Source organism: Mytilus californianus, unplaced genomic scaffold (assembly GCF_021869535.1).
Source record: "Mytilus californianus isolate M0D057914Y unplaced genomic scaffold, xbMytCali1.0.p SCAF_15, whole genome shotgun sequence".
Taxonomy (NCBI): Eukaryota; Metazoa; Mollusca; class Bivalvia; order Mytilida; family Mytilidae; genus Mytilus; species Mytilus californianus.
Window position 1 is genome coordinate 10,121,502 of NW_026262637.1, and position 243,793 is coordinate 10,365,294.

A 243,793-nucleotide genomic window follows, 5' to 3' on the forward strand; every position below is an offset into this window, starting at 1 on the left:
GAACGTGATGAGCGTAGTAAGATCGTGATACTCGTAGTGAGGTCGCAGAATAAGCGTTTTGAGAACGTGGTATAATCGAATCGGGATCGTTGTAGAAGCATAATGAGGACGTAGTAGCATCGTGAAAACAACACAAATTTACATTTTCATGCCACTCATATCGCGACCTCACCACGATCTGAATTTATTTGAGATCGCGGTGAGCGTGGTGCGATCGTGGTCTAGTGTGACGGGGGCATTAACCATGCATGGAATTTGTTCTACCCACAATTATTGGTATGTACTTTTATTTATGATTATTTTTGTCATCATTTCCGTGTTGCAATGTACATTAGTGATGTATTGTACAGTACATAAAACAAAAATGTTATATATATTATGCTAATCCCGCTTAAAAGGATGGTCTATTCTGGTTTACCCCCTATTCACCCGTCCTTTCGTCCTTCTGTGTGTCAATTTTCAGATCCGTCACCAATTTATCTACTTTGTACCGCATACCTGTAAGTTCGTCACTTTATTGATGACAATACAAGAAATGTTTGTTGTATTTTTCTTAGCAACTACACATTAGATAGTCTTTGTTACAATGCTTTATATTTGTATGCTATGCAGTGTGACTCTTTTTCTAAATCTTTCAATGATCTACCGTAAAGAGAGTTATTTTCGCGGGGTGTTTATTTTCGCTTATTTTAGCGGACAAATGAAAATCGCGAAAATTTATTCATACGTTTGTTACTTTTTAATAGCAAAAGCGTTTTGTGAACGATCTATTTATTTCCGGTCGACAAGTCAATAACGGTATATTTTAGTTCTAACAACATAAATGCAAAAGGGTTTTATACATACATTTATTTTATTTTAATAACGTCGTGAGTTCTAATTAACTCAGTTTCTTTTTCACACATGTAAAAGTATCAGTTGTTCGTTGAACTCCGAAGATGAGCATCTTACTTCTTTTTTAAGCGTCAGAAAATTATACCAGCTGAGAATTCTGAGCATTTACGTATTGTCATTTTTCACAACTTTTTAACTGCAACCATTTCCGTATCCGCCACAATATTTACTTGGGAATTGAGAATCCGGCAAAATAAAAACCACCAAATATTTTCATATACTTTGAAGCCCCTAAATCGTGAACGGTATTTCCTGTTTGCTAATACAGATAACTGTGATTTTATATGAATTTCCCATTGTGATACATGTAAATTCAGATAATCTCACATGTGAAATAACTGTTTTTTTTTATTTTCACCCTCGAGACTATTCCCGCCTTTTACCGGAGCCTCATTTGAGACTTCCAAATGAAGACTTGCGTTGATACTTGTAACTAATTGATCAAGTGTGACACATATCGATCATTAATAGTCCCAAGTGCATTTAAAACAACTTTTGGCGAAAAAAGAGTTTTTGATATTCTATTTCTATATAATAAAAAGTATTATTAATCGCAGTATTTGAATATAAAAATTAAGACAACTTGTGACCAAATGCCGCAATGAATCAAACTTGTGCAGCGCACTCGTTTAATCAATGTGTCATTCCGTAGCTCGTAGTCTTGTTATAAGGTGATTAGTTATACTATACTTCCCATTTTCAGAGGCCCTTATCCGAAGATATAACACCAATCCTTCACGTGATGTTTAGTCATTTCAACCAATCCCGATGTAAGTTTATAATTCTAAACGATAGACAAATTCTGTTCAAATCAAAATAAAATATATCCTTCTTGCTTGTGTTTTATCTTTTTTCCTCAATGTAAACGGCTGTGGTTTTCCTGTAGAAACGCCAGATATCTTTACACATGTGGTGTTTTAACAAACTGATAACTTTTAAAGTAGTTACTGGCTCGGTAAATTTTTAGTTTAAATGTAAATTTCCAAAACAGAATTGCTACCTGTTCTGTAATTTTGAGCATCAAGTAGGAAAAAAAAACTGAAAAAAAATATTAAATTGTCCATTTTCACATTTAATAAAATAAACTTCCTGACATTATCACAGAATTCATTAATAACCTCAAAGTATGCATATGTATAATTCATTCCGATGACGACCCCTTTTTATTGTATGGTCGTTACTACAGAAAAACTACAAACAGTTTCATTTTAAAGCATACTTTTTCTGGGCAATTAATTCTATTCGACGTTATTAAAAAAAAAAAAAAACTATCTTTTTCAATAACATACAGGGACAAGGTTTATTGTACGGGGGACTCATGGTTTCTTGGAAAATTCTTAAAGGGTCATGACAAGTATCTAAGAGGCTATTACTGTTTAGAGTATTAATACGGTCATTTTATAAACTTCCTTATTAAAATCGAAAATTAAATTTGGACCTGTTACCTTTTGTAATTCCCTCCTCTATCAGGAGAACCTGGAGTTCATCCAGTAAAATATTTCTCTATATTTACAGTCTGTTTCCAGTCACTATACAGTTACATTTTTTCTATTTACAACCTATGAGTTTGGTAAACCTTAGAACTTATAAATGTTTTATTTACTTTCAAGTAGAGCACTTCGTTTTTCATGAAGAGAGTAGCACATAATTCTTGTAATTGATTCCACCAAAGTAATGTCATTTTTCTGTAACACAAAGTACCATTCAAAAATACTATAGTCCAAGATTAATTGTAACATTTTCGAGTTGCTAACACATATTTCTGACCACGCAGCAGTTACAATCTTTGGTACAACAACTGTATAGAGTTTTGTTATAGAAATGTCTCAAATACTTGTTAAAGCAGAGCATAAGACTAGGAAATGTTCTGGACCATTTACTCAGACTGTCAAACATTTCTTTTGAATGGTCGGTGCCTTTACAACACTTTAACTCTCATTCTTTTCTCTTATTTTCAATGCATTTACTTTTAATTGCACATAAATCAATATATGCATTATTAAACTGATTTGGGGGTGAGGAAAAAAATGGTGGATGGGTGTAATTTAACTACGTTAGGTTATATACCATATATGTAGGTAACTGATAAAGTAATAATCATCTCCTATCGACTCTCTAACTCTTGAACACACCATTTATCAAATATCGCACAGCCAATTAAATTCTCTTAAATCCATAGACGGTAGGATATATAAATATACCACTATCTATTTAGTACATTTATAGTATAGGCAAAACAATTGGAAAACAATATTATACAATCCTAAAATTGTGAAATGTATTATATATCACAGAAAAACTTCTATATATGACAGACTATATAGTGAAGTCTGAACTCAGAAGGGTTTTAATTACAAAAAGAGATCAGCCACGAATGCTTATTTACATTACTTTTACGATTATTCAATGATTGAGTTTCGAAAAAAAGATACATTTTCAATAAGGTAAGTACTTTTGGGTTTCTTGAAATATCATTTTACATACTTTTGTTTATATTTTATTTGTTATCAACTATTTATTTGCTCTAAAAAGCATTGTTTTATCAAGTTTATCAAAATCACCATGTGTGATAATATTACATAGGTATGGGTAGAGTGCAGGTAATAGTCGCCATTCTGTTATGACATTTTGGTTTTCAAAGCTCTTCTATGTTGTATTTCATTTACATTTTCAACGAATTTGGACCACACACCATTGCCATAATTAGTTATAATCCTCTTCTTCTTCCCGGTTACGAGTCAAACTCTGTAGTTAAGTGTAATTGACTCGGGCGCATCTCAAACAGACAGGAGGCCACTCCTCTGGCCAAAAGTAAAAGTCCAGGAAAACTGGATGGTATTTACAATAAAATAATTACAACTATATACACTGGTTATCCTGCTGTCTAGTTGAGATGTGGCTGGGTCCAGGAGATGGTGTTCAATCTGGCCCTGAAGTCCTCTAGTGATCCGGACTCCACTACATATTCGGGATGTTCATTCCACTCTCTAGTTGTTCTTGGGAAGAATGAGTGATAGTAGACATCCTTCTTCACTCTAGATTGTCTAAATTTGTGGTTGCCTCTGGTCCTACTGTTACCTGATGTGTAATACTTGGCTGGATTAATGGCAATCAACTGGTGTTGAGTCTTGTAACACAGCACAAGACTCTGTTTCCATCTACATGTTTTCAAAGCAAAATTACACGTTACTAATTTAATCTATCTACTTTATGCTTACAGATAGTTTACTCTTTTAATGCCATATATTCTTTCTGAAAAATTGCGATGAGAAAATTCCGTAACGGTAATGCACATAACTACTGACATACTATCACCGACAGTGTAATAATTAGTATTCAATAGAATTTGAATAAAAAATTATATATCATATAGCATAAGCTAGTAACTAAAACTATTGACCTTTGTGTTGTAAAATCAAATAAGGAGATGTGGTATGATTGCCGATGGAACAAGTATCCATAAAAATTCGACACGATTTGGATTTTTAGCGACTATAGGTCAGCGTACGGCTTTCAGCAATGGCAAAACATTTGCCGTAAAGGGAGCTACAAAAAGGCCCGACATGACAAAATGTGACACAATTCAAACGAAAAAAAACAACTGCTAAATTATGAAAACAACAGTTTAACGCATACAAAAGACAGACATCGACAACCACCGAACTACAGACCCATGATTTGAGACAGGCATAAATAGAAAAGAGTGGTGTAAAACATGTTTGTGAGCGCTCAAAACATCATCTAACCTGGGGAAGTGGTGGACCAGCAGAACAGAAGAGCAAACTGTTAGATGGAGATGGTTTGACTCTTTAGATTGTCACGAAGCACAAAAATAACTTAAACAGACAAAGGACTCAAATAAAATTGAGAATGGAAATGGGGAATGTGTCAAAGAGACAACAACCCGACCAATGAGCAGAAAACAGTCCAAGACCAAAGTACCGATCAATGAGTACTCGAGGTTACTAAAAGCGAGTTCAAACCTAAGTAAATCATATTTTCCCAATCTAAATATAACAAACGATGCTATACTTTATTTGCATGTCAAAAACGGACAATTAACAATTGCACATTTACTAACTGAATAAAAGTTACTGTAGCGGATGCACATGTCCATAATAATATATGTACAGTACTAGTTGTAAAACAAAATCGTTCTCCTAATATGTGTTTCCGAATAAGTTATTAAGCCAAAAATGTACATAACATACTAAACTCATCTGGTTTCTGTTAAATCATAAATTATTTCTTGATCGATTTTGATATATTTTTTTTAAAACTAGCATTTAGGATAGTCAGTTTTGTATGAACAGCTTGTAAGCTGTTGTCATATTTTATAAAAATAGCTTTTAAAAGAATACTCATGCAAAATCTGATGGTTCATGATTCTAAACGTATGTTAAAGCAAATATATTACACATAATTTGTAATTCAAATATTAATAAAATAAACTAAATTTAAAATGACTAACCTTCGTATGTTATTGCATATATACAGAGCTATCCATATTAATATCCACATCGTATAAACGTTTGCATTTTCTAACAAACAATATCATTTAGAATAAAGTTTGTATTTTACCTTGATTTGTTCACTGATATATTTATAGTTATGTATATATATATTATAGATTTTTAAATAACATAAAGAATATAGAATCAATAAATTGTTGAACAAAATATTGGGATACAAAATTTATTCTTAACATTTTTATCTAATTATGGTATTATTTTTCTATCCAATATATATATTTGGTTCGGAGACTCCGAAACATCAGTCACTTAACTAAATAATTTTAACCTAATACTACTGTTTTGGTTTTTTGGACCCACTGTTCATATATTAAGTGATCTGGTTTTCAAGCATGTATGGCATGTGCTTACATACTACGTATTTATCATTCCTGTTTAACATTGGTTGTCAAGCATGGAAAACTCTAGCCATGTAGTTATCAATCTTTGAAGTTCTTGGCCACTGTTTATCTAATGCCTTAAATATAACCCCTGTCACCTGTATAACAAGCAGTTTATTTGTCATTGACTCTTATCCTTTCTGCGAAAAAGGCTATGAATGTCACAGCCGTGTAAATTAAAGGCCATGTGGACTTTCACATCACCAGCAGACATAGGGTGACTCTTATCCATTCTGTGAAAAGGCCATGAGTGTCGCAGCCGTGTAGATTAAAGGCCATAAGGATTTCCGCATCACCAGCAGACAGAGGGTGACTCTTATCCATTGTGCGAAAAGGCCATGAATATGACAGCCGTGTAGATTATAGGCCATAAGGATTTCCACATCACTAGCAGACAGATTGTGACTCTTATCCATTCTGCAAAAAGGCCATGAATATGACAGCCGTGTAGATTAAAGGCCATACGGATTTCCACATCACTAGCAGACAGAGGGACATTGTTCACTTTAATGCAAACTATATTTTTTTGGAGCCTATCTTTAATTTTGCAAGTTTAAGGGCACCTGCGTGGCACGCACACAAATTTAAGCCTCTCAACAACAATGAAAATATCTTCTCGTTATCAATATAAAGGCATATGCCGTATTCCCTGAACACTTTTAATTCGCGCATAAGATACTTAGTAAATATTTGATTATTCATCTTGACATTTGTAAGTCGAAGACACTGAACCATACTCATCTTCGTGTATAAGGCGAATGGAATTCAACCATTTCCTGGACTACTCTGTTTGTTTTAAAGTGTCACAATTTCATCCATTTGAGTTTGACCAGTTACCACATCGGAAAACGAAGCCGTTTCATTTCTTTTGATGTTTGTGTTGATTTTATTTTGTCCACTTCATAACTGTTCATTATCCATGTATGTACCATATTGAACATTCTAAAGGAGTTTTATACGGTAAGCTGTCATAAGTATACACATTCATTCAAAACCTGAGTCCCCTTTACCTCAATATCATGATTTTTTAGACTTTTGTAACGAAGTCCTATCTGAACGAGCTATTCCGAACAAGGGATATTCCTAGGACACCCAACTTCATTCTCCTTTGGTCAATGCTTTCCTGTTTTGCGATTAGTCGACCTTATGGTGTAGTGCATCGTTTTTTGCTAGTAAACACAATCCTCGGCCCCAACACCGGTATCATCAGACTCGGACTTCTCGGTGAAGGATATATCTGGATCCTCCGTCATCGGAATAATTTCGTCGTCACCGTTCGTAACTATTTCTGGTACTAGTCAACAAATCTTAGTCGACAACGGTAATTTTTTTATCTTAACATCATCTGCAAAGCCTGAACAATAAATATAAAGTCATGTTCAATCCTTCAGTCAATACATATACAGTGATAAAGAGTCAGTGCTGCTCAGACAATTCGCTTGAAATCAATTCAGTATTGGTCAGTAGCTTTTCAGACATTTCAGTATGTTCTTAATCTATACAGGTGAATAACAACTACTGAACATTCTGAACAAATACTTAACAGATCTTAATTGACTGCAAGCGAATGGTCTGAACAGTACAGAATTTACCACAGTGGATAAGTTTGACAATTGATGGAAAAACTGGAAATGACTTAATAATTTATTGCGCAATCTTTTAAGAACCGTTCACACCAAAATGACCGTTTAATACTAAAATTATTTTTCCAAAGATGGGATCCCACACAATTAAAAGTTTTCTGAGTCGCTGCTGATTCGCTTTGTCTCACTTGGGTTTCCAAATGTAACTGACTTTCGTGTGACTAGCAGATCCAATACAATAATCCGTTTATACATTTATTATTTGCGTACATAAAAATTAAAATAGTAGAAAAACCGAACTCCAAGTAAAATTCAAATCGGAAAGTCCCTTTTCCCATAAGTAACCGAAAAAATCAAATCACAAAATTATGGATATGTGGCTAACTCACTATTCTTACATGTGCGTCAAGGTTTTGCATGCACTAATATTCAATATTTTAAAACCACATGTCTGTGTGCAAAGTTAAAAGACAATAAGAAAGACATTCAACTCCTTCAACAAATTTGCAGCAACAAAGCAGCAATCTTCTGAATTCAGTATCAAACTGTGAAAGGAAAACCAAAGTGAATCGTACATGGCTAGACTGAAATCTAGCAGTTCTTAGCTCATTTACTAAATAATGGAAAACCAAATTACACTTCATAAAGAAATTATTTTCTATACAATACATTCGAACACTTAATTTAAGTTACTCAAACGATTTAAATAAAGACATCAACTTCTTTAGTATTTTGAGGGCACTCGTTTCACAATTATATATTTGTTTTTTTTTTAGTAATAACTGTTAAAAATTGAAAGTACGAATGATTATAAGTTTAGTTGCAAAAATGAAAATAAGATTGATTTGTAGGTATTTTATAATATTTGTGGAGGTTTTAGTAAAACGATGATCTCTTTTTGTTAAACAAACAAATATCAATACTGATCAACAATTGTTTGAAACCATTATATTAAGGTATGAAATGTATGTTATATCAATGAACATATCTTTAATGTAGGCTATTTTATGTGGCTGAACTCCTCCCCCTTAAAAAAAAGAAGAAAAAAGCAATAACCTAAAGAATTCGAAACTTTTCTCGAGTATAGACAAGAAATGTGAGTTAAACGTCTTTTTAACTGTCTTGCTAGTAACTTACATTTAAAATCATTTGGAATTGTCAAACTAACTGAACTTAAAGAAAAAATACACATATAAAAAAGAAGAACGAGAATATTAGTCAAATTGTAAATTCATTAGATATTTGTTAAATAATTGATTATTCGTGTGTAAACTATAAACTTGTCATTTAAAAAGTCATAATGCATCGATTTGGTAAAAACATTATTATCCGTCTGTGAGTTAATCATGTGCATGCGTTAGTAATAATTACTAAAGCAATTTACATCTTACTTATTTAGTTCAATTAAATAGTGCAGGATTTTATCATGTTCAAGATGAACGTGATTTTATTTTGTTATTTTATGCTTATAACTTGTGTGACATCTTTTAATTTGACTATTTTACATACAAATGACGTCCATGCACATTATGATGAGATTAACACATTTGGTGGTCAGTGTAATAACATAGGAAATTGCTACGGAGGTATGGCGAGACTCAAGTACAAAGTGGATGAAATAAAGAGACTGTATCCCAACAATACAGTATTCTTGGATGCAGGAGACCAGTACCAGGGCACATTCTGGTTCTCAGAGTTCGGTGGGACCATTGTTCACACATACATGAACCTCCTGGAATATGATGCTATGGTAAGTACAATAAAGTTCATTAAGGCTCACATTTTGTGTCATCGTCTTGTTGCGCTTCATATTAAAGTTTTTCTTCTTTAGATTTTGCCATGATTTTGTTGGTCTAACTTTAACTTATTGGTTTGATTCTGCCTTTCATATCGTCCGGCAATTTTTTTTTAAATATCATTGTTTTCATCTCAACTATAAAGACTTCTATCTCCTTACTTTGAAGATCCACCCTACTGGTTATTCATGTTTTAGTTGGTGCTGAACGCTTCTAGTTTTCGATCAATATGGATGTGAAAAACTCATTGTTTTCATATAGTATTAGCATGTTTAAGGAACTTGTAATCTATGGATATCAGTAATATTCACAATTTATTAGTTATAATACAATTTGTAGATTGTGTTTCATGACTATTCATGAGTATTTTCGTAACATGTACACGATAAACTGTTGTTCAACGTGTAGCTTCAACAATATTTGGTACATCTAATACTAGTATACAGTTTTCAATTCAGTGTACATAAAACTTCTTTCGGTTGGAAAATCTTCAAATTAAAGAATGCAACATTTTTTGCAGTTGATTCTTTAATCAAAGGTACTTTCATTGCCTATTTTGAGGTCTCAATATAAACCAATTCTTCAAAACTGGTTTTATCCATGTCAGCAATGGGAGTTCTGGGTTGAAATGTTAAATAGCTTCGACTGACTTCTGACTCTTTAGTGAACTCTGTAGGAAGTCATCCACCATCTACAATGAGAACAAATAAGATCATTTTATGTTTCCTGCTCTTCAATATTGTCAATTTTTGTTATGGTAAACGGAACATCATACTTCATCTCCTTATTCTTAAATAGATGCCGAGTTGAGTTTACGATGCAGAAACAACTTTTTGTTTATTACTGTGTCATGAAACTGTCCCTTGTTTTTGATTAATACTTTTCTAAACAAAAATCAGTTTCGGACTCTCTTCATCCCACATTAGAACGATCAATTTGATAAATGATATCAGATAATCAGATAATTATTTAATTAATTAGATCATAAAACATTCCGTGTAGTACATATTCTTCACATCTTACAAGTGTACCAATAAGATATGATTCTTGTAGATAATGACATTATTATACGTATATCATTTCTCAGGTTTATAAAAAATATGTTGCAGTATCAAAATTACACTTTTGTAATATGCCTAATTGTTTTGATTAAATCTAAGTTAATATGTTGTATTAAATGAAGGCAAACTTTTCAATAAAAGCTTTAAATTGTGAATATTAGACTCTCGTAGCTAGGATGTAAAGTTATAAATGAGTAAGATGTAGTGAGGATAATGTTTACACTGTAATTACATGAATTATACACATTTTAAAATGATTTTCTTTAAAATAAAGTTTCTGTAATTCTGTGTGCATTTAAACCAGTTCTGATCAATTTATAAATTTTGACACACCACACGCTGACTAAACCTGTCAAAATAATTGTCCACCATATATATTTGGAACTTTGTAGTTGGAATTTTCTTGTATAACACTAGTAATTTAGGCAACAGTCGTTTACTTGTGTTAAAATCTCATAAATCAACTATGAAGATACAAATCAAGGTAAGAAACACAAATTGTTGGAATCTCATGAACCCCAAATAGAGCTAGACTTGGTGCTTCGACAGGTTAAGAGTCTCTTGCTAGGAATTACATCTAAACAGATCTGGTTAACCGTTAATTACAATATTTATTCATTCTTGATAATTAAATTTTGAAATTGTAATGTTTAAGAAGATAACTTTCACGATTGGATAAGTAACGTAGTCAACGAGGTGGTGTGACAAAAACTATATATATCCTTCGTGACAGACGATATGTGATTGATACTTAAAACAGCGGTATACATCTAACAAACAAAGTATTACTGGACGCTTTATTTGTATGTTTTGAGCTTGGCAAATTGTCTGGATAGCTGTCTATTGTTGAACGATATATGTCTTTGATTCATTTATTAGTTTGGCATATTCCTACATATCATCTTCATTCAGACAAAGCCATAGGCAAATGAAAATGACGAAACGTTTTACACAACAGCAACACATCAATTGTGGCATTGTTTTAATTACTTCACAACTTTTTCATTGTCATTTCCTAAGTTCTGTTATAGCTTCATTTTCGAATTCCCTCTTTCTTCGACAAAAGAACACTTACTGTTTTCAATTGATACTCTAGAAACGCCAATATAAAACATAAAAAACAATATATGGTGCGTGGTTTGCAAAACCTGGACCAAGAAAAGATTTTTGTTTACTGTTTTCAAGTTTAAAAAAGAAAGTAGCCCAAAATCCGTCAAAATAACTGAGAATTGTATTTAAATAAACAAAGATTCCTTCACAATTGGCAAGAACTACCATCAAACAAGTCAATATTTGGCAACACATATCACCATATGACCAAATCTGTTTGTAGCACAGGGTTAATTAGTCCGCGAGACTTCTGCATAACTGCACTTGATTGTTTTTCTGATCGTACTCTTGGACCAGAACAACGTTCTTAGATATTAAATTTTTTAATGGTTTGTGTAATATTTTTGCATATTTTTGCTAGTCCTAGCCTCCCTGCAATTTTTTTTAACTATTTATTTCACCGGTTTAAAGCTACAAACGAGACAGTAAAACTGTCTGAAGAAATATTTTACATAAGTTATTTAAAATGAATTTAATAGTTTAAAGGGCTATATTTTGAAAAAGATGAACTATATAGGTACTGGTTATAAATCAAGTGTTATTATTCGTTTATTCCTGATCGGAACTGCTTTGTCAGAAATGTATCAGAACGAAATGGCAGTTTTTTAAGGTGATTTGTTCAAACAATAATCAGTTTCATATGAAAGTCTGTCATATTTGATACAGTTGGTTTTATTTGCATGCTTATTATAATAGCAGAACCATTTTCTTAGATCACAAACCTATTACCGTTTTAAATCTAAACAAATACACTTTTAATGCATGCTGTTTATTAAGGAATTTGCAGAGACGGGTTAAGAAAATAAAGAACACTATTAAATGGAATCAAACCACTCATTTATAAACCATGATTATATAATTCTATAATCTACCATTTTTAATTGAACTGCTGAATCCTATTGAATATACAAATTCATCTCTTACAGGCTCTTGCCACTTGTAGAAAACAGTGATAATTTTAAAGTTCCTAGCTGTAACATCGATGCATCTGGAGAGCCTATGATTCAAAACAAGTTTCATAAAAGTGTCATCTTAGATATAGATGGCGAAAAAATCGGCATTATCGGTTACACAACAAAAAATACACCCATATTATCCAATCCAGGTACAAAACTATTCTTTGAAATAAATTAAAAAAAAATATCCGGACAAATATTATGAATCAAAGGTGTTTTTTCAAAACTAGTAAAATCAAGCACAAATCAAATCATTTATCATAAATATGTTATAATGATTCTAATAAAGTCTCAATGTACTTCTCTAATTACGTTGATGATTTCATATGAATTCATGTATTGTCTCTTAGATATTCTTATTGTAAGCAGGAGCCTTTGCTATATAACACACATCCATCTATTTATCCAGATTTAAATTTATTTAGATCTGTATGTTTTTATTGTATTTCAATGAAGTCTAATGGAAATTTAAACATTTGTAAATCATGCACTTAAGCACAGTAGTAAGTTATGCATTTTTACTGTACCCATTGCTTATGTACAGGTAATTTGGTGTTTTTGGACGAGGTCACATCCATTCAAACACAGGTCACCATGCTTAAAAACCAAGGAGTAAATAAAATCATAGCTCTCGGACATGCCGGATTTAAGGTTGACAAGAAAATAGCACTTGAAGTGGAGGATATCGATATTGTTGTTGGTGGTCATACAAATACATTTTTATATACAGGTATACTTATGTTTATAATAATGTATGGTTATAATAAATAACAAATATGATTATCTATTTGTACATAGTCATGATTGAAAAACCGTTATATAATTGGCAGGTTAAGGGTCATGAATTATTCCGAAAGTTCCTGCGTTGGATATTTCTGTATGTTACCAATGGATTTTCAGTTATAAGGTTTGCTAATACATACACATACGTTTCCAAAACAGTGGGTTAACAGGCGAGGCGCCAACAATATAAACATTATGTTATATATATAGCACGCCTTTTGTTGATGAGTAAGGCGTGGCTATACATGATTTGTACCATTAATGAGCGATGACACATGTCGGGGGTTAAACTTAACTGTACTTTGCATGAATTAAATATGTCAATGAAATAGTGGCGCTTTCTATGACAAAATGTCCCTAATTTTCAGACAATGATCTCATGGATCGGACTTTTTAGTTGGATTTGATTTAATGATAGATACACATGTTAATGAATCGTTGCCGTAATACTTTCATTATGGTTTAAAGACCAGAGAGCGATTTATGCGTTATTGAAGTGCCTCCTCCCCGGGCAAAAATTCTTGAGGGGATAAATGCAAAACCATGCTGCCTGCATTCAAAACCAATAAGACGTGTAGTTTTAGAAGAGGTACACGAAGGAAACTTTTTACAACTTATTGTGAAGGTATTCCGCCTTTCCCAACACCATGATAATGATCGATGAAGAGATGGGCTGTTGATTGCGTAAGATCCAGAGATAAATATGTTTAGCACGCTCAATTTACGGAGATATACCTTTAAAAAGTGGAGGAAATGAAACGACTAAAAATCCAGTGACAATTTTTTGGAATATTCATTTTGACACGATAAAAAAGTATCCCCCAATTTATCAATATCGCCTCATTTTTTATAGAGCACGTTATGCCTTTTTGTAGCTTTCCTCGGGTATTCATGTGTTGCAAGTATAGGAAACCATTTTTAATTTAGGGTTAGGTTTACAAGTTGGAAAGTTTTGAGTAAGCTCCCCCCCCCCCCCCCCCCATTTTTCCAGATTTGTTTTTTTATTTACTGTTGTGTATGCATTTTGTTTAAATTTATTAGATGTCCCTATTGGAATTTTGAAACAATACATTTATTAGGACATTTTATGGTCATTGATTTCGTTGTTTACTAGGTCAAAGAGGCGGAGCTAGACATTGAAATAACAAACTTGAGATGGAAGTTAGAGCACAGGTCTAAGCTCCTTCCATTCTTTGCTTTTCCTATGACAAGCGACACACGGCGGGACTGGAGAGTGCAATTACTAAACAATCATTCAGTTAACTCACTTCTCGAAAAATAACAGAAGTTAACTCACTCAAAGATCAAAGGAAAAATTACCAATCATGTAACAAATGGTAATTGTGGTATTGTTTTAATTTCTGTCGTCAGTACTATTTCACGAACGTTTTCTTGTGAACAGTTATATATACCTCATCTTCATATTTATATATTACAATCAGTAGCGTTATCGAGGAGAATGTGCAGAACATTGAAAATACATCGGTTTAACAGAGGAGGTAATGGATTTGGCAGTTTATGTGCTAGGGCGGATATACAAAGGCAGTTGACATACAAAAGAAAACGTCTCATAAATTACAAATAAAAAAACTTGTACTGATAGAGAGCTATCATAATTGATATAAAATATTATAAATATTTGCATTTCATGCGAATATACCTTTTCTTGCATAATAAATTGGAAGATGCAAAATGAAGGGGTTCCCCGAAGAACACAATCTAAAACGAGTATTCAAGTTCGTTCTTTATGAACTCATCATAGATACCAGGATTAATATTTTGAACGCATGAACAAATTGATATTTTTTGAAAGTATTACAATATTTCAAAATGAATACTCTACCTTAAAAATATTGTTTTTCTAAATATCTAGGCACACCGCCATCCAATGATAACGCAGTAGATGTTTATCCCACAGTTGTCATAAATAATAATGGTGACGAAGTTTTAGTAGTACAAGATTATGCCTTTGCTAAATACCTCGGATTTCTGCAAGTGGAATTTGATAACAACGGAAAAATTATACGTTATAATGGAAACCCTATATTACTGGATAATTCTATCCCTAAAAGTAAGTATTTGTATTTCATAATTCTGTTATTCATTCTTTGCATCAAAATGTATCAAAGATACCAGACTGATAATTTTGGATGCGAGGGGCGCGTTTCGTCTTAGACTTAACAGTGGCGCTCGAAATAAGAGTCGGAATCGCCAAAAATATTGTATATTATATTGCTTTTTTTAGATAGACAACTGGAGAATGTTACTAATGATTTCGGAAAAGGGTTGAGAGCAAGAATGAACAGTGTTATAGGACGCACATTAGTTTTCCTAAATGGAGGTAGATTTGTCTGTAGATTACAAGAATGTAACTTAGGTATGATATATACAATACCAAAAGTCATTCTAAACAAGTTACTTCAAAAGTTTCCAAAGAGCAATTAATAATGGCTAAAGGTAGACTTAGTCTCGACCTTTTTTTTTATTACAAATACTTAATATTTTTAAGTAGAACTTTCATCCTTTGCTCCTATTATGGTGTGTGTTTTCTAGTGTAACAAGGTCTGCAAAAAATAAAAGGATCTTTGAAAAATATTCTGGATTACTCCATAGGTGAGCCATGACTAGTTTAAAATGTTCTATTTACTAAACAAAATACCGCCACTTTACATTGACAAATTCGCAGCCGTTCCTCTAGGTCAATCCGTAACCACTGTTAAAGATAGCTGTATTTCTATTATATTGATGAATATTGTCTGGAGGAAAGTATTGTATTGCACGAGATAAGTCATTAAGTAGAGTAAATTAGGGCGACAGTAGTTTACTGGCTATAAAACCAAGTTTAACAATCATTTACTTTGGAATATACCTGTACCAAGTCAGGAATATGGCAGTAATTTTTCACTTGTTCCGTTGATTGATGGCGTTTGAATTTGTCGGTTTTTAAGGACTTCCCCTTTTTGAATTTGTCTTGGAGTTCGGTAGTTTTGTTGTACTCCTTACTGTTGTTCAAACCAGAAACTAAGAGAATCCCACGAACTCCAAAATTAACAAAACCGAGTCGACAGGTAAGCACAATCTGCTATGCATGCATAAACTGCCATGCGAATTTACACTTAATAAAAATGTCACAATAGGAAATATGACACAGTCGGTATAATTACAGATCAAACGACTGTACTGATATGTTAAGATCTAAGATCGCGAAAACGTGTCGCCAAGGAGTTGAGACACCGACACAGCGTACCGGGAAACCAATTTATGATTGTGACCATAAAATATTTGAAGTGTTGATTTCCGTCGTTCTTGCTACTATCTCTGTTACAGCCGATTTATGTGTAAGAAGCATACCCCTGTTAATATAATATAAGTCCGTATACTGTGAACATGCACGGGCATAGCGTATTAACCGAGACATGTAAACGCCATGGGATGGTGCGGAAGGTATGCTTCTGATGAGAAATTGGAAGTTGACAATTGGAAAGTTGAAATCATCACGTTTGTCATATATTTGAGTTTGTAGTCGTCCAATTGTGTCAATATCGAAGAACAGACCAAGATATGATGCAGACCTCCTTCTTTCGGTAGTATCTTCAATTTTAAGTTCACTGGAATATATGGGACGTAAGCACTCCTTGGTATGAATGTGGAATATTGAGTGACAGAGCATCATCAATAACCATATCCAACAGCATTTGAACTATATACAGTGTATCTTTGCTTTTACACCAGAACTTCTAAAAAAAAACCCACATAGCATTAACCTACCGTCGTCCTTTTTAAGCAAGTTTGCAATAAGCAGTATCGGAGAATATTGAATGATAATTGTGGTTAAACCTTTAAAGAACGTTACGTACCTATACCACAAACCGTTTATATTTTACGTTGCCCTCCTTATGGTGCATCACAATGCTTATATTGATTCAAATTTATTTTTTTTAAATTGGAATTAACATTATCAGTATTAATATTCTTCCTTGTCATGAATTCAGGAAATTTGATTGCCGACGGCATGGTTCATCAGAATCTTTTACACGCAGACAGCGTAGATGGAGCTAAAGTTTTTATATCCATAGTCAACTCAGGAGCAATACGATCATCTATTGAAAGAGGTAATATGATGATACAACACCTTTAACAAGACACCTATAACCAAATTATGACATGAACGAAAACATGTTTGTTCTTAATAAGTTATACCGTTTATGGTCATTTCGCAAAATTAAACATTACAAATTACTCTAGAAGCGTTAAAAATTTAAATTAGTATTAAATATGAAAAAATGTTGATAATAGAACGCATGATATCGGACATTTGTTAATGTAGCTGTCAATAAGCTGGGTTTTTTTTATAAAGCAACAGAAAATTTTGACAATGTTTGAGTATTCATAGCGGCAAGTAAAAATACAATGAAACTAAACATTTTCAAACAAATCAGTATTTCTATTCATTTAATACCTGAGCTCGTGATTAAAATCTTCAATTGCAATATGTATATATAAGAAGTTATGTAGTGCAATGTTTTTTTGTTTTTTTTACAATGGTTTGATAAAAGGTAACAACAATTCCAGCCGTATGGAACCGTAGGTAACCATATATACTAACTGAAAAAACCCAGGTGTAAGGAATTACACGATACTCATATTATCACGATAGAAACATTCATTTTACAAAGTATATTTCTAAACAACTTTTGAAATCCGAATAAGCAATTGATGAATTTATACCTATTACAATCCTATTAGTGTAGAAAAGAATAAATATATTGCATAGAAAAACAGTTCTAACATGTATAATAAAGAGTTATTTCCGTATCAGTTATTTAGTATATAAATTATTGTATGCTTCATAAAGAATTTGATCAATATTACCCATGTCTATTGGAACATTTGTGTTTGTCTTTATATATCTAAAAGGTACCTTGCATTTAAAGCTGCAGCATACTGAATATTGTTAGCATCTTACAAAGAGAAATTTTACTCACATGAAATTCACGTGAATTTCACTTCAAACCAGTTTAGACGTGACACTCACTTGAACTGATTTCACGTGAGTTTGACGTGAACCTCATCTGAAACTCACGTGAATTTTCAAAATACAGTTATTCAATTAACATTTAAATTTTTAAATTTGATTAAAATCGTAAAAAAAAAAATTTTCTTTTTTGTAAATTTCACGTGAAATTCACGTCACCAATTTCAAGTGAGATTCATATGAAATTCAATTCACATGAAATTCACATGAACATTTTCACGTGAGTTTCACGTATAAGCTCGTTTGAGGTGAGTTTCACATAAAATTTTTCACATGAATTTCATCTGAGATTCATGTGAAATTCACGTCAGCAGAATTTGCCTGTGTAAACGGCCGTACAATAGTACAAAGTTAGAAGAAGAATTACAGGATAACATCAATATTTTTACTGAAAATCTGTATAAATCATATATATATATATATATTTTTTTAAGGCAACATTACAATCGGCAATGTTTTAGAGGTGAGCCCTTTTAGGAATACAATTGACACAATCAAACTAAGGGGAGACTACTTACTGCAAGCATTAGAACATAGTGTAGCAGACTATGATATAGATGGACCAGGTGGTGCGTACTTACAATATTCAGGTGAGTGTTAGGTAAATGATTTCCATATGTTTGTCTTCGTGCTATAAGGATAAAAGAAGAAGCAAATAAAGGCAACAGTAGTATACCGCTGTTCGAAACTCATAAATCGATAGAGATAAAAACAAATCCGGGTTACAAACTAAAACTGAGTGATTCTTACAATATATACTTATGGAGACAGGTCTGTACATATTTTTTCTCAGCGAATCCCATTTAATTGTAGAAAACTTATCAACAGTACTTAATTGTCAACTGTAACTTGTATATTTATTTGATTATAGTTGCCAATAACAGAACGGAAACTGCTTGTCCTTGCAGAGCAACTATACTCATCTAGGTTTTAATTGAGCAATATTGCTGAATATAGATGATTTTGTACAGTTTTGTGGGCTATTTCTTTTTCAACAATGTCCATTTTCTTTTTCATATTGGGATTTCTGTTGATATGATTATATTATTTCTATTGATATCGTTGTGTCACCCCTTTTAAGTGTATACAGACATAGGAAGATAAACCAAATAAGGAATATTTACCTTAAATATTAGTGGTGATTATCATCATACCCCATTTCAAGAATAATCTTTATTAGTTACGTATGGAACAAACGAGTTCTAAACAAAAGAGAACAACTTGCGCCTTAAAGAGCCATAACCTTAGTGATATTGGATTTACATATTTCATCATCTCATTGAATGCTTAGCTATTTAAAATTGTGCATTCAGATTGAATTGAAGCACTATGAACATTAACGTTAAGACCATGATATATCACAAACCCAACTCATAAGACTACAACCTGACTTTCAAATATTTTCCTTTGAAAGTTCCTGGTGAAGTTTATTCAAGAAAAGTGCTTCGGACGCATCAAAATATATCAAGTGTCATTTTCTATGTACGTCTTTAATGAGGGTAAATGAAGAAAAGTGCGTCGGACGCTCGAAATTTCTTAGGGGTTATAAACATTTTTTATTCCTTGTTTCATAAGAAAACAAGAATGTGTCCATAGTACACGGATGCCCCACTCGCACTTTATCATTTTCTATGTTCTTTGGACCGTGACATTGGGGTCACAACTCTAATTTGGCATTAAAATTAGAAAGATCATATCATAGGGAACATGTGTGCTATGTTTCAAGTTGATTGGACTTCAGCTTCATCAAAAACTACCTTGACCAAACACTTTAACCTGAAGCAGGACAGACGGACGGACGGACGAACGAACGGACGCACAGACCAGAAAACATAATGCCCCTACTACTATCGTAGGTGGGACATAAAAATTGTTGAAAGCCGTACGTATGGTGACCTGTAGCAATGTTAATCATTTAGATTGGTTGTTGGTGGATGGTTATTTAATCAGTAGACACAAAACATCCTTATACTTTTATATTAGCTCTTGAAGACAGTTGAATTCTATGGAGATAAAAAAACACACACAAAACAAAATTCAAAATATATTGCACATTTAGTTAAATCTATAAACAGAAAGTTCAAAAGTTAAGGAATTTTAGCTTATCTTTTAAACCTTTTCAGTGCAATATGGTCATATCCGCTTATTCAAAAACGCTAACGTGTAATGCCACACTTTAGACCCTCAAATTAAACGATGATTGGTGTAACGTTATACGTAACTATGACGGCTTGCATTACTTTGAAGATTGTCGTCCTCGAAACTATTCCAACTCCGTGGTGATACCTACAGAACATAAAATAAAATTAGTATTGAAAACCATCTCGAGGAAATCAATTAGAATTTCGCAATGTCGTGAGGTTGGGACGATTTGACCGTCGTAATTAGCCATTAAACTGGTTCAACTCCGTGACACCATCAACATCAAATGAGTGAGCCATAAGTTCTCCATGTATTATGGAAGTCGTCGAATTGATAATGTATCATCTTTAATTTATTGCATTTATTATAATTTGATAAAATTAGATTATTTCACTACTTCCAGGAATAAAAGTAAAATATAATCTCACAAAACCAGTGCAACAAAGAGTAGTTGAAGCCTTAGCTATCTGTCAAAACTGTACCATTCCTGCATATGAACCGATTGATGAGAATTTAATGTACAGTTTGATTTTAAATAACTTTATACGTAATGGAGGAGATGGATATTTCATGATCAGGGACAATGCGGTACAATCGCATACTATCGGTAAGCTTCTTAGTGCTATTTGATTATGAATACAAAAACCAATGCGCATACTGACCCGGCGACTATTCATTAAAAGTTAACAACAATATATCGGATACCAAATATGATAAATTTTGACTACATGTCTTCAAAAACCTACAGTATTCAAGAAACATACATGTATTTTCAATATTCCCTAATTTTATACATCCCATACCACATTTCAGTGTTTTTGCCAACATGGAATATCATTGATACGTCATGTCTTGTAAATTTACTATTCGTAATTTCTGGTCAATTTGCTATTCGTAAAACTTTATTAAGTATCGAAATACTACAATTTTTAACCCAACGGATTAGAAGGCAACTGGTGAGTTTTATATCAACGAAATTATGCGCATTGTATCTTTGACGATTTATTCATTTTAATGTGGGTCTATCTTTTCCCGACGAAATATGTTTTTGTCCAAAAAATTGATTAGATTGCAATAAAACGGATATATTTAATATCACTGCGATGAAACGTACTATGCTAAATAAAAAAAAATTAAAGCACATGCACAAACAGACTATCAAATGTGACAAATTGTCAATGGTTGTATAAATCCAATGTGAAAGCTGATCAATTGATGAATTATATATTTGTTTTTACAAACAGATGAAACATATTTAATGGAGAAAAAAAAATGATGCTAAAAGACATAAAAAGTAGTTGAGAACATTGTGTACATGTCATAAGGACGAACAACATATAAAACGCTTTTTGTGATGTCAAAATTGTATGTATTTTTTTTTAAACAGTTTCAACATAAAAAGGTATATTATCGGGAATATATTTCACAACAGTAGTTTACCGATTGAAATCATAATTTGAAAAATTTGACACATTGAAGATTGAAACAAAAACTGTGAGAATCCAAGGAACGTGTATATCATGCAGATAAGAAATACACAGAGTCTGTCATATTATTACCTAGCATTACAATACACCACTTTCTAATATAAAGTAAGATCCTCCGAGTGAAAAAATAAATCAACCGTGGTCAAATTTCTAAATATCGAGATTTGACAGAATTTTGCATTCTAAAAATATTATTCACATTATATAATATTCCTTTTTCACAGGAGATCTTGAGGCGGATGTTTTAATTGAATACATTAAAAATGTGTCACCTTTTTACAACGGCATTGAAGGGAGGATAATTATGGATCATTCAACAGAGACAATTGATAGTTTAACATGTAATGACGGAAAAGTGATAGCATGTGACGACGTTACTGATTCTACAAACACCTGTGATAGTTTAACGTGCGAGGATGGAAATGTATTAACATGCGCTGGCGTTATAAATTCAAAACAATACAAATACTCTAGACGAGCAACACAGAAACAAAGGAAACGAAAACGAACCAAAATGCAATATGTCTAAGAAACAAGAGCAGACATAAGGCAAGAATGAACATTAATTATGCGGATATAATGCGTTTTCTTAAAAGAAATTATTACTGATAATTTACAATTATTTGACAGTTTCGGTGTATTTGCATTTATTTCAATAAATAAATTTTAGGCATCAATCTTGTTTTTTTCGGTATGTAAGTAATTTGGCGTAGGTTGTGTGTGCAAGACGCGCGTTTCGTCCTGAGCTTTAAGAGTTTAAAACATTATGCGGATAACAGAAATACTACGAATTAATGTTACACAATATAACAGACCCCAACCATCAAAACCGACATTTGCCTCCTCCAAAACATACATATTAAAAAAATCAAACACATTGTCCATATAGCCTCAATATGGTCAAGGTATTTTTTTGTTTTACAAAACATTCTCTTTGTCTGTCTAGACCGTGTATGGTTAAAGTAAAACATACAATATCAAATCTGCTGAATGTGTAATAAACCGCTGAGAGCTGTTGGAGTTCAGAGGCATTGTACACTGACGTTAGTATATAATGGTCAATGAGGAAAACAAATACACAAGTTTGACCCTTTAAGCGACCTCAATTTTTGAGAGGTAAACAGTAGGAAATAAATAGTAAGGTAGAATTATAGTTTACTTCAATTAACAGTGAGTTCTAACAACATACTTTAGTTTCAATTTGAAGACATTTTTGGAAAGAATCATAAAACACAGCCTATAAACTGATCAACATCATCATTGATTTCAGGTTGTTGTTTTCATAGCACTGAGTACTATAGCATAAGGCTGGCAATGCTTTAATATTGCTTCATATGCCTGTTTCAATTCATTGACCTCCGGAATTTTTGTAAATTTCCATCTATCGTCATATGACCATGTACATGTTCCAACTGTGTTCAACCACAATCCCGTCCTCTTTTTCTTGATAGTGACACCACGGAATGAGATTTATCACCGGATTTGTGCGGGAATTAGCAAAACAACTGGTACCACATGTGGAACAGGAACTGCTGACCCTTTTACCCTTCAATTTTTAGTGGGGTTCGTGTTGCTCAATCTTTATTTTTTCCATAGTAGTGTTTTGTGCACTTGTTTGTCTGTTCATCGTTTTTTGTTTTTTTTTTTATCATCGTGTTGTTAGTTTATGTTCCACGTATGAGTATCCCCTTGTTATCTGCCATCTCTTTTTTTGTGGAATGTGCCGGCAAAATACTCTCAATTCTAGTTCCTTTATCCTTTGTCATCAAGGTATCTTAATTGGGTCTGTTTTAAATTTTAGGTCTGAAACAGAAGTACACAAATGTAATTCTTTCATTAAATTTCATTGTAAAATAGTTTTATGTAATTTACAGTTCTGACCTGAACAGATAAATTCAATTTGACACATGAAAATTCCATAAACAGTAAAGGAGTATCACAATGAATGTTTTATAATTTTCTAATAAATGTTAAGGCCCAACAGATACAGGATATATAAAACATGTCTAATAACAGTTTAGAGTTAGGAGTGTTAAACGGGATCCTAATCAGGTATGAACACCGTATCATGACCTGTACAGATTTGTGAATAATAACGTTTTTAAATATAAGATATAAAACAAAAATCAACAGAGGATTTGTAAGGATTTCAGTCTTTTACATTTTTATTTAACCAAAATAGTTAACTTTACTTTTAGCAAAAACTAGAGTGGTTATAAAGGATTGAAAAGGAAATGCACCTGAGGATTATTGACATATATTAATATATAGTATACCTTGGACACTTGATTGATAGATCCAACAACGGATTGATAGATTCAATCGGTTAAGAACTTTGTTAAAATGTTAGTACTTGCAAATTAGTATTTTTTACTGTGACTTGACTATAGGTGTTGCTGTTCAACCAGATTGTAAAATTGACAATACAATTGGGACATTTAAATTGACCAGTTGCCAGATTTAAATCTCACTGAACCAGTAAGAATCTACCTTGATGGATTTACCTATGAAAGGTCCATGAAGTGACTTCACCTGTTTAGTGGTTAAATTTTGTTCAAACTTTAAACTTTATAGATGAAAACAGCAAATTTTCAGGAAATATTTGATATTTTATCTATTCCAATAACAATAATAATGATAACAACAATAATAGTGTAAAGCTGTTATTGGGAAATGAAATTAAATAGTACATAATCAATTAAGAAATTTTGTAATCTGACCCATTTGAAATTATAAAAACAGTGCTAATTTCAATAAATAACATAACATGCCTACAGTTTAAATTAGCATACACTGGATATGGTATGAAAAAAGCTTGAGTATGGCCACAATATGCAAACGATTCCATGTTCTAATTTTTTAATTTCATTTTCCAATGTTTTTCTTTAGAGAATCCTAAAATAAGTAAGGGAAATATACATTGAAGTTACAGTCTTTTTTCATTGAAATGAATGTATTCGTAAATGGCCATACAATTGCCAAAGAAACAATTTTACATTTAGAAGGAATACGAGAGATTATTACTTTACTGTCATTTTCAAATTTAAGGAGTGAGCAAGCCAGAACAAGAATATATATGTTTTTTTTCCTTGCAGGGTATTTAATTGCATATCATATAATGCACTACATTTCCTCTTTATTTTTTCATAGCCAAATACAATGAGTGCTTGGATTTCTTTTATATCATTGACAAGTCCTCTTTCATCTCTTTGGCTTTTTCTAATATAAGATAACTCAAAATATTTGTTTTTAACTCTTGTGTAAATCTTAATTATTTTTTTGATTTCCATAATTTTCCAGGATTGACAAACACCTGAACAAATGTGTGCATTCTTTCATTTAAACATTTGTTCAATACTTATTGGCATGAGCCTTGCACAAAGTGTTTATGCATAGTGAAATATAAAAAATAATAGTTATGAATAAACTGTTTATTTATTTATTTATTAACACAGAATTTTGATATTCCATCCAGTATTCCAGTTTCATTATTTGAAGTAATTTTGAAATTTTTTCCTTAATCTATTAACTTTTTGGAATATTTTCTTACATTTTCACTATATCACTAGATTTTTTTTCTATATCCAAAGTATTCTCTTTAATTTCCCATGATATATATACCAATTAAACAGGTGCAGAGTCTTTATATTAAATCCAGAATTTTGTAATTTTTGATTATTTCCAATATCACATTACAAATTCTTTGGATATTTTATTCATTTTTTCCCCTATATCACTTGATTTTACTATATCCACAGTATTCAATTTTTCTTTTATTTCCCATGATATATATTCCAATTTAACAATATCAGATCCAGAATTTTATAATGATTATTTCCAATGTCACATTCAAAATTGTTATCCTCATGTCATGAATTTTTTGGGAATATTTTACTTTTATTATTCACTTTATCACTAGATTTTACTATATCCACTGTATTCACATTTTATTTCATTTCCATGATATATATCCAAAATTAAACAGGTAAATCATCTTCATATTAGATCCAGAATTTAATAATGATTATTTTCAAAATCACATTTAACATTTAAAGCCACAGAAACATGTCGGTTGAACTTATTTCTCCTAATTGCATTCCAGTTTTGATTTTTTTTACCTTTTAGATTAACTAAATCCCATCTTATAAAAAGTGAATTCCCGTGAGTGAACACAGTATTTTTATGCACTAAAATCCTAATAGCGTTCAAAGAAAAACACTGCAAGCTATACTCCAAAATCAGTTTGGCTTTTACATGTACATCATCCTGAAAAGCCACACAAAACTTTTTGAATGAGTTATTTCCTCCTTGATACATTTATGACAATCCAGTCAAAGTCACATTTTCAGAAGCAAAATTAAATGGCATCTAAGAAGTGAATTCAAATAAAATAAATCCCAATTTTTTATGCACATTGATTCAAACAGATTTCAAACACTGCGAATAATAATCTAAAATGAAAAATTTGAAGGGATATATGAAAAAATGCATAACATATTCATCTGAAAACTGAAATTACCTGAATAGCTATTTCTTGTTTCACTGACATCTGGACAATACTATGTATAAGGGTTTACAATTTCAAGATACATTTATTATCTTAAAACAGTTTTAATTGTCATACATATTAACTTGCTTTTAAGAAAATCTTTGACTGATTTAGATTTTTGGGTCAAAATTCGATTTATCATCTATATTGGGGACTTAAAACAATGACAATTAATAATATTTTCTTCCCTATCAATTTTAAAATAGAATAACCCTAGGTGAAGAAAAACTTCAGGAAAAAAGCATGCTGTAAGTTTGGGTTAGGTGAATTAAAAACTGTACAGGTAGCATCAAGGTAGACTCAACTCTAACAATACCAACTGGTAAATTTTAATGTCCCAATTGTATTGTCAATTTTACAATCTGGTTGAACAATAGGTAAAGGTAAACATCAAAACCTATAGTCAAGTCACAGTAATAATTATGCAGTCGTGGCGTGATAATCATAAAATCTTTACATAAACTGGTTTTGGTAGAAATCATAAAAAACATCATACACTTTTGTTAATATGAATAAAAGGACAAGTGGGGCATGAAACAATGACACAGCTACAAAAAGACACAAAAACAAAAGAAACCTCTACAGAATAAGATTAACTTGTTTTAAAGAAGGCCTTTACATTATTACAAAGAATATACAAAATATATTTTTGGGTTGTCGTTTGCTTCTGTATAACAATTTTCAACATTTGCAAATATTTCTGTAACGGTTATGCATGACATATAACATTCCTGTGAAATGGTGATAAAACAACTAGTATGGAAACTTTCTACTTCCATTTGATGTTGTACAGGTACATGACCATGTATGCACATAAAGTTTGCACCTGTAGAACACATTGTAAGCTAGCTGTCATTATGTTGATGGCACGGTTCGCCCTTGACAGCTGTGAATAAGAAAAATTAAAAAAGAATTCAAATCATGAATGTTTTAGCTTTCAATCATCACTTTAATGCATTTACTACAGTAACAAAGTAGACATAAAAGAACGCAAGCATAAATCGTAGGCCTTGACAGACATTCTTTTGATTTAAAGGTACTCCTATTTCCGCTGACAAAAAAATCATAAAATTATATGTAAATGATTGTCATGTTTAAATATAGAACGTTTTGTAATCCAATCTACAAATATTCTACAAATCTTGACGATTACTGAAAACAAATGATTAAAAACAAAGCAATAACAAGGTTGCGATATCTTTAATCAACAACAAACATTAAATCCTCAACAGCCACTCAACGATTAACAAACTTTAAACAATAAAACTATTTAATACGTTGCCACCGGCATGTTTAAAAAAATTGTTATAAATTCAACGACGTAAAAATTGAACTGCCAATTGTATTAGGCAAATTTAAAATGAAAGATTTTGACAGTTTGTTAGTTTCATGTTTTTTTATTTCTTTTGCGTTTTCACCAGCGTGTCTTATGAGTCTTGTGTAAACAAAACCGGCCACTGACGTACCAAAATATAATGATGAATCATAATCCAAATATTTCGGCACAGACATAATTTTAAAAATGCATTATCAATTCTACAATTTACTGATGTAGTTGAATCCCAAATTGTTTAGGAGTATTTGACATGAAGGCAGTTAATATTACCCAGCTCTATATTTTCTTATTTCTGTTTCCAAGTTTTTGACTATAAATAGACTTGCAACTAAATATAAAATTTTGAAACCGTTTTAAGCGAAAATATATTATTAAGAGAATAACTATTTGATGTACAAAAGATCGATTGAAAAATTGCATACCGAATCATTTAATCGTTTCTGATTCCATATTGACTTACGTTTACTCGCATTGGAAAGGGAAATTCACTGTTAAGGTTATAATGGAATATAATTTACACAAAATGATGTGTTTCTGAGTTTGTTTCTTGCACCAAGCATGGAACACTGGGCCTACTAAATTCTGCAAACTAGATGACCAAAATCAATGGTCAATTCAAAGTTGTTGATTTAGTACAAACACTTTATCAAAACCTCTTTTCATAGTTTTGATATCAATATTTAATAGTTTAAGCAAAACATATCGAAGTTGTTTTTAGAAGAAATACGATTAAATTGCCTGTAATATGTTGTTGCTTATTTCAATTATCTGATAAGAACGTATTACCGGTAACGAGTTTTGAACGATATTCTTATTAATACTAATTTAAAGAATACGTAACTTCATAAAAACACTAAGTACGATATCTCCATTTTATGTCTTATTCACTGGACTCTTGGGGGTACGGATCTAATTCGGTTTCAATGTACAATAATTACATTACATGTATGTTTCACGAAAATTTGTTAGTTTAATTGGCTAACAACAATCGCGCGTCATTCAAAAATTAATCTTCATCTCATAATAAAATGTTACATTCGTGATGACAAGTGCTTCCACAAAAAAATGCATAGGTAAATATAAGATAAACTGATTAAACTTTTTTCATGGTCTTATTACATAAAAATGTAATTATAAGAAATGAATGCTTCTTTTTGTAATTTTATGGGGTGTAAAAGTGTTGATCGTGCACACAATTTTAGAATTTCCGCGCTTCATACAAAAACGTGCTTTGGTCAACATTTTTACACCTCAATAAAATTACAAAAAGAAGCATTCATTTCTTAAACCAATATTGGTTTATGACCTAGAGGCAGCAATACTTTTATTTGGTTTTCAGTTTGATTTGATGAATGTCTTAGATTGTGTTGAATATGTAAATATATACGTTTCATATTTAAAAAGAATGACAAAGAGCTAATTAGTTTGATTGAGGACATGAGTTTAATCGCAATGTGAATTAAATGTTAAAAATCTGAATGTGAAATACACACATCAAACAAAATCAAAAGTTTTTCATTTGTAAAAAAGTGCATAAATGTTTTATATACCATGTCCTACGCAACTTTTGAGTAAATTCCCTATGATTTTTTCATAAACGGTCGAATATTAGTTTTTTGACGTTTAAAACAAATATTTAAAAATAGCTTTTGGACGTCCAAAATGAATCATAGTTATCCCATAACAAGTTAACTGTCAATGCAAATTTTGTCATAATTCCTAATATGTATCAACACATGGTTGGAGTGGTGGGGTATAAGTTTATTGGTTGCTTTGAGTATTCATTGAATTCAAATTGCACGATGCAAACGTATAACACTGAACTTATTTGTAAAGATATGCTTTATACAGTTCTGGGAACATATATTGTTTATATTAATATTTAAAATAAAGATTTGTCGTTAAACTGACAATATCAATTAATATACGAAGTTAAACTAAAACATGGTTAAGTATATGACAGCAGGCAATCACTTAACAACACAAAAAGCTACGCACAAATTTCATTGTTAGACTTAGTGGTGTGAATAATTTGGTATACAACTATTTATGTTCTGTCTGTGTGAACGTCATATAACTTGGCTCCTACATTATTCATTATAGATTATATTACATATATAGAATATACTGTCAGGATATGTGACGGTCAATTTATACCTGTATGTGTAGACTTTGTCAATGAATTATAATCACGATTTTTTCTACAGACAATGTGTTGTGAATGCACACTTGTTCTATACAGACTATTATTCCTGATCATGGATGTCTCAGAACAAAACCAGTTTACAAACTTTTTAGAAAAGACAAAAAAGGCAAGAAGCTTTGACAAATTCATATATTGTGTACGGGAAAGTCGTTGGTAAAGACTAGTATTTCTGCTTTTATAAAACATATTTGTTTATCATATACCAAACAATTGTCTTTGATGTCTTTGTCAATATGTATACAGCGGACATAAATTCAACAGTCTGATTTCTAGTTAAACTAGCTCTCGTCTTCTTTGAGCTGAATCGTTTTGTAATTCAAATGAATCATATTTTGTGGGCAAAGATATCTCAGTAAAAAATACAAAAAAAAATATTATACCTAAGCTACACGTTACGGTATACAGAAATTTGCGATAATTAAATAAATACAGTTTATTTGCAATGTTGAATGCATCTATACATAGATATAAGAAGATGTGGTATGAGTGCCAATGAGACAACTCTCCATGCAAGTCAAAATTTGTAAAAGTAAACCATTATAGGTCAAAGTACGGTCTTCAACACGGAGCCGTGGCTCACACCGAACAGCAATCTATAAAGGGCTAAAAAATTACTAGTGTAAAACCATTCAAACGGGAAAACCAACTGTCTAATCTATATAAAAAACGAGAAACGAGAAACACTTATGAACCACATCAACAAACGACAACTACTGAACATCAGATTCCTGACTTAGGACTGGTGCAAACAATTGCAGCGGTTTTGAATACATCTATATATATATAAATGTTTTGAAAGAAAGGGTATCACATAATCACAAATTAAGATTTAATAACAATAACGTTACAAATACTACTGTACTTTATGCTTATTTCGACAATTAGCTTCTCTTCAAAGATGCTCGCTCGAGACATAAAAACACAACAAGATTGTATTCAATAATCCAACACCTAATGTAATTATGAGGCTGACATTTTGAATCACAATCTGAGATACAATTTTTGGAAGTGTTCTATATAAAAAGCACATATTCTATATGTATTTATTTAGAAATGCCAACTCCTATGAACATATTAGAAAAAATAAAAAACTTTTAAAATTGCATAATAAAGGTTGACACATTCTACTTATTTTGACATGGCATAGCACAATTCAGTGTAGTTTCGAAAGGTAACAATATTGATCACGTGTAATTACATTTTGCGTTAAAAATACGTTTATCAACGCTTTTGGATCAACACAATTGATATTTTATAGCCCAAAACATAAGTTTTAAGACATATTTAAGTATTGCAAATATACCACCTAGTTTACAAAAAATAACATCTGTCTCAAAAACAAGCTCGGTAAAAAGTATGATCTATTTTGTTATACATTTGTTGTATTTCCAAGTAATTATCTCAATCTACTATATTTCTCGAATCATTAAAATTACAATAGAATTGGAACTTGTATCAACATCCGTTTCGTGCTTTTCAAAAACTGATTTTAACTGTTTTTAATGTAAGATTTGTCAGTCATCTGTTCGAGATTCAAAATGGAGAAGGGTTTGACAATATGAGTAGATCAACCCCTCTACACCTCTATTGGGTGAGTTCGTTGTTGTTAGCAACATTTTCGATAATCTCTGTTTAATTTATTCAGATCATTTTAGACGTCTACCGATTAACAGCTTGACTTGTATATTCAAATGCTTTCTGTTAATCGTAGATGCGTTTTATTAGTTGTTTAGATAGATTGCTGTCTAATTGACGTTACACCTAAAATTTTGTTCATTTTGAAAATAGACTATTACGTAAAGGAAATAAAATAAAATTATGGAAGCAGACCAAAACAAGGAAATTCCAAGAAATAACATAGATAACAAAACAAATATAGAGACGTACATTAGAGAGTTTAAACAGTTTTTAAAAATTCCGTACGTACTTGAGGTTTCATTATTTCTATTTTCCTTAACTCTTTACATGTGCTAATGTTTTGCTAACTTATGGATAATAAGTTATAGTCGACTTCGGTACATTGTATTACATTTCTTAGTGTCTAGTATAATGTTTCCTATCTTGTTTTTTGTTATCTGAAATGACGATGTCTAAAATTTGTTTTAAATATTATTTATGTCAGATTTTAACAATTGTTTTTTTTTCTAATTCCAAGCAGAAATTTAAGAAGTGATAAATTTACTGTTACTCCGGCATTATTGCATTTGCATTATCAGGTATATCATCAAGAGTAATTATTAATACTACCATGTGTCCTTCAATGAACAGATGTAACGTGAACGACACCTTGCAAAGAATTCCATCAACGGTGCTAGAAAATGTCTTGAACCTGCAATGAGGTGGAAGCCTTTGTTTTGTCTTGAAGGTTTTATTGTTTCTATAGATAACGAACAGCTATATAAGCGCTGTTCCTTTGCTTCTGGCTTTTCAACGTTCGCACATGCTTTGATACACCATATTCTTTTGTTTCATCTATATATTTCTCAGTCCATTTATTTTGATTATCTGCTGTTTATTTAAGATAATGTACTGCCTTTTCAGATGGAACGATATCAATCCGATGTTCTTGATATATGGTTCTACTTATAAGGAAGCTATTAAACCACGGGTTTCTAATAGTATAGTTTAACGGATGCAATCATAATTGGGTTGATCGTTATCGGATATCTGTGTCATAATGACTACGGATATGTACTAATTCTCGTAGCCACAATCCTGTCATATTATCTTCAAAGAGGCAATGACATACAAAAGATAACCTTTTTTTTCTTGCCATGGACAACACGACGGATGCACTTGTAAAGGAGCAGAATATGCATGCTTTTTCGGAGCACACAAATCACCCTGGTTTTTATATGTGGTTTGTCTATCTCAGTCATTTGTTTTCTGTGTAGTGTCCTTTGGTCCTTTCGTATTGACATTTAGCCATGATATTGTTTATATTCATAAATAATGATTTGTTTTTGTTCCTTTGATATCGTATTGTTGCTTCTCCAACGTGTCTCATAACATACAAATTCATCAAATAAAAACAGTAAAGAACGTCAGTGGTTAATTTATTTATTTTGGATTGTTGTCGATCGAATGTACGACTATCTCTATATGTTAGATATTTGACAAATGACCTACGAAACATTGAGTAAACTGTGTTTGAAATATTAGACAAATCGAATGAAATATTTGTAGAAAAGGTGTTTGCAATTTCTATTTCGTAATGTATTCGTTGATATATCATTACTAATGCATTAGTAGCGTGAAATTGTTAACATTAACACCTGAGCATATATAGAAATAAGATTGTACTACAAAGAATTCTTTTATGGCACGAAAAACAAACAAAATTAAACAAGGCTAAAATCATAGAACATCACATTAAAATTTCGTCACGAGCGTTATAATTTAAAACATAACGGATAATGGGAAAACAAAAATGTTTGATCATACAACAGATCACACAAACTACCAAAAACCGACTTTAAAAATTCAAAGTTCATTTATAAGGACATTAACAACGAACTACACGTGGTCTAGATACCCTGATATGTATCCAACGCAAAATCGGGTAGCGTGAAACCAATTCTATGTGCATGTAAACAAAACTTGATATTTAGATATCGCAAAATAAAGACATTTCAATCTGCAAAGTAATATATTCCTTTTTGACAACTGTCGTAGTCGAGTTGTATCTCGATAAACTTCAGATGATAATGGTTATTAAAAATTTAAGACCAGGTTCTAGTAACATTTTCTAAGATGTAAGTACGTAGTAAGTTATAAGTAAGCAGGTAAATTGACTTCTAAGTAAATTCTTATATATTATTTATAATCAGAATAATAGATCGTGAGAAAACGATTTTACTTTTCAAACCTTTTCGTACAGTTACACCTACATAACATTTTAACCGAAAAGTAGTGTCTGTATCGTAGGTAGCAGAAAATAAGGTTCAAGGAAAAGCATGTGATGCCAAGTTGTGTATATTGTTAATGTTATATAGTGTATGTTATTCAATTGTTGGGTTGGTATTAGCTATTGACAAAGTGACGAAGAGGAATGACTTTCAATATTCTATTTATTAGTTTCTGCAGTGACAACTTCCGTCGATACAGTGGGCATTTCTGTCATGACAATCGTGACGACATTCGTCGGCTGTCTGGCAGGCTAAAATAAAACAAAATTATTTCCTTCTATACTGTATTTCTTATTGTATTCAATTTCCGAAGTTAATTTATTTGAAACTAGGAAATAAGACAAAATTTAGAAGAAAAAGACGGAAGGCAATGACTGCTTAAAAACCACCCCAAAGATATATAATAAATAAAGATATATAATAACCTAATTAGAATGTAACAAAGTGTTCCAGAGCGATTAAAAATTAGTATTATTGAATAACAACGTGTTCCAGAGTGGTTCAAAGTTAGAATTACTGAATAACAACATGTTCAAGAGTGGTTAAAAGTTACTATTATTGAATAACAACGTGTTCCAGAGTGGTTAAAAGTTAGTATCATTGGCTAACAACGTGTTCCAGAGTGATTAAAAGTTAGTATTTCACTTAAATGCGGCCAAGCTTAGCGAAAGGTAGTGCGACGTAATCAGTTAAACAAACTTTATTAGATTGACTGGTAAAGGAACGATCGTTTTCATTGGTCAATTCAAACCTTTGACCTCACACCTGCGAAAATAGAACACGCGTACTATAAGTTGAATGGACTGATTAGTATTCACGTAACCGGTCAAGGTTGTTATAATCTTTAATCGTCGTATTCACGTACATGATTGTGTTCTTGATTATTCCATAGCAATTCTAGCTTTGCATGTAAAATTCATTGAATTCATAATTTTGTGCAATAGTAAAATTTTAAACTTTAAAATCTTAACAGGTTTCACATCGAAATGTTTGATTCAACTGTCTCCTCTCAGTTGATTCTGGGCTTGGATGAAACATTTTGTTCTTTTTTTGTTAGTTGTAATCTCTGTCCTGCCTTTTTATTGTTAAGTCTATTTGGTCCTGCCTTTTTTTATTAGTTTGTCCGGACCTTTTTTTACATAAATCGTCATCCGGCCTTTTTTGCCAAGTTGCTCATCCTGCCTTTTCATATCTTTCGCAAGTTTTAGGTATTCGACTAAGAATAGTGTGATTTTTTTCTGATTCATTTTACTTAATTTTGAGAAAAAATCCCGAAATATTAAGTAAATTCAGAACATGTAACCAACCATACTTTGTTTAGAGAAAAATGGAGATGGCAAACCATGGCACAGTGGAAGGAAATGTACTTTATAAACTCCAGCGATATACTTAATGAATATTATAATTAACTGTTTTGCTATTCTCGGTTGAAAAACGAACATAAATTATAATTTGTAAATATTTAAATAGTTACATAGAAGACAATCAGTTTTTAAAGTCATATGAAACCTCAAATTTAAAAAATGATGCATATGTTTTTTATAACTAAATGGATAGTTTTCACTATAAAACCTATGTACATATACTTTTTTCTGAAGAAAATTCTATGAATTGTCCACATTTAGATAAAGTTTACTTTTTGAATTGCTTGTTTCCAGGAAGCAATTCGCCGACATATTTTCCGTATGCAAAGTGACCTTAGCGTGACTCGTAAAAATCCGGTGATCGCAAAACGCATGGATCTCTCATTGAAATAAACTATTGTCTGATTGTACATGTTATGCACGTGCTCAACATCCATGCTTCTTAGTTGATTGTTAATTATAAGGTGACAATCGGTAAACTTCGGCTTCAAAACACGACAAATAATTAGCCGCCATATTTTCACATTATAACAGACATATAGAAAAAAAAATTGACGATTATACGATATATTTGCGTAAAAATGATAACATTGTGCACAGAAGACTAAGTTTATTATAAATACATGCATTGGTTCAATAATTGAATAAACATTATTTTTCACCAGTCGCTCGTTTCAGCGGGTTTATTCATTAAAATTTATTGATAAAAAGGTTGGTCCCTTCTCGTACATGCATTCAGTCATCCTTATTAATATTTCGTTTATCAGTTTATCTTACATGTATGATTTTGTATTTCATTTTAAATACGCATGCATACTACACGTCACTTTGGCGGATAGTTCAACAATGTTATGCAAATCACTATTCTTACGGTATGAAATTAAAAGATAAGTTTTCAGCCAATTAAAATCGAAAACAGTACATTTATATTGTTCCTTATAAACTACGATATTTCTCACAAGTATTTATTTATTTTTTTAGTTCCACACATACAAAAGAAAAAAATCTTCGCCGATGAAACATTTCAATCCTTTTTACACCACAACTATTATACCTCACATGCCTTCACTGAATTCATTTGAATTTCGTGGTGACCATGATAGTATATTGTATTATGAGATCCTTATTATAAGTAACTAAGACATTGAAAGAAATTAAAAGTGGTTCCTTAATCATCCGTATATAAGCGGCACATGCATTTTATTTTATCCTTATATTTTTTATAATGCGGTACAAGATAATTATGTTGCTGCAGTATAATATTTCGACACAACTATTTGAAATTCACAAAACATATCTTTAATTCTTTTGACCAAAGATTTGTAAACTATACATTGTCAAATCCTTGTTTTACGTTCGTAGTAACATAATACATTCCATAGTCAGTCACCTGTGTCAATTCACGTGCACACTACGATTGTTGCTGTATTTGAATCTTTCGGCCAATGAAATGAGACGTTACAAGGTGTTTGTTTGTGATACGCCAGAATATTATCAATGAACTACCAAACGCTAAAATTGACTGCATTTCAATGTATTGAATAACAACATGATCCAGAGCGGGTAAAAGTTAGTATTATAGAATAGCAACGTGTTCCAGAGCGATTAAGTTTAAGTATAATGGAATAACAACGTGTTCCAGAGTGGTTAAGATTTAGTATTATTGGATAACAACGTGTTCCAGAGTGATTAAAAGTTAGTATTTTTTAATAACAACATGAACCCGAATGGTTAAAAGTTAGTATTATTGAATAAAAACGTGTTCCAAAGTGGTTAAAAGTTAGTATTATTGAATAACAGCATGTTCGAGAACGGTTAAGAGTAAATATTAAGGAGTAGGATTCTGGTAATCTTCGAATACCCTTAAATGCAATGAACGCATCAATACTGACGTACAAAGGTGATATGTGCTACCGATGTGCGCGGCTTACCTTAAAATTATTTAAATATAACATATAAAAATTAACATACGATTTGTAAGGAATTCACATTTTTATATTTAATTATCATCATTACCGTAGCAACAAATTGAGTAGTTGCAAGAGTTACTTAAGCGTAATGGTGCCTCAGGGTTGTTAAAATGTATTCAATGTATAAACCGCAAAAACTGGACAAATACAATCGCGGCAGAATTATTTCATGTAATATTAGTATTTGGAAAATAATAAATATGAAGTTGTAGCATACATACTATGGTTTATGGAAGAACATATAAGATAAATAATTGAGTTTTTGAAAATAGGATAAGCAGATATGTTGGGAAATTATATATTTCTAAATCATGGTGTAAGATTTACAATATATATTCAACATTGATTTTCATTTTTACAAAGAATCTACAATCTACATTAAGATCTTGTTTGTATATTTGTTAGCTTTTTTTCTAAGTATTCTATAGTATATAATTTAGATTTAGGAAACAATTATGTATAGTCATATAGAATTGATATATACATATTATTCATGTGAGGAATCATTATGTAAACTTACTAGATCCACTTGTTGTTGTACAAGTACATTCGCCATGTATACACACGAGGTTGGCATTCGATGCACATGTTGTTACTCTGCAGTCATTCGATTGATGACACTGTTCGCCCATAACGGATGTCAAAAAGAAGACAAATAATGTGCATTATGTTTATTTATCCTTTTATGAGCAAATTTGCAAGTTTATAGGTATAGAACCACTAATTCAGGCCCGGTCGGAAAGAACATACAAGAAAGTGGTACCTATTTCAAACAAAATAGTTCCTACGCATAGCTGTATCTCTGTCAATGGGTGAAATATTTGGGTAGTTGTGGTATCAAATGAAAGCTTGGGGACTTGGGATCACTGTAGAACCCTTTTTGAAAGTTTCGTTTGAATAATAATGAAGTATATGCAATTTTAAATAGGAGGGCACATTTGCCCTGTTGTTCAGATCGGAAGTACCGGTTTTTGTACTATCGAACTTCCGAGAACCAGTACGCTCTAATATGCAATTAAAGGTAAGTTGAATTTTTCAGCACAAGTTTGGATAAGGTATACCGGTAGTTTGACATGAAACAACTGCCACTTTGTTTGAATTTAAGACAAAGTAGCCATTAATGTTTGAAATTGCAGAGTTTAACATAGAAAGCAAAAGGGGTATGAATAAGGGGTTTTATACCTTTATAAGTATACTATAATTAAGTGAGAGTCCTGTTATATCGGTAATTTCTTGTGTCTTGCTGTTCATTGTTTTTTGTGCTTCGTGCCGATCTGATAAATCGTCATTTCAAACTAATTTTCCAGTTTTTTTCTCACGTTGTGCTGCTAGATCATCGTTTTAGTCTATAAGAGAGTTTCGATCGTAACATTTCTTAACTAATCATTTAATCGATCTTGATTTCTTGATTTCTTATTGACTTCATGGATTTCTTGGATTCAAAAAGAACACTCACTGTTGGCAATATCATGGAATATACGTATAACAAAATGATATGTTACTGAGTTTGATTTTATGCACCAAACAGGGAACAGTGTCCTATTTCAGATTTGAACAGTCATCCTGGACTTAAATCTGCCAACAAGATGACACAATTTTATGTCAATTCAAAGTTTTTGATATCTTCGTTGCTTTGTTTTTCAATTATCTGTTACGAAAGAGTCATCATAATTATTAACCAGTTTTTTTTACAAAATTCTTATACTATATTAAAAACATTTTTCACGATCTTCCCTTGTTTAAATATATACCCGATATTCGACCATAACCTACAGTCAGCCACACTTTTATAAGGTTTTCTGTTAAGTAGATGTAGATAAGTAACTATTTTCTATTTCTTGTTGGTTCAAGGCTGGATAATTTAACCAAGTACATGATTTTATCAAAATTTGGGTTTAATGTTGGAAATCTAGTAAAAAGATCAAAAAGGTTTTATTTGTTTCTAATAAAATCGCACATATGTTCTCAGTATAGTTTCCAATATTCAATGTAAAGCCAATATGTTTTTCATAAACCGTCGAAGATTATCAATAATGATGTTTAAGAAAATAATATAAAAAATGTAGACATTGTTGATGTCAAATAACGCAACTTTCAACGTCGCGAATCAGTGATATGTATTACCCCTCTAAATAGTAACCTATAACCATCAAATAAGTGGTTATGCATAAATTGTTATAATTCACAAATTGTATAAACACGAGTTTGAGTGATATTGTACTACTACTTTGCTGCTTTTAGTATTATATAACATTCAATTTGCACGATGCAAAGATATAAAACTGAACTAAAATGTTCAGATATGCTTTATACAATAATGAAAGCACATATTATTTCTATTTAGATTTAAAATTAAGATTTTCGTTAGACTTACATAATCAATCAATATACAAAGTTAAGAAAAAACATGGGAGAGAACTTAGAAGTAAGCAATCACTTACAAACACAAAGAGCCAAGCACAAAATAACCAACTTCATTGCTAGGTTTTAGTGGTGTGAATAATTTGCTATGCAACGATTGTCAACTTTGATGTTCTTTTATATACTGTCAGTGTTCACGTTTTATTACTTTGCTCTTACATTATAGATTATTTTCCATATTTAGAATATTCTGTCATGAAAAGTCACGGTCGTTATGTGCATGTATGTGAAGACTTGTCAATAAATGGTAATCACGAGTTTTTAAATTTATAGAGACAATGTGTTGTGAATCGCACGTTTGTTCTATCCTCCAGATTATTCCTGATCACGGATGTCTTATAACAAAACCAGTTTAAAACTGTGTTAGGAAAGGCAGATAAGACATGTAGCTTTAACAAATCGGGATGTTTTTAGGGGAAAGTCGTTTTTTTTTTCAAGAAAATATCTTAATGAAGTTGTGTTATATCTGTTGAAATACCTGTTGTTTATTGTTTATGATACCCATATATTTATCTTTAATGTTTCTAAGAAGATGTAATACGTAAGTAGTATGAAAATGTGAATTAGAAATAATAAGGAGGTTTGATAAGGCCACTTTTTGGCTACTTCGAAAATCAAACAGTATCATACGGCTATCAATTAACACCCTTCAGATGTTCACCGGACATTATTCTTTTAGATATAAGTATTTTGATTTTGAAATATTTCTCACGTATTTTCTGTTGATCTTATTATTTATATCTTCATCTGTGTCGGTTCTTGAACTTCCTTGGCTCTCAAATATTCGGCTTTGAGCGTTCCTGATAAAGGTAAATTCAAAAAAGCGCTTCGGACGCATCAAATTTATAACGTGTTGTTTCATTATTTACAGCACTGGGTCGATACCTCTGCTGGTGGACTATCAGTTCCCGAGGGCATCATCAGCCCAGTAGTCAGTACCTCGATACTGACATGATTTCTAACAAAGCTTTCTAAAATTGTCCGTTAATAAATTTCGAAATTATTAGAAACTAAGGTTTCAACTCTCTCAGGCAAATTTGACCTTAGATGGATTTGGCTATTTTTTCAAGTCCTTGTACATCCTTGGCTTTCAAATATTCTCATACAATTTATATCGTGTTGTTTTCATTTTTTATCGTACCTTTATCCCGCACTTACGTTTGATATCTGATTCATTCAATATTTAGCCTTCTATTTAATATGTTATGCCGAATTGTTTTTTCATTTGATATTGGTCATTGTGTTGGTAGTCTTTCGTGCGATGAAATTGATACACCATTCCCTTCATCGTTTTATTTTATCAAAGAAGAGTGGAACAATAATGAAAATTCATTTGTTTCTGTACCAGTGCAAACGAAATAATTTTCCCAATTTTGCGTTATCAGTTTTGGTCTCGGAACAGACAGAAGGAATATCATGTGCTGCAAATTCATAGCCAGTGTCTATGCTTAACTGGTTTCTTATATGGTTTCACAATGTATAACACTTAGATCTGATAAATTTCTCTCTACATCGCCTGTTCTAACTTTGGATTTGGAAACCATATTTAAATATCTTTTTATATTTTGTTTAATGCAGCTCGTGTATCATTCATTTCATTGTTTAAATATGATTAAAAAGGACTACGAAATGTCACAGAAATGAAACAATATTGTTGACATACAATTTTATATTTGGCTAATATACATTAATCATAGCTTTTGAATATATACAAATTGACTATGAACATGATGAACATTTCTGAAAATCGTAAAGTTGTCAGAAAATTCCACACAATTTATTTTGAAAACAAGTGCGATAACCAATGTTTTATTTTATTATTTTCTACGATGTTATCTCGATTTACAATATATCTCAAAGTCATAAAGCTTAAACAAAGAATAAATACATTTATTGACTCCCCTTAGGGGTTTTAATTTTACTGATTTTTATTGTATGTTTATGTATGTGAGATGTGTTAGTCATCTGTTCGATATTTGAAATGGGAGAGGGTTTCCCCTTAACGCACCTTAATGTGCCTATTCCAAGTTATAATCCTCGTAAGTTTTGTCGTGTATTATATCAATATTATGTTATTTGGGGGCATTTGGTGTTTTGAGCTGAGTCTTTTGTAATATCTGTTTAATTCATTCAGCAATAAAATCGGTGTTCATTTGCTTCTTTTTTCGTGCTAGCGTAGTAACTTTCTCTCATGAATTGATATGTACTATTGTTTTTATCTATTTTGTATTTCTTGGTTAAACATTTTAATTTTAATTTTCTGTTCCTTTTTTTTAGATGTAATGTCGTCTCTAACGATACGATATTCAAGAGCTTGCGTGTCCAATCACTATTTCCTTGAAAGAGGGTTGCTGCTTACAAGGAGGGAATCGAACATATGGTTCTAAACTGTAATGGTTATGCAAATTTTCTCCACAAAATTTACTTCCACTGTTTAATATTTTAAAAGAATTGTTTTTGTATTTACGAATTTGCTGTATCATACTTCCGTATAAAATTGTGTTCATTCCCCCGAGAGATTTACGGACGCCATCATGATTTGGTTGAACGTTATTGAATAGTTTTGTCTAAGATGACTACGGATATGTACCAATAGCCACAATCCCGTCCTCTTTTTCACGAATTATCGTTTGATCTGACATCTTCATTATTCATTTGCATGATGACGTCACATAGAAAGAACACATCTGTTTGAAGACCATTGAAAACGAAAGTTACATTTTGCCTGAATATCGTATAAAAATCACTAGAGAAACAGATTCCTCCTCCGAATCCCGGGCAACACGATATTTCTCCACTTTCGTCAGTTCATCTTTGAATATTGATTACGCTCTACAAACAGCCAGTTTTAAATTTGAAACTTTCGAAAATCACGTCCAAAAAAAATAGACAACACCATGACACGTAAGGTCAAACAACAATAACATTACCTCATATAGAAAACTACAAGGGGTTGAAGGCAAGTGCTCCGGAAGGGAAACCAGTTCCGGCTCCTAATATCGCACAAGTCGTGTTACTAAAACAAGTAAACTTCCGGTAATAAGTCGTTTTTGTCCGTATTGTCACAATAGGATTCATATTTATCATTATTATTAAATGACATGTTAAATTTACATGACTTTCTTATAACCACTTCAAATAACATATTGGTAAAATTTGCTTCATTTGAACTTTGTTGGATAAAAAGTAAAATCACAAAAATACTGAACTCCGAGGAAAACTCAAAAAGGAAAGTCCCCAATCAAATGGCAAAATCAAAAGTTCAAACACATCAAACGAATGGATAACAACTGTCATATTCCTGACTTGGTACAGGCATCTTCTTATGTAGAAAGTTTTTTCATTGGCAACCATATCACTAAAATAATAAAAAAAAAATCTCTAAAAACATTATACGGTAGAAGTAAATTTCGGGAAAAAAAATTCTATTACCATTTACGCGATTATTTTAGTGTCTGGTCATTTTCTTGAAACATTTTCTCCTTCACACATAGAATTCATGTCTTGTTTGTATAATTGTGGTGTAATTGGCAGTTTTCCTAGATATCTTTGTCCAATATGTGAATACATTTTCTGATACCACCCTGCAGTTGTCTTTTTCAACACATATTAAGCGGGATAACCATCTAGGAAAAAAACCACTTTGAACTGGTGCTAAATTGTGCTTCATTTAGAAAGCCTTATTGTCTTATCGTTGTTTTTCTCTGAAATTGTTGTGCTTTATCAATTGCTTGTAGTTATCATCAAGGGCATGCAACATGACATTCCTTTATAATAGCGTTTTTCGTTTTAAATTTGAACAGTATTTTTCTGTTGTGGTGGGTTGGGGGTCGGAGATAGTTTTTGTGTGTTTGATATGTTATTTTCTAAAGTAATGGCATATTCATAATTGAGCTATATAGATATAAGAAGATATGGTATGAGTGCCAATGAGACAACTCTCCATCCAAGTCAAAACTTAAAAAAAGTAAACCATTATAGGTCAAAGTACGGTCTTCAACACGGAGCCTTGGCTCACACCGAACAGTAAGCTATAAAGGGCCCCAACAATTACTAGTGTAATCTAATCTATATAAAAAACGAAAATCGAGAAACACTTATGAACCACATCAACAAACGACAACTACTGAACATCAGATTCCTGACTTAGGACATATATGTTCATATATGTTCATATATGTATTACATAATTTTCTGTCTTTCGTCTATATTGTTTACCATGCAAAGAAATAATGCAGTTCACCGAAAATATTTTCATTATTCGTACTTTAATTCCTGTTAAGTTATGCCACATATATTTTTATGTGCACCGTCGCTGTCTATATGTATGTACTTTTTTTAATTTTGCAGCGAGAATGTCGGACAATTTATCAGCATATTGTTTGATTCAAATCCGATTTGTGTGAAATTTGTTGATTTGATCCTGCACCTGTACTGTCAAATTTAGTTTGATATATCATCAAGCAAATCAAACAAATTAAGGACCGTCTTAATTGGTGTTGCAGTGATTTGTGATCATTTGTGCATTGTTAAATACTTCTCTGTGAGTTTGTCTTGTTTTGGATTGATACATTTAATACTTTTTACACAACTATTTTTATTTTATTTAATGTAAACTGATTATCATCAAAATCGAAGACATACTCCATGATTAAATTGAACAATTTTGTTTCTTACATTATTTTGCTTAGGAGGTCTTTTAATATCAATATAAACTTATTATTGAACTTTTACTATTACTAACTAAACCACTTAACAAAGAAGAGGCATACACCAACACGCATAAAGGGACACTATGAAATTTGAATCCTGATATTGAAAAAAAAACCAGTTAAAAAACCTACATTCTCTTACAATTTTTTTTAAAATAACTTTGATTATATTATGATACCTCATAACCTAGTATTGTTTCTGTGTTAACCGTTAAACCATTAAATGAGTCAGATTTCTTTTTTAATTTTGTGATGGGCTTGCTTTTGTTAACTGCTAAGATGCTATAATTCATTGTTCTATTTGTTCTTTTTTTATCTGTTATTCAGGTATCATAGTGCGTTCACGAAATGATTTTTCGGGTCGTTAATACAAGAATGAGTGTCTATTTTGTTTAATCAAGGAAACATTGTTTTGCTATTAACTGACTTTACGATATTGTTACGACTGAGCTGATAAATTATCACAGAAAATAGCAGAACCAACAGTTAAAAAAATTAATTTTATTTTTGAATATGTACAAAAGATAAACCAACAATTACATATGATGACACAATACAACATTTTAAATAATTTTCAATATTTTATTTATTAGTTTCTGCAGTGACACTTTCCATCAACACAGTGGGAATTTCTGTCATGACAATCGTGACGACATTCGACGGCGGTCGTGCATGCTAAAATGAAACAAAAGTATATTTTTCTATAATATTTTTATTATTGTTTTCAATTTCCTAAGTTAGTTAATTTCAACATTGAAAATAAAGGAAAATACAGAAAAAAAGAATAAAGGAAATGACTGTCCAACCACCAATCCAAAGATATATAATAGCCTAATTGGAAAATAGTAGAGCGCTGAAGAGTAAGTATTTTTGAGTAACAACATGTTACAGAGCGGATAAGATAAAGTATTATGGAGTAGGATACTAGTTGTCATCGAATCGTGCTGTATGAGGGTGATATGTGGTACATACAATCTAAATGCACCATTTACTCTTCAATTATTTGAATATAAGATATAAAAATGAACATAAGATTTGTCTTATGTAATTTTAGTATTTGGAATGAATCTGCATAAATTATGTAACGTGGTAGTCGTTAGCTTGTAAACTGGATTTTGTAGAAAATAAAATATGAGCAGTAAGATCAACGCAGATGTGGGGTAAGGATTGAAGGACACAGCAACCCAATACAACTAAGAGCAAACTATTTCTCTAAATCAATGTGTAATATTTACTATAGATTCATCAGTCCTTTTCAACTTTACAAAGAATATACAAACTACAGTTATAACGTTTGTATATTTGTTAGCTTTTGTATAAATATTTGATAATATTTCACTTTGATTTAGTTTACCGTTATGTATAGAAATATATATATAAGATGTACTTGAACAATCATAACTAGTATTGGAAACTTACTGGCTCCACTTGATGTTGTACAAGTACATTCACCATGTAAACACACAAGGTTGGCATTTGTAGCACACATTGTTACATGGCAATCACTCGTGTGACGGCACTGTTCTCCCATTACGGCTGTCAATACGAAAAACAATAATATTTATTATGGAAATGAATAGTTTAACGTTCATTCTTTTATTTTATATAAAATTGATATAAGTACTAGTAAAAATAAAAGCAACTATTATAAATCAGAGATATTTGTAAATGGCGTTGGTATTGATTTCTATGACAAAACAAATATGAATTTTAGATTAATGATTATGATTTTACATAAGTAATGTGTTTCTAATATCTTCCTCAAAAGTTCTACAAAAATTGGAGACAAAATTAGATAGATCTGTTAAAATTTAAAATTATAGATAAATTAAAGGATCGGGGAAAACTTAACAACATAAATTACAAATTTCACAGATGACCTTTTAGTCATTTACAGCTACTAATGTTTATATATGTTTGAGTGTTCCTGATGAAAGTTTATCCAGAAAGGTGCTTCGGACGCACAACAGTTATCAAGTGTTATTTTCATTAACAAATGGCGAATAACAAAAACAATTTCAATCATTGATATTTATTTTTTGGAGTTAAAGTTGTTTAATTCTATCCCGCCTTCATTAACAGGGGTATGCTCCTTAAACACAAACTTCACCAACAGCGTTATGAGTGCGGAAAAAGGATTGAAATCGACACTACATTGTCTTTACGATCACCATCATGAATTAGTTGACTGATACGATGTGTTCGTGTCTCAATTCACCAGCGATATATTTTCGCGGGTTTAGATCGTAAGACACCAGCATATGGACGTCTGATTTGTGATTTTACACATTGTAAATTCACATTGCAGGTGATGCATGCTTACAAGGCATGACAGAAAACGCCTATTTTTGAATCGATTTACCAGATTTGCCTTAGTTTAATCAATAACATATTTTTTAATTTTCAAATCTGAAAAAGAACGCACAGTATTGTGTGAAGTAAACTGTGAGTAGATTATGATAGTATCATAACCTCAAATATTACCATTCATTTCTCGCCCCAGAAGAAATCAGTTATCAGAAAAATCAGAATAAGTGCATTGATTTGGTAAGCTAGTTTGCAAATTATTTTTTTTTTGTATTCCGTTTCAGTAAATGTTTGTTCTCTTATTATTTGTATTGAATATGTAAATATGTAAGATTGATTTCGTTATTGAACTAAAGAATCTGACTAAGAACACGAGTTGTCGGATTTGGTGTTTTTACATCAAGAACATTTGCGGAAAACATTTGTAATGAACTATGTTCTGTGCGCGTAAAGTATTCAAGTGATGTGTCGTTTTCACTACCTTGAAAAGTGCAGTCAAATATAACCTAGAGGATGCAATTTGCTATCAAATAAACTGAGGCACATTATGTATATATTAGATATCTTCATATCCAACGGCGTTGAAAATTCAAAATTTGACATTTAAGGGTAGACATTTATTTTTGATAAACATTCAGATCTAAAAAATTGCTACTATAGTCACCTATGCACGATATAAAAGTATTCAAATGAACTTGTTTGTGTCGTAATGATTTATATATTTATTGGAAAATATTATTGTACGTAATGATTTCGGGAAGTATAACTCAAGAAAAGAAATCATATGAAAAAACAAAGATTTTATTTTAATTTGAAATAACATTTTTGTAATACTGATATTATCAATGAATAAAAAAGTTCAAAATAAATTAATAGGGAAATATTAAAGTAAGCAATCACTTACCGACACAAAGAGCCAAGCACAAAATAACGAACTTCATTGTCAGTGTTTAGTTGTGTGAATAATTTGCTATGCAATTTTGATCAACTAGGGTGTTCTTTTTATATTATGTCGGTAAGACCTATTATGCTCTTTCATTATCGATAACATTCCATATCTAGAATATGTTGTCACGAAATGTGAGGGTCAGTCTATGCATGTTTATGTAGATCAAATTCATAAATGGTAAAGCTCACGATTTATGTAATTTGTAGAGACAATGTGTTGTGAATCGCACACTTGTTCCGTCCAGAATATAACCTAAGTAAGGATGTCTTAGAACAAAACCAAGTCATAAACTGTGATAGATTAATCAATGGAATGGAAGTAGCTTTCACAGATTTTAGTACGGGAAAGTCATAAAAACAAGAAATTATCTTAATCCAGTTGTGTTATTTGTTTTTTTATAACGTTTGTTTATTGTTTCTTGTACACAGGGGTTTGTCATTATTTTCTCTATGAAGATGTCATACTTTCGTCGTCGTATTCAATTGAAAATGTTAAAATATCTGGGCGAGTTTGGAAATAAAAAATGGATTTTTTTCATCCTTTTCTTTTGTTATTAATATAAAGTGATATGTGCAAAAGAACATGAATTAGTGTTGGATGGATTCCTTTCTGTTTTTGGAACCTTAGTTGAACACAGAAGTTGGTTTTTGTTTGTCTTTTAATTCTTAACCTTCTGTTTAATCAGGTATGTGTGATTGTTTATCCTCTTCTGTTAGTCAAGGTGTTGACGAAATTGATACCCGTTCCCCTATCTTCGTACTTTGATAGGAGGGGGATACATTTATTAATTTAAGATGTTTTTTTTTGGTCTTGTGTTGTTTTCGTTTTGCTTTTATTTGTTTATTGTCCTTATTATTTCAAATACCAATATTTCAAATACAAAAGAAAGGCGGAGGTAATGGTGACTACGACAAATTGAATATATTCGTTAACTGATGTGACCACTGCTAACTTAGTGTACATTGTAGATCGCAGATCTTAATTCAATATGTTTATTTGTAGGAATACTTATTGCTAAACACGTGACAATGACAATTGTCTTTATTCGGGACCTTTCAACTGACCTAAAAATGCGACTATTTAAGCCCTTGTAAATGATTTGATGAAATATTTAAACTTTTCTGATTTTTCTGAAAAGAAAGAAAAATGTATAGAGGCGATACAGAATAATACAGTAATAAAACAGAAAAAATACACTATCCATAAATGGACAAAGTATTACATAGAACGGGGAAGAAATAAATTGCAACAAAAACACTAAACTGAACCTAACATAAAATAACATTCTTTTAACGTGTAATCAGTGCTTGTTTCAGAAGTGTCACCAGCAACTTAGTAGCAACATAATCAAAGTAATGCAAACTGTTGTCCCTATCCTATCTATATCTCATATGTGTAAAATATTTCACATTTAGGGTGATAGGAGTTTAAAAGAATGATAGATTAAACGGAACTCTGAAGACATGACTCAAATATATTTACCAAACCAAGGCCTGAAGTATTGAATTTAGATAATGAAATGTGAGAGTTTGAACGACGTTCACATAAAGCGTCACGTATTTGTAACATATTTAAGTCATAATTGTGTTTATCTGATCCTACAAAACAAACCAGTTTTGATTAATTGTACTGAATACTCAAACTGAATTGCACTGAGAAAACCAACTATTTTTAAATATGAGAATTTAAGAAATTCGTGACTACCATAAGTGACAACTGATTCATGTTCCTGCATTTGAGAGAAACTTTTGACGACTCATTAAGCTATATCTGGAATATAGCCGATGCGTGCAAATGACATTATCAAAACCTTTTACATAGAACGTTCTTCACGCCAACAGTAAGATTGAATGATTATCTTTGTTTCTCTTTTTGCATTGTTGAAACAAATATTAACAAAAATACTGAACTCGTAGGTAAGTTCTAAATTGGGAAAAAGTCCATAAAACCTGACAGAACCAAACGATCGACTACATCAAAAAACGAAAAACATTTAAAAAAAACTATCATATTCTGACTTGCTACTGGCATTTTCTGACGCAGATTGTTGGTTAAACCTGGTTTTATGGAAGCTAAATCTCCCAATTGTATGACAGCTGTTTATAGTTCTGTTAAATTGACAAAGTTGTGTGATCAACACAGACAGACATATTTGTTTAACATGACAAATATTCGGATCCAGCAGCCTGAATTGTGTAAACATACATCATAGGTATACAGTACAATTGAATTATGAAATCCAAACTAACATACAAATAATCTTACAAAGACGCCATCAAAAATAGGTTTTGTATTTGATAGTACAGTATAGTAAAACATAACGAGATAAACATTTTCCCGATAAAGTACAAATTGATTAAAATATAAATATAGGGGTATACAAAATAAAAAACAAAATAACTTTTCTCACTGCTATAAGAGAGGCGAAGGATACCAAAGGGACATTCACACTCATAAGTCGAAAATAAAATGACAAAAGCCATGGCTAAAAAAGAAATAGACAAACAGACAAACAACAGTACATAAACAACATAGAAAACCAAAGACTGAGCAACACGAACCCCACCAAAAACTGAGGGTGATCTCAAGTGCTCCGGAAGGGTAAGCTGATCCTGATCCATATTTTGGTACCCGTCGTGTTGCTCATGTAAGTACAAACCCGGTGATATGATTAATTCGGTAGGTCACTATCGGAGGAAGGGGACGAGATTGTAGTTACGACAATTGGAACATATCCGTCGTCATCTGTGAAACAGATATTCCATAACGGTCAAAATCTCGTGATGGCGTCCGTAAACTTTACGAAGGGATGATTTTAACTTCACCGCTTGGAAATCTTGGTTTAATAGTTTCCTTGTGAGCAACAACCCCCTATCAAGGAAATCATGATAGGAAACACAAGCCCTGGAATATCGTATCAACTAGGAGATATGTACTCCGTTTGCAGGCGCTGCTGGAATGTTGCTTCATAGAAATGGAAAATTCCAAGATTTCCAAGCGGTGAAGTTAAATCATCCCTTCGTAAAGTTTACGGACGCCATCACGAGATTTTGACCCTTATGGAATATCTGTTTCACAGATGTCGAGGGATATGTTCCAATTGTCGTAACTACAATCTCGGGAAATTTTGAAGCTGAAATTATCTTTTTTGTCGTAAAGTGTTGTTTTCAACCGACCCTCATTGAAAGGAACAAGTCGACAAGAAGAGGGGCACAGTTGGTTCCCATATGAAGGCCGATTGTTTTTTGAAAAAACACATCCTCCAAACGTAACAAATATGTTGTCAATCAAGAAATCAAGCATCTTGATATTGTCAGTTTCAGAGAATATTCGTTTCAATCAGAGCGATATTTTACAAAGCACGATTTATCCCTCCCTAAGAAAAGAAACTTGTATCTAAGTAAGCCATTCTTTTTTATGAAACAAAGCATGACCAACTCTTTCAATTTGTCTTTTAGTTTGGAATGGGGAATACTTGTGTAAAGTGTAGAAAAGTCGAATGTTTTAATGGTATAGATGAAATAGTCTTAGATTGTATGTACTCTAAAAGATGTGTGAATGCTGTATGCTCATTAAACATAAGAAACAAAAACAAAGAATAGTTAGCTTTTTTGTTTCTTTGTTTGTTATTTTGTTAGCAATGATGTATATAAAACAAACATTTACTACGTATAAAAAAATCGAATTAGATGCGAGGTTGTTTACTATAGTTATTGGCCCCTACACCTTACAATAAATTTATAAATCTTTAAACCTTTATACACTGAGAAATAGAAACAAAAGGGCTCATAGTTATAATATGTGTTGTCGAATATACAAAAATCGGAAAACTAATTTTAGGAATTGTCCTTAAAGTCTTTCTTAGTTTGGCTAACAGTTCTACACAACAAACGACTGTAAAATCTTACAAAAACTCCCCAGGGGAAGACTGGCAGCGTCTTTTACTAACTCAACCATGACACAAGGTATCTAAAATATCTACCCCCCCCCCCCCCCCCCCCTAAATCCTGGATAAGGGGAAATTGAACAACTTAATCTTTCCCCTAGAAAAATATATTATTACCCCTGTAAACTTAAACATACAAACGAAAATTCAGGACTGAACAGCTATCAAGCTATAGAGTATCCAAACTCCCAACAATTTACACACCAGAGTTGCCACAGGGTGCTAACCTAAACAGGTTCTTCAGGACAAATAACAGCCGAACTCCATGTCGACCATAGCCATATGCTATTCCAACTTATCAAGTCCTGGAAACAAGTCTCACTACAAGACAATAAACGGCGTGCTCAACACGTCTCAAATCCCTGACTCTTGTGTAATGTTCACATGCATGTACATGTATCAACTGTTCAGACCTGAACTGACGAAAATCATATTTCAAAATATAAATGCACATTTATAAAACAATCTTAAAGTCCTGATGACAAGTTCATTAATACCGCCCTGAATTTCCAAATGAAACTAACTAATATGTATACCCTTATACATAATTTACAACCGACAAAATAATATATGTCTGTAATCCCATAACTGGGAAGGATGTACATGACCATAAATAATTTCACTCTTGTCAAAAATCCTACCTATATAGTGCCTCTATATAAGGATACATTTAACTATTTTACTACTGTAATAGTTAGTATAACTATAATTTACATAATATCAGGGTCATGACACCGCTCTTAATATCGGTTGCAACTATTTAACATATTTGTACACTTTACATATGAGAGTGTGAAGCAAATAATTAATAAAAATCACATAAAATACAATAATGGTTCACACTCAACACAATTTCAAAGGCGTTAAATCCCAATGTGGGAAAACTGTTCTGTTCTGACAATTTTACTACTGAAGGCGCCTCACCTCAATGTGAGGAGGTGACCTAACAGGTCAAAGCATTCACTATCATCTAAGACTGTTCCTTCACAGATCAGTGAAACATTTCCACTTTCAGGGAACCGTTCTGTAACCACATTGTACAGTTCTGCCATAGAACTAACCCTTGCCATACACTGCAAACCTTCATACTGTATAACTACAAGTATTGGAAATTGAGGGCTCTGGATCGGCTTGAGCTGCAAGGAAGAAGGCTCTACCTGGGATTCAGCTAGTTGTGAAACTTGGCGTCCCAGGAGAATTGCGGTTTCATTCTCCGGAATATGGTATGCATCTGTGTCATTGTCAGCAATATTGGACTGCAATTTTCTCTTTTTGCTAGATGTGTCAGTGTTCAAACTTTCACTCTCATAGTGAATTTCGTCCATTACTATGGTACGTTCTTCTTGTTCAGACTGAACATTGTCCTCCCCCCCCCCCCCCCCCCCCCCCCTTTTGAAGGATTGCTGACTCGTTTTGAGTTTTAATATCAGAATTAGGCCAGAAATTGGCATTCATCTCAGCAAGTTCCTCAGTTTCTGGAGGATTTCTAGGATTGTAGTTAAATCCCGCGGCTACCATATCTTGTTGTTTAGGGGTTAAAAAGTTAAGTACTGAAGTTAGGACTCTCCAGTTGAGTAAACAAGCAGGCCTGTTTATCGGTCTCAAGCTATACCTGAAATAATTTGTCCACCCCATCTCTCTACACACTGTACGATGAATATGCATCTGTATCCCTGTAACATGTATAGAACGAGGCACAAAAGACTTCTCATTAAGGAAGTTCACCAAATCCTTGGCAGTCACTGTTTCCTGCCTGGTTAACCATTTTCCTATGAGCATAACCACATAAGCTCTATGTTGGTGAAATCCCCTGTCGTTCATGAGTCTTTTAAAATGATAGGTCTGAAAGATTTCAGAAAGATGTTCTTCAAAACAATGTCGTTTTACGTCTCTTCTATCTACCACTACTGGGCAGTTCTTTGCAGGACATTTACAGTCTGTTCGACTTTGAACATATGTCCTCTCCCTTTTTCCACTTTTGGGACAGGTATAAAACCCAAGGTTTTCTCTTGATTCTACCTTGTTAGTACAGCACTGATCTTTATTGTCTCTACACTGATCAGGCTCTTCCTGTGGTCCTCTTACATCAGATTCCTGTGTAGATGTCGAGGCCATCATACTTAGGTTAGACTCTACTTGAGGAATGACTGTTTCATAATGAAAATAAGCACTTTGCCTGCTGAGTTGTGTGGCTGTGAACCTTTGTGTTGACCCTTCTGTACTGGGTTTCTCATCAGATGATGAATCTGAACCACGAAGTATGTTGACAATTGGTTCATGAGCAGTATTATCATCCCCTAGGATTAAAGGAATGTTCCTGTTCTGTACAGTGATAAGTAATTCTCCAATATTCATGATACATTTGTTTTGTATGATAAAGTCACATTCAAGTATCATATCACATGAAACTGGAGCTACATACAGTTGTTGACTGAACTGCATATGTCCAATTTTGAACTTTATAGGACTAGTAAGCCTGCATGGCATTGTCATGTTGGTACCAGCACCATACATGGTGGTCTCCCTGATAACATAGGGATTAGGCTCCAAAGTGTCAAAAATTGTGTCCTTTAGAATAGTAACTTCAGAACCAGAGTCAACTAGAGCAAGTACTTTCTTTCCTGCTATATCTACTTCAACTCTGAAGAGTTTGGCTGCTCCTAGTGATCTCACTGTACTTATTCCTGATACTACTCCTTCAGATTCATAAAAATCTTTTTTACTATTCTCATTAAAAGATACTTGTTGACATATTGGCTCTTTCTGTACTGACTGTCGACTTCCTGTATCTTGTACATATAGGTCTGGACAGTCTTTGATATAATGACATTGCTTATGACAATTTTAAAAAGCATTTATTATTATAATAACCACGTCTGGTATATCTCCTGTCCCCTGAAATATTCCCTCGCCCACGTCTTCTGCCATAATTACGTCTAGGCGAATAATTGGGAGACCTGCTGTCTTGGTTAGATGACCTAGAACTTGGACTGGTTCCTTGTTTTGCTGATTGTTCCTGAACCAAACTGGTTACTGTTGACATCATTTTCTCCATATATTCCTCCATGCGAGAGAGACGGTTGTTCATACTGGAATTGTTGCTTCTTACACCAAGAACTACTGGTGAGTTACCTGACTTCTCGGTAATAGACTCAACTGCCTTCTTGCCGGTTTTCTGAATGGCAATGACTGCCTTTCTAGTGTGCTGACACCATCGTATCATATACAAGGCTGCGTCCATGGACTTAGGTTTAGAGATGCAGGCTTCTGTTCCTGCAACTGTATCATTGCAACCCTGGCAAAATCCCATGATTGCCTGTTCCGTCATCAGTTGTTCATTATACCTGCTATAGGCTCTTGTGGCGAGAGACAAGACAAGAGAGGATAAGACATGTAGCCATGGAAACAAGTGTTGATACGTCAAATTCATTTGCCCCAAATACCAATTCGATCAGTGGTTATCTTCTTGAAAATCATATCATTTAGCCATGCACTCCTTTTCATATCTTGTAAATACACTTTATCTTTTGTGATATTCTGTATTTGCTCTTGAAATTAGCTATACAGTTAAGAGTATACTCCACCGGTAGTCGCAGTACTTAAATAGCAGTTGTCAGAAGCGGCGGGCGAACTTCTTTCACGTAAATATTAAAATTACTCATATAAATCACATTGTTGCCACAGGAATAATGACGAAATCAATGTTTCGCGTTTTGAAATATGTTAAAGTTAAAGGTACAGTTTCTTATTCTATATATTTGTTTTAATTAAAGTTCAAAAATATATTAATGAAATTTCAGAATTGACGTGTCCATACAAGCCTACCATCAACGTAAAAAGCAGTTCGTTTGCCAGTCCAGTGCAAGCGTTTCCTTTACAATTCATCTTTCAAGTTGGCATGCATTTACCACATTCATTAAAAAAACATTTGGTGATTTATTTTAACACACGGTACTAGCTTAAATGTTTACGGAAAATGCTGTGAAAACATAAAAAATTTCCTCTGGAGTGTTCCCGTACGAAAGTTGTATTCTAATACCTGTGTTTTTCTATGACTATAACGAGACAAATATCATGAGTTGCCTCCCATACACCATTTATTTAACTATTTCAGGACTTAAAAATAATTTTAAGTCTCCCATAAAGAACAGTTTTTGTTGTGGTCAACATTTTTGTAAGCTATTATTTCACCACATAACAGTAAAACAACAGAAAATCAGGTAATTCCACCGACAATACGGAACTACAAAAATGTTTATGCCAATACATTGAATGAAATAAATAGAAATTAAAAATAGGTGATAAGGCTAATAACTACATATAAGTTAACAAACAAACAAAACTAAAAAATCAATATATTAAGTTGAACAATAGATGTAATACTTGCAAGGCAGTTTACCAAAATCAGTAATTGGAATGTTAAATGGCCTGTAACCTCTAGATTGAAAACATGATGTCCTTTAGAATCATTTTTTATATATCTTTGTTTAAATACTTGTATTTCAGTGATTATAGACTAGCCATTTGAACTACGTTTTTGTACGGTGTACTTCTAAAGAAAAATATTGATTAAAATTAATGTAACCTCCTGCTTGTGCATGTGCAGTTTCCCAATTCATAGTTAATCCGACTGAGTGGTAATGTTGATAATCTAATCATTATCAACAACACTTCTCGTCGAAATGTGTTAACCAAAGTGCATAAATACCGTACGTCTTAACCCATAAATAGAAAACACAACTTTAAAATACAAACTGATTCAGTCGAGTATTATATGCCAGGTTAACGCACAAAAGAAGACGTGGAAACAGAACGTGTTAAGACTGTGATGTCGTTAAAACAAGTTGAAATAAAAGAAAAATACTGGGTCTTTTAAAACTCATACTACACAACTACTCTAGTACATGCAATCATCTGTATGTATACTTATGAATATGCATATAAACTGTACATTTTCAAAGATATATATAATCTGTACAGATGTAACGATTGGTATGAACTGCATACATGTTAAGATTTATATAAACTGTACATTTGTAAAGCTGTATATAAAATGTATATCCTTTGAGATGCATATACAATGTATATCCTTTGAGATGCATATACAGTGTATATCTGTAAAGATGTATATAAACAGTTAAATATATTTATCAAATGTACAGTTAGTATGCATCTTTACAGATGTCAAATTATATGCATTTGAAAAGATACACAGTCAGTTAATATGCATCTCAACAGATATATAGTTTATTTGCATATCAACAAATTTACAATTTATATACATCTTTATAAATGTACAATTTCTACCCCTCTTTACAAATGCAAAGTTTATATGTATCTAAACAGATGTACATCCAGATAACTTGTGCTTATGTAGCTGTTAAATCTGTCTTCAAAGACTCAAGTGTTGCCAAACGCCTCTCATACCCAAATGACAATTATGTTGTTGTTTCCGTAAAACATAGTTTTTGTTGTAAATCCCAATGTATAAACTGCTTCATAAAAGAACTAGGTATTGACAATTTACTTGAAAACGCATATACTCATATGCCACTTATACCGAGGAAGAAAGCCTGGAAATCATAGGTCTATGTTCCTTTTAAATGTTGACTTGTAATGAAGAACTTGTTTTCCTCCATTGTGACATTACCGAATGAGACCAATTACAGATTATGTACTTACCATGGGGGCCGCTTGTGGAATAGGATCTTCGTACCCAGATGGAGCACTTAGATCACTCCAGTGTTTTGTTGGATTCGTGTTGCTTAGTCTTTAGTTTTCTAAGTTGTGATTTGTAAACTTTGATTGTCTTTGTCTTTCACTTATTGCCATGACGTTGTCAGTTTTTTTCGACTTATGTGTTTTAGATGTCTCCTCGGTAATTTTGTTTATAATTTCAGAACTCAATGAATGTTAAATTCCCATGAATTGCTCAAACTTTGTTATATTTGCGTGACGTTTAACAAAAAATGTCCACCTCAGATCACACCCGTTGTTGGTTTGGTAAGTGTTGACCAATCTTTTGTTTTCTATGTTGTGTGTTGTGTTCTGTTGTTTGTCTTTTCCGTAGACTTATTACCGGGTTTGTACAGACATGAGTAACAGGACGGGTGTCACATGTGGAGCAGGATCTGCTTACCCTTCCGGAGCACCTGTGATCACCCCCAGTTTTTGGTGGAGTTTGTTTTGCTCAGTTTTTAGTTTTCTATGTTGTGTTTTGTGTACTGTTGTTTGTCTGTTGACCTTTTTTGTCTGTTAGCCATGGCGTTGTCATTTTTTTTTTTTCTTTTTGTTTGGATTTATGAGTTTGAATGTCCCTTTGGTATCTTTTGCCTCTCTTTTACTGGTATATAAAGACATAAGACCGCGAAAACATGTCATTGAGACATTTACACATCGTATTGGTCATGGTGATTCTGACTGTTAAATTTATGTACTTTTCTTTTCGATTTCAGTTGATCGTCCTATTTCTCTGTTGGAGTAGTTTTTGTGTATAGAGCGTATTGTGTAAGAACACCAGTGCTGATTTCAATACTTTGATAGTCTTTTTGTGGTCTATCAAAAATGTACTAGACTGCCATTAATAGCTCGACATATCGGAAAAACAATTGTCTTTCAATTAAGACCGAATGCGCTTTAATCTTGACAAGCCAATGGAAAGCATTTTCCTGCGTAGTCTGGGGGCAGGGGTTTCTGTTGATATCAAGCAGTCACTTTTGATTGGAGTATTGAAAGACTGCTTAATACCATAGATTGAATCTATAAAGTGTCAGTGGAATTAAGGTTTCAAATACAATATGCTAAGCAAAACTTCTGCTTTTTGCCATTATATTTATCGAAAGATATGTGGCTCCTGTTATGTATTGCTTACGTGAAAGTAGACATAATTAAAATCACATAGTATATTGTTTTGGTCCTCAATCCATATAAAATGTGTACACATTGCACAACACATCGTACTTAGGGTCAATCTGATCTATCTTTGTTAATGAAATAAAATAAAGGCATCTTTACAAGATATTGAATATAGATTTAATGGCTACAGTGACAAAGTTATCGACCAAAATTTTGACCATTGCCGCCATGTCTGCAGTGACAACTTCCGTCGATACAGTGGGAATCTCTGTCATGACATTCCACATGGCAGTCTTGAGCTGTGGTGCATGCTAAATAAAACAAAGCTCATTAGTACGTGTGAAGATAAGATTTTTTCCAATTTCTTCTGTGACCAATACATAAATAAATACAAATTGACAAGGAAACGTTTGGTTCAATTATCGCTTGATAACTGCATTGATAAATGTTCGGCTGTTCCGGTGTCGGATTTGTGTCTCGATTTCCATTTATTATGATTTATCAATTTATTCAGAGTTGTTCATAATTTTATAAATCTGAATAATTAAATTGAGATTATACGAACATAGTACGTTTCATCCTGTTACATGTTAGAATAGTAAAAAAATCAAATAATGTCCACAATTGTACAGTTGTAAATTAAATTCTTTAAGAGTTTTCATTTTATTTGTAAGAAATTAACACTTAGTTTCATTGCAGAAATATTTGTCCTGTGTCATTTACATATATCTTGGGTGTTTTAAGATACCATTTTCTTTTTATTTGGCATTTCTGTAAATAGTTTTGTTCACATAAGGTGAGCTGGTAACTAATGTTTTCAAACATGAAAAAGTAGAGAAATTGCCTAGTTGACTTCTAGCGATAGTTGTTTTTAACATGCAATTAAACTGTGTGTACAATTCTCACTGTAGTACTATAAAAAGACTAAACTATATCAAGGCAAAGTAATTTTTACTTGAAACAAAGGTAACGTATGCACACTATTTGGACAACGGTTAATTCAACATAAGGTAATATGTGGAATTTTTTGTGGTATCATCAATATTTAATAAATGTATTTGCTTGCATAGAAAATTATAAAACAACTAGTCTTTTTAAATTAAAAGTAGCAATTTTCAATCGATATGAGTTCGTGGCGCAATCATTTTAATATTACGTAATTTGTTTTCTAAATATATTGCTTATAAGCTTATACATTTGACATTTTGAGAATAATGAAAAAATAAACAAATAAGCTACGTATCAAAATAAAAAAAGTTGAACCTTTTTAAATTCAATCAATTATCAATTTCGATAACAGAAAAAACATGAAATATAATTCTCAATATTCAAAACGAATATATATGTATTAGATACACTTTGAGGGCGTTAACCCAAATGGGTGTATCTTATTTACACCAAGACATTATTGTCAATGCAGAATGATAGTTTTTAATAAATAGGAGGGGGGTCTTTCAGCGATTTGATCATATGTTATTGAAAACCATGATAAATGCAGGGTATTTAATATCATTTAACGACATCTTGTTGTAAATAAATATATATTTCTTATTTGAAATGTAAATTTCTTACTAGATCCAGATGATGTTGTACAGGTACATTCACCACGTATGCACATAATATTGGCGCCTGTAGAACACAGTGTTAATGTGCAGTCACTCGTATGTTGGCACCGTTCGGCCATAACAACTGTAACAATATAATTCATATATACAAATAACACTTTACCAATTAGTTGCGTCAAAGGCGCTTTTCAGTGTTAACCTTCATTTGACAGTTTAAAGCAAATGATATATAATTATTTGCATTGTATCAGTGCTAGAAAATGACTGATACTTAAGATGTTTGGTGCGTTCAAGGAGCTTTTTATTTACGTTCCTCCGGAACCATAAAACCCAAATATTTGGAAGCCACGGATGATTAAGTAATGAAATACATGACGAGTTATTTACAAAATAGATCTAAAAAGGATAGTCAAATCCATTTAAGATCAATTTTGCTTTAGGGTGTTGAAGCCTTACGATAGGTTCTGTATATTTTTATCTGAAAATTGCGGGTTTCCCAAGTTTCAGTATTCTATGTCGTGCATAGTGGAATTGCCTGTCTTTTTCTTTTTGTCCTTTTTTCATTGTTTGTTTTTGTATTGTCTGTTTTTTTTACTATTGATAAACTAAACAGGCTTTCGTACGATAACTTCTAAAGACACATAAGTACTATAATTCAGGAAATCGCATAGTGTTTTCCTAACTTTTGTTATGAATAGGCATGGGACTTAGATAATAATATGTAAGTTATTTTCATTAAATGGAATATGCTTTTTCAGTGGTTGTCGTTGATTCATGTCTGTCATATTTGTTTTTCGTAAATTGTTTTGTTATAAAATAGGCCGATAGTTTTCGCAATTTAATTGTTTCATATTTTTTATGTCGGGGCCTTTTATAGCCCACCATACGGTATGGGTTTTTTTGTCATTGTTGAAGGTCGTACGTTTGCCTATTATTGCTTACAACCACTTCATTTGAACTTTGGTGGATAGTTGTCTCATTAGCAATCAATCAACATCTCCTTTTTTGTATTTTAAACGATTACTGCTGAATTAGTTCAACTCATATTTTCAAAATAAGAAAAAAACTTACCGACACAAAGAGCCAAACAAAGAATCAGAACCTTCATGTTAATGTTATATGGTGAGAAGAATTTGAAATCTAACTAACAAGGATTTGAAACCTGGTCTTTTATACTGAGACAATCTTAACAGGTCATATATATTGCCGTGTTATTATAAATTTCCGTGACACTGTAACATTGTAGATCATGTTCCAGATATAGAAGATAGAAACATGAAATGTAAATACTTGATACATGGTCCATTTTTGCGACTTTAAAATACTTTTCAGAAATGTGATCCGCTGTCCCAGATCAGTAAAATTTGATTTATCCATACTTAAAATGCTTCCCCTTTATACCTTTTATTTCTCTTTTTTTCAATTTTGTGTGGTTAATTTCCTAATGAAGTGTTTACATCTTACCATTGTAGTCATACTGATTATGTTTTTTTACTTAAATTCAACAGCGAGATCTTATAAATAATTAAAAATTAACAGTAATAGACATAAATAATACATGAATGTAAAAGTCATTAATAGTAGGTTTGAAAGTCGATATTACGGATTTGTATTGATTGGTATTTTAGTCTTAAATGCATGATTTTTTACTAGTTTATATAGGCTTTGAACTAGCTGTCAGTAACTGCGAGTACTCTAAGATCTGTACTTCGGGTCTTTTTTGTTGTGAGGGATGCATTAATTCCTTGCCACGTCCTGTCTGTGTTTTTGTAAGATATTTTTCTGCTTTGTGTCGATCTGATGAGTTAAGCCCTTTTCAACTGATTTTTTTATAGTTACTTCTTATGTTGCACTGTTATACACCACTCTCCAAAGGTAGGGGGAGGGTTTGGCGCCAGTAAACATGTTTAACCCCGCCCCATTCTGAATGTGCCTGTCCAAATTCAGGAGCCTGTAATTGAGTTGTTGTCGTTTTTGCTGTTTCTCATATTTGTTTGTTCGTTTATTTTTTTTTTTTTTTTATTTGCATAGTTTGTTCTCGTGTTGTGCTGTTACACCATTGCCCAGATAAGGGGAGGGTTAGCATCTTCTAACATGTTTAACCCCGTCACATTCTGTATGCGCTGTCCCAAGTCAGGAGACTCTAGTTCAGTGGTTACGTTGGTTCATGTCTGTCATATTTGTTTTTCGTAAATCATTTTGTTATAGATGAGGTCGTAAGTTTTTCTCAATTGAATTGTTTCATCTTTTTCATGTCGGGGCCTTTAATAGCCGACCATACGGTATGGATTTTTCTCATTGTTGAAGGCCGTACGGTTGTCTTTAATTGCTAACATCCACTTTATTTAAACTTTGGTGCATAGTTGTCTCGTTGGCAATCATACCACATCTCCTTATTTTTATATTTCATCGTTGTTATGGTCACTTAACATGATTACAATTTGAACGATTACTCTCTACGTCATAATTGATTCCTATCTGCTTCTCCGGAACTACTTTTAACCCGGCTCAAATCTGAAACTATCGTTTGCAAAACGGATGAGGTTTTAAAAGTTATAAACATTGGCACGTTGCTACATCGTTTTTAACTATGAAAAAAATCACATCTCATATTGTTGGAAAAGTTTCAAAATATAAATTGCAAAGTTTAGGTTTTATCGATGGGTCTGTACAATAATGAACATACAATTAAATTGTTTAAATTATGGGTTCTCGACTGTGTACTTAGCACCTGAAGTTTAAATATCTGATCAACCAGATGATATTCTGCGGTTTTATTTTAATGCCAGTTTACAGCTTCAGCCTCGCATCAGCTTCCGAAAGTGCAATTTATAATAATATTGTTAACTGAGCCCTGCTGGTCTCATACATATAAAGAGTTGTGTTTTTTTAAAAGTGAATCTCTGCAGATGAAAAATCTAGTGCTGTAAATATAATGTCCAGCGCTGTAGATATAAACTTTCTTTACATCTCAAGCGCTGGACTTTACATCTCAAGACCAACAGTGGTCTGTAATTGTTTAAGCTTGAGGATAGTGGATGTTAAAAATATATATAAAAAAAACATGGCACAAAATCAATACATGCACAGCAAAAAACACAAAAAAAGCAAAGGAACAGCGCTTTTAGTCAAGTTTTTCAACAGTAACGGTTATTGCCATACAATCCTGTAAGGCCATGTGAGCTATTGTCGTCATTAAGCATACGTCGTCCATTAACTTTCAAATTTTCACCTTCTTCTCTGAAACAACTCAGCCAATTTTAATAAATCTTTGCAAGAATAATGTATAATTGACATTCCTATACAAAAGACCATCATTTTGTTCCGATTAGTAAAAAATAATACCACCAGAGTCAATCTACGAATTTGACCGGTCAATTTAAAAAAATCCTCTTCACTGAAACTGCAAAGCTATATATTTTTGGAAACTCTACTTGATTGATGATTAGGAGAAGCCTTTCAACGATTATCATTTAGTATTGATAGGTTGCCGATATTGGTTATAGTGGCACATAGGTTCCACTGAAGCGCAACGGGAAATTGTATTAATAAACCACTTTGTCCTTAAAAATGCCAGAATGTCAAGATCTATTCCTACATGTACTTCCTTTTTCCACCAAATTTATTCCGGCAATGAATCCTTGTTCAACTGTGAAACTGTAAGCAGTTGAAATGGTGAGCAATACACAATATACAGCAATGCCCAAATGGTTAGCCCTAGCTTTTTTATATTGATTTTGGATAAAGACTCGAGTATCTTATTATGAATTTTAACGCATTTATACAAGTAAAAAATAATGTTTGTGAATATTTGTCCCTCCTAGCATACCAAAATTGTGAACCCTTGAAATATTTTTTTTTTCTCGTTAAAGGAACAGTTCGGGGAGATTCATTTTACAACGGCGGGTTTTATTTGTTTGCTTATATCTTGAAAACTACAATAAACTCATCATAGATACAATAGATTATTAAAAAGAATGGTGAAATGAAAACAGTCTGAATATCAACTATAGAAATAGTCCCAATTCGGCAATTTGGGCTCTTAAAAGTTTTGTTATTTTATTGCCTATTATCTTGATAACTTATTTATAGAGAAACCTTTCCTTGCAAAATGGTATGCAAGAACAGATTATCAGATAAATAATTAAACACGAAACTTTATTTGGATATGCCGGTTATGGTCTTTGAAATTTAACACATTTTCATTCAATTTTAGCTTCAGATGAAAAATACTCTCCTGGAAGAACATATTGAAACTTAGGATTTGAATCTTAAAAATTGAGGCAGCGGAGCGGAGCGTAAAACAAATGGTTGTCTTTCGAGCCAAAACTTTATATTTGGTTTGCTGTAGGGGAAAGTGTAAGGTGTGGGTCCCCCGATTACGCATCTCTGGGTCATAAAGGAAATTTATTTAAGTAAAGAAATATTAAAAATGTCAAACTTGACTCCCAGATACTATCTTAAACTTGACTCCCAGATACTATCTTAAACTATTGATATATATATATGCTCAATCATGAGATTGACGATTTATCATGTAAGGAAACAGCCAGTAGTATTATAAGTGTTTTCTACTATATGGAAAGGTGTATAATCAGAAAAGCTTCGAGAAAACCTGCAAAAACAACATTAACACAGAAACCAAACAATTAGTCTGATATTGCCGTTCTTCGTGTCCAATATACAAACAGAAAATTGTCATTACTTTCATGAAACAAATATTGAAATGAAGATAGAAGCCAAAAATGATGACATAAGAGATATAGATATGACATCGGAATCAAGAGTTAGACACTCCTGCTCAATAATCAGATACTGATTTTGTGTATTCATCATATAAGCTATACTATTTGCATGTTTGAAATACAGAATTGCTTAAATTTTGTAAACAAATTTTGATGCCCCACCATTTGAAGTATTAATAAAATGCTCGGCAGGACGCAACTTGATACGACCGCAGGCGTTGAACCCTGAACAGGTGGGGCGAGTATGGACAACAGCTCTGAATTTGGATTGTTATTAAATATTTGACACAGCATAGGTTTCTGACTTAGAATGAATGTGGTCTAAGATCTTAAAAAGTTGAAATTGGACATTTACGTATTATGGTCCAATATCCGAAATCTAAATACATGGTTAGATTCAACATATCAAAGAACCTAAAGTATTTAATTTTTGATGAAATAAAAAAAAAGTTTTATTTTGGACCCCATTAATCTCAATGTGGACCAATTTGATAAGGGGGCCCAAAATCAAAATTCTAAAGACACGGTTAGATTCAGCGTCTCAAAGATCCGCATATATTCAATTTTTGTTGAAATCTAACAAAGTTAAATTCTTGACCCCGATTTAGACCAACTTTAAAACGGGTACAAAAATGAAAATAAATAAATGTTTAGATTCAGCATATCAAAGAACCCCAATAATTCAAGTTTTGTTAAAATCAAACTAAGTTTAGCTTTGGACCCTTTGGACCTTAATGTGTACCAAATTGAAAACCGAGCCTAAAATCAAAAATCTAAATAAACGGTTAGATAGAGCATATCAAAGAACCTCAAGAATTCATTTTTTGTTGAAATCAAACAAAGTTTAATTTTAGACCCTTTGGACCTCAATGTGGACCAATTTTAAAACGGGGACCAAAATCAAAAATCGAAATCTTTGATTGACGTCCGCAAAGCCTCAAATACAATACAGTTATCTCTATTCTAATGTTAAATAAACAAATCATTGAATTTAAGTCATTATTTTTTGGCCTAAACTATGTTAGGTAAGCTAACGGCATCAAACGTTAACACCGGGCGTTTTGTGGCTTCTTGGCCGCTTCAGAATGTCCTAAAATTTCATAAAAATAAGATTTCTAGGTGCAAAATGTAAGTTAGTTTTTTGGCTTATTATTGGGGAAATTACATGTCAATATATTTCGAAATTCAAAATGTCGGCTTCCTTAGTTAAAGACAGGGAGATAGAGAATTTTACGCTTATTGTCATCCAGTCAGACCCATTGATACAAAATAATTGCATTAGAATTTCATAGATATCCATACACTCATACTCAAGTTATTGTCTTGAAATCAAATGTCTTCGGACGAAGACGACGACGACATCGCCATACCATTATACGACTGTAAATTGAATACCCCTTTCTATTTTATAAATGACCGGTCCCTTACAGGAGCTATTACCTTTCCTATGTCCGATGTTGTTCATTTTTGCGTCTTTTCTACTAATATCTTGAGAAAAGTAATATATAAAGAGAAACGTGAACAGCTAAAATGATCAGCAAGGCAAAATGTACAAAAAATAAATATACTTGAAATTTATGTATCAACTTGTTATAGAAGAAACTGCCTCTAAATAGGAAAGATATTTTCAATAGAAACAAAAAAAAACATCCCCCCCCCCCCCCAAAAAAAAAAGAAAAAAAAAGATGAATGCTCGGTACCTTAGCCCTGTTTACAGCTCGATGTCTTGAGTCTGGGGTGTATATATGAGCGGCTTCCCATGAAACCTTTATGTTGCGGGTTATTGTCTAGTTGAAGCTGTAAAATAAATGAGCGAAAACGTAATAAAAAGCTGCGCGTAAATGTAAAGCACCGAGTTGAAGTTCATCCCATATCTCCATTCATCTATACTGGGTGGGCCTTGGTAGCCGAGTGGTCTAAGTAGTCGAACAACTCTATCACTAACCTGTCAACGTTAAGGTTGTCAGTTCGAATCCCGCATGTGGAAGGTACGCTCGACACCTATCTTAATTGACTAGAATTGTCAGTTTATCTACCGATGGTCGGAGGTTCTCTGCGGGCACTCCGACTTCCTTCAACAGTGAAAACTGACCGCAATGAAATAGCATGATAGTGCAGAAAGTGGCGTTAAACACCAATAAATCAATCAATCAATCATCCATTCAGGTATAATTATGCATGAGTAGAAAATTTTATAGCTTTTGTTTTGAAATACTTTTAAAAATTAATGTGATTTAATTGGTATTGGAAATGACTGTCAATATGCAAAAAAATCGTGCATATTTAGGACCTGCAACAAATGATAATTAATACCAAGCTTTTATTGAAATGTGAATTTAATCATGTTAATAGTTCTATACATTCTATATGTGCCTGTCCCAAGTCATGAACCTGTAATTCAGTGGTTGTCTTGTGTTGCTGTATATCATATTTGTTTTTCGTTCATTGTTTTGTACATAAATCAGGTCGTTAGTTTTACATTTGTCATTTCGGAGCCTTTTATACATGTAGCTGACTATTCGGTATGAATTTTGTGCATTGTTGAAGGCCGTACGTTGACCCATAGTTGTTAACTTCTATGTCATTTGGTCTCTGAAGGAGAGTGGTCTCCGTGGCAATTATACCATATTTTCGTGGTTTTTTTTTATTCATAATGTTGGTTTCAAGACGTTTCAAAGTGTAGTATCACACTGCATTGCGTGCAACATACCGAACGGAAAATATAGTAAAAACTCATTAATGATACCAAGCGTAAAGTAGTGAGTACGCCAGACGTACGTTTAGTTTATGTTCCGGACAATATTAGTATTTTTAGTAACCTTTACTCTTAATTGCATTTGGTATGACCTGTTTTGGTGTCATGAATATATGGTTATTGGAAAAAAAACTTTGAGAAATATCTAATTCATTCGTTAAACAAGGAGTCAACTGTTTTACTCTGGGACAATTGGAGCATTGAACTCTCTTTTTCCCTTTTTTCTCGTTAATTACGGTGTTTAGATTTGGTGAAGTAAATTGAGATTTCTTAAATATTTCAAATGTTTCTACTGGGTTATTTAATGTATTATTGCTCATATACATACGATCTTACAATAACAAATTTTGCAATTTAAACTGGTATAATTCACAGTTGACGAAGTTATCAAAACCACTAGTTCATAGCCCCGAACGTCATGTGTGAAATTTTAGAATTATACCATCGCAAATCTGACATTACTATTCATGTTGGGTACATATGTATGCAGTCTCTGTTGTAATTAATTTACCAGCGTAAACTTTGAAATTTAAAATTATACAAGCGTGGTTCGGTTTTTGATTTGTATAACTTTAAAGATGGTAGTTAGAAAAATCAGAATAGATTGATATGATTCATTTTACAGCATCATCATCATACTGATGAAGGATATATTTTATCCAAAATATTATTGATATTCATATTTACTTAAAAGCCTTCGATTCTTTATGTAACATTCTGCACCTATATGGAGTTATATTCTTTCAGAATGATAGGTCTTTCTTTTGAAGAATCAACCTGGATCAATACCAAGTTTCAATGAAATTTGCTTTAAGACATACAATAATGACCTGTGTTAGTTAATTATTTTCCCTGATTGAAATGCAAACTATAATTTAATTAAATATTTAATTCGTTTGATAGTTATCGTGTGTTGTTGCCAATTGGGGTTTTACTTTTTAATTTTTCATCTCTGATAAGTTTAAGACAGAAACAATCTTTCCCTCTGTCTAATTTAAACAATATTGTATTTTTCAAAACGCACAAGTTACAATTATACGATAAAAATACGGGGATTCGGAAACAAGAGAAACTTATATAAAACCGTCTCCCTTAACAAGATCACAACATTGGGAACATAGTGTACAGAAACACGCTATAATATAATTTGCAATTTAAATTATATGCTATTTCAATCAACTCATTGATTTATTCTGTGGTTTGCCAGTTACTCAGAAGTCAGTTTGGTCGAAAACTGTGATCAACTCATTTCTAATTGTGGTCTTAGCTATACATATGACATGTATATGTTCAACAAGATATAGTTCAATTACAAAGATTCAAAATATAAACCGACATAAACATTATAAGATTTATAAATCAAATCTCTCCGTTTCTAAAATAAAATTTTGATAATAATGTTTGTATATTAACATTTCTTGGTAGTGTGAAAATGGTTTGTAACCTGATGAGACTATACTTCTAGTAGGTAGTGTTTGCTGCTAACAACTATATATCCAGAGGCCGAAACGAACTTTTTTTGTGTTTTGAAAAAGGTGTTAATTTTAGCCACTGCATTTTAACTGGAGTCTGGCGTAAAATATTTGGCGTTTTCTACAGCCGGAATTATAATATGAAGGGATTTTTTGATAACACGATTCAAATATTGTTTAATTATATCAAGTTTGATTTTTGATGAATTACATCTTACATTTTCCTCCGATGGAGGGTGGTTAATATTTAATCCTGATTCTCAATATAAAAAAAATTGCATTGCAAGACAAAAGAGAGAAAACAATTATTCTGAATAGTTCGTTTAAAATTGTTGAAAAAATAATATGCTTTTCCGAGATAAAAATGTCATGAAAAAAAAGCGAAGAAAAAACATAGCATTCCCCATTCATAGTAGTCTGTTGTTATTTATGTATTATTGTCATTTTGTTTATTTTCTTTTGTTTCCTATTATGACATCGGACTCGGACTTCTCTTAAACTGAGTTTTACTGTGCGTACTGTTGTACGTTTGTTTTTTCTACATTGGCTAGAGGCATAGGGGGAGGGTTGAGATCTCAAAAAACATGTTGAACCCCGCCGCATTTACGCCTGTCCCAAGTCAGGAGCCTCTGGCCTTTGTTAGTCGTGTATCATTTTTAATTTTAGTTTCTTGTGTATAATTTGGAGTTTAGTATGACGTCCATTATCACTGAACTAGTATACATATTTGTTTAGGGGCCAGCTGAAGAACGCCTCCGGGAGTTTCTCGCTGCATTGAAGACCTATTGGTGGCCTTCGGCTGTTGTCTGCTCTATGGTCGAATTGTTGTCTCTTTGACACACTCCCCATTTCCATTCTCAATTTTATAAACTAATTTAATACAATAAATTACTTACAAAGTGACTTGTATTTTTCAAACACCTCAACAATTCATTTGTGTCTTGCTTTATGCAGTTACAGTAATATTTTTATTGTGACTATATAATGATTTCTAAAGTTTATGTCTAGATTAATTAGTGAGTTGTATTTCACATCATTAATGACCGTAATGGCGCATCTGAAAAAAATATCCCACTTTAATGTAGTCGGTAAAATAGATTGCAGAAAAATATTTTTGATGGTATATAAGTCAGATAATGCATATTTTAATGTCATGTTGTCATTTTAATGTTATATTTAACATTGCCATAAAAGCGGGAGGTTTGGCATGCCACAAAACCAGGTTCAACCAACCATTTTTTTCTTAAAATGTCCTGTACCAAGTCAGGAAAATGGCCATTGTTATATTATAGTTCGTTTTGTGTGTGTTACATTTTAATGTTGTGTTTTTGTATGTCGTTGTTCTCATCTTATATTTGATGCGTTTCCCTCAGTTTTAGTTTGTAACCCGGATTTGTTTTTATCTCTATCGATTTATGAGTTTCGAACAGCGGTATACTACTGTTGCCTTTATTTAAGGTTTTTCTTGTCGTATAACACACCTCGGGTTGTTATATGACTAGAAAAACCTTAAAATAAGCATTATCTATAACGTATAAATCCTTCATTCTGAGTTTTTGTAATTACGCTTTGTCTGTATTAGTTAAACGATGACATGTTGTTTGCCAAACACAAAAAAGGATACATATGTATAAGCATCTATATGTAAGAGAATTTAAAAAGTATTTGTTAAACGGAGATAATTTCGCTTTTTTAATCAGAATCAAGGTATAGATTGCCTTAGCCTTATTTGGCACAACATCTTAGAATTTTCCTAAATATTTTAGCGTCACTGATGAGTCTTATGTGGACGAAACACGCGTTTGGATTACAAAACTATGACCCTGTTATCTTTTGTCCGTTTATATTATGTACTATAGATTTCAGATACTTTTTCATAAATATTCAGTCGTACAATCGCAATTTATTGACCATACTGGCAAAAACCCTAAAATAGCACAGAATCATGTTTTTCTATGACTGTTTATGACGTCTTTACACTAAATCCATTGAATGTTGGATGTGTACTGATTGATAATCTAGTCTTATATGCATGATTTTTTATATTAGTTATTGTTGTCTTTGAACTAAATGTAGCTGTCAGTAACTGCGAGTACTCTCAGATCTGTACTTAGTGTCTTTTTGTTGTTGGATGTACAAGTACCCGGTCACGTCCAAGTGTTATTTTTATATGTATTTCTATTTGTATCCATCTGATGAGTTAAGCCTTTTTCAACTGATTTTTATAGTTCGTTCTTATGCTGTACTGTTACACCACTGTCCCAGTTTAGAGGTTAGAGGGAGGGTTGGGATCCGGTTACATGTTTAACACCGCCACATTCTGTATGTATGTGCCTGTCAGGTACCTGTATTCAGTGGTTGTCGTTTGTTGCTGTGTTACATATTTGTTTTTCGTTCATTTTTTGTACATTAATTAGGCAGTTAGTTTTCTCAATTGAATTGTTTTACATTTGTGATTCCGGGCCTTTTATAGCTGACTATGAGGTTTGGGCTTTGCTCATTGTTGAAGGCTGTACGGTGACGTATAGCTGTTAAGTTCTGTGTCATGTGGTCTCTTGTGGAGAGTTGTCTCATTGGCGATCATACCACATCTTCTTTTTTATATTTGTTTTGCCTCTGGCGATAGATAAATAAATGGTATGTATTTATAACGTTAACGTAATGTTGTAATTGAACAAAATATATTTTCTTTCTTTTTTATTTGAAAAATGCATTTGTGTAACCAAGAACCAAGACAGAGTGTAAAAGTTGCCGCCAAAATACAATAACAGTTTTCATTTTTCATTTTTACATGATTAAGTTTGCTTCCACTGCGTAATTCTTCTTTATTTACCACACAGTTTTGAATTATTTTTTAAGATAAACACATTTTCGCCATGGTTTATCCATTCTATACAGTAGTTGTTACCAGTTGAAAAACTTAACGTGCATTCAACATGATGCAATGACCCAGACGTCAAGTTGCTATTTGTTCTATATTAATTTTGTGGTATCGGTATCACTGTATAAATGATTGTGCAGGTTATATTGGGATTTTTTCAATTTGGATTATAAAATAGCAGGGGAGGGAACAAACAATAAATAAGCAATACCAAGACAGATTTTCAAAAGAGTCATAAGACCTTAAATTGAAAAAATAATACTATTCATAACGCATACAAACTATGGTGTGGTCCTATAAAACATTTTTGGTTTAGACTGATTCATTAAAGTAATTAAATGATTGTTTTTAACGTTAACTAACTTGAGCATGCTTTAAGTAAATACGAACATTAAAGTTTAAATTTCTCTGATGCTGTAGTTTTTATCAGTTTTGTGTTTAAACTTGTTTTTATATGTACCATGTAGTATAATAGACCTAGTTGCTTTTCTGTTTCATTGCACAATATTTTATGTACCTTATGGTGATCTACTGATTGAGATTGAAATGTTGAGGTGGATGTCTTTTATTGTGGGTATAAATATTTTTGTCGTGTAGGGACATTTTGGCAAAGGCAGTATACCGATGCTTAAATCTCGTAAATCGATTCAAAACAGACAAATCAAGGAAAAACAAAACCTGTAGTAATCGTATCAACTCTAAAAGGAGCGATACCGTGTACGTTGATAGGATATATAAGTGTGTCCTGCTATGCAACGAGATTTAAAGCTTAGTAAAATTGTCACAATCGGTTATATTGCAAATCAGACGACTTTACTGGTATGTAAATATAAAGACCAAGAAAACATGTCGCTAGTGAGTTGAGACATCGTATCGGTCAACCAATTTGTGATGGTGTCGATTTCAGTCATTCTTCTTCATAACTCTGTTGGAGCAGTTTTGGTGTAAGGAGCACATTGTGTATTGAAATCAGTGCTTATTGCACAACATTGATAGTTTCTGTTTGATTAAACAACAGATTTTCTAGGATGAGATTAAAAGCATGACATATCGTATTTTGAATCTTTGAATCTTTGAATCATATGAGGATAAATAGTCCAATAAAGCGTTGCGTAATGTCAAAGAAATAGTGCGCTTTTATCTTAAACAACCAAATAACAATTATGAAAAATAGGTAATAAAACGTTGCTCTTTCTGAGTTATAACTGATTTATTTGTAAATGTGCAGTATTTAGTAACACTATTAAATATCATCAATATAATCTATAGACATTTTCATTGCAATTAATGTTTAAAATACAACTTGTTATGCAAAAGACTGCTTTTTGCCATAATATTCGGTACAAAAAGTAGATATGTGGCTACTGTTATGAATTGCATACGTAAAAGTAGACATAATTAATATCACATATTATTTAGCTTTGATCTTCAATTGATGATGTATATGTATACATTGAAAAACACATGGTTCTGATGGTCAATTTGTTATATCTTTGTAAATGAAATAAATATTAAAAGTATGATTAAAAAAACACTTTTAATATTTTTAAACCTTTAACCCTGTTGTCTGCAGTGACAACTTCCGTCGACACAGTGGGCATCTCTGTTATGGCAGTGATGTTGGCACTCTTGAGCTGTGGTGCACGCTGAAATAAAACAAAGATCATAAATACATGTATACATTTAGTTCTTTCGACTTCTCATCTGAAAAATTATTACAAAAGAACTGAACTCCAAGGAAAATTCAAAAAGGGGAAGTCCATAAAAACTGACAAAATCCAACGCTGTCAATCAACGGAACAAGTAAAAACAGCTGTCATATTCTTGACTTGGTATAGGCATTTTCCGAAGAAAATCAATGGTTAAACCTGGTTTTATAGTCAGCTAAACTTCTCACTTGTATGACAGTTGTCTATAGTTCCGTTATTACTAGTTCAATAATGAATGTTCTTTAAACTCCTATCATTATAGGTGTCACCAAGGAAGCAGGACCTATGTTTGTAGTGAGGTTTTATTTTCTTAAACGTTTGTATTCTATGTCGTGTTTCGTGGACTTGTTTGTCTTTTCGTCCTTTTTTTTCCTTTTTAGTCACCGTGTTGTGTGTTTTTATACTTATAGATTTTCATTTCCCCACTTAACTTCTACTACTTTTTCAAAATGTTTAAGATAATCAACAACAAAAAACAGCTAACGACACAATGCCTGTATACTTTACTGTTATTTAGTAACGAATTATTATAAGAGTGGCCATCCATGCAAATGACAATAAGGTTTTTTCTCCAAATAATATTTAAAAAATCAAAGAGTGGATTCCTCGAGGGTAACATCATTGTTTTTAAATGCTGAAATGAAGAATAAAAAATGAAAACTACTCTTTATCAATTGCATGCGTCCGAAGCGCTTTTCTCGATTTACCTTCACGATGTTCACCAGGAACGTTCAAAGCCAAATATTAGAATATTCATAAACTGCAAGTACACTGAGTCAGCACTAAATCGAGCAAGAAGACGGATCTTCAATATTTCAACTGGCCAATTAGTTTTGAAATAAGGATATATGCTTTAATTGACGCGATAAAAGGACAATAATTTTAGTAAACGAATATCTACTAACGACATAAGATAATGATTATAATCCATAAGGTATAGGCTTATACTGTTTGCTCTGTGATGAAAAAAAAGGTGAAACAACTCAAACGTGAAAACCAACTGTATGATATAAGCTAAACTGAATATAGGCTCCAGAATGTTCACTTCCGCCTACCATGACCCCCTCCCCCACCATTTTTACTGGGTCACTGGTGTAACAGAACATTATAAGAACAAATTAAAAAATCTGTTGAAAAGCCCTTACTCATCACATTAATACAAAGCAAATAACAAGTAACAAAAACACAAAATATACAAAGTACAGATCTGCGAGTACTCACAGTGTCTGAATGCCACTTCAGTTTAAGTTGTTTGAAAAGCTTTCAAAAACAAAATAACTGTACAAAAAGATTTGAATACAATGTCAACTATAACTGTTATGATAAGAATATTAACATAATTAATAACATATATTTCTAAAATTCCCCTTTGATAAGTAATACAATTATTTTAAGAAACTAAGGTTCCAACTCCCGCAAGCAAAGTTGAACTTAGATAAATTGGTTAATCTATTTTTATATTATTAATATTTTGTCCCTTTTGGTCTTAAAGTGCAAAGCGCGCGACAAACTTATACATCGATGGCCTTCAAACGTTAAGGTTTGAGCGTTACAGGTGAAAAGAAATACTGAAAAGCGCTTCGGAAACACGAAATTCATTAAGAGTTATTTTCATTTCAAAGGACCAATAAGTTTTTTTTAAATCGTATACTACTCCCATCAAAGAAACAAAGGACATATATTACTTTCATCGACGTCATGACGTCGTATCAGACATGGGCATAGTAAACGAGCTTAGAATTATAGACACATCGGACGAACAGGCAAAAATGAACATCAGCATTCAAAAAAGAAAACAACTTTTAGGAGCAAACCATTGTCAAAAGTAATTATCCTTTCTCTCTGAAATTAGGGTCGGTCGTTGCGATTATACAGAATTTAATGATGTCTTTTTTCTTGGATTTGGCTGCTAGCAGCTCTGAGACCTAAACATTTTTATTTTGGTACTTCTGATAAAATTAATATGCTTTCAAACGATAACTTCTGAAGAATTCCTATCATGATTTCTTGACTATGGGTTGTTGCTAACAAGGAAGCTTTTTTCTTTGTTGACATAGATGCTAGTTTTTATAGTGATTAAGAGTATAACACAAGGTTGACTGCTGTGCCCTTATTTTTGAAATTTGTACCTATTATGTCTATTTGTTTTGTTCACCCATTGTAGTTAATATAATGGCATTCTATGCGACTGTCATACAAGTGAGAGGTTCGGTTTTATTTTTTACATAAGTAAATGCCTGTACCAAGTCAGGACTATGACAGTTGTTTCCCAATCGTTTGATGTGTTTGAGCCTTTGATTTTGCCAAGGACTTTCCGTTTTGAATTTTCCTTGGAGTCGGTATTTTTTTATGTAACTTTGTAAACCAGGAGTTCCAAGTTCCAAGGTTTTTTTTACCACGGCATTGTCAGTTTGTTTTTCGACTTATGAGTTTGATTTTCACTTTGTTGTTTTTTGCTTCATTTTTACAGGAAATAGTTCCTTCGCATAGCTGTATTTTTGTAAATAAGTAAAATATTGGGTAATTCTGGAATCCAATGAAAGCTTGTGGACTTTGGAACCTGTAGAATTATCATTCAACGCTTTTTTTAATAATATCAAAAAAAATATGAAATTGAAATAGAACAGTACATTTTGCCGGTTGCTAATTTTAAGTGGTTTCAAAGTTTAATTGTGCTTCACATCAAATAGCGTGCAAACAAACTTAGGAGTAATATAGTAAAAACTACACATTACATAGTGTGCAACATAACTTATGGGTAATATAGTAAAAACTCTCAAATTATATAGCGTGCCACATAACTTAGGGGTAATATAGTAAAAACTCAAACATTACATAGCGTGCCACACATCTTAGGGGTAGTATAGTAAAAAATCTCTTATTGTATAGTGTGATACATAATTTAGGGATATATAGTAAAAACTCTCACATTATATAGCGTGCCACATAACTTAGGGGATAATATAGTAAAAACTCTCACATAACATAGTGTGCAACTTATCTAAGAGGGCAATATAGTAAAACCTCGTACATTACATAATGTGCAACATAACTTAGGGGTAATATAGTAAAGACTCTCACATTACATAGCGTGCCAAATAACTTAGGGGTAATATAGTAAAATCTCATCAAAGATATGATTTTAAGTACGCGCGTTTTGTTTTCAAGCGACTGATATTAAAAGCGGCACAGCTGGGAAGAAATAGTGTTTAATTTGTTGCATTCATAATTGACTTATGGCATTGCACAAAAACTGTACTACTCGCCAGTTCGCCGATCGAATATTTCCGTGTCATTTGTCACGTGATCTAAATTTCAGAATTGTCTATGTCGTACATGTATTAACCTTTTTTTGGCTATACACTATGTGATCCGTATCAAGATTACGCGCTGATAATTTCATAGCTACAATTAGATAAAATAGAAATAAAGCTTCGATTCCTAAGGTATATAAATCCTTTATTCTGAGTATTTGATACTGTGTTTTTTTCTGTTTAATTAAAACGATGAAAGGCTGTTTGTCAAAGACACAAAAAAAAAAAACAGAATCAACAATACATATGTAGTGTGTAAGAATGTATGTGTAAAAGATTTATAAAAGTATTTATAAAACTGAGTTAATATTCTTTTTCTTTTTAAATAACAAAATCAGAACCAAGGTTGTAGATTTGCCTTAGTCTTATCTTGCACAACTTTTTGTAATTGTCCTCGGTTTATCATGCTCCTTAACTTCGTTTTTGATTTTTTTTTTCCAACCCTTTGATCTGGGCGTCACTGATGAGTCTTATGTAGACGAAATGCATTTCTGGCGTACAAAACTATAAGCCTGGTATCTTTGATCAGTTTTTCTAATGTGTTTTTCGTCAGTGTTCTGTGGTCCAATCGCAATATATTGATCTCACCGGTCAAAACACTAAAATATTTTTGTACTTGCTTTTGCGATCGATAAATACAGTTTAAGTTATTATAAAACTAACGCAATGTTGCATTTGCACATAATATCTATGCTGGTTTTTTTTTTTGAAAAAAATCAATGATGCCACTACCTTAGAATAACGTTAAAAATTGCCGCCAAAATCAAATAACAATTTCATTTTTCATTTTGATATGATAAATTTTTTTCAACTGCTAATTTCTTCCACACAATTTTGAATGGTATTGGACATAAACACATTTTCTCCATGGTTTATCCATTTTATGAATTAGTTGTTGCCAGTTAGAAAACTTGATGTTCTTCAAATGCCGCAATAACCAAGACGTGAAGTTGCTTTTTGTGTTAAATTAATTTAGTGGTATCGGTATCACTGAATAAAGGTTTGTGCTGTTTGTATGGCAGCTTTTGAAATCTGTACTGTAAAATAGCCAGTAAAGAGCCAAAAACAAAAAACAAACAAATAAGCAATATTAAAGGGACATTTGGTAAAATTTAGACAAAAATTAAGAATACGATTCTTTTTGTTTCCAGTATTATTAAAAACGGAATTCTGAACTAACATCTCGTTAAAAGCAGCCAGTTTGGTCCACATTTGCCAAATTAAACTCAAAACATCGCTGATGCTTTATTAACTTGCAAGTCAATAATTTAACCGTATTGATTTGATCTTCAATTCAACTCCTTTTCTAAACATGGGTTACGCATGTAATAAGCGTGTTCTGCTATTAAAAGAAAAAAGAATGTCAACATTGAAAGTGAAACAAGGATGAACCATTTAGTTTACTGATTCGATCCACAAAAAATCATTCTAATACAGGTAAAAACGATGATTAACATATTTGTTTAACCTATAATATAAAATCAAACAGACCTAGAAAAAATAAATGGCACGTGCCCGCCATCTGTTCATATTCATATTTATGTTTATATCGTGTCCTATGACCATCGGGATTTTTCTGAGGTCATCTCGATGGTTTATTACATGGCGTCTAGACAAAATACACACAAAATTATGATACATATTATAGAATCATGCATTATTAATTGTTTATTTTAGACTTTTTGTAATTTAGATATACATTTAGTCTGTTATAAATCAAATATGAGAATTTGAGTCAAATCGAGGAACATGAATTTGACAGCTTATGTCCCTTTGAGACAGATTTTCAAAAGGTTCATAGACCTTAAAATGACAAAAATAATACTATTCATAAAGCGGCCAAATTAAGGTATGGTTCTTTTAATCATTTATGATTTGATAACTCATTCATGAAAACAATTATGTGATTGTTTTTAATATTTACTATCCTGCTCTTGCTTTAAATAAATACTGAATCAAACTTTCAATATCTATGATGGTGGGGGTTTTATCATTTGTGTGTTTAAAATTTTTTTTATCAGTACCGTGTAGTATAAAGTAAAATAACAAAAATACCGAACTCCAAGGAAAATTCAGAACGGAAAGTACCTTTACAAATGGCAAATTCAAAAACTCAAACACATCACACGAATAAAAAACTACTGTCATATTCCTGACTTGGTACTGTCATTTCCTTATGCAGAAAATGGTGGATAAAACCTGGTTTTATAGCTAGCTAAATCTCTCACTTGTATTACAGTCGCATAAAAGTCTATTATATTGACAAAATTGTGTGAACAAAACAAACAGAGTGACATTATAGGTACAAATGTAAAAAAAAGGGGTACAGCACTCAACATTGTGTTATAATCTTAATCACTATAAAACAAACAAATATGTCAACAAAGAAAAACAAAATGGCAGATAGACAAAGCACATAAGCAAAAATTAGAAACAAGAATGCAAAAAATGACCATAGCAAAATAATTCATTTGCGGGATGTATAAGTACCAAGCCTCACGCAAAGGATATTACCAAAAATGGACTAAACACTAAAGGTTAATAATTTACAAAGACGTATAATACGTCAGTAAAAAGACGTCAGTACTTAGAATCTATGCTTCAAGACCACCATGTACCATTTCTGAAGTTGATACCGAATATTTATTATTATTTGACATAACCCTGATTCATCAACTTTCTGCTCAGACACTGGTGACGTTTAATAAAGTCTGAGTAGCAGCTGCAAGCTCTTATATACCGAATGAGTTGGGAAATGTATATCCGATATGATCGACTTAGATGCTTTTCTGATCTGTTTCATTGCGCTATATTATTTAAGCCTTATGATGATCGACTGATTGAGATTTAAATGTGGAGGTGATTGTCTTTAGTAATATCTAGATATTTTGTTCATGTACGGAAATTAAGGCGACAGTGTTCAAATCTCGTGACTCGATTAAAAAGAGACAAAAACGCACAAAATCGGAGGCAATTGTATGAACTATACAAGGGGCGATACCCTGTGAGTTGACAGAATAAGTGTCTCCTGCTATGCATGCATGTTCCGCTATACGAATTAAAAGTTGCGAATTAATATATCCCAATCGGGAATTGGACACAGTTGGTTAAAGATCAGACGACTCTACTCGTACATCAACAAAAAAGCTGCTAAAACATGATGCTTAAGAGATGAGACATCAACACATTGGATCGGTCAACCAATTTGTGATGGCGTCAATTTCATTTGTTCTTTCTCATAATTCTTTTGACCCATGTTCAGTGTTTGTATAACGTGCACACTGTGTAAGGAAAACAGTGCTGAACTTTGATACTCTGTTCAATCTATTAACATTCTTTTTAGACTGAGATCAAAAGCTTGAAATATCGAAAAGACAATCGTCTTTTGGAGAAGACCGAATGTAAACTAAATAAAATTGAGAATGGCAATGGGTAATGTGCCAAAGATACAGCAACCCGACAAAAGAGCAAAAAACAGCCGATGGCCACCAATGGGTCTTCAACAAAGTGAAAAAATCCCGCACCCGGAGGCGGGCTTCAGCTGGCCTCTAAACCAAAATGTGTACTAGTTCAGTGAAAACGGACGTCACACTAAACTCTGAAACATATAAATGAACTAAAATTAAAAAAAAACATACAAGACTAACAAAGGACAGAGGCTCCTGACTTGGGACAGGCGCAAAAATGCAGCGGGGTTAAACATGTTTTGTGAGATCTCAAGCTTCCCCCTATACCTCTAGCTAATGTAGAATAAACAAACACACAGCAATACGCACAGTAAAACTCAGTTAAAAAGAAGTCCGAGTCCGATGTTAGAATAGGTAACAAAAGGAACTAAGCAAAATGACAATGATACATAAATTAATAAAGGACTATTAGCAGTTACTGACATGCCAGCTCCAAAACTCAACAAGAAAGATTGAAAGATTATGTATTTTGACTCTTTGATGCTTTGAATCAGTTTGGTATAAATTGCCCAATAAAGCGTAGATTTATTTAACAAAAATTGTATTTTTACCTTTCACAATCAAATGACAATCAAAAACAAAATTGATAATGAAATGGTTGCTTTTTTCTAGGAAAAGGGAAGGGCTTTCTGTCCATGCTGCCACTTCTAATGACTTCATTTGTAAATTTGCAGTATTTAGTAACACTGACAAATATCATCATTGTAATATATAGACAATTTCATGTTATATATGCATTTTTATTCTGAACTTCAATTTGTTTGACATTGTCTTTAAAGGAAAAGTAGAAAGGTGGCTTCTGTGATGAAATGCATATTTAAACGTAGGCATAATTAATATCACATAGTTTATAGTTGCGATCTTCAATTGATAATGTAGTTGTATACATTACAATACACTTGGTACTGAGTGTAAATTTGTAATAGTCTTAGTTATTGAAATAAAATAAAAGTATCTTAACATGATAGACTTGTTTAACCCATGTTCAAAAGCGACATGCTCAAAATTTCTATATTAAATATAGATTTAATGTCCAAAGTACATCTGTGATGATTTTTGCACAGAGATAAAGACCTTAAAAAAAGGCCATTAGTGTGTAATTAATATATGGAAAACTGGCCCTTACTTTTTGGTTTTGTAATATTATGTAGACATACTTTCTCTCGTAATAATCAGTATTTCATGCGTTTTTTTTTTTTTTTTTTTTTTTTTTTTTTTTGTAAAAGTTGCGATTAAAATCAAAATACCTTCCGTACAGCGTAATTTCGATGATGAATAACTATATATATTTTTAACCCCCACGCGACGCGTTGCGGGGACATAGAAATACCGCACGTCCGTTCGTCCGTCTGTCCATCCGGTCTTGTTATTTCACTCACGTGTACAATTCTTGCCAGATTTTTATAAAATTTGTATCATAGGGACAAGTTCGAAAATGAGTGCCGATCAACTATTTCTAAAAAAGTTATGCCCCTTTGAAATATCAATTATATAGGAAATTGCATTGTATTTGCCCTAAATCCTTCATTTCTCTAAGATATTTGTAAAAAGTTTTAAATAACAACACATTTTTTTTGTTATTGCCCTTGGATAGATAAAATATGTGCAACGAGGGGGACATCGGAACTCCGTTCTTTTATTAAAAGTTGTGTCATCGTTGATACCGTAAATTGGATTATTTTGGTTGTAGTTTTATTTTTTGTTTATTTGGTGCCTCCAATGAAAGTGCCAAAATTAAACACACGAAAATAAAGCAAACACCAAAAATTGAAACGCCAAAATCGCGTACCGGTACGACAATGTGTAATGCTAATTGCTGGGGAAAATATTTTATGTTATTATATCTTCCGTATATTCCACAATTCTATACATAGCCAAATCTGCAAATAAATACCTGGTATACTTTGACAACAACACTATATAATTTTTACTTAATTGTCAACTTTCTGAAATTGTTCAGAAAACACAATATGATTTTTTATTCACACATGTCATAAATATGCCAGGCTATTGCTGATCAGACGCCGTTATTGGTAATTAGAATATCAAAACTCCTTGTAATCCTTTATCTTCAATGAATTAACATGTACTGCCAGAGGCATAAGGATTAAAATTTAAATCCTTGATCGTCAATAGATTAACATGTACTGCATTAGAGATGATTAAAATTGATTTCATATGATTGTAAAAAATAAATAATCTATTTAAAAAGTAATTTTAATGTTTAAGATTCTCTTCATATTTTCTTTCAGCTTTGAACCACGATATACGGAATTATTTGCAATTGCATCCGTATCCGATTCCTTTCTTAAATTAACTTTGTCGTGTTTCTATTTTGAGAAATTCAATGATATTTTGTCAATAAATGGATAAATAAAGGCAAATATGAACGAGCTTGCTCACTACTGTTGTTCTAAAATTAGACATATCAATTGGACGAAGCACCAAAATTACACACACCAAAACAAAACACATTCCTTTCGAGAGAAAACCGCCAAAATATCCCGACGCCAAAATTTCCCAATTTACGGTAATGGCGGCATACCATTATAACCGCGTACTTTCATATTTCACTTAAATAAATGGAATAAAATATTCCGTTAGAAAATTGCTTATTTGTAAGTGTTGATGTGTTTTATACAAGAGATAACAATGATTTAATCTGTGTTTGCGCTATCTGAACTTTCGGTATTTGAATTCAAAGATCATTGACACAATTTGATATTGACTTTGCTTTTCTGTGCTGTCATAAAATGTCAGAAAATTGGATCCAATATAAATTTGATCATGGATGATGAATTGTAATAAAAATGATAATTGACATGCATTATATTAGTAACAACAAGAGGGCAGTCGTCTTGCGATTGCTCACTATACGATATTTTATTAAAGATCTCACAGAAGCTTCAAAACGAGGAACAGCAGAAACAGTAATATGTGTTTAATTTCTTATGATTTTATTAGAATTATATCCCGTTAGAATCAAATGCACTAATCTTAAGGGCGTAGAAGTTAATGTGTGTGAGAAAACATAAATTGGAGCATCGATTATACAAAATATCGTTCTCATTACGGAAAATTACACGCAAGAAGTCCCGTAAAAGGTGACGTTTGGCGGGAATTTGCACGCACAACGTCGCGCCAAGATTTCACTCCCTTAAAATTGTATCGGATGCCCTCAATTGACTAGGATTGTAAGTTTTCCAATCGAAGGTCGGTTATTCTCTCCAGGCACTCCAGCTTCCTCCTACAATAAAAACTGACCGCCACGAAATAGCACAATAGTGTTGAAAGTGGTGTAAAATACAAATCAATCAATCAATTGATAATGTATATATATACTAGTACACTGCAAAACACTGTACTGAGGGTCAATTTGTTATAGTTTTTGTTATTGAAATAAATTAAAAGAACCTTCACATGACTGAATTGGTTAACCCATGTTCAAAAACGACATGTTCAAAACTTCTATACTCATAAACATTTAATGTCAACAGTAACAAAGTTATCAACAACTCAAAAGTGACAAAAACACCTTTAATATTGTTAAACTTTCAATTTAACCTTGTTGTCTGCAGTGACAACTTCCATCGACACAGTGGGCATCTCTGTTATGGCAGTGCTGTTGGCAATCTTGAGCTGTGGTGCACGCTGAAATAAAACAAAAATCATAAGTACATGTATGAATATATATAGTTTTTACGACTTCTTATATGAAGGGTATAACAATATTACTGAACTCCAAGAAAGAAAAGTCCATAAAAGCTGATTAAATCAAACGCCATCAATCAACGGAACAAGTGAAAAACAACTGCAAAATTCTTAATTTGGTACATGCATTTTCTGAGTGGGTTAAGCCTGGTTTTATAGCTAGCCAAACCTCTTACTTGTAAGACAGTTGTCTATAGTTCCGTTATATTGATAAAACTTGGGTAAGGAACCCGAACAGACATAATAGGTTAATGTGTCAGTAATTGACATCCAGCAGTCAAGTATTTACACAATTTCTCTATGAAACATATGCTTTTAAATATTAAAACACCTAAGAAATTGTCTCGTTGACGTATGGCGAGAGTTTTTGTTTTTTTTATATCCAATGAAACGTGCAATTTTCACTGTAGTACTGGAAATGACTAAACTATTTCAAGGCAAAGTACTTCTTTACTCGGAACAAAGGTTGGTTAAGCTCAATATTTTGAAAATGGTTACTTTAACAAGAAGTAATAGGGAATAAGTTTGCTGGTATTATTCATAAACTGTGAGTTCCGTATATATTTATGAAAACAGCTTAACTTTATGAAATTTAAAGGAGCTTTTTTCAATCGTTATTTGTACCTGGCGTAATCTTCGTAAATTATTTTCTAAATAAATTGCATATAAGTTTATACATTTGCTTTGCAGTAATGTGATTATGACTTCTTCAAAAAGAATAAAATAACCGAAATTTTAAAAACAAAAACTAAGCTACTTATGAAATAGACAACTTTTATCAATAGTTTATTTCGATTACAGAAATATTTGAAATATGATCTTCGTTATCAAAAAAGGCTGTACATATAAATCAATAATTTGAAATGTAAATATCTTACTATTTCCAGATTGTGTTGTACATGTGCATTCATCATGTATGCACGCAAGACTGGCGCCTGAAGAACATAGGGTTACCCTGCAGTCATTCTAATGTTGGCACCGTTCAGCCATAACAACTGTAACAATACAATATAAAAATAACACTTTATAAATTATAAGATATACATTGGGTCAGTACCGAAGCACCGACTAATGATGGTTCCCATAAGCAACTAGCAGACCAACTGCAGAAGTAATGAATCAATGTAAAAAAAATATTTAAATATTTGGTGCTTCCAAGAGCTTTTCATGATTTACATGCACCTTCTTCTGGAACGATCAAATTCAAATATTAAAAAGCTACGGATTTATAAGTCATGACGTGAGAAGTTATATGAACAAAATGGATCTAACAAGAATAGCGAAATTCATTAAATATGTGTTACTAATTAAACTATGAATGTTCTTTAAACTCCTATCTTTATAGGTGTCACTAAGGAAGCATGAACTAAAGACTTGAGTTCACTTCGGTTTGTGGTGAAGTTTCTATTTTCCTAAACGTTTGTAATCTATGTCGTGTTTCGTGGACTTGTTTGTCTTGGCGAATTTTCCGAAATACTAAGGATTTTCCTATCCAAGGAATAGATATCCGTAGCCGTATTTGGCACAACTTTTTGGAATTTTGGGTCCTCAATGCTCTTCAACTTTGTACTTGTTTGGCTTCATAACTATTTTGATTTGAGCGTCACTAATGAGTCTTATGTAGAGGAAACGCGCGTCTGGCGCATTAAATTATAATCCTGGTACCTTTGATAACTATTTGCGTCCTTTTTTCCCCCTTTTTAGTCACCGTCTTGTCTGTTTTTATACTGATAGATTTTCATATTCCCCTTAACATCTACTCATTTCTCAAAATGATTATAAATATCCACAAAAAACAATAGCTAACGACACAATTACCGTATACTGTTATTTTGTAACGAATTATTATGAGAGTGGTCATCCATGCAATTGACATTAAGGTTTCTCCCTAAAGAAGACTAATAGAATTCATATGAAAAAGTTAAAGAGTGGATTCCTCGAGGGAAACGTCATTTTAATGCTAGAATAAAGCATAAAAGATTAAAACTACTCTTTATCAATTTCATGCGTCCAAATCGTTTTCTAGAATTACCTTCATCAGGAACGCTAAAAGCCGAAATTCGAATGTTTATAAACAGCAAGAATACCGAGTCAGCACTACAAACGGAGGACGGATCTTGAATATTTTAACTAGCTGATCAGTTTAGAAATAAGGAAATATGCGCTATAATTGCCGCGATAAAAGGACAAAAATTTTAATAAACAAATATCACCTAACGAGATAAGATAATGATTTAAAACTCGTAAGCTTATAGTGTAGGCTCCATGATTCAACATGTGAAATAACCCAAAAGAAAACCAACAGTATGATATATGCTAAAACAATAAACGACATTTCTGGCAGTCCACAACCAAATTCCAGACTCCTTGCTTGAAGAGACAAATAAAGAGTGTAATTGGGTTACAATGATTAGAAGTGGTCAATCCCCCTAAATTGGAAAAGTGCTGTAACAGTACAAGAATAAATTGAAAACCAGTTGAAAATGATTGACTGGTGTGATCGGTATTGAACACACAAACACAGTTAACAAAATGACAAACGATACAAAATACAAACCTCAAATTCTCGCGGTTACTAAAAAATAGTTCAAAACCGAATTTGAATACAAAATAAGACCATTTTGTCCAGACTTAAATAGCCGTCAGTACAAAGTCCTGATTTACAACATATATTTGACAAATTCCCCTTTGATAATTTATGTAATTATTGAGAAACGAATGTTCAAACTCTTAAATCGCATTTTTACTGCCAAGTCCTAAAATGACCATCACAGTAACAACTATGATTGTGATGTTTCGTTAGCAAAAGGAACATATATTACTTTCATCGACATCCATGACGTCATTGCACTTGGACATAGTGAACGATCTAAGAAATATATACACATCGGATAAATTGGCCAAAAGTGAACATCACAGTCTAAACAATGAAAAGTAGCAATAGGGAGCAAAACAAATGTCTTCTTTTCATAAATTAAAGTCATGATTATACATAATTCAATTTTGTTTTCTTACTTTGGCTATTAGCAGGTCTGCGACCTAAACATTTGTATTGAAGAACTTTTGATAAAATGAATATGCTTTCCTGCTTTTCTACGATAACTTATGAAAAAGCTCAAGTATAAGAATTTAACTTTTGCTATTGGTAGGCTTGTGACTCAGATATCAATATTCTAGTAATTTACATGAAAAGAAATATGTTTTCGAACGATTACTGCTACAAAAAAAAAATGAAAACAACACGTTTAATAATGTCATGCGTCCGAGGCGCTTTTCTGGATTTACCTTCATCAGAAATGTTCAAAGCCAAATATTTGAAAGCCGAGGATGTATAAGTACCGAAACAGTTGAAAAGATTGAGATCAACTTTTAAATGAGAAATCACTTACCGACACAAAGAGCAAAGCACAGAATGAGAACCTTCTTGTTAATGTTCTATGGTGAGAAGAATTTAAAATCTAACTAAAAAGGATTTGAAATCAGATCTTTTATACTGAGGCAATTTTAACGCGTCATAGATAATGCCCTATTATTACACATTTGCATGACATTGTAACATTGTTAATCATATTCCAAATATAGAATATACAGACATGAAATATCCCTCTAGAACTGGTAATGAATGTTAATATTTGATACATAGTCGCTGTTCGCGATTTGTAACTATTTCTCATTTTGTTGTGATCAGCTCTGTAAGTTCAGTAAAATTTATTTGATTCAACCATGCTTCCGCTTTATACATGTACCTTTTTTCCCCTTCTTCAATTTCGTAAGGTCAATTTCCCATTGACGTATAAACAACATATCATTGAATTCATACTTGATAAATTTCAACACCGAGATAAAATAAATAATTCAACTTTTACATCAAAAATAATAGCAATATACATTACTTATACGTGAATGTAAAAGTCAATAATATGAGGTTTAAAAGTTGTGTCATGGTAAGGATTTCTTCAAAAGTCTGCTAATATGAGGTATAAATCATGAAAAGTATTAGAGGTTATCGTTATTCAAATTTTATATTATCTGACTGGTGGTATTAGTGCTAAACAAATAGGGCTTGACCTGCTGACATTTACAAACAACTGGTTTACATCTGTTTACATAGGATTTGTTTATGGAAAACTGTTCATATTTTAGTAAATTCTTTTTTGGTCACGATATTGTCTTTACATTTGGTTAATTTTCATGGCTGCCTTCCTGTATATTCTTCTTTCTTTTTTTTTAAAGAAAATTCTAATTGTTTCTCTCTTCTTTTCAAATAAAACAATGGTACATCTTCTTACATGTTCTTTCTTTCATTTTTAACGAATAAAATTTGCTTGCGTGACGTCAATTCACAAATAATGCATGCATATTTGATTAAAGTAATGACTAATAAGTACCAAAATTTTCATTGAAATGTGTACTATTTGTTTGTTTCAAGACTTTCTTTTCCAGGTTCCGTAATGTTTTACTTTGCATAGTGTGCAGCTAAAGGGAAATACAGTAAGAACTCATCAAAGATACCAGGCTTATAGTTTTAAGTACGTGCGTTTCGTCTACATAAAACTGATGAGGTACATTCCGTAGAGAAAAATAACGTCGTGTACTTTGGTCCACTAAAATACAACCCGTTGATTTGTATCATTTTTAATAAAATTTTGGGAAGAAAAATATCTGTCGCCCACTCATGTTAAAATATTTGTCTTTTCAATTTTGTCATTTAGTCGAAAGGTATGGTTGAACGGTTTGTCCTTTTTTCCTTAAATTGTATTAAAACATTAATAGATATTTATGATCTAGTAGTAGCCACTTTAAATCAAATTTGCAGGTTTTGCATTAACAGGTAGAAAACACAATGAGAAACTGCAGCGTATTACCCTTGGCGTCTTATTCAATTCAAAATATTCAAATTGCTATCAAGATGAAGACTAACCAAGACAATCGTCGGTGATTTAAAACGACAGAAAATAACAGGTTTTGCTTGCAATCATTTAGTATGTACTGAAGGTACCGATATGGGATTTTTTCGTAAATATTCTGTGCTACCATCGCAATAAATTGACTACATTCGGCAAAACATTAAAAATATATTCACCTGCTCTAGCGGTTGATAAATACAGTGTATGTAATTATAATGTTAAAATAATGTTGGAATTGAACATACTATCTATGATGTTTCCTTGAAATATTCAATAGTGCAACCACGTTAAAATGTAGAATTTGCCATCAAAATTAAATAACAATTTGCCTTTGTCATTTTCATATGATGATGTTTTATTCTAGTATTTATTTCTTCTTAAAATAGCGCTACATTTTGAATGGAATAGGACATAGCCATATTTTCACCATGGGTTATGCATTTTTGTATTAGTTGTTACCAGATTCAAAACTTGACATGATTTCAAGATACAGCAATATCCAAGACATAAATTTGCTTTCTGTCTTACATTGATTTAGTGTTATTGGTATTCACTGACTTACATGGTTTTTTTTTCAGTTTGTATTGGTATTTTCGCAATCTTGGATTGTAAAATTGTATGAAACAAAGGGATATTTGAATGAATAAGTAATTTGAAGACATATTTTCAAAGGATTCATAAGACCTTAAATTGAAGGACAAAAGCTGCGATTTTATCTTATTATTAACATCACACAAACAGGACAGGTCGTTAAATGGTGAATATACATTCAGTGCTGTGTAAGCTTTTGCTCTGTGTTGTAGGTTTTGTTGTGAATTCGAGCTGAGTTGCTTTTTGTTTTGTCAAGTCTCAGTACGTGTTGGGAATTTTGCCATGTCCCTTCTTTAAATAAATACAGACAATAAAGATTTTTTATTTTTAATAGATATAATAATGCGCTTTATCTATACAAGCGTGTAATTGTTTAGGTCAAAAAAATGATAGTATAAATTGATATATAAACGATAACATAAATTTAGAAAATTAATGATTTTAATTTTCGAATATACCAAATCATATACATCATCAACGAGGGATTTTACACCATTTACATTGTCAATATTAAAATTTCTAAAGGGTAAGTCTGAAATACCAAGCTTACACAGATACAAGCACCAGCGAAGGTAATGGATTACAGAAGAATCTTTATCATGGTTTTCCTTGTCTGCATTGTAATGGTAAATTCATACAGTTTTGATGTAAGTAGCTTATTGTTTATACTTTTGCAATTTTGTTTGACCCTTGTATCAAATTCAATACTGGTATGTACACACGCATTCTGAGTACTCCAGAGGGCCATTTAATGTACAGTTTTGCAAAACTTTCGACTAGTGGACATTGTAGTTAAAACATCAAAATATAACAGAATTTTTTTGTCTGGTTTTTGTACAGGAATCCAAAATATAAACATAAAAATATTTCTTAGTAGAATTATGATATTTAAATATTACATTTGCATCAACAATACTCAACAACAAAAACAGGACACATAAATATTTGATGTGTTATTGTACAGATTAACAAATACTCAATTTACAGGTAAATTATTTCTTGAAACTTAAATTCCATTTAAAAAAGGTGTTTGAATATCATTGTCTTGTTCATAACAAGAAAACAAAACGTATGAAGTCATATCTGGTGAATATTCAGGTATAAACAAAGGGGATTTGTGTAAGAAAACAGGAAAATAACAGTAGTCATCAGTATCAAAGATATTCCGTATACAAAGGAGTAACTATTGCATGGATTGCGTTCTTTAAACTTTGATAGAGATTATCATGACTATTTTTCCGATATCCTATGTTCATTATTTGAAATATTGGGTTTAAAAGGCAATAATTCTGATATGATTTTCATATCTACACAAAAAAGGACTGTAATTGGTCCTTTTCAATTTTTTTTTTGTTTCCCCTTCGACAGACCATGTTAGAAGTAAACTAGTAAATTAAATATGGAAAAAACACAAAAGACATTATTGGCCTAATCAATGTCAAATAAATTTTATCAAAACAATAAAGTGATACAGAACATTTACCACAGGACGACTAATATTCGGTTCTGAAAGAAACATACATGTAACAAATGTGAAAGAGAAAGTAGCTTCTCCTATTCTAAAACCTCGTCAGTTGTTATCTTCTCAAAAACATGTATTATTATCACTCTTTTAATATGAACATACAATTTTATTGACGTTATAGTTTTAAGCACTTGCTTTACATTACTGAAATATGAATTATTTATCAAATCAATTAAGGATTTAACAAAACATGATACACAAATCAGTTATGTACAATTATACAGATTAAATGTAATTATCTAATAGACAAATTTCCGTTGAAAAGCCTTTACTCGTTCAAATGAATCAGAGTTTCTGTTTCTTTTAAAAATATCTGATCTGCATTTAGAATATCAAAGTAGCGGAGAAGAAGCTCTGCATTGCTTATCGTGCACTTTTTAATTGAAGGTCAAAGCAATTTCGTTGCATAGATCATTTTGAATGCAATGATGCATGTAACCAGGTGTAGTCTCTATTAGACCAAATGCACAAATAGAATATAATGAAATAATGTATGAAATGATGTTTCGGTGAACCACTATTCATACGAAGTCTTACATGAAGAACCTGACACAAGCTAGTTTCAGTATCATGTTAGAACATTTACAACAGATGGATGACTAGACGATATCAAATAGGGAGAGTAGGAACATCAATGTTTTTTATTCATTTTCAATACCGAATTTGTTCGATTTCACGACTGATAATTCTATTTCAGACCAATTACAGACCTGCGAAAAACATTTTTCACGACGAATACACAAGAATGAATACACAACAACAACCCCCATTAAAGTTAAACCAAATCCTTCAAGCGTTCTATAAAAAGGTATTTGTATAACTAATTGTCTGATTAATCAAATTTAACATTGAATTTTAAACATATTTTTTTTATACATCTCTGGTTTCCAAATATTTTGGTTTAGCGTTCCTGACGCTTCAGACGACCAAAATTTATATTGTGTTATTTTCACTTAAAAAAAAAAATAGAAGTCAAGCTGACTATCTACTAATTAGTTTTAATTAAGCGTTTCACTCGAGCTATCTTAGATGTCACGACTTACTGAAAAAAAACGAGGGTTTTACGCTTGGCATGGCCTTCAATGTATTGTAATAGTTTCACTACTGGGACATAGATATTTTCAAATAACTTTTTCAACTTTCTGTCAAAATGTCTTTAATCGTGAATTTCGTTTTTTGTGGTTTTTGAGACTGCGTTAGTTTGTTATCTTTTGAATCTTATGGTTTATGGTTTTCGATATTACCAAACAAAAACTCAAAGTAATTGGATATGGACGTCATTATTGCTTAAATTACATGATCCAAAAGAGAAGATAGGAAGGGGAAACCAATGTAAACATAATTCGTAGATAGACGACTAACATTATGACTACATGACTACAAGGAAAATGCAAACAAACGACAGTACACAAATAACTAATTGGACTAAAGATTGAGCAAAATAAATGAAAGTAACACTTCATGAATTCTGTGTATCCGAAGCGCTTTCATGGATTTACTCTCATCAGGAACGTTCATACCCAAACATATCAAAGCTAGGGATTAATGAATAACAGTCCAACAATAGTGGTATCGACCCCGTGCTAGTAAATGAAAATATCACTTTATAAATTTCATTTGTCCGATTGTCTTTTCTAGATGTACAATTTACATTCATCATGAACGCCCAAACCCAAATATTTGAAAACCAGGGGCGTATAAAAACGTAAAAACTTTCTTTGCTATTTGACCAAAAATTACTTTACAAATTAACCAAATTTATCTAAGGTCAAAACCTTTTCCAACTGATCTTTTCACACAGAACGTTGAAATTCGATTCGCCTGTTGTTTAGTTTTCACTTAAAGATTTTTTTAATGCTTAAGATTGAGTTATTTGCGTCATATAACTAGCTATATCATATGCAAAGTGAAGGTTTTTTTTATAAACCAATTACTATTTCCAAACACGTTGAAAAAAGCAAACATATAAATATGTATAGTTATTCAGATCAGTAAATACTTCTTTATCATTAACTTAAGATATCTATACATAAAAAGCTGGCACATATACCACTGTTTCTTTCATCAGCAAGTAAATGACATTAGTGACATTAAAAAGCACTTATGTATAAGAAGATAAATGTGGTCATTTGTTTTTTAGGGCGTACAGGACAAATACAAGAGATGGTCAGCATGCACTCCTACGGGATGTTAAAAATAAGAACCATAAAGAAAAAAACAATTTAACTTAATGAATTATTAAAAAGACAAATTACAACAGTAGTCTGTTATTTTCTTAATGAATCTAATAGTACATTTGTGATAGAGTTTTTTTTTAAACATTTTGCGTATCGTTGCGTCATTTGATACTTTAGTTTCAAGAGAAAAAGAAAAATACAAAGTTCATAGATGTGGCATCAATACCAACAATTTCCTGAAGGGAAAAATAGAAATTATGAGGTTCATTAGTATGGACAGGCACACAAACATGGATAACGTAATATTCCCATTTTTCTTTAATAAATGTAAAAGCTAAAGCTACATAGAAAAATATACAATAACGATAAACAACAAATAAGGGAAACAATTTTATAAAACTTGTATAGCAGACAACTAAAACACAGGTACAAAGAAAACAATACTCAATTTTACTGTTTCAAAGAATGCTCGCAGTTATTAAAGGCAAGCTCACAGTATCTTAACTACTCTCTTGTATATTTAGAATAGTCTTATATCCGCGGCAGTACTGCAAAATAAATTACATACAGAAAGAAAGATAGTGTAGGAACACACGATCTTGTGCATTGCAAGAAACAATTGAACTTAATTCCAATACTGTGAAAGGAAACGTGAACACTTGATTCATATTTCAGCTATAATAAATATACAAGCGAATTGATACCACTCACAAAAATGCATCACCTTATATGACTAATCACTGATGTTACTACGATAGAATTGGCTGTTTTTTAGAATCCTTTTGGTCATACAGATCCTAAAGTTTTCAAGTACTTAAACATCCCTGGCTTTAAAATTTTGTTTTTGTATGAGTGTTTCTGATGAAGATTGATCAAGAAAAGCGGTTCGGACGCACCAAATAAATATCATGTGTGACGGGTGAACCTAGTTGAAAAGTAATTATTTACCTTTCCGCGGCATCTGAGTGTAGCACTTCCCTTGTTTTGCTCATCCTTTAGATTTTCATATAGTTTTGAGCCTGTTTTTTTTATCATTATTGTCCTCGCTTTTCATTTTGTAAGGTATTGTCTGTTTTTAATTGTCTTAATATAGTTTGTAAATAAATGCTCTTTTGGTACATGTAACTTCTTTATTTCCCCCTTTTACATGAAAAATCTTTTTTTTATGGTAATATAAGAAATACTATAAACTAAGATTAATTTGAAAAGTGTTTTTGAAGAAAACTTACTCAGTGTTGCTCAAACAAATAAAACGTAGAAAAGAAGTATACGTAGTAATTTCGTTAGAATAAGGTACAAAAGGTTAACAAATATTTACAAAGAAAAAAGTTTCCTACCTGCATCTCTTAGATATTTCTTAATTAATACTGATTTTTCTTAATTGTGGATGTCGTGTATATTGCTAGTGAATCTTCTCACACTCAAGTAAAGTATTTCCTGCTTAACTGAAATACATTTGTTTGCAATTGATGCAGCAAATATGTGTTAAAAAAGAATAGAGAATAATTGGGTGTTGGAAAATATAAATAATAATCAATATCTGAAAATTAAAAAAAATATGTAAAACAAATATTGATTACAGAAAAGATTAACAGAATAACAGCTTTCTGTACATAAAATCAATTATTGATCATAGAAGGAAGTGTGAAAATGATCGAATTTTTTTGACATAACGTCTTATACACAACACAACATTGCCCAAATTGCACCGAGTACCCAAATTGCACCCATTTAGCCAAAATGGCAGCAGAAATCTTACAAGTTTTCTTAGAGACTAAACAATTTGTATTTTCATGATTTGACATTATTCACGTCCTTTTATATACATAGATAAACATATTCAAATATACACAAAATGTTCACAGTATATATCAACATATGAAGTATTCACTGTGCACAGTCAAATCTACGGAAACGTCGCCATGCAACGTCCACAAAATGTCAACTTTTTAAAATGAGCAACTAAAATATGTTAAACATGTTTGTGAGCGCTCAGTCCTCCCCTAACATGGGACAGTGGTGTAACAACACAACATAAGAACAAACTATAAAAATCAGTTGAAAAAGGCTTAACTCAGTCAGATTGATACAAAGAAAAACATCAAACAAACACAGACAGGACGTGACAGGGTATACATTTATTAAAACCATGTTCTGTAATAACAAAACAAAAAATAGGGGGCACATTTTATAAATGTGTTTTATAAGTTTGTTTGGGGTTTGTTTTAACGATAAGGATGCTCTAGCATAAAGTATACAAGCAAATATGCCACCTGATTACAACAAATCGAGACAAGTAAAGCGGGTTAATTAGATAAAGTACTTCCGTAAGGCTAAAAGATTTATCTGATCTCTTGTAAAAGTGGCTTTGTGAATACAGATTAAAGTCGACAAATGACAAACTTTTCTTATCAATTAGTTCCGTCTGTGTTGGTCATAGACCAATGTCACAGTAGATATGTCTATCCTATTCATCAAACAGAAACGAAATGAATACACGATTTAAATGAATATAATCTTTAAAATGGGAACAACCATGTGTCTTTCATCTATGACAATAATGTTAAAGGCGATGACCGTGACCCTTTCGTTTTTGTACTCATTTTATTTCGTGTCAAAACTCCGTGATACTTCACATTTTTCTCACGTTCTAGAAATTCACATTTATCCAACACGCGACACGTGTACATCCCGTACTACTTTATTTATGATTTTTTTGAAGAAATGATTCATGTTAATTGTGTTGAGTATATTTTTGAAATCTGGGAACAATTTTTGCAGATAAATTTAATTATCGCTATTTTACGAATTTTTCCTTTGATCTTGTTGACTGATAATTTTCGTTCTCAGCGGAGACGAGTGATATGAAAACGGAGTCGAGTGATATGAAAATTATCGCTAAAACTAAGGGAACACGTTCCGTTGTCAAGGAAATTAAGAACGTCTTCATACTAGGTAAAATAGCGATAAACAGATTATCATTGGTCATCTCGACTCGATTGCTTTTCTCGCTTTCGCCGTACCGGCTCAAGCGAGAAAATCAATCTCGTTGAGATAACCAACGATAATCTATGATAATTGATTATAGTAGCAATTGTAAAATTATCGTATTCGAACATAGTTTTACATATTAGATTTTTTTTCAATGAATAAGTTTAAGCGATTTGTCGGATGAGTGTTGTAATTATTTGGGCAATTATTATCAGCAGGCCATTTATTGAAATGTTCTTTATAAAAACAAAAAGGGGGGTCTCTTTTTATGATTCTTTTTTCTAGATGATGTGGATGATCTAGCATTAAGTATACAAGCAAATATACCATTTCTTTAGAATACAGTCATTGGAGACAAAAATGAGAGGCGAAAGATACCAAAGGGACATTCAAACGCATAAGTTGAAAATAAACTGACAATGACATGGCAAAAAATAGAAAAAGACCAAAAGACAAACAACAGTACACAAAACACAACATAGAAAACTAAAGACTGAGCAACCCGAACCCCTACATAAACTGGGAGAGATCTCAAGTGCTCCGAAGGGTAAGCAGATCCTGATCGACATGTGGCACCGGTCGTGTTGCTCATGTAAGTAAAAACCAAGTGATAAGTCTAATTCGATAGGTCACATTCGGGGGAAAGGAGGACGGAATTGTGGTACGACAATTGGAACATATCATATGTGAAACATATTTCATAACGGTCAACCAAATCGTGATGCCGTAAAATTTGCGAAAGGGATGATTTCAACTTCACCACTTGGAACTCTTGTTTAATAGCTTTCTTGTGATCAGCAACCCTCTATCAAGGAAATCAATTAAGCTCTGGAATATCGTTTCTACTGGGAGATATATATATATACTCCATATGCATGCGTTGCTGGAATGTTGCTACATAGAAACAGAAAGTTAACAATTGGGAAGCGAGTAAATTGGATATAACTTTAATTTAAGTACTTCCGTTTTTTCTATGAGATTTATCTGATCTCTTGTAACAATGGCTTCGTCAATACAGAAATAAGTCTACAAATAACCGACTTTCCATATCAATATGTTGCATCTGTTGGTCGTAGACAAATGTCACAGTATATATCTCTATAGATACACATTTAGTTATTCTACTGTATAATCAAACGATCAAGGACAGAATGAATACACGATTTGATTAGGTATAATTCATAAAAAATATGTGTCTCTCATCATGGACAATAATGTTAAACGCGATGACCTGGTCCACTTTCTTTTCTTGAACCTTGAAAATTGTTTAATTTGAGGCCACTGAATTTGTTTCGTGTCAAAACTCCGTGATAATTCACATTGTTTTCACATAAGAAATTCACTTGTATCTAACACGCGACACATGTTACATTCCGTACAAATTTAACAACGTTTTTTTTTAAGAAATGTTTCATGTTAATTGTGAATAAAATCTTTTTAACTATCAGAAATCTGGGACCAACATATAGATATTGGTCTCAGCAGAAATATACCGGTAATGAAAGCATTTAAAGTATTCCTAATATCCTGCTAAATGCATTTTTAAATCATTTACGGGCTTTGACTGGTGTGTACGTTATGGCGCAACGCCGGATTTATATGTTTTGCCTCATCAGGCATTTAAGGGTAATGTGAATTGTAGTCATCATCCGTCGTCGTTCATCGTACACGTTATTCTAAGATATTATCCTTGGTGTAATTTAAAGCAAACTTGACGTAATTTGTCTTTTAATAGGATATCAAAATATAGTTTGAGATTAATAGTTTTGGCCAATCAACCTTGATGGCAGCTGTGGCTACAAATAGAACATACGGATATACGGGTGCAATGCTCGCCAAGTAATATTCTAATATCTAATATATCTTAGTAGATATAGAAAAATTGAAGGGCCATAAGTATCAAGTGTTTAGATCTCTGAAAACTGAAGGGATGTTTTGCTGCTTTAAGAAGCCATGGTAGCCTATCAGTCGATGCCGTTTGACGGGATCGCCACCAAGACGTCGATACACTTTGATACGGATTTTCGCTTAATTTACTGCACATTCACTCACTGAACTTGCAGCAACACATTCTGAATTCAGTTGGATGAGTGTTTAGGGCAAACTTGGGTCCTTTTTATTGCTTATCACTGTCCGCTATTTGAGCTGTACATTTAGCAATTAAAGTGGAGATGAGGTATAAGAGATGAGCCTTTAGACAAACAATTCTCTTACAACAGTCAATTCTGTAGCATTATTGATTAAACCAAGGATTTTGATGGTATAAAAATCACTGAGACGTTACGCGCGATGTTCGTACATGTAAGCGTAACACAACGTCGCGACGTTTTTATCTACAAAACGTCGTATTTTAAAGGTTTTTTTATGTTTATGTGATTGACCATAAATACGTGTTCCTTTGTTTTTTGTTTAGAGAAAAAAAAATAGAAACAGGAAATGTGTCAAAGAGACAACAACCCGACCAAAAATGTACAAAACAATCAACGGCCAACAAAGGGCCTTCAACACAGTGAAAAATCCCGCATCCAGAGGCGAACTTGAGAAAGACCCGAAACACTATAATTGATGTATTGATCGGTGAAAATGTTTGTTTGTATGTGAACAACACACCTTTTTTTTCTTTTTTCTTTAAATATGATCAGTGTGTGACAAACAATTATTTTAATTCCTTCATTGTTGATTTATATTGTATGAAAAAAAAAACGAAAGCAAGAATCGGGAGCTAGCTTGTTTGGAACGTATCGCTTATCGCACATGTATTTACAATTTCTTTTTCACCCTAACATATATTAAGGACATTCCAAGGATATGTACTACTTAATCTATATTTATTTCTTTTGTGAATAAATCAAAGATCATAATTTGTCATAGTAAACTTTATTACAGTATCTAAGCTCAACTTTCCATTTCATCTAGTACAGATAGTATGTCCAGATGCACGGTTTCAGGAAGAGTAAGTGCAAATCGAGAATGCACCCTTAACTGTGGTGAAATATAAATTACAGATGCCTCTGGTACAGTTGCCTTTTTTCGTCTTATTAATTTATATGACAGTTCTGATCTATTTAAGTCTGATTTGAAGTACTGTCCTCGAATGATTTTTGTGTTTTTTCTAAAAGAAACACCCCAATCGTCAACTTCACTTGTTCTTAGTTTTTCATGACAAGAAGATGCGCGCAATAAATAAAACTCGGCATTTTCTTCATCAGTATAAAGGGCGAGTACTGTTCCCTCTACAATCAAGTCGGACATTGTATATTCATTGTCGTTTTCGTCGTCGTCTATAGTACCTTTGTCATCAGGTCTAATAGGCACGACCTCTTTGCGACCAATGGCTTTGTTTGTACACATGTTATAATTTCCATTCACACATTCTTCACACGAATAACATGACATATACCTAACTGTTAGTTTTTCCGGTTCTGAATTTAAAACTTGGTGTAAACTTCTTATACCCGGGATAGGTTTATATGCTTTAACTGAATCACGATTAATTGTATCTACAAAGCGAAATGTTCTCCTCCTACAATAATGTGACTTCGTATCCTTTAGGTTTTTTTCACAGTAGTTAAAACAATCATGCGCATTTTGAACAACGGCGCTGCCTCGCAAAAATGCTAAATCGACGTGATTTTTAAAAAAAAACCTCCAGCAGCGTCCTGAGGCCCCTTTGCGTGACTTGTTTCAAAATAGTTCCTTATAAATAGATCGTAATTATTTTCAACACAAATATTTCGCAATGTACCGAAACAATAGCGAAATTTATATTGCACGGGACACCCGTCCGTAAATTCGTGAAAAGCATTCACATTGTAACTATAATCGAATCAAGATATTCTTTAACCAAAGACTGAACTTTACTAGTAAAACACTGGTCATGTTTTTCATCAGAACTGATTACAAAGAAATGTTCGGTTACGATACAGGGATCATCGGGAAAACTTTCAACACCATCAAGCTCTAAAACAGAATGTCTATAAATGATCGAAACATGAATCGTGACTTCTGTTCTCTGAAAATATGTCGATTGCATCTCCATCCTTTCCTTACATGCATAGTTTTCTGAATAGTCATGAATCACAATACAATTATTTTGGGGTAAATTTTCCTTTAGAGATTTGAGTTGAGCATTTTGCCAGTATGCGCGAAACTGATGACCTGCAAAATGATCTAAAACATGTTTAAAGTGTGCAAACATTTCAGACGGATTTGAGCATTTTCGTACTAATGTGAGTTTTCTTTTATTATGCACTGTTATATACTCATATTTTTCCCGAACTTACAGTTGGAGCCTCTGGGTGGTCACTAAGTTCCTGATCGGAGAAATCAAGTAAGCTCACACCACCTTTTGTGCATTTTCTATCAAGACAGGCTTTATTAAAACAGTCATTTATTGTGTCTTTGCCACACAAGTAGCAACCGCTATGTCGGTAAGATGCTCATATACGGGGAACTTATTTTTTTCTTTTTCCTATAATTGCGGGTGAATATGTTTCTTTCTAAACTCCATACACCTCAGAAATAAGGACTTAGCCTCGACATGATAACGACAGCAACACGTGAGTCTGTCCTTTGGAGAAGCTGCTCTAACGAAAAATGGTTTCAAACGTTCAAAAGTTCTTTGGTTCATACTGATCTCAGGATATTCAATTTTGAATTCATGAAATATTTCTGTTTGGGTTTTATCCAAAATATGTATAGTATGTTTTGAAAATTGTTTTGGTGCGATTCGAACACGTTTAATATCTGTTATATTTGGGGACGGCCGGGAATTTTCGGGGTGCAACCAAAAGTCATATGCAATTTTTTTTATTTCATGGGAAATTGCGTCTTTTCTGGTTTTCCTTTGAATATATTTCCAACATGACTCTTCTGAACTTAAAATTTTGGCTCTTACATTTTTTCCGCCGGAAAGTAGTTTTACAGGAAGTCCTATTTTTTTTGCTAATAAAACTTTTTTCAGTTCTATTTGCGAAAGTTTTCCGATATAGGGATATTTGCTCAATTACGGCAGTTTTCTTCGCAGATTTGCGATAGGATTGTTTTCTTTTTGTTTCCTTTTCTCTTTTCTCTTTTTTGCTTTTTCTCTCTTTTCTCCTTTTTATTGCAGAATTTGTCATTGAAAGTGTTTGTTTTGGCTGTTTTGTTTCATTACTTAGTTTCTTTTTCAAATAATAATTTTTGTTTTTTTCTTTCATTTTCTCAATTTTCTTTGCTTTCCAGAGTTTTATTCTATCTGCGGCAGAAATCTTTACTTCTGTAAATAAAAGTTTATAGGGTCTCGGTCAAAGTTACATATATTAATACAAATATCAACTGAAAGTATTTAAATATGACAAATATTCATATCATAACCGTTTTCATAATTTCTGGAATTATTAAAAAAAATATTTCGCAACGTTCAAACCAAAACTTCGACTGAAACGTTGTTTTTAAGCAAGTGCGACATTCTTGTAAGACTCCGCAAAATCGACGGTGCTTTTTAACTACTTATTGAAAATTGATGTATTTTAGATTTTTGAAAAATTAAGAAAAATAACATTTTTAAAAAATCATGAAATTCTACCATTATAAGAGCACTGATAAGCAAACAATTGACGTAAATTTGAGTTGAGTTTGTTTTTACGTCAACAAATGGCGGTGCGACAACCTTGTAAGCCTTTGAAAAATCGCTCATAAATTACCATATATCATTTTTCAGGATATTTGTCTTTAAACTCATAAAATTAAGCAAATTAACATTGATGTAGTAAATACAAATACTAACTTTTTTCCATTTTAGATAAATTTGTTTTTGATTCTCAAATCTGTAATCCCAATTTTTTTTCCCGTGGGACAGATTTGCCCTTGTAGTATGGAACGCTTTTTTTCTATGACGTCATCATAACGTCATAAAAAATGCATAAAAGACTGAAGGAACCTTTCTGTTAAATAATGGAAAAAAACGTTTTTCAAAATATATAATAATTTAGACGAAAATCATAGTTTAGTGGTTACAATAAATGAAATATGTTACGCGGGACAGCCTAAAAATAGCCGTTTTTTAAAAATGAAACTTGTCGCATGCAGCATAAAACATAGTTTCAACAATTATTTTTTTCGTTTTTATTTTATAAAACATTATTTTTTAAAATACGTACAATAGCAATGAATATGATATCACAATATTTTATATTTTGGACTTGCATCTTGCCAACTACACCGATTTTCCAATGAGGTACGAACATCGCGCGTAACGTCCTGAGTAAACCGTCGAGAAAAATAATTTTATTTAGATTCGGGAAATTGACAAACATTATACACATAAGTTCTGATTAGTTTTTCATCGAATGTATAAAAAAAATACAGTAACAAATGAACAAAGAATGCAGCATGCATATAAAAAGACAAAACACTAAAAGCTCTAAAAACGATAATATTTAAAGATTTGCAACTAAATTTGGTCAATACTAATTTAAAGTAAAACTATCTATACGTTTGTTTTGTAATTACTAAAAAGTAAATGGGTATAATTTGTCTGGTTATCACATAGAAATTCAGGCAGAACACGGCATAACAAAAAAGGCGTGTAAATAAAGACGCATAAAAATATAATTCATTTCATCTAAGTTGTTTGTGGACCTCCAAAGTAGGTGCCCCTGATGCAAACGCCCCTATGTGTACCGACTGTTGGTTGACTAGCTAGTATAATGAAATCAACAATTTAAATTAAGTTGCAAGCTAGTTAGGTAGCGAACATAAACATGCTTGAACATGTATCAAAAAATAAAATAAGTTACAAACAGAGCAACAGCAGTCAGAACCAATACAGGACTGAACAACAGATGTAAAGTGTGTGAAGCTGTTATCTGTCTTAAAGTGGTACGTTAAACAATTCCATAGAGATGCAGTGGTGAAACGAAAAGATTTCTTACTATATATGTGATAGTTTGAACGTATGGTATTTCTAGGATGTAACTTTATCTTAAAGAACATTCTGAAGCAAATTCTGTAAATATAAAGGATCCAAATTATTCCAAATTGTTCTCAAGGGCCATTGTTCCCGCGATGCGTCTTTCTTGTTGGTTTGGAACATTTGCATTCTCAAGACGAGTTTCAAAGGATGATATGAACTCGTTATAGACGAATCTTAACGCCCTTTCTTGTGTTTTCCCCCATTTTTTAGAATGTATCTCTGTACAAAAATGCCAAGCCAAAATTAAAATAAAAAAAAATGAAGATATGGAAAATAGTTATTTTGTTTCGCTTGGTTAGATAAAAAATTATGATCTTGGAAACACTCAGCTGTTGTGGATCATTTCTATACAAGTTCCTTATATATGCATCAAATTGGTAGTCTACATCAACTCCAAGTAATTTGACAGTTTTTTCATATTACAAAATATTTTGCTAAAGTTCAATGGATGTTTTTTTTTATAAAAACTGTTAACCCTATAGATAGAACCTGAAATTTATCAGGATTCGCCACCATCTTATTTTCATTCAACCACTCGATCTGCACTTACAATTGTAACACCCAACTTGTAATGTATCTATAACTGCCATACATCAGGACTGTTGAAAGACAGGATATTGTCGTCGGTATATCTATACAAGGTTCTCTGTTTAACACAATAAAAAAAATCGTTTATGTAGATGCATTGAACAAAAGGGTCCCATTTTTGGATGGCAGCCACGATACTCGCAACACAAATGTGGATTCGAGAAGAATATTTTGGCTTGGTAAGAGCTGAAAATATATAACCTTGCAAATGACAGGATGAAAAAGAATATTCTGCAACACAATATGCAGGAAACGTATAATAAAGTGAAAATTAATTTTCGCGCGGAAAAAACTTTTGTCGGTGTAGCAACACGGATGAAAAAGATTGGTCAATCAATAAAAAGTCATACTGCTCCCTTCACCCCCCCCCCCCCCCCTTTTACCCCAAAAAAAAATATCACGTAGCCGTCCCCTTACAAATAAATTGAGTTTAAATAGAGGCATATCAAAAAGTAAGATTTATTTTTTTCAAAAGAATTTAGAAAAAATGACTGCCGAAGAAACCCTTCAGGGCCGATTGACTGTTACCTTTAACTACCAATGGGCCGATCGTGCCGTTTGACGTTGCCTTAAACTGCTTAAAGGCCGATTTAGGGATTTTTTAACTGCAAATGGGCCGATATGGCCGATGGTTAAGGTTAAATATAATAAACATTGATTTCAGATAATATAATGACGTTCTCTCAATGTTCTTTCATATTCTCTTTTCATTTTTCATTTTTTCGTGACGTCATTTAGCCATGCAATTTATGACGTTACGAAGATGTAAACCAGTACAATGGCTTCCATATATGTCTATCATATTAACTTTTTTTCCATTATGTTGAACGTAAATCATGCCGTTGGTTTTTGGGTTGTTTTTTTTTTGTTTGTTGTTGTTTGAAATGTTTCACGTTTTGTCATTTCGGGACCCTTTATAACTTACTGTACGATATGGGATTTGATCATAATTGTTGAATTCCGCGTACGGTAGTTTACGGTTTCTTTACTGTTGATAATTTCAATATAAAGGCAAATTAAGTTGACTGTAGACATGGTAGATGGATTTGCCTCAGTTTCATCTTTTATCTTTTGGTCATAGAGGTCTCTACATGTTTCGCTTCCTATACATCCTTGGCTTTTAAAATTTTGGTTTTGATCATTCCTGATAATGGTTAATCCCGAAAGGCGCTGCGGAAGCATAAAATTTATCAAGTGGTATATCATTCCTTTGTATAACAAAAGTTTCGTTTGCATCCCGATTCAAGATTTAGACAACTGTGAACGAATTGTTTTGTCGTTTCATTGATCCTAAAAGAGAGGTTTGTGAGACGAAACTTTGGTCACATCTGTTTAAAACCGGACTGCGATTTATGCAGGATATTGTTGAGAATGTGTCATGTATCGAAAGAGAGCAACTACGACGCCTAAGACGACAGTAGTGCATACGGTCTGTAGCTATCTTGAATGAGCAAAGTTTAGGACTGTTGTGTATTTTCTAAACGCGGACACGGTGGTACATGTCAATAATAATCTTTGCGACAAAGGCCTTCAGAAGGGCTGCATTTGTTTCCATGAAAACTGTAGAGGATTTTTTATTATTACCTTCGAATCTGTCCCTATTCAAAAAAAAATCATAATTAAATTTGACCAGATAATTCTTTAACGCAAAGAATGCGTAACTGGACGATATTTCTTATATCAATTTTTTGGTATTAAACGCAACATTCAGCACTCTTCTCTATTTCGTGGTGGTCATATGTTATTAGTAGTACCGGCAGAAGAAGCACCGACTTGGGCTGAAAAAAAAACTGGCTATCCAAGTCAATCAAGTGCGGAGTCGAAATTAACAACTAAAAGCGAGATATCACGGATTTTGAAGAAATTTTGCACGCATTTATATGATTTGTTGGAATCATCTGGATATTAAAAAAAATATATAAATATGAAGATTTTATTCTTCCAAAGATACTGTCGATTACGTGAGAAAAGGGTCTATAAATGTAAAGAATGTATGTAAAACGCGACAGAGAATGCTTTTTCCCACTTTAAATTTAGACATTTCCATTTTAACTATAAGAAATATTAAAGGGTCAATGGATTCGTGTTTGCTGTCTTGATCATTAATGTATAGTATGAGTGATGTATGATAATATGAAAAAAATACGATTTCACGACGTAACGATTATCTTGTCAAGTTGTTTTTTTTTTTTTTTTTTTAATTTTTTTAACGCTACAAAAGTGAGACTAATTAATTTGTACGGAAAAAAAAACCAATCTGGTGAACCCTTTACATTTTCACATCATTTAAACGTAAATGTTTATAGCAATAACACAAAAAAGTTTCCGAATCCAAATTCTGTGAACCGGCGGATTTCGTAGAAGACATCAAAAGTAAATGCATATCTCTTTCAAAACAAATATTCGTAAGCGTAAAATTTCACACATACATGTTTTCATGATATTGTATGGTTCAAGATCTACTTTACGTTTGAATCAGAATTAAGTAGCTTGTTCGTTAGTATATGCTAAACAAAATACATAAACTCAGTATATTTTGAACTTAATTAATTGAACATAACGGTTGTGTGTGGAATAACGTTTATGTTGTTACAACAATGCAAGGTTTTCAAAGGCATTCGTCGACGTTGTAGTAAAATTTAGCAACGTCATATAGACGTAGGCCTAACGTTATTTTGGATTTTGAAAAATTTTGGCAGCGAAAAGGTTATCCAGGTTCATAGGACTATGTTCTATGTATTAGCTGAATGATAGCCATACACTGTCACTATTTGTATATATGTGTAACATACTGAATATTTCGATCGGGAACCAGTCTACGAAAGGGTTAACTTGCATTTTGGCTTGGGAATATTATATATCCAGATACTATAAGTTTTATGGTTTGCTACTGACCCCCTACGAAAAGACGTATTTACACTTGTATGCAAATTTGTCCGCCATTACGTAAAATCACACAGGTTCCCGTAAACTTTGACATGATGATGTCATCATAATTCAGAATATTTGACGTCACAATTTAAAAGTGATTGTTGCTTGACGTCAAAAGGTGATTCGGAGTAGATCTAAGGTCTTTCGGAGGCAAGATACAGCTAAATACCAAAAGTGTAAATACGTTTATCCATAAAGGGCTAGTGAAATCCATAGGGGCGAAGCCGAAGACCGAATTCACTATATATTTTACTAATCCTCTATGGATCCGTAGGGGTCAGTAGTGAACCGTATAACGATTTTATCGAACACTGGACTACCAAGTTATGTATAAAAATAAACCAATTTGACGCTAACGGTAGCCGAAAATGACCGTTTGACGCCTGACGGTAAAGGGCATTACTACCCTCATATATATACAGATATATCTCTGAGCAGGAACATATATATTGACGTTAGATATACTATTCCCAGCTCTGAGATATATATATATATATATATATATATATATAAACAAGTCTAAATTGAAAACAACGTTCAAACCTATGATTTCGTTAGATAAAAACCGCAATTTTTATACGTGTGCATGCAAAACAAATTTCTTGTTAGAGGGGTCTAAATACAGCACAAACAACATTTTCCAAAAGACCAAAAGAGTGAAAAAGTATATTTTAACAAAACGCATTTGACTAGCAGGTTGAACAACTGATGTTCTTAAACCCTGCTGACTGCCATTGGCGATTGCCAAATAAACGGATCACAAGATGTAACAAAATAGATCTTATTATTAATTTATTATCAAACAGAAAACTATAAACTTGCGGAAAAGATGGTATACCGCAAGCATGAGGTGCAAAAATTTGTACACCATATCCGGATTTCGACAAATAATGTCTCTTCAGTGATGTTAGGAATCGAAACGGTATTTGGAAGGCCATATAATTTACCTCAATTTAGGATAGACTCTTGAATTTTGAAAGAGTCAAAATAGGATGAATGGATCATATAAACCCGAAGGCAAATATAATACAAGTCCAAACGAAAAAATATAAACAAGTCATAATTGAAAACAACGTTCAAACCTATGATTGCGTTGGATAAAAACCGCAATTTTTATACGTGTGCATGCAAAACAAATTTCTTGGTAGAGGGGTGTAAATACAGCACAAACAACATAAGACCTTCACACATAAAGAGCTATATCACCAAAAGGAACATAGAAATATCCAAATTCATCGAAGGTAAATTTTGCCAGAGGAAATTTATCAACGCAGAAAAGAGTTTCGGAAACTCGACATTTATAAAGTGTTATTTTCATTTAAAATTTTTAGAATCGTATTCTTACTGCCGAACTATAGAAAGACCATCACAGTTACAACTAGGATTGTGATATCTCATTAGCAAAAGGTATATTCATTAATTTCATTGACATCAATGAGGTCATATCATACTGGGTATAGTGAACGAGCATAACTTCAGATAAAAGGGCCAAAATGAACATAAGCTTTCCCAAAAATTACATTTGGGAGCGAAACATTGTCTAAAGTAATGATCCTAACTCTCTGAAATTGAGGACGGTCGTTGCGATTATACAGAATTCAATGTTGTTTTCTTTTCTTGGATTTTGATGCCAGCAGGTCTGAGACCTAAAGATGCTTTTCCGATACTTTTTATAAAATGATTATGCTTTTAAACGATAACTTCTGGAGAAGCTGAAGTATTAAAATACAACTTTTGCTATGAATATTCCTGATACTTTAATATCAATATTCTAGCAATTTTCATAAAAAAGAAATATTTTTTCGAACGATGACTGCTTATTGAGCACAACTCTCAAAAATCACTAACCGACGCAAAGAGCCAAGCACAGAATAAGAACCTTCATGGTAATGTTCAATGGTGAGAATAATTTGAATTCTAACTAATAAGGAATTGGAACCAGATCTTTTATACTGAGGCAATCTTAACATGTCATATTATTATATATTTGCATGACACTGTAAACTTGTAGATCATATTCCAGATATAGAATGTACAGTCATGAAATATCACTCTTGAACTTTGAAAGAATGTAATTATTTGATACATGGTCACATTCTATTTTTGTATGGTCATTTTCCCTTTGACCTCTATCCAACATTTCATTGTATCCATATTTATTATCTGTGATAAACTTAACAACAGCTAGATTTTATAAATAATTCAACAGTAACAGCAATGAACATAACTAGTACATGCATGTAAAAATCATTATTATGAAGTTTGAAATATGCGTAACGACGAAGATTTCTTCAAAAGCTTGCTAATATGTGGTATAAATCATGAAAAGTATTAGAGGTTATCGTTATTCAAATTGAGTATTTTCTGACTTGTGCTATTGATGCTAAAAAAAAGTAGGGCTTGAATTGCTAGCCCTTTCAACGCGACTGGTTCATTGATGTTTTAATAGGATTTTTTTACCGGAAAATGTTCTTATTTTATTCATTTCTTCTTTCTTACGATATACATCGATTAATGTTTCTTGGATGACTCTGTGTATATTCTTATCTTACTAAAAATGAAAATTTGAAAAAGTTCCAGTAATAACATTTCGTTTACAACTAGAGCTATCAAAATCATCGAGTTGAACTACTGGCAACAATGTTCATTATATGATCAAAAAAATAACCGGTAGCACACAAAGTAATCAGCAGAATACACAATAACCGGTAGCACACAAACAAATTATGTAGCATAAAAAGTAACTGGTAACACAAAAAACAACAGACAGCACATAAAAGGATGCTTGGTCATATTCCTACAAAATAATTAGAAATATTGTTTAGAGCAAATAGTTCTCCAAGAAAAAAGTAAAATAACAAAAATACCGAACTCCAGTGAAAATTCAAACTGGAAAGTCCTTTATCAAATGGCATAATCAAAAGCTCAAACACATCAAACTAACGGAAAACAACTGTCATATTCTTGACTAGATACAGGCATTTCATTATATAGAAAATTTTAATATGAGGTATAAAATACACACCATCGATATGGTAAGTAACATTAAGGTATACCCCAATTTAGGGCCCGGTCCGAAAGACCATACAAGAAAGTAGTACATGATTTCCAGAGCTTGCATTTTTATCCGGATTTTCTTAATAGAGGGTTGCTGCCCACAAGGAATCTTTTAAACCAAGAATTCAATGTGGTGAAGTTGAAATCATCCCTTCGAAAAATTTTATGGTCGCCATCACGAGTTGACCGTTGTAAAATATCTGTTTCACAGATGACGATGGATTCCAATTGCCTTACCACAAACAAGTCCTAATTTCCTCGAATATGACCTACATATATAGCTATAGACTAATCACCGGTTTTGAACTTTCATGAGGAACACGACTGGTGTACCATGTGAAGCAGGATCTGCTTACTATTGCAGAGAACCTAAGATCACCACCAGTTTTTGGTGGAGTTCGTGTTGCTCAGTATTTCGTGTTCTATGTTATGTTTTGTATACTTTTGTTTGTCTTTTGGTTGTTTTGGTTTGGTTTTTTTGTCATGCCATTGTCAGTTTGTTTTTGACTTTCGAGTTTGATTATCCCTTTGTTATCTTTCATCTCACTTTTACAGGAAATAGTTCCTACGCATAGCTGTATCTTTGTAATTAAGTAACATATTGGGTAATGTTAGTATTAAATGAAAGGTTTGGGACTTGGTATCACTATGGAAGCATTGTTGAAAGTTTTATTTGGAATAATAACAAAAAAACATATGAAGTTGAAAAAAGAAGGGTTTATTTTGTCTGTTGATAAGATCAGAAGTGTGTTTACCAACCAGACCTGCAGGAACCATTGAGATCTTAAAGGTATGTTCAATTGTTCAACACAAGCAATGATAATATATAGTCTTGACATGAATTGACTGTCACTTGAATAAAACTTAAGACAAAATAGCTATAAATACTTGAAATTTCAGATTTTAAAAATAGAAAGCAATGGGGCTATGAATTAGTGGCATTACTCTTTAACATGAAAGATGATTTTTTTTTCATTCAATATTGATCTTTTAAATATTTTGGGTCAACTCCCAAGATTGTTCCTGTTTCTCCAACGTATGATTTGTTATTATACGTGTTATTTCGAGTTGATCGTTGAAAGCTAACAGATGGCAGTAGGTATTCATAAATTTTACCTGTAAATTTGGTCTACAGGTGATAATGTGCAAATGGACTTTTTAAAATATGTACAAGCTTTGCTTTAAACAGTACCTTCTGTTATATTTTTTCATTCAAAATACATTAAACATTCGAACGAGGGTACATGTGTTACGTGGAGATCGGCGTTGGAGTTATGCTTCATATTAACCAAATTGTTTCTGAGTAAAATAATTTGAGATAATTGAACGATTCTTATTGCTTTTCTCTTGTTTTTAGATAAAACATTTATTGAATACAAATTGATTCTTTTTGCTTGCATAACGCTATTTGGCGAATACGTCGTGCATATCTAGGACTGGCAACAATAAGTAATACCAAACTTTTTATTGAAATGTGTATTGTTGATTTCAGGATGTCCCAAGTTTAGTAGTGCTTCACATTGCATAGCGTTCAACATAACTCAGTCAAAGATACAAGGATAATAATTTTGGGTACACCACACACTCGTTTCGTTTTCATGTGACTCATCAAAAAAATTGCACTACTCGTCATAGAAAGTTCTAAAATGTCACATAATCTACATTTCAGAAATTTCTATGTCGCATTTAGCTTTGTATGGATATACAACATGTGATCCGTATCAAGATTTCGCACTTATAATTTCCTAATTGCAGACTATAGCTACAATATTCATCATGTAATGGTTCCGATCTTACTGGTTTAAAAAGAAGGGAAAGAGCCACATCACAAATTATACTGACCAGTCTGTATATTCGAGAAAATGTATCTATGCATCCCTTGTGAAGCTGTTGAATATCGTATGACTTGAGAAATGTTTACTCCATACGCGGGGGAAGCTGGTAATATTGCTGCTAAGGTAAGGAACATTTACATACATACACTCTCGTACTGAGATGACCGCGGTTGTCAAATTTACTTTGTAGAATATGCAGATGAGCCGGCAATGTACGTTGTGTGTACGGAGCATTGTGAAGTTAATGTATCCAATTCAAACAAGGTAAGTCCTCAGATTTCTTGTTAGGGGGCCTCGGTGACCGAGTGGTCTAAGTAGTTACTACTGTTATCACTAGCCAGTCAACACTGAGCTTGTGAGTTCGAACCCCGCTCGTGCGGGTGCACTCGACTCCAATCTTAATTGACTAGGATTGTCAGTTTTCCTATCGAAGGTCGGTGGTTTTCTCCGGGCACTCCTGCTTCCTCCACCAATAAAAATTGGCCGCCACGAAATAGCCCAAAAGCGGTGCTTAAAAGTGGCGTTAAAACACCAAAAATCAAAAAATCAAAATCATATTTGTTGTTCATTGAAATATTCAATGAAGGACTTTATCAAAGGTTACGTACGTTTATGTACGTGTGTTCATTTATTCCTAATTTTTTGATAAGACACTCGTAGTAATAGGATTTACATACTAAAACAATATTGTGTATAGATGAATAGGTGCAATGGTTTTGGAGTAACTATAGGAGACAATAGGAACAGACAGATTTTAGAAATAAGGCGGAATGTTATATGTTACTTCTTTGTGATGAAGAACGTTGCTGATGTTGATAACATCAATTATTTGAAAACTGAATTGGAATGAATTTCCTATTTTCATCATGCAATGGTTCTGATTGAAAAATAGCTACATCACAAATCATACAAACTATACTTACTAGTCTGTATATAGGGGAAACATATCTGTTCGTCCGTTGTCAAGGGCATAATACTTAAACATTTTTAAAAGATTACTGGCAGTGAAAATAAAATGGTACGAATGTAATGTAACCCAAGCTAATGTTGGAGATACATTTACATCACTGCAGGCTGAGGAAGATAGTACAACCATATGGCATTACTGTACCTAATTCCCTTATCTAGAAATTCCATCCATCTGTTCAGAAGCTTGCCTTAAATAAATACGTAAATTGAAGTTTGAATTTCTATGATGCTGTAGTTTTTATCATATTTGAGTTTTAACTTGTTACATTGTGTGCCGTATAGCATGATAGATTTATGTGCTTTTCTGGTATGTGTCGTTCCCTCGGTTTAAGTTTGTAACCCGGGTTTGTTTTCTCTCTATCGATTTATGACTTTTGAACCCCGGTATACCACTGTTGTCTTTATTCATTGCATAAAACTGTATATACTTAATGGTGATCGACTAAAATGTGGAGGTGATTTACCGATGTTCAAATATCGTATTTTGATTTAGAAGAGACAAAAACGCACAAAACCGGAGGGAGTATAAACTATACAAGGAGCGACACCATGTGCGTTTACAGTACAAACGTCTCCGTCTATGCATACACGACCCGCCATACGAACTAGAATTTGCGAGTTAGAATATCACAATCGGCAATTGGACACAATCGGTTAAATTGCTGATCAGAGGACTCGACTCGTATATAAATATCCATATAAGGGAGCTAAAACATGTTGCTGGTGAGATGAAACATCAATACATCGTATCAGTCAACCAGTTTGTGGTTGGTGTCGATTTCAGTCGTTCTTTCTCGTGATTCAGTTGGCGCAGTTAATGTGTTAGCAGAACATTCTGTAATGTAATCAGTGCTGAACTTTGATACTCTAAGTTCGGTCTATGAAAATTTTTTAAACTGAGATCACGAGCTTGACATATCGTAAAGACAATCATCTTTTGATGAAGATCGAATGTAAACTAAAACATGTATTTTAAATTTCTGACTCTTTGAATCATTTTTAGGATGAACAGTCCAATAAAGCGTAGATTGATTTAAGAAAAATTGGTTTTCTTTATCTTTCACAATCTCATGTCAATAACAAAAAATAAATTAAAATATTGTTTTAATTCTGGAAAAGGGGGGTTAGTCCATGTTATTGTAAATTTGCAGTATTAAGTAACACTGACAAATATCATCAATATAATATATAGACAATTTCATGTCTCAAATGCAATTTGTTAAGCAGAACTTCAGTTTTTTGCCATTGTATTTAAAGGAAAAGTATATACATGGCTTCTGTTAAGCAATGTATACATATAAGTAGATATAATTAATATCACAAGTTTAGTTTCGATCTTCAATTGAAATGGGGTGCCTCGGTTGCCGAGTGGTCTAAGTACTAGTCTGTCAACGCGTTAACACTGAGATTGCAGGTTTGAATCGCGGACGTAGCAGCTGCTCTCGGCTCTAATCCTAATTGACTAAGATTGATAGTTTTCCTACCGAAGGTCGGTTGTTCTCTCCAGGCACTTCAGTTTCCTCCAACAATAAAAACTGACCGCCATGAAATAGCACAACAGTGTTGAAAGTGGTGTAAAATACACATCACTCAATCAATTGATAATGTATATGTATACACTGCAAAACACACTGTACTGAGGGTCAATCTTTTATAGTCTTTGTTATTGAAATAAATTAAAAGAACCTTTACATGATTGATGATTTACTTGTTTAACCCATGTTCAAAAGTTACATGTTCAAAATGTCTTTACTCTTAAAGATTTAATGTCAACAGTAACAAAGTTATCAACAACTCAAAAGTGACAAAAACACCTTTAATATCGTTAAACTTTCAATTTATCCTTGTCTGCAGTGACAACTTCCGTCGACACAGTGGGCATCTCTGTTATGGCAGTGCTGATGGCAATCTTGAGCTGTGGTGCACGCTGAAATAAAACAAAAATCATAAGTACATGTATAAATATAATTTTACGACTTCTCATATGAAGAGTATATCAAAATTACTGAACTCCAAGGAAAATTAAGAAAAGTCCATAATAACTGTCAAAAACAAACGCTATCAATCAACGGAACAAGTGAAAAACAACTGCCATATTCCTCTTGGTACAGGCATTTTCTGAAGAAAATAGTTGGTTAAGCCTGGTTTTATAGCTAGCTAAACACCCTACTTGTATGACAGTTGCCTTTAGTTCCGTTATATTGACAAAGCTTGGATAAGGAACCCAAACAGACAAAATAAGTTAATGTGTCAATAATTGAGATCCAGCAGTCAAGTATTTACACAATTTCTCTATGAACTATAGATAGTTAACAAAGATTTAATGAATAGTAATTTACAACAAAAATGAAAATTGTTATTCATATATCACTTTATGTTTGTATCTGCATGGTTGAATATACGTCAAATAATCTTTCTCATTTCAACATACAATAGTTAGCATGTTGCAGTCTAATCTAATCATTTGACGTTACACAAACAATAATTTATTTTTCATAGATATTTTTATTGTGTCATACACATATATATCGTGGGTGTTTAAGGCGCCATTCTTTTTTTTTCTGTTAATCGTTTAAAACAAATGATGTGAACCTGTTATGCTTTTAAATATTAAAACAGCTGAAAAATTGCCTTGTTGACGTATGGCGAGAGTTTTATGTTTTTTTTATATGCAATGCAATGTGCAATTTTCACTGTAGTACTAGAAATGCTTAAACTATTTCTAGGCAAAGTACTTCTTTACTTGAAACAAAGGTTGGTTAAGCTTAATATTTTGAAAATGGTTAATTTAACAAGACGTAATAGGGAGAAATTTTGCTGGTATTATTCATAAACTGTTTGCCTCCGTAGACATTTATGAAAACAGCTTAACCTTATCAAATTTAAAGGAGCTTTTTTCGATCGTTATTTGTACCATGCGTAATCTTCTTACTGTTACGTGCATTGTTTTCTAAATAAATTGCATATAAGTTTATACATTTGCTAGAATGTGATTATCACTTCTTCAAAAGAATAAAATAACCGACATTTAAAAAAAAGAAAAATTAAGCTACTCATGAAATAGAAAACTTTTACCAATAGTTTATTTCGATGACAGAAATATTTGAAATATGATCTTCATTATTTAAAAAGGCTGTATATATAACTTAATAATTTGAAATGTAAATCTCTTACTATTTCCAGATTGTGTTGTACATGTGCATTCATCATGTATGCACGCAAGACTGGCTCCTGAAGAACATAGGGTTACCTTGCAGTCATTCGAATGTTGGCACCGTTCGGCCATAACAACTGTAACAATACATAATAAAAATAACACTTGATAAATTAAGCGCTTTTCTGGAATTACCTTTATAAGAATGCATCAACCAAACAATTGAAAGCCACGGATCTATAGCTACATGAATATAAAGAGCTATATGACCAAAAAAGACCTAAATAAATAGCAAAACCCGTCTCAATTAAACTTTGCGTAAGCGGGATGAAACCTTCGTTTTTAATGATTTCTAGATGAGCTTTTCATGATTTACATGCGTCTTCTTCTGGAACGATCAGACTCAAATATTTAAAAGCTACGGATGTATCAGTCATGAAATACGTGAGAAGTTATATGAACAAAATGGATTTAAAAAGAATAGCCAAATCCATTAAAAATCAAATTGCTTAATGATGTTGAAGCCTTGGTTTGTTTATATCTCAAAATAGAAAATTCCGTGCGTCCGAAGCGCTTTTTCCTTCATCGGGAACGATCAAACAGAAATATTAGAAAGCCAAAAATGTATAAGACCTACCAATGTGAAGAGTTCTTTGACCAAAAAGGGACCTTAAAATAGCCAAATTAATCTAAGGTCAAATTTGACTGAGGGAATTTATCAATTGATCAATGCCGAATTTAAGACAGGCATGTCATCAGTTGTGTCAGGACCGATGCTTGTCTACTGAACAGATGATACTATTGGGGAAAACAACCCATTAGGAGTGGAAACATATGTATGTCATGTGCTACTAACTAAATTATGAAAGATGTTCTTTAAACTCCTATTGTCCTTTCTTTTCCCTTTTAGTCACTGTCTTGTCTGTTTTTATACTGATAGATTCTCATATCCCCCTTAACATCTTCTCATTTTTCAAAATGTTTACAAATATCCACAAAAAACAACAGCTTACGACACAATGACCGTATACTGTTATTGTATAACGAATTATTATAAGAGTGGCCATCCTTGCAATCGACATTAAGGTTTCTTTCCAAAGAAGACTAATAGAAATAATATGAAAAAATCAAAGAGTGGATTCCTCGAGGGACACGTCACTTTAATGCTAGAATAAAGCATAAAAGATTAAAACTACGCTTTAACAATTTCATGCGTACAAAGCGCTTTTCTAGATTTACCTTCATCAGGAACGCTAAACGCCGAAATTTGAATATTCATAAACAGCAAGAACAATGAGTCAGCACTACAAACGGATCTTGAATTTTTTAACTAGCTGATCAGTTAAGAAATAAGGAGATATGTTATAATTGCTGCGATAAAAGGACAAAAATTTTAATAAAACGAATATCACCTAACAATATAAGATAATGATTTAAAGCTCGTAAGCTTATAGTGTAAGCTCCATGATGCAAAATGTGAAATAACCCAAAAGAGAAAACCAACATTATGATATATGCTAAAACAATAAATGACATTTCTGGCAGTCTACAACCGATGACAACCACCTAATTTTAGACCCCTTGCTTACAGAGACACATAAAGAGTGTAATTGGGTTACAATGATTCGAAGTGGTCAATTTGGGAAAGTGCTGTACCAGTACAAGAAAAAACTGAAAACCAGTTGAAAATGATTGATTGGTGTGATCGGTATTGAAAACACAAAAACAGTTAACAAAATGACAAACGATAAAAAATACAGACCCCAAAGTCTCGCAGTTACTAAAATAAAGTTCAAAAACAAATTTGAATAAAAAATAAGACCATTTTTTGTTCCAGACTTAAATAGCTGTCAGTACACAGTCATGATTTACAACATATATTTGACAAATTCCCCTATGATAATTTATGAAATTGTTAAGAAACTAATGTTCAAACTCTCAAATCGCATTCTTACTGCCAAGTCCTAAAATGACCATCACAGTAACAACTATGATTGTGATGTTTGGTTAGCAAAAGGAACATATATTTCTTTCATCGACATCCATGACGTCATTTCAGACTTAGGCACAGTCAACTCAGAAATATATACACATCGGATGAATGGCCTAAAATGAAGATCACAATCAAACAATGAAAAATAACAATAGGGAGCGAAACATTGTCTTCTTTTCATAAATTAAAGTCATGATTATACATAATTCAGTTTTGTTTTCTTACTTTGGCTATTAGCAGGTCTGCGACCTAAACATTTGTATTCAAGAACTTTTGATAAAATGAATATGCTTTCCTGCTTTCCTACGGTAACTTATGAAAAAGCTCAAGTATAAGAATTTAACTTTTTGCAATGAGTAGGCTTGTGACTTAGATATCAATATTCTAGTAATTTGCATGAGAAGAAATATGCTTTCGAACGATTACTGCTAATTGAGATCAACTTTAAAAATGAGAAATCACTTACCGGCACAAAGAGCCAAGCACAGAATGAGAACCTTCATGGTAATGTTCAATGATGAGATAAATTTGAAATCTAACTAATAAGGACTTGAAATCAGATCTTTTATACCGAGACAATCTTAACGCGTCATAGATAATGCCTTATTATTACACATTTGCATGACATTGTTATATTGTAAATCGTATACAATGTACCAAATATAGAATATACAGACATGAAATATCCCTCTAGAACTGGTAATGAATGTTTATATAATGTCACGATATTGTCTTTACATTTGGTTAATGTTTCTTGTCTGCCTCCGTATATGTTCTTATCTTTTTTTTTAAAGGAAATTCTACCTGTTTTCTCTTCTTTTAAAATAAAACAATGGTACATCTTCTTACATATTCTTGCTTTAATTTTTAACCGAATAAAGGAGTAGGGGGATTAAGGGCCAAAATCGGCCCCATCTTAGAACAAATTCATTTTTTCTGAAAATCATGCCTAAACTATCCACTGCATAGAACAGAAAAGATTTTGTTCATATCTCACGCTGTTTTCGCGTAAGAAACTTTCAAAACTAATGACAGATAAATAAAAAAATCCTCTTTTTTCATGGAATATTTTTATTTGTAGCCGTTTTGAAATATCAATATAGCACATACTGTTTTAACATTCAGTTGATTAGGGAAATGTTATTTTTTCAACTCATACAGTGTACAAATGCTATTTCATAATATTTGTTTACAATTCATTTTACTTATCATTACACAAATTACCGTTGCTATGGCAACAGAAACCTACATAAAAAAATAATCAAATCATAGATAAACGCTTTCAGATAGCTTGGGTGTTTAATTGTTGGACGATATATTTTTCTTAAACTTCTTTAAAGACCTCTGGATCAATAAATTTTCGATTTTCAATATAAACATAAGTAAACCTTGGTGTCATAACCTTGTTTTTTTTCTCAAAAACGTTGAAATTAACAAAACCACCAGTTATTTCATAAGGTTATATAGAAGAAATCTCATTTTTCCTTATTTAGGAAAAAAAAAAAGAATAAACAATAGGCATATGCATACAGTATTTTTTATCAAAGAATATTTATTAATTCTGCATTATGTGACAAATTATTCTATATTTTCTGCAATCCGCAATATTCCGTGAGCAAGCCTGAAGGAATGGATATACTCTGATCACTCAAGTCACAAGCTATAAAGTAAAAAAAAACTGTCATTATGCTTTATCATGAACATATGTTTTGATGAGTTATGTACCTATTTGTTAAATCTTACAATTACTTGCAAATAGTCATATGAAAAACATGTATATGAAGAAATATGTTGAACTAGTAACTCAACATACAAGAAAACATGAAGTTATTGTCTGAGAGATTCGAGAAAAAAAACAGACAAACTACAACTTGACAGGGTTGGTCGCTGACAAAATATGATTACATTCTGACATGTATATTAGTTTTGAGAAAAGAAACATTTGGAAAATATTTGTTTGACAAACGCACGATCATACGAATGGATAAGGTGATTAAAATAGTAGAAATGTGATGTATTATACATAAAATGCACATTGGGTCACATATCTAATAACCCATATAAAAAAATGAGCTACTACGTACAGCGACTATCTAATGATTTCCTACGGTTTGAAATATAAAAGAAATGGATTCAGTTATTTTAACCCGTGCATTGAACTATCTTTCTGTAAGTTTTAAAGAAAACGGATTGTTTTTTTTCATATACACTAATACATAAAACAGGAGAGTACACTTTTACATAAGACACATTTCCTGATGACAGACATAATTTTGTAGAAGTACGATTTTAGATAAAAAGGAACCAAGCAAATTAACAACTTTTCTTTCAATTCTGTACAATGTCGGAGGAAGCAGTTGGTAAAACATTTCCAGACATATCAAATGATATACACTGTAAAATGTATGGTTCAAAAAGGAATTAAACGTTTTGTCAATTCTTACAAATTAAAAAAACAAATAATGAATTTTCACGTCATTCACTCTTCATCATTTGCTTCCTCGTTGTCACTTTCGTCAACAGTAACTGGATCTGGCAGGTTACGAGCATCAAGAAGATATTTGCTCCAATCACGACATTTTTCAAAAATTCTATCCGTGTACTTTCCAATACCAAGATGCCAAATTAAGGCCGTAACATGAGAGCAGGTTCCTACAACACGACTTCCGGCGTTGCACTGGCAATACCAACCCACGACACTAATGTCATCATATTTAACTCATATACGATAGCATTTTGATGATATATGTCTTGATTGAATTTTAGCACACAAAAGATTCTCTTCATGGTCACATGTAAAAACTTCATAATTACCATCGTCATCTAGGTGTTCTCTTGTATAACTTGGAGCAAGTTTTAGTTGGTAGACTCCAACAGTAATATTTCTTATATCTTCTTCTGATAAACGGGGAAAAGTAGGGGAGGATGAAGCATCAATCTTTTGCCATTTACAAGAACGTTTGTCAAGGCCTTCCTCTATTATTTTCTCATGGAGTAAGTTCTTTTGCTTTGAAAGATAAAGCATTTAAGACGCCAATTGTTCATCGTGTTCTGAGTCCCCTGTATTTAGTTTTTGCCAATATTTATTCATGATTGCACATGCAATATTGACATAATCAGATACAAATGGAATCTGGCTATTTGGTAGAACTCTATCTAGATATTTCCATGACTTAATGCGGCCATTCACGGACTCTACCACCCAACGGATTTTTGTAACTAGTCTTGTTACGTTGCTGTCTTCAACTGGAAGTTGAAACTCCCCTTTTTTATTAAAAGCTGGCATTTTTGTTTGGATACCCATTTCTTGCAGTAAGTCAAGTGCATCTCGGAAACCCCGGTCAGACAAGAATTTTCTAGCTGATGCAATAGCACGTCTAACAGAGTCTTTACCAAGATTAAAAAGTGTTGATAAAAGTTAATTGGATAAACCAGACTTCAATTTGGTCAGAAACATTCAAATACATGTCCGAACACTTCGAGTCCGAGAATCCCGTAAATTACCCTTTTGTACAATTGAACATAGGTCATTAAAGTTTTCCTTAGAAAGGCCTGTCAGATTTAAAATGTCTGAGCTTGTAAGTGCATTTTCTGTATCAAAATCAATTCGCCGCTAGCTTCCTCTCAATGCCATATCTCGGATTTGCGTAATAAGGTCCATTAAGTCAGTACGGTTGAAAATGGACGAAGACTGCGAATGTGAAATTCTGTCAAGTGCATCAGGTAAAAATATTTCATTGCACAAGTGACCTGGACAACATCTGGCACTAACTGTGAGAACAATGAGTTTATCCAAAAATAAATTAAATCTAGCGTTTGTTGGGACGACTACTAGCTTTGGGCCTCGGCGTTTACACACAACACACTGCGAATGGCCACCTCCAGCTGATGGTATAGGCAGTGCGATACTTGGCGGAGATTTACATGGATGACATCTAGCATATTTTGTTGGAGGGACGTACTCCGTGTCATCATTATTTAATTCAGATATTGTAGTTTGTATGGGGCATCTTACATTTGTGTCAATTTCTCGAGAGCATCGTATTCTGCATTTATTACATATAACACTGTTAGTGTGATTAATTTTGTCCTGTTCAATGAAAAACTTCTGTTGTAAACATTTACGCAGTGATTTATTGTTGGGTCCTATGAGTTTCCGCCTGTTTCTGGTTTTTGGTCTCTTTGAACACAACATGCAAGTATAGTTTCTGGGCGTGTCATTCTTTGAAAATTAGAAATGGAAATATTTAAACAGATAGCATGAGGTAAATCAGAATAACATACAGAATATCCAAAGTGTGATTTAAACATGTTAAAATTATAAAATACAATATCGTAAAATGTTTTAGCCTGAGAATATCATGGTGCGTATGTTGTCTGCGCACGTGTGTGTGTGTGTTTACGTTTTTGTTAATTTTCATGCAAATTCCATCACGAAATATCAGTTTTAAAATATACTATATTCAACCCTCATTGTTTATATACTTAATTACCGTTTAACGATTACACGGACAAAAGTGTTTAAGTCAGTATCAAAATTACGGATAGTTAATAATAATAAATAAATCTTAAAGTCTTCATATATTAGAAAATTACAACCTAAAACATGAATACAAAGATGTAACGGATAAATATTAATGGGACAGCAAACCACCACCCCTATAACAACACACACACACAAAAGACAAACAGAGGGAAACATATAATGTTCAACAAAATAATGTCTACTCAATATGTAAACCTCTAAGTCTTCTCGAAATGTAGATAATGCATGCTCTCATCAAGATACGTTTATCATAATTACTAGAAGTTAAAACACGCAGTCAATTTATCTTAACCCTAGACTCACCTTAAGGTCATGAGTTCCTATCAGGAACCGACATATTCCTTTCACCCAGCATACACTTGCATTGTTTAAGCCAGCTTAAAATCTGTTGAAAAAAATGAAGATTATCAAAATAATGTATACTTATTTTGAACTAAATATGACAGGGTATTAAGTAAACATTTTATGTTGAGAAAGTTTATTAAAATTACTATAAAAATATTAATAACCATTTCTCAATTTAAAGATAAAAGATTATTACTTCTTTAGCCTGTCATAATCTTTTATCTTTAAATTGAGAAATGGTTATTAATATAACTGTCAAAAAGTAGTCTTTTTGTTTCTGTGCCTGATAATACAATGTTATCAATTAATCATCATTCAAACATAGGTTTAAACTGTTTATTCGAGCACAAATGCTTTAAGACATGAATCAGTTAAAAATAAGGAATACCTTATTAAGGGACCATTAAGTATGTAAGTGACAACTGCTAGTACATACTGGTGAAGTACAATGTCTCTATTCAAAATACCATGTATACTGCTCTTCAGTAAATATCTATAAAAAAACTTCATCATTCAAAATCATTCTTTAACACGTTATGACAATATTAAAAAAGTATTTATGCATTTATGCCCAAAAAAAACCTGCGAACCTGGCATCTCCGTACTGCCAGCATGACTACCTTATTTTTTTTTACCTTATCCTCACGACTATCCCGTCAACTGTTTGTAACACGTTAATTTATAGGTACTTAAATTCAACAGTACGTTAGAAAAGTTTCTTCAGCATACGACACCTAAGAAACTATAATACTGTTTTAACATAAACTTCAAATTGTAGGATAAATTGTGATCTTTTCACTGTTTGTTTTTATGTATATATTCATAATATAACGTTATAGAAAAGAAACACACAAAACTTTCCTAGTACAAGTAGTTTTCATACCCCGTAAATTTCTTTTCTTTTTCATTGCCCGGCAATATTATTGATATTCAACTGTAAAATAAGGACATTTCTGGTAAAAATACCAATTCATTTTTGGTATAATTTAGTTTTCAAACGGATTGATGTAAGCTTTTTAAGTTGAAATGATCGTGCAAATACTACCATGAGAAGATTAATATTTTAAATATGATAAACTGTACGGAACCCCGCATATTTCTGTTGAGATAAATTGATAAGTAAAATAATCAAGGTACCCTTTTGAATTACAACCGAAATTAATAATCCTTTGACAGCTCTTCTCTAAAGTTGAGCTAAGTAGATCGGGTCTAAAGTACTGCTGGTAACTATAGACGCTTTCCTTTTGTGGTTGTCCTGAAAGATGTCTTCAATAATGTCAATAATCTGAACCGGTTTTTTCTAAATTTCCGAAACTACTTCTTTATGATCATGTTATATATATAAAGTGATCAGACAAACTAAATATTTTACATGTCGCAAATCAATTAATTTAATGTAAAATTAAGTTCTATACTGATTTTTTAAAAATTTTATTTCTGTTTTTTTTAAATTTTATTTCTGTTTTTTTTTTTCTATTTTTTATCGGTCATCGTTTGACAACATGCCCTGGCCCCAAGTTTGTGTCTCTATTCGATCCACAGTCATTTCAATAATAAACCATGGAAAATACTAAGAAGACTAAAAAAGGTTTAAAAACAATCCACTTTGAGATGCATAATATTAATTTGCATCACATGGAAGTTATAAGTTGTATTTGCGAGTAAACTGGTTATCTGAAAGGGGTATAACGTCAGGTGTTCAATGCCTCCCGAGAAGAAACGATTCCGCTTTTGACAAAAAATTCATACCCTCCACAGGCATGTGCCAAAAAAATATTTTGCTACTATTTTGTTTGTTTATAGTTCCGTTTATCGTTTAAAGGAAATTTTGGCACATGCCTGCGGAGGGTACGAATTCTCGTTAAATGTACTGAAAATCTTTGTATTCTAAGCAATAATTACAAATCATGGCGTTTTCGAGGTTCTATTGTGACGTCACGGAACGTGATTTTTGCCGAAAATAACATGTTTTCTGAAAACACTTTACAATGATTATTTTAGTTGGTAATATGTAACTGTGAAGGAACTTCGTTTTTTTGTGAAAATTGGGGCCGATTTTAGCCCTTATTGCCCCTACTCCTTTGATTGCTAGTTGCTTGCGTAACGTCACTTCACATATAACTCGATTAGGACTAGTAATGAATAAGTAATACCAATTTTTTAATTGAAATGTGTACTATTTGTTTCAAGACTTTCTTTTTCAAAGTTCCGTAATGCTTTACTTTGCATAGTGTGCAATATAATAAAAGGAAAATACAGTAAGAACTCATCAAAGATACCAGGCTTATATATTTGTATGCACCTGTTCTAAGTCAGGAGCCTGTTGTCCAGTGGTTGTCGTTTTTTTTGTTTTTTTGGTGTGGTTCATAAGTGTTTCTCGTTCCTCGTTTTTTATTTAGATTGGTCCGTTGGTTTTCCTGTCTGAATTGTTTAACACTAGTCATTGTGTGCCCTTTATAGCTTGCTGTTCGGTGTGAGCCAAGGCTCCGTGTTGCAGGCAGTACTTTGACCTATAATTGTTTACTTTTTATACATTGTGACTTGGATGAAGAGTTGTCTCATTGGCACTTCTTATCTATATTTATAGTTTTAAGTACATTAATTTCGTTTACAAAAAACTGATGAGGTACATTCCGTAGAGAAAAATAACATTGTGAACTTTGGTCCACTAAAATACAACCCGTTCATTTGTATCATTTTTAATAACATTTTGGAAAGAAAAATAACTGTCGCACACTCATGTTAAAATATTAATCTTTTCCTTTTTGTTATTAAGTAAAAAGGTATGATTGAACGGTTTGTCCTTTATTTCTTAAAGGTTATAAAAATAGTAATATATATTTATGATCTAGTACTAGCCACTTTAAACCAAAATTGCAGGTTTTTCATCAACAGGTAGAAAACATAATGCGAAACTGCAGCTTATCACCCTTGGCGTCTTATTCCTTTCAAAATATTCAAATTGCTATCAAGATGGCGGCCATCCAAGACAATCGTCGGTGTCAAATGATGATTTAAAAACTTTTAAGACAGAAAATAACATGTTTTGTTGGCAATCATTTAGTATGTACTGTAAGTACCGATTTGGGATTTTTTTCGTAAATATTCTGTGCTACCATCGCAATAAATTGACTACACTCGGCAAAACATTAAATTTATATTCACTTACTCTGGCGGTTGATAAATACAGTGTATGTAATTATAATGTTAAAACAATGTTGTAATTGAACATACTATCTATGATGTTTCCTTAAAATATTCAATAGTGCAACCACGTTAAAATGTAAATTTTTGCCTTTGTCATTTTTATATGATAATGTTTTATTCTACTATTTATTTCTTCTTAAAATAGCGCTACATTTTGAACGGAATAGGACATATTTTCACCATAGGTTATGCATTTTTGTATTAGTTGTTACCAGATTCAAACCTTGACATGCGTTCAAGATGCAGCAATATTCAAGACATAAATTTGTTTTCTGTTTTACATAGATTTAGTGGTATTAGTATTCACTGACTTACATTGTTTTTTTCAGTTTGTATGGGTATTTTCGCAATCTTGGAAAATTGTATGAAACAAAGGGATATTTGAATGAATAAGAAATTTTAAAACATATTTTTAAATGATTCATAAGACCTTAAATTGAAGGACAAAAACTGCGATTTTATCTTATTATTAACATCACACAAACAGGACGGATCGTTAAATGGTGAATATACATTCAGTGCTGTGTAAGCTTTTGCTCTGTGTTGAAGGTTTTGTTGTGAATTAGAGCTGAGTTGCTTTTTTGTTTTGTCAAGTCTCAGTACGTGTTGGGAATTTTTGTCATGTCCCTTCTTTAAATAAATACAGAAAATGAAGATTTTTAGTTTTTAAAAGATATTATTATGCGCTATATTTATACAAACGTGTAATTGTTTAGGTACAAAAATGATAGTATAAATTGATATATAAACGATAGTGTAAATTTAGAAAATTAATAATTTTAATTTTCGAATGTACCAAATCATATCCATCATCAACGGGGGATTTCTCACCATTTACATTGTCAATATTAACATTTCTAAAGGGTAAGTCTGAAATACCAAGCTTACACAGATACAAGCACCAGAGAAGGTAATGGATTACAGAGGAATCTTTATCATGGGTTTCCTTGTCTGCATTATAATGGTAAAATCATACAGTTTTGATGTAAGTAGCTTATTGTTTATACTTTTGCAATTTTGTTTGACCCTTGTATTAAATTCAATACTGGTATGTACACACGCATTCTGAGTACTCCAGAGGGCCGTTCAATGTACAGTTTTTTTCAAAAATTTCGACTTGTGGACATTGTAGCTAAAACATCAAAATAAAACAGAATTTTTTTGTCTGGTTTTTGTACAGGAATCCGAAATATAAACATAAAAATATTTCTTAGTAGAATTATGATATTTAAATATTACATTTGCACGAGAAAAATTATGACAAGATGCAATTATATGAATGAAGCTAAGACAACCGTACGAAAAAGACACACACATAACAGATAAAATGTTATTATCACACGCATGATATTACAGATGGTTTGATTTCCAAAAGGTTAAGTCGCTAATCAAAATAGTCTAAATGCAGAACAACAACTCACAAAATACAAAGATAAAAATAAGGGGACGGAAAGGGACAAACATATCGACAGAAAACACCATAATCAAAATAATACAAAACGAAAAGATCATCATGCTCAACAAAAACAAAACAATGTCAATCAGACTCAACATAAACAAAACGCAACTTCAACCATACTCAACAAAACCAACAAAATGTTAATCACACTCAACATAAATAAAACGAAAGTCAACCATACTCAACAAAACATAAAGAAACGTCAACAATACTCAACAACAAAAACAGGACACACACACATTTGATGTGTTATTGTACAGATTAAAAATACTCAATTTACAGGTAAATTATTTCTTGAAACTTAAATTCCATTTAAAAAAGGTGTTTGAATACCATTGTGTTGTTCATAACAAGAAAACAAAAAGTATGAAGTCATATCTGGTGAATATTCAGGTATAAACAAAGGGGATTTGTGTAAGCAAACAAGAAAATAACAGGAGTCATCAGTATCAAAGATATTCCGTATAAAAAATAGTATCTATTACATGGATTGCGTCCTTTAAACTTTGATAGAGATTATCATGACTATTTTTCCGATATCCTATGTTCAATATTTAAAATATTGGGTATAAAAGGCAATGATTCTGATATGATTTACATATCTACAAAAAAAGGACTGTAATTGGTCCTTTTCAATTTTTCCTTGGTTTCTCCTTCGACAGACCATGTTAGAAGTAAACTAGTACATTACATATGGAAAAAACACAAATAACATTATTGGCCTAATCAATGTCAAATAGATTTTATCAAAACAATAAAGTGATACAGAACATTTACCACAGGTCGACTAATATTCGGTTCTGAAAGAAACATACATGTAACAAATGTGAAAGAGAAAGTAGCTTCTCCTATTTTAAAACCTCGTCAGTTGTTATCTTCTCAAAAACATGTATTATTATCACTCTTTTAATATGAACATACAATTTTATTGACGTTATAGTTTTAAGCACTTGCTTTACATTACTGAAATATGAATTATTTATCAAATCAATTAAGGATTTAACAAAACATGATACACAAATCAGTTATGTACAATTATACAGATTAAATGCAATTATCTTATAGACAAATTTCCGTTGAAAAGCCTTTACTCGTTCAAATGAATCAGAGTTTCTGTTTCTTTTAAAAATATCTGATCTGCATTTAAAATATCAAAGTAGCGGAGAAGAAGCTCTGCATTGCTTATCATGCACTTTTTAATTGAAGGTCAAAGCAGTTTCGTTGCATAGATCATTTTGAATGTAATGATGCATGTAACCAGGTGTAGTCTCTATCAGACGAAATGCACAAATAGAATAGAATGAAATGATGTATGAAATGATGTTTCGGTGAACCACTATTCATACGAAGTCTTACATGAAGAACCTGACACAAGCTAGTTTCAGTATCATGTTAGAACATTTACAACAGATGGATGACTAGACGATAGCAAATAGGAAGAGTTGGAACATCAATGTTTTTTATTCATTTTCAATACCAATTTGTTCGATTTCACGACTGATAATTCTATTTCAGACCAATTACAGACCTGCGAAAAACATTTTTCACGACGAATACAGAAGAATGAATACACAACAACAACCCCCATTAAAGTTAAACCAAATCCTTCAAGCGTATTATAAAAAGGTATGTGTATAACTTATTGTCTGCTTAATCAAATTTAACATTGAATTTTAAACATTTTTTTTTATACATCTCTGGTTTCCAAATATTTTGATTTGGCGTTCCTTATACTGTGTTATTTTCACTTTTAAAAAAAAACAGAAGTCAAGCTGACTATTTACTAATTAGTTTTAATTAACGTTTCACTCGAGCTATCTTAGATGTCACGACTTACTGAAAAAAACGGGCTTTTACGCTTGACATGGCCTCCAAGGTATTGTAATAGTTTCACTACTGGGACATAGATATTTTTAAATAACTTTATCAACTTTCTGTCAAAATGTCTTTAATCGTGAATTTCGTTTTTTTGTGATTTTTGAGAATGCGTTTGTTTGTTATCTTGTGAATCTTATGGTTTATGGTTTTCGATATTACCAAACAAAAACTCAAATAAAAAGTAATTGGATATGGACGTCATTATTGCTTGGAGTGCATGATCCAAACGAGACGATAGGAAGGGGAAACCAATGTAAACATAATTCGTAGATAGACGACTAACACTATGACTACATGACTACAAGAAAAATACAAACAAACGACAGTACACAAATAACTAATTGGACTAAAGATTGAACAAAATAAATGAAAGTAACACTCCATGAATTCCCTGCGTCCGAAGCGCTTTCGTGGATTTACTCTCATCAGAAACGCTCATACCCAAACATATCATAGCTAGGGATGTATAAATAACAGTCCTACAAAAGTGGTATCGACCCCGTGCTAGTAACTGAAAAAATCACTTTATAAATTTCATTTGTCCGATTGGCTTTTCTAGATGTACAATGTACATTCATCATGAACGACAAAACCCAAATATTTTAAAACCAGGGGCGTATAAAAACGTAAAAACTTTCTTCGCTATTTGACCAAAAATTACTTTACAAATTAGCCAAATTTATCTCAGGTCAAAACCTTTTCCAACTGATCTTTTCACACAGAACGTTGAAATTCGATTCGCCAGTTGTTTAGTTTTCACTTAAAGATTTTTTAATGCTTAAGGATGAGTTATTTGCGTCATATAACTAGCTATATCATATACCAAGTGAAGTTTTGTTTTTATAAACCAATTACTATTTACAAACACGTTGAAAATAGCAAACATATAAATATGTATAGTTATTCAGATCAGTAAATAATTCTTTATCATTAACTTAAGATATCTATACATAAAAAGCTGGCACATATACCACTGTTTCTTTCATCAGCAAGTAAATGACATTAGTGACATTAAAAAGCACTGATGTATAAGAAGATAAATGTGGTCATTTGTTTTGTAGGGTGTACAGGACAAATACAAGAGATGGTCAGAATGCAGTCCAACAGGATGTTAAAAGTAACAACCATAAAGAAAAAACAATTTAACTTAATGAATTATTAAAAAGACAAATAACAACAGTAGTCTGTTATTTTTTTAATGAATCTAATAGTACATTTGTGATAGAGTTTGTTTTAAAACATTTTGCGTATCGTTGCGTCATTTGATACCTTACTTTCAAGAGAAAAAGAAAAATACAAAGTTCATAGATCTGGCATCAATACCAACAATTTCCTGAAGGGAAAAAATAGAAGTTATGAGGTTCATTAATATGGACAGGCACACAAACATGGATAACTTTTTTTGGACGTAATATTCCCATTTTTTTTTAATAAATGTAAAAGCTAAAGTAACATAGAAAAATATACAATAACGATAAACAACAAATAAGGGTAACAATTTTATGAAACTTGTATAGCAGACAACTAAAACACAGGTACAAAAAAAAACAATGCTCAATTTTACTGTTTCAAAGAATGCTCGCAGTTATTAAAGGCAAGCTCACAGTATCTTAACTACTCTCTTGTCTTATTTCGGCGGCAGTACTGCGAAGTAAATTACATACAGATAGATAGTGTAGGAACACTAGATCTTGTGCATTGCAGGAAACAATTGAACTTAATTCCAATACTGTGAAAGGAAACGTGAACACTTGATTCATATTTCAGCTATAATAAATATACTTGCGAATTGATATCACTCACAAAAAATGTGACTAAACACCGATGGTACTACGATAGACTAATCACCGATGTTACTACGATAGACTAATCACCGATGTTATACTAATCACCGATGTTACTACGATAGATTAATCACCGATGTTACTACGATAGACTAATCACCGATGTTACTACGATAGACTAATCACCAATGTTACTAAGATAGACTAATCACCGATGTTACTACGATAGACTAATCACCGATGTTACTACGATAGACTAACCACCGATGTTACTACGATAGAATTGGCTGTTTTTTAGAACCCCTTTGGTCAGATAGATCCTAAAGTTTTCAAATACTTATAAATCCCTGGCTTTTAAATTTTTGTTTTGAGTGTTTCTGATGAAAATTGATCAAGAAAAGCGGTTCGGACGCACCAAATTAATATCATGTGAGACGGGTGAGCCTAGTTTAAAAGTAACTATTTACCTTTCCGCGGCATCCGAGTGTAGTACTTCCCTTGTGTTGCTCATCCTTTAGATTTTCATATAGTTTTGAGCCTGTTTTTTTATCATTATTGTCCTCGCTTTTCATTTTGTCATGGTATTGTCTGTTTTAATTGTCTTAATATAGTTTGTAATGCTCTTTTGGTACATGTAACTTCTTTATTTCCCCTTTTTACATGAAAAATCTCTATTTTATGATAATATAAGAAATACTATAAACTAAGATTAATTTGAAAAGTGTTTTTGAAGAAAACTTTTTCAGTGTTGCTCAAACAAATAAAACGTTGAACAGAAGTATACGTAGTTATTTCGTTAGAATAAGGTACAAAAGGTTAACAAATATTTACAAAGAAAAAAGTTTCCCACCTGCATCTCTTAAATATTTCTTAATTAATACTGATTTTTCTTAATTGTGGATGTCGTATATATTGCTAGTGAATCTTCTCACACTCAAGTAAAGTATTTCCTGCTTAACTGATATACATTTGTTTGCAATTGATGCAGTAAATATGTGTTAAAAAAGAATAGAGAATAATAGGGTGTTAGAAAATATAAATAATAATCAATATCTGAAAATAAATAAAAATATGTAAAACAAATATTGATTACAGAAAAGATTAACAGAATAACAGCTTTCTGTACATAAAATCAATTATTGATCATAGAAGAAAGTGTGAAAATGATCGAACTTTTTGGACATAACGTCGTATACATAACACCATAGTACCCAAATTGCACCCATTTAGCAAAAATGGCAGCAGATATCTTACAAGTTTTGTTAGAGACTAAACAATTTGTATTTTCATGATTTGACATTATGCACGTCCTTTTATATACATAGATAAATATATTCAAATATACACAAAATGTTCACAGTATATATCAACATACTATGAAGTATTCACTGTGAAAAGTCAAATCTACGGAAACTTCGCCATGCGACGTCCACAAAATGTCAACTTTTAAAAATGGGCAACTAAAATATGTTACAGGCATCCATTAAAAAAATGCATAGTAAGCATAGACTATTGTCAGATTGTTCTTAATATTTGGAGAAATAAAACAAAACATCGGATATTCGATTCTTACGGATGTGAATTAAAGCATAGATGCAAATTGGGTTTCAACAGTGAGAAAAACCTCATACCGTATAGTCGGCTATAAAAGGCCACGACATGAAAAATATGAAACAATTCAATTGAGAAAACTGACGGCCTAATTTATAACAAAACAATTTACGAAAGACAAATATGACAGACATGAACCAACGACAACACCTGAACTACAGCCTCCTAACTTGGTACAAGCACATAAAGAATGTGGCGGGGTTAAACATAATTGTGAGCGCTCAATCCTCCCCCTAACCTGGGACAGTGGTGTAACAACACAACATAAGAACAAACTATAAAAATCAGTTGAAAAAGGCTTAACTCAGTCAGATCGATACAAAGAAAAACATCAAACAATAACACAGACAGGACGTGGCAGGGTATACATTTATTGAAACCATGTTCTGTAATAACAAAACAAAAAATAGGGGGCACATTTGATAAATTTGTTTTAACAGTTTGTTTGGGGTTTTTTTTAACGATAAGGATGCTCTAGCATAAAGTATACAAGCAAATATGCCACTTGATTACAACACATTGAGACAAGTAAAACGGGTTAATTAGATATCACTTTAATTAAAGTACTTCCGTAAGGCTAAGAGATTTATCTGATCTCTTGTAAAAGTGGCTTTGTAAATACAGATTAAAGTCGACAAATAACCAACTTTTCTTATCAATTAGTTCCGTCTGTTGGTCATAGACCAATGTCACAGTTGATATGTCTATCATATTCATCAAACAGAAACCAAATCAATACACGATTTAAATGAATATAATCTTTAAAATGGGAACAACCATGTGTCTTTCATCTATGACAATAATGTTAAAGGCGATGACCTTGACCCTTTCTTTTCTACTGATTTTGTTTCTTGTCAAAACTCCATGATACTTCACATTTTTCTCACGTTCTAGAAATTCACATTTATCCAACACGCGTCACGTGTACATCCCGTACAACTTTATTTATGATTTTTGAAGAAATTTTTCATGTTAATTGTGTTAAGTATATTTTTGAAATCTGGGAACAATTTTTGCAGATAAATTTAATAATTGATTATAGTAGCAATTGTAAAATTATCGTTTTCGAACATAGTTTTACATATTAGATTTTTTTCAATGAATAAGTTTTATGCGATTTGTCGGATGGGTGTTGTGATCATTTGGAAAATTATTATCAGCAGGCCATTTATTGAAATGTTCTTTATTAAAACAAAAAGGGGGGGGGGGTCACTTTTTATGATTTTTGTTTCTAGATGATGTGAATGATCTAGCATTAAGTATACAAGCAAATATACCATTTCTTTACAATACAGTCATTGGAAACAAAAATGAGAGGCGAAAGATACCAAAGGGACATTCAAACGCACAAGTTGAAAATAAACTGACAATGCTATGGCAAAAAAAAAAAAAAAGACCAAAAGACAAACAACAGTACACAAAACACAACATAGAAAACTAAAGACTGAGCAACACGAACCCCTACAAAAACCGGCAGAGATCTCAGGTGCTCCGAAGGGTAAGCAGATTCTGCTCGACTTCTGGCACCGGTCGTGTTGCTCATGTAATTAAGTACAAACCCGGTGATAAGTCTAATTTGATAGGTCACATTGGGGGGAAAAGATGACGGAATTGTGGTTACGACAATTGGAATATATCCGTCGTTATCTGTGAAACAGATATTTCATTACGGTCAACCAAATCGTGATGCCATAAAATTTACGAATGGGATGATTTCAACTTCACCACTTGGAACTCTTGGTTTAATAGCTTCCTTGTGAGCAGCAACCCTCTATCAAGGAAAATCAAAAAAATAGCTCTGGAATATCGTTTCTACTGGGAAAGATATATATATACTCCATATGCATGCGTTGCTGGAATGTTGCTACATAGAAATAGAAAGTTCACAATTGGGTGCGAGTAAATTGAATATAACTTTAATTTAAGTACTTCCGTTTTGGCTTAGAGATTTATCTGATCTCTTGTAACAATGGCTTTGTCAATCAGAAATAAGTCTACAAATAACCGACTTTCCATATCAATATGTTCCATCTGTTGGTCGTAGACAAATGTCACAGTATATATGTCTATAGATACACATGTTGTTATTCTACTGTATAATCAAACGGTCAAGGACAGAATGAATACACGATTTGATTAGGTATAATTCATAAAATGGGAACAATTGTGTGTCTCTCATCTAAGACAATAATGTTAAAGGCGATGACCTGGTCCACTTTCTTTTCACAAACCTTGAACATTATTTAACTTGAGGCCACTGAATTTGTTTCGTGTCAAAACTCCGTGATAATTCACATTGTTTTCACATAAGAAATTCACATGTATCTAACACGCGACACATGTTACATCCCGTACAAATTTAACGGGTTTTTTTTTAAGAAATGTTTCATGTTAATTGTGAATAAAATCTTTTTAACTATCAGAAATCTGGGACCAACATATAGATATTGGTCTCAGCAGAAATATACCGGTAATGTGTAGTCATCACTCGTCGTCGTTCATCGTATACGTTATTCTAAGATATTATCCTTGGTGTAATTTAAAGCAAACTTGACGTAATTTGTCTTTTAACAGGATATCAAAATATAGTTTGAGATTAATAGTTTTGGCCAATCAACCTTGATGGCAGCTGTGGCTACAAATAGAACATACGGGTATACGGGTGCAATGCTCGCCAAGTAATATTCTAATATCTAATATATCTTTATAGTAGATATAGAAAAGTTGTAGGGCCATAAGTATCAAGTGTTTAGATCTCTGAAGGGATGTTATGCTGCTTTAAGAAGCCATGATAGCCTATCAGTCGATGTCGTTTGACGGGATCGCCACCAAGACGTCGATATACTTTGAACTTGCAGCAACACATTCTGAATTCAGTTGGATGAGTGTTAAGGGCAAACTTGGGTCCTTTTTATTGATTATCAATGTCCGCTATTTGAGCTGTGCATGTAGCAATTAAAGTGGAGATGAGGTATAACAGATGAGCCTTTAGACAAGCAATTCTCTTACAACAGTCAGTTCTGTAGCATTATTGATTAAACCAAGGACTTTGGTGGTATAAAAATCACTGAGTAAACCGTCGAGAAAAATAATTTTATTTAGATTCGGGAAATTGACAAACATTATACACATAAGTTCTGATTAGTTTTTCATCGAATATAAAAAAAAAATACAGTAACAAATGAACAAAGAATGCAGTATGCATATAAAAAGACAAAACACTAAAAGCTCTAAAAACGATAATATTTAAAGATTTGCAACTAAATTTGGTCAATACTAATTTATACGGTTGTTTTGTAATTACTAAAAATTAAATGGGTATAATTTGTCTGGTTATCACATAGAAATTCAGGCAGAACACGGCATAACAAAAAAGGCGTGTAAATAAAGACAAGCGTATAAGAATATGATTCATTTCATCTAAGTTGTTTGTGGACCTCCAGAGTCGGTGCCCCTGATGCAAACGCCCCTATGTGTACCGACTGTTGGTTGACTAGCTAGCATAATGAAATCAACAATTCAAATTAAGTTGCAAGCTAGTTAGTTAGCGAACATAAACATGCTTGAACATGTATCAAAAAGTAAAATAAGTTACAAACAGAGCAACAGCAGTCAGAACCAATACAGGACTGAACAACAGATGTAAAGTGTGTGAAGCTGTTTTCAGTCTTAAAGTGGTACGTTAAACAATTCCATAGAGATGCAGTGGTGAAAGGAAAAGATTTCTTACTATATATGTGATAGTTCGAATTTATGGTATTTCTAGGATGTAAATTTATCCTAAAGAACATTCTGAAGCAACTTCTGTAAATATAAAGGATCCAAATTATTTCAAAATGTAAAGATCGCAAGGGCCATTGTTCCCGCGATGCGTCTTACTTGTTGGTTTGGAACATTTACATTCTCAAGACGAGTTTCAGAGGATGATATGAACTCGTTATAGACGAATCTTAACGCCCTTTCTTGTGTTTTCCCCCATTTTTTAGAATGTATCTGTGTACAAAAATGCCAAGCCAAAGGGCAAAAATTAAAATAAAAAAAATGAAGATATGGAAAATTGTTATTTTGTTTCGCTTGGTTAGATAAAAAATTATGATCTTGGAAACACTCAGCTGTTGTGGATCATTTCTATACAAGTTCCTTATATATGCATCAAATTGGTAGTCTACATCAACTCCAAGTAATTTGACAGTTTTTTCATATGACAAAATATTTTGCTGAAGTTCAATGGATGTTTTTTTTTATAAAACCTCTGTTAACCCTATAGCTAGAACCTGAAATTTATCAGGATTTGTCACCAACTTATTTTCATTCAATCACTCAATCAGCACTTACAATTGTAACACCCAACTTGTAATGTATATATAACTGCCATAAATCAGGACTGTTGAAAGACAGGATATTGTGGTCGGTATATCTATACAAGGTTCTCTGTTTAACACAATAAAAAAAAATCGTTTATGTAGATGCACTGAACAAAAGGGTCCCATTTTTGGATGGCAGCCAAGATACTCGCAAAATAAATGTGGATTCGAAAATGAATATTTTGGCTTGGTAAGAGCTGAAAATATATAACCTTGCAAATGACAGGATGAAAAAGAATATTCTGCAACAAAAAATGCAGGAAACGTGTACAAAAGTGAAAATTAATTTTCGCGCGGAAAAAAACTTTTGTCGGTGTAGCAACACGGATGAAAAAGATTGGTCAATCAGTAAAAAGTCCTACTGCTCCCTCCCCCCCCCCCCCCCCCCCCCCCCCCAAAAAAAAATATCACGTAGCCGTCCCCTTACAAATAAATTGAGTTTAAATAGAGGCATATCAAAAAGTAAGATTTATTTTATTTAAAAGTATTTAGAAAAAAATAACAGCCGAAGAAACCGATCAGGCCGATTGACGGTTACCTTTAACTATCAATGGGCCGATCGTGCCGATTGACGTTGCCTTAAACTGCTTAAAGGCCGATTTAGGGGTTCTTTAACTGCCAATGGGCCGATATGGCCGATGATTAAGGTTAATTCTAATATGACGTGCTTCTTTCGCTTTGTAAACCACACCGTGATAAAGTTCTCGATATATCTATACTTAGCGCAGACTCAGAGATGTGCATATTGGTGGCTGTTACTATTTACCTCCCACGTAAATCCACATGTATCGTAACCTATGTGCAAACACTATGTCGATTTCGTTGTGTCCAAATTGAAATTGAAAAAGAAACTACAGAACCGTTATTCCTATTATATTGCATAACAAAAATAATTAATGCACAAGAGCTTAAAAAATGTATAAAATATAAATAAAATAAAATTCCGCCAAATTTCATGAATGATCTTGGCGCATTAACGTCATGTCATAACATGACGTCATACGAATGAAAAATCTAAAGCTGAATGTTTTCCGTTACGTATACTCCCTAAGTTCGGATAATATTGCATTAAAATGGAGTTTTGAGGTAGGTGTTGTTTCATTTTCTATTCCATTGCATTATTCGCACATTTGTGGATTTCAGCAAGTCAACATGGCGGCTCACTCCCTAGTTACGACATGTCAACTCTGGATTTGACAGTAAATAGTAGCCAACGAAAAATAAATGTTTGGGTTAAGAACTATGAGAATTGAACACATTTTTTCTACTGCTTATTTGAGAAATAATTCATGTAAGACTTAGATTTATATGAAATTTGTAGCTTTTATCTTACAGGGGGTAAAATAGAACAGCCATACACACAGCAATCTTACGTTCGCTTCAGTTTTTAAATTATCGTATTTGTCCTATTAGAATCGAAATAATTCATGGCAGCCATAGATTTGTTGGACATTTACACATGGCCTGGGCCGTGATATTCGTTAATTTTATCCCTCGCTAACGCTCAGGATAAAATTCGAATATCACGGCCCCGGCCATGTGTAAATGTCCAACAAATCTATGGCTTCCATGAATTATTTCTTAAATATAATAAACATTGATTTCAGCTACGAAAGCATAATATACTGACGTTCTGTCAATGTTCTTTCATATTCTCTTTTCATTTTTCCTTTTTTCGTGACGTCATTTAGCCATGCAATTCTATGACGTTACGAAGGCTTCCATATATGTCTATCATATTTTAAAAATTTTGTTTCATTATGTTGAACGTAAATTATGCCGTTGGTTTTGGGGTTGTTCTTTTTTGTTTGTTGTTGTTTGAAATGTTTCACGTTTTGTCATTTCGGGACCCTTTATAACTTACTGTACGATATGGGTTTTGTTCATTGTTGAATTCCGCGTACGGTAGTTTACGGTTTCTTTACTGTTGATAATTTCAATATAAAGGCAAATTAAGTTGACCGTAGACATGGTATATGGGTTTGCCTCAGTTTCATCTTTTATCTTTTGGTCATAGAGGTCTCTACATGTTTCTCTTCCTATACATCCTTGGCTTTTAACATTTTGGTTTTGATCATTCCTGATGAAGGTTAATCCCGAAAAGCGCTGCAGAAGCATAAAATTTATCAAGTGTTAATCTAAATAGGCATATTTATGAATTATGATTTAAAAGAACACAATTTTCTGTCTTATTTTTTCTTCGAGTTACGCAGTATTGAAAAAGACATTTTAAACATATATTCTGGAAGTATATCATTCCTTTGTGTAACAAAAGTTTCGTTTGCATCTCGATTCAAGATTTAGACAGCTGTGAACAAATTGTTTTGTCGTTTCATTGATCCTAAAAGAGAGGTTTGTGAGACGAAACTTCGGTCACATCTGTTTAAAACCGGACTGCGATTTATGCAGGATATTGTTGAGAATGTGTCTGTTATCGAAAGAGAGCAACCACGACGCCTAAGACGACAGTAGTGCATACGGTCTGTAGCTATCTTGAATGAGCAAAGTTTAGGACTGTTGTGTATTTTCTAAACGCGGACACGGTGGTACATGTCAATAATAATCTTTGCGACAAGGCCTTCAGAAGGGCTGCATTTGTTTCCATGAAAACTGTAGAGGATTTTTTATTATTCCCTTCGAACGTGTCCTTATTCAAAAAAAAAAATCATAATTAAATTTGACCAGATAATTCTTTAACGCAAAAAATGCGTAATTGGACGATATTTCTTATATCTATTTGTTGGTATTAAACGCAACATTCAGCACTCTTCTCTATTTCGTGGTGGTCATATGTTATTAGTACAAGAAGCCACAGTATCCGCAGAAAAAGCACCGACTTCGGCTGAAAAAAAAAAATGGCTATCCAAGTCAATCAAGTGCGGAGTCGAAATTAGCAACTATAAGCGAGATATCACGGATTTTGAAGAAATTTTGTACGCATTTATATGATTCGTTGGAATCATCTGAATATTAAAAAAAAAATATAAATATGAAGATTTTATACTTCCAAAAATACTGTCGATTACGTGAAAAGGGTCTATAAATGTAAAGAATGTATGTAAAACGCGACAGAGAATGCTTTTTCCCACTTTAAATTTGGACATTTCCATTTCAACTATAAGAAATATTAAAGGGTCAATGGATTCGTGTTTGCTGTCTTAATCATTAATGTATAGTATGAGTGATGTATGATGATATGAAAAAATACGATTTCACGACGTTACGATTATCTTGTCAAGTTGTTTTGTTTTGGTTTTTTTTTTATCTTTTTCACGCTACAAAAGTGAGACTAATTAATTTCTACTGAAAAAAAAAACGAATCTGGTGAACCCTTTACATTTTCACACCATTTAAACGTAAATGTTTATAGCAATAACACAAAAAAGTTTCCGAATCCAAATTCTGTGGACGGATTTCGTAGAAGACATGAAAAGTAAATGCATATCGCTTTCAAAACAAATATTCGTAAGCGTAACATTTCACACATATTCATGATATTGTATGTTTCAAGATCTAATTTACTTTAGAATCACAATTAAGTAGCTTGTTGGTTAGAATATGCTAAACAAAATACATAAACTCAGTATATTTTGAACTTAATTAATTGAACATAGCGGTTGTGTGTGGAATAACGTTTATGTTGGTACAACAATGCATGGTTTTCAAAGGCATTCGTCGACGTTGTAGTAAAATTTAGCAACGCCATATATAGACGTAACGTTATTTTGGATTTTGAAAAATTTTGGCAGCGAAAAGGTTATCCTGGTTCCCGGGACAATGTTCCAGGTATTCTTCTTCTTCTATATGTATGTCCTTCCAATATGGAACACCTCCTCAACGGATATTATCCAGGTGGGGAGTTAATTAAAACTTAAATAGTATGCACTAAAAGTTTTCCACAAATAACTAAAAAAATAATTTTTGATTCACTGTACACGGATAAAATCTAATATATTTAAGGACTGATAAAAAAAAATACGCAATTAAAAGGTAAAAATATCTAGGCCTTGTCAATATGTATTTTAAGATTTACTGTACACAACTAAAATGTAAAAAATATAGGGTGCTTTATACAATGGAAAGCAGGAATTAGCTGAATGATAGCCATACACTATCACTATTTGTATTTGTGTAACATACTGAATATTGCGATCGGGAACCAGTCTACGAAAGGGTTAATTTGCATTTTGGCCTGGGAATATTATATATCCAGATACTATAAGTTTTATGGTTTGCTACTGACTCCCTACGAATCCATAGAGGGTTAGTGAAATCCATAGGGGTGAAGCCGAAGGCCGACTGATTCACTATGTATTTTACTAACCTCTATGGATCCGTAGGGGGTCAGTAGTGAACGTATAACGATTTTATCGAACACGGGTCACCAAGTTATGTATAAAAATAAACAATGAAACGCAATAACATTAATAAATGACGTCACGATTAATAGAACCCCATATGAAATCTACGGACCCCATACGGATTCACAGGGGGTCAGAAGCAACCCATTTTTTTTAAATCCTGGTACCACCACTGTCATAACTGTATTGACCCTAAATCACAACTTGAATTTGATAATATTAATAGATATTAATAAAGTTTGAGAAAGTAATATTGAGAATGGATTTTCATTTTTGATTAGATTGTTGAAACTATACAATACGAAATATTTTATTAAAGAAAGCTCAATTATGAACATAAGTCAATAATAGCATAGATAACAATGAATAACATTTAAACAAGTATCAAAATAGTGTGTGTTCCAAGGGGAGTAACTCTAGTATTATATATAGAAATAATAAAAAAAAAATAACATAACTTAATTTTTGCATGTCAGATATAATGAAATTACACGAGGGATACATTTATAAGCTTTCAAATGGATGGGGTTTCATGCTATTAATAATGCATTGTGTGACGTCACAATTTCCATTGAAAAAGCATGCATAAATACAACACAAACAACATTCTCCAAAAGACCAAATGAGTGAAAAAGTATATTTTAACAAAACGCATTTGACTAGCAGGTCGAACAACTGGTGTTCTTAAACCCTGCTGACTGCCATTGGCGATTGCCAAATAAACGGATCACAAGATGTAACAAAATAGATCTTATTATTAATTTATTACCAAACAGAAAACAATAAACTTGCGGAGAAGCAAACATGATGTGCAAAAATTTGTACACCATATTCGGATTTCGACAATTAATGTGATGTTAGGAATCGAAACGGTATTTGGAAGGCCATATAATTTACCTCAATTTAGGATAAACTCTTGAATTTTGAAAGAGTCAAAATTATACAGATACAGTTCCAGCCGGTGATTGTTCTCGGGAAGAAAGATTCTGATAATATTATTATATTAAAGACTAAGTTATCGATTATTTTTATTTATCAGGCTTTTTTTTCCTTGAAGAAGAAAGGTGACGACAGAAACAAATGCCTCTGCACAAATTTTTTTGGAAATTTTAAATAATTCCGCCAAATATTATTTGATCACATGATATCCATGTGATCTATAATAGCATGGCAGCCTCCATGAGTGTTGCCAACGCCGCAGCTAACGGCGATTTAACGGTAATTTCCAGCATAAAGAACCAAATTCATATTGATTATTGTCACAATTACAAATTAATTAATAATGATTATTTGTTTCACCTCAAAGTGGATAATCCTGAAGTATTGACTAAAGAGAACCGAAGGTGGTTGTCAATGTTAATTTTAGTCAGTTCAAAAATATTTAAAGTCATGGAATGGAAATGACTGTAAGTGCACAGTTTGTGCAGATTTTTAGTTAATATATTATGCTAAAATTATTTACCATTTAGATCATACCCCCTTTTTTCTTTAAAACATTTTATGCTATGCATTTTACCAGCTTTTATGCCTAGTTTACACTTATATGTTTTTAGCTTTAATACCTAGCTTATGCTTATATTCTGCTTATTACCATCATGCTTTTTAGTGCTTCTTTTTGTGCTGTGTAATTTATTGCATGTGTATTATGTGTTGTATTGTTATATGTTGTATTGTTATGAATGTCTTGTATGTCGGTTAAAAGCTCATTAGAGCTTATGTTTGTCTTTGTTTGTATAACTTGCCGACTCTAAATAAAGCTTATTTATTTATTTATTATAATGTAAACCACTAAAAATTCAAAATCCGCAAGGCAAAAAGCTTCCGCATTCGGGACATTTCGGCCACAGTACCAATTCGGCAATAGTCGATTCGGCCACACAATTTAATAATGTTTTTAACACACATATACGTATGTTTTTTGACAGAAGTTTGTTTTGAAAGTGTGCACCTGCTGTGAAAAAACGAGAATACAAGACTTTCTTGTGTTAATTACACTTGGTTAAGACAATAGTAATGTTTCCCTCGACTCTGCTTGATAAAAAAATGTAAGAGTCAAATATTTGTTCTGCCTCAGATCTGGGTCCCATAGGCCATACACCTTATCGCTATTTGTCCGCCATTGCTGGCCATCACAAAGGTTCCCGTAAAATTTGGACGTAACAATAGAAAATGTCTGATGCTACAAAGGAAAAGTGAGTGTTGTATGACGTCAATAGTTTAAGTGTTGCAAATTCTCAGGTCAAGTGTAGCAGATTCCCAAATAGTGATAAGGTCTATGACATCATGACACTCAAATTGTGGCCCTATGATTATACACCTTATTGCTATTTGTCCGCCATTACTGGACATCACAAAGATTCCCGTAAAATTTTGACGTCACAATAGAAAATATCTGACAGCACAATGGAAAAGTAATTGTTGTATGACGTCAATAGTTCAAGAGGGGCAAATTCTCAGGTCAAGCGGCGCAGATTTCCAAATAGTGATAAGGTCTATTCAGATTTGTGTCATGTTTATAACTGAATTCAGGTCCATTTGCCACAAATCATGTAAGCTCCCGTTCATATTTACCCCTTTTCATGATCACACCATTTTAAAGGTTTTGTGTTGAATATTTTTTTAAACATTAGACCGTTGGTTTTCCCGTTTGAATCAGGTTTTACACTAGTAATTTTTGGGGCCCTTTATAGCTTGCTGTTCGGTGTGAGCCAAGGCTCCGTGTTGAAGACCGTACTTTGACCTATAATGGTTTACTTTTATAAATTTTGACTTGGATGGAGAGTTGTCTCATTGGCATTCATACCACATCTTCTTATATCTATTTAGTCTGTAATCATGGTAATTCAGTGGTTGTCTTTGTTGCTATATATCATTTGCTTTTGTTCATTGTTTTGTAAATTAATCAGGCTGTTAGTCGACTCATTTACATAGTTTTATATTTGTCGTTTCATGGCCTTTTATAGCTGACTCTGCGTTATGGGTTTTGCTCATTGTTGAAGGTCATACGGTGACATATAGTTGTTAACTTCTATGTCATTTGGTCTCTGGTGGAGAGTTGTCTCATTTGCAATCATACCACATCTTCTTATTTTTATATTTAGTTAGTGTACACTGTATATTGCTATATATAACGTGTATAATAAAATAAAAATAAGGTTATTTTTATTGTTTTAAAATAACATGACATTCCAACAATGTAAAACAGCTTTCCTTTAGTGTTTTGTGAAATTTTATATTTTGAAGAAAAGATTAATGAATATTGTCATGTTGATCAAAGGCCAAGTTAATTCAAATAAGTCTTGTAAAAGAAAGGAGGCCAAATTCCTCCATATAAGACCTGTAAAAGAAAGGCAAAAGATACCAAACATCTATCAAACTCCTCACAATGACAACAAATAACACAAAACCAGGCTATAAAGCACATATATATATTTATTAGGTGTTGTATTTCTGCTATAGATACATTCCTACGTACAGAGCATTTATTTCTATGTTCAAAGAAGCTTGAAGGTACCAACATGTAATCATGCTAAATTAGTGTTGTATTACAGCTAATTCACAAATTTTTATTCATGAAAATATAAATATTCTGAAATATTCATTTAAAAAACATTTAATAATTCAACCTGTATTTGAATAAAAATAAGGTACAGTTGTATAACAGCACAACATACATGTAATAACTAACTGTAAAAATTAGATAGAAAGGGCTTGACTCATCAGATCAGCACAAAGTGCATAATTCAACTAACCAACAAACAAAAAAAAAGAGGCAGAAATCACAAATCTGTTTTATCATTTGGCCTTCAAGACTTGTTTACTTATTTGATGAACCCCATAAAAGTGTTTATGACTAATGACTAATGTGTCTATATTGGGAAAATAAAAAAGGTTTAATATTATGACTGTTTTCAGTAGTTAACTATTTCTTTGATTTAAAAATAATTCTAAAAAACTCGATAATCATGATAATAAGACTTATTTTAATAAATGAAAGATTTAAAGTATACATTTGTTTTTTTTTTTGTTTTTTTTTGTTTTTAATCATGTTAAAATATAGAGAGATTGAACATCCACTTCCCTTCCTTAAGCAAGTACTCCAGACAAAAAATCGACCAAAGTAACTTCTAGCATATCCCTATTTTTTACTCTTCTGTCCTCATCTTTTCCCTATTCCCACTTATCAGTCAGGGGACTTACTTAAATGAGTGATTTTCTAAATCACTGATTCAAGTAACATTATGTCCATAAAGGTTGGAAGTAAGAGTTGTCTTTCTTTAATAATCACCTATTTAAGTAGTACAAATTAATCACTAGACTAAGTGATTTAATTTTATTGTAGCTTTAAATATAGAATACTAATGATCCAGGGACTAATTATGTTGCTAAAATTATCAGAACCAACATCTGTGTTGATAGGATGACTGGGTCATGTCAGGTGATGACCTTGTTCTAAATCTAGGATAATGACATAAAAATCACTTGTTTAAGAATCATACCTCAATTTCCTTCCAAAAAATCACTTCTTTAAGTATCATTATTTTAATAACCCCCACTAATTTCAACACCCCCGAACAGTGAAATTTTGATCGCGAACAGTAGAATTTTATTACAGAATCTATAAGATGAAACCTTGAATTTTACAGGAAAAATACTCCCACTGCTGGGAAAAATCTGTTTAGAAAGTATCAGTTCATTATGTAAAGCCATTTTTATAGTGTTTTTTCAACTTAAATAGAATTTGCAGCTAAATGATTGCACCAAAGGCATAAACCTTGCTGCTTAAAAGAAGCAAAAAGTTCATTTTTTTCAATTTTACTAATGAAAAGATATTATCTAAACCTATGTGTTTAAAATTTTGGTAAAACTACAAAATCACAATTTGTGACAAAACTTCGAATTTGCTACTTAAATAAGTGATTTAAAAATCACTTATTTCAATAAGTCCCCTGACTGCTTATGAACCCCTTTGTATATATAGTTAACTCTTCAATGGCCTTAAGTTGGTGTGAGGTTAATTCGAATATGAAACCATAAACAACAAAAATATTTCCTCAGTGACTGCATATGATACTTATACATCTGCTGTGTTGCTTTCATTCTAACAGATTTATTGATATTGTCATGATTGTGTAGAGTTTGTTAAGATTGAGAAGGAGCTTGTATCATGTGTATATATAATTGTTATAAGAATATATTCACCATCTGCAAGTTTGTATCTGTTGAACTCGGCTCTGCATGGTCCTGTTGTTTTATTGTAAGTTATTTTGTTTGGTATTTCATCAACGATTACTTAGCAAAAGCATAATTAATACTTAGGTACTTCATATCTGAGAAACAGGCAATATATGTCCTCATTTTAGAATTCATTCATACATTTTTGTATTATTCAAAATTATCAGTCAATATGTGTTCTACAAGGATCACCAGTCATTCACCTTTCATCTGATACCTTAATTACTAAAATATATTCTGCATAGCTTTATATTTACACCTATGCATAGGAACTATTTTGTTTTAAATATGTACCACTTTCCAAATGTTCTTTTTTGACTGGGCCCGATTTGGCATGTTTGGTGGTGTTAGATCTTACAAAGTCTATCCAACTTATTTTTGCAAAGAATTCCTCTCAAGCTGATGTTAGGGGCCTTCGTAAACTTGCAGTGAGGTGAGAGTTTTTTTGCTCTGTGTTGAAAGGCAATGAAAGCCTCACTGTGACTTTGAGATGAAGAGCAGCAATAAAAGTGCTGTTCCTTCGCTTTTTGTGTGTTTTTGCTGTGCATGTAGTGATTTTGTGTCATGGATGGATACCCCATATCCTTTGTTTTTCTATTAGATACATGCATATCAAAGAAATTATAATTAACATACAGGAGTTTTAAAAGATAATTTTGTGACAGCATGAGTGTTATTTTGATAACCCTGATGGACAGTGGTGGTCTATGTTGGCAGGCCTTAATTGCATAAATACACCAACTATCACAAAGTGAACCCTTTGACTGGGATGATTTAATAAGTAATGTTGTGTCTTAAGCTGTATTTATCTCTTACGTTTTGCTAGGAATTTTAGAAAAATTTTCAGAACCGCATTTTCTAACGTCAGATCTGTCATTATGACATGTATGACTTTAAATTGTTTATTCCTTTGAAATTTAATTATAAAAGGATCCAAAAATATTTGTTTAATTATATATAATTCATGTAGTACCAAGGAATTATTCTTTACTTTGTGTTGAAAACTTTCCTCGTCATTTGTCTTACCAGGGACACATATGTTACTACTGTTGTCTGCCAAACAATGGACTTTGACCTATAATTGTTTACTTTTTGGAAAATGACGCTATCAGCGGCATGTTTCCGATACCATTGACCAGAACTAACGGAAGTTGATTATGCCTCCGCCTACCGCACTCGGTTTCATATTTACTATTTTACATACTATTACTAACTGTCTTCTGCTTGTATTACGCTACACTCGAACAAAGTGTTGTAGTCGGACGGGAACCAGTTAACATACGTTATTTTATTTACCAAAAAGATATCTTGACCTGTCCACATGTTTTTTGTTATTAAATGGTATTTGGAGCTATCCCTTTGTTATATTTTTCATATTTATTCGAGCTTTCACTTTATGCACATGTCATACAATCGTAAACAATCGGTATGTTTACATGATAAATAGATCCGTTTTGTTATGGTGTTGGACTTTTTACCCTCCAATGATCAGCAATCGCTAGACAAAATAGTTCTCCTAAATAATGTCAGCCTTTCATGCCACTTCAACTTTACAATCATTAAAAAAGTAATAATCGGAATCATTTTGATATCCATTGGATAGAAACTGGTCTTTATCCAGATTTACGAAGATTTTAATAATCGGAAATTAGTAATACGGTTATACCCACGCGGTGCGTATGAATCTTTGTTTACAAAGTTATAGCAGCAGAGTCTGTAACTGTATCATTATTAATTAACTACACTGTTATTGTACTTAATATGATGAAAACTGCATATGCAATATAAGATGTCAACTCGGCCAATACAGATTTTTTTTCCGTATTGGCCGAGTTCTGATCCGGCCAAAACAGGATTTCGGAACGTCTCTAGTTTTTAGATCGTAAGTCAAGATACACTCAAACTGAAAGTAAACAGTTGTTTGTACGACGCAGTTTTTATTTACTCACCATAAACAAGCTGAAACGTTCAGTATGGCATATATTTTAGGTTAAAGACGGTCCCATTCATTTGAAAAGCATTTTGAAAGTAGACGATGGAATTATTTCAGGTTTGGGGAACGAGTAAATTATCACAAAGTTCATTTCTTGACGACCTCATAATTTCATCATGTCGATGGTACAAATCGATTTTTACTGTTTACTTTCGCCTCTCATGTTTTGTAAACGGTCTTTTATTTTTAAACCCGAACCAGGCATATGCATTCTGTAATTGCGCAAATCTTCGTTCTTTGGTCAATTGGCTTATGGATAGTTGTATCAATTTCAACTCTTACATTATTTTTTTTTAAATATATTTGCATTACACATGCAATGGCAGTACCTTTCCAATTACTATTTATGTGTTGTGTCTAAATTAAAGTTGTAACACTTTAGAGTGACTGGAAAGGGTAGAAAAATTCATCAGATGAGAACAGGCTGAAGATACATGGAAACGGCACCAAATCATTAGATATTGCATCTTATAAAAGAAACTGAGATTTGGATAGTTCCACTTCAAGGTAAAAATGTTTATCTCTTGTGAAATGAAATAAAAAAATATTGTAACACTGTAGTTAATTAATAAAGATACTATTACATGTATTTCTGTATTGGCCTTATTGTTGGTCCTCGGCCAGCAGTACACCAAGACATGGACCAATAACAAGGACAATACAGAAATACTTACACAATAATATTATAGAATGACAGTATGGTTCAAAAGCGGGAATCAGCCCTTCAACTACTTTTTACATAAATATTAACTTCTGGCTTCAACTCCTTGTTCGTCTTGTCTGGAGATCTTGTTGTAGTTCCAGTTAGGCAAGCATTTTAGAGACGTATCCCGTCCATCCTCTCTTGACTTGTAATTTCTGGTGATAGATTTTGCCGCTTGACGTTGTATCCTTTCAAGCTTGTTTTTTTTTGTTAGGGGTCCCATACTATGGCTGCATATTAAATTGTAAGATCCATTCCTAAAGGTCTAGATCATTGTTCTAATCTGACACAAATTTCAATAACTGGAATGCTACCCAAGTTGAATATATGGTGACTTACTAGAACAGCATTATCACTATTGAAATTGTGTTTAATACCATGATTGTTCAATGTCATTAACTTAAATGGAGACAGACATTTGACCTGAAAGGTGGTGTGGGAGTGCAAAATCAAAAACTAACTGACTATGATATATGGTTAAAGAATGAATATCAATTACATGGGTCAACATGGTCAAGGGCAGAGTTGTTATGAAATAACAATATGGCAGAGAAGTGGTTTCAAGTTTCATGTAAAGCGACCTGACTGACATGAAATAAAAAATCAAAGGAGTATCCCTATTTGTCTAATCTTCAAGGTGAAATAAAACTAGTAAAACAATATTATACTATTGTCTAAATCTACAGAAATATAATTTGCTTCAAGTAACAGAAATAACTAGGTCACTAGTAACTTATTTAATGAGTATATGTATGTGGGGTATAAGAGCTTGATAACAACAGGCTCTTCATAATCATTTGGTTTGAAAAGGATACTAGAAGTCTATATTCTTGATTTAGAAAAATGTAATTGCAAGACAAAAATCACATTATTTAGAATACTTTAGATCATTCAGGTAGTCTTTATTTATATGTACAAAAGAACAACCAGTAGTCATTGGATATTGTAGATCATTCAAATAATCTTGACCTATTTATTAGTACAAAAGAACAGCCAGTAGTCATTGGATACTGTAGATCATTCAGGTAGTCTTGACCTATACATTTGTACTAAAAAACAGCCAGTTGTCATCTTCACATAACACACACATATACGAATATCAATTATATGCTTACGAGACATGTTGGAATGTTGAACTAATTACGGTATGTGAAAATCAAGACTTGCATAAAAAATATCACAATATTAGAGACAGTGGCGTCATTTTTCCTCAGAGCTTTCAGCTCTTTGATTATACATTCTGACTTGGATGGAGAGTTGTCTCATTGGCACTCATACCACATCTTTTTATTTATAAGGGATCTTCAATGTGCTTTTCTCTTAAGTTCTTTTTCAAAAAGGAATTAGATTTTATCTTTTGGATTAATTATAATTAGAATGTAAGAATCTCATGCATAACATTTGAGAGTAGGTAGTACCACTCCTGAATCTGAATATTTCTTATCAAGCCCTATATGTATCTCAGATTCCAAGACTTTGTTCTTAACCTAGTCTATTTGATTACTGGTATTTTCAATGTTTTTGAAGAGACAGCTATCTTGGTATGATTGTCAATCAACTATCCAACAGAGACTAAATGACATATAGATGTTAGCAACTATAGATTACCTTACGGCCTTCATCAGTGAGCAAAACACATACAACATAGCAAGCTATAAAAGACCCTGACCTAACAAAATGTAAAACAATTAATTTGCCTACAATAAACTTGTAAGTAAATGCTTGTTTATAATCTTGTATTATCTGTTTCAGTATGCTCGACAATGTGTAGAAAATGGTGGAAAAGTAAATGAATACTCAAGAGATGGCATGACACCATTAGCTGTAGCCTCTTTCTGGGGATATGCTGACATTGCAGAATTCTTACTGGAAGTAGGGTAGGTTTTATCTCCATCTAAATGAACCAAAAGACAGACAGACATTGTCCTTCCACATGATCAGAGTCTGGAATTATAGATCTATGGTACCTGTTTAACTACTACAACATAAATGTGTACACTCAATTTATTTTCTCCATATCCAAAAATTCTTGAATTGCATGCCTCTTATCTTTAATGTTTTATAATAAAGTTTTATATTCAGTTAATAGCCTAGGTTATATCATGGAAATGTGCTGACCTTGAGTAAGCAGGTCCTGTAACTAGCATGTTGAAAATTTGACCCAGTGTGTCATTCTAGAACAAAACATGGATCATATTCATTTCACTATGTTAATTTCTTCACCTGATATGCATGTTATATTTGTCACTAAACCTTAAAGACGAATTATCCATCCATCCATATACATGTATATCAATGATGTATAGATGTATAGATATATATATATATTAAGTTGTGTGCATGAAGCCATATTGACAAACATCATTGTAAAAATATTCAACCATGAACTAAATTGACTGATTGTCCAGACAATATTACTTAAGATCGAATTCACTGGTATATATTGTATGTAAAGTGAGGGTACCCAAATTGCACCTATTTTGACAGTTTTTTCACCTACGTTTATTTATGATCCAGACAAAAGTTTCCATTCTGGGTTTATTTTGTAGATGTATCCTTATTTACTATATAGTTCTACAAATTTAATTTTGAATCCATATTGAATCATAGAAAAATGGGTTTGAACCGACCTCCAAACGATCCATGATTCTGTAATGAGGATCGAGTACCCAAATTGCATTCATGCTTAAATTCGAATCCTTAAAATCGAATAACAGATGTTTTGTTTTATTTCTTCAAATATTTAGAACAATTTGACATTAGTTCATGCTTATTATTCATTTTTTAAGAAAAGAATGCTTGTAACATGTTTTATTTGCTAATTTTTAAAAGATGACTTTTTGTGGACGTCGCATGGCAACGCTTCCGTAGATTTTACTTTTTCCAGTGAATACTTCATCTGATGATATATACAGTGACAATTTTGTGCACATCTACATATATTTAGCTATGTTGAAAGACGTGCATAATGTCAAATCATAAAAATACAAATTGTTTAGTCTCTAAAAAAATCTTGTTTGATTTCCGCTGCTTTTTTTGCTAAATAGGTGCAATTTGGGTACTGTGATGTTATGTACATAATTATATAGTTTGCAAATTAATTTTTTTTATCAGTAAGAGCAGTATAATTGAAAAGATATGAGGTAGAAGAATCACTGTGAATTTTAAATATATACTTGAAATTTCTCTAAATTAATTTTAAATAAATTTGTAATCAACTTTCTTTTTATATTGTTCTATATTTTGTCATAAACAAAACAAACTTGTGCTAAAAAGGAACACTACAAGGATTCAGATAATTATGTTATTTTGTTTTAGAGCCAACATAAACTTGTGCAATAAAGGAACACAGTGGACACCACTTCATTGTGCTGCTTTCCAAGGTCATGGGAAGGTCATAATGAAATTGATGGATCATAACCCTGACATGACATTTAAGGACAGTCAAGGAAGGTCAGTTTATTTCACGCTGATGTCTGATGAGAGATACACCAGCTTTGCTAGTCATTCTCAATGAAAAGGAAAAAGAATGGATTAAGCAATAACAGAATTAATTACCATATGTCAAGAGTCAAATGAGTTTAATATAACACAACAGTTATTTTGAATTGTTTTTATACTGGTAAAACTATAATTTCAATCTATTAACTATAATTTGTTCCTCATATATTTGCATGCTTATACATTGTGACATGGATGGAGAGTTGTCTCATTGGCACTCATACCACATCTTCTTATTTATATTAATCTACATGATAACTCTTTTTTTCTGTCAACAGAATATTGAAGCTTTTTAAAAAAATCTTCTGTGATGAAACAGCTGTTTTAATCTTTTGAGAAAACTTTGTCATAATTTATACTGTACACTCAGGCATATTAAGCAATTGCTTTAATGTTATGGCGTATAGCCATCTTTGTGACCCAGATCAAGCTAAAGTTTTCTAGCAGATTCCTCATCTGTCATTCTAAAAATCCTCTGTATGTTTTCTAATGACATACATTCACATGACATTAATTGAAACAGTTAAAAAACAACAGTGGATTTGTGAAGTTTCAACATATGTTCTTGTAGATGTATTTTTGTATTTAAGGGGGCGACCGTTCCAATATCAAAGAACATAGAAGTCAGAGTGAAAAAGTGCATTTTTATACCTGGGATTTCGTTCTTGAAATGTTTCAACAAAATATCGAATCATGTCAGTTGTTGATTTAATATTGAAAATTTGACTAAATTATCTCTTATACGGTTTTATGTTGTTTAATTCATGTTTCTTTTTGAAAAAGGTCAAGTTGCTCTTGTTCATTCATGAAATTATCGTTCATTCATAAAATTATTGTAAAATCACTACGCACGCTATAGTAATGTAATCTTATCTCACATTATTTGTTTTGAAAAATAGCACAATTTGCGCGTTCTGATTACACTTACCATGTTTTTAATACTTCCTTGAAATTACGGGCCCTGTTATTTATTAAGGGTTTCAATAATTGCCGATTGATACTCCACTCTGTAAACAAATTATATTATAATCAACTGATCAAGGTTATTTCTCCAGACAGTGTATAATGTGTGATCAGTGTGTTTTCATTGGATGATTTAAAATAGATCTTACTAGCATTGACCATGCAGAAAATCGTCAAGTGTATTGACCATGTTGACGATGACTTCATGAAACTTTTAACTGAAAATTTCATTATTTTAAAAACTGTTGCATTAATTTTTGTATGCGATTATGTCATTATAGTAATGAAAGGGGTAAAGTGTAAGCCAGTTCCCAGGTTAATCGACAGTTAACATGCATTTCATGAAAATTTCAGAAGCCTGTCCCATCTTCAAATCTTTAATCGGTATATATGAATCATGTGAATGAATGATTCTTATTATAAATAACTATAGTTCGGTAGAACACTCACATCACTAAAGTTGAAATCATCAACTGAATGGTTAAATTTAAACCGATTATGATATAATTAGATTTAAATAAAAGCAATAAAGATAATGAAGCCAGGTGCATGGATTCAGTGTCATATAAATTATTGCCCAGTAATAAACACTCTACAAAGTGATAATCTATCATAAATTTTTTCGGGAGTTATACGTTTCCGCAAATATATTTGCCTCTACTATAAGCCGGGTAAACTTGTCGTCCCCCTGGGAAATGTAAAACATTATAAAAATGATTTTCTGCTGGATAAGTCTTTTATTGATATGAAGTTAAAACATCCTTACTTCTCACTAGATAAGACTCCTGTCAGGTTTGATTCTTTTACATGTGGATGAAAAATAAAAGTCACAAAAAAATTAACTAGGCAGCAATTGCTTTAACAGCCTTTAAAGGCTTTGATTAATTCAGGTGAGGTATTCAGGCTCCCAGGAGCCTCTACTTTGATTAAGGAAATGTCATGTAAATAATAGGTGAAATGAGGTGTTCATCATTGACATGGCAACCTATCAACACAATAAAACAAAAGAATAAATGTCAGAAATATTTTGCGATATCACTTATGGCTTTATAATAGGTTTTATGTTAAAATAGATTAACAGGTTACATGTATCAACAATTAAATGTACTCGTTTATTGTTTCAGGACAGCAGTTGATTTTGCATCAGCTTTAGACTCAATATGGCCATTTTTTGCTGGTAAGTTAAATCCGTGTTAAAATTAGCTAGACAAAGGATGTTGAAGTGATCTTGTTCAGCAATGCTTGTGTGAAGAAAAGCAAAGAGAACTAATTGAAGAGTATTTAGATACTGTCTACGAAGTTCTCATGGATGCCACCATTTTGATTTTCCCATTTGTTCTTTTCACTCATTGGAAAAATGTTGACTTTATATAATGTTTCTAGCAGTCAGTGTACTGTAGTTAATTGATTTGCTTTAGAAATGCACATTTCTAGCTTATCATCATTTTTATACCCCCGCCATAGTGAAGGGGGCATTAAGTGTTACCCTTGTCCATCCCGTCGGTCCGTCCCTCCCGTCCACCCCTACATCCCAAAAATATGTTCTCTTACTTTAGTTTGCCTTAACCAAATGTTATGAAACTTATACACAATACTTATTACCACAAAACACAGATCAAGTTCGAAATTGGGTGGTGTCACTTTTACTGTTTATGAGGTATTCCCCTTTATAAACATAAAAATTGCAGAATTTTTCTTTCTATTCTCTAACTTTAGTTTGCCTCAACCAAATGTTATGAAGCTTATGCACAATGCTTAAAATCACAAAAAGGTCTTAACTACGTGAATCCGGCATCTGTATGTGGAAGTTGACTCATGCATATTTACAAGTGGGGGCATCTGTGGCCCATAGACACATTCTCCATTTATTTATATTTAATTGGTAAAGCGTAGGGTTTTTATGACTATCTAGTTCTGTTTGAAATGCAATGAAAGAGGGATAAGATACCTAGGAGGCAATTATAAACCATAAGTAAAAGAAATGGACTGTAGCCATGGCACCATGGCCAAAAAAGATAAATAACCAAAAGACAAACACGTTCACAAAACACTACACAGAAACAAAACATTGAGCAACAGGGGTTTAAAACAGGTATACTTCATATATTTCGTAAATTTTTTGTTTTCATTTCTAAAGACTTAGTGTGCTTTATATATGGTAAATAGCTGTTTTAAATTGATATAGAAATGATACAATAATGTTAGCAAAGGGTGATCAAATAGTTTAAAGAAAGTAACATTCATGATATTAACCCAAAAAAATTGTAATTTTTCAAAATAGAAACAGGATAAAAAAATATTAAATCCATGATATTTACACGAGCTAAAATATGATTCTCTTAGTAAACTGGGTCTTACAGCAAAAGTGTACTTTACTTTGGTTCTGTTCTTACAGCAAAAGTGTACTTTACTTTGAGTTTATTCTTGCAGCAAAAATGTGCTATACTTTCAGTTTATTCTTACAGCAAAAATGTGCTTTACTTTGAGTTTATTCTTACAGCAAAAATGTGCTTTACTTTGCTTTTGTTCTTACAGCAAACGTGTACTTTACTTTGATTTTGTTCTTACAGCAAAAGTGTACTTTACTTTGATTTTGTGCTTACAGCAAAAGTGTACTTTACTTTGATTTTGTGCTTACAGCAAAAGTGTACGTTACTTTGATTTTGTGCTTACAGCAAACGTGTACTTTACTTTGATTTTGTGCTTACAGCAAAAGTGTATTTTACTTTGCTTTTGTTCTTACAGCAAACATGTACTTTACTTTGATTTTGTTCTTACAGCAAAAGTGTACTTTACTTTGATTTTGTGCTTACAGCAAACGTGTACTTTACTTTGATTTTGTTCTTACAGCAAAAGTGTACTTTACTTTGATTTTGTGCTTACAGCAAAAGTGTACTTTACTTTGATTTTGTGCTTACAGCAAAAGTGTACTTTACTTTGATTTTGTGCTTACAGCAAATGTGTACTTTACTTTGATTTTGTGCATACAGCAAAAGTGTATTTTACTTTGCTTTTGTTCTTACAGCAAAAGTGTACTTTACTTTGATTTTGTTCTTTTCAGCTGCAGGATGTAGACGTACTATGAAGTCAGAATTAATACAAATGGATATTGTTAAAAAGGTATTAATAGTTTATTGTATAAAATGTATGTAAAAAAAATAATATGTAGTACATGTTACCATAAACAAAAGCATTATATACACGAATATTATAAAACTCCCTACTGAAAATGAGTACGGGATTCCACTGGATTTCCAGTGAAATTACACTGGTATTCAGTGGAAAAAAATATCCCGATGGAATCCCATTAGAATTTCATCCAAAACATCTGGAATATTTTTCACACTGTAATTCCAATGGAAAATCAGTGAAATTTCCAATGAAACTTCCAAAGATTTTCCAATAAATTTCCAGTGGAATATTATTGTTTATATTTCAGTGGATTTTTGATTTAATGCAAATATTCCAGTGGAATTTTGGACTTAGAAATTTAAAGGAATATATACTTCTAATTCAAATTTTTCAAATAATTAAGTGCATGCATGATTATTATATAAAGGATTTAATTTGTAACATATGATTTGCTGGCCTGATAAGAAATTAAATATTATAATCATGATAATCATGATAATATATGGGATGTAATGAATATTTCATAAACCTACATATATACATGTATATGAAACATTTGTTCAAAAAAGTTACATGGTTAAACGTAATATGAAATCACTTGACACCCCCCCCCCCCCTATAAAATAAGTAAAATGGTAGCTCCTCAGATGTAGGGTGAATATAATGCATCACCATAAAGCCTATGAGTATGACACATTGAAAGGATACATTTTAACTATTAAGAAATAAAATTAAATGTGCAATAATATAAATAAATAAATGAATATTTTATATCAAATTGGGTTGAGAATAAGATTCTGTTTGATTTAACGAACAAAAACAATTAAGATTCTTTTTGAAAAATGTGCATGGCTCTTAAAAGGGCCGTTTTTAAACAGATCTGTTGCAGAAATTATCTTCAGTCTGTACGAATTGTTAGGATAACTCCGTTTTTTTCTTCAAGTGACCGTACTGGCAACTGCCCTGCACTACAGTCTACATGTATACAATAATATAATTATTATTTCTCCTTTGACTTCATCATGTTCATTAAATGTTACTGGTCTACTGTTCTTTTGAGAAAAATAAAGTGAACGGCTTTCATTTTCCACATTGTTCTATGAACTGTTTCGGTATCTTAACTTTGTCGGTGTGATGAATTTTTCATCATTTTCATGTCCTGAACTCGGCACTGGAACTCGGGTCATATAAGTTAATCTATAGAAACATTTCACTTAATCCCCTCCAATTAATTGTACGCTAAATGTCAGTGTTTTGGCATAATTTGAGCAGAAAATTCGTGAAACTGTAGTCTATAATGTTGTTTTTCAACACACATGTTTACATTCAAGGAGGCTGCCATTTTTTTTTCTACCAGACTATAAATATAACCGCTGATTTGATTGGATAACTCAATTTCCGGGATTTCCGATCGGCCAATCAGATCGTCGTTATCATTAATACACGGAATGTGTTCAAATTTGAAACTAAAAATATTGTACGAGCATGTATCCTGTCCAGCTGTGGTTACATTAATCATGTTAATAATTATTAATACTCAACAACCTTCGATAAATAAAGAAATAGACATTAAAGGCAGAACATTTAGGCATGACATTAGCTGTTGAACCAAGAATTTACGATGAGACGATGTGCTGATGTAGGGCAGACGTACAGCAGATACAGGTAATTTTTAAGAGATTTTACATTTGATCATGAATATTTTTAATAAAAATTTAAAAAAAGATATACACCCCCTTTAGTTTCATTCATAGGCTCCGTTAGTTCATACTTTGAGGATGACCATTTGGTGTTCTGAAAAGGGGGAGGTGGGAATGTAATAATAATTTTATTATTCAATATTCAATTACATTGTGTGCCTTCACAATCAAGGAAAGATGTTTACTACACAATTTCCGGCACATTCAACTTAATTTTGTCATGTTCTGATTTGGATGGACATGCAACACAAAAATTCCCTAAAGGTTAATATTGTGTTTTAGAATCTTTTATACTTAAATGAAAGAAGCTTCTTAATTATATATGTACATTGTATGATAAATATCAGTAATATATGATGCATACAGGTCATGACCAGAACTAAAAATTATTAATAAAATGTCTTTACATATTTTTTTTAGAATGTCCATATATATTAAAAGGGATTGTTCATGGTGAAGGTACAAAGCTGCAAAAATGATGACTGTGCATCGATCAATACCCAATCAATAATATGAAAACACGATGAAAACAAACGAATCAGCAGCAGAAAAGAAATTTGAGTATAAGATTATTGAAAGGTATATATATACTTATTGAATTATTTTTTCATCCTTCCCACACTTGAAATAAAAATACATTAATCATTCACATCTATAAGCTGTAAATACAGATAGTAAACCAACAACAAACACAACACAAAGGGAAAGATAATATGAGGCTAAATAAAAATATATCCATGGTTCCAATTACCTTACCTACCTTTTTTTTAGTCTTAACAATAGCCTACCCTAAAGATTTTTTTGTCATTTTTCAGTAAGCACTGTTTAAGTCAGAATGTTGCTCCCATAGACTCAATGTAAAAAAAAGCCATAAAATAAAAAAAATCCTTACCTATACCTATCCTAATTTTTTTTTAAATGTAACTGGAACCACACATACTATTTTATTTGGCCTCTGAGAGACACCTGATCCATGAACTATAAAAGTCTATTTTGATAAAAAGAGATGTGTGTTATAAGTCTAAGAGACAGCAACCCAACAACTATAGCCAAAGATATGTAGAGAACACATAGTCTTCAACAATAGACATACATGTGTCTAAATTGCTCTTAGTGTATAAATGTTGTGAATAAATTAAACAAACACAAAATAAATATGCCAGTAACATATATTTTTGAATAATTGCAGACTGGAGCATGGTATTGTAATGTTATTTCAATTCAAAATTCTATGCATGTTATGATGTATGATTTTTTTTCTTTCAGATTAATCAATGAACATGATGAAGACTTAATGGAACAGGATTGGAATGCAGAAACTTTGGACTTAATTCATGAATAACATCAATGGATGATGAAGAAAACTGAACAAACTGACAAAGTATTTCGTATGCATGTAAACTGGACATTTTTGTTTGTTTAATGCACAATAAACAAATTTGTAAAATTGAAAATTAAAACATTTGTGAAAGATTTCAAGAGGACCAAAAGTTACCATGGACTTATGAATGATTTAACCAGAAAAATGATTTACATGTACAATTAAGTAAATACATCTTTGACTAAAAAATGATAATTTATCAACATTAATATTTTAAAGAGGTTGATCTTTTCATTTAAAAGGTCTTAAATGTGGATAATGTATAAACTGTTGTAATTTCTTTAATTGTTGACTTGCATTAAAATGGTTATTGTCTTATTTCAAGTTTTCTTATTAATTCATTCAAAAATAAGCAGTGCATGCAAAATGATATTTACATTTCAGTGGAAATGTCAATTTCCATTGAAATATCATTGGTTTTCTTTGGTTGATTGTTACAACTTCCAATGGAATTACCACTGGTATCCCAGTTGAAAACAATAAATGTCCAGTGGGAAAACAATGGTATTCCAACGAAGTTTTCGCTGGTATTCCAATGGAATTTCCACTGTATTCCACTCGAGTATTCACCGGAATCCCACTGGATATTCCACTGATATCCCAATGGAAAACAATGAATGTCCAATGAAAATCCCGACCAAATTTCCCAGTGGTAATACAGTGGTATTCCAATGGAACTCTGATGAAACTCCACTGGTATTTTCAGTGAAATCCCACTTTACATTTTCAGTAGGGAGCTAACTTTGAGTTCAGCATGTGGTCTTGGAACTATTACCATAATCCCACATCAAATGGCTAATTAGGAAAGCACTGATAAGGTTGAATTAAAAAGATGTATATTCACTCTAAACCTAAACTTTTCTTTATTATGGAACAAACTAAATATAAAAAGAACATTTTGTGAAATTAAAAACTATTGAACATCTGATTACTGTATTTGAATAGGCTCAGCTGAATATGATAGATTTTACTGGATATGATAAACTAGTGTTTGTATTTTCTCATGCTTTTGTTTAACAAATTTTGATGTACCCCCTGGTATTGTTGAATCCAGTTTTGATAAATATGACCGTTGAATTGGTTCGTTTAAATGTTTATATAAAATATGCATGCAAGAACTGAAACATGAAAATATTTTTGATAAAAAAGAGTCGTTGTTACAAAAATGTCAGTTGCATATTTATGCTTTGATATACTGTTCAGTGGTAAACATTTAACTGATATTTGCAGCTTAGCCAAGATGATCCTTCAATTGCTGTTATTCCAAGATCAGATTTTGCTCATTTCTCACGACCAGGGTCTGCTTATGTCATGAGATCTCAGCCAATGAATGGACCAAGTACAGACAAATATAAGGTAACAATGAGTTAATAGAAAGAGAAACACGTGATTTATTTGTGTATTCGTTCTCCACTTCAAATGTTACTGGGTGAACATTTACTGTTGCTTATCTTATATATATAAATAAATGTCTACTATTTAGTTTGGCTACTAAGTGAATATAAACATGTACCTAATTAATCTATGATATCTGGTGTATGGAATGATTGTAAGGTGTGTACATGGCAGGTTTAAGGATGTTCTATGGAACGCCACAGCTGTCTTATGTGGAACTCTGATATTACTTTATGTTGTTTTATTATTACTTGATGATATTTTGTCTTTACTTAATATGGTTTTGACATTACGTAATGATGTTTTGATATAACTCAATATGGAATAGTCATTACTTAATGATATTTCGATATTACACGATATGGTTTTGTATTGACTTTATATAGTTTTGTCATTACTCAATATGGTTTTGTCATTACTCGATGTGGTTTCGCCATTATTTAATGTGGTTGTGTCATTAGTCAATGTGGTTTTAACATTACTTGATGTGAATGTGACTTAACGTTATGTAGTTGTTTCATTACATGATGTGGTTTTGTTATTTCGTAATGATGATTTGCCTATTCTTTATATGGTTTTAACATTACGCAATGATGTTTCAAAATTTGACGATTTTACACTACATGATGTGTTTGTTTCATTATTTGATGTGGTCCTGTCATTCTTTGATGTGGTTATCCCATTACTTGATGAGGTAAAACCACGTGACCAATTCGGAAAAAAATATGTTCTATTTTTAAACAGATTTCAATATATCGTTTGTTTAATGTGCTTTGGATGGGTATCGCTATCCATTGAGTTAAAGTTCAAATTAAAGTTCGAGTGGTTGTTCAGAGTTATTTGGTATGAAAAAGGGGAACGGCTGACAATAATAAGAAAAAAAGTATTAAAAAGTTTACAGTATTTCGGACATAATTGGGATATCCCCAAACCACTTGGTCCTGTTGTTTTTATCCTAAGTTCTCAAACGGAAGCAGTATTTTTGTAATAAATTTGTAAAATATTCCACGGAACCATGTGTCTCGCCTGATATTGCTGCTGTAAGTGTAAAAGCGTCATGTTGATCGACTGTACATTTATCTATACATTTATCGGTAAAAACAAAATTAAAAAAAAATGTTTTTCTGTAGATGCTTTTTCTTGAAATTGAGAAATAACTCCTATACAAGTTTTAAAACACTTCATTGAGGTTTACAAATTTATCATGTCAAAACAGTTTAATTCGGTTTTATTTAACTAAAACAAAACTGTATGGTTTTCAACAATGAGCAAAACCCATACCCTATAGTAAGCTATAAAAGGTCCCGAAATGAAAAATGTAAAAAACTAGAAACCTAAAGATCTATAGATACATAGATACTTTATTCTCTAAAAACTAAATACAAGTTTACAGAGAAACATACAATATAAATACCGATACAAAAGTCGAGGTAAACAAATACAGTATGATATTCTAAAAGTACAAAATTATGATGGCATACATGTTTAGTAACATGTATAATGAAAGGTTAAACTCAATAGAAATAATAAAATGGAGATGGAGACGCCGACGCCACTATCGAGCACGAAATATAGGTTTGTTGTGTCTCACTGCCGCTACATTGATGTCGCAGGCTCGACACAAATCAAAAGACTTGAACTTTATTGTTAACAAATGAAACACTTCAAATCAACTCACACTAAAGTTACAGGGAAACGGGGAAAGAAGGGGCTCGGACTAAGCGACAAAGCATCAATACTATAAAATAAGAATTCTCCGAATTTTTTTTTAGCGTAAATGATCATTTGAACTTATACGAATATCAATCTTTTATTTGTAATCAATTGAATACCCTGATCTACCTCGCACTAATTGAAAAATAAAATTTTTGGAATATCTATTTCACATGTGACGATGGACATGTTCCAGTGGTCGTAACCATAATACCGTCATCTTTTCCTTGAATGTAAACTTCCAAATAAAATCAAATCACTGGGTTTGTACTTTCTCGAATAACACGACGGGTGCCTTTCTGGAGCATCCGAGATCACCCCGATGGATTTATATTACCCAGTCATACCGATCTATTGTATCAGCCAAATGAAACTGTTTTGTATGCCATCGCAACTGAAAGCTGGGGGGGGCATATTGTTTTACCCCTGTCCGTCCGTCCGTCTGTCTGTCCTTCCCATTATGGTTATATAGTTATTCCGCATAACATAACTCCTCCTACAGTTTGAATCCTAGGAAGTTTTCTCTTTACTGTCTGTTTGTACATATACTGAAGGTGTGCATGTGGTCAGGGTTTAATGTTTATTAATATTTGCTTTTTTGGGAGATAGTTGAACTTTGTAATTTTTTGGGAAATTTACTTGCATAAGAAGAGCGTTTCCAGATAACTTCTCCTACAGTTTGAGGGCTAGGAAGTTTTCACTCTGCTGGCTGTTTGTACATATATTGTAGGTGTGCATGTGGTCAGGTTTTTTTTATTTTTATTATCTTTTGCTCTTTTTGGGAGACAATTGAACTTGTTTTTGTCATTTTTGGGGTATAAGTGGTTAAATGAGTTGAGTGCGGGGGCATCACTTTGTCTAGTTTACATTTTTTTTCTCGTGTTGTGCTGTTACACAACTGTAACAGTCCTATGTAAGGTTAGGATTTAGCGCTCACATACATGTTAAACTCCGCCACGTGCACTTTCTTTATGTACCTGCCCCAAGTCAGGAGCATGAAGTTCAATTGTTGTCGTTGTATAAATGTGTGTCATTTTTTTTTGTAGATTGTTTATTTATAAAAAAGACCGTTTGTTTTTTCGTTTGAATTTTTTCACATGGTGCATGGTGGCCTTTTGTAGCTGACTAAACGGTGTATTGAAGGCTGTGCGGTTGCCTATATATGATTTCTTACATCCACTGCATTTAAACTCTGGTGGATAGTTGTCTCATTGTCAATCACACCACATCTAGCTTTATTTCAACTTCTATGTTGCGTTTTGTATACTGTAACATTGTTTATCTTTTGTAGGCATAACCAGGAGCCCTCTTTTCGGAAGCCCGAGCAAAAGTCCTTGTTCTGCGATAGAAAATTTAATTACGAACCCATATAAGATAGCTCGAATTTCAACTCATAATCATAATTAATCTAAATGAGACTTAAATTCGAATCTTACTCAAACTCTACCTCAAAAAGTGACTCAAATTTAATGTTGTAACTAGACCTCTACCTTTAAATGTGACTCAAACTCGAAGTCCAACTCGAAACTCAATGCTAACTAAAACTTTAATTCTAATAATGACTTGAATTCGAAATCGAAGACTAACTCAATGTTTAACTCAAACAGTAACCCGAACTCAAATTCGATGGATGGCAACACTCATCCAAGGCACATACAACTGGGAATCTATCTAAAAATAGAACAGGTTTTTCCGAATTGGTCACGTGATTTTACCTCATCAAGTAATTGGATAACCACATCAAAGAATGACAGGACCACATCAAATAATGAAACAAACACATCATGTAGTGTAAAATCGTCAAATTTTGAAACATCATTACGTAATGTTAAAACCATATAAAGAATAGGCAAATCATCATTACAAAATAACAAAACCACATCATGTAATGAAACAACTACATAACGTTAAGTCACATTCACATCAAGTAATGTTAAAACCACATTGACTAATGACACAACCACATTAAATAATGGTGAAACCACATCGAGTAATGACAAAACCATATTGAGTAATGACAAAACTATATCAAGTCAATACGAAACCATATCGTGTAATATCGAAATATCATTAAGTAATGACTATTCCATATTGAGTTATATCAAAACATCATTACGTAATGTCAAAACCATATTAAGTAAAGACAAAATATCATCAAGTAATAATAAAACAACATAAAGTAATATCAGAGTTTCACATAAGACAGCTGTGGCGTTCCATAATGTTCGCTTGTCATGTTTTGGAATTTTTGTCAGATTTTCAGAATCCTCTGGTTTTATCCATTTGAATGCCTTAAAAAATTTTGCCCACTAACCCCCATTTTTCTTTTTATAAATCTTTTACATGTATAATTATACGCCATCTGTAAAAGTCTTATAAAATCTTTGTTATTTTTTAATAGTTTTTGACAACTTAAACTTGTCAATGATAAAGCTATGAAAAATCAAGAGAGAACATTTTCACGCCAAAATTTCAATGGCTAATATCTCGAAAACAAGCACACGGACCTATCTATTTTTTTCGCTCTTTTGGTTCCTTTATTAATCCCCTATCAATATATACTAGTGTTATTAAAAGCTTGTTATTTTGAAACTGAGTAGCGAACTTCCTTAATCCAATCTTGACCTCATTTTCATGGTTTAGTGATCAGTGTTAGGTGTTTGTGTATTGGTCTTTTTCTCAGATACCATAAGTAACAGGTCAACTGTATTTGATGAATGGAATGATTTTGTAAGGTGTACATGGCAGAGTTCATCTGACCTTGACCTCATTTTTCATAAATCATTGAATCAATCACAATAAATAAGCAGGCAAGACATTTCAGTGTGTGCTCTCTTGTCATGCAGACATTTTTTTATACCACTGCTCCAAAGGAGATGTTTATACTGTTTTGACCTCTGTCCATCCATCCTTATTACAGACTGTCCCATGAAATTCTGTTGCATTTTTCTCAAGAACTACAAATCAGAGCTTCCTGATCTTTGTTATCAGTCTTCATGTTGACATGCTATACAGTGTGGAGCACTTCTAGATTCATCAATTCTCAACTACCTACCAAATACTTCTATATTCTAACACAATGCCATGTATCAAATTTTCATCACATTTTCTAGGGAACTACAAATAACAGACTTCTGATTGTTTTTATCATGCTTTTTGTGAGTATGTTATACGGTGTGATGCATTTTCAGATCCATTGATTATCAACTTCCTATTTACTGATTTCCTATATATTCAAACACATAATGGCCAGTGTTCTCCCCAGGCCCTTAAAGGACCGCGGGCCTGCAATGTATAATTTTTTACCGTGGTGGTATTGTTCTTACCGCGATGTATAATTTTTCTCCGTGGTGCTAAAATTTTCAGTTAAAAAATCGTAAATCGGTCAAGTTTTAAACAAATTGTTAAATCTATTCCGTGCGGTATAAAATTCAAGGTGAAATTTGACCAGTTCAAACCAGTTCAACACATTGTTTACACCACATGATCAATTTACCTTATGAGGTTAACCTTGTTGATTGGATTTAATCTATGTAATTAATATTTGTAACATGATTCTTTTGTGTTTTAATTAAGAGTTCATAACTTCATGATCACAGATAACTATTTTATGGCTTTACTCACCACCCAAGCGCTGACCTGTGACAAGTCAGCAAATACTTTGTACACAAACAGTTTATTGACCCGATAGGTAAAATTTTTGTACATCATAAAGGTGGCTCATTACGTATAATTGACAATTATACATTTCTCAATTGTTATATTATAGTATTACATGTCTCTGATTAAACCATGGCCTATATTATCTTTAATTATGACATAGTTATTGCATGATAGTCGGGTTTCAAACTGTAGTATCTGTCTGTACATATCACATTACCCAGTTACAGGCCTCTACAATAACTTTTTTTTCAACTTGCCCAATAGGACAAGTACATACCAAAACTTACTTGTCCGAATGGAATTGTAACTTGTCCACAAAAAAAAAAACCTTTATATTAATCTTTTTTGCATTTTAGGTTGAATCAATGAACAAAATGAATTAAAATAATAGAACAGAATTTGATTTATATCTCTTGATATCCTTTTCAAAAATATGAGTCAGGAACAATTAAATCTAGTCATGTCTAGTCACAGGACTTATAGGTTCTAGTTTTCATCAATGAAAAGTCTCACCAGACTCTGACATCAGGCACAGTCTGGTAGGCCTGTCAGTCTACACTCATTTGGTTTGTATCCTGGTCTTTTATGTTGATAACATATTGATTATTATGATTAATGCCTTATTACAATCAGCTTTGTTTTTAATATAATATTTAAATGTTTATTCAAACACAATCAAATATTGTTTGTCTAAATATGATCAAATATGATTTTCTGAATTCTATGGTCAATAATTTCTTCATTTTTATTTTTAAAATATTTTTGTTAAATAAAATTTATCATAAATTTATTATAAAGCAACAGAATAATGAAGGGAAACAAGGTACTGGTTTGTCTAAAGTCCCAAAATGTCTCCAATAGTGCCGAACTGTCTATTACAGCAAAATGCATTGAGTGTGTAGGTAAAGGTAATATCTTTGGTTAGCTTGCTTGCTAGCTGAACCGTGAAGTCATTATTAGGTATGGTATACTACCCTCCGTTCAGAGTAGTCTAGTCCTACAGACAGATAGATCGGTTATCTGTCGGACTAGTCTACTCTTAAACGAGGGTAGTATACCTAACCTAATAATGACTTCACGGTTCAGCTAGCAAGCAAGCTAGTCAAAGATATTACCTTAACCTACACACTCAATGCATTTTGCTGTAATAGTTTCTTTCAGTGCCGGTGCCGAACTGTCTTGTTACATTGTACCTTATACAAAGCCCACTGCTGATTCAGATTGGTAAATTTGATCCGTTATAAAGTATCTGATAATGAACCAAGTTTTAAATTATCGATCGCAAGTAAACATGTCAAATTAATATTTGTTTTTATCTTCTTTTCTTGTTTTATTTTACTTTGATCATCAAAGTCGGATTTAATTTATTTTTCAACCGAATGATTTTACTTGTCCCATCGGACAAGCTTGACATGGTTTTTACTTGTCCGACCTTTTTTTCCTCTGGTACCGGACAATCAGACAAGCGTTATTGTCGAGCCCTGAGTTAGTTCACGTAGAATATTCAAGTTTATGTACAATTAATTGCAATCTATTCTATTTTATAAACAAAGTGCATGACTGTACCTTCAAACTGGATATCTATATCCATAATTAATGAATAACAGAAGTAATCTTGCAAATTTTATCCATAAGCACATGTTAAATCTATTTATATCTACTTCCTGTCATTTTTTAAAGGCAGTGCTTTAATGCCTTTCTAGTTGCCGGGTTAATCCTTCCTTCCGCGATATCCAACTTATCTACGTGGGGGGTCATTAGACTCCAAGTAGATCCGGAAATGTTGAATTCTCTCCTCTTCTTATTGCGATATAAAATGTTTTTTGTTTCATTTCATTTACATTGGGAAATAGAGAAACGATCATTGTGTTTTGTTAGTTTTAAAAACTTTTGATATATTAGTATTTTGCATTATAAGCAGTCAACCGATTGACAAACTAGAATTATTTGAATTCCGTGTGGAAAGAGCTCGGGTTAATTTCGAGTGTTATCTGCAATCTAGATGTTTATAAATCATTTCAGTCGTTGATATAATAATTAAAGGTCGACTGAACATGAATTATATTATACAATTTAAAGCGCATTTCTGTTTATGCACGTGAACCCGTCTAACGTTATTTTCGCAGTAATATAAAGTAGCAAATTATCGTTCCTGAATAGGTGGCGCCGTGGTAGCGGATCCTGTTCCTCTTCTTCCGGTTTCTGCACTGTGCAACTATTTCAGTTACTGGTTATATTTTTAATTAACGATGCCAAGTACTTGTTGTTGTGTACCTGGATGTCATTTAAGAGGAGGACATGCATTTCCAAATGACTTAAAAAGAAGGAAAAGTTGGATCAACGCCATGGCCCATACGCAGATTGGATGAGAACACGATGATATCGTGGAGTCCATCTCAATCAGCTGTTGTTTGCAAAAAAAGACTACGTGCAGGAAACTATTCATGGTAAAACTCTATTTTCTTTGTGAAATATATAGTTATATATGTAATCTCCATGCGAATAAACCAAAGTCTGTTTACAACCGCAATTATCGTTTTAGAATAAAAGGGGGTGGGTAATTCAAGACGTCATAATTTTTTGGATTACGTATCAATGTGATCTGTTTGAAATTTTTTGGTGATTGCTACAATTATAATGATTTCTTACAAGAGGTATATCATACTGAGAATTATTTTAGCAGTAATTATGCTAATGTAGTAATGACAGGAATGCATAAGCTATGCCTCATAGACTTTCTTGAAAAATATCAATGACAATGTTAACAGGAACAAAACAATGACATGCTCTCATCTATATTATAGTTATTTAGGTACAAACAATGTACGTTTGTTGCATAAGTCTCTCATTGTTTGTCCTTTGGATTTACATAACATACATTGAATCAGGCAAACATAGTTTTATCCAGATTGTAATGAATAAATCTAGTTAATATTTCGCCAGGTAGTACAAAGTATACATTGCTAATGGAAGTTCATTTAATTATAAAAAATCTAATGTTTTATAACCTTTTTCAGGGCGCAAACCCACCATACAGAGACTTAAGTCTACTGCAATTCCCAGCCTATTTTCCTGGACCAAGCAAGAGACTGAATCGTCCGCAAAAAGAAAAATCAGGGCAGTTTCCTGTGAAAACAAAAGAACTAAACTTGATGAATATTGTAGTAGAAATCTAGAGGAAAGTTTTGATTGTAAAGTTGGTTTTCCTGAAGAAGTCATTCATACTGCAGAAAGGATTTATGACTGTCCACCACCAACTGCCGAGCTAATGTTGAGCTTCACAGATGGAATTACGCAAACACCATCAATGCCTATGTTTTCAGCAGAGAATTTTGAAATGAAGACACGTGACACAGCCATGCATTTTTATACCGGTTCAGAGTTGTATACTAAATTTTTATTTGTTTTGACCACACTTGGTCCAGCAGCACATTGTTTGAGATACATATATTTTCAAATTGATAGGGTGTCAGTTGAAAATCAGTTTTTTTATGACTTTGATGAAATTGAGGCATCATACAACCAACTTTGAACTGTCTAGATTCTAGATTGAATCTAGTGTTAAGAATATTGTGTATACATGGATTATTTTTATGTCTAAACAGTGGTGTGAGGCTAACACTTAGCCATCTAGTGGTTTAGTCAGGTATTTTTCACCATCCAACTTCAAATTAAAGTTTCCTACGACTTGGAATATTATTGACAGCACAGAATATCCCGTGATAAAACCTAAAGCTCCTAGAGCTCAGGCAACCTTTTCATCAAATAAAAACAGAAACACTGAAAATTCTTGAATGTTCGACACTTGGTGGTTTAGTCAACTATGTCTCTATGTCACATAGAGCGAATTATTGGACTTGGCAAAACATACAAAATTCTAATAAATCCTATGAATGAAACTGAAACAAAACTTTCATCTGAAATAACATTTAGTTGTTGTATGTTGTGTAATTTTAGAACTTGTATTGTGCCAAAGGATGCATAAATAAAAGTGACGCAATGAATTTTGTTCTGATATATATATATTTACAATTACATGCACATGTAAATTGTAATGCATATAAAAATAAGGAGATGTGGTATGATATTCAGTGAGTTTATCAAACTAAAGTGCATAAGAAATGGGTTTAAGCAGTTACAGGTGTTACTGTCACCGTACAATCTCCAACAATGAGAAAAACTCGTACCCTGTAAAAAATTTCAGAGATCTTACAACTAAGTTTTGTTGTCTCACCTTGACTTTGGTGAATTTTTTATATCTGTTGATGTAAATATAAAAAAGAAGATGTGGTATGATTGCCAATGAGACAACTCTCCACACATGCACAAGAGACCAAATGACACAGAAATTAACAGCTATAGGTCACAGTACGGCCTTCAACAATGAGCAAAGCCCATACCGCACAGTCAGCTATAAAAGGCCCAGAAATGACAATGTAAAACAATTCAAACAAGAAAACTAACGGCCTATTTTATGTAAAAAAATGAACAAATATAACAAATATGCAACACATAAACAAACGACAACCACTGAATTACACTTTTATAGGCTCCTGACTTGGGACAGGCACATACATGTACATACAAAATGTGGCGGGCTTAAACATGTTAGCAGGATCCCAACCCTCCCCCTAACCTGGGACAGTGGTGTAACAGTACAATATAAGAAAGAACTATAAAAATCAGTTGAAAGAGGCTAAACTCATCAGATGGATAAATACAAATGCAAGTGGACGTGGTCGGGTAGTTGTACATCCAAACAACAAAAAGACACTAAGTACAAATCTGAGAGTACTCGCAGTTACTGACAGCTAGTTCAAAGCCACTAACAACTGATAAAAAAATCTTGCATCTAAGACTAAATTATCAATCCGTAAGCTCCCTTTAGAATTTTATAAATTTTAGATTTTACATTTCTGAGTTATGGGGTTTTATTCATTAAAAAAGGGGGGATTTTCCAGTTTTTGGACAACAACTCAAAAATGCTTTAAGCAGTTCACATGAAACTTTGGTGAATTATTTATAGCTATTGATGTAATCTCCCTATTGATTTTCATAAATTTCAAATATGACATTGAGAAGAAATTGAACTTTATTTGTTTATAGTCTGGCAACAGATTTATTAAGTATTGCACAACAGCAAGAAATCTTTAATTGAATATAAATTCAATTCATATAACCGATTTAAAGTTCATTGACTACATTTATTCAGAAACTATAATATGTCAAATATTTAATTACAATCCAAATTCAGACCTGTATCAAGCTTGAATATTGTGTCCATTTTTGCCCCAGCTGTTCAGGGTAGTACCTCTGCGGGTGTATCCAGCTGCGCTCAGCGAATCAGTTTATTTCTTAATTAAGAACTCCTTTTTATACGACCGCAAAAAAATTTTGTGGTCGTATATTGGTATGACGTTGGCGTCGGCGTCGTCATCCGAAGACACATTCGTTTTCGCACTCTAACTTTAGTTTAAGTGAATGGATCTCAATGAAATTTTAAAATAAGGTTCAATACCACAAAAGGAAAGTGGGGATTGATTTTGGGGGTTATGGTACCAACAGTTAAGGAATTAGGGGCCAAAAATAAGCATTTTTGTAACTTCCAGACATAACTTGTGTGTAAGTGTATGGATCTCACAAGGTTCCATATCACAAAGGGAATGCTGGGATTGATTTTTGGGGGTAATTGCCTCCAAATTTTAGGAATTAGGGGCCAAAAAGGGGCAAAAAACAAACATTTTTCTAGTTTCATGACAATAACTTGTGTGCAAGTCTATGGATCTCTCTGACATTGTATCACATGGTTCCATATCACAAAGGGAATGCTGGGATTGAATTTGGGGGTAATTGCCTCCAAATTTTAGGAATTAGGGGCCAAAAAGGGGCAAAAAACAAGCATTTTTCTAGTTTCATGGCAATAACTTGTGTGTAAGTGTATGGATCTTTATGAAATTGTACTACAAGGTTCCATATCACAAAGGGAAAGCTGGAATAGAGTTTGGGGGTAATTGCCCAAAAAGTTAAGGAATAAGGGGCCAAAAATAAGCATTTTTTTAGTTTCCAGACAATAACTTGTGTTCAAGTGTATGGATCTCTCTGAAATTGTCCTGCAAGGTACCATACCACAAAGGGAATGCTGGGATTGATTTTGGGGGTAATTGCCTCCAAATTTTAGGAATTAGGGGCAAAAAACATGCATTTTTCTAGTTTCATGACAATAACTTGTGTGTAAGTCTATGGATCTCTCTGACATTGTATCACATGGTTCCATATCACAAAGGGAATGCTGGGATTGATTTTGGGGGTAATTGCCTCCAAATTTTAGGAATTAGGGGCCAAAAAGGGGCAAAAAACAAGCATTTTTCTAGTTTCATGGCAATAACTTGTGTGTAAGTGTATGGATCTTTATGAAATTGTACTACAAGGTTCCATATCACAAAGGGAAAGCTGGGTTTGAGTTTGGGGGTAATTGCCCTAAACGTTTAGGAATTTGGAACCAAAAAGGGGCCAAAAAACAAGCATTTTTCTAGTTTCCAGACAATAACATGTGTTCAAGTGTATGGATCTCTCTGAAATTGTACTGCAAGGTACCATACCACAAAGGGAAGGCTGGGATTGAGTTTTGGGGTGATGAATCATAAGGGGGTTCAAAAAATTTGGGGGGGGGATTCTTTTTCCTTTTTTTTCTTTAAAATTTTCCATTTTAAATTGGTTATTTCTGATTTATATATAAAAGCAAATAATAATGATATGGTTTGAATAGGTAAATTAAATTTTTTTAAGTATCTTAGACCACTTTCATTCTGTGTCAGAAACCTATGCTGTGTCAAATATTTAATTACAATCCAAATTCAGTGCTGAATCAAGCTTGAATGTTGTGTTCATACTTGCCCCAACTGTTCAGGGTTCGACCTCTGCGGTCGTATCAAGCTGCGCCCCAGCGGAGCATTTTATTTCATTCATTAATTACTTTATGCTTGGAAATATAATTTTGCTTGGAGTTGAAAGAGTTGACATGTTGCAATGTACATTTACTCTACATAGTTCTATGGTACCAAATCAAAAGTTTATATAAAGAAAGATTTAGATCATTATATAAATAAGGAGATGTGTTATGATTGCCAATGAAAAAACTAAGGATTTTCTTATCCAAGGAATAGATTTCCTTAGCCGTATTTGGCACAACTTTTTGGAATTTTGGGTCCTCAATGCTCTTCAACTTTGTACTTGTTTGGCTTTGTTACTATTTTGATCTGAACGTCACTGATGAGTCTTATGTAGACGAAACACACGTCTGGCGTATTAAATTATAATCCTGGTACCTTTGATAACTAATTTGACTATAAACATAGATAAAAAAGGTACAAACTGGACATAATGCACTAGTTCATAAACAAGTGAGAACAATCGCCTTCATATAGTGCTCAGAATATGACATTCATAAAACTTATTCAATATCATTAGAGAACTCTAAATCTTAAATACTGAAAGCCACCTCTGATAAGTACACTGTACTATGCAAGATAATGATATAACTGGACTTAAAATACACACAACCTGTAATTAACTGCCTTTACAGCGCTTTCGTGCTTTGATTATAAAATGGTTCATGTCAAATAAAGATTTAGATTTCAGTGCAGTATTAAGTCTGTATCTATGTTTGATTATCACAAAAGACAAGAAAGGTTAGTATTTACATGAAATCTATGGCAAAATGTTCTAAAATTTATGAAAAATTTCTTTTTATTAAAATCTAAGGTAGAAACTGGTTCAAATAATAAAACAATTGTTCTTGTTAATTTTATATCTTCTTATGACAGGAATCCTTTCACATACAACAACTTTCTTTCTAGAAACTAGAAAGTTTTTTAAATTGAACATTTTTGTTCTCTTTTAAATGATATTTTATTTTTATTGATTTTGGATTTTATAAAAGATTTAATTACTTTAAATTCAGATGAACATTTTATTATGAATCATAATTTATTGATTTTTAAAAAATATTAAAGTATACAAACTGTTTTTTGATTTACTTCTTTTTTACCAATAATTTTCTGACTCAATGTCTACATAACACAGTACCACAGTATGAAAACAAAACAAGAGACATAAAAACTACAGTAACTAGAAATTCAGCCAAGCCACGCGACGCGACACAACTAATTGTATGAAATATTTCACCAAGCTGACCACACGCGTTACCCTGGTGCTATCCAAAAATCCTGGGGAGAACACTGATGGCCATGTAAGAAATTTTTGTCTCATTTTCTAGGGAACTACACATTTAATTAAGAGCATTTTGAAATTTATTATCTTGATTCATGTGAACATGCTTTATGTTGTAATGGGTTTTCAGATTCATCCCTGTTTACCGATTTCTTAAGTAGGAGTATCACTAGTGAGCAGTAGTGAGCAGATGTACTTGATTTAATTGTCACAATCACCATCATATGTAAACAGGTCATTATAAAATATCAATCTATTAATATTTGTTTTTCCATGTCTAGACATTTAGGATTTTATGATGTACATTTTTTTGGCTCCACATGATATTGATGCTATAATGAAAGGAAATCGTTGCATATATTGTATATTTTATTTGTTTTTTATGATCAGATGGAGGCTGCACAAACAGGTGATGTATTAGCTGGAACACCTGATGAAATGAACCAGTGGGACAGACGAGGGAATCCATCATTGTCCATGTGGAGAAGTTGATGACATTATGTTATAAGTCTTTCAGCCATCCGTCCCATTGCCAACACAATAAGTTTATAAAACAATGTAGAATGTGATATGCTGATATTGAAGCATACATTCCTGTTATTATAATCATTTACATATAGATATTTTATAAATTTTCATGTAAATAATAATAATGTATTAAGATTTATTTATACAGTTGTTTATTAATGTTTTATATACTGTTATATTGGTTTCTTGATCTCATTACTGTATTTATTAAATAATTTACTTTATGTACATGTTCCATACTTATTGAACTAAGTTGAAGAAAAAAGTATAAATTTTAATTTGCTGAAAAAATGACAATCCGAAACAGAGAGAAAAACATCTTTATGCAGTTTATTGCATGCACATATAATTTAACAATATGTTTTCATGTTTTGCCAGAAAATTAAAACTTTGTAGAAATATCTGAAGAATGAACACAGTTGGTGTGCAACAATTGTACAGTACGAGTGATTCCTGACTCATTTCTGGGATTTGTTTTGTTTATCAAATTGACAGGAAATCGCCGCTTTTTAATTTTTTTACCTTTAAAAGTGTTTGAATATTACAGATAATAGTTGCACTTGTTTTATTTAGCATGAAATCATTTTGCAATTTACGAATAAGTTTCAAATCTGCTGAAGAGAATTTCACGCATGCATATTACATAGTAAATAAAGCACATGTGTGTTACATGTGAAAAATTAGTTGTGTTTCTACGTAAATTTAATTAAGTTTTAATATTTAAATCAGAATTGAAGATTTGTCTTTGCTGAAAAGTAATTTAATAATAAAGACAGTTGTCATGGAATTTTAATTTCTTTAGTACACTATTAGTTCTGAGCTTGTGATCAGTGACAGATGTGAATTATTCAATTAAAAACACAGGTAAAAAGTGATTAACGATCATTAGCCAATATTTCCCCGAGGCATTAATATAGTTATTAGGAGGGCCCTCAGGATTATAATACTATACTAGAGTGGCAGTTTTATTACAGTAAGGGGATAACAAAACAAAAACAAGTGCAAAGTGGCGATTAAGAAATCCGATCTCAACGAAATGACCGAAATTATTTCTGTAAAAAAATAAAATTTGTCCTAAATCCCAATTTGTCCTATAGGACAAATAGATTTCAGATTTGGTCATGTCTGGCAAATATGACCGTTTCCGGACCCTTGGTGACACATCATGGTTTTTCATTTGTTGTTTATTGTGTTCAAACACTGGGATTATAAAACAATTGCCAGTTTTAGTTATAAATGATAGACAATTGATTGATTTTGTACAGATTTTTTATTTGTATAGTGCACTTTGTATTTAAATATATCAAATAAGAATTAATTTCACTGTATTCATCACAAATACATGGTTACTGTTGCAAGTAGAGTCTAGATTGCCAATGACTGTTTTAAAGCTTTAATTAAAAAAAAAAAAAAATTATATTTTTTCTCATATTTCACCAATATTTAATTCATGGATGATTTTTGCCTGTTAATTATCGTGATGTTACTGTAGCCATTGTCTGCTCTTTGAAGTCATGATGTAAAAAAAACATATTGGACATAAATTTCAGTTTGTATGGTTTTTCACATCTAAATAATTTGTAAAATACTTAATCCTGTTGCTACAGGAAGATGTTGGCATAGTCTGCATTGTTGGTAGAGCGTGTATTAACTTAATATGAACTGTTTTATATTTGATTAATCAGTAATTGATAGCTACACTAACTGTTAAGTTAGGTGAAAGTGCAGATTCATATTACCGTATAATTTTGATTTTGGTCATATTTCTGTATGTTAGTTTTATATGTTCCAATATAAAAGATGACTTCTTATTTTAATTAAAGTGGATATCTGTTGTTATAGTTATACAATGAAATTGTACAGTTGTAAAATGGTGCAAAGGGAGATAACTACAATGCTTACTTGCTTGGTCTGTGAGAGAAATGACTTGATTGTTCAAAGCTAAGGATTTTTTAGTATGAAAAAAAATCTTTAATTTCATTTATTTTTTTTTTTAAATGTTCTTCTGAACTTTGCACATTTTGCCTTGGAAAGGAAAATACATTTTCCAAAAACAAAAATGTATTGATGGTATATTTTTTTTTAATGCAGAAATTTAATTGTTCTTTCAATTAAACAGTTTGCTTTATATAGGCAAATAAATCAAATGATTGAATTGTATGTAATAGATTGTACTCTAACAACTGGGAACACAGTATTATAAGAAGCTAGGTCATTGTCAACAATAAGAGGAGTTTCACATTGATGTATAATCATTTTTGTGATTATGAATTATATTGTAAATCTTTCAAAATTCTAAGACTAAAATATAAAATTTAGTTTTTTTTTGGTAATTTTGCTGAATTTTTCTTAAACCTCTGAGGTTGTTTCGTAAACAGGTAAATTTAGATTAATTATACACATCATGGTTTTTCATTTGTTGTTTATTGTGTTCAAACACTGGGATTATAAAACAATTGCCAGTTTTAGTAATAAATGATAGACGATTGATTGATTTTGTACAGATTTTTAAAAAAAGTGGGGGTATACTGTTTTACCTCTGTCTGTCCATCCGTCAGTCCATCCATCCATCCGTCAGTCCGTCCGTCCGTCCCATGAATATTTTTGTCGCATCTTTCTCAGGAACTACATTACAAAGATTTCTGAAATTTGGTTTCAGGGTTTATATAAGTCAGCTATACTGAGTGATGCATTTTCAGATTCACCACTCAACAACTTCCTGTTTACGGAACACTTGTATCATTTTACACATGATAGCCAAGTTGAAAATTTTCGTCACATTTTTCTCAGGAACTACAATACAAGAATTTCTGAAATTTGGTTTCATGGTTTATATAAGTCATCTATATCGTGTGATGCGTTTTCAGATTCATCACTCAACAACTTCCTGTTTACCGAAATATTTGGGCGGGGGTATCATCAGTGAGCAGTAGCTCGCAGTTTCACTTGTTTAGTCAGCAATAAACAATAAATGGACATTACTAACAATTTTAATTACATGTTAGCAGTGTTGTTTCATTTCAAAGCTTTACAGAACTTTGGTATATCATGTGAAAGTAAGTTTAGATTTACTGACCTTTGTTAAATTTTCATTTTTCTAATATTTCTATATGAGTCTGGTTTTTTTTGAAGCAAGTACATTTAAAAGTGTTTCTAACCCTTTTTTTTTTTGATTGAAATACGATCAAAGAGAGTATTAGGACATCTTCCAATAAATTCTAAATGTTCCATTATAGAATTGTCATAAGATTTCTTTTGGTATCTGATTTGATGGGTAATTATATATATATATAATTCTGTACAATTATTTTAGATTTGTAGTTCTGTGATCTGATTCCATTATTATGAGGTCATTATAACAGAAATCTGTAAAAATTGGTCTTTGAACATGCATTATCTTGTTAATAATTTTCTCCCCTGTACATATATTGACTTCCCATAAATGGTTGCAAAGGTATCTGTAGGGAAATTATATTTATGAAACAGGTACATTTTCAAGAATAGTAACATAATATAATTAACCGAATTTTGCTAATTTATTATGAAGTGATGCTACACAGAAATAACAGATATCACCATTGAATAACATTTTCTGATTTATAATGAATGTTTTCTTCCTATTAAAGTACAGACAAAATATCTTTATTGATTTGTTGTTTTTTATCTGTAATAAAATTACATTAATATACTTATTGTTGATGTATTTTATCTGTTATGCACTTAAAAACTTTTTTAGAAATCTATAACTTGAAGAAGATAATAAATAGGTTTGTTGTTGCATAAATGGTGTTTTTCTTTTTCACCACAAGGGGCCTCGGTAGCCAAGCTGTTTAAGTAGTTCAACTATGTGTCACTAGCCTGTCAACACTTAGGTTGTGCTTTCAAGTCTCGCAGATGGCTGGTGTTCGACTCCAATCTTATTTGACTATATTGCTAGGATTTTTAGTTTTCCCACCGATGGTCAATGATTCCCTTAGTCCACTCTCGCTTCCTCCACCAATGAAATTTCTATGGAGCTTATTAGGCCCTGCCCCCTAATCATGGTCTATTGTCTTATCAAAAATTCATTGTTGAAATGTTGATTTTTATGATTAAGTCAGTTAATTGGAAGCCGCTAATGGTAAGTCAATGATATTTGGTATGCAGTTTTTCTAGCATTGGCATATCTTATCTCTTAAATTTTTATACGCCCGTTTACGGGACATATTATGGTATACCTCTGTCCGTCCGTCCGTCGTCAACATGTGGGACATTAACTAAAACACTCTTTAACCAATTTGCATAAAACTTAAGTGAATTGTTTATATTTATTGACGTGAGCTCCCAATCAATTTTTTATAAATTTTAGATTTTACGTTTCCAAGGAATGGGGTTTTATTCATTAAAAAAGGGGGGATTTTCCAGTTTTTGGACAAGAATTCATAAATGCTTTCTGAGGTTCTCATGAAACTTTGCTGAATTGTTTATATCTATTGACGTGGTTGCTCCCTTTCCATTTTTATAAATTTTAAATTTCACATTTTCCAGTTGTGGGGTTTTATTCATTTAAAAAGGGGGCATTTTTCAGTTTTCGTACAAAAACTCAAAAATGCTTTCAGCAGTTCTTATGAAACATTGATGAATTGTTTATATCTATTGATTTAAGCTCCCTATAGATTTTCTATAAATTTCTGATATGACATTGAGAGGTTATTGAACTTTATTCCTTCAAAAAGCGACGGGCCAATCAGGCGCTCATGGCGCAGCTGTTTATTGTTTCTGTGTAGCTTTAGGTCATAGTTCATTGACTTTAAATATTTTCATAATTACATGTTAAAGTATTGATATTTTTACTTCAACATTTGCATATTACTATCATTATTACATACAGGCAAGACATGTGACTGTGTCAACAGTTTATTTTATTTGGATGGGGGTATATATTTGATCTTTTTATCTTATGTCTTTGACACCAGTTTTCAGGATATTTAGAGATTGTAGTTTTATTGTCGAGCCTGCGACTTTTGTTGCAGAAAGCTCGACATAGGGATAGTGATCCGGCGGCAGCGTTAGCTTACTTCTTAAAAGCTTTATATTTTAGAAGGTGGAAGATCTGGATGCTTCATATTTTGTATATGGATGCCTCATGTTACTAAGTTTCCGTCAGTCACATGTCCAATGTCCTTGACCTCATTTTCATGGTTCAGTGACTACTTGAAAAAAAGCTAAGATTTTTTGTAATGTTAAATTCTCTCTTATTATAAGTAATAGGATAACTATATTTGGTATGTGCGTACCTTGCAAGGTCCTCATACCCGTCAGACAATTTTCACTTGACCTCGACCTCATTTCATGGATCAGTGAACAAAGTTAAGTTTTGGTGGTCAAGTCCATATCTCAGATACTATAAGCAATAGTTCTAGTATATTCGGTGTATGGAAGGACTGTAAGGTGTACATGTCCAACTGGCAGGTGTCATCTGACGTTGACCTCATTTTCATTGTTCATTGGTCAATGTTTAGTTTACTTGGTAAATGTTAAGTTTATGTGACAGTTGTAATAAAGCTTTATATTTAGGGCTATCAACATGATATCAATGATTAGTAAAGAAGGCGAGACATTTCAGCGTGTGCACTCTCGTTTTCAACTATCTCGGGTCCAGTTGAGTAATAATGTTATCAAGATAAAGTCTATTATCTAAGAGAGGATAAAGATACCAGAGTTCAATCCAACTTACAAGTAGACAATAAACAGACAACTCTGTGGCTTAAAAAGATAAAGACTTAGCAAACTAATATCTGAAAACTATAAAATATAGACAAAACTTTAAATGGCAATCTACACATAAATCTTGTTATGCTGAAATTGTCAGTATTCATCCTTATTGCTCTTAAAAGATGATTTTTACCATGTTAATGTGTTTTTTTTTTGCCTATTATATTGAAAGTATAAGATAAGTAGAAATAACTTTAAATAGAAAATCTTATCAACAAGCTTGAAGATCTACACATAAGTCAAATTACTGAAATAGTTGGTAAATTCTTTATAGGAGTTATTGACCTTAAATTACAATTTTTACCATTTCCTTTGTAGGCGTTTTTGATTTTTATTTGAAAACTAATATTAAGTTAGAAATAATAAAAAATCTACTAGGCTGTCAATACCGGGTTTGTGAACTTATACCGCCACGTGGCGGGTGTGTTAGACTTACAAGATTGTCACTTTCTTGCTGTTCTTTCGTTTTAAAAACAATCACACGGACCCCTCAATTATTTTTTGCTATTTTTAGTTCCTTTTATTATTCATATACTTTCAATTTATAACAGTCTTTTAAAAAGCTTGTTACTTTGAATTAGAATAGCGAACAGCCTTACGACATCCCAAGAGGTCAAAAGCCATGCGATTTTATATACTAGTACATATATTCAGTGAAAAGTAAAATCACAAAAATACTGAACTCCGAGGGAAATTCAAAAAGGAATATCCCTAATCATGGCAATATAAAAAGCTCAAACGAATCGATAACAACTGTCATATTCCTGACTTGGTACAGGTATTTTCTTATGTAGAAAATGGTGGATTAAACCTGGTTTTATAGATAGCTAAACCTCTCACTTGTATGACAGTCGCATCAAATTCCATTATATTGACAACGATGCGTGAACAAAACAGACATAATAGGTAAAATTGTCAAAACAAAGGGTTATTGACAACGATGTGTGAACATAATAAACTTAATCACTATAAAAACAAACACATATGTAACAAAGAAGCACAAAAGGCATACAGACAAAGCACATTAGTAAGAACAAAAGACAAGAATACAAAAATGAAGTACTAAAGATTTTAGTGATTATGCATAATATCTGAAAAATAAGATATTCTGTATGATCCCTGATTACTAGTAAATACATTCTCTGTAACATGAATGCAGCCACATCTAGCTATTACTGAGGAACACGTCTGACATGAAACAACACAGACCCTTTTGTTTTCTCTGTAGTTAATTAATTCTGATAGTTCGATTGATCTCTATCAATATCCTTATGTTTGTATAATGATGAAAGTTAAAGCATGCAAGATTTTGTCAGGATTTGTTTAGTAAGATCTATTTGTCGACGCATACTCTGTTTTTTCCGTACCTGAAATTCCAGTGTTTATATACATTCCTTCCCCCTAAAGAAATGTACACGCTCTCAAAAAATGTATTTGCCTTTTAGTTTTCAATTTAAAATTTCATCAGCCATGATACGGCTAGCTTTTTAGAAAAGCTATTACTTGTTTACTATTTACTTTCAATATTGTCAATTGTTAATTGGTAATACTATATATCTTATATAGAGATTTGTCTCAACACAAAATAAAATAATCTTTTTTTATGTCGTTGCTATTATGAACAGTGGTTATATATATTTCTGGAAATTCTGCAACATGCAAAAGATACATGTATCTAGGTCAATGGAAAACAGTGGTTTAATGAATCATCATTTTACATCAAGGGCAAGTACACATACATTATTTTATATACATACATTTTATTTAAAAACTGACATAACTGCAAATGTTTGTATTGATTTTATCACTTGATTGATCATGTATTGTATTTTATATTTGATAGAATATAAAAACTAGAACATTTACAAGATAAAATACATTTAAAGTAACTTAGCGTGTACAATGGTTACGTACTTTGGGAAAACACTGCGACTTTTTCAAAAATTCTGTTTACAAAACGTAGATGAACGTATAAAATGAATAATTTTAGTAAAACTAACCACAATATAAGACGAACAGTACAAGAGCCAGTTAGACAATTCAGTCAGACATGGCTGTTTGATATTTTCATTGAAATGCGTACCAGGGCTGCCTCGTACGATGGGACAGTTTGGGTGGGGATGGACAAAGACTTCTTTCTCTGTATGGCTGAACATTTTTGTTTAGTAGATATTTCTTATATTTTACTTTTGAATATTGTATCAGTGTCTAGATGATTATATTCATATATCCGAATAAGAATAACATCTTATGTTATTTTTTAAAAATTCTGGAAATCAATGGTAGACAAGCTGGTATAGTGATAGTTTATGTTTTGCACATGTGTTGCACATTAAAAAAATAATGGATTTCAATATTTATAAATAAAAGTTAAATGAAATATCACAAAGGAGGAAAGCCACTTTAATAAATCATGTTGTTTTTATTTCAACAGTAGTATTGTATAACTTTTCAATTTGAAGTCTGTGTGCAGAACAGCATACATATTTATATCTATACCGTCATAATTTTTTCTCCATTAAACAATTAATCAATTTATTAACCAATGAAGTGCGCTGATGAGAACATAAAAATTACAATTTAATTATCTCTAAGAAAAATCATACAATATTTCAATTCATTTCAATGATTGAGTAGAGTTAACAGTCAACATAAATACATGTATTCAGAAAATAACTTCATATATACACTACAAACCAGTAAAAGTCTGCAATGGCCTATATCTGTACTCGACTGTACTGATTTTTACTCGACCAGTCTGAATTGGTCTGAAATTAACTTGATATTACTCGACTGTAGTCTGAACCATACATAACAGTCTTAACCTGTACTCGACTTCTACTCGACCAGTACTTAACACTTGTATACGTGTCTGAATCATACTCAACATAGTCTGAACCATGCTCGACTTAGTCTGAACCATACTCGACCAAGTCCTAACCAAACTAGACCTATGTTTTGTATCTATTTATTATATTTCATCAATTTAAGAACTGTTTTTAACCACAGATATTTCCCCTGGCTAAATTGATTTGAAATACAAATAACCACAATGTAATAATCAACACCATATTCATCAACATATACATACATCACCTTTAAAATTAAAATAAGAAAAGATGATCAAAGAATGTCATTTCTGGTCAGATATAAAAAATATCATGTAATAAATTAAATTTCCTTAAATGAATTTGTATGTACAAGATATCATAATCACATTGTTTTATGTACATACAAAATTGAACTTTCGATCATTATTCAAATTACCTAAACCTTATTTAATTTTTTTTAATTTTTAGATATATTTTATCATGTTTATGAATACTGGACAATTTTCACCATTAACTTAATATTTATCAAAGGTACCAGACTTACAATTTGATATGCCAGACGCGCGTTTCGTCTACATAAGACTCATCGCTTAAGTCTGGTATAGATAAATGGTGTCGGTCGAGTTTAAGTCATCTTGCAGTGAACAAATTTGTTTGTTTTATTAAAATATATATAAAATAGTATAAAAAGAACTAAATAAATTTAACAAAAATGACACGTTTGTTTTGTAAATCCAAGATTTTTTTTTAATTTAACCATGATGTGATAATAGAACTTCCATAGCAATCATTGATAACCTTTTAATAAAGGAAATGTGTTCCAAAGTTTCAGTAAAAATTTATTCTAATTAAATTTAGATAAGTTTTGTTAAAATTATAGACATGACATACAAGAAGCACTTAAATAAGGTTTAATTACCTCAGTACATTCAGTAATTTCAGACCTAAAAAAATGGAAAAATCAACTTGTCTAAAATTTTATTTCAAGAGTTATTTTGAATACCTCTATTATAGACCTGTTTGTAAATGAAAAGTGCAATCTTAAATACTCTTCAAAATGATTTTTTTCCATAATTTATGTACTGTTTCGTAGTGGACATTTGTCCACTACGAAACTGCTTCTAAACGCACATCTTATGGGCATTTTAATGTCTCCTATTGACATTCTATAGTTTGTTTTATTTTATATACTAGAAAGATCTCATTTTGTCTGAATTGAAGAACCATTTTTTATCGATAAAGATTAGACAGTACTTCACATATGAAGGTACAACTCATGTTACGTAGTGGACATTTTGATGAGTTTCGTAGTTGACAAAAACCGTTTCGTAGTGGACAAAATGTTTCTATGTTGATAAAAACATATTGAAAATTACATGAAACTAACCCTTGTCATTTGTTTTGCACGAATATAATTGAAAAAAGAGTAGAAAACGACTGCATGGTAGTGGTAGTGTCTATTACGAAACGTTTTTCTCCCAAACTTGTTTCGTAGTTGACCGTTACGTAGTGGACATATTCACATGTGTTTTTTTTTCACAATCCCTATATTGCAATAGTAACAAAAATGATTCTATTAATCAAAGCACATACTAAGCTGTACACTGATATTTTGTTCCTAATTTTAAAACCAGAAACTGAAGGAGATTTGACCTGTTTTGTAGTGGACATAAGAAAAAATACGGTATCACGCTGGTCCATTTGATGTGCTCATTTTTTTTGCCAACAATTTAACTGCCGTTATAAAAGCATCACTTCTATTGTAAGACCCTAATGTTTATATCCAGTCCATTTCTTGCAAACATTGATTATATAAAACTGCTTATTCGCAAATTTAATGACTTCGTTTCGTAGTGAACATTTTGTCAGGGACACACCTGCTAAAATCAAAAATCCTTTGTCAAAAACTGTTTATTAAAATATGTTGGCTCTAAACATACTTTTGAATAATTATAGAACTTATATTAAGGAAAAATAACATTAATTTCTACCTTTTTTTTTACAATATTTTAGAGTGTGAATGTTGAATTGGAGACTTGGGGACATGCCATTTTGGTTATTTTTAACCATTCAGGAATGAATATCTTATTAATCCCTCTAAAAATAGTATGTTTCTTTGCAAAAAAAAAAAAGTTAAATGTAATTAAATGTATTGAATGTACAAAAATTACTTGTAAAGATCAAAAACATTTTTTTTAAAGTGGCTGGGACAAGAATTCTCATTTTTATTGAAAAACGCCCACAGTTGTATGTATATGGACTTAATTAAAATTAATATAATAAAGAAAAATAGTTTACAATAACATATATACATTATGTACAGTTGCTTGGTAGTTTAATAAGTTGATGTGGGTCCTTCAACTGTTTGAGTCAATTGATATGCCACTTTTGAAGGATTCCAGGGTGTCAGACATACCTATTGCTTCATGTAGTGAATTCCAATCAAACATAGTGTGAGGGTAGAATGCAAATTTGTAGATATCTTTAAAACTGCCTAAATAGATGTTTCCGCCTAGTACGTCTATACGATTTTGTTAAATACGGTTAAACAATTTCAGTGATTTGTTAGCTTTTGTTACCTCATTAAGAAGATATTTAAATAACTATCGAATGTAAACATGAAACATATATAGTTTTTATTAAGGAATTTAGGAAAAATTAAGTTTTGTTTTATAAAAAACACTTGCCAAACAGGAAGCACATTAATAAGGTTATATAACCCTCAATATAGGAGTGGTTTTCTTGTAAAACTAAATCTTTTTTTTTAACAGAACTCTAAATCTTTAAAGTTAGATAATTTAACTATCTCGATTTGATAAATCTGATAAAATCAAGTAAATATGCCAAAATCTGTTTAAATATATATGTTAGACTCAGATCGACGTTCGGTGTCTAAACGACGTCCGTTCCTCAAATCGACGTCAAAATCTGACGTCACGTTCTATAATCAGTGTCCCATATTTTAACCCTCTAATCGACGTCCAATGTGAAGTTATGGATCACAAAACAGACGTCCGATCGATGGTTGGATCTCCTCTCATTGCGATGTCTAATTTCATTGAATCATTTATTTTCCAATCTTGATTTATTTTCAAATTGATCATTGTTTATGTTATCTGTATTGTTTTGTCTTTTTGTGAAGTAGATTACAGAAACTATAACTGACATATATTGGTATCAAAATAAAAGAACAAACTTCAGAAAATGACAATAAGACAAGGACCGCCATCATAGTACTATTACATGTACATGCATATTAATATTTTGGCGAAAGACGTTCATATTCTCGAACTTTCGTTTACCTTTTTCTTAATATATTTGAACGACCATTTAACTTCAAAAGGGGGTTGGGGTATAGTATTTTCCTAATAAAAAAAAATATTAATGGAAAAAAAATTGTGGTCAAGCAGATGACCAAAAAAAATATTCTCAATCCAGATTTTCCACATACCTCATAGTGTTAAATTTTGAAAAAAAAAACAATAATTTGATTGATAACATCGAAATAAATCTGGATATTCATTGTACGACAATGAGACAACAAATTAAAGACCATCGAAAGACATCTAGAGGGCAGGATACAGACTTAAGCAATTGAAAGAATAAAAACGTACGCCCATTTATTGAAAAGTATTATCATGGTTGCTTCGCATCACGGTGCGGAGCTATTAGTTTCAGTCGACATACACGCCATTTTAAAATAATTGCTTATCATATATAGATTCTGATTGATTGCTTTATGATGCGGCTGAGACATAGCAATAGCTTTTGGCTTAAATGAGATCAAGAATTACAGACTTTTCCCGTCTAAGGATAAGACATCAAATGCCGTGAAATTAACTATGTGTATTTCAGTTCCGATCAACGGTCATTAATTCATGTTCGTTTAATTATGCATATATTGCACACTGAAATTCAATATTGAAATATCAATTATTAATACGTGTTTATTTGCTTTGTTAATCTGCAATATGCACGATTTGTTTTCCTAAACAATGTTCCTATACGATGTTTACAAAAATGCATTATCTGTATTTTATAACTTCTGCCGCAATCTAGATACACCCCCAGAGAGGCACACCTCCACAGTCGTCTTTATTTGTAAATGTCTAAAATTTCAACAAGTAAAGTGAACAAATTGATATTCCAAGTCTATGACATCCATTTTATATCAATCAATATCTAAAAATACCACATTTCCAATACCAAAACAACAACTACATGCAAAGATATTACCTTAAAGTATGATAGTGCGAAGTAGTTCATAGCTTTTAGAAAGCTCAAACTAGTTTGGTCTTATATTTGTTAACAATTTTTGAGTTTTAGGTTTAACCCACTCTTTGATTAAGATGCGCTTTCACTACGACAAGCAGTGGCGGATCCAGAACTTTTTGTAAGAGGGGCGGTGACTGACCTTAGGGGGGGGGGAGCCCGCTCAAGTCACGCTTCAGTGGTTCCCTATATATTCAACCAAATTTTTCCAACAAAAGGGGGTGCCCGGGCCCCCAGCCAAAGCCCTCCCCCCCCCCCCCCCCCCGATCCGCCTATGTCAAGTCTACAAAAACGGACGTCGATTAGAGAAGACAAAAAAATGGACATTGAATTGAGAACAACAAAAAAGACGTCGATTAGAGAAACATGAAATTGGGCATCGATTTGGAATGTTATTTTATTGTGACGTCAGATTTTGACGTCGATTAGAGATCGTACGTCGATCTGAGTCTTACATATATATATATATATATATGTATATATATATATCACTATTCTTTTGTGGCTGTTGTCCTATCAGTTTAAAAGAAAATGATTTAAACAGTTAAAATTTAAAAAAAGTAGAGGTTATTAGGTCTAGTATGGTTAAGACTGGTCGAGTATAGTTCAGACAGAAAAAAATAGGTCGAGAATGGGTTAAGACTGTAAGAGTAATATCAAGTTAAATTCAATACCGATTCAGGACTGGTCGAGTAAAAATCAGAACAGCCGAGTAAAGATATAGGCCATTTCAGACTTTTACTGGTTTTATCTTTTAGGGAAACACATTGATTCGAAAATGAGTAAACAAGTACACATTGTATTCACCGTACATCCGAACCGTATTATTGTGTTTAATTTGAAACCTGACGGATATTCTGTATCTCTAATTCGAAACCTGTATATTTTTTGGGGACAACATGCTTATTCTTTTTATTTGCATGGCTTCACTTTTGTCCACTACTATTTCCTCATTTTGTAATGCAGAAATTTTCATTTCCATCGTGTCATTGGCAGGCCACCATATTCGTTTTCAAATCCGAAAAATCAAATGGTCCTGCCGACCCCTTAACACCAATCCCCCCCCCCCCCCCCCCTTAACCACACACACATCAAAAACAAATGATCGCGCCCTTACTACTCATGGCAAGAAAATTAGCATGTTTTGTAGGAAATTGGAAATGAACAATTTCCTCATCAGTAAAATGAATTTATCTTACAAAAAGAAATTATATTGCTAATGAACAATTTCCTCATCAGTAAAATGAATTTATCTTACAAATAGAAATTTTATTGCTAATGAACAATTTCCTCATCAGTAAAATGAATTTATCTTACAAAAAGAAATTATTTCGGGAATTTCTTTTTATACATTTAAACGATTGTAAAACAACTGATTGTCCTATAATTGTTTAATTTGCTTCATGTGCATACATGTAATTTGTATTAAATCTGTTTTGTAAAAACCAATTTAATAAATTTGTTCATATTCCGAATATCCCAGAAATCTTTTTTTTTGCGTACACTTAAAGAAAATGTCGAAATAAGAAGTATACACTATAGTTGAATGTGCACCTCAATCTAGACATGGTAAGAGAAGGAGCAGTTCATTTTGCAATAGTATTAACAGTATATTGTACAGGGGTATATCAAGAGTCCATTATATACCATCTCTATGATGAAAAATTGCAGGCTAGAACGGACTTGCGACATTTGAGTTAACCTTTTATACTTTCAGTGCTGTATTTTAATGGACAAGATTATTTTGTATATCGTGCTGTCTTGATTTATTAGTCCCCTACCGACGAAGAGTTATGGTCTTTGGACAGAGAAAATTCACTTAAATAATCAGTTTTCAACAGTTTTTTTCATCATGCTTGAAGATTTTGACTTGATATTTTTATGTAGTTTACACCATGACAAGTTATAGATCAAGTTAGAATTTCGTTCCATTACAATGAATTTGTAACCGGTAGGGGACTATCATGTATTGCCATGCAATACTCACAGAATGCTAGTATAGATTAATTATACTATAACGAATAAATTACTGTCGCTAAAATAAGCATTGACAACTTCACTTTCAAACAGGCATCACTAAATCCATTGTTCTCGATCTATCATTTTTTGTATACTCAGGTCCACAGATCGATACAAAGCACAAAAACAACTGACAACATCACTAAGTACACAAAGTACATATCTGAGTGTACTCGCAGTTACTATAAGTAAGTCAAAGTCAATAACAGCTACAAAAAAGATCATGTATCTAATAAATTGAGAATGGAAATGGGGAATCTGCCAAAGAGACAACAACCCAGCCAAAGAGCAGATAACAGCTGAAGGCCACCTATGGGTCTTCAACACAGATAGAAAATTCAGCACCCGAGGGAAGGCTTCAACTGGCCCCTGTGTAATAGTTCAGTGAAAATGGACGTCATACTAAATTCCATAACATATAAATGAACTAAGATTTAAAAAACACAAGACTAATAAAGAACCTCCTGACTTGGGACAGGCGCAAACATGCGGGGTTAAACATGTTTTTTGAGATCTCAACCCTCCCTCTATACCTGTAGCCCATGTAGAATATGCCAACACACAGCAATACGCACAGTAAAACTCAGTTTAAAAGAATTCCGAGTCCAATGTCAGAAAAGGTAACAAAAGAAACGAAGCAAAATGGCAATGATACATAAATTAACAATGGACTACTAGCAGTTACTGACATACCAGCTCCAGACCCCAATTAAACTGATTGAACAATTATGTATTCATTATATCAAAATCAAGCACGATATTCCTGTTATTTATCACACTATCATAAAATATACGAGAAGAACATAACCCGTATCATGCCAACAACTGGTTTTAGAATAATAGGTTTATTGTCGATGAAAAGACTAAAATATCAGTCAGTCCACATCCAAAATCTAATTGATTTAGTGTAAAAGAGAGGCAAAAGATACCAAAGGGACATTCAAATATTTACGTCATTAACTATCAGAGAAAAAAATGACATTGTGCAATTCCGAAATATAGGTATCGACAGAATGCAGGACCGTGAATGTTCGCAGGTTTACAGCAATAATATTTAGTTTTGTTTAAGTTTGTCAATTGCACTACCAATACTAAATTGTATATAATCAATATTTACATGTATTGAATGATTGCATATTGTAGAAAGTAATCAGTTTTATGGCGCCTTTCATTTTGATAGTTATTTTCCTTGAAATAATAATAAAATGTTAAATTAGATTTTGGCCCCGCCGTAGTAGAGTGAGCATTAAGTTTTACCCTTGTCCATCTGTACGTCCATACGTTCGTCCGTACGTCCCAAAATTGGTTTCCGTTCTCTTACTTGGTTTCCGTTCTCTTACTTTAGTTTGCCTCAACCAAATGTTATGAAAGTTACACACAATGCTTTTTACCACAAAACTCATACCAAGTTTGAATTTTGGTGGTTTCACTTTTACCGTTCTAGAGTTATGCCCCTTTACAACTAGAAAAATTGAGGGATTTTTCGTTTCCGTTTGCCTCAACCAAATGTTATGAAACTTATACACATCAATGCTTATTACCACAAAACATGATCAAGTTTGAATTGTAATGGTGCCACCTATACTGTTCTAGAGTAACGCTAATTTATAATGGAAAAATTGTTGAATTTTTGGTTTCTCTTCTCTAAATTTAGTTTGCCTCAACTACATGTAAATGATATGAAACATATACACAATGCTTATTACCAAAAAAACTCAGATCAAGTACAAATTTGGGTAGCATCACTTTTACAGTTCCTGATTTATGTCCTTTTTACAACTTTAAATGCAAGCAGTGGCATCATCTGTGTTCCATGGTCACCTTTCCTATTTTTTTAAATATAATCTCTCATTAAAAAATGTTAAAACTTCATATTTGTAAGTTGTTTCAACCATGGTTTTACGTGTATATCTGTTTGCTGAAAAGAATTCTAAATGTATATTTTCGGCTCTCCCTCGACACCATTTGCGAGTATGGTCTTGAGAAACGATGATAGTCCGTCGGAAGGGGACGATAAATGGCTGACCTGTGTTAAGAGAGAGCCATATCTCTTGCACGTAAAAGACACCCTTGTAGATTTCGAAAAAGAGTAGGCTAATGCCGCTACAAGGCAGCACTCGCACCCGCAAAGTGGAGAGGGATTAATATAAGTTGCAATAACTTCTTTCCCAATCCACTATAAATAAATATACTGTTTGCTAAAGTATGAATTATTCGAAATCCTAAGGATTTTCTTATTCCAGGCATAGATTACCTTAGCCCTTTTTGGCACAACTTTTTTGAAATTTGTGTCCTCAATGCTCTTCAACGTTATACTTCTTTGGCTTTCTCACTATTTTGATCTGAGCGTCCCTTATGAGTCTTATTAAGACGAAACGCGCGTCTGGCGTATCGAATTATGCGCCTGGTACCTTTGATAACCATTTACACCACTGGTTCGATGCTACTACTAGTGGACGTTTCACCAGCCTAGTAGTCAGCACTTCAGTGTCGACATAAAAATCAATTATATGGTAATTTTTATAAATTTGCTGTATGCTAAGTATGAATTATTCGAAATACTACGGATTTTCTTATCCCAGGCATAGATTACCTTAGCCGTATTTGGCACAACTTTTTGGAATTTTGGGTCCACAATGCTCTTCAACTTTATACGTCTTTGGCTTTCTAACTATTTTGATCTGAGCGTCGCTTATGAGTCTCATGAAGACGAAACGCGCGTCTGGCGTATCAAATTATACGCCTTGTACCTTTGATAACTATTTACACCACTGGGTCGACGCATGCCACTTCTGATGGACGTTTCGTTCTCAATGATATCAGTGGCCTAGTAGTCAGCACTTCGGTGTTGACATGAAAAACAATTATATGGGCATTTTTATAAATTTGCTGTTTGCTAAAGTATGAATTATTCGAAATACTAAGGATTTTGTTATCCTAGGCATAGATTATCTTGGCCGAAATTGGCACATTTTTTGGGAATTTTGGGTCCTCAATGCTCTTCAACTTTGTATTTGTTTGGCTTTCTAACTATTTTGATATGAAGGTCACTTGTGAGTGTTATGTAGCATTAATGTAGTCTTATACGTGCGTCTGGCTTTTCAAATTATAAGCCTCGTACCTTTGATAAATATTATATATAAAAAAAAGAAGATGTGGTATGATTGCCAATGAGACAACTCTTTACAAGAGACCACAGAACACAGAAATTAACAACTATAGTTCACCGTACGGCCTTTAAACAATGATCAAAGCCCATACCGCGTAGCCTGCTTTAAAAGACCCCGAAATGACATATGTTAAACAATTCGAACGAGAACACTAACGGCCTAAATTATGTACAAAAAAATGAACGAAAAACAAATATGCAACACATCAACACCGACAACCACTGAATTACAGGCTCCTGATTTTTTTTCAGTAATGCAATGTCTCTGGCTCTTTACTGAGACATTATCATGGAGGCAGACATTTGTTTTTGTCGTTTAATAAATAAACTCTTGACTTTTTGACTAAGCTATCCTTTAATAAAAAAAAGAGAATATTTGAAAATACGCATGATCAGATTAATAAAGGGTAATTGAAATATACTTTATAGAATTGACAATTAAAACCGTTTTCGTTTTTAGCGTAGACAGCTAAAAGATGGCTACAGTAATTGAGATAGACGAACAACGATCAGTTGAAAGAAAGGAGGTTCCGAATGGCAAGAAGTTCCACGTGTTTATATCCTACAGCGAAAGTGACAGATTGTGGGTCAGAACAGTAATACAACACTTACAAAATGAATTTTAAATGTTTCGAACATTCAGCGGATTTTATTCCAGGAATGAAAATAACGGAAAATATAGAATATGCTATGATCAACTCGGCGAAAACAGTGTTTATTTTAACACAGGAGTATAATAAGAGTTACTGGTGTCAATATGAAGTAGAATTCGCTATATTGAAGTTGTTAGCTGAAATGAAAGAAAATGTCATAATTCCTGTATTAAAGGAGGAATGTGAGATACCTGGCTATCTGCGACCGTTTACCTACATAAACGGCATGGGAGATATGAATGTCTGGCTTCCTAAGCTTGCATTAGCCATTGAAGCGGAAGGTATTCTGTCTTACACTTTCACCTTAAATACATGACCCTGATTGTCTTTTTTGCAAAATCATCAATATGTCAAAAAAGTGTTACATTAAGCAATGATGCTAATTGGAATATCCATACGGATAATATTATTTTATTGTACTTAAACATATAAAAATGATTAGGAAACCTAAATATAGGTGAAAGGAGAAAAAATAGAAAACAAAATAAAAATTGTAGGAAAAGATCATCCATTATAGCTGTTTAGCTATGTTATGTCTTATATTGTAGTCAATGGCTGATATACATGTCACTATAAAGGACATGGTTGTATCTAGAATTCCGAAGATCCCTAGCAAATGACATTTTCTGGAGTGTTCAAGTAAACAATAACGCATAATTCAAATGGAGCCCAACCCTATTTTAAGATATTCAATAAAGTTTCAGATAGATAAGTCATCCTATGTAAAGGATAATGTACAAATGGAGACGTCAATTAAAATAGGACACATTTCCAAATGGATACTTTAATATAGGATAAATGTCCACAACTGAGACCTCTGTATTGAACAAAAGTCCAAATGGATACTTTAATATAGGATAAATGTCCACAACTGAGACCTCTGTATTGAACAAATGTCCAAATGGATACTTAAATATAGGACAAATGTCCAAAACTGAGACCTATGTATTGGACAAATGTCCAAATGGAGACTTCAATATAGGACAAATGTCCAAATGAAGACTCCAGTATAATACATATGTCAAAGCGAATATTCTACTAACATTTGTTTGGAGTAAACACTTTTCAAAAAGCGCACGGTTAAAAGTTGGATGTTCATATGGAATGCTTCATATAGACCATTGAATTTAACATGTTTAATGCAACATTCCCTAAAAAAATATGTGCATACTTTTAAGGATGAAATCTCTGAGGAAGAAAATCCTCAATAAAGGTCAAAATTACGAAAAAATCTCCAGAAAGGACAAGTAACAGTTGGTATTTTTTTTATGTTAAATGTTAAAAGGATCGATTTACCTAGTGCGGTCTCAGATTGACGGGAATAGTTCTGGACCCATATTCAAAACAAAATATTCTCATGTACTAAACAGTTGTAAAAATAGTTTTCTTTTTTGTCATACGATTTTTTATTTATCCTTTGCAGGGCAAGAATATAACCACGAATTGTCATTAAATCGGGTGAGAGATGCAGGTAAGCTAGTAAATTACAAATTGGTCGATGAAAGAGAGGTGTCATTCAAACTCACATGTCGCAATAAACTGACAACGCCATGGCTTAAAAGATAATGACAACAGTACACAAAACACAACATAGGAAACCATAGACTGAGCAACACGAACCCTACCAAAAACAGGGGTGATCTCAGGCCCACATGTGTCAACCGTCGAGTTCGTCATTTTAGAACAAACCCAGTGATAAGGTCAAATCGCCAGGTAACACAGGGGACAAATGGGACGGAATTTTAGTTGAGACAATTGGAACATATTCATTTTCATCTGCGAAGTGAATATTGCATAACTGTGAACCAATCGTGATGGTTTCTGCAACATTTACAAAGGGAATATTTGAAATTCACCACTGGAAACTCTTGTTTGAATAGCTTCCTTGTGTGCAGCAACACTCTATTTATAAAATCATGATAGGATATACAAGCCTTTGAATATCGTATTAACTACGAGATATATACTCCGTAAGCAGGTGCTGCTGGAATATTTCTACATACAAATTGGCAGTTCGCAATTGGGAAGCTGAAATCATCTCTTTTGTTTTCAACATACCATCATTGTCAATTTAAAGATGTAACTAATATAACTTACATTGCCATCAAATATTTATAATTGAGAATTCTCTAATCTTAGATCCTGGTCATTCATATTGTCTTTAGATGCTTTCTTTCAAATTTAAAATAATCATTAGGAAAGCAACTCATCGTGAATTTCTATCAGCAACCATTATAGATGAGACAAAAGTCAGCGACGGTATATAAAAAAAAAAACAAGAACTCAATTCAATTTACTGATAAAGACGTTTCAACTAATTTTTTGACCTTGTCATACATACTAATATTATGATTTATTTTACATATTTTGTAATATATAATCTTTTAAGACGATTGTGTATTGAAGTAAGGAAATGTAATCCAAACCATCTTACATGAACCTTATTTGCATGTAAATGATTTTAAATCAATCATCTTTGCGACTTCAATATTCTAATTGAACTGAAACATATATTTATATATGTGTTAAAGTTCAAGGAATATTACACGACTTGAGTAGTAAAAAGAGCCGGAGGATACCAATAGGTCATACGAAATAATTAGTCATGGCATATAACGAAAAAACACTGCATCATTAAACCAGCATAAAACTGGTTGAGATCTTAGGTATTTTTGAAGTGTATTCGGTGATTAGTCTTCTTGGAACCACAGGTTAAATTGTTTACAAAGGTAACGGAAGCTTATACATTTATTTTAAACTAGGAGATATATACTTCAAATAAAGGCGCTAATGGAACATTGTAACATAGGAAGCATCCCTTTTGTGGTAAGGTTTTGTCCTCAACCGAACCTCACTGACAATTTCTAGATGTTTGTCGAGATATGAGGCAGACTAAATTTATCTGTGGTATCCATTATTTTAAGCTTGATGGAATAAACGCGTGCATCAAACTCATAGCTTGGAAATACTTAGAGTGCCTGGCTTAAACAAGATCATATCGTTATCTACCTTGGTCATTCTATTCTTTGGTAACAATGTTGACCTAAAACTTTCAATCAGTCCGGATTTTGATAGGCAATTCCATTATTTTTCAAGTAGTTTATGTAATGGGAAGTCAATAAAAACACTATCAAGCAATAGAGCACGTGAAAAACAACTGCCATACTCCTTGGTACATACATTTTCCGAAGAAAATGGTGAGTTAACCCGGGTTTTTACCTTACCTCGCATTTGATCATTTTGGACCGTGAAGTTTTGGGGGTGATGGTCCTAACCGTTTAGGAATTAGTGTCCAAAAAGGGGTACAAAACAAGTATTTTTCAAGTTTCATGACAATAACCTGTGAATAAGTATTTTGATTGCTCTGCAATTTTCCCACAAGGTTCAATACCGCAAGTATCAGTTTTTGGGGTTATTGCCTTAACCGTTCAGGAATTAGGGGCCAAAAAGGAACCAAACAAGCAATTTTCTACTTTTCAGACAATAGCTTGTGTTTAAGTGTATGGATGTCTCTTAAATTGTACCAAATTTTGCAAAAAGAAATATTCAAAAATACTTTTTTGAAAGGGAAAAAGGGGGAGGGTCAATATTTTTCCTCAGGATTTAAGAAATTATCAATTTTCACAAAATATAAATTTGGGGTCACAATTTATTTTGCTTATTCTTTCTATATAGTCTGAAAAAAGATTTACTAAGTATTGTGCAACAGCACAGTTTATAACACAACAGCAAGAAATCTTCAATTGAAAGGTTATTCAAATCATATAACCAATTTCGAACCTGTATCAAGCTTGAATAGTGTGTTCATTTTTGCCCTAAATGTTCAGTGTTGGACCTCTGGGTCGTATCCAGCTGCGCTCGGCAAATAATTTTATTTTATTTTCACTATTTTTTAATTTTTTTCTGTTAAAACGACCTCACAGTCTTTACATCTTTTTTTTAAATACGTGAAAAGGTCAATGAAAATCAAAGATATAAACGCGGAAAACTCGTTTTTATTACAAAAAAATACACAATAATATACAAAATAAGAAGAATGAAAAAACTAAAGAATAGGGACAATTAAAAGAGGAAACATAGATTCGAACCTAAACCCGTAGTATCAACTTCTAACTTGGTTCTATAAATCATGGATCTTAACCTCGCGGCTACATACTTATACTATATGACTGTCTATAACGTATGTATAAAGGTGTCAGACCACTAATTAAAAAATCCTATCTGTTCAACCAAATTTTGCAATTTTCACAGCCAAAAATAACCCCTGGTTTTCTTGAAATCTTAAATTAGAATACCATGGAGCGCATTAATCCTGAATTTTTAATGCAAACTGATAGACAAGTGTATTTTGGCTCAAAATGGTCTAAACATATTTCTCTTTCACCAAAAATTTCATTTCTGCAAATTTGTTGGTATGTTTAAGTAAACAATGACATCAATAGCACTATTTTGTGTCAGAGTAGGGCTACTTTTACATACGTTATAAATTGGAGGGAGTAATTGATGGTCTGACACCTAAAGGTGTGTTTTTTGTACCGATGTGTATCATATGTTCATTTCTATACAAATATAATAGAAATCCAAATGTAAGCCATTGGTAGCCGAGAGGTTTCGTCGATGTGTTGATGTCAGTCACACATACAAATTTCAAGGAGAGGTTCGATTTCAAGAGAAGGCATATACAAGTTTCAAAATTTAATGACAAGCTTTAAATTAATACCATAAATGAACCGAAATCAGTAAAGTGGCCAATTCAAACTTAATGAAATTAGGCACACAATGGAAACAATTGAATATACTTTGTTGAGTCCATTTCAGCGACAGATCTAGGAAGAGTTGATTCTAGAAAAAAAAATCCACGGTAAATGAATAAGCTGACGTCAAAACAATGGTTATTATGAATAAGGAAATAACACAGTTGCAGTCAGAATCTTTTGACTGAAACTGTCATACAAGTGAGAGGTTTAGTTAGCTATGAAGAGGGAAATATCACAGCTGCAGTCAGGATCTTTCGACTGCGACTGTCATACAAGTGAGAGATTTTGCTAGCTATAAAAGCAGGTTCAATCCACCATTTTTCACATAGGAAAATGCCTGTACCAAGTCAGGAATATGACAATTGTAATCAAATCGTTTGATGTGTTTGAGCTTTTGATTTTGCCATTTGATTAGGAACTTTCCGTTTTGAATTTTCCTCGGGTTTCAGTGTTTTTGTGATTTTACTTACGACTTTAAGTCGTCAATACCTTAATTCTGAAAAAAACAAACTTTCCTGTTGAAAAGTTAGTTGCAATTGCTTTAGTATGGGTATAAGTTAGTCATGAATTGGTGAATTTGGTTAAATGAAATTAACGAAATTGTCTATGACTGATTTTTAGCTATTTCAGTCAGATCATATAATATAGAATATTAACCAAATAACTTAAAAACAATAAACATGGTATCAATCACATACTATGCAATGAACATATATCTAATGAAAATGAATTAATCCTGTTTGTATAACATTAAATATTTATTTACTTACAGTGAACCGAAATAGGAACCTAGATCTTCTTCATCAGGAGAAAAGTCATTTCAGTTGTAGAGGACCGGTTTTCAGGTGGAAGTATGTCCCAGAATCACTAAGTATACCACCAATGAAGGTAATAATTGCTTATTGTATGGTGATTATATTTAAAACAGAAGTGTGTTCGTTGCTAATGATATAGGTTATTGATGATTTTCGTACTCTTCTACATTACATGTGTATGCCCCGCTGCTAGGCGAAGGGGACATAAAGATTTCCCTTGGTCGTCCGTCCTTACGTCTGTTCCAAAAGTATTTTCACATCTTATGAGAAGCTTGAGCGGGGGCATTCGTGTCCTTAGAAACAATCGTCTCTTTTATTATATGTCCTTAGAAACAATCGTCTCTTTTATTATATGCTGAATATTCCTACTTCACTGATTTGTCAAAGTCAATTTAACAAAAATTTGATAAAGCTCCGTAAGAAAGTAATTTCGTTTGAAACATAAAAGAACAGTAAAAATGAGGAAAATTAAATACTTTATTCTTTAATTTTTTTCTCCAAAAGTTGAATCAATCTATAGATCATTCCTGGATGAAAATAAAAATATCAAATAGGGCAAATGATTTCAGAATACAAAGTCAGATATATGACAACATTTCTAGAAGGATCTGAGGCTTTGTAAAGATTACTTTAAATCGTGTTGATGATTATTTGCATTACATCATCAGTTCGTAAGGTACTCCGAGACGGGAAAATGATTTATTATTTAAACGGGTAAAAAGTTATAATGTGTCTGATCGCACAGATTATGCAAATTGATATGGTTATACGCTATAAAATCTGTCCATTATGGGATTATTAGTCGGCTATGCCTCTATGATGTCACCCTGTCTGTCTATCCGTTCGTTGGTAAGCACATATATGTATGTATGACGTTTCAAACATGACTCAACTTATTTTCATATTTTATAAACTATGTTGAAGGTATCTTTCGATAAGACAAAAATGAGGCAATTCTTAATATTTTTCATATCCCAAACTTCGGGTAACATTTCTGTTATGGTAAGATTTCTACACAAGTTCATACATCAGTATATGTAATGTTCCAAGTTGGTCCTCAGTGTCAGGTGTCAAAAAAATGAATAAATGAAAAAAGGGGGAATTTGCATGATTCCAGTTGTTCAAACAATAAAAGAAAAAGTGGTAGTAATGATGTTGAATTGTTTAAAAAAAGATATAAAGGTATGAAATACCTTTTCAAATTGTTTCCTTGTGTGAAATGTTGTGTAGTTTTCACATCGATAATAATAAAAGAAATTATACATAAATATTCACCAATGATAGTGTTCTCATCTAATGTTAAATTTGCATCTTACCACAGGTTAGCTCTGAGCTGTATAACGCTATCATCAAGACAATTTCCTCAAAACATCTGGTACTTGGAAGGCATTGCAGAAATATCTGGTGGCCTGTGATCTGCTGCGTATTAACCATTGTCCTCCCTTCATTAGCTATTGGAATTGTATTGTGTTTTGGAGACATCGGTGATAAAAATATGAAGATAATGATAATTTCTATCATGTTTTTAATCCCTGCTGTAGCATTGCTGTGGTTGGCTGGGTGTGGCTGTTCGGAATATTGGGTAATAAGTTGTCAAACTGATTTCAGATCTTGTTCTCATATACCCACCTCCGACATCATTATGAAAATTAGCATTCGGCTGCGAGCAGTAGTATCATGTCATCACAACAAGTATAGCTACACTTGAAAATTGAACAAATTTGAAATGATGCATGAATATTCCGAATATCTAATGCTTTTTGTAAAGGATCAATAGTAGGGGTTTAGACACGAAAATTCCCCCAACATTTGACATTAAGTTCAAAATTCAAGGAAACATCATGCGTGTCAAATGATGATACATGTTTAAACAGGACAAGCAAATGTCTTCAAAAACTACGATTTGACCAACAGGTAGACCTGCAGTTCAAGATCTATGTCATTTAAATGGTATGATCATTCGCGACATACATGCAGTCTAATTAGTTTTTTTTCACTTTCATACGAAATGTCGTAAGTCTGTGACGAAATGTAAACAAGTTATTGCTCGGACAAAGTTAAAGAATACGAAAAGAAAACAATAAGAAATCTTACCCAATGATACCGACACTCTTTTGCCGGAGTGACTATTATCATAAAACATGATGAAAAATGAAAAGCTTTGTATTACATGAAACTCATACGTATGATACAAAGCACGCAAAAAGAACAACAAAAACACAAACGACACAAAGTACTCACAGTTACTGAAGCTAGTTCGAAGCTTTTGACAACTAACAAAAACGTCATGTACGATTGAAATATCAATAAGTACCGATCCAAAATCATATGGACTTAGCGTCAAAATGTTAAAATTTAGGTAACTATGAATGTTCATAGGTTTATAGCAATTTAATTTAGTTGGGTTTAAACTGTTGATACAAAAATAAATATTTATACCGATAAAACAATATTCAAAGATCTAATTACAGTGTTGAATTGGTAACCTTTTATAAAATGTTAATTTGTGAATCGATAATTATAAAAATAAGAAGATGTGGTATGATTGCCAATGAGACAACTATCGATATCAACCAGACAAAATGAAATAAAACTATAAATCACCGTGAGACCTTCTACACTTCTTGCATGAGCAAAACCTATTCCGCAAAGTCAGCTTTAAAAGTCCCCGAAATGACAAATGTACAACAATTCAGATGAAAACACTAACGACCTGATGTACAAAATAATGAATGCAGATAATTATGATATACAGTATATGTCTATCAGGATAGAATCTAAATTCACGGTTGCGATAAACATCACCGTTAAGATAAGAATGTGCTATCCCGTTAGTAATATATTTCTACAGGTGCAGCAAAACTTCCAAACCAATCTTTGTATCTTTAAAAAATGTACTAAAGGTTTAAAGTAATTTGTGGTGTCGAAATCATTGACTTATATTTTACCAGTTATACATAGATTACGTTCATTATAATCCAAAACGTCTCTATAAACCCGGGCAGTTGGAATATATATAAATATAATGATTAAAAAAATTGTGATAGCTAATGACAATATTTGCTAAAACAAAAGATATAAACAATATAAATAAGTTTGTTGAATAATGCAAAAGCTCATTACAATTTATGAATATTTATGATGTTTATATTAATAAATTATAAAATAAGTTTAACAAAACATGGACGTATTTAAAATTAAAATTAAGAAACTTAGCGATATCAAAAAATGTAAATGTAAGTGATTATCTGTCTAAAGCGTGTTTATTGAAGATGTCTCAAAAATGTATCCCAGCAAATTGATGAATTTGTCAGCTTAGAAGGCATTATATATAAATATACATACTTTTTAAAACTACTAGATTTGAACAATTAAGATTAAATAATTGTCCCTTTTTCTGGTATTTCATTGTTCATTAAAACATAGATCAAAGAAAGCTAATATACTGAGTAATAAAAAATACACGTGTCAAATTTAGTCCAGTTCTGCTATATAAAGTTGTGCAACATTAGTTGGTTCATAAGACTGTAAATCAGAATTGTAGTTAGCAGACTGATTAATGAATACTCCTTTTTAATTTTGTCGTACATGTTTCTGTAGAGTTTTCCATGTAAAACTGAAATATATCTAGATATAGTTGTTCGGCCATAAATTGTGATTCGTTATATAGATGTTGTGAAGGAGAAATTTTACAGCTTAATCATCTCTTCATACTACCAGTATGAATATCTAGCTTATTTACTATTTCAAATTAGAAAACAAGGCTTTACATGAGTACAACAGTTTCATTTCAGTCAGATTTGTTTAAAACGACTATTTGATTTAATAGGACAACATTTTTTATATTATTGTGTGAAAGTGTTTTGTTTTATAGTAGAAAAGTCAAAAGTGTCAACCGAATTAAAAGGACCATCAAAAGCACGTAGTTTATCTAAATCCTCCACCGATTTTTCTAATAATAAAATTGTTAATTTCACTATTTTCATATGATTTTTACAAATGTTATATAATGAATGATAAGTTATTTGATAGTAGTTATGGAACTTATTAAAAGCGCTTAAGGATAAGTTGTTGATAACTTACATTAGGCCGAGATGAAACTCTATTTTTCGGTTTTTTTTTATGTGTAGGTAACTAATTCATAACGGGGACCTTCAAATCCAGACGTCCAGAGGAGGCATTGAGTTGAGATCTGGTAATGATATGATTGTTTACTATGTGACTCTCTGTGGAGCACATGAACCTGAATGTATTCTAAAGAACTTCCGTGAAGTATTTTTGTCATACCACATCAAGTCGTTATCAGCTTTTCTTCTATTTATGTTTAGAAATTGCTTCTTTATTAGGTATGTTTTTGGTGCAACAACTATTACTTATTAAAGAGAGACGGAAGATTTCAGAGGTTTAATCCACCATTTTCTACATAAGAAAATGCCTGTACCAAGTCAGGAATATGACAGTTGTTATCCATTCGTTTGATGTGTTTGAGCTTTTGATTTTGCCATTTGACTAGATACTTTCCTTTTTGAATTTTCCTCGGAGTTCATTATTTTTGTGATTTTACTTCAAACTCAAGTAGAAAATAAATCTAAAGGCTATGCAACCCAGACCCCACCAAAAACTGGTGATGATCTCATGTGCTCCGGAAGGGTAAGTATATTCTGCTCCATATGTTGCACCCATCGTGTTGCTCACGTTAGTACAAACCTGGTAATAAGTCTAATTCTTTTTTTAAGCGGTGTTTCCAATTGATGGATTTAGGTTCACGATATTTCGGGCCTTTGAATAACATATTTCGCAAAAAAGTATCATTGACAAGATTATATATGAATGGGGAGCTAGCACATTTACAATCACGTGTTTGTGATGGAAAATTATGGTTGCAATTAGTTTGGTATATGTATAAATAATGATTGGTACATATATGGCCGTTGGGAATCTTTTTCTTTTGTGGAACCTGTTCGAAAGAAATATCTTTCAAATATAGGCAACAGTAGTATGCCAGTGTCTGTTTAGAAATTTGATTTACAGACATTTGGGTTAAACTTTCCACAAATGCATAGATTCCCATCGACAACATACATACTTAAACCTCAAGACTTGACACCGTTTTTACAGAGTCGTAATGACTAATTGCCTTTTTACTAGAAATATATATATAACTAATTAACGGTGTTTCGGGATTTTTTAGCTAAGTTCTATTTTAGCAAGGGTCCCTTCTCAAAAGTCTCCCTATTTAAAAGTCTTGTTTTTGCTAGGTGCTCTTTTAAATTTTTACTGCGTTTATACGCAATGATAGGCATCTGTTTAAATATTGTTTTACAATATTCATCTGTTTGCAAAATTTGCCAATGTTTCTTAAGAGCTCTGTTAAGATTTATAACTGTGGGGTTATATTTAGTTACTAGTGTAAGTGGAATTTCCCTTTTTCTAAAATTATCTGACAGAGTACTGCATCGTTTAATCTTGCTTTTGATTTTGCCATTTGATTAGAAACGTTTCGGAGTTCATTATTTTTGTGATTTTACTTTAAACCGCTGTTCAAAAGTCATAGATCGATTAGGAGAAAACAAATATGGGTTACAAACTAAAACCGAGGGAAACACATCAACTATGAGAGGAAAACAACAGAAACACTGAGGTGCAACAAAAACAAACGACAATGTAACATACATAGAAACGAACTATTAGATAACAACTGCCTTATTCTTGACTTGTTACAGGACATTTTATGAAAAAGTGATGGATTGAACCTGGTTTTGTGGCTAGCCAAACCTCGCGCTTTATGGCAATGTTTAATATTCCGCTAAAATGACAACATTATATGACAGGAATACAGTACAAATAAATGCATGAACACTTCGGACAGAGAAATACATAAATAAATAATATAATAGTACATTTCGACATGTTAGCCACAGAATAACAACGAATATCTAAAATTAATTTAAGACAGTACACATAAACAGCATAATAAAATTACGAACCAGTTGTTATTGTATTGTTATCTTAAATATCATTTAATATCTTAATGTATTCTTCTTTTCAATACAGGGGCGACTTGAGATGAAACACACTTTGCTTGAGGTTAACAGAAGACTTTTACCAAATAAGGTCATGGTTACTTATAAAAGACAAAGATTGACTGCTAATTTTACTGTATCCTTTGCAAATCAATAGTTTTAAATCTATAATTGACAAAAAGATGTACGGATAAGAACCTAACATTTAACAAAGAAGCAAGATATTATGAAATAAGTTATATTTAGGCCGAAATCTTACATTTTATTCAAACTGAAAAAATATATTTATATTATCATTACAGCTAACGAAGATCAATAATATTTTAAACAAAAATAAAATACGAAGAGAAAGCAAAATTAAAAAAACCAAAAGACAAAAACAAATAAAAAACAACCTAACATCATGTACATTTCTCGTTCCCTCTTACCATGATTACCATGATTATACATTTAATAAACATAATGGCAATTTCTGTACGGCATATCCTTCTAAAATAAATACTGTATGTCCTGTACTCCTTTTTCGTTTTGAGTATTTCAGTTTAAATAAACTCGTTAGGTTTTACTTTCAATTACGAGTGTTTAAGGTATCTGTAATTAATTATCTACTTAAAACAATGAAAACTACCTGTGCAATACAAAAGTGTCAACTCGCCCAATATTAAATAACTCGCTCAATATTGATATTTTTTAATTGGTCGAGCTCTGATTTGGTCATTACAGGATTTCGAAATGATTTTGGATTTTTTCTCGAAAGTCATGATAAACACTGTAACTTAAAAGAATAAAAAAGAATCCTTGGTTTCCAGAAACAGAAAAATGGAAGACACCTCGAAACAGCACCAGATCATTTGATATTGCAGCTTGTATAAGAAAACTCAGATTGGGAATGGTCCAGTTCTTGATACACACCATAGTTTATTAATAAAGATATAATTTCCTAATTTTTCTGTATTGACCTTGTTGTTGGTCCTAGGCAACCTTTTCAATTGCTTTTTAACTAGGTAGTCATTTAGCTTAATGCAAAATATAGTTAAAACAAAAACGACATAGGTTATAATATTTCCTTAGCATAATATCAGATTTTTTTTCTATTTTTTGACATGACATCATGTGTAGTAAGTATTTATAATATCTATGGTCTATGTACGAATGTTTTGATTCATATATATATATACTTATAGATTATTACATTGATACCAGTGGATTATCGGATTTTTCCAATCGAGATAGTTAAATTATCAATGTTCGAGGCTCGGACTTTAAAATTTATAATTTAACTATTGAGATTGGATAAATCCGATAATCGACGAGTAACTACTAACCAGAATCTGTTTCTCTAATGATTAAAAAATAAATTTTCATTTTTTGTTAAACGAAAATACCCTTTGAGTGCCTTCCACATTCCACAAAGTTGTCAATTTCATTAACACCTGTTAGCATATTTTGATTCATGCAGTGAGCTGATAAATGTTATGACCCTTAAACTCATCCAATCATTTTATGAGATCACTGGCAACCACACGTTGATTATTTTTTTATACAATGGGTGCAGAAAGGGATAAATTTTCAAAGAATTAGAGAAATGTATATAAGATATTTATGATATATAAATTTCCTTTTTCTAGAAAAATTAATTGGTTGCACCAGTTATTCATAGTTTGAAAGACATTTAAGCTAATTGAAGTTACATCTTGCGTATCTTATCTTGAAACACATGAATTTAATTATACGTACTGGTTAATGCATTAATACTATAACTTCTTTCAAGAATAGAAAAATATTTTAGGAACCAGTGTATTTTGTTTTGGCTTCCATTGTAAGCTTAGTGTTCAGAAAATCTTGTTTTTCTTATTAAACGTGTATGACAGATCAATATTTGGTTTGTGGTTGGTTACGAAAGGAAATAGTCTGATCAACTATTACCATATGGTTTAGGAATGCTAAACTAAATAAATATGTTGGAATGTGTCAGTTTTTGTCGATGCACAACTGTTAAGCTGTTGAGGGCGTATTGATAGACAGAATTGTTCATTAAAAAAACAAGTTTACCGATACAAGACCAGACAAGATCTTGGACAGTCACTACATGATTCATTATAAGTTTGAACAAAACTATAATTGCAATATAATTCGGAGGTTTCGTTTTTAAGCCCAGTTCCATTCATCATTTTTATTCCATAATTGCTTATTTAAAACGCAGCTGAAAAAAAACAGGAGTGTCGTAAACTTCCAGAAAGTTCAATATCAGTGTGTAGTGGAATTTGTGGTACGCAAGCAAAAGTTTTTTTTTTTTTTTTCTGTAATTTGTGATTTCATCTTAGTGTAAGTTTCGTCTACTTATTATTTAAAATTCTTCAAATTGTACAAATGATTTTCATTATTTTTTTTGGAAAAAACAGATGTTTTTCCATAGAATTGAATATACATGTTCTGTGAACGTGCGTTGTAACTTCCTGTAAAATTTCGGATTTTTGGTGTCAACTTGAAGATTATTATCTAACTTCCTCTGTTGAACATAGTTTAACGTCGGTCCCTACAGGAGTTACACGACTTATCAACAAAGTTTAAAAGTATCACGACGGGTGTCTCCTATAGGACAGGAAAATATGACTGTAGAATACACGAGTACACACATGGCTTGTGTGTATATTTCCTTTGCCCAATCGTGTGTGTATAGTGTTTTGTGGGACTGATGTTGGATTCTTTCTCTTTTTAATTTTGAACAATATATAATTGTCTGTCTTCTTTGCCTTCTAGTTTTTGATTGCCTCATTCATATATGTTCTTCTCTTTTCTCCATTGAAGACATAGATTAACACTGAACCCTATAAATACAAGTGAAAAGCAAGCACTGTTAACTGATGCTTCCCGAACTGTACATTTATTAAGAGATTTTTTTTTATTTCAAGTGTTCGAAATACTTGTATACTTTGAAGAACAAATAAAACATGTATTATTGCGTTTTTTTAACCTGACATGTATAAAACAATATAACTAAGCAAGGACTAAATGCTCCATGTACTATACAAAGTCAGGTATTTGGAAACCAAAATTGTTACCAATACTTCACACAGAGTCCCAATATACATGAACACTCTTTTCGGGCTACCCTAAAATAAATTGGACAAATGTTTCCCCGACCCTGTCTAACTCGCTAGGAGGTCTGAGGGCACATGGCTAATAATGTTGCTAAAAATATAATTTACAATTAAAAGGATTTCATCCACCATAGAAATTAGGCGACGGTTCCCTGAAAAAGAAAAAGAAAAAGAAAAGTACATTACATTACACATGTTTCGATACATTTCATTTAACTTTTAAAAATGGACAAGGGTTTCCTAACCCTAGTTTATCTAAAGGGGCCAAATAATATAATTGAAATTTAATAAAACGTAATACTATTTTAAGAGAATTAATCTAGAAAGGACACGTTCATGGCATTTATATTTCCTTTAAATACTTTTTTTTTTTAACATTTTGGTGTAAATGCTATTTTTGTTGTACAAAATGACGTCAGAACAAAGAAGGTGATTTATCGAGCAATTCATTATTTTTTTTTTAGCACAGTAAAATACAGATACCGGAAGGCAATGATTTTAATTTACTTGAAACGGATTGGGTGATTTTTTTCGAATTTACTGCACTGCTGTGTGTAGAAAATCTAGAAAACAAATGATTGAGAATCTGAATTTCAATCGAACATTCCTTGTCCTGCTTCTTTTCATTATTCATATTTAACTGACCGCTAATTTTCTTTTTACTAATGAAATAATGTTTAGAGTATGGTCAGCTAAAAGTAAATTATAACTATTATATCGATCTTCATATCACATTTTTGGAATACTTTAATAAAAAAGGGTATACAAAACTTGCTTCCTTATTTTAATTTATTTAATTCTGCAAAAGATCTCGCTTCTTATCTTTATTCAACACATTTATCAATGAATTACATTGTATACATGTCTGATGTTTTAAACAATGTTAAGTCAAGGTGAGAGTTTAAGTTACATTTCTGATAATTATCTAAGGTATATTTAGTACTGTTAATTCGCTGTCGAGACAATTCAGTATTTATTGTTTTGCAGAAGTACAAAACTCCTGCTGAACATTCAGAAAATAACCGATGTTACTAGATAACAAGGGAGTAACTTAATAGTGTTGAATTTACTTCTGTGGCATTGTTTTGAAATTGACTGCACGATTGAGCCTGATTTAAAAAAAGTATTGTTTGATCATAGAGTGCTGGTCAATTCATAATAGCTGTTTGGTTCGATATTGAATTATCACTGAACATACGTATACCAAATATCATTTATATTGTAGAATCACATGGCGTCAGAACTACATAACAAAAGAATCCGAGAGAGTCAAAACCGTGAAATGGTAGTTCTTAATATGAATGACGATGATGATGAAGCACTATTAGATGATATAACTGGGGATTCAGTTACATGTGATGAACAGGTATGGACATACGTAATTACGATATATACAATGTCGCCATCCTTTACTGCTTATACACCATGAACTGTGTCATAAACCATGGTAAATCTGACGATGTCACTCGACTAACGAAAGCTATATGTCATAGACTAGTTTCCCGAGCTTTCAGCAAATTTAAATTGTTTAATCTACAATGTAGGTTTTTGCGAATTATAAATTTAGATAAATACATTCTTTGCACCGTTTTGTTAGATTTTTCTTAACATTTTGATAGAAATAACATAATATACTTCGTCTCGAATTTATCCCAACAATGTTCGATCTGCAAATGTTTTTGGTCTTTCCTCAGAGGAATTCGAACACCTGCATCTGATGCATCGTGGCAACACCGATTGCATTGTGTCCAGCGCCGTAGAACACTCGACCAACTAGGCTATATAAAAATGTAGCTTTCGTTAGACGATAAATGCTTTTCCTCGTTGGCTTTCTCTAGGGGTGTTACACAGGACATGATGTACAGTGGCAAGTTGATGGTATACCTCTCAGCTGTTTTATTTTAGTTTATCGTGAAGGATGCTAATATTTGTAATCAAATGTGTATTTGTTTTACATATGTGAGGCTGTATAACTGTTTTAAAAAAATGTTTACGACTTTACACGTTTGTCATGCCCTGATTTAAATAGCAATGGGGCATTATGTTTTATGATCTGTTCGTTCGTCTGTTATTCCGTATCAGATTATTGTTTTGGTCAATGTAGTTTTAAATGTCCTGAAACTTGCCAATGAAGTTTTGTCATCAGAGGTATTCAAATCTAATGACGTAGAGGTTAACAAGTACTATAGTTCAAAATACAGCCTTCAATAATTATCAAAATCTATACATGTTCATTCAGATATGAAATTTCTAAATTTTATGCAAAATCACGTTTATAAACTTAATTTTACAGTTCACTGAACATGTGACAGTTTTAACTGATAATCTAATGATTTTTTATTCCCCCTTTGGTAACTTTTGCTTTTTTTTTTGGACATTTCAGGAATTGTCATCGTCGTTCATTACGCAACAACTATATGAAAACAGAGAAAAGCAAAAAAAAAATTGACGTCTTAATTGAATTTTGGCCAATAAAGAACTGATATCAAGTAAACAATACTTCAATTATCTTAAATGATTTTACGAGAGTTTTTTTTTAATTTTATACATGTGACTGAATATTTGTTTGACATTTTATTACTGCATATGTGTTCCACATGTATACGACTGTATTCATTATTTAATACATGTGCGAGCGTGCATTTATTTTACATTTATTTGACTTTTTTGCATATTTGTTAAACATATACATGCATAGCTATATAGATCTGTTTATTTGTTTTACATATTATATTGTTGTTGTTGTTGCAGGAGACGGTAACAAATTACCTATTGGACTTATCTAGTGCCTACCTCAAGGACTATATGAATGAAAAACTAGAACATGCTGGTGACAATAATAGGCATGCAACAAAAGCAAAATGTATTTGTCAATTTGCTGAGTCACTTGAATTTAAAAAAAATGCAGATCGTGTTAGGTCGGAGAACTTTTAACATATATTTTTTTGTTCATGAAAAATGTTTTGTAAGATATATGATTATAATATTATTTAACTTACATATGTCCTAGTAATTGTGACTTCAACAGCAAGCCATGAGCATTATAGCATTGTTTTATATCTTTATATTTGTTAAACTAATCAAGGGTCATTGATTTGATCCATCAAACAACTCAGTTTAGTACGAATTGTATCCATTCGGAATAAATAACTGTTCAAAATTTTAAATTAGAGGTTTCCCGAGTGGTAGAACCTGTTTTTCAAATGTTTTAAAGGGAAATGCTGATTGCAATGTTCCGAATGGATATGACGTGAAATTACAAGAGAGGAGTGTCTCTTACATGTGTTTTATCACAGTTTATTCAACCGAAAGAAATATATACAGGGAATTAATAAAACAATATAGAGGACTTAAGTTTTAATAAGTAATAATGACATTGTGATGTAAAGTAAATTTGTGTCCTGTACAAACTCAAAAAGAAAACGTTGGTGTTCTCAGGTATAACGAGAGGGTAGGCAGATCCTGCTCTATAAGTGGCATCCGTCGTTTGCTCGTTAAAGTACAAACTCTCTGATAGGTCTATCTATGATTAGTTTATTTACAAGCTCTGGCACGTTCGAGGACAAGAGGACAGGATTGTGGTTCCGATAATTGGAACATATCCGTCATCATCTGTGAAACAGATGTTCCATAACGATCAACCAACTCGCGTCCGTGTCATTTTTGAAGGGAATTAAATATAATGTGGTACGAGTGCCAATGAGACAACTCTCTATCCAAGTCCTAATTTTTAAAAAGTAAATCATTATAGGTCAAAGTACGGCCTTGGACACGATGCCTTGGCTCACACCAAACAGCAAGATGTAATGGGCCCCATAATGTATAGTGTAAAACCATGCAAACAGGAAGACCAACAGTCTTATCTATAAAAAAGAAAGAAAAGTGAAGCACGAATGAACCACTTCAACAACCGAAAACCACTAAACAACATGTTCCCGACTCAGCGTAATAAGAGTAAATCGATTTATCATAATTATGTAATTTCACTTGATAATATCCGATCTTCACTTTGGAAAAGTGCACCGATTCACTAGAGAAAACACAGTACCAAGCAGACACTTTACCACGGATTTATATCGTTACTATATTTTAACATTTTATTCTGTTGAGACAGAATATTTTGTGTTGTACATCTTTAATAAAGATGTATATGTATATTGTTTGAGTCTAATATAAAAAAAAATCTTCCATGTCTCTGGTTATGATGAGCCATATACTAATATCTATGCACCGAACATCTTGTTAAGCTAAAAGGAATACACGTTTGAGCTTTCTAAAAAGCTATGAACTGCTTCGCACTATCCTAATTTAAGGTAATATGTGTGCATGTGGTTGTTGATTTAGTATTTGAAATGTGGTCTTTTTAGATATTATTTGATATGGAATGGATTAACTTTAAGAGTGTGCGTTATACACCCATGCTTTTAAAATTTTGTTCACTTTACTTGATAAATATTAAAACATTTACAAATAGACATGAGGTGTGCCTCTCTGGAGGTATGCCTAGATTGGCAGGAGTAATAAAATACAGATAATGCATTTTTGTAAACATTGCACATATGAACATTGTTTAGCAAAACAATTCGTGTATATTGCAGATTAACAAAGCAAATAAACACGTATTAATAATTGATATTTCAATATTAAATTTCAGTGTGCAATATATGCATAATAAAACGTACATGAATTAATGACAGTTGATCGGAACTGAAATACACATAGTTAATTTTCCGGCATTTGATGTCTTATCCCGAGACGAGAAAAGTCTGTAATTCTTTATCTCATTTAAGCCTATAGTTGTTTCTGTATCTCAGCTACATCATAAAAGCAACCAATCAGAATCTATATATTATAAGTAATTATTTCAAGATGGCGTGCATGTCGAATGAAACTTATAGCCCCGCACCGTGATGCAAAGCAATTGTCAACATTTAATATCGTTGTATTAAAGGGATTTATATACAGTGCAGTATATATTTTATGCATCACGCTTCACAATGTGATCATAAGGTAATATTGAATATTTTCAGTGTAACGAAAATGGAAAGTATGCTAGATATGCACTTACTGAAAATGTGAAGATATGATTGAGGCTTTAAATTGTCTCCAAGACAACATATATGTACATTTCGGCAATAAAATCTATCGACTAGTAGTAGGTATTTCCATGGGCATTTTGTCGTTAAATAATCCAGATTTCTCTAAATAAACTACCGGAATAACCGATTAAACAATCTAACATAAACAGCAGTTGTTTGTTCTTTTCTAGATTTAGACATTTCAATTTCTAAAGGGAAACTCTATACTTAAATTTACAACAAAAGAGACTATTTTTTATTTCCTATTGTTAATTTTCCATTTTAAGCCTTGATGTTACGTTGGCTCCATCATACGGTGTTTATATATCACAGCTCTTTCGTTATGCCCGTGTGTTTAGTGATATCATAGATTTTAACAAACGTTATGATACAATGCATCACTGGAAAATTATTATGTCAAGGATTTCGTTACCATAAATCACTTAAAACATTTACTAAATTCTGTTGTGGACGTGACTTAAATCAACAAATTGAGAATGGAAATGGGGAATATGTCAAAGAGACAACAACCCGACTAAGTAGCAAAAAACAGCCCAAGGCCACCAATGAGTCTTCAAAACGACCGCACCCGGAGGCCGGCTTCAGGTGGCATCTAAACAAAAGTGTGTACTAGTCCAGTGAAAATGGACGTCACATTAAACTCCAAAACATAGAAATGAACTGAATTTAAAAAACAAATATACACAAGACTAAAAAAGGCCAAAACTTTAAATACTTTGTTTCATTTTTCCTTTTTTTTACTGATAAGTGGACTCAGTTTTCAGTTGTTAGCTGAAATGAAAGAAAATGTCATCATTCCAGTTTTAAAGGAGGTATGTGAGATACCTAGCTATCTTAGACCATTTACCTACACAAATGGTACTGGAGATATGAACGTCTGGCTTCCTAAGTTTGCATTAGCCATTGAAGCAGAAGGTATTGTATTTCAATGCTTTGTAATTCTTCGCATTTTATGATGTTAAATACCGTTAATAAACAACGTGTGTTAATTATTGTGTGGTCACTAACATCATTATAATTTGTCATTCAACTCGCACACATCTTTTACCGAGCATCGATCCGTGTAATCAACTTTGACCGACCAAGTTGAATACAATGTGGAATGCATAGTTCGTAGACTGATGAGTTGAGAACGGAAACTTCAAAACAACTACCAGATCATTAAATCAGTTCTACCACTCGTAGGAATCAACCCGTCAATTGGACTTTAAATAAACAGAATGAAAGATAATCTATGTAAATAATAAGCGCAAACATAAAAAGAAAACCGGGACAACTTCAGAAGTAAATCTCGCCCGACAGGGTACCGATGGTCGATCAGAAAAAGAACAAATAGATATATTGGTTTTAACATCAGACAAATACAAGGTATTATAGATTATTCTAACAGATATAATATAGAAGAAGTATTTCTTTTTTTTCATATTAGTAAAGGCTTTTCCTCTTTAGAATGGACATTTATGACGGAAACTATAAAAAGGGTTGATTTAAAACCAGCTTTATCAGATTGGTTAAAACTATGTATACCAACTTTTTTGTTATAACAGCTTTTGATTTTTAAATATTTTGCCTCGATCGCGAGCATCACTAAAGAGACATTTATTGTCGAAATTCGAATCTGGTGCAGAAAAATTGGTACCGTTAGTGTTATAAAGGGCAATATGACTAAGAAGTAATACAAATTTTAAAGGAATAAATTTAAAATTTGATGGAAAATCTTGTAATTTAAAAATTTGCTAATTATCTGACGATACTACACTTTTTCATCAGTCACGGAAAGAATAAGTTAGGCTCTTAGTATAATTAAAACTTTTAGAAGTTTTTCAGGCAATAAACCGAAGGGGTAAGGTTAGGGAGATTAAAAAGTTCAAAAGATGAATATGAAAATATAAATTAGACAAACAAACCAATTAAAAGCCTTGGTATCTATTTTGAGTATGACAGAAAAGAATGTTAAACATTGAATATGGAAAAGGTGTTGGATAAAATAACCAAATTTGTCTAAAGTTGTCAAAAACAAAAGTTACCACTTCTTGGACAAATATAAATTGTTAATTTCTGTTAATTTCCCTTTTTTCAATTTGTTACGGTATAATGGAATATAGTAATATATCATGAAATGGAAGGAAACTATCAATATTCAGGCCAGTAGGTTAAAGAACACAGGTTTTAAAAAGTCTTAAAATACAGAAAAAATATTCAATTTTTTTAAAATTGAACGTCCAAAAGGATTTACTCTAATATAGCACAAAATATATTGCCTCCCTCCCCATTAAAAACTAAAGAAAACAATTCAAAGGATTGAGAGCTTATGAGAAAGGCTATCCTCAATAAATGATAAATTTACCGAAAATATCTAGAAATTCAGGTTACTGTTGGTATGTTTAGATGATCAACAATAGAAAACTTGAAAATAGAAATGGGTAATATGGTATGTATGCATGTGAGATTGACGGGAGGAGTTTAGTGTTTGGAACCATATCTAACAGAAAATTATTCGTACGAACTAAGTAGTAGTAAACATTTTTATTTAGAGTATTCAATTCTTGATTTCTTCTTTTCAGGGGAACATTATAACCATGAATTGGCATTAAACCGGGTTAAAGATGCAGGTAAAAAAACTTATATTCTCATCAAATATTTCCTATGTGCTTTCCCTAATCTTAGATCTGGCTCATCTTCGTTGTCTGTAGCGGATTGCTTTCAAACTCACAAGTAAGTAGGTAAGCAACTCTGATGTAGTTCTATCTACAACAGGAAAAGGTGCCACAAGAGAAACCAATGCATGGTAAAAATAAAAATAACAAAAATACCGAACTCCGAGGAAAACGCAAAACGGAAAGTCCACAATCAAACGGCAAAACAACACAACCGCAAAATCAATTTTGTATAATACAACGTTTACGTTTCAGCTAATTTTTTGAACATTGATGCCTCTATTTTGATTGCTTTTTCGTGTTGTTTTAGTATTAGAACATGGAAACGACATAAAATAATAGATTAGATTTTATGTGCACTCATATGGCAATTAAGCACCGATAGTCGTTAGTCTTCTTGTATGACAAACGGCGACGAAATTAAATATTAAATGAGTGAGTTTACGATTGCGTATCAAAATATAAAAATGTATGTCGAGATTAAATTGAATGATATGAGGGGTGAATTTTGTTGAAACAATTGTATTTATGGGGTTCTTTAAATATTTCAGAACCTCTATAATTCGAATTCAAGATATTCATAAATCACTGAGGAATTCCTGAACTATTTTAGGACCTCCATAACTCGATGTCAGAATATCCTGAAATATTTTAGAACCTCCACAAACAATCGTTAAATATTGCTTTAATTAAAGATGTACTTAAATATTCTAAGGATATCCTTAATATTGATGGACCTCCATACACAAATATTCAGGACCTCCATACACAAATATTCAGGACCTCCATAATTCAATTTCAGGATATCCTTAAATTAATAAGGGGAAGACAAAATAACAAAATGGTAAAAAGAGAAAAACGATGAAAAGACAAACAATAATCCACACAATAATTTATAAAAAACTGAGGATAAGGTATGATCTCAAGTCCTCACGTGTGTACAAATTCTGTTATAAATCTCATTAGATGATGCCCAATTCAAAGGAAAGAGGACAGGACTGTGGTTACGACAATTAGAACATATCTGTGACCCAAAAAATTCCATAACGGTCAACAAACTCGCTATCCGTAAAACTTTCGAAGGGATGACACTAACTTTACCGCTTGAAACCTTTTATTTGTTTCCATGTAAATAGATAGTCTCTATCAAGGAAATCATGATAAGAAACGCAAGATATAGTTACCACCGTTTCAACTGGGACATATATACTTAATATGCAATCGCTGCTGGAACGTTATCACATAGGAATGAAAGGTACACAGTTGGGCAGTCGAAATCACCTTTTTGGTCTACAGCTTCTTCTTAAAAAACTCTCAATGTCAATTTATAAATGTAAGTTCGACATCGAGTAAGGAGGTCCTGAAATAATAACAAATCATGAATCGGAATTTATTTAAGTGAAAAACAAAAAAACTAGGATTTAAGAAAGGCAAACAATTCGATAAACTTGCGTGAGGTAAACTTAAATTTCAGATGCCTTTGAAACAATAAGAATAATAACAAAAATCCCGAACTCCAACGAAAATTCAAAACGGAAAGTCCCTTATCAAATGGCAAAATTAAAAGCTCGAACACATCAAACGAATGGAAACAACTGTCGCGTTCCTGACTTGGTACAGGCATTTCCTTATGTAGAAAATGGTGGACTAAACCCGGTTTTATAGCTAGCTTAACCGCTCATTTGTATGACAGTCGAATACAATTCCGTTATATTGACATCAATGTGTGAACAAAACAAACAGACATAATAAGTAAAAATGTCAAAATTTCGGGTTTTTTTCAAATTTTTAAAATTTCAAAACTAAAAACAATGCTTCTGCATAAGAGAGGCAAAAGCAACCAAAAAGAAAAATCACAAAAGTACTAACTCCGAGGAAAATTCAAAACGGAGAGTCCTTAATCAAATGGCAAATACATCAAACGAATGGACAACAACTGTCATATTCCTGACTTGGTACAGGCATTTTCTTATGTAGAAAATTGTGAATTAAACCTGGTTTTATAGCTAGCTAAACCTATCACTTGTATGACAGTAGCATAAAATTCCATTTTATTGACAACGATGTGTGAACAAAACAAACAGACATAATAGTTAAAAATGTGAAAAATTCGGGTACAGCAGTCAACATGGTGTCATAATCTTAACTACTTTAAAAACTAAAAAAAATATATCTCTTCATGATTAAATGTTAAAATGAAATTTCAAAACTAAAAACAATGCTTCTACATAAGAGAGACAAAGCTACCAAAAAGTAAAATCACAAAAGTACTGAACTCTGAGGAAAATTTAAACGGAAAGTTTCTAATCAAATGGCAAAATCAAAAGCCTAAACACATCACACGAATGGACAACAACTGTCATATTCCTGACTTGGTACAGGCATTTTCTTATGTAGAAAATGGTGGATTAAACCTGGTTTTATAGCTAGCTAAACCTATCACTTGTATGAGAGTTGCATACAATTCCATCATATTGACAACGATGTGTGAACGAAACAAACAGACATAACAGGTAAAAATATAAAAAACGGGTACAGCAGTCATCATTGTGTTATATATATATATCTATAAAAACAAACAAATATATAAACAAACATTTACCATGGCACAATAACGGAACATATAAGTACAGAGCCACGTCATATGTAACAAAGAAACACAAAACGTCATATAGACAAAGCATATTAGCAAAAATGAAAGACAAGAATACAAAAATTATCATAGAACAATAACACAATGACGGGATGTATAAGTACAGAGCCACGTCATATGTAACAAAGAAACAAAAAAAGGCATATAGACAAAGCATATTAGCAAAAATGAAAGACAAGAATACAAAAAATATCATAGAACAATAACACAATGACGGGATGTATAAGTACCGAGCCACGTCAAATGAATACCACCAAAAACAGACTAAACAGTAAACGTAATATTCATAAAGACAAATAAAAGAATACTATAACACGTTATTAGGATGATAAACAACGTCAGTACCCAGAATCTATACTTCAAGACCATCGTGTATTATTTGTGAAGTTGATATGGAATATTTATCAACAAGGTCTTGGTACCGTCCGATGAACTTTTTTTTAGAAAAAGAACGAGACGTTCTTTGACATACCCCTGGTTCTTCAACTTTCTGCTCAGACACTGGTGACGTTTTACAAAGTCTGAGTAGTTGCTGCATGCTCTTGAATAGCCAATAAGTTTGGAAATGTATATCCCATATGCAAATGAAGCCAAACGTATATTCAAACTCATAAATCGAAAACAAATTGACAAAGTCATGGCAAAAAAACTAAAAATAACCAAAAAGACAAGAACCAGTACACAAAACATAACATTTTTCTAAAAATCAGATAATCTTGTTTGCATAACGGTAAATATTTTTGTTATTACAGTGAACCGAAATCGAAATTTGAACCTTCTCCATGAGGAGACAACTCATATCAGTTGTAATGGACCTGTATTTAGGTGGAAGTATGTTCCAGAATCACTCAGTATACCACCAATGAAGGTAAAAATGTGTAAAAAAATAAGTAAAAAAACAGTCAGACGCTCATTGAGAACATATGCTTCATCTACTGCATGTACCTATATAAGCAAAGAGTGAATCGCGAGTAGAGATTGATAATGTTAATCCATCAGAGAAATAAAATAGTAGAATCCAACAGCACCTGCATACAAAGTAAACATTTTCCCAGATGATAAAATATTCCAGGGCTTCAGTTTCATATAATAGTTTTCTTGATTGAAAGCTTCGAGAAAAGCAACGGTAACATGTATTTTTGGACTAAAAAATACTGTCATAAACATTTTTCTTAATTCTAGCTAGGTCATTAGAAAAATGAACTTTCAAAAGTCTATCTCGAAAAAAAGCTAGCACTGTCATCTATGGGGAAATTGATTTTTTTTTCAATCTATTTGAAGTATATACACCGATAGCGTTACTGACTTATAAATAAATGGAGATATGGAATGATTACCAATGAGTCAAATTTATACCAGACACATTTACGGAAACCGTGTCACCGGTAGACGAGTTTAAAGCTTAATGTACTTAAATTTGTAACGATAAAAAATCATCCAAATGTACGAAAAGAAATATCCCTGGAATTTATGATTTTGCAAAATGAAAGACATTCGTTGTGGTTACGTTTCAAATGACTATACTTCAAAATGGCTTACAGACGTGAACAGAATAATGCCGCGAGAGGACTGTGGATCTTCAGACATGATAAAACGCATTTGAGACAGAATTATATCTATAGGTGAACATGCCAATATCATACAGAAGTGCTTTACCATAATTTAGATGTGGAGTAGACACTTTTCGAATCCAGACCGGAAGAAATGAAAATTTGCAAGTTCGAGAAATGACTTATTTTTGAAGTCCGAATTTTACTGAGGACAAAGGACATGCACTTTAATATTGATTATTTTTTACTATATTAGAGTTGTTTTGATAACTTACATTTTGATGCTTTTAATAATTTTTCTTGTCAAAATAGATTATCTGTGATTCAATGTGAAGTTAACAATATCCATGAGTGGGTGCAAATATTTTCTGTTATTGTATGTAACAGGTGATCAGACGTTAATGACCTATTGTAGTGTATTGTAATACGCATTTTATAGATGAAAAAATGAGATTGTGAGTGTGTAGTAGAAGTCATATTCATATTTTAAGCAATGCCAATAGGCTAAGAGGCCATGTAGAGCTATCAAACTCTCGTTGTGGGATGAGGGTAACTGAGTTAACACTTGTCTGTCCGTACGTACTTCTCGACCGAATGCCGGGAAATATATTCTTTCACAAAATAACCATTCATTAAATATTTGAGACTAGGAACTACGATTTAGAACTTTCTGAAATTTGGTATGAAGCTTCATGTGAGCATGCTATACCGTTTAATGTGTTTTTATTTATTCATGACTCATCCACTATCTTTACCGAAGGCTTCTAGTAGGATGTCATTAGTGGGTAGCAATGAATAACAAAAATAATGAAAAACATCGTGTTCCATTTTAGTAAACAATAATAACAATCCTTTATTCTCTAAAAAAACACTACAAAGGTACAAAGAATGACATGCAAAAAACTTATACAAATAATAAATAGTATGGTGAAGTGAAATTTTCTTCGTGATTGATAAATTGTGATTTAGTGTCAAGTTTCTACATTTAGAAAAGTTATAACATCTTTATTTGGAAGTATTTGTAAATAATATTCAAGTGTTAAATCTTTATTGAAAATTTTATTATTCAAACATTTTGGGGTGTTTTGAATTTTGTAACCCATGTTTGCTAAAATTGATTTGTTACTCTAAGTTTTACCACTACAACTAACCATTTTGGGTAATACCATTCTAAAGCTGGAAAATATTTAAGAAACTGCATTCATTTGATATGTCATTTACATTATTCACCCAATTTATTTCTTGGGTTATTAATCGTGTAATAATAAAGTGCTTACCTGTAAGTTATGCTCGAGCAATCAAGCTTTAATCGAAGAAGTTTTGTGACAAAATATGTTTATTTTTCATATGATTCAGGGTTAAGTGCAATTATATATACATACCGATGGGTGCAGTCCTTACCTGTACAAAAATTGTACTTATAAGGCTGCTCTTAAGGACTGCTCTCTAAGTAAACTTTAAAAATTTTAGCAGACCTACAAGTTAACTTTATCCTCATCTGACCAGACCTAGGTCTGCATTTCTAGAACTGCTGCAGACCAGACCTGAGGAGAGGTCAGCTTGACCAGACCAGACCAGACCAGCATCTGTCCTAAGTGAGGAATCTGATGTTCAGTGGTTGTCGTTTATTGATGTGGTTCATAAGTGTTTCTCGTTTCTTGTTTTTTATATAGATTAGACCGTTGGTTTACCCGTTTGAATGCTTTAACACTAATGATTTTTGGGGCCCTTTATAGCTTGCTGTTCTGTGCGAGCCAAGGCTCCGTGTTGAAGACCGTACTTTGACCTATAATGGTTTACTTTTACAAATTGTGACTTGGATGGAGAGTTGTCTCATTGGCACTCATACGACATCTTCTTATATCTATCTACAGACTTGTGAACAGGTGTGATGTTAATATGTTCTGTGGACAAGTCTGCTATTTACCAGATCAGGCATATCAGTCATGGAAACAGTTCTGCTTGTAATCGGTCCTATGTTTTCACTTATCGAAAGTCGATACTCAAATGATATTTATCAATCAAAGCGGTCCTGTTTAATAGTTAACTTTGGATCATGTTAACTTTATCTTGGAGCAGACCAGACAAAAGTTAACTTTTATAAGAACAGTTCTGGTTCGGACGAAGCAGTCCAGATCAATGCCTGCTTTTAATAGCAAACCTGGTAACACGTTAACTTGTTAGTGTGGCCTAGTTTAGCAAAGTTAACTTCCTCCAAAGTTAACTTCAGTATTGGACCTGTCATGAAGTTAACTTTTCGGACAGTCATTAAAACAGTCCTAGGACCAAGTCCTCTTTTAAGTGAACATGAATTCTGTCCTAGGACCGGTCGGAGCAATCATAAATAATGTGCCATGTTAACTTTCACCAGTCATTAAGTCTGGTCATCAAGTTAACTAGCTGTACAGATTATGACTGCACCTATCTGTACCCACAAATGGTAGTGTATCCCATATCCTAGTCATATTTAGTATTCTTCTCTCCACAGGTTAGCTCTGAGCTGTATAACGAAATAATAGAGACAATTTCTTCAGAGCGTCTGGTATTAGGACGGCATTGCAGAAATCTCTGGTGGGCAACGATATTCTTCGCGTTAGTCATTGTCCTCCCAACATTAAGTTTTGGACTTGCACTTATCATTCTTACTTCAACAGCCGGTTATCCTAATTTTATGAATATGATTTCTATTCCGATGGCATTTACTGCTGTAGCAGTGCTGTGGCTAGCTATGTGTGGCTGTTCAGAATATTGGGTAAAGTATAAACATTATGACAAGTGTAGTAACTCTTAAAAATTGAATGCAACACATGAATACATGTGCCAAATATAAACACTATGTGTCGAATGATAAAAAATGTATAATCCTGAATGGAGAACGCATAACTTGACCTACAGATCAAAGGTCATATAAACGTTATGGTCATTCGCGACATACCGCCTTCTTAGTTTTAACCTTCATACGTAAGTCTGCGATGAAAGATATTTCTAGAAGGACAAGGCTGTTTGAATACGAAAATAAAAGGAAAAGAACAAATTCTTATGCAGCATATTTAAACGTTTACATTTATTTTAAATGTCTTCTTCCTTCAAATCTGGCCGCACCACAAAAAAAACAACAAAAAAAAGTTTAATAGAACGGTGCAGTTTGATATAATACAGCAAATAAATAGATATCAGCCGATGCATGTTCCTAGTATTGCGAACCATCTTTGAAGCATACCATCTCCAAATGTATGGCAAAGATTAGTCACAACTAAATATTTTACAATCCTTGTTTGCAATGTTGACCATATAACTGTAATCATTACTTGTAGAATTGGTTAAAGTCAGATAATAATGTAATAGGCACAAACTAAACTGCTTAATCTTCCTAAACATGTGTTTTTAGTGCAGTAATAGTTTTTTAATGTAGGGGTTTGTGTAATTTTTTGGAACATTGGATGACAATGGCAGATCGTTGATAGTTTTTAAAACAACATTTCACCACTTGTATTGACATATTGACATTGAAATACAAATATAATACACAGCATCAAACAACAACGACTGAATTACAAGCTCCTGACTTGGACCATTCACACACAGTATGTTACGGGGTAAAATTGTTTTGGGGCGCCAAACAATCTCCCTAATCTAGGACATTGGTGTAACTGTACATTATAAGAACAAACTTTAAAAATTACTTGAAAAGGATTTAACTCACAAGATCGATACAAATACAAAAAAACTAAAAAAAACACTAAAGACACATAGTATAGATCTGAGAGTACTCATAGTGACTGAAAGCTAGTTCAGAGCCAATAACAACTAATAAAAAAATCATGTATCTAAGATTAAAATTAGATATCATTTCACACTCAACATCAAATAGATTTAGTGTAAAGACGTCAGTAACAGTCAGAGAAAAAAAATGATATTGTGCATTGCCAAAATTGATGTGTCGACAGAAGTAGGACTGTGAATGCCCATGGGTTCATAGCAATATCATTTTGTTGGGTTTTAATTGCATATTATTGATAACAAAGTTAAGATGTATACAGATAAAACCGTATATTAAAAAATTTAATAAGTGTTGAATTGGCAACCTTTTATAATAAATTTATGTAAGGATCGATAAGTTAACAACGATCGTATCTGAATTTACGAAACAACATCACAGTAAAAATAAGGCTGATTTTGTGGTAATAAGTTGTAAGTTGTGCAAAACTTCAAAATCTTTGTGTCTATGAAAGAATTTAGCAAAGGTTTTAATTAATTTGGGATGACGAAATCCTTGACTTAATCATTTACTAGTGAAACATAGATTACATTCTTTTAAAATCAAAACGTCACTTCAAACCCGGGCAGATTATACAAACAGCGCGCGTACAATAGGACCAAAGGAAGATTCCCGCCCATAAATGTTTAAAAACAATAGGGAACTAAAAATTGTCCTTTTTGTCGTATTTTGTTTAGTACAGTTTTCCGTGTAAAACTGAAAAAACTTAATATAGAAAAGGACAGTTAATGCTGTTTACATTTCATTTATTTAAAGTACGTTCCTTTGGGTAAATGTTGGCAGTATTTTAGAGATTTCTTTTCTATTAAACGAATAAATATGTCATCAAAGATAACGATAGATGTTGTTGAATTTATCAATTTAATGGGTTCTTACCGACTTTGGCCATACATTGGGGTTCATTACAATACAGGAACAAGTCTAAAGGGGCACAATCGGTGCCCATGGGAATACATTCAACCTGTCGATAAGCCGTATTGCCGAAACGAATAGTGATGGATGTTGTCATCGAGGAAACTTACAGCTTTAATCATCTCACCTCATTTCCACAAATATATTGTTTGATAGATGTTAAGGAACTAGTTAAACGCGATTAATGATTAGTTGTTGAACACTTACTAGAGGCCAAGATGAAACGATATTTTACGGGTTTGTTTTGTTAAGTTTATGTAGCCAATACATAGAAGGGACCTTCAAATGTTCAGAAGAGGTCTTAATGTGAGATGTCGAAATGATATGGTTGTTTACAATATGACTCTCTGTGGAAAGCACGGACCTGAATGTAGAAGAATTTATAATTTCATTCTTTAGAACTTCTGTACGTGTGTATTATTTACGTCATCGTTATCTGCTTTTCTTTTATTTATGATTAGTAATTGTTTTGTTTTTTTTTTAATTTGGAATATTTTTACTTTTTCTATTCATTTGTGCAACAATTATTACTGAATTATATTGAATATAAATTATACAGAGTTTAATGTTCTATATTTGGCCTTCGAGAATCTACTTATGTAATGTTCGAAAGAAATATCTTTTTATACACTTGTTATTTCATTGTGATCTTTGAAGTAGCATTTCATATGTTATATATTGCGTTTTTTTAAATTTTAATACAGGGACGACGTGAGATTAAACACACATTGCTAGAAGTTAACAGAAGACTTATACCAAATAAGGTCATGATCACTTATAAAAGACAACGATTGACTGCTAATTTTACTGTATCCTTTGCAGAGCAATGATTCAAAATATTAAATGATACATACAGATGCACGAATAAAAAAAAAAACGCTAAACGAGGAAACAAGATATTATAAAATATGTTATATTTTTGCCGATATCTGACATTTATTCAACATAAATATTATATATCTAATTATCGTTACAAATAACGACGATGTCTACTCTTTTTTAAATAAAAATAGAATACGATGAGAAAGGAAAACACCCAACATTTTGTACAGCTCTCTATACCCAATTAACATTTACTTATCATAAGAACAAATCTGTGCAGCATATCCTTCCCAAAAATATACTTTATGTCCTGCACTTCTGTTTTTTTGGGGTTTTTTTTCGTGTTTTTCTGTGAATAAAATCGTTAGGTCTTACTTTGAATTACAATGTATTCATTTATAATTTTTGATTTATCTGCTGAATTTTCATTTCGACATATTAACATTTAATCAAAACTAAATAAAAACATAAAAGTTCATCTGTCAAAAGTGTGCAATCATTCTGATATTGGATTATATTGTTCAACTTACAAACAGAAGTAGTAGACACTGTCTCAAACAGTGTTACGATCTGAAAGAAAAAGGGAGACAAAAGAACAGACATGAACAAAAATAGTGGGAACTTTTTCCAAAAAGGTAGTTTAAATTTCATTTAACAGAACATGTTTTCCACTGCTATTAAGCTATGCCGGTATAAAAGCAACTGCAGAATTTCGTTATTTAAAGAATAGCTTTATTTTTGTCTATGACGAAATAACGTCAAAAATGTGTTGCACAGAGAATAACCCACGTAGCAGGTTATTAAAAAGTGTGCACCACATTTTTAAGGTTATTTCGAATAGACAGAAAATATATTTGAGATATTCCTTATAATGTACATTTGTATTTCTAAATTCCATTTGTAAGGAGTAAAACCATGATCCAAGTAATTTCGAACTGATTTTTACATACAGATTCCACAACTGCATCAAGTGTTTTACCTTATTTCTCGACTTGAGGCAGTTGAATTTAAATATTTAAAGCGCGAGGCTTGCCGAAGTTTTTAAATAATTAAAATTTGATTGTTGAGAATGGAGAAAAATCGTAATACACGAGATAAAGTGGTAGAATCTGTTTCTCTTATGATTTTTATACGATATCTAAACAAAGTGTATCCTTCCTTTTCAAAGATTTGCAGAATGTTGTGTTCTTTATATGTGACGTCATCAGGCATGGTTGCCTTTTTTCATGACGTCACAATAGAAAATTCAGAAGAAATAAAAAAAATTTACATCATGATTAAATTTTGACCAATCATTTGCTGATCGAGAAATGTGGAAAAAAACATGCAAATTAGAGAAAGTTTGTTCTTCAATTGTGCTGCTACATTTTTACACAAATGCAGAATATACAACTTTACAAATGTACAGTTTCTATAAATCTTTTCAACTGTACAGTTTATGTCGATGTAACAGTTGTACATTTTATATACAGTTTTACAGATGTACATTGTGTGTACATATTAGGGGAATGTACAGTTTATATGCATCCTTATCAATGTACACCAAGATTTCTTGTACTAAAGTAGCTGTGCATGGAGGGAGAGAGATAGTTTATCGCTCACGAACACGTTTAACACCGCTTCAAAATATATGTGCCTGTCCCAAGTCAGCAGTTCGTAATTCAGTGGTTGTCGTTGTTCGTTGTCCGTCTTAGTTGTTTTCTTTTATTGTTTTATCATATATCAGACCGTTCTTTTTGTCGTCTGAATGTTTTCAAATTTGTCATGTCAAGGCACTTCATGACGGAATATATGATTTGAATTTTGCTCATTGCTGGAGACCGTTGGATGACCTAACGTTGCTTAAATCCACTTTATTCAAACTCTGTCGGATAGTGTTCTCATTGGCAATTATACCCATCTCCATGTTGTATAAAGATGTATTCAGGAAGTTCTTTTGAGTTTTTTTAACAGAATATGTTTTCTGTTGCTATTAAACGAGGTATGACATAGGATATAATATTTCATTAACTTGATATCAGATTTGTTTTCTTTTCTTTGACATGACATCATGTGTAGTAAGTATTTACAATATTTATGGACTCGAATTTTATTGATATATTCATAGATACGTAAATCATACAATTTATAAATTAGCTTTTTCTAGAACTAATCAGCTAAGGCTCCAGCACCACACAGATATTTGCTTTCCATTAACTTCTACGCTGAACAGGTTTTCTAATGAAAAGGAGAAAGTCCCAAAAAAGCTGTATGCCCCACCTAGGGGCATTATGTTTTTCGGTCTGTGATAGTGCGAGAAGGGCATTCGTGTACTTGTTTTATTTCAATGTTAAGAAATAGCAAATTAAATGTCTCTTCGGTTGCACAAGTTATCCATGATTTGAAAGAAAATTAGGTTGATTGAAGTTACATCTTGCGTACATGTATCTTATCTTGCAATTAACACATGAATTAAATTATACACACTTGTTAATGCATTAATACTGTAACTTCTTTAAAGAATAAGTAAATATTGTAGGAACCAGTTATACTGTTGTGGCTCCATGTGCACGCTTAGTGTTCAGAAAAAAGTCTTTTTCTTATTAATAAATGTATTTGACAGATCAATATTTGGTTTGTGTTTGGTAACGAATGGAAATTTTCTGGAAATGGAAGGTATTAACATATGGTATGGAGATGGTAAATTATACTTATTATAATTAAATAAATATAATGGAGTGTACCAGTCGTCGCAGACGCACAATAGTCCTTTTGGCCACCCTTACTCGAAAACAACTGTGAAGCTGTTGAGGGCGTATTATAGAACAGGAATGTTCGTTTAAGTATAAAAGTAAACTGATACAAAACCAGGCAAGATGGTGGACAATGACTACATGATTCATTGTCAGTTTGAACAAACATATTGTATTATAATTCGGAGGTTTCGCCTTAAAGCCTAGTTCCACCCATCATTTTTATTCCATATGAGCTTGCTCAACAGCAACAGACAAAACAAATTACACTGTCGCACCCTGACATAACTGCTAAGTGCATTCCAAGTTTGTGTTGGAGTTCGTTGTACGCAAACAAATTACTTTTTTGTAAATTGTCATTTTATCTTAGTATTTATTTCATCAATTCTTTTTCAAGTATTTCAATTTGCACAAATGCCTGATGTTCAGTGGTTGTCGTTTGTTGATGTGGTTCATAAGTGTTTCTCGTTTCTCGTTTTTTATGTAGATTAGACCGTTTGTTTTCCTGTTTGAATTGTTTTACACCAGTAATATTTTGGCCCTTTATAGCTTGCTGTTCGGTGTGAGCCAAGGCTCCATGTTGAAGGCCATACATTGACCTATAATTGTTTACTTTTTTATACATTGTGACTTGGATGGAGAATTATCTCATTAGCACTCATACCACATCTTCTTATATCTATAAAAAAATGAATTGGTTGGTCTTAGACATGTTAGAGAGCTGTTCAATTCATAAAAGCTGTTTGTGTCGAAAACTATTCAACCCTGAACATACGTATACCATATCTCCTTATTTGTATACTGCAGAATCACATGGCATCAGAACTTCACAACACGAGATTTTCGCGAGAATCTTACCCGTGAAATGGTTGCTCATAATTTGAATGACGTGGATGATGAAGCACTATTAGATGGTACAACTGGGAATTCAGTAACATATGATGAACAGGTATGGATATAAATCGTAATTATGATATATACAATGATGTGACTGCATGGTTACTGCAGGAATTGATTATCCTTTATTTCTAATAAAAATAGCTTGTCTGCAATGAACTGTGTTGTAAACCACGGTAATGCTGCAGAGAAAAGGCGTCACTCGAGGAATGAAAGCTATATTTTAGATCCTTATTGGCCGAGCTTTTAAAGAACTTTATAAATTTTGATATATACATAATGTACACCATTTTTATTGACTTTTGATATGTATATTATGCAAATGTATATTTCTTTGATCTATTGGAGGCTGTATAATCGTTTTAAATATATACGACTTTATACTTTTTTAATGGCCTACATAAGATAACAGATGGTCATTATGTTTTATTGTCTGTGCGTCCTTCTATTATTTTGTCCGTCCGTCAATTTGTCTATCCCGTATCAGGTTAGTAAATTCAACCTGAAACTAAGTATACATATAAAGATGAGATGATATGGTATGATTGCCAATGAGATGAGTCCAAATGACGTAGAAGATAACAAATATAGGTCATCATACAGCCTTCAACAATGAACAATGAACACACACATAATTGTTCATTTAGATATATGAGCTTGCTAAATTGTATTCAAAATTACTCTTATGAACTTATTTCACTGAACATGTGACACTGGGATAATCTAATGATTTTTATTGTCCCTTTGGTAACTTTTGCAATTTTTTCGTATGACATTATCATGCATGGTCGCTTTAACGCCACAATAATGAAGTCAGAGAAAAGCATAATTGAATATTGACAAATAATGAACTGATATCAAGCAAACGACACGTCGATTGTGTTAAATGATCAAACGAGAGAAATTTAATTTCCAACCTGTGGCTGAATATTTTGTTTGCCATACAGTGTTTGTACTTATAGGCACAACAAGACGGTTGCCACACATGGAGCAGGATCTGCTTACCCGTACGAAACATCTGACATCACTGACCCCCTTTTTTGTGGGGTTCGTGTTGCTCAGTTTTCTATGTTGTGTTTTGTACATTTTTGCCTGTCTTTAATTTAATCTTTTTTTTTCCATGACGTTGTCAGTTTACTTTCGATTCATGAGTTTGAAAGTCACTTTGGTATCTTTCGCCTCTATTTTGTTCTATTGCATATTTGTTCTACATACTAGTAGTTAAAGACGACTGTGTAATTATTTTACATAAATTATGTGTGCCTGTCTATTTATTTTACATTTATTTGACTTGTTTGCATATGTGTTTGCCATTTACATGTATAGCTATATAGAACTGTTTATTTGTTTAACATTTAATCACGTTGTTGTTGTTACAGGAGACGGTAATAATTACCTATTGGACCTATCTAGTGCCTACCTCCTAGACTATATGAATGAAAAACTAGAACATGCTGGGAATAATAATAGGCATGCAACAAAAGCAATATGTATTTGTCAGTTGGCTGAGTCACTTGAAATCAAAACAAATGCAGATGTGTGAGGTCGGAGACCTACTAACATATTTTTTTCCTTCATGAAATGTTTGTAAGGCATATGATTATAATATTATCTAACTTATATCTGTAATAGGAATTGTGACTCAAACAGCAAGTCATGATCACTATGGCATTGTTTTATATTTGTCATTGATTTGATCTATCACACAACTCCGTTGAGTACGATCTGTATTCATTCGGAATAGATAACTGTTCAACATTTGAAATTCGAGGTTTACAGAGTGGTGGAAACTGATTTTCTAATGATATAACGGGAAATGCTGATTGCAATGTTCCGAATTGATATGGCGTTAAATTACACGGAAAGAAGACTTGAAGTGTCTCTAACATGTGTTTTATCAAATTTATTAAACTGTCAGAAATATATATAGGAACAAAAATATGAGTCCCCTCTCCTTATAATTCAAATGACCGTTCTTGTACAATAATACTACGTGGTTATGATGAAATGTAATATGAACATAAAATGAACACTTAACTTAAAAGGGTTAAATTTCAACAATTAAATAATATAGTTTTGGGTTTTGCCTTTTTATGACTGCGGAAAAAATACTGAACAAATAAAAAGTTTTATTTTAGGTGAATAATGAGGCAATTTTTAGTTGTTTGTGCTAAAACTTGTTTATCATTGTTAGTCTGGCAATCACGAATTAAACTGATATTCTTGCAAACTGAGAGTAAACCGATTGATCATATGTAATTTCACTTGATAGTATCCGGTTTACACTTGGAAATAGCACACTTATTCACTCAAAATAAAAAAAAAACCACAGTGCCAACCAGACACCTAACCACGGATTTATATAGTTACCATATTTTAACATTTTATTCTGTTGAGACAGAATATGTTGTGTTGTATTTCGTTTTGAATGTATTCACATGTATATACATTTTGAGTCTGAAAAAAAAGAATATGTTATCTTATATGTCTCTGGTTATGGTAAGACATTTATCCATGCGCCGAACATCTTAACATGCCAAAATAAATATTATAAACATTGGAAATCGTTGTATAATATAACGCGTCACAATGCTTTCATAAATTCCATTTACAACGGGTTTGCACGACATAAAAAGAGTAAAATAAAGGTCGGGTAACCTGTATTAACTCTTGTTGAAACACTTACAGAATTTGCATGTAATTTTTTCGATTATTCGTTTTGACAAATTCCTGACCTTAATGTGTGATGTTTGACGTAGATGTTATCAAACAACCTTTAACTGGATTTATATAAATGGTAAGATGTATAAGGTAATATTGAATATGTACAGTGTATCTTATAATAATTGTAATACAGAATACTTTGCTTGTGACAGTGGTTTACGACAAGGAGAAAACTGATCACCGTTCTTATTTTCCTTTATTTTTGAATGACTAAGAAATTTCTTAGTCAGTAAAAGTATTGCAGGACTTAAAACTTTAACAGAAGATCTGGAAAGAGAATAAGAAATATATATTTTTTTTATTATATTATACGCAGATGACACCGTGTTTTGGTCGAATTAGCACAGGACATGCAGACGGAACTCAATGCCTACTATGATTATTGTAAGGCTTGGAAATTGAAAGTAAACGTTAACAAAACGAAAACATTAGTGTTTGGTTCTGGACGTTTGCCAAAAAATCTCCGATTTTCTTACAATGACATTAACATAATGATAGTGAAGCAGTTTAACTATTTGGGGATTATTTTTACTACAACATGTAATTTTTAACAAAAACACATAAAATATGGGAAACACAAAATGTCAGCAATAACAATTGGTTAAAAACTGTCACTTATAAAGCAAAGATCGTTAAACCTGTTTTCTCAGAATTGAAATTCGCTAATCCAAAATTCGTCAAAAGGTAATAACTACAAAAGGTTTAAGAAAAACTTGGAATTTTAGAAATATTTAAATATTTTGGGCTTTAAAGATGCCATCGTTCTCTGTCGATTTCGAACGACTAATAACAAATTGCCGATTGAAACAGGAAGGTGGCAAACGTATTAAGAGAAAACCGGTTTTTTTTTGCCACCAATGTGTGACACATTATTTTTGTGCTGATTTTTTTTATTCAAAACTATCAAATTATGTTGATTTCTATTACAGTTTATTAAAGTGTACATTTCCTGTGCACCAGGAATACTAAATTTATTCATAGTAATGATCTCGAAATTCACAATGTATTTAACTGTCCGAAATATTTGTTTACACCTTAAACATGTTGGGTTGTAAATTTTTTAGTTGTCAATACTTATGGTCAAGAATGAACTTAAATAGTTCGGCTATTCAATATTTCTATTTGATCAAATATCCTTATGTTTAATAAATATGCGTGTAAATACTTCTTTTGATACACGGAATCAATCCGTTATCTATTTGTGTTGACAACATGACTTGACAACAAACTTTGTTGTTAGCAACGTGATTTGGTAGTTAACGAAAGTTAAATTATTATTCAGGGACTCCGTTTGGATATGCCAACGAGAGCACATGAATTGTGTTCGGATTTTTAACGCAAGCAGATGTATTTTCTTTTGGTGTAAAGTTACTGATTTGTAATACTGTTTTATTATATTTGGACGCTATTAAAAGAATTACCAATTCGTTTATGTTTATTGGATTGGACTGCCGACTTGCATGTGAGTGAACTGTGATCTAGATTCCAATCCGTAAACTAAAGCCTAATATATGATATATATTGGTACGAAAGCATCTAGTCTGATGTGACACGTTCGTATCTTGTAGTTCAAGACTTCAAATACAAAAGCTAGTTTCCCCAGCATCATCACCATCCCTAAGACGGAATCCCACTCAAAGCTTTTGCGGCAAATTTTATCAGGAAACTTACTAAATTCTTACTTGTTAAATGTAACAATCGACAAATTGGAGACAGATATCATTATAAATTCGAATGTACTTTTTCGATCGAAAACGTAAAGATTATTTAACCTCATATCTTGTAACGTCATAATTAATACAGTTAAATTCTCTGAAATTTTGTCGCGTACAGGAAAACCAGTCCTGAGGTAGCTTTGATCATATAAAATGTGGCGGGGTAAAACATGTTTGCCGGTTCCACTCCCCACCCCAATTAACCTTGGAATGTAGTAACAACGCAACATAAGAACAAACTATAACAAGAGTGCACACGCTGTAATGTCTCGCTTGTTTTACTTATTATTTTTTTCATGTTGAAAGTCTGTTATATGAAGGTTTTACAACAAGTATCATATACACTAAACATTAGCAATGTTTTATGAAAATGAGGTCACGGTCTGATGAACCATGCCAGATAGACATGTACATCTTACAATCATTCCATACACTAAATATAGTGATCCTATCGCTAATAGTGGCCGAGAAACAGATCATACTACAGAATCTTAACATTGACCAATGAACCATGAAAATAAAGTGAAAATCATATGAACCGTGTAAGACAGATATAAGTGTACACCTTACAATCATTCCATACATCAATAATAGTTGACCTATTGGTAATAGAATCTGATAAACTGACAAAATTACGAAAACTTATCATTGACCAGTGAACCATGAAAATAAAGTCAAGGTCATATGAACCCTGCCAGACATACATGTATACCCTACAATCGTTCCATACACCAAATATAATTGACTTGTTGCTTATAATAGAGAAATATACCATACCACAAAACCTAAACCATGAAAATGAGGTCAAGGTGAGATAACACCTGAAAGCTGTACATGTTCACCTTACAATCAATACATACACCAAACCCTATTGCTTATAGTATCTGAGATACGGACTTGACAACAAAAACTTAACCTTCTTCACTGATCCATGACATGAGGTTTAGGGCAAGTGAAACTGTCTGGCAGGCATGTGGACCTTGCAAGGTAAACACATACAAAATATAGTTATCCTATAATTACTCATAATAGGAGAGATATTTACATTACAAGAAACTGTGTTTTCAAGTAGTCACTGAACCATGAAAATGATGTCAAGGACAATTGACAACAGACGGAAACTTCATAAAATAAGACATCTATATACAAAGTCTTCTACCTTTTGAAATATTAAGCTTTTCCGTACTTAGTTAACGCCACCGCAACCGCCGCTGCCGGATCACTATCCCTAGGTCTCGCTTTCTGCGACTTCTGTCGCAGGCGAGACAGAAATCAGGCAAAAAGGGTTTGACTCATCAGAAAATTATAAGATAACTGTATAACAGTACATATATAGCTATTTTTTTTAATTTATTGATAGAAAAATCAATGTTAGTACCGATGAAAACAATATTCAAAAATATTGCATATGGTGTAGCATTCTAGTGTTTCCATTGGATATTACGATCACGTGTTTCAAAGGTTATTTTACGTATCCGAAGCCTTGTTTTTCTTTTTAGGTAAATTGACGCTATGTTTCTATTTATATGTATATCGACGGTCAATATAAAAAACATCTTGCTAAATTTAGATTAATGACGTCATGACGTCACACATAACAACCATGGAGGAAGCGCCGCAGCAGACGTAAAGTAATTTGCAAGTTTATTTAAGGAATGACTGTAATATTTTTTTGTCTATGAAGAAATAACATATAAAATGTGGTGCACACTGAATAACCCGCGTAGAGATACAATATAAGACTACTTAGAAAGAACATTAAACGCCATTTTCCTAATACATTACTTACATATCAATATAAAAATTAAGGCCTTTCACTCAGTCAATACGTTGTATATGTATCTGTTATATTATATTGACACTCGGACAATCATTTTACATTCGTACACACCGGTAATAGACAAGTACACATGCACGAGTGTACATGTATAAAGTTTTTATTATATAATATGTTTGTTTACCTTACTTTATATTTCTTTTTTAATTGCATTGATTACATGTATGATCTTTACAGAATATTTACAAGACATATGACTAACATATGACTAACTGCATGATTTACCGTGACAAAAATAACATTTTGACCTGTGTAATAATTTTACAGGGGGTTTCCCATATAAAGTAATTTGTAATGTTCTACCCTTTTATCTAAAAGGAGAAAAATTGAGGAAAAATATTGATGAAGTATAATCAGCATGTCCCCTTATAATTTTCTATTTTAGTTCAGAAAGAATGGCGGCAGAAATTCAGGAAAAAGAACAACGTCCAATCGAAAGAAGAGTCCTTCCTGATGGTAAAAAGTTCCACGTGTTTATATCCTACAGCAAAAGTGACAGATCCTGGGTTGGAACAGTAATAGAACACTTACAAAGTGATTACAATCTTAAGTGTTTTGATCATTCAACAGATTTTATACCTAGACAGACAATAACGAAAAATATAGAACATGCTATCACTACAAAAGTCTAAAAGTCTGAAAAGACCAGTTTTTGTCTTAATTTGCATGAACTTTTACTCGACATTCTCCAAAAGTATGACTTGTGTCTTAATTTTTCTTGACAAATTCTCATTTATATTAAATTTGTATGAAATTTACTCGACATATTCTCGACATCCTGAATATGGTCTTAAAATTTCTTGACAAATTCTTGACATTTGAATACTGTCTTGAAATTTCTCGACATATTCTCGACATTCTTATTTTTTCTCAGTATGGCTTGACATATTCTGAACATTTTGAATCGTGTCTTAAATTTACTTGACAGTTCTGAGTTTTACAAATCATGACCAATATTCATGATATAACTTTAATCTTTATTTCTCTTTATATGATATACTGTTGTTTCAAGTTACACTTCTTTACAACAACAAAAAAAGTTGGGCATGTAAAATAATTGAAAATTTGGGTATATAAATATTTTTACAAATGCAAATATGGCTATGAAATCTAAAGTATAAAATAATTCAAATGTGGGTGTGTTGATATAAAACAATTTCAATGTGGGTTTTTAAATAATTACAAATTTTGATTCCTAAATCTTATAAATTAAATGATTCAAACCAATCATACTGTAGACATATTTCATTCTACATTCATAATATTCAATGTTGATATGGTAAATAATTATTATACCAAAATGTGGTTTATATAAATAGCAAATTATGATGATATACAAATCATTCATTTAACAGAAGAAAAATTTGTGTAATGTCATCTGTTGGAATATATTAAGTATTACACATGGACAGGATGTTCCCCATAAAATTAAGGTATTCCACACCCCAGAGTACACGCAACTGTCAAATAGAAGTTCTTGCTTTACCTGTAATCAGCCATACAACTTATCAGTTGACCGACCATGCCACTACAATTTAAAAAGTTTGTTGATAGATGAAAATGAAGATCATCATTTTGATGAAAAAAAATTGAATTGAAATGGATTTTCTTCATCAAAATTATGAAGTTAATTATTTTAACATACAAACAAATTGAATAATTCCCAAAGATTAAAAGAAAATTATTATCTACTCCAGGAATAATAAAAAAAATGTATTTATAATGGGTCCCATCAATGATTTCTATAGAAATCATCGGTCTTATGAAATGGTTCTCAAACAGACATGCATAACAAAGATCTAAACATTTTTTTCTTTTCAGGAAGGAGTTATCACAAATATTTATTTTTGATAAAAAATTATAAAATTCAACACTCAAATTTGAATAAAAAAATGTTTTTGGGTTGTTCTAAAAAATGAATAAGGTTTTTGAATCAAGATGGGAACAAATTCTTTGACCTAAACGAAAGCCCCCCCCCCCCCTCTCCCCCCCCCCTCTTTTTTTAGCCACACAAACCCAAAAGATGAATTGTGGGGTCCAAAAGAGATACAAGACACCTATTTTAGTAAAGCAAATTTGACTGGCAGTTTTGCGAACGGCAAAAATCTAAATGCTGTTTGTCAATACCTTCGACTTATATTCCAAGTGAAAACAATTACTTAAATGTTTAATAAAAATAAATCAAAATTAAACTACATGGGGGATTATTCAGGGTATTCCAACTTAGTTGCACCAAAAGGGTATCTTACTATACCAAATTAATCCTTGATTCTTCAAAGTTTAGTTTAGCCATAATAAAAAGATGTATATAACAGCAATAGAATGTCATAAACAGTGCAGAATAAGTCTGTTCACATTTCAGGCGAAATTTATACTGTTGAGATAGTGTCAAGACATATTTAAGACTGTCAAGAATGTGTCGAGACATATTCAGACATTATTTAGAATATCAAGAATATGTCGAGACATATTCAGACATTATTAAGAATGTCAAGAACATGTCAAGACAGATCGAGACAAATTTAAGACAGTCAAGAATTGGTCGAGACTAATCCAGACTCTTATCAGATGATACAGGAAGTGTCGAGAAATTTTAAGACAATGTTCATACTGTCAAGACACTTGTCAAGAAAAATCAAGAACCTTATTAGACAAATTCATACTATGTCAAGAATTTTTAAAAATTATTCAGACAAATTAAGAATGTCGAGTAAAAATTCATGCAAATTCAGACAAAAACTGGTCTTTTCAGACTTTTTGACTTTTGTAGTGTATGACAAAATCAGTGAAAACAATGTTTATTTTAACGAAGGAGTATAGTGAGAGCTACTGGTGTCAATATGAAATAGAATTCGCTATATTGAAGTTATTCACTGAAATGAAAGAAAATGTCATCATTCCAGTTTTAAAAGAAGAATGTGAGATACCTGGCTATCTTAGATCATTTACCTACATAAATGTCACTGGCGACATGAACGTCTGGCTTCCTAAGCTTGCATTAGCCATTGAAGCAGAAGGTGTTGTATCTTAATTGCAATAAGTACAAGTAAATGTGATGTTTGCAAGTATATAAATAAGTTTTATCGTTCCAGCTGCATTATTTTCAAGGTCTATTATATGATACAACAGCCAACAACAAAGAATAATACAATTGTATAAAAGAGTACAATAAAATAAAACTGACGGAAAGGTCATAAAATGGTACTCTCTTTAGGGAACCGTTAACAGCATGACCCCACCTGTAATTGGTATGTCGATTTTCATGTCTCGCTTTAACGTTCAACCAATAATTTGCCTCCAACATGACTTTATCCTATCTGCGAATTTAGGGGTTTGGCGGGCGAGCTTGGGACTTGACGTCTCATTTTGAAACATCTGTGATCTTTAAACATTTTCAAGACCTTACTTAAAATACTTACTTTTTTAAAGTGACATAGTGATTTGGGGCATTTTTAATAGCAATCGTGTGACCTAAGGGGGTATTCTACTGGAGCCCCAATTATTGACAACTTTCTAAATTTCAACATAAGACGTCCCACTTAATAGAAAACAACCCACTGTGAAATATGGACATGTATTATGGTTTCAATTTACAATCGGCATTTTAATGGTTACAAAAGACTAAATCCTACTAGCCGACTTTTGTTGGTTTTCAAATGAATCCAAATTCATACAAAATATTATAAAAGATTCGATGCCATCATACGGGCTCCATTAACAGGGATTAATATTGATGTTTCAGTTGTTGAAACCATATTTACCCAAACAACTAATTGTAATACGTACCAGTTAAACATGTTTTTTTTTCTCAAAACACAACATAAAAACTAAAGACTAAGCAACACGAACCCCAACAAAACATGGGGGTGCTCAAGAACGGTTAGCAGATCCTGCTCCACAAGTGGCACCCGTCGTGTTGCTCAAGTGGTGACGTTGACGCCATCCGTTTAAAACTAAAATGTTACGGACGCCATCACGAATTGGTTGACCGTTAAGGATTATCTGTTTGACACGCGACGATGTATGATTCCAATTGTCGTAACCACAATCCCTTCCTCTTTTCCTCGAATGTGACCTTTCGATTAAGACTTGTATGTATTCACATAAGCAACACAACAGGTGCCATATATGGAGCAGAAGACTGTTGTTTGTCTTATTTTGCCATGGCATTGTCATTTCGATTTCGACTTTAGTTTAAATACCCTTTTGAATTGATATCTTCCGCCTCTTTAATTTGAAGAAGAGACACGTGTTTTGAAATGTAAATAATGACAAAACAATCATCTTTTGACTCAAATATTTTAACTGAACTGAAACAGATATTATTGATACTAGTATTTCAACAGAAATAACAATTACCTGTTATGAGTTGAAGGTAAGACAAACAAGAAATATCAACGTTGATGACATTTTTCTAGGCTGATGTCATATGTATATATATATTGCTGTACTTATAGTGAACCGAAATCGGAACTTAGACCTTCTCCATGAGGAAACAAGTCATATAAGTTGTAGTGGACCTGTTTTCAGGTGGAAGTATGTTCCAGAATGCCTTAGTATTGAACCAATGAAGGTAAAGATTTTAATCCCGCTCAGGGAAATTTGTAGATTTTTCATTGTTTGGCTAAAACTTGTTTTTAAATTAGTGATCAAGAAATAAATGTGTTGATAATTGTCTATATGTTTATTAACTAACGTTAAAATTCATCTCTCCACAGGTTAGCTCTGACCTGTATAATGATATAATCAAGACTATTTCTTCATAATATCTGGTTATAGGACGGCACTTTAGAAGTCCTTGGTGGCCTACAATATGTTTCGCGTTAACTATTGCCCTCCCAACACTAGGCATAGGACTTGCATTTATCATTTCTCATTTCATTCAAGAAAATGAGGATGGTATGACGGGCTATGATGTTGAAATAATAGCCGGTCCTATCCTGATGGCATTCCCTGCTGTAGCAGTGCTGTGGTTAACTATGTGTGGATGTTCGGATTGTTCGGTAATGCAATTAAAATAACAACTCAAATAACAAAAAAGTATAACAAAAGTACTGAACTCCATGGCAAATTCATAAAGAGGAAGTCCATTAAAACTGACAAAATCAAACGCTATCAATCAATGGAACAAGTGAAAAACAACTGCCATATGCCAGACTTGGTACAAGCATTTTCTAAAGAAAATAGTGGTTTTATAGCTAGCTAAACCTTCCACTTGTATGCCAGTTGTTTATAGTTCCGTTATTTGACAAAATTGGGTAAGCGACCCAAACAGACATAGTACATGTAAGTGTTCTACTACTAATTTTTCGGTGCTTTTAACGAGTTCTTTAACTACTATCAAAGAACTTATCGTTAATTTTCGTAATAAAACATATGAAAACAGTGGAATTAACCATTTTTGGAGTGTAAAAAATTCTTTGGATGTTTTAGATAAATAACGTGCATTTGATGGTCATTTTGATTCGGTTGACAGTTTTGGCTTTTCCACTCTTTATACTACACTTCCACACAAAAGTTTTCCTATCTGATTCAATGGTCGTTTGATAAATCTGGTTGCAAATTTATTTTCTGCAAATCATATAAAGCCTTTTTCTCTAATGAGAAAGGTAAATATGCTAGATATACTTACTGGAGGTGTGATGAGGTGATTAAAACACTTAATTTTCTCCTTGACAACATTTATGTACATTTTGGAAAACAGTTTATCGACAAATTGTAGGTATTCCTATGGGCACCAAATGTGCCCCTTTGATAGCAGATTTGTTCCTTTACTGTTATGAATCACAGTTTATGGCCAAACTCAGTAAAGAAGCGTCTATATTCCACTTAATTGATAAATTAAACAACACTTACCGTTATCTTGATGATATTTTTTCTTTGAATAATCAAGAATTCTCTAACTATACTGCTGAAATTTACCCAAAGGAACTTACTTTAAATAAATCTAATATGAACAGCAATAACTGTCCATTCCTAGATTTAGATATTTCAGTATAACACCACATACTCTACACAAACATTTACGACAAAAGGGATGATTTTTCTTTCCCTGTTGTTATTTTTTTCCTTTTTGGACGGTGATGTTCCTTTGGCACCGTATTACGGTGTTTATATATCCCAACTCGTTCGCTTTGCTCGTGTCTGTAGTGACGTTTTGGATTTAGATGAGCGTAGTCTATGTATTACTTGTAAATTGTTAAGTCAGGGATTTCGTTACCACAAATTACTAAAAACCTTTACTAAATTCTTCCATAGATACAAATATTTGGTGTGTAAGTTTGGCTGTACCTGTAGAAAACTTATTTCAAACGGAATAGCACATCCTAAATTTTACGGTGATGTTGTAAACCGAACCCGGATATTTAGATACGATCCGGGTAAACTTATCAATCCTTTAAATAAACTTATTCTTAAAGGTTACCTATTCAACACTGTAAATAAATCTTTAAATATTGTTTTTATTGGTGTAAATATGGATTTTGTTATCAGTAAATTAAAACCATACTAAATATTACACATATGTATTTTCACGGTACTACAATCTGTCGATACCTATAGTTTGGCATTGCACAAGATCATGTTTTTCTCTGACTGTTAATGACGTCTTTACACTAAATCCATTAGATGTTGGACGTGTACTATTGATATTTTAGTCTAAGATACATGATTTTTTTTTCATTAGTTGTTATTGGCTTTGAACTAGCTGTCAGTAACTGCGAGTACTCTCAGATCTGTACTTAGTGTTTTTTTGTTTTTGGGATGTACAAGTACCCGTCCACGTCCACTTTGTGTTTTTGTTAGATGTATTTCTATTTGTATCCATCTGATAAGTTAAGCCTTTTTAAACTGACTTTAATAGTTTGTCCTTATGTTGTACTGTTACACCACTGTCCCAGGTTAGGGGAGGGTTGATCGCTCACAAACATTTTTAACCCCGCCACATTCTTTATGTGTCTGTCCCAAGTCAGGAGCCTGTAGTTCAGTGGTTGTCGTTGGTTCATGTCTGTCATATTTGTTTTTCGTAAACTGTTTTGTAATAAATTAGGCCGTTGGTTTTCTGAATTGATTTGTTTCATATTTTTCATGTCGGGACATTTTATAGCCGACCACACGGTATGTGTTTTTCTCATTGTTGAAGACCGTGCGGTTGCCTATAATTGCTTACATCCACTTCATTTGAACTTTGGTGGATAGTTGTCTCATTGGCAATCATACCACTTCTCCTAAATTTTGTATTGGCATTTTAGCCTCTTTGATTCAGCGTCACTGATGAGTCTATTGTAGACGAAACACGCATCTGGCAGAATTGTGTATGCTCTGAACTTTGTTTTTCTTTTCATTGTTTTGCATAAAGTGTTCCTCTTGAAAGAAACTTGCTAGGTTTTCCTATGCAGACAGTACATTATATTCAATTCATACCCAGATGAGTAGTCAGTGTCAGAAAAAGTGTTACGCTCTGACAAAAAATAAGAGAAACAAGGGACAGGCAAAGACACTGAGTTGAGTTTCAATTAACATAATATGTTTTCCACGGTTTCATTTTTTTTGTATACTGTTAACGTTGATTGTCTTTGTGTCTGTTCTCGGTTTTTGTTTGCCATGGCGTTAAAAGTTTATCATCAAATTATGAGTAATATATAGCATTTCCTAAACTTACTATCAGATTTGTTTTCTTTTCTTTGACATGACATCATGTGTGGTAAGTATGTACACTATATAGTGACTCTGAGGTTTTTTTTTTAACACGTTCGGCTT

The 243,793-nt window shown here is 32.3% G+C and overlaps 4 protein-coding genes and 3 long non-coding RNA genes across 10 annotated transcripts; all 7 read left to right on the top strand.

Annotated features, from left to right (window-relative positions):
• Window positions 1–8,851: 8,851 nt before the first annotated feature.
• Window positions 8,852–20,902, top strand: LOC127725963 (5'-nucleotidase-like). The gene is made up of 9 exons (XM_052233266.1): window positions 8,852–9,139; window positions 10,521–10,525; window positions 12,283–12,461; window positions 12,857–13,042; window positions 14,969–15,166; window positions 15,341–15,472; window positions 17,088–17,207; window positions 18,565–18,720; window positions 20,676–20,902. Exons 1-9 carry the CDS (start codon window positions 8,852–8,854, stop codon window positions 20,900–20,902), a joined length of 1,491 nt encoding a protein of 496 aa, XP_052089226.1.
• Window positions 20,903–89,898: 68,996 nt separating this feature from the next.
• On the top strand, window positions 89,899–130,188 carry LOC127725373 (uncharacterized). Of its 2 annotated transcripts, none has more exons than XR_007992969.1 (3): window positions 89,899–90,046; window positions 128,647–128,757; window positions 130,071–130,188. It is a non-coding gene; the product is annotated as an uncharacterized LOC127725373 (long non-coding RNA). The 2 variants fall into 2 exon arrangements; XR_007992968.1 differs by lacking the exons at window positions 128,647–128,757; window positions 130,071–130,188 and adding exons at window positions 91,622–91,732; window positions 93,065–93,181 and having other exon boundaries at window positions 89,906–90,046.
• A 12,097-nt stretch (window positions 130,189–142,285) lies between these two features.
• LOC127725384 (ankyrin repeat and SOCS box protein 3-like) lies at window positions 142,286–178,953 on the top strand. Its single transcript, XM_052232318.1, has 7 exons — window positions 142,286–142,347; window positions 150,813–150,937; window positions 152,379–152,513; window positions 154,649–154,701; window positions 156,586–156,644; window positions 160,968–161,093; window positions 175,128–178,953. Exons 1-7 carry the CDS (start codon window positions 142,297–142,299, stop codon window positions 175,227–175,229), a joined length of 651 nt encoding a protein of 216 aa, XP_052088278.1. The 5' UTR covers window positions 142,286–142,296; the 3' UTR covers window positions 175,230–178,953.
• On the top strand, window positions 158,666–160,055 carry LOC127725391 (uncharacterized). Its single transcript, XR_007992982.1, has 2 exons — window positions 158,666–158,935; window positions 159,623–160,055. It is a non-coding gene; the product is annotated as an uncharacterized LOC127725391 (long non-coding RNA).
• Window positions 168,491–170,512, top strand: LOC127725394 (uncharacterized). The gene is made up of 2 exons (XR_007992988.1): window positions 168,491–168,955; window positions 169,526–170,512. It is a non-coding gene; the product is annotated as an uncharacterized LOC127725394 (long non-coding RNA).
• Window positions 178,954–190,241: 11,288 nt separating the features above from the next.
• On the top strand, window positions 190,242–229,806 carry LOC127725377 (uncharacterized). 3 transcript variants are annotated; one of them, XM_052232309.1, is made up of 9 exons: window positions 190,242–190,329; window positions 193,771–194,244; window positions 195,387–195,434; window positions 199,493–199,608; window positions 200,857–201,117; window positions 205,590–205,694; window positions 206,641–206,676; window positions 209,885–210,025; window positions 211,411–212,008. In XM_052232309.1, the coding sequence occupies exons 2-9, from the start codon at window positions 193,926–193,928 to the stop codon at window positions 211,591–211,593; spliced, it is 1,209 nt and encodes a 402-aa protein (XP_052088269.1). In that variant the 5' UTR covers window positions 190,242–190,329; window positions 193,771–193,925; the 3' UTR covers window positions 211,594–212,008. The 3 variants fall into 3 exon arrangements, with proteins under 3 accessions (XP_052088269.1, XP_052088271.1, XP_052088270.1); XM_052232311.1 differs by lacking the exons at window positions 209,885–210,025; window positions 211,411–212,008 and adding an exon at window positions 229,670–229,806; XM_052232310.1 differs by lacking the exon at window positions 200,857–201,117.
• A 6,624-nt stretch (window positions 229,807–236,430) lies between these two features.
• LOC127725964 (toll-like receptor 6) lies at window positions 236,431–239,066 on the top strand. Its single transcript, XM_052233267.1, has 2 exons — window positions 236,431–236,661; window positions 238,806–239,066. Exons 1-2 carry the CDS (start codon window positions 236,431–236,433, stop codon window positions 239,064–239,066), a joined length of 492 nt encoding a protein of 163 aa, XP_052089227.1.
• The last annotated feature ends 4,727 nt before the right edge of the window (window positions 239,067–243,793 follow it).

What these genes read in the sequence shown, in the direction of transcription:
- LOC127725963 (XM_052233266.1), top strand. Translation starts at nt 8,852, where the DNA reads ATGCTTATAACTTGTGTGACATCTTTTAATTTGACTATTTTACATACA. An exon ending in ACCCATATTATCCAATCCAG is followed by an intron (nt 12,462 to 12,856) that starts GTACAAAACTAT and finishes GCTTATGTACAG; the next exon opens with GTAATTTGGTGTTTTTGGAC. An exon ending in GGATAATTCTATCCCTAAAA is followed by an intron (nt 15,167 to 15,340) that starts GTAAGTATTTGT and finishes TGCTTTTTTTAG; the next exon opens with ATAGACAACTGGAGAATGTT.
- LOC127725384 (XM_052232318.1), top strand. Translation starts at nt 142,297, where the DNA reads ATGGCAGCCTCCATGAGTGTTGCCAACGCCGCAGCTAACGGCGATTTA. An exon ending in TTTAAGGACAGTCAAGGAAG is followed by an intron (nt 152,514 to 154,648) that starts GTCAGTTTATTT and finishes TTATTGTTTCAG; the next exon opens with GACAGCAGTTGATTTTGCAT. An exon ending in CAAGTACAGACAAATATAAG is followed by an intron (nt 161,094 to 175,127) that starts GTAACAATGAGT and finishes TTTTATGATCAG; the next exon opens with ATGGAGGCTGCACAAACAGG.
- LOC127725377 (XM_052232309.1), top strand. Translation starts at nt 193,926, where the DNA reads ATGAATTTTAAATGTTTCGAACATTCAGCGGATTTTATTCCAGGAATG. An exon ending in TTGACATGACATCATGTGTA is followed by an intron (nt 206,677 to 209,884) that starts GTAAGTATTTAT and finishes TTTATATTGTAG; the next exon opens with AATCACATGGCGTCAGAACT. An exon ending in CAGTTACATGTGATGAACAG is followed by an intron (nt 210,026 to 211,410) that starts GTATGGACATAC and finishes TTGTTGTTGCAG; the next exon opens with GAGACGGTAACAAATTACCT.
- LOC127725964 (XM_052233267.1), top strand. Translation starts at nt 236,431, where the DNA reads ATGGCGGCAGAAATTCAGGAAAAAGAACAACGTCCAATCGAAAGAAGA. An exon ending in AACATGCTATCACTACAAAA is followed by an intron (nt 236,662 to 238,805) that starts GTCTAAAAGTCT and finishes TGACTTTTGTAG; the next exon opens with TGTATGACAAAATCAGTGAA.